General features: G+C 44.6%; 78 non-coding genes across 78 annotated transcripts; 39 read left to right on the top strand and 39 right to left on the bottom strand.

Annotated features, from left to right (window-relative positions):
- The first annotated feature begins 4,092 nt into the window (after window positions 1-4,092).
- trnar-ucg (transfer RNA arginine (anticodon UCG)) lies at window positions 4,093-4,165 on the top strand. The gene has a single exon. It is a non-coding gene; the product is annotated as a tRNA-Arg (tRNA).
- A 1,549-nt stretch (window positions 4,166-5,714) lies between these two features.
- Window positions 5,715-5,796, bottom strand: trnas-uga (transfer RNA serine (anticodon UGA)). The gene has a single exon. It is a non-coding gene; the product is annotated as a tRNA-Ser (tRNA).
- A 1,535-nt stretch (window positions 5,797-7,331) lies between these two features.
- On the bottom strand, window positions 7,332-7,405 carry trnan-guu (transfer RNA asparagine (anticodon GUU)). The gene has a single exon. It is a non-coding gene; the product is annotated as a tRNA-Asn (tRNA).
- Window positions 7,406-8,986: 1,581 nt separating this feature from the next.
- On the top strand, window positions 8,987-9,128 carry LOC148642486 (U4 spliceosomal RNA). Its single transcript, XR_015929435.1, has one exon. It is a non-coding gene; the product is annotated as a U4 spliceosomal RNA (small nuclear RNA).
- Window positions 9,129-14,076: 4,948 nt separating this feature from the next.
- On the top strand, window positions 14,077-14,218 carry LOC148642485 (U4 spliceosomal RNA). The gene has a single exon (XR_015929383.1). It is a non-coding gene; the product is annotated as a U4 spliceosomal RNA (small nuclear RNA).
- Window positions 14,219-15,054: 836 nt separating this feature from the next.
- On the bottom strand, window positions 15,055-15,126 carry trnag-ucc (transfer RNA glycine (anticodon UCC)). The gene has a single exon. It is a non-coding gene; the product is annotated as a tRNA-Gly (tRNA).
- A 653-nt stretch (window positions 15,127-15,779) lies between these two features.
- On the top strand, window positions 15,780-15,921 carry LOC148642483 (U4 spliceosomal RNA). Its single transcript, XR_015929393.1, has one exon. It is a non-coding gene; the product is annotated as a U4 spliceosomal RNA (small nuclear RNA).
- Window positions 15,922-16,754: 833 nt separating this feature from the next.
- trnag-ucc (transfer RNA glycine (anticodon UCC)) lies at window positions 16,755-16,826 on the bottom strand. The gene has a single exon. It is a non-coding gene; the product is annotated as a tRNA-Gly (tRNA).
- A 13,579-nt stretch (window positions 16,827-30,405) lies between these two features.
- trnas-uga (transfer RNA serine (anticodon UGA)) lies at window positions 30,406-30,487 on the top strand. The gene has a single exon. It is a non-coding gene; the product is annotated as a tRNA-Ser (tRNA).
- Window positions 30,488-43,344: 12,857 nt separating this feature from the next.
- On the bottom strand, window positions 43,345-43,417 carry trnam-cau (transfer RNA methionine (anticodon CAU)). The gene has a single exon. It is a non-coding gene; the product is annotated as a tRNA-Met (tRNA).
- Window positions 43,418-45,751: 2,334 nt separating this feature from the next.
- trnae-uuc (transfer RNA glutamic acid (anticodon UUC)) lies at window positions 45,752-45,823 on the top strand. The gene has a single exon. It is a non-coding gene; the product is annotated as a tRNA-Glu (tRNA).
- Window positions 45,824-49,789: 3,966 nt separating this feature from the next.
- On the top strand, window positions 49,790-49,863 carry trnat-agu (transfer RNA threonine (anticodon AGU)). Its single transcript has one exon. It is a non-coding gene; the product is annotated as a tRNA-Thr (tRNA).
- A 1,163-nt stretch (window positions 49,864-51,026) lies between these two features.
- On the bottom strand, window positions 51,027-51,168 carry LOC148642477 (U4 spliceosomal RNA). The gene has a single exon (XR_015929419.1). It is a non-coding gene; the product is annotated as a U4 spliceosomal RNA (small nuclear RNA).
- Window positions 51,169-53,331: 2,163 nt separating this feature from the next.
- Window positions 53,332-53,413, bottom strand: trnas-gcu (transfer RNA serine (anticodon GCU)). Its single transcript has one exon. It is a non-coding gene; the product is annotated as a tRNA-Ser (tRNA).
- Window positions 53,414-67,202: 13,789 nt separating this feature from the next.
- On the top strand, window positions 67,203-67,284 carry trnas-gcu (transfer RNA serine (anticodon GCU)). The gene has a single exon. It is a non-coding gene; the product is annotated as a tRNA-Ser (tRNA).
- Window positions 67,285-68,628: 1,344 nt separating this feature from the next.
- On the top strand, window positions 68,629-68,710 carry trnas-uga (transfer RNA serine (anticodon UGA)). Its single transcript has one exon. It is a non-coding gene; the product is annotated as a tRNA-Ser (tRNA).
- Window positions 68,711-70,405: 1,695 nt separating this feature from the next.
- On the top strand, window positions 70,406-70,476 carry trnag-gcc (transfer RNA glycine (anticodon GCC)). The gene has a single exon. It is a non-coding gene; the product is annotated as a tRNA-Gly (tRNA).
- Window positions 70,477-75,923: 5,447 nt separating this feature from the next.
- LOC148642472 (U4 spliceosomal RNA) lies at window positions 75,924-76,063 on the bottom strand. Its single transcript, XR_015929502.1, has one exon. It is a non-coding gene; the product is annotated as a U4 spliceosomal RNA (small nuclear RNA).
- Window positions 76,064-85,148: 9,085 nt separating this feature from the next.
- trnai-aau (transfer RNA isoleucine (anticodon AAU)) lies at window positions 85,149-85,222 on the bottom strand. Its single transcript has one exon. It is a non-coding gene; the product is annotated as a tRNA-Ile (tRNA).
- An 841-nt stretch (window positions 85,223-86,063) lies between these two features.
- Window positions 86,064-86,145, bottom strand: trnas-aga (transfer RNA serine (anticodon AGA)). Its single transcript has one exon. It is a non-coding gene; the product is annotated as a tRNA-Ser (tRNA).
- A 4,258-nt stretch (window positions 86,146-90,403) lies between these two features.
- On the bottom strand, window positions 90,404-90,476 carry trnar-acg (transfer RNA arginine (anticodon ACG)). The gene has a single exon. It is a non-coding gene; the product is annotated as a tRNA-Arg (tRNA).
- A 3,064-nt stretch (window positions 90,477-93,540) lies between these two features.
- Window positions 93,541-93,622, top strand: trnas-uga (transfer RNA serine (anticodon UGA)). Its single transcript has one exon. It is a non-coding gene; the product is annotated as a tRNA-Ser (tRNA).
- Window positions 93,623-95,881: 2,259 nt separating this feature from the next.
- On the bottom strand, window positions 95,882-95,998 carry LOC148642467 (U5 spliceosomal RNA). The gene has a single exon (XR_015929272.1). It is a non-coding gene; the product is annotated as a U5 spliceosomal RNA (small nuclear RNA).
- A 5,240-nt stretch (window positions 95,999-101,238) lies between these two features.
- LOC148642466 (U1 spliceosomal RNA) lies at window positions 101,239-101,408 on the top strand. Its single transcript, XR_015929144.1, has one exon. It is a non-coding gene; the product is annotated as a U1 spliceosomal RNA (small nuclear RNA).
- A 637-nt stretch (window positions 101,409-102,045) lies between these two features.
- Window positions 102,046-102,164, bottom strand: LOC148642465 (5S ribosomal RNA). Its single transcript, XR_015929215.1, has one exon. It is a non-coding gene; the product is annotated as a 5S ribosomal RNA (ribosomal RNA).
- Window positions 102,165-105,295: 3,131 nt separating this feature from the next.
- LOC148642464 (U1 spliceosomal RNA) lies at window positions 105,296-105,465 on the bottom strand. The gene has a single exon (XR_015929143.1). It is a non-coding gene; the product is annotated as a U1 spliceosomal RNA (small nuclear RNA).
- A 5,247-nt stretch (window positions 105,466-110,712) lies between these two features.
- Window positions 110,713-110,829, top strand: LOC148642463 (U5 spliceosomal RNA). The gene has a single exon (XR_015929297.1). It is a non-coding gene; the product is annotated as a U5 spliceosomal RNA (small nuclear RNA).
- A 1,679-nt stretch (window positions 110,830-112,508) lies between these two features.
- trnas-gcu (transfer RNA serine (anticodon GCU)) lies at window positions 112,509-112,590 on the top strand. Its single transcript has one exon. It is a non-coding gene; the product is annotated as a tRNA-Ser (tRNA).
- Window positions 112,591-113,954: 1,364 nt separating this feature from the next.
- On the top strand, window positions 113,955-114,036 carry trnas-cga (transfer RNA serine (anticodon CGA)). Its single transcript has one exon. It is a non-coding gene; the product is annotated as a tRNA-Ser (tRNA).
- Window positions 114,037-121,137: 7,101 nt separating this feature from the next.
- trnar-ucg (transfer RNA arginine (anticodon UCG)) lies at window positions 121,138-121,210 on the bottom strand. Its single transcript has one exon. It is a non-coding gene; the product is annotated as a tRNA-Arg (tRNA).
- Window positions 121,211-126,082: 4,872 nt separating this feature from the next.
- trnar-ccu (transfer RNA arginine (anticodon CCU)) lies at window positions 126,083-126,155 on the bottom strand. Its single transcript has one exon. It is a non-coding gene; the product is annotated as a tRNA-Arg (tRNA).
- Window positions 126,156-128,608: 2,453 nt separating this feature from the next.
- Window positions 128,609-128,681, bottom strand: trnar-acg (transfer RNA arginine (anticodon ACG)). The gene has a single exon. It is a non-coding gene; the product is annotated as a tRNA-Arg (tRNA).
- Window positions 128,682-129,850: 1,169 nt separating this feature from the next.
- On the bottom strand, window positions 129,851-129,924 carry trnak-cuu (transfer RNA lysine (anticodon CUU)). The gene has a single exon. It is a non-coding gene; the product is annotated as a tRNA-Lys (tRNA).
- A 1,174-nt stretch (window positions 129,925-131,098) lies between these two features.
- Window positions 131,099-131,170, bottom strand: trnar-ucu (transfer RNA arginine (anticodon UCU)). Its single transcript has one exon. It is a non-coding gene; the product is annotated as a tRNA-Arg (tRNA).
- A 2,217-nt stretch (window positions 131,171-133,387) lies between these two features.
- LOC148642455 (U5 spliceosomal RNA) lies at window positions 133,388-133,500 on the top strand. Its single transcript, XR_015929340.1, has one exon. It is a non-coding gene; the product is annotated as a U5 spliceosomal RNA (small nuclear RNA).
- A 115-nt stretch (window positions 133,501-133,615) lies between these two features.
- LOC148642454 (U4 spliceosomal RNA) lies at window positions 133,616-133,757 on the top strand. The gene has a single exon (XR_015929423.1). It is a non-coding gene; the product is annotated as a U4 spliceosomal RNA (small nuclear RNA).
- Window positions 133,758-134,531: 774 nt separating this feature from the next.
- Window positions 134,532-134,613, top strand: trnas-aga (transfer RNA serine (anticodon AGA)). Its single transcript has one exon. It is a non-coding gene; the product is annotated as a tRNA-Ser (tRNA).
- An 8,831-nt stretch (window positions 134,614-143,444) lies between these two features.
- Window positions 143,445-143,526, top strand: trnas-uga (transfer RNA serine (anticodon UGA)). Its single transcript has one exon. It is a non-coding gene; the product is annotated as a tRNA-Ser (tRNA).
- A 1,559-nt stretch (window positions 143,527-145,085) lies between these two features.
- Window positions 145,086-145,158, bottom strand: trnar-ucg (transfer RNA arginine (anticodon UCG)). Its single transcript has one exon. It is a non-coding gene; the product is annotated as a tRNA-Arg (tRNA).
- A 1,174-nt stretch (window positions 145,159-146,332) lies between these two features.
- Window positions 146,333-146,406, top strand: trnan-auu (transfer RNA asparagine (anticodon AUU)). Its single transcript has one exon. It is a non-coding gene; the product is annotated as a tRNA-Asn (tRNA).
- Window positions 146,407-152,652: 6,246 nt separating this feature from the next.
- LOC148642449 (U5 spliceosomal RNA) lies at window positions 152,653-152,766 on the top strand. Its single transcript, XR_015929325.1, has one exon. It is a non-coding gene; the product is annotated as a U5 spliceosomal RNA (small nuclear RNA).
- A 233-nt stretch (window positions 152,767-152,999) lies between these two features.
- LOC148642448 (U4 spliceosomal RNA) lies at window positions 153,000-153,141 on the top strand. The gene has a single exon (XR_015929498.1). It is a non-coding gene; the product is annotated as a U4 spliceosomal RNA (small nuclear RNA).
- Window positions 153,142-153,898: 757 nt separating this feature from the next.
- On the bottom strand, window positions 153,899-154,015 carry LOC148642447 (U5 spliceosomal RNA). Its single transcript, XR_015929240.1, has one exon. It is a non-coding gene; the product is annotated as a U5 spliceosomal RNA (small nuclear RNA).
- A 390-nt stretch (window positions 154,016-154,405) lies between these two features.
- On the bottom strand, window positions 154,406-154,522 carry LOC148642446 (U5 spliceosomal RNA). Its single transcript, XR_015929249.1, has one exon. It is a non-coding gene; the product is annotated as a U5 spliceosomal RNA (small nuclear RNA).
- Window positions 154,523-154,913: 391 nt separating this feature from the next.
- On the bottom strand, window positions 154,914-155,030 carry LOC148642445 (U5 spliceosomal RNA). The gene has a single exon (XR_015929292.1). It is a non-coding gene; the product is annotated as a U5 spliceosomal RNA (small nuclear RNA).
- Window positions 155,031-155,420: 390 nt separating this feature from the next.
- Window positions 155,421-155,538, bottom strand: LOC148642444 (U5 spliceosomal RNA). The gene has a single exon (XR_015929317.1). It is a non-coding gene; the product is annotated as a U5 spliceosomal RNA (small nuclear RNA).
- A 391-nt stretch (window positions 155,539-155,929) lies between these two features.
- LOC148642443 (U5 spliceosomal RNA) lies at window positions 155,930-156,046 on the bottom strand. The gene has a single exon (XR_015929280.1). It is a non-coding gene; the product is annotated as a U5 spliceosomal RNA (small nuclear RNA).
- Window positions 156,047-156,437: 391 nt separating this feature from the next.
- Window positions 156,438-156,554, bottom strand: LOC148642442 (U5 spliceosomal RNA). The gene has a single exon (XR_015929262.1). It is a non-coding gene; the product is annotated as a U5 spliceosomal RNA (small nuclear RNA).
- A 6,759-nt stretch (window positions 156,555-163,313) lies between these two features.
- LOC148642441 (U4 spliceosomal RNA) lies at window positions 163,314-163,455 on the bottom strand. The gene has a single exon (XR_015929508.1). It is a non-coding gene; the product is annotated as a U4 spliceosomal RNA (small nuclear RNA).
- A 1,376-nt stretch (window positions 163,456-164,831) lies between these two features.
- On the bottom strand, window positions 164,832-164,905 carry trnat-agu (transfer RNA threonine (anticodon AGU)). The gene has a single exon. It is a non-coding gene; the product is annotated as a tRNA-Thr (tRNA).
- Window positions 164,906-166,468: 1,563 nt separating this feature from the next.
- Window positions 166,469-166,541, bottom strand: trnav-cac (transfer RNA valine (anticodon CAC)). The gene has a single exon. It is a non-coding gene; the product is annotated as a tRNA-Val (tRNA).
- Window positions 166,542-181,645: 15,104 nt separating this feature from the next.
- trnas-aga (transfer RNA serine (anticodon AGA)) lies at window positions 181,646-181,727 on the top strand. The gene has a single exon. It is a non-coding gene; the product is annotated as a tRNA-Ser (tRNA).
- Window positions 181,728-191,201: 9,474 nt separating this feature from the next.
- trnas-gcu (transfer RNA serine (anticodon GCU)) lies at window positions 191,202-191,283 on the bottom strand. The gene has a single exon. It is a non-coding gene; the product is annotated as a tRNA-Ser (tRNA).
- A 5,779-nt stretch (window positions 191,284-197,062) lies between these two features.
- On the top strand, window positions 197,063-197,134 carry trnag-ucc (transfer RNA glycine (anticodon UCC)). Its single transcript has one exon. It is a non-coding gene; the product is annotated as a tRNA-Gly (tRNA).
- Window positions 197,135-202,246: 5,112 nt separating this feature from the next.
- LOC148642435 (U5 spliceosomal RNA) lies at window positions 202,247-202,361 on the top strand. The gene has a single exon (XR_015929271.1). It is a non-coding gene; the product is annotated as a U5 spliceosomal RNA (small nuclear RNA).
- Window positions 202,362-205,476: 3,115 nt separating this feature from the next.
- trnas-cga (transfer RNA serine (anticodon CGA)) lies at window positions 205,477-205,558 on the top strand. Its single transcript has one exon. It is a non-coding gene; the product is annotated as a tRNA-Ser (tRNA).
- Window positions 205,559-208,208: 2,650 nt separating this feature from the next.
- Window positions 208,209-208,290, top strand: trnas-gcu (transfer RNA serine (anticodon GCU)). The gene has a single exon. It is a non-coding gene; the product is annotated as a tRNA-Ser (tRNA).
- A 13,673-nt stretch (window positions 208,291-221,963) lies between these two features.
- Window positions 221,964-222,036, bottom strand: trnar-ucu (transfer RNA arginine (anticodon UCU)). The gene has a single exon. It is a non-coding gene; the product is annotated as a tRNA-Arg (tRNA).
- Window positions 222,037-224,489: 2,453 nt separating this feature from the next.
- Window positions 224,490-224,562, bottom strand: trnar-acg (transfer RNA arginine (anticodon ACG)). The gene has a single exon. It is a non-coding gene; the product is annotated as a tRNA-Arg (tRNA).
- A 1,161-nt stretch (window positions 224,563-225,723) lies between these two features.
- Window positions 225,724-225,797, bottom strand: trnat-ggu (transfer RNA threonine (anticodon GGU)). Its single transcript has one exon. It is a non-coding gene; the product is annotated as a tRNA-Thr (tRNA).
- Window positions 225,798-226,176: 379 nt separating this feature from the next.
- trnat-ggu (transfer RNA threonine (anticodon GGU)) lies at window positions 226,177-226,258 on the top strand. The gene has a single exon. It is a non-coding gene; the product is annotated as a tRNA-Thr (tRNA).
- Window positions 226,259-227,678: 1,420 nt separating this feature from the next.
- On the top strand, window positions 227,679-227,820 carry LOC148642428 (U4 spliceosomal RNA). The gene has a single exon (XR_015929392.1). It is a non-coding gene; the product is annotated as a U4 spliceosomal RNA (small nuclear RNA).
- A 5,442-nt stretch (window positions 227,821-233,262) lies between these two features.
- On the bottom strand, window positions 233,263-233,333 carry trnag-gcc (transfer RNA glycine (anticodon GCC)). The gene has a single exon. It is a non-coding gene; the product is annotated as a tRNA-Gly (tRNA).
- A 1,567-nt stretch (window positions 233,334-234,900) lies between these two features.
- On the bottom strand, window positions 234,901-234,974 carry trnai-aau (transfer RNA isoleucine (anticodon AAU)). Its single transcript has one exon. It is a non-coding gene; the product is annotated as a tRNA-Ile (tRNA).
- Window positions 234,975-239,225: 4,251 nt separating this feature from the next.
- trnas-gcu (transfer RNA serine (anticodon GCU)) lies at window positions 239,226-239,307 on the bottom strand. Its single transcript has one exon. It is a non-coding gene; the product is annotated as a tRNA-Ser (tRNA).
- A 4,099-nt stretch (window positions 239,308-243,406) lies between these two features.
- On the top strand, window positions 243,407-243,479 carry trnar-ccu (transfer RNA arginine (anticodon CCU)). Its single transcript has one exon. It is a non-coding gene; the product is annotated as a tRNA-Arg (tRNA).
- Window positions 243,480-247,306: 3,827 nt separating this feature from the next.
- trnan-guu (transfer RNA asparagine (anticodon GUU)) lies at window positions 247,307-247,380 on the bottom strand. Its single transcript has one exon. It is a non-coding gene; the product is annotated as a tRNA-Asn (tRNA).
- Window positions 247,381-248,571: 1,191 nt separating this feature from the next.
- Window positions 248,572-248,644, top strand: trnaq-cug (transfer RNA glutamine (anticodon CUG)). Its single transcript has one exon. It is a non-coding gene; the product is annotated as a tRNA-Gln (tRNA).
- A 1,556-nt stretch (window positions 248,645-250,200) lies between these two features.
- On the bottom strand, window positions 250,201-250,282 carry trnas-uga (transfer RNA serine (anticodon UGA)). The gene has a single exon. It is a non-coding gene; the product is annotated as a tRNA-Ser (tRNA).
- A 1,543-nt stretch (window positions 250,283-251,825) lies between these two features.
- Window positions 251,826-251,899, bottom strand: trnan-guu (transfer RNA asparagine (anticodon GUU)). Its single transcript has one exon. It is a non-coding gene; the product is annotated as a tRNA-Asn (tRNA).
- A 946-nt stretch (window positions 251,900-252,845) lies between these two features.
- On the top strand, window positions 252,846-252,962 carry LOC148642419 (U5 spliceosomal RNA). The gene has a single exon (XR_015929252.1). It is a non-coding gene; the product is annotated as a U5 spliceosomal RNA (small nuclear RNA).
- A 227-nt stretch (window positions 252,963-253,189) lies between these two features.
- Window positions 253,190-253,331, top strand: LOC148642418 (U4 spliceosomal RNA). The gene has a single exon (XR_015929391.1). It is a non-coding gene; the product is annotated as a U4 spliceosomal RNA (small nuclear RNA).
- Window positions 253,332-254,501: 1,170 nt separating this feature from the next.
- Window positions 254,502-254,643, top strand: LOC148642417 (U4 spliceosomal RNA). Its single transcript, XR_015929481.1, has one exon. It is a non-coding gene; the product is annotated as a U4 spliceosomal RNA (small nuclear RNA).
- A 4,805-nt stretch (window positions 254,644-259,448) lies between these two features.
- On the top strand, window positions 259,449-259,530 carry trnas-cga (transfer RNA serine (anticodon CGA)). The gene has a single exon. It is a non-coding gene; the product is annotated as a tRNA-Ser (tRNA).
- A 9,258-nt stretch (window positions 259,531-268,788) lies between these two features.
- trnar-ccu (transfer RNA arginine (anticodon CCU)) lies at window positions 268,789-268,861 on the top strand. Its single transcript has one exon. It is a non-coding gene; the product is annotated as a tRNA-Arg (tRNA).
- Window positions 268,862-271,341: 2,480 nt separating this feature from the next.
- On the top strand, window positions 271,342-271,423 carry trnas-aga (transfer RNA serine (anticodon AGA)). Its single transcript has one exon. It is a non-coding gene; the product is annotated as a tRNA-Ser (tRNA).
- Window positions 271,424-272,265: 842 nt separating this feature from the next.
- trnai-aau (transfer RNA isoleucine (anticodon AAU)) lies at window positions 272,266-272,339 on the top strand. Its single transcript has one exon. It is a non-coding gene; the product is annotated as a tRNA-Ile (tRNA).
- Window positions 272,340-280,216: 7,877 nt separating this feature from the next.
- Window positions 280,217-280,288, top strand: trnae-uuc (transfer RNA glutamic acid (anticodon UUC)). Its single transcript has one exon. It is a non-coding gene; the product is annotated as a tRNA-Glu (tRNA).
- Window positions 280,289-283,525: the final 3,237 nt, after the last annotated feature.

The following is a 283,525-nucleotide window of genomic DNA, read 5'->3' as shown; positions in this document are numbered from 1 at the left end:
CGCATGATCACCGCTCCTGTTCAGATTTCTTCTTATGGTGGACTCATAAACACAGACGTAAGACAAAGTCAACCACCTGTTCGCTAGATCCCATCCCCACTCAGCTAGTCAAAGATTCCCTCGAAGGACTGGCAGGACCTATAATTAGTATGATGAATGCATCGCTTGCGTCAGGCGTTGTACCTGATCAATTTAAGGTAGCGGTTGTTAGACCGCTCTTAAGAAGTCAAATTTGGATCAACAAGTTCTTAACAACTACAGGCCTGTCTCAAAGGTCCCATTTCAATCTAAAAGTCTTGGGAGAATAGTTGTTGCCCAACGTCAATCATATCTGGATTCAAATAATATACTTGAGAAATTTTAGTCTGGTTTCTGAAACTGCATTAACAAGAGTCGTAAATGATATTCTCTTAGCTACTGATGCAGGGAATGCAACAGTGCTTGTGCTTTGCTTCTAGATCTTAGAGCTGCCTTTGACACGGTTGACCTCTCTGTTTTGTTACACAGGTTTGAGTTTGAGGTTGGCTTATCTGGAACTGTCCTTCAGTGGTTTACTTCACATTTTACTCATCGTTTTCATTATGTTCAAATATCTAATAATTGTACTGCTTCATCAATGTCACCAGTTCAATTTGGGGTACCAGAAGATCAGTGCTGGGACCAATATTGCTCTCTCTCTCTACATGCTGCTGCTGGGTAGGATAATATGAAAAAATAATATGAACTTTCATTCATATGCTGATGACACTCAAATAAACATTTTGTTTACACCAAACGACAACTCTTCTATTATCAGTTTAGTTAAATGCATTAAGGAAGGAAATACTTGGATGTGTGAAAACTTTTTGTTACTCAACTCTGAGAAAAATGAGGATCTGTTGATCGGAGGCAACAATACTGATAGGACTACTATAACTTCAGCACTTAACTCAGAGGATTTAAACATCTGCCTCAAAGAGACAGCACGTAACCTTGTTGTGAAAGGCGCTATATAGAAATACATTGATTTGAATTGAATTGACAATGTAAAATGTTGTGTGTGTTGTTTGTTAAACAAGACTGTCTTTATTTATCAAAAAATAAAAGGAATTTGCTAGGAATGCAAACGTTAGGTTGCGCTTCTTCATGCTGCATCGTCGGCATGAGTGGAGCTTTTTAAACGTCTGTACTTACTGTGCCCCATAAGAAATCGTTTGTCCCCATTCAAAAGAGATTGTGCGATGTCCTGCAGTGTTCGCAAAGCAAACCTTTGACAGTTTGAAAAGAGGAATTTATTCTGCTTCCTGTGCGTGCAGTAGTTACAAAGTTGAACGTCTTTACACGATCTGCTGCAGTTTTCAGTGGGCGGGCTTTGTCAGAGGGCTTGGAAAAACGCACTGTGTTTCGGCTCGGGAAACATCATGAGAAGTGTCCTGCATGTTTTCTGTGTATAGCTGTCTTTTAACGCATACAGAATTCATTCGAAATCATTGATTTCTCCAATTAACAAGGTTCCCTTAAAGGATGAGTCAAAGTAACGTCTAATCGGATTAGTTTCCTTAGAGCTGGTTCAGAGTTTGCTCAAGAGTTTACCTTTCACAGATGCGCAAAGAAAAATGTTGGGGGTGCACGCTTCAAGGTGCCTTACAGCTGTAGGGAGTGATTCGAGACGATTTGTGGCGTGTGCTCGTTCCCATATACCGTACGCCCCGGGGTGCAGTGCTAAGATGAAGTACAATACCGCTTGGGCACGTAACGGCGTTACACGCAAGTGCGGGACGTGAGGCTTTTCGTTTGTTCATTTTGTTTTGCTCTGCTTTGCTTTGTTTCGTGGTCAAGAGGCGTAAGGTAAGTCGTAATCCAGGGAGAACACTGGTGGCAAACAGTCCGAGGTGAGAGGCGAGGTCCAAAGTCGAAAAGGCAGAAGGGGAGTCCAATATCCAGAATAAACGAGGTAATGGAAAAAACGCCAGGTAGAGCTCTCAAGGAGTAGACTCAATACCAGCGGGAAGCAAGTAAAGATGGTAAAAATAGCACTGCGTACCCCACGGTGGAGTGTGTGCAGGTGGGTTAACTCGTGCGGCGGCGTTTGTTAATAATCACCCTCTGCTGGTGCTGTTTAGATTGCTTAAGAGTTGGTCTTAACTGCCTGGCGGTCATGACAAGCTCCTCTTTAAGCTGTGGTTTAGTTTTGCATTCATGTGTTTCTAGAGCAGTTATTTATGGGGGTGGGTGGGTCCTTCACAGAGGCTCAGGACAAATCCCCTGCATGAAAGTCTACTGTGTGCGTTCAAACAGTCACAGGTCAAGAGCCAGGCAGGAGGACAATGGACAGATGAGCCAACGAACTAAAAATAAAAGAACAGATATGAAAAAGCCACCATCTTTTTCTTTTTGACATTTTCCGACTTTCATGCAAGCCAGGACAAAGTTGCTCGTAGCTACTTGTGGATTCAAATACTCTATCGAGTGCTTTGATGAGTTTTTGCAATTTGATTGTCGTCCTGTCAGCCTGTTTCTGTTTTTTTTTTTTCAATCTAGGGATGGAAAGTATGAGGGAAATGATGGAGCAATCAATAACCGCTCCGGAAAAATGGCAGAAAGAAATGATCCGTCACTAAGGACATTTGTGAAGCAGAGGAGTGACATCACCACAAAGGCGACTTATTCTGCTGATCGTTTTGGTGAATAATGATTGAGGCGTGTTAAGAGAAAGGTAGCTGCGTCAGCATGCTTAGGCTGCAAAGGATAAAGCAAAGGTTTACTCCATGCTGAAAAGAGAAGAAAAGAAGCACAACGTTTCGACTGTGGAGCCTTCTGCACCATCTTCTTTAGCGATGGTGATGATGTTTACATTGGAAAAACTGAGACACGCATACTGGAGGGGCTTGAACCACCAACTTTTCAGCACCACAGAGTCTGACAGTCTTTTGTGCACCCTACATTTGCAGGTTTATGGTCAAAGAAAACAATCACTTGCGCTTCTTGCAGCCGGCAATCTTTTTCCACTGACAACCAAGAAATGGATTTCATCTTTCACAAGCTGTATGGATTTCTTCAAAAACAAGTTATTCCAGAAAGGAAATGAATTCTTGCATTAAACTGAACCAAGCTGTACATGTTTGTCTGAAATGAGACATTCGGCACAACAAGACACGGAGAGAGGCACCGCTGGTATTCAGACCCAGGATCGCCTGCTTACTAGGCGGGCACTTTAAGCCACTAGGGAACAGCGCCAGCGGAGCACCGCGCTTTTACAGACACTTGGACACATCTGCGTTCGGTGTGCACTTAACCTGCTCTCTGAGCCCGTTGCCTCCGTCCCATTTAATAGCAGAACTGACGCCAAGAGAAATGATGAGAAATGGCATTTATCGGGCACTTTTCATGTCCAAGGAGCTCAATGCCCTTGACACCTCCCCAAGGCGACAGAGCTGTGCATTCTTTGGCGACACCATTTTTTCTTTTGTTTAATTTCTATACTTATTGATAGAATAAAAACGATATGTCATGTACTGTAAGGGAAATGTCTCTTTTCATGGGGAAAGCTAGCACCAGCAAATGTTGTGTTTAGAAGAAGTGATTTAACATGACACGTGACCTAATTTACCGGAGCAAGAGCTCACCCAGCAAGCCCTGCTTTACTTCTACAGGAGAGAAGTACTGTAGAGTCTGCAAGATGTTCAGCTGGGTAGCTACGTCAGCATGCCTCGGCTGCAAAGGAACAAGTAATAGGTTTATTGCATGCTGAAAAGAGAAGAACGGAAACACAGCGTTTCGACTGTGAGGTCTTCTCACACCTGAAGAAGCCTCACACCTGTAAAAGGCTCCATGGTTTTCTTTCTTCTCTTTTCAACATGGAATACACCTATTGTCTGCAAGATGTGACAATTTCATGGTGTTTTGGAAGAAAACCTTTTTTCTTTGAATTCAAAATCAATCGGAATTTCAGCACGACACATCAACACTTTTTCTGTTTTAAGGAGATGATATTTTAAACCTGATAAAAATAGTAGGAAACACAAGTTTCTTGCTGTGAAAATTTAGATGGGGAAGTGTACTACTAGTAGCAGTGTAGAGCTCTCTGTGGTGGAGTGCAAGCGCATGTTCTATGGGCCAGTGGCGTAATGGATAGCGCGTCTGATTTCGGATCAGAAGATTGTAGGTTTGAGTCCTGCCTGGCTCGTGAGGCTTTTAAACCTCTCAGGTTCCTCGGTAACAGGTTGCCGTCATGTATATGAACTATAGAAAAGCATTTGCCACAACCCGTAAATTAGCACGCAAGTGCGGGCTGGTGAACACAGAACTGTATGGAGATCATCTCCAGCTCCGAGCTCAATTGCAATGAAAAAACATGCCGAACAGAACTGGAGAGCAGCTGAATTTGTGCTCAGTAGGGTGGGGAGGACTCAGCATTGCTATTGTTCTAATTGGCATGAACTGCAGGGGATCTGAATCAGAACATGTCAGTCAGTTTGATCATTGCGTCAATATGTAGGCCACGTTAATACAGAATTATTACTTTGTCTGTCTCGTCTTTGTATATAGCTGAATGTCCCTGACAATTTCATGTTAGTTTTTAAGAACGACATTGGTGCTAATATATACATATATAGCATATAAGGAACACGTAAAAGTTTAGTCCATGCTGAAAAGATAAGAAAACCGCCACAACGTTTCATCTTGGAATAAATCTTTACTTGTTGTTTTGCAGCCTACCCATTCTGACCTAACTCCTCCCTTGAAATTCCCTAACAGATAAGGGTACGTAACGGCTCATGCGATGCTCAGTTGCAATTTGTCCCAAAACAAACAAGAACAGCAGCTGAGGGTTTGAGTTTGAACATGCACTGTATTAAAGCAGCTTTTATTTCCATTGATAAATGCTAGATATTCCTACAGAGATTCTCCAGGTGAGTAAGCGATTCCTGTTTCTGTTTCTATTTCTGTTTCATATATACAGTATATATATGTTACATGTGTCTCTGCAATAGTATAAATGTGTTATACACTATCAGGGGCTGCTTTTTTGTGCACCTCATCTACAACAAGGGTTTTTTTTTTCATTTATGTTTGTGGACCTTCACCATTTGAGGAAGTGAGTTAGATAAGAAAGTTACAGGTATGGTGAGCAATGACTGACAAAGGCACGTACTGCGTATTCCTTACAGAAGTGTAAGCAATTTGTTCTAAAAAACACCGGCTAAAGTCCAACATCGTTAGCAATCTTATTACTTAAACAGAATTAACATCAATAAACTGTAAGGTGCTGGTACATGCGAGTAGATTTGATCTTCTATTAAACAAAAATGCAATTACAGCTCTAAAAAGGTCAACCTAGACTTCTGTAACAGATCTGTTCAGGTCATCGCTGTTTCTCTGACCTTGTGAGTCTTTGGAATTTTAAAAGTGTATTTTGCTTGCCTTTCATGTGGTCTGTGTACAAGTCACTGTGGCGTATGCGGTCCTACACAGCCTTGCTATAGACGTGACGAGCCTCCGCTGTTGCAATGGAGAACAGGTTCAGTACGGAGCTGCCGAGAAAATTCAGCTGGAAAGCTCGTTGCAGAAAAGCATCGTTCTCTGTGTCCAGCGGCAAAGCGTCCATCGTGGGTGCTGAAGAATCGATTTCACAGGCTGTGGGTCCAGGCGATTTAGAGTGTTAAAGGTCCCAGCGAAAACAAAACAGCGCTGGTCCTTTTACACGCACGCACGCAACCAAATGCAAAGGACGCCGTAGTTGGCAGGATTTGAACCTGCGCGGGGAGACCCCAACGGATTTCAAGTCCGTCACCTTAACCACTCGGCCACGACTACAGCAAGCGCCGCGGCCGCTGCCTTCTTGCTACAATCGAACAGGGAGTGCGAGGCGGCGGCGGCAGCGGAGGCAACTTTTTTCAAGTTCGCTCTCCGTTTAAGAAACCTTTTACGCCATACGTGCAAGCACACACACACACACCTCAGAGGACTTAAGGGTGGCTTCAAGTTGGAATGATAAAGTCTCCCCGTTCGGACATGAAAACAGAACGTTCTTAGACAGAAAGCAATCAACAACGGAGACATGTGGACGACGATTTTAGTCACTGCACTTTGAATAGCATTTTTACTCCAGTTACAGGAGATGCACCAATGGCCCTTGACCTACGCTCTTACCAATGCCTTGAACATTCAAACAAAACAGCCCTCAAGTCCTGCGGTTTAATATAACGCTGTTACGTGTCGAGGCAGTATTTGACTCTGTCCTACCGTTGAGACACGGGGCGTATATGGAAATGAACACATGCTACGGAACGTCTCTAATCGGTCCCTACAGTTGGAAGGCTCCTTGAAGCGTGCACCCCCATCATTCATCTTTGCGCATCTGTGAAAGGTAGACTCTTGAGCAATGTTTGAGCCAGCTCTAAGGCAACTAGTGCTATTGGACAGACACCTCTGGAAGATCCTAAGAGTCTCTTAACACCACTTCCAGCAGCAAGCTTAATTGTTCGCTGGAGGTCTCCCACCCAGGTACTGACCAGGCAAAGAATCACCAGTACATTGAATGAGGAAGTTAATCCTGAAATCCAATTACATATCTCAAGGTAAGACAAATCCATAAGAACATGTCTTAGTATTACTTCGTTTACATTAGTATGGCACTGAGTTGGAGCTCCTCTTTAAGCTGTGGTTTAGTTTTGCATTCATGTGTTTCTAGAGCAGTTATTTATGGGGGTGGGTGGGTCTTTCACAGAGGCTCAGGACAAATCCCCCGCCTGAAAGTCTAATGTGTGCGTTCAGACAGTCACAGGTCAAGAGCCAGGCAGGAGGACAATGGACAGAAGAGCCAACGAACTAAAAATGAAAGAACAAATATGAAAAAGCCACCATCTTTTTCTTTTTGACATTTTCCGACTTTCATGTAAGCCAGGACAAGGTTGCTCGTAGCTACTTGTGGATTCAAATACTCTATTGAGTGCTTTGATGAGTTTTTGCAATTTGATTGTCGTCCTGTCAGCCTGTTTCTGTTTTTTTTTTCAATCTAGGGATGGAAAGTATGAGGGAAATGATGGAGCAATCAATAACCGCTCCGGAAAAATGGCAGAAAGAAATGGTCCGTCACTAAGGACATTTGTGAAGCAGAGGAGTGACATCACCACAAAGGCGACACATTCTGCTGATGGTTTTGGTGAATAATGATTGAGGCGCGTTAAGAGAAAGGTAGCTGTGTCAGCATGCGTAGGCTGCAAAGGATCAAGCAAAGGTTTACTCCATGCTGAAAAGAGAAGAAAAGAAGCACAACGTTTCGACTGTGGAGCCTTCTGCGCCATCTTCTTTAGCGGTGATGATGTTTACATTGGAAAAACTGAGACATGCGTCCCTGGGTGGGCTTGAACCACCAACCTTTCGGTTAACAGCCGAACGCGCTAGCCAATTGCGCCACAGAGACTGACAGCCGCTTGCGCTCCCTACATTTGCAGGTTTATGGTCAAAGAAAACAATAACTTGCGCTTCTTGCAGCCGGCAATCTTTTTCCACTGACAACCAAGAAATGGATTTCATCTTTCACAAGCTGTATGGATTTCTTCAAAAACAAGTTATTCCAGAAATGAAATGAATTCTTGCATTAAACTGAACCAAGCTGTACATGTTTGTCTGAAAAGAGACATTCGGCACAACAAGACACGGAGAGAGGCACCGCTGGTATTCAGACCCAGGAATGCCTGCTTACTAGGCAGGCACTTTAAGCCACTAGGGAACAGCGCCAGCGGAGCACCGCGCTTTTACAGACACTTGGACACATCTGCGTTCGGTGTGCACTTAACCTGCTCTCTGAGCCCGTTGCCTCCGTCCCATTTAACAGCAGAACTGACGCCAAGAGAAATGATGAGAAATGGCATTTATCGGGCACTTTTCATGTCCAACTGCTGCAGTTTTCAGTGGGCGGGCTTTGTCAGATGGCTTGGAAAAACGCACTGTTTTTCGGCTCGGGAAACATCATGAGCAGTGTCCTGCATGTTTTCTGTGTATAGCTGTCTTTTAACGCATACAGAATTCATTCGAAATCATTGATTTCTCCAATTAACAAGGGTCCCTTTTTGAACCTGCCAGAAGCATTCTTTCAATGTAACAGATTTACTCCGGGGAAAGGCAGCATGACATTGAGAGTAGCTCAAGCTTTCAGCAACCGTATCGGACTGCATGTTTGCAGACACCGCTCAGAATCCCCTGTAAGATTCTTTTTCAATTCCGTTTTGCAGTGCTTTAGCTCTTTCAAAAGGCTTCGCTTTGCTAGTCACAATCCAAGGCTCATGACAGCATTTGAAAACATTTTTCTGCTTGGAAGGCAGCTATGCTCACCACTATACCACCAACGCACGCCCACAGGAGGCCTGCAGGACACCACCAGAGAATGCTTACGATTTCGGAAGCTGTCTCCGGGACGTGCTGATTCCACACATCCTGAATAAATCATGATATTTTTAGTTGCTGTAGCTAGACGTTCAAATGAGTTTCATGGCCAGATGGACTGTTTCCTCCAGCGGTATAGTATTGCAGTGAGACAGCACGATGCCTGCAAGACTATGTCACGCTAAACGCCACAGATTGTGTTTGTCCGTTCGTGTCAGTCGTCCTGCAGCCACGGGAAGTGGGACACAAACATGCTGCAATGCTTTCAGGACGTTAGGATTTGTTTGTGCAACATCCGAGAAGAGTACTTGTGGCTTGAATGTGAACTGTACGTGCCCACCCCCTTTCCTCTGTAGTGCATGAGTTCCTCCCGGCATGCCCTTCGTCATTGTTCTGTCATCTTGTATTTAAAGGGTTGTATTTCTGCTGCTAAAAAGAAGCAACGGTTTTCTCACAACGCCCTTTGTTCCCAACGGAGCCCTTGTCTGTCATGAAATTCTTCAAAACCTCAAGCTAGAAGAAGAAGAAGACGACAAATATGAAGCGTTACCGCAACGACATGCCATGAGACGATCGATAACGATTTCCATAGGATCCCCGCGGTTGCCTGGCAACCGTCAGCTTTGCGCAGTGGCAGTATCGTAGCCTGTGAGGTTTAGCCGAGGCGCGTTTATTGCTAGTTGAAAACTTTTCCCAATACCCCGCTTCCGCCGGTTTGCAATACAATCGGCGAAAGCAATTTTTGACAGTCTCGTCAGAGACTGAGCAAGGTGTTTAAAGACAGATTTGGTCATGGTGACATCATGGTAGAAAGAAACGAGCTTGTTACGTCTCAACTGAAACGCTCTTTAGCTCTTTCAGCGTTATGCAGAGAACAGCGTCTGTTGAGATCACTTTTGAGTCAGCGCGAAACGCCGTGTGCTGTCAGTTTGATTTCATATTGCTCGTCGCGGCGCCCGGCTTTTGTCTGTCAAACGTTAGGTTGCGCTTCTTCATGCTGCATCGTCGGCATGAGTGGAGCTTTTTAAACGTCTGTACTTACTGTATATGGTACAGTGCTTTGCGAAAGTATTCGGCCCCCTTGAACTTTTCAACCTTTTGCCACATTTCAGGCTTCAAACATAAAGATATAAATTTTTTATTTTATGTGAAGAATCACCAACAAGTGGGACACAATTGTGAAGTGGAACGAAATCTATTGGATTTTTGAAACTTTTTTAACTAATAAAAAAATGAAAAGTGGGGCGTGCAAAATTATTCGGCCCCCTTGCGTTAATACTTTGTAGAGCCACCTTTTGCTGCGATTACAGCTGCAAGTCGCTTGGGGTATGTCTCTATCAGTTTTGCACATCGAGAGACTGAAATTCTTGCCCATTCTTCCTTGCAAAACAGCTCGAGCTCAGTGAGGTTGGATGGAGAGCGTTTGTGAACAGCAGTTTTCAGCTCTTTCCACAGATTCTCGATTGGATTCAGGTCTGGACTTTGACTTGGCCATTCAAACACCTGGATACGTTTATTTGTGAACCATTCCTTTGTAGATTTTGCTGTATGTTTGGGATCATTGTCTTGTTGGAAGATAAATCTCCGTCCCAGTTTCAGGTCTTTTGCAGACTCCAACAGGTTTTCATCCAGAATGGTCCTGTATTTGGCTGCATCCATCTTCCCCTCAATTTTAACCATCTTCCCTGTCCCTGCTGAAGAAAAGCAGGCCCAAACCATGATGCTGCCACCACCATGTTTGACAGTGGGGATGGTGTGTTGAGGGTGATGAGCTGTGTTGCTTTTACGCCAAACATATCGTTTTGCATTGTGGGCAAAAAGTTCGATTTTGGTTTCATCTGACCAGAGCACCTTCTTCCACATGTTTGGGGTGTCTCCCAGGTGGCTTGTGGCAAACTTTAGACGAGACTTTTTATGGATATCTTTGAGAAATGGCTTTCTTCTTGCCACTCTTCCATAAAGGCCAGATTTGTGCAGTGTAAGACTGATTGTTGTCCTATGGACAGACTCTCCCACCTCAGCTGTAGTTCTCTGCAGTTCATCCAGAGTGATCATGGGCCTCTTGGCTGCATCTCTGATCAGTCTTCTCCTTGTCTGAGCTGAAAGTTTAGAGGGACGGCCAGGTCTTGGTAGATTTGCAGTGGTCTGATACTCCTTCCATTTCAAGATGATCGCTTGCACAGTGCTCCTTGGGATGTTTGAAGCTTGGGAAATCTTTTTGTATCCAAATCCGGCTTTAAACTTCTCCACAACAGTATTACGGACCTGCCTGGTGTGTTCCTTGGTCTTCATGATGCTCTCTGCGCTTTCAACAGAACCTTGAGACTATCACAGAGCAGGTGCATTGATACAGAGACTTGATTACACACAGGTGGATTCTATTTATCACCATCAGTCATTTAGGACAAGATTGGATCATTCAGAGATCCTCGCTGAACTTCTGGAGTGAGTTTGCTGCACTGAAAGTAAAGGGGCCGAATAATTTTGCACGCCCCACTTTTCATTTTTTTATTAGTTAAAAAAGTTTCAAAAATCCAATAGATTTCGTTCCACTTCACAATTGTGTCCCACTTGTTGGTGATTCTTCACATAAAATAAAAAATTTATATCTTTATGTTTGAAGCCTGAAATGTGGCAAAAGGTTGAAAAGTTCAAGGGGGCCGAATACTTTCGCAAGGCACTGTATATATACAGTATATGGCTGGTCTCGGTACTTTAAAGAAAACATACACGAAAGATGGTTTCATTATGACCAGTATCGGTCTTGAGATATTTTTAACTTGATTTACAGAAGCGCGAAACGGTATGCCCAGGGCGTTTTAGTTTTCGTTTTGTTTTAATGCAGTGCAGTGGATTGATTAGAGATATCAAGTACATACAAGTCATTTTTTAAATGTTGTAGTTCGTCTTGTAAAAATGTTACAAGTACATAATCTGTCAACAATTACACAGGTTCTGTTTCCATATTGCGAATTTTGGTTACGTAATATTATTTTCTAATTTCACGTTGTGAATATATGATTTGGGCAAACAGAGCCGCAAAGAAGTACATTATGGGTTGTTGTTTTTTTTTTGCAGTTTTATCTAGAACAAGCGATGCTTAAACCTTTGTCTGATTCTTGTGAAACTATCCACACGACAGTTACCTAGGAGTTGACTTCAGTGATGTCACTGATGGGATGTTTCTAAAAATCCATCCACTGTAAAACGTCTTCTCCACTTGTCCTGCATATGTATTCGCTAATGAAGCTGTGTGTTCTGAGCCTGGATCTCTACATTTCTGTATGAACCAGCTTAGAGGGCTAAAGACAGCTTGTGTTTAAATTGAGTGTAAGGTAATTTATGCTTCTAAACTCATGGTCAGCATTTATTATTGTACTGTGCTATAAACTTCTTCTGTGCCTAATTACATTATTTTATAGCTTTATCAAATTTGTACATTGTCGATAATGTTTCTGTAGTTTTCAGCCCTCAGCATGCGACTGGTGGTGCTGTGGGTTAGGTTCCTGACTTCCATGTCACATGGTCTGTGATTGAATCCCATGGAACTATGACTTTATTTTTTAACAAACATTTCTTTGAAAAAATTAAACGTTTCCCTGGGTCAGAGATTAAATAAAACCTCACTCGCACCAAACAAATTTATATTTCTAAATATCACAACATGATCGAATTTAAGTCTTTTTAATAACAATGAATAGTCACCTATGCGTTACAAAATAAACATTTATATTGATTTGAATCACGTTTTGATTTAAATCGTAAACGCGTTTAAATATATGTGTTTAAAGGCGATATACTGTATAAAAGCGTTGATTCTTATGGAATGTGTTCCGCCAGGGATTCAAAATTTTTTATTTTTTTTAATCGCGTATCTAAGGAAAATTGCAGTATAACTTTGTTCATGCACATCATTATACAGTATCTCATTTTGTATTTCTATAAAAAAAAATCGTTTGCCCAGCCACTATTGTTTTTATCCTGTAAAGCGCTTTGAGGAGCACAGCTTTCTCACCACTTAGATTACTTTTTGACACCATCCTTACACAAAGCAGAAACTGATTGTATTTTCCGATGACATACAAGTGAAAAGATTACAGATTTTAATCGTCTTTTTTCTGAACCAGGGAAAATCTGATCATGTTTCTCTATAACAATAATAAAAAACTTTATTTTACATATCACCTTTAAAAGTGGCATCTCAAAACAATACAGTAGATGTAAACCACAGATTACAAAGTAAATACCCAGACAAACGCAAACGCGTTTTTAATAAAATGCTTTCATTCATTCAACAGAGAGAGAGCGTAAAACCTGGGTGTAACAGCTGTTCCTTTTTCTGATCACTCGCTCTCTGGATAAATGTCTCGCCTGTCCAGTTCTTTGTTTTCCTAATTTGCCAATTATGCCTGCTGTGATCCACTCCTACCCTCACACCTAAAGAAGACTATTTTAAATGTCTTTGCGCATAAATTTTATTGCACATAAAGGTGATATGTAAAATAATGTTTTTTTTTATTGTTGTTATAGAGAAACATGATCAGATTTTCCCTGGTTCTTCCTGTGCGTGCAGTAGTTACAAAGTTGAACGTCTTTACACGATCTGCTGCAGTTTTCAGTGGGCGGGCTTTGTCAGATGGCTTGGAAAAACGCACTGTGTTTCGGCTCGGGAAACATCATGAGCAGTGTCCTGCATGTTTTCTGTGTATAGCTGTCTTTTAACGCATACAGAATTCATTCGAAATCATTGATTTCTCCAATTAACAAGGGTCCCTTTTTGAACCTGCCAGAAGCATTCTTTCAATGAAACAGATTTACTCCGGGGAAAGGCAGCATGACATTGAGAGTAGCTCAAGCTTTCAGCACCCGTATCGGACTGCATGTTTGCAGACACCGCTCAGAATCCCCTGTAAGATTCTCTTTCAATTCCGTTTTGCAGTGCTTTAGCTCTTTCAAAAGGCTTCGCTTTGCTAGTCACAATCCAAGGCTCATGACAGCATTTGAAAACATTTTTCTGCTTGGAAGGCAGCTATGCTCACCACTATACCACCAACGTACGCCCACAGGCGCCCTGCAGGACACCACCAGAGAATGCTCACGATTTCGGAAGCTGTCTCCGGGACGTGCTGATTCCACACATCCTGAATAAATCATGATATTGTTAGTTGCTGTAGCTAGACGTTCAAATGAGTTTCATGGCCAGATGGACTGTTTCCTCCAGCGGTATAGTATTGCAGTGAGACAGCACGATGCCTGCAAGACTATGTCACGCTAAACGCCACAGATTGTGTTTGTCCGTTCGTGTCAGTCGTCCTGCAGCCACGGGAAGTGGGACACAAACATGCTGCAATGCTTTCAAGACGTTAGGATTTGTTTGTGTAACATCCGAGAAGAGTACTTGTGGCTTGAATGTGAACTGTACGTGCCCGCCCCCTTTCCTCTGTAGTGCATGAGTTCCTCCCGGCACGCCCTTCGTCATTGTTCTGTCATCTTGTATTTAAAGGGTTGTATTTCTGCTGCTGAAAATAAGCAACGGTTTTCTCACAACGCCCTTTGTTCCCAACGGAGCCCTTGTCTGTCATGAAATTCTTCAAAACCTCAAGCTAGAAGAAGAAGAAGACGACAAATATGAAGCGTTACCGCAACGACATGCCATGAGACGATCGATAACGATTTCCATAGGATCCCCGCGGTTGCCTGGCTACCGTCAGCTTTGCGCAGTGGCAGTATCGCAGCCTGTGAGGTTTAGCCGAGGCGCGATTATTGCTAGTTGAAAACTTTTCCCAATACCCCGCTTCCGCCGGTTTGCAATACAATCGGCGAAAGCAATTTTTGACAGTCTCGTCAGAGACTGAGCAAGGTGTTTAAAGACAGATTTGGTCATGGTGACATCATGGTAGAAAGAAACGAGCTTGTTACGTCTCAATAGAAACGCTCTTTAGCTCTTTCAGCGTTATGCAGAGAACAGCGTCTGTCGAGATCACTTTTGAATCAGCGCGAAACGCCGTGTGCTGTCAGTTTGATTTCATATTGCTCGTAGCGGCGCCCGGCTTTTGTCTGTCAAACGTTAGGTTGCGCTTCTTCATGCTGCATCGTCGGCATGAGTGGAGCTTTTTAAACGTCTGTACTTACTGCGCCCCATAAGAAATGGTTTGTCCCCGTTCAAAAGAGATTGTGCGATGTCCGGCAGCGTTCGCAAAGCAAACCTTTGCCAGTTTGAAAAGAGGAATTTATTCTGCTTCCTGTGCGTGCAGTAGTTACAAAGTTGAACGTCTTTACACGATCTGCTGCAGTTTTCAGTGGGCGGGCTTTGTCAGATGGCTTGGAAAAACGCACTGAGACATCATGAGCAGTGTCCTGCATGTTTTCTGTGTATAGCTGTCTTTTAACGCATACAGAATTCATTTCTGTATGCATTTCTTTTCTCCAATTAACAAGGGTCCCTTTTTGAACCTGCCAGAAGCATTCTTTCAATGTAACAGATTTACTCCGGGGAAAGGCAGCATGACATTGAGAGTAGCTCAAGCTTTCAGCACCCGTATCGGACTGCGTGTATGCAGACAACGCTCAGAATCCCCTGTAAGATTCTCCTTCAATTCCGTTTTGCACTTCTTTAGCTCTTTCAAAAGGCTTCGCTTTGCTAGTCACAATCCCAGGCTTATGACAGCATTTGGAACCAATCGCCACTGCGTTGGCCGGGAATCGAACCCGGGTCAACTGCTTGGAAGGCAGCTATGCTCACCACTATACCACCAACGCACGCCCACAGGCGCCTTGCAGGACACCACCAGAGAATGCTCACGATTTCGGAAGCTGTCTCCGGGACGTGCTGATTCCACACATCCTGAATAAATCATGATATTGTTAGTTGCTGTAGCTAGACGTTCAAATGAGTTTCATGGCCAGACGGACTGTTTCCTCCAGCGGTATAGTATTGCAGTGAGACAGCACGATGCCTGCAAGACTATGTCACGCTAAACGCCACAGATTGTGTTTGTCCGTTCGTGTCAGTCGTCCTGCAGCCACAGGAAGTGGGACACAAACATGCTGCAATGCTTTCAAGACGTTAGGATTTGTTTGTGTAACATCCGAGAAGAGTACTTGTGGCTTGAATGTGAACTGTACGTGCCCGCCCCCTTTCCTCTGTAGTGCATGAGTTCCTCCCGGCACGCCCTTCGTCATTGTTCTGTCATCTTGTATTTAAAGGGTTGTATTTCTGCTGCTGAAAATAAGCAACGGTTTTCTCACAACGCCCTTTGTTCCCAACGGAGCCCTTGTCTGTCATGAAATTCTTCAAAACCTCAAGCTAGAAGAAGAAGAAGACGACAAATATGAAGCGTTACCGCAACGACATGCCATGAGACGATCGATAACGATTTCCATAGGATCCCCGCGGTTGCCTAGCAACCGTCAGCTTTGCGCAGTGGCAGTATCGTAGCCTGTGAGGTTTAGCCGAGGCGCGATTATTGCTAGTTGAAAACTTTTCCCAATACCCCGCTTCCGCCGGTTTGCAATACAATCGGCGAAAGCAATTTTTGACAGTCTCGTCAGAGACTGAGCAAGGTGTTTAAAGACAGATTTGGTCATGGTGACATCATGGTAGAAAGAAACGAGCTTGTTACGTCTCAACAGAAACGCTCTTTAGCTCTTTCAGCGTTATGCAGAGAACAGCGTCTGTCGAGATCACTTTTGAGTCAGCGCGAAACGCCGTGTGCTGTCAGTTTGATTTCATATTGCTCGTAGCGGCGCCCGGCTTTTGTCTGTCAAAGTTAGGTTGCGCTTCTTCATGCTGTATGGTCGGCATGAGTGGAGCTTTTTAAACGTCTGTACTTACTGCGCCCCATAAGAAATGGTTTGTCCCCGTTCAAAAGAGATTGTGCGATGTCCTGCAGCGTTCGCAAAGCACATCTTTGACAGTTTGAAAAGTGGAATTTATTCTGCTTCCTGTGTGTGCAGTAGTTACAAAGTTGAACGTCTTTACACGATGTGCTGCAGTTTTCAGTGGGCGGGCTTTGTCAGATGGCTTGGAAAAAACGCACTGAGACATCATGAGCAGTGTCCTGCATGTTTTCTGTGTATAGCTGTCTTTTAACGCATACAGAATTCATTCGAAATCATTGATTTCTCCAATTAACAAGGGTCCCTTTTTGAACCTGCCAGAAGCATTCTTTCAATGTAACAGATTTACTCCGGGGAAAGGCAGCATGACATTGAGAGTAGCTCAAGCTTTCAGCACCCGTATCGGACTGCGTGTATGCAGACACCGCTCAGAATCCCCTGTAAGATTCTCCTTCAATTCCGTTTTGCAGTTCTTTAGCTCTTTCAAAAGGCTTCGCTTTGCTAGTCACAATCCAAGGCTCATGACAGCATTTAGAACCAATCGCCACTGCGTTGGCCGGGAATCGAACCCGGGTCAACTGCTTGGAAGGCAGCTATGCTCACCACTATACCACCAACGCACACCCGCAAAAGCCCTGCAGGACACCACCAGAGAATGCTCACGATTTCGGAAGCTGTCTCCGGGACGTGCTGATTCCACAAATCCTGAATAAATCATGATATTGTTAGTTGCTGTAGCTAGACGTTCAAATGAGTTTCATGGCCAGATGGACTGTTTCCTCCAGCGGTATAGTATTGCAGTGAGACAGCACGATGCCTGCAAGACTATGTCACGCTAAACACTACAGATTGTGTTTGTGTTGGACAGTTGGACCCTACAGCTGGATCCTCGTCGACAACCTGAATAGCTTATTCAGAAGCAGTGCTGGTCCGGGAACGAACCAGCTTCTTCCCAGGCACAAGAGTGACTTGTGAGGACTCGCGGTCACACTCTGTGCATAGAGACTTTCTACCAGCCAGCCGGACTGCTGGTAGATCCCCTCGGAGCAACGACTGCCCTGCGCGCTGCAGTCAGATTCCTCCGCTCGTCCTACTCCGAGCTGCACCTTGACTGGTTGGCCGGTAGCCAGAGGACGCCGGGACAACGCCCATTGGACAACCGCTGGAACAGAGGCTGCAACAGAGCCTGTCAGCTGGTTTGGTGTTCGTGCCGGGAAATTCCAAATCCATACACAGTGGATAACTAAACCCCATGTTCTACATTGCGTCTCGAGAATTCAATTGTACCTCAACACAAGTTGTTATCAATTTAATTCATGAGTAATGTATTTACTTCCGAGTTTAGAGTAACAGTGGGTAATAACACTGATTAGCGATTTGGTAACTGAACGATATATATTGACATATATTCTCTGTTGTGTATCTCTTTGTGTTTGCATCTCTTCGGGATTATATACCTTGTATATTGATAACCCTCACAGTAAGGTCTGCCACTCGTATCCAGGCAGACTAGTATATGTTTGGTGGACAATTTATATTAATAAATGTATCTAGTGTATTGAACCCCTGTGTGTGCGTTGTTAGTTGTTCTGACGATTGATTTTCTAAAAGCCCCAACTAACAATCTCGTGATTACTGCTACAATAAATAATTGTCTCAGTAAACCCATCAAACCATTACATTTAATGGCGTCCCTGGGTGGGCGAGTTTAGAATGAAATGAGAATCAGTCGCACAGAATAACTGATGTTGCTGTGAGTTCAAGTTCAGCACAGCACCGCGGCTTCTATACGCGAATACCGGGTGTGCTGATAACTGCGTAAAGAAATCCCCCTGTTTTCTAGCGTTTAGTGTAACGTGTGCTGATTGGAAATCCATCTGCTCGGGTGTCTAGATTCCATACTGTATTTTGGAAAAAGAAAAAAAAAAAGTAATACTCTTAAAGTTTCTCTGACGTGTAGCGGTGAGGCTTATTAATAGAAAGAATTAAGTGTTCTGAGCCTTCCCAAATGAGGCCCCATTTCTCTGTTCATCTCTGTGGTGCAGCCACAGAGAAACTATTCATGCAAGATGTTTTCTTTTGATAAGGACAGCTCCCAAAGGGGGATGCACTTAGCTAAGCCTGGCTATCATGATCAATGGTCATCCATTGGCGCCTATCTGTCTAGGGAGTGCCAGTTGGACATCTGGACTGCATTACTAAGTGTCAGGAGTAAGTGACTCATATCTCACCTTGATCAACCAATCAGGGACTGGTAGGGCCGAGTAACCCACATGGGACTCTGATGCCCATGGAACTTTCAGCCAATCAATGAGCTGAAGTTCCTCCAGGTAAAAACAGGCAACACAGAGAGCCTAGAGATTCAGATTCAGAAGGGAAGATTCAACAAGATTCAGATTCAGATTCAGATTCAACAATTCTAAAGGGAATTCAAAGGAGAATCCCAAGGGCAGGACATTCTCGCAGCGCGCCTCCTGACCATCCTGAGACTCAGCCCGGACAACCATGGAACGGCCAGTATGTCCGAGTGCCAGAACCTTCCTTTGTTCTAAGAGTCTAGAGTGGAGGTTGCCAGAGAGTAACCAGCAGCAGGCCTTGTGAACAGGTCGGAACTGTGGACAGCTGAATCACTATTCAGAACTAGCTCTTCATCAGGAACGAACCGGTCCTCTTCCTGACTTGCTGGGACCCACAGTCATCTTTTCTCCTGTGCACAAACTTTGCTAGTTAAAGCCAACAGTGAGCATCAGCAGCGCACCGTCGCAAGCCGCACAGCACAGCCTGGCACGGAGCCAGAGAGCGCGGATTGGACAGCAACAGCCTGCAACTGCTTCTTTGAGTCCGCAGGAGATCTGAATCCCCAAAGATTGGATGAGTATTCAACTTCAATGCATTACAGCTCGAGAATTCAATTGTTATCCCAACCAGTTGATATCAATTTAATTCCTAAGAGTTATGTACTTGTTTTGAGTATCTAATGTAAAAGTTGTAACCAAGTTCATTTATGAAACGGTCTTAATGAATGATATACTGAACGTATGTCCTCTTGATATGTGTAACACTTTGTAACTGATTGAATATATACCTTTTGTATTCTGATAACCCTCTCGATAAGATCTGTTAGGTTTATATGCATATTCTATGTATTAATAAATGTATCCTCGTGTATTAGTACCTGTGTGTGTGCGTTGTTTGAGTTATATCGCATGGTTGGATTCTAAAGCCATCAAAAGAATCAACTTTGTGATTTACTGCTACAATTAATAATTGTCTCAGTAAATGCCCAAACCCTACAGAACTGGTGCCTTCAGAGAGCCACTATGATTACATATTTGGCGTCCCTGAACCGGTTTTCCCTACAGACGTAATGACAATGGCTGCTAAAATGTCTGAAGTGGAGTCGCTTATAAGTACTATTTCTAGCGACGACAATCCTGGTTACTGGAGTGGTATCGAAAAGTTGAACTTTGATGATATTGAGAAGCTGCAAGTAGATTTAGTAGCTAAGGTAGCGAACCAGCTTAACACAGGAGGGTCTGTGAAAGCAGTTCTGGTCCTATCGAGTTTCACCTTAAATCTAGCTAAACAGCTGGAACTGTCTTTGTCTGAGCTGACAAAGTTTCAAAAGCTTCAGGGAACGCTAGAAAGATATAAGGCGGAGCGAGTTGAGTTGTTGGATATAATCAGAGAAAAGAGAGTGAAAAATGAGGAAAGTGAAGACTGACTCAGGGAAGTTTTAGGTAAATTAGATGACTTGTCTGCTAGAGAAACTGCGGCTGAGGTAGCTAGGAGAGACCTGGAAGCGAGCTCGAAAGAAAAAGAAAAAGAAATTGAGAGTTTAAATGAGCTCAGCCAGGAAAGGCAAAAGGAGTCAGATGCTGCCGTACTGGAAGCAAAATAGACTAGATCCCACTTGCATGCCAGCCCACCTAGCAACCCGGAGCGCTCACCCAGCGCGCCAGGAGGAGGTTTCTCCCGGCCAGGGTCTGTGGTCGGATCGGCATGGGGGAGATCGCCGAGTCCTGCGCGAAACGCAAGGGCGAGTCAGTTCAGACATAGACCCCCTGCTCCTGATCACGGCCGTCTCCCTGCCCGCGGAGAAACCGTAAAAATTAACCTCCACTCCCTGAGGCAGTTAGCCAAAGATGTAGAAAGGTTTGACCCGTCAGTGTCAGGGAATAATGTGGAGACCTACATCGATGAGCTGAGATATACTTTGCAGTTTATGCCCGAAGCGTCCGAACAGGAAAAGGCTATGTTAGTAAGGAAAACTACCAGCCGAGCGGTCCACGAGTGGATGTCTAGACAAGGACCGGAGGTCTGTAATAGCTTTGAGGAGCTGTGTCAGGCAATGATCGGAGAATTTTCGGCTTTTATCGATCCCATAGCTGCCGTGGCCGCTGTGCACCATATTAAGCACGAAAAAGCTGAAGCCCCTCGCGACTATTATCAGAGGCTTAGGCGCACTTATTTTGCAGGGCGGAATGAAGAGGGTTGCGAAGAGAACGTGAATTTCAAAGGTTTATTCATTGCTAATCTGCATCCCTCAGTCAGGAAAATGATTGTGATGCACACTGATGCAAAAGCGATGAAAATGGCTGACATTAGAAGGTTGGCTCAAAAAGCCTGGGGAGCTGAAGTCTCTGCTTCCTCAGAGCGAAAACCTGCTAAAACGGCCGTGTTCGCCACTAAAGCCAGCAGGGTTGACGACTCGCCTCAGCTCGAGGCAGCTGAGGTTCCTGAGCTCGCTAAGCCCCGGCGCAAAATAGGCAGGCAGGACCGCACTAAGCGTCAGAGCCGCCGTGAGCGCTACGGGGAAGGCAAGGGCTCAGGCAGAGCCTATCATAAGACTGGACGAAGGGAGTCGACTGCAGCCCGCCTGGCCAGGCTTGAACAAGCCCTGCCTGAGAGATCAGGACAGGGTAAACCTTCCGCACCGAATGCCGGAAGTGTGAATGAGCTTAGGGGGACCACGCCCCTTCTCACTGGAGGAGGCGGGGATCCGTCCCAAGCCCCTCCCTCAGTCTATCTGATTGGGTGGGAGGGTTCCTGCCTGGAAGAAGGCTGTGACTCTGAGCTGGGCGCTGACCCCGCCCCTGAAGTCAAAGAAAAGGCAGGCTTCCAACAATTCTTAGGGAATCTCAGCCAGAAAGGCAAAGCAAGGCGTATTTATATCAAGGTTTCTCTTGAAAACGTCTTAGATAGAGAAGCACTGATTGACACTGGGGCTGAAATTAGTTTGATGTCAGCCGATCTACTCAGCGAGCTCAAACGAGTAGCGAAAGGAAAAGGCATCAGACTTAAGGTAGAACCGTGTAAGATAGATATTTCCAGCTATACCCAGGATCATGCCAGGATCACACACCGAGTTTGGGTGGCACTTAGGTTCGGGCCAATGAACGTGGTGCATCCTGTTTACATCTCTAGGTTTAAAACAGAGCCACTACTCATTGGCCAAGACCTGCTTGACAGGCTGGAGCCTCTGGTGGACTGCCAGCGTGGAAAATTGTGGGCTCAGGTCAAAAACCCTAAGCCTGTTGCACAGCAAAAAGGGGGATTCAGTGGTTATGCTGTGATCACACAGTGCCCACTGAACACTATAGCTGAGTTGGAGGTTCCTCCTGGTTCCTCTGGACGAGAATAAATGTCTCTTCTTGCTTTCCAAAACTACAGGGAAGTCCTGCCCAGGCCAGCACTCCCACGGTCTCCCAACTACAGGAGCAGTGCTCCGAGCAGCTGCTTGACCCGCCAGGTAAAGCACACCCCCTTTTCATCCCTGAAGAAGAGTGGATCTCCCTGTCCGGTAATGAATGGGAGTCCTTTCTGTGCACCCTGGTACCTCAGGGGGTCCAGGAATACCACCCCATGGTGGTGGGAGGGGGTCCAGGTGGCAGAAGTGCAGGTTGATGATGTAATTCTTAGCCTCAGCTCTGAGAAGTCCATAATCAGTGAAGGTCTGTTCGAGGACCTGTCGCCAAGCTGTCAGGTGACCCTGGTGACGCAGTCACAGGTTCTGTGGTGGGCACCCCCATCTCATAGGTCCATTTGGAGCAAAGGAAGCTGTGTAGCTTCCATCTCCATCGGAAAAAGGAAGTTTGCTCACTACTTCCTATTGGAAGTACCTATTGGTTCGACTGGGCGCCCAGCTGGACACAGTAAACAGTGTGCTGTGGACACGGGTGGACCCAGATGCCCACTCTCTAAGCGGTGACCCCGAGAACATTCGGTCAGGTCAGACGATTCCTCAGGCCTGCCAGGTAGTAAACGAATCAGACCTGATCGTTCCTGCGTCAACAGCAGGGTTTCCAGTACGCCTTGTCCTAAAGAAGGGACAGAGAATGGACGCTGAGATGGTTTTCTTCCAACCATCAGCTCAGTTTATCAGACTGAACCTAGCAGTCTGTTGTACCCCCAGACTGGAACGGAATGGCCGAGCCACCTGCCTGTTGGTGCAGAACATAGCAAAACAAGATGTCAAAATCCCTGCTCGCACTGACATGGGACTGGTAATTGACAATGGTTTCTATGATTTCGAACTAGCCATCCCAGTACTGGGGCAGCTCCCTGGTCCCTTGGCCAGGGAGGGGGGAACCGAGCAGGTGTACTACACCTACCCCCGGCTGATGATTGCAATTATGCCAATAGAGGGATTCTGCAACCAGGAGGTGTGCAGGGTGGACCTTAGCGATAAGGATGAGATGGTTGTGTACACAGTACACGCAGGTGTTCCGATGGACCACTCAGCCGAGAGTACGACCCGGGATACCGCCATGCCGTCAAAAGCGGGGTTCCTAGAGCAGGTACAGGAACAGGTTGGCAAGGCAGATGCCCTGGAAACGGAAAGCCAGCGTCAGCAGCTGCGTCAGAATTTCCAGGATTTCCGGGAAGTGTTTGCACGGGACGCCTATGACTGCGGGGTGACGGATTTGAACACAGTGCGCATTCCAACGGCCCCTGGTGCCCGCCCAACCTATGTCAGGCAGTATCGCATTCCCCTCACGGCATACGAGTCCATAAAGCAGACGTTGGATGCTCTACTAGAGCCTCAGATCATAAGGGAGTGTAACTCCACTTATAACTCCCCACTGTGGCCGGTGCTGAAACCCAATGGTAAATGGCGTCTGACCATTGACTACCGGCAGCTGAATAAACAGGTTCCTTTGTCACGATGGCCAATGATCTACCTAGATCAGGAGTTAGCCAAGGTGACAACAGCGAAATATTTCACCACAGTGGATGTGGCCAATGGGTTCTGGACCCTTAAGGTAGAACCAACAGACCAGTACAAACTGGCCTTTTCCTTTGGAAACAGGCAGTTTACCTGGAATTGATGCCCCTTTGGGTATTCCAACTCCCCAGCGGAGTTCAACATATTTCTGCACAAAGCCATGAGTGATGCAGCCGCCAGGGGCAACCTGGTCTATGTGGACGATATTCTGATGAGGAGTCAGACCTGGGAAGAACACATGGCCGAGATCAGGCATGTGTTGACCCAGCTCTCCTGTGCAGGGGCCAAACTGTCCCTGGCTAAGGGACAGTGGTGTAGGACCCAAGTGGAGTACGTGGGACTGTTGGTTGGAGCCCAAGGCATACAGCCACAGTCCAGCAGAGTCCAAGCTATCCAGAATATGAAGTCGCCCACTAACCTGTCTGAACTGCGCAGCTTTCTGGGAGTATGTAATTATTCCCAGCAGTTCATTGAGGATTACGCTGAAATAGCAAGGCCCCTCCACAAGCTGTTGCAGAAAGACGTGCCCTTTGAGTGGGGGCCTTCCCCAGAACAGGCTGTGATGGAGCTGAAGCGCAGACTCGGTAGTGCGCCGAGCTTGGCCTACCCTGACAAAAATAAGGTCTTCTACCTTGAAGCAGGGTTCTCAGAGCACTGCCTTGGGGCTGCTCTGAGTCAGGAATATAACCAAGAGTGAAGGGTGGTGGCATATGCCAGTCGAGCCCTGAGCCCAGTGGAGCAAAAGTTCTTGGACTGCGAGAAGGCCCTGTTGTCTACGGTCTGGTCGGTAGAACACTTCCGTAGTTATGTTGGGGGACAAAAGATCATCATCGAATCCTGCCACCAACCTGTGACATTCCTGCATAGCCAGAGACTGAAAGCGGGCAGGGTGTCAAATAGCAGGATTGTGGCATGAATGATGGCCCTACAAGGCTATGAGATAGAGGTACGTTATGCACAGAGCAAGAAAATGTACCTGGGACAGGGCCTGGCTTTGGGCCAAGTGTGTCACGGCTGTGACACTGACATGGAAGCTCCAGAAACAATTCCCGCTGCTGAGCTACCGAACAATCATCGGTACTACGATGAGAACGTGGGCCAGAGCTTACCCATGGCCTATGTTGACGGTTGCTCTTTTCGCCACGAACAGCAGGTGCTAGCAGGGGTAGGAGTAGTCTGGCAAGACAATACTCCCTGTGGGCCGACCCGCTATAAGCTAGGACCAAAGACTAGTCAGTATGCGGAAGTAGCTGGGGTGCTGATCACCCTCCAGCAGGCCCTGACACATGGCCTTAAACAGTTTGTCATCTGTAGTGACTCGAACTACGCCCGACATAGCTTCGTGTCTCACGTTCCGTATTGGAAGGGTAACGGCATGAAAAATGCCCGGGGCAAGGAAGTAAAGAACAAAGAGTTGTTCCTGGCCAGTGACAAGCTCACGACCGAGGCTGGAATGATGGTTTACTGGAGGAAGGTGAAGGGACACTCCCAGGTGAAGGGACCCGACAAAGACGGGAATGATGAGGCTGACCGGTTGGCCAAATCTGGCGCCTTAGAGGGTGAACCCTGGCAGTTCCAGCAGGAATGGCTACCCCCAGAATTCGTGGCTGAGGTCAAGGCGGTCACCCCAAGCAGGGCTAGACAGGATGTCGGAGCTGACCCTCAATCTGTAGTGCTTGGGTCACAGGGTTTTAACACTGATCTTGCGGAAATGCAGAAACAGGACCCAGCAATTGGGCAAATGTATCAGCATATCGCTGACCCAGTGCGTCAACCTCTTTCGGAGCAGGTGCTGAGCCAGTCTCTGGAGCTGAAGGAGCTGGCAGAGGTGAAAGACAACCTAAAAATTATAAAGGGGTTGTTGGTTTGTGTTCCAGTTGCACAAGGTGTCCCAAAGTGGGTAGTTCCTCACTGTCATCGGGGGGTCATGATCCAACACGCTCATGACGAACCCTGTGGGGGTCACCGGGGAATCAAGGCTACATACGACACTATCCAGCAGGTGGCATTCTGGCCTCACATGGGCCAAGACATCGCCGCGTATGTAAAGGGGTGTCTGACGTGTAGCCAGTTCCAACCATCACGGCCCTTGCACCGTGCACCACTCCAGAAAAAGGGCATGACATTCACCTGGTCCAATCTTCAAATGGATTGGGTGGGGCCGCTGGTGAGGTCATCCAGAGGGAACAAATATTTCCTCACTGTTACGTGTGCATTCACAAAATGGATTGAGTGCCTCCCAGCACCCAACGACACGGCAGAGACAACTGCAGTGCTGTTGGTGAACCATGTGTTCAGTCGATGGGGATTCCCCCTGACCGTGGTCTCGGATCGGGGAACCCATTTCACAGCTACAGTAATGGCAACCCTGTGGAATATGCTTGGGGTCAAGACCCAGTTGCATATCTCCTACCACCCTCAATCCTCGGGCCAGGCAGAAAGGGCAAACCGAACGGTGGTTAGTATGCTCAAAATGTTTGTCTCCAACAGCAGTAGGGACTGAGACATTAAGCTGCCCCTGGTTCTGATGGCCATCCGAGCTACGCCCCATTGCTCTACGGGGGTCCCACCTTTTGAGATGATGACAGGTCGGAAGATGACTCTTCCCCTACACTGTCTTTATGGGGTGGAGGACCTGAGCACGACGGGGGCTGCTACGGCCCATCAGTATGTGTCAGACCTGCGAGCACATCTGCAGGCAACCTTTGCTTTTGCCCAGAACAATCTGGGAAGGAGTGCAGAGGGTAGGAAAGCATACTATGACTGAAAGGCAGTTAACCAGGAACTCCAAGTAGGAGACAAGGTCCTGTACTTCCAATTTGCCAAACCCACAGGGGTGGCCCGGAAGTTCTTACCCAGTTGGACAGGACCCCACGAGATTGTCGATAAGGTATCACCGGTAGCTTATCGAATTCAGATTGAGAAGGGAAGGCAATCTCTGGTCTACAAGTGGGTGCATCGCAACCACCTCCGGTTGTATCGCCCACCTCAAATGGCGCCGGATAACACAGAATAGGGTTAAACGTCCAAACCCGATCAAAGAGGGGGGTGCCCCTTTGTAGCTGCAGGTAGTTAGGTACTGTACTGTAGGTCCTGCTAGGAAAATATATTCAAAATTATAGTGGAACTGTACCATGTGCCTCATCTATGTTCCAGAATGGGAATCCTAAAACTGCCACGGCTGGTCCTGACAGTACTGTGGATCGCCTCGACACAGCCCCTTGAAGTTGTGGAACCTGGTCCTCCTACCGGCATAGTCCTGCAGGAAACCATAGTCCTCTTCATGGAAATCTTTATGGTACAATCTTTTTTTTTTCTTATAAAATATACTTTATTCCGAAAAAAAACACATCTCAAAAGGAAACATCTCACACGATAACACTCCACAAAATTAAAACATCGGCGGAACGGCGGTGATTGTCCGTTATCAATCCTTGCAAGGGTGGGCGGATTTGCGCTATTATGAGAGTCCCTCCAAACCCTACCGCTTGCTGTAAACCATTAATCCCTGTACAGGGTCCATAGGCCTTTCCAGCGCTCCTTTGCCGTGGGGAAACCCCATTTAGCAACGTCGCGCTTCATCCTCCTCCTGAGGTCCGCCAGGATCCTCTCTTCCAGCTCCCTCACTCCCCACTTGTTGTTGTGCCGGATGAGATTGTTCCTCGCGTCCCACAGGCCTTTCTTTGTGAGGGACAGCAGCAGCCACATCAGGAACTGCGTCCCCCTGTCCAGTCCGGTAGGTGCCAGCCCCAGCAGAATGTACTGGTAGCTGAGCACCGCATTCGTTTCCAGGAGTTGCATTATGTTGTCCATTCTGCCCCACGCCGCCTTGGCGAAGGGGCAGCTCCTTCACTTTATTAAGATACTGAAGAAAGATGTGGAGACGGGGTTTGAATTTAATCCTTTCTGTAGGGGGTTTAGACTTTCAAGTCACAAGCTGGGGTTTATGGCAGGAAAGGGGGGTTAACTGATAAGGATTGCAGATGCAAGCTAGGAACCCCCTGGGTGTAATGTTAAACTGACCATTTGTCCAGAACATCGTAAACTGGCCAAATACCATGAACCCCCCTCTTTACCATCAGACCGAGTGACGTCAGAAACGGAGAAGAAAACACTATATAACCCAAAAGTTTGTAACAGTACGGGGAACAATACTTCGGTTTTGTTGTTTCTTGCGGGAAACAAGACTTCGGCTTTATTGTTCCTTGCATGCAATAAACTCATCTGTTTTACTTCATCTCGGGATCAAGAACCTTATTTCTTCTGTTACAACAATACTTAGAAGACAAAGATACTGTATCAATTTATGTTGCATTAGCCTGATTATGATTAAAAAAACACATATAATTAAACACGCGTTTACGATTTAAATCAAAACACGATTTAAATCAATATAAATGTTTATATTGTAACGCATACTGTCCAGCCTCCATTTCTCTATAAAAATTTACTCTATTACACACACACACACAATAGAAGCAGGAAGCAGAAGCAGTGACCATTGTCAGAAGGGAAGAAGGTGACTATTCATTGTTATCAAAAATGACTTAGAATCGATCATGTTGTGATATTTTGAAATATAAAAGTCAATTGATTGTTCATAATATTGCTATTCTATTTTTTCGAAGAAATGTTTGTTAAAAGAAGAGTCCAGCACCAGCTGGATTTGAACACACAACCTGTGAGTTGGTAATTGCGCACGTAGACCAGTAGGCTACAAGGGAAGTCGCATGAAGATGGAGGCGAAACAGCCCTACACAGCCCTGTCGCAGTACACGAATATAATCATATCGTTATTAAATTCTTTAGATACGCGATTCCATATTATATTAGCAGAAAAGCTTAAAACTACCACTTTTTCACACGCTATTTCACATGCTAGTTAAATACTTCGATGCTTAAAATCGTTAGGGAGAAATGGAATACCGGTGTGTATTTTTCCTTTAAAGTACCGATTCCTGGAATCTGACTGGCTGACACCCTTCTGAAGTGGTTCCATAAAATCTGGTATACGGAAAAGAAAGCGTTGATAAAAAAGCCTGGATTCTCATGTATCTCATACAAGTATCTTTTAAAATAGTCTTTGCTGTGCTCTTGAGGATCCTTGTGATATTTTGAGCTCTAGTTGAATGATAAGTGTCGCATTTTAAATCATTTTCGTAGTTAAAAATTATGAAACGCCCTGTTAAAAGCAAGGGAGTTTTTATGCCCGTTGAACTAAAACAAAATGCCTGACAAAGTATGGCTTGGACAGATTCCAAGTGCTTGTACAAATGTGCTAAAGAAATTATACTTTGAGTATACAGCTTGTCCAAAGTCATTCATTATTAATACTATTAGTAATATCTTCGGTAAAGGCTTTGATGCATAAATATTTCTGATAAAGGTAGGTTGTGTACTTCTGTCCAACTGAGCAATCTTGCTTTCATAAAATATACCAACATTTTAATGACTAATGATTAACATGCTGTAATACACAGTTCAAAATTAAAAGCTCAAATGCTGTACATGAGAGGTTAAGCTCCCCCTGGCGGTTTTACAAGGTGACGCCGGATAGTTTCCAGCATGACGTCAAATGACGCGATTAACCGCGTGATACCGCGTGATACCACGACACACCGACCGGGGTATGCCGCGAAATACCCCACCCATTTTGAATGGCTGCATCTGTATATAGTACAGTTTGCATACAGTACTGTGTTTATGTTCCTAAACTGATCTCTTTTATGAGCAGGTGAAAGGCATGGTGAATAGGAGATTTTCAAAAATTACTGTGCTTTGCATGATTGGAAACAAATGCGTGATTGCGAAATGCTGTGGTGTTACTTTTACAAAGACGGTCGATGAAAAAAAGAATGTGGACCAGGGCAATACTTTGAGTTTACAGCTTGTCCAAGGTCATTCATTATTAATACTATTAGTAATATCTTCGGTAAAGACTTTGATGGCGACAGCTCAAACATGAGAGGATGAGTTTATTAGCTCCACCTTGTGGAAATTCCGGATACTATTATTTTAATTGCGGTACTATAGGAGAATTTACGGTAAGTCGTGGTAGACTGAGTAAAGCGCACCGCAAAATATTGCGGTATCGCCCGCTTGTTTTGAATGGCTGCATCTGTAAACCACAGCTTAAAGAAGAGCACCATCTCAGTGCCATACTAATGTAAATGAAGTAATACTAAGACATGTTCTTATGGATTTGTCTTACCTTGAGATATGTAATTGGATTTCAGGATTAACTTCCACATTCAATGTACTGGTGATTCTTTGCCTGGTCAGTACCTGGGTGGGAGACCTCCAGTGAACAATTAAGCTTGCTGCTGGAAGTGGTGTTAAGAGACTCTTAGGATCTTCCAGAGGTGTCTGTCCAATAGCACTAGTTGCCTTAGAGCTGGCTCAAACATTGCTCAAGAGTCTACCTTTCACAGATGCGCAAAGATGAATGATGGGGGTGCACGCTTCAAGGAGCCTTCCAACTGTAGGGACTGATTAGAGACGATCCGTAGCATGTGTTCGTTTCCATATACGCCCCGTGTCTCAACGGTAGGACAGAGTCAAATACTGCCTCGACACGTAACAGCGTTATATTAAACTGCAGGACTTGAGGGCTGTTTTGTTTGAATGTTCAAGGCATTGGTAAGAGCGTAGGTCAAGGGCCATTGGTGCATCTCCTGTAACTGGACTAAAAATGCTATTCAAAGTGCAGTGACTAAAATCGTCGTCCACATGTCTCCGTTGTTGATTGCTTTCTGTCTAAGAACGTTCTGTTTTCATGTCCGAACGGGGAGACTTTATCATTCCAACTTGAAGCCACCCTTAAGTCCTCTGAGGTGTGTGTGTGTTTGCACGTATGGCGTAAAAGGTTTCTTAAACGGAGAGCGAACTTGAAAAAAGTTGCCTCCGCCGCCGCCGCCGCCTCGCACTCCCTGTTCGATTGTAGCAAGAAGGCAGCGGCCGCGGCGCTCGCTGTTGTTGTGGCCGAGTGGTTAAGGTGACGGACTTGAAATCCGTTGGGGTCTCCCCCCGCAGGTTCAAATCCTACCGACTACGGCGTCCTTTGCATTTGGTTGCGTGGGTGCGTGTAAAAGGACAAGTGCCGTTTCGTTTTCGCTGGGACCTTTAACACTCTAAATCGCCTGGACCCGCAGCCTGTGAAATCGATTCTTCAGCACCCACGAAGGACGCTTTGCAGCTGGACACAGATAACGATGCTTTTCTGCAACGAGCTTTCCAGCTGAATTTTCTCGGCAGCTCCGTACTGAACCTGTTCTCCATTGCAACATAGCGGAGGCTCGTCACGTCTATAGCAAGGCTGTGTAGGACCGCATACGCCACAGTGACTTGTACACAGACCACATGAAAGGCAAGCAAAATACCCTTTTAAAATTCCAAAGACTCACAAGGTCAGAGGAACAGCGATGACCTGAACAGATCTGTTACAGAAGTCTAGGTTGACCTTTTTAGAGCTGTAATTGCATTTTTGTTTAATAGAAGATCAAATCTACTCGCATGTACCAGCACCTTACAGTTTATTGATGTTAATTCTGTTTAAGTAATAAGATTGCTAACGATGTTGGACTTTAGTCAGTGTTTTTTAGAACAAATTGCTTACACTTCTGTAAGGAATACGCAGTACGTGCCTTTGTCAGTCATTGCTCACCATACCTGTAACTTTCTTATCTAACTCACTTCCTCAAATGGTGAAGGTCCACAAACATAAATGAAAAAAAAACCCTTGTTGTAGATGAGGTGCACAAAAAAGCAGCCCCTGATAGTGTATAACACATTTATACTATTGCAGAGACACATGTAACATATATATATATACTGTATATATATATATGAAACAGAAATAGAAACAGAAACAGGAATCGCTTACTCACCTGGAGAATCTCTGTAGGAATATCTAGCATTTATCAATGGAAATAAAAGCTGCTTTAATACAGTGCATGTTCAAACTCAAACCCTCAGCTGCTGTTCTTGTTTGTTTTGGGACAAATTGCAACTGAGCATCGCATGAGCCGTTACGTACCCTTATCTGTTAGGGAATTTCAAGGGAGGAGTTAGGTCAGAATGGCTAGGCTGCAAAACAACAAGTAAAGATTTATTCCAAGATTAAACCTTGTGGCGGTTTTCTTATCTTTTCAGCATGGACTCAACTTTTACGTGTTCCTTATATGCTATATATGTATATATTAGCACCAATGTCGTTCTTAAAAACTAACATGAAATTGTCAGGGACATTCAGCTATATACAAAGACGAGACAGACAAAGTAATAATTCTATATTAACGTGGCCTACATATTGACGCAATGATCGAACTAACTGACATGTTCTGATTCAGATCCCCTGCAGTTCATGCCAATTAGAACAATAGCAATGCTGAGTCCTCCCAACCCTACTGAGCACAAATTCAGCTGCTCTCCAGTTCTGTTCTGCATGTTTTTTCATTGCAATTGAGCTCGGAGCTGGAGATGATCTCCATACAGTTCTGTGTTAACTAGCCCACACTTGCGTGCTAATTTAAGGGTTGTGGCAAATGCTTTTCTATAGTTCATATACATGACGGCAACCTGTTACCGAGGAACCTGAGAGGTTTAAAAGCCTCACGAGCCAGGCAGGACTCGAACCTACAATCTTCTGATCCGAGGTCAGACGCGTTATCCATTACTCCACTGGCCCATAGAACATGCACTTGCACTCCACCACAGAGAGCTCTACACTGCTACCAGTAGTACACTTCCCCATCTAAATTTTCACAGCAAGAAACTTGTGTTTCCTACTATTTTTATCAGGTTTAAAATATCATCTCCTTAAAACAGAAAAAGTGTTGATGTGTCGTGCTGAAATTCCGATTGATTTTGAATTAAAAGAAAAAAGGTTTTCTTCCAAAACACCGTGAAATTGTCACATCTTGCAGACAATAGGTGTATTCCATGTTGAAAAGAGAAGAAAGAAAACCATGGAACCTTTAACAGGTGTGAGGCTTCTTCAGGTGTGAGAAGACCTCACGGCCGAAACGTTGTGGTTCCTTTCTTCTCTTTTCAGCATGCAATAAACCTATTACTTGTTCCTTTGCAGCCGAGGCATGCTGACATAGCTACCCAGCTGAACATCTTGCAGACTCTACTTCTCTCCTGTAGAAGTAAAGCAGGGCTTGCTGGGTGAGCTTTTGCTCCGGTATGTTAGGTCACGTGTCATGTTAAATCACTTCTTCTAAACACAACATTTGCTGGTGCTATCTTTCCCCATGAAAAGAGACATTTCCCTTACAGTACATGACATATCGTTTTTTTTCTATCAATAAGTATAGAAATAAAACAAAAGAAAAAATGTTGTCGCCAAAGAATGCACAGCTCTGTCGCCTTGGGGAGGTGTCAAGGGCATTGAGCTCCATGGACATGAGAAGTGCCAGATAAATGCCATTTCTCATCATTTCTCTTGGCGTCAGTTCTGCTATTAAATGGGAAAGAGGCAACGGGCTCAGAGATTATGTTAAGTGCACACCGAGCGCAGATGTGTCCAAGTGTCTGTAAAAGTGCGGTGCTCCCTAGTGGCTTAAAGTGCCTGCCTAGTAAGCAGGCGATCCTGGGTCTGAATACCAGCTGTGCCTCTCTCCGTGTCTTGTTGTGCCAAATGTATCATTTCAGACAAACATGTACAGCTTGGTTCAGTTTAATGCAAGAATTCATTTCCTTTCTGGAATAACTTGTTTTTGAAGAAATCCATACATTTTGTGAAAGATGAAATCAATTTCTTGGTTGTCAGTGAAAAAATATTGCTGGCTACAAGAAGCGCAAACGATTGTTTTCTTTGACCATAAACCTGCAAATGTAGGGAGCACAAAAGGCCGTCAGTCTCTGTGGAGCAATCGGTTAGTGCATTTGGCTGTTAACTGAAAGGTTGGTGGTTCAAGCCCCTCTGGTATGCGTGTCTCAGTTTTTCCAATGTAAACATCATCACCATCGCTAAAGAAGATGGCGCAGAAGGCTCCACAGCCGAAACGTTGTGCTTCTTTTTTTCTCTTTTCAGCATGGAGTAAACCTTTGCTTTATCCTTTGCAGCCTAAGCATGCTGACGCAGCTACCTTTCTCTTAACGCGCCTCAATCATTATTCACCAAAACGATCAGCAGAATAAGTCGCCTTTGTGGTGATGTCACTCCTCTGCTTCACAAATGTCCTTAGTGACGGGCCATTTCTTTCTGCCATTTTTCCGGAGCGGTTATTGATTGCTCCATCATTTCCCTCTTACTTTCCATCACTAGATTGAAAAAAAAAACAGAAACAGGCTGACAGGACGACAATCAAATTGCAAAAACTCATCAAAGCACTCGATAGAGTATTTGAATCCACAAGTAGCTACGAGCAACTTTGTCTTGGCTTGCATGAATGTCGGAAAATGTCAAAAAGAAAAAGATGGTGGCTTTTTCATATTCGTTCTTTTATTTTTAGCTCGTTGGCTCTTCTGTCCATTGTCCTCCTGCCTGGCTCTTGACCTGTGACTGTCTGAACGCACACAGTAGACTTTCATGCGGGGGATTTGTCCTGAGCCTCTGTGAAAGACCCACCCACCCCCATAAATAACTGCTCTAGAAACACATGAATGCAAAACTAAACCACAGCTTAAAGAGGACCTTGTCATGACCGCCAGGCAGTTAAGACCAACTCTTAAGCGATCTAATCAGCACCAGCAGTGGGTGATTATTAACAAACGCTGCCGCACGAGTTAACCCACCTGCACACACTCCACCGTGCGGTACACAGTGCTATTTTTACCATCTTTACCTGCTTCCAGCTGACCGGTATTGAGTCTATTCCTTGAGAGCTCTACCTGGCGTTTTTTCCATTACCTCGTTTATTCTGGATATTGGACTCCCCTTCTGCCTTTTTGACTTTGGACCTCGCCTCTCACCTCGGACTGTTTGCCACCAGTGTTCTCCCTGGATTACGACTTACCTTACGCCTCTTGACCACGAAACAAAGCAAAGCAGAGCAAAACAAAACGAACAAACGAAAACCCTCACGTCCCGCACTTGCATATAACGCCATTACGTGCCCAAGCGGTATTGTACGTCATCCTAGCACTGCACCCCGGGGTGTACGGTATATGGGAACGAGCACACGCCACCAATCGTCTCGAATCACTCCCTACAGCTGTAAGGCGCCTTGAAGCGTGCACCCCCAACTTTCCTCTTTGCCCATCTGTGAAAGGTAAACTCTTGAGCAAACTCTGAACCAGCTCTAAGGAAACTAACCCGATTAGACGTTACTTTGACTCATCTTTTTACGCTCAGTGCTGGATTGCTCAAACTCCAGCTAGGGTTAGGGTTAGCATTCCCACGCTACTTAGACACTTTGTTTACGCTCAGTGCTGGATTATGGGGACTTCAGGACGAGTGGGTATTTTCTCCTATCTGTCAATTCTGTTTTGTTTTGGAGACTCTTGGTTGCCTATGTTGTACAGTGCAGCGTGAAGGAAACATTTTCCAAAACTGTGTCAGCTCAAAAGTTAACACTTAAGCAAGTGTTCTCATAACTTTAGGAGGTTTCGTGAAAATGCTACAGGCGTGCCAAAATCGTTTTTTTAAATTCAAGGTGACTTTACCGCGGTTTTCATTTTCAGATTGTGAATCAAAAAAGGCATTTAATTAAACACACGATTGCGATTTTAATCAATTACTGTATTGATTGAAAGATACATTCTGTACAGATACAGTACAGTCACATTCTCCTGTCGTCCAGTGGTGTAAAACGAATTAGCAGGTGCTTGAGATAACATCCCACTGAGTGGAATGTTCTCATTTGTTATCAAGTGTAAAAAGAGGTGATAATTCTTAATAATTCCGTGTCGCATTAACTAACCTCTTCAGTTTATTCCGCCAGACAGTACATTAATATAATTATATCATTATTAAGTTGTTTAGATACGCAATTCCATATTATATTCCCTGTTAATCAAATTCTAAAAGTATGCATTTGTTAGATAACAAGCGAATTCACAGAAAAGGTTAAAATACTATCACTTTTCACAAAGTATATAATCCTAATATGGTCAGAAGGAGCACGTAAAAATGTTTCCCAAATAACAACATGTAAGACTTTGATGCTTAAAATGTTTAGGGAGAAATGGAATACTGGTGTGTATTTTTTTCTTTAAACTACCAAGACCAGCAATATACAGTACAGTTTACATACATTAATATGTTTATATTCCTAAATTAAAATCGTTTATGAGCATGTGAAAGGCATGGTGAATTGGAGATTCTCAAGATTTACATTGTATGATTGGAAAAGAATGCGTGATCGGATCAACTAAATGCTGTGGTGTTACTTTTTGTCAATGAAAAAATAAACTCTTTTCGTTTACAAAGACGGTTACAAAGAATGTGGACCAGGGTAATACTTTGAGCTTACAGCTTGTCCAAGGTCATTCATTATTAATACTCTTAGTAATATCTTCAGTAAAGACTTTGATGCATAAAATATTCCTGCATAATTAAAATATTTATGATAAAGGTGGTAGGTTGTGTACTTTTGTCCAACAGAACAATCTTGCTTTTATAAAATATACCGCCTTTTTAATGTTTAATGATTAACATGCTGTAATACACTGTTTAAATTTAAAAGTCTAAAGAGTATACACCTTAAATTCTTAATTGAATAAAGATTGTCCCTCAGCAGTGATCAGGATTCAAAACTGACGTTTTCTGGTGACAGCTCAAATGCTGTACAGGAGAGGTTAACCTTTATTAGCTCCACCTGGCGATTTTACAAGGTGATTCCGGATACTATTAACATAATCTAATTTGCGTCCGGTATGATGCGGTATACTGCGACACTCCCACCGTGTTATACCGCAGCATACCCCGCTTGTTTTGAATGGCTGCATATGTATATAGACTCTATATATACATTTGGTGCATGCCACAATTTTGGATGGTGGTGGAGGAATAGGGATTTTCTCAACACGGCAGGGACTCCAGTTAAGAATGCTGGGTTTATCTCTGAACTATTAGAAGCTTTGCAGCTACTGACTGAAGTAGCTGTGGTAATGTGTAAATCACATAATAAAGAAATGTTTCCAGTAACTCGAGGGAACAACTTTGCAGATGCAACTGTCAGGTGAGCAATACTTGTAGAACAGTAGTCTGAGACCTCTGTGAAGCAGAGAAATGGACATGGTTAGAAAAGATTATGGGGCTGCAGGATGATGGGGTGTGGAGCTGACAGCACACCAGACGCCCTGCATGCCCTCACAGCCTAATGCCCTTTATAGCCCGACAAATGCACTCTGTTGGACACCCAGGTGGGAGTCAAATGGTGTGCCGGTTACCCAAAACTGGGTGAGAACCGGGTTTGAAGCAGTAACCACTTATGTGGTATCTGGATGTAATGTTTATCAAAGGAACTCAACTCAGTTCAGGTGCGGGTGCAACAGCTCAAAAGGCCTGCTCCTGAGGAACCTTTCAAACCTGGGAAATTGAAAATTGTAAAGGGAAACCTGGGCTCTTATAATCTGTTTTCCCAGTGGGTTGCTGCCACTGCCTCTGTGTCTACCAAACACTTGATAACAGAGATAAGCCCTCGGTGGGCACTGCCCTGCCCCTTGTATTATGATCAAGGAACACACTTCACGGGGAAGGTGTGTCAGGCTGTGGCTGCATTGTTCGGAGTGAGATGGACTGAGATCATCCTCAGTCTGCAGGAACAGTGGAATGAAGGAACAGATCTCTGAAAGATCGACTAGACATCAGACTGAAGGAACGCCATGGGATGCGGGCTGGATCAAACAGAACTGTGTAACAGCCTGTTTGATATCATCACGGGCCAATCAATGAAACTTCCTGGAGGGACGAATTTAGCTGGACGAATGGATTGTTGAATTTGCTAATTCCCTATTGTAGTATTGTAGGTTGCTAGGACTTAGCAAAGCACATCTATGATGAAGAAAAATATATATCATAATTATAATCCAGATGATTGGGGCATTGGTGCATGGCTACAGTCTGTGCTAGGAACATGGAGAGGGTCTCTGGTTCAATACATATTTGTGGGTCTGGTATTATTCGTTATGATCATATCGTTAATATCCTGTTTGAAAAACATGTGGACTAAAGCTGCTGCTTCTGTGCTAATTGTACGCCCTGAAAGGATCATGAAGGTCAAAAAATGATTTCATGGGAAAGGTTCTCTTATCTAGTGGCAGAACCTGATGGGTAGAACAATATAGTTTTAAAGGGGGTTACCCTTGGGAGTGATTCCCCTAGATGCAAATGATTATTGTGGTTTGTTTGTTCATAATAAGATGTTTTGCAGGAACGGAACAAAGAGAAATTTTACAACTTCAGCTAGAATTGTTCTGCAAAACGTCACAGCTGAGGCAGGGGAACAATGTGTAGATTTTTCTAAGAGTTATTACCCAGTTGTTGACCAATCTGTTGACCAATGTTGACCAAAAAAGCCTAAGATTATGCTGGGCTCCAGCCCACAGGGATTTACCTGTGCTGTAAGAACTAATGAGTGAATAAGGAGACTGGATTCTGGTGAAAGACTTCAGGAAAAAGAAATGGTGTTCACTCAGGTGGAGGGGGCTGTACCAGGTGCTGCTGACCACTGCCACTGCTGTGAAGGTCACAGAAATGGTGCCCTGGATTCATGCTTCCCACTGTAAAAAGGTCACAAACGAACTGAGCAAAGCGCAGGAGTGATGTCTCCACAAGGACAGATGGGGATAACCTGCTTGGGACTGATGTGCACAGCCTTTTTCCTTTTTATGTAGAAGCCTGTCACCACCCCAAAAGAGGAAGAATCTAAACACGAAGCCTCTTTGTATACAAACTGGCTGAATGAAACTGATAATGAGGGGGATATGAGTAATTTGTGGTATAAATTTATAAATCATACTGTAAAGTTAAAGAAATGTAATGCATCTTGTTATATATGTGCTTTTAAGCCTCATTCTACAGCCTCACCCATGCGACTTTTTATGAAATGTACTCTTTTATTAATATCACGTTAGAAGGCTTAGACGCTATCAAACAAGAATTAAGGGGAGTTAGATTAATGGCACTTCAGAACAGGTTCGTACTGGACCTTCAAAATGCAGCATCTGGAGGAGTCTATGCTTTAGTAGGAGACTCCTGTTGTACATATATTCCAGCTAATGACGATGATTACGGAAATCTTACGCTCGCTATTCAGCATTTGAAAGAACTAAAAGACAAGGTGAATAAAGAGAGAGGCATAAAAGATACACCGGCTTTTCTCTCCTGGTTAGAATCACTGTTTGAGCCAGGGGGAATGTTTTTCTTTTAAGTTACTAACACCGATTATAGGGGCTGTGATACTTGTCTTCCTGTTTTTATGTTGCTGTATGACATGTATTATTCCAATGCTTCGAAATATGGAAATATGGTACCTAGGGGGATAAACTGTTCATCCTTCCAGTCTGGAGAATTGGCAGCTGTCTGACGTCAGTAAGTGATCCTTAAAAAATTAATAGTTCCATGACAGTGTGCATCACCAGAAAATCAATTTCAATGCATTAAAACTCTTGTTATCCTTCTGATCATTGAAGTGTCATTGCCCCAGCACTGTATACTCTTACTTTTGACGCCTGTCTGAAGTTGGATCCATTTCTAAGAATGGTGACTCACATATCCTCATGCTCAACTTTGGCTCAACCACACAAACTATGAAGTTAATCATCTGCTTTTGCTCCAAGATTTATGTTATTAGGCTCTCTCCTGGGGATTCTCGTGTTCAAACATTGCCCTTATTGTGGATGATCCATGACAGAATTCAGGGAATTCAGAATTCTGATACCTCAGCTCAGATTCTGACTGGGCAGACTGTCATTGCCTGGTGTGAATGTGTGCATATCTGTTTTTGTGCATGTTCTGTGGCCTGTTGTACAGTACATCACAAATGAAAGGGAAATGGAAAACTAAAATAAGACTCAAGTGTTTTATCTTTCATTAACAGTGTTTCATTAGTATCTGTGCTAGATCCTGTCATCCACTGCTTACCACGACAGGCTCTAGCACAGGATAGCAGCTAATACATTTAACAATCTCACTGCACAATGTTGTATATTCAAGGGCTGATCTTCTGTACTTTTTCTTTCACTTTTCATTTCCTGGAAACTCAGTCCTGCCAGGAATAATCTGAGAACAAAATCAATCTGAGTGAAAATCTAAGCAGAGGAAGATTGTTTTACAGAGTCAACAAGGTCTAATTCAAGGTCATCAGCACTAACAACATTCTCTCTGGAGACAGGCGATAAGAAAATTGAAAGTGTGTATTGTTACATAACAGCAGAGACTATGAGTTATGCTATCATGAGAGTGGTGATGGATTTTTTTCATTGCTTAGTTTTGCAGGTTCTGTACATTTGAACATTCAAAGTGACTAAAGTAAAGGAGTTTTCCCTTTTTACCACATAATTCCCAAAGATCAACACTTATAGAAAGCCTAATTCCAGCCAAGATTCAATTACTGTCTCTCAGGCATCCCAGCAGTGGATTTCATGACTTCAGACAGCCATCTTTATCAGTGGAGAACTCAATGCTCTGAGGTTTACTGGCAGAGTCTCACACTGGGTAATATGTTGGTAAATAATGTCCTATGGAATTCTACTATTGATAAATTCTACTATGGAACTGCGATGTGTCCTGAAAAAATCTTCTATGATAGTGGTACAGTCCATCACACCCCACCTACAGCCTTTAAAAGAGAAAAAAAAAATTCTGATATTATGGTGGAAAAAGAGCCCTGGAATCTTTGTAGAAGGACAAAAGACGGAAAGAACGGGCAGTGTAACCATGGCGAAGAGAAGGGAAATATTGGAGAGAGCTTTTTTCATACACTTTTTATCATTGTTTTTCCAGGTCAACAATGATCAACAAATATGGGCAGGCGTCCTGTGCCAAATCCAATCTACCTTTCTTCCAAGCATACAGGAATGTCAGTGAATTAAATATTGACATATGAAAATACCCAAAAATATGCAATCACACATATGCAGTTTGAGCAAACATAAGACAATACCCAAGTACCACAAACTACCAGGCATCATTAGCAGTTCAGGTGGGGAGCTGTGTCAGCATGCGTAGGCTGCAAAGGAACAAGTAATAGGTCTATTCCATGCTTAAAAGAGAAGAAAGAAAACACAACATTTCAGCCGTGGAGCCCTCACACCTGAAGAAGGCTCCACGGCCGAAACGTTGTGTTTTCTTTCTTCTCTTTTCATCTAGTGTCATTAGCCAGTTCCTGTCAAAATAAAATAGAAATGGATAACATTCTAGAGAGAGTTTGAAATACCAAGGTACAATTTAAAACATATTTCTTCCACTACAACCACAATATTTTGGAGAGATCGCTGAGCCTAACTGTTCTGGCATGCCCGTTAGCCTCCGTCCTGCTTCAGCAATGAATGCAACGGGGCACATTCTGAGGGAGATGCGGTCAATCAGGTTGCAGGAAAACCACGCTATGCTTTTTTTTGAGATCCTGAAAAGGACAGAGGGGCCATGTATACAGTGCCTTGCGAAAGTATTCGGCCCCCTTGAACTTTTCAACCTTTTGCCACATTTCAGGCTTCAAACATAAAGATATAAATTTTTTATTTTATGTGAAGAATCACCAACAAGTGGGACACAATTGTGAAGTGGAACGAAATCTATTGGATTTTTGAAACTTTTTTAACTAATAAAAAAATGAAAAGTGGGGCGTGCAAAATTATTCGGCCCCTTAACTTTCAGTGCAGCAAACTCACTCCAGAAGTTCAGCGAGGATCTCTGAATGATCCAATGTTGTCCTAAATGACTGATGGTGATAAATAGAATCCACCTGTGTGTAATCAAGTCTCTGTATAAATGCACCTGCTCTGTGATAGTCTCAAGGTTCTGTTGAAAGCGCAGAGAGCATCATGAAGACCAAGGAACACACCAGGCAGGTCCGTAATACTGTTGTGGAGAAGTTTAAAGCCGGATTTGGATACAAAAAGATTTCCCAAGCTTCAAACATCCCAAGGAGCACTGTGCAAGCGATCATCTTGAAATGGAAGGAGTATCAGACCACTGCAAATCTACCAAGACCTGGCCGTCCCTCTAAACTTTCAGCTCAGACAAGGAGAAGACTGATCAGAGATGCAGCCAAGAGGCCCATGATCACTCTGGATAAACTGCAGAGAACTACAGCTGAGGTGGGAGAGTCTGTCCATAGGACAACAATCAGTCTTACACTGCACAAATCTGGCCTTTATGGAAGAGTGGCAAGAAGAAAGCCATTTCTCAAAGATATCCATAAAAAGTCTCGTCTAAAGTTTGCCACAAGCCACCTGGGAGACACCCCAAACATGTGGAAGAAGGTGCTCTGGTCAGATGAAACCAAAATCGAACTTTTTGCCCACAATGCAAAACGATATGTTTGGCGTAAAAGCAACACAGCTCATCACCCTCAACACACCATCCCCACTGTCAAACATGGTGGTGGCAGCATCATGGTTTGGGCCTGCTTTTCTTTAGCAGGGACAGGGAAGATGGTTAAAATTGAGGGGAAGATGGATGCAGCCAAATACAGGACCATTCTGGATGAAAACCTGTTGGAGTCTGCAAAAGACCTGAAACTGGGACGGAGATTTATCTTCCAACAAGACAATGATCCCAAACATACAGCAAAATCTACAAAGGAATGGTTCACAAATAAACGTATCCAGGTGTTTGAATGGCCAAGTCAAAGTCCAGACCTGAATCCAATCGAGAATCTGTGGAAAGAGCTGAAAACTGCTGTTCACAAACGCTCTCCATCCAACCTCACTGAGCTCGAGCTGTTTTGCAAGGAAGAATGGGCAAGATTTCAGTCTCTCGATGTGCAAAACTGATAGAGACATACCCCAAGCGACTTGCAGCTGTAATCGCAGCAAAAGGTGGCTCTACAAAGTATTAACGCAAGGGGGCCGAATAATTTTGCACGCCCCACTTTTCATTTTTTTATTAGTTAAAAAAGTTTCAAAAATCCAATAGATTTCGTTCCACTTCACAATTGTGTCCCACTTGTTGGTGATTCTTCACATAAAATAAAAAAATTATATCTTTATGTTTGAAGCCTGAAATGTGGCAAAAGGTTGAAAAGTTCAAGGGGGCCGAATACTTTCGCAAGGCACTGTATGTGTGCAGCTGGATATGTAATTGCAGGTGGCGTAGCAAATTCTGCTGAAGCCCCACTGCCTGGTGTGGACGGTAGCTGTGCATGTTGCAGCAGAATTGTGCATGTGAGATCAAGGGGGCATGTCATGTGTTTGAGCACTTCACTCCCTTCCGGAAGAGTCCCAAAAATTTGTAAGTTCTTTGGATGACCTGTGGACCGATCTTTCACGATGAAGAATTCCTTAAGAAGAATAGATCTCGGCCCACCATCCCAATGCCTCCATCTCAAAACAGCAACCTCCCACTGCCCTTAGTCTGCAAGGCAGTCCTTTCAAGTGCGATGATGATGCCGGGACCTTCGTTGCCTATTGTACGAGCTGAACTTTTGTGCTCATCAATTCAACGCTCTTTCCATCAACTCATCTTGTCTTTTGACGCTTCGTGTTTTGTGCTCCTTTGACTATCGGCATATCGGGTGACTGCAAACACTGAAGTTCTTGCTTACGGAGTGTGGAACAGTGTTTTCAAGTGATCGCTGTTCTGTCATGTTGACGCCGAGTGAATCTTTCTTTGGCAACATGGGCAGGCTGACAGCAAACGTAATGGCAAATTTCTTGACTTATTTCTGAATGTGAATGTTCTTTAGAAAAGGGATGCGGCGTTGCTTCTCCCCCGTGTAAAGGTCACGCATTCCAGATGTGGTTATGAGCGAACAGTTGCCGCAAGTGTTTGAAAAGAGCAAGAGAGGAAGCAGCCCTGCCCCGTGTGAGGATCAAACTCAGGACCTTCAGATGATGAGACTGACGCGCTACCAACTACGCCAACGAGGCCAGCTGCAGTGCACAGCCGGAAAGTTTGCCTCATATGGATTTCAGTCGCCCGTTCCCTAATCTTTAGACGCCCTCTGCTGGATGTTGCATTTGCCTTTTGATCTCACCGATACTTTTTTGGTCTGTTTCTGTTGCGAGTCCGTTTTTCAGATCTCACCTAGCACAAGTCTCTCTGGCTGAAGTGGCCTCTCTGCTTCAGCATCGTGCCCTCACTCAGCCATTAAAAACGTCACTCGGACTTCTGACATGCTGACATGAAATGTCAAGAGAGAGTGGCGGAGACGCTTAAGGCAGAGAGAAGATGAAGAGGGGGCGTGGCTGCGAAATGATTGACAGCTGCATGACACTCTCCATGCAAGGTGTGACCACAGGCTAAAGGACACCTTTCGGCACATCAAGCTCTAAGCACACACCTGGAGGACGTGGGAAATGATCCCGCTACCTCTCGTATGCAAAGCGAGCGCTGTACCATGCAAGCTAACCCCCCTCGCTGGGGCTCATGCCTCGGTGTCGCCTAGTGCCGCTTGTTCCCCTCTTACCGGGTGCAGTTCACTGCCCTTCGTCTGCAAGGCAGTCGTGTAATTGCGGCTTTCTTGACTTATTGATGAATGACGCCTCTCCCCCGTCCTCAAGCTCGCTGACAGGATAAAATAGAAAGTGCTGCCGTGGCTCATTGGTTTAGGGGTATGATTCTCGCTTAGGGTGTGGGAGGTCCTGGGTTCAACTCCCGGCTGAGCCCTTGTGTGCTCTTTTTGTCCTCGTCCACAAGACTGGGAACTGATATCCACATCACCTTGCAGCATCTGCTTATGGCAAACGATGGAATGTGACTAATGACTGAACGAGCCTGGTGAATACTCATCACGTGGCACAATGAGAGCGTGCAGTCAGCTGTCCAAGGCAGCAACCTCATTGCTCGTTCAAAAGAACATGTACTGAAAACTCATCACCACTATGTCGTAAATGAGCACCGCGATCGCTTGTTGTCATGCGTCCTTACTTAGGAAATGCAGAAGCAAAAACTGCCCTCTCTTAGCCACCGAAACGTGTGCGGCTCGCCTTGCACTCTCTGCGCCTCGCATATTTATGGAGCTGTCTGCTCTTCTTTCTGTTGAAGTACGCAAGTTACGGGGCGTACTGCAGACTATGATGTGCTCAATGACAGCTTTCAAGATTTGAAAACTATGAGCTTGATGGCTCAAGTCGAACGAATGTGGTTGTTATGCAATTGATGATCAAACGCACACATTCTAACGATTCGTGAGAGTATGTTCTAAAGGTCCCTGGCTCGATCCCGGGTTTCGGCATTTTGTTTCATCGCTCCCTTTGTTCCTCTCTCCAGCGCCCCCTGCCTAAAATGACGCATCCCTTTCTCAGCCCGAAACGCAAGCGATACACCAGCAACAAACCCTACGGGTTTCCGTAGTGTAGTGGTTATCACGTTTGCCTAACATGCGAAAGGTCCCAGGTTCGAGACCGGGGGAAAACAGCCTCTTCTTGCACGCTCCTGCACTTCACAGAGGTCTTGAACCACCAGTCATTTGTTCCCAATGTATTTCCGGTGCCTTCATGCACTCATGTACCAAACGCACGTTTTTTCTGTACCTGGAGCCGATCATTTGCAATTGGGCTGTCCCGACAGACCAAGACGAGCTCTGTCGGCTCAAAAGCAGCGCAACATCTGCGAGAACAACAGAAAGATTAGTACCCAGCGGGGGCTTCTTAGTGAGCCCAAGATCTAATCAAGAATCGACTCCAGCAACAGGGCTGGGTGCATTGTTCCATACTCCGACCACTTGGTGTAAACAGGTCCCTCCTGGTCTCTGCTTGAAATGCACTTTCCTGCGTTTGCTTTGGTGTAACTGGCTTCCCCTGCATTGGCGAATGTGAAGAAGATCCTTAGTAAGTCATTGAAGAAACCCGAGAAGAGGTCGGAGTGGCCTCTGTCGTTCATCAACGATCCAGTCAGGCAGTACTCCTCTGTAAAGCGCCGTTCGTTCACATCGATTGGCTTTTTTTTGCCTTCATTCATGCAAGTAGTAAAAGCAGATGCCCCTATTCTGCCGTGACCCAGATTTGAACCAGGGTTGTTGTGGCCACAACGCAAAGTACTGACCACTATACGATCACGGCGAGTTACCGATACACACGTGGCAGGGCGGAAAAGGCTGTGCTCTCTTCGTGTGACATAATTCGGAAAAGTCCTGACGTTGCATTTCAACTGAGTCCCAGTATACATCGACCCTTCGACACTCTGAGTGACAACTCTCTTGCGTGTTTTCTCATATTTATGTAGTTTGCTTGCATGATGCCCGGAACAGCAGGGTTGTTCGCTCCCATATGGTCTAGCGGTTAGGATTCCTGGTTTTCACCCAGGCAGCCGGGGTTCGACTCCCGGTATGGGAACATGTCAATTTTGCCTCCTGCTTTCCAAAAGATCAGCACTGTGTACGAAGGAGCCGCATTAAAACTACTCAACGTGCAAAACGTGCGAGAAGAGGGGGCGCTTGTTTCCAGCCGAAACTTCTCGCGTGTGAGACGAGCTGACCATCGCTGCAGGAGGTGGGAGGGTTAGTCTGGTAGACAGGGCTGACCTTCGGCAATAGGATTTATACTCTCCAAGATGATATTTGCACTTTCTGGAGAGGCGATTTTCTCCACTTCAGTAGCCCGATTTCGTCGATTGAGTGGAGAGGGCTGTAGAATGTGGCGCCGTCTTTCCTGCTCCGTCCATGACAGGCGTGCTGGTCTCTGGAGAGAGAGCATGGTCCATCAGCGCACCCCAATAAAGGCACTGGAAGCAGCTGAATTGCATTGTCGAAGCTCAGCGCTGGGCCGCTGGGCACATCTTACCACAGTTTCCGTAGTGTAGTGGTTATCACGTTCGCCTCACACGCGAAAGGTCCCCGGGTGGAAACAGACTTCTTTTGTCGCCACGCACAAAAGGGGATTGGGGATTCGCCTAGCGCTGTGATCGAACAGACCCACTCACCTCTTAGTGTGGCGGGATCTGCACAGTGCATGTCGCAGCGCATCCTTCTTTCACTTCAATGCGCGTCCTGATGTACCCCGGTCTCCCGCGTGACAGGTGGAGACAGGTGACAGGTCCGCGTGACAGGTCCTATACTAACGAGGAAGACATCGCTCTCTCCGACCCCCGGCATCGTGTCCCGACCCACCGTGCTGGAAGCCAACTCGTGCTGTGATTCCTTTACGGAGCAGAAATGACAACAGAGGAGCCGAGAGATCATTTCAGCATTTCGCGTCTGAACGGAAAACACAAACGACCAACTCGGAATGACTTCCTTTGACGCTTATCAAAGCGTTCTTTGTGCATCGAACAGACCCACTCACCTCTTAGTGTGGCGGGATCTGCACAGTGCATGTCGCAGCGCTCCCTGCTTTCACTTCAATGTGCTTTCCTGATGTCGAGTCGTGTGCCGTGCGGAGGCTCTGAAAGCGAGAGCAATGAAAAGGTGCACGACGCTGTGTTAGAAAACAGAGAAGTGAAAGGCAGTTCTTTCTCTAAGGAGGTAAAAGAAAAGCTACTCCCCGTCGGAGAAATCGAACCCCGGTCTCCTGCATGACAGGTAGGGATACTTGCCACTATACTAACGAGGAAGACATCGCACGCTCCGACCCCCGGCATCGTGTCCCGACCCAGCGTGCTGGAAGGCGACGCGTGCTGTGATTCCTTTACGGAGCAGAAATGACAACCGAGGAGCCGAGAAATCATTTCAGCATTTCGCGTCTGAACAGAAAACACAAACGACCAACTCGGAATGACTTGCCTTTGACGCTTTTCAAAGCGTTCTTTGTGCACGACGACTGCGCCGCCTAGCAGATACAAATGGGTTGTACAACTTTGAAGTAGCAAATGGAAGAGGGCTAAGCCTCTCCCAGACTCACCAGGCGCACGCACACACACACACCCGTGCCGTTGAAGTGCTCTGCTTCATTTCTAAGGGCAACTCAACATTCACTCCTACCCCGAGTGCAGAAAAGACAGCGTCTGCAGCAACAGCAGCTCAGGTCTCTGCCCATCTCCTCTGCTCTGCGGCTCCTGCGGAGTGGAGTCCTGCCTGGAGCTGTGTTTGCAGGCGGCGGCTCCCCGCGCCCTGTCTGTGCGTCGTGAAATTAATTAATAACGTTAATAAATTTATAAAGTAAAGTTATAAATTAGAAATTAATAACGATATAATTATATTCATGTACCGCAACACAAGAATAGTACACACTGTACATTGTCTGTCGATAATGTTTCTGTAGTGCTTTTTCAGCACTCAGCATGTGACTGTGCTGTTGGCGCTGTGGGTTAGGTTCCTGACTTCCATGTCACACGGTCTATGATTGAATCCCATAGAACTATGACTTCATTATTTAACAAACATTTCTTTGAAAAATTAGGGAAGTTAGGCAGCAGAAGGTTTACTGTGACCTGAGAAGGGCCGGCATCCAATCACGGTGGTACACACACACGCTCTCACTCATATGAGCTACACGGCTACCAAGATGATCTGGGGTGCGCCGAGCTGGTACGGAACATATTGAACTGATCAACGGCGAATTGTCTCTCAGACAGGCTTTTCACCTCTAAGCTCCCTGACTGACAGTGATCAGCTAGGTAGTAAAACAGTCAGCTGCTTCTAAGCCTTAAACAGCTGCATCTCGGCGCTTCCACGGAGAGATGATTTGAAAGCCGAACATCGCCCATTGGGAACACCTTACTATCACTAGTTTAAGAGACTCTTAAGGTCTTGCAGAGGTGCCTGTCTAATAGCATGCGCTTTGCAAGCTATAGGTGTTTAGGCTGAGGCAGAATGCCTGTTAACAAAATGTTTTTCTAAAGGTGTGTCTAAGTGGCTGCAAAAGGACAACACTCCTGGGGCGCCGTGGCTCAGCTCCTGCACTTGATTATAATGCCGTTACGTGTCGAAGCAGTAATTTACGTCATCCTACCACTGCAACACGGGGAATAGAGAGAAATGAGCACACGCTACGAATCGTCTCAATCACTCCCTAGAGTCGTAAGGCGCATTGAAGGGTGCACCCCCATCATTAATCGTTGCGCCTCTGTGAAAGGAAAGCTCTTGGGCAGTCTTTGAAACAGCTCGGATGAAACACTTGATTGCTTCCATGTGCATCTGGAGCCCACTTCTTATTTTCACTTCACGCCGCCCAAAGCATTTCTAAAACAGGAGATTCGCGTTTGGGAATGCGCCCTGCCCTACAAATAAAACAGGTCTACGGGTCTGAAACCTGCTCCACAGAAAACAGCTCTGTTGCGCTTTTGATCAAAGGGAGATTCACTGTTCTTACTTTTTGATGACATAACACCCAAAGGGGCTTCTTTGGAGCTGGATTCCAACCAGCATCCTTAAGTTTCTTGGCGGTATCCTTTACAGTCCTCTGTTCGGTCGACAAGGGACTGAAGGGGGCAGCTTTCCTCACACATACAGTGCAATGTACTGTACTGTTCCCGTTCATCGAATTCGCAGTTCTGCATCAGACCTCTAACTCGTTACATTAGCTTGGATTTAAGCCACGAAGCAGGCTTCTACTGTATAAACGTCTAGGGGAATCACAAACTATTTGAGAGGCCATCATCCCAGGGGGAACTGACAAAGTCTATCCCTAAACACCTAGCGCAGTCTCTCGAGAGACTGTCAAAAATCGCTTTCTCCGTTTGCGTTGCAAGTAAGTGAAAACGCGGTCTCAACCCAGAGCCACTTGGCAGCAGCGGCACGTAAATACTGTCACTGCTCGATACCAACGTTAGCCTACTATACCATGTTCAGCCACCGCTAGAAAATGTACGGCTCTAGAACCGGAGCAAACGACAGGATGGCCAACGTCAAACGTGTCAGACATGGAGAGCGACAAGAAAGGGATTCGAACCCATGCGTGTAGAGCACAATGGAGCAGCAGTCCATCGCCTTAACCACTCGGCCACCTCGTCGAGTAAGCTAGGCTGTCCGGACATGGCTTGGCGCACTCCAGATGATCTTTTTCTTTTTTTTCCCTCGTACTCGAGGGTCATTTTCCTGTTCCACATGCGATTTCAACATTTTCCTTGGGAGATGTCAAGCCAGCAAGCCACTGCTGTGGTTCAGTGGCCAGTGTGCAGTTCAGTGGCCCTGTTGTACACAGAAAGCACATTGAGCTCCTTGGACATGAAAAGTTCCAGATAAAAGCCATTTGTCATCCTTTCTCTTGGTGTCGATGTTGCTATTGTATGTAAAGGTGGCAACTTGCTCAGCGAGCAGGCGGAGCAAGTTGCAATGCAGATGTGTCTGAGTGGTGACATAGTCTTGCAATGCAGATGTGTCTGAGTGGTGTGTCCAAGTGGCTGCAAAAGGACAGCACTCTCGGGGCGCCGTGGCTTAGTTGGTTAAAGCGCTTGTCTAGTAAACAGGAGACCCTGGGTTTGAATCCCAGTGGTGCCTTTTTTGTTCCGTCTTCTCGAACAGAACTGGTCATTATGGACAACCGCCTACGGCTAGACTTAATTAAATGCAAGTATTCACTTCCTGTCTTTAACGCGACTTGTTTTTCTTAAAATGGATGCAACTTGCAAAACTTGAAATACAAACCTTGCTAATCAGCGCTAGCGGCTGGCAAAAAAAAAAGAAGTCAGCAATGTTTTTTTTCTTTAACCTTAACCCTGCTAATGGAGAAGAGTTAAACGGCCGAGTCTAGGCAGCTTAAACGGTGCGCACGTCGGGTTCTTAGCTGAAAGGGTGGTAAATCACGCTCACCCCAGTCCTTAATCTTTTAAAGAGGATACAAAATTGAACCTAGTCGCCACATCACATACATCCTGTTCAGTGATAAAAAGGTAACATCTATCCTTGCTCCAGAGTCAATCTTACGTTGAGGGCATCTTTTTTTTTTAACTTTACCGTGAATCGGGCTCGGCTGCACAGAGGAGAGAGCAGAGCAATGAGGTCACGGGGACAGGGGAGTCACATGCTGGCGGTTTGAATACGCGGAAGATCACTGAGGGATCCACAGTATATGGACCCTCCGTGCGCCATCAGTCCGCACTCCGGACTCTGAATCCTTTCCCCGGAGTAAATCTGTTACATTGAAAGAATGCTTCTCGCAGGTTAAAAGAGGGACCCTTGTTAATTGGAGAAATCAATGATTTCGAATGAATTCTGTATGCTTTAAAAGACAGCTATACACAGAAAACATGCAGGACACTGGTCATGATGTTTCCCGAGCCGAAACACTCTTTTCAAACTGTCAAAGGTTTGCTTTGCGAACGCTGCAGGACATCGCACAATCTCTTTTGAACGGGGACAAACGATTTCTTAGGGGGCGCAGTAAGTACAGACGTTTAAAAAGCTCCACTCATGCCGAAGATGCAGTATGAAGAAGCGCAACCTAACGTTTCACAGACAAAAGCCGGGCGCCGCTACGAGCAATACGAAATCAAACTGACAGCACACGGCGTTTCGCGCTGACTCAAAAGTGATCTCGACAGACGCTGTTCTCTGTATAACGCTGAAAGAGCTAAAGAGCGTTTCTGTGGAGACGTAACAAGCTCGTTTCTTTCTACCATGATGTCACCATGACAAAATCTGCCTTTAAACACCTTGCTCAGTCTCTGACGAGACTGTCAAAAATTGCCTTCACCGATTGTGTTGCAAACCGGTGGAAGCGGGGTATTGGGAAAAGTTTTCAACTAGCAATAATCGCGCCTCGGCTAAACCTCACAGGCTACGATACTGCCACTGCGCAAAGCTGACGATTGCCAGGCAACCGCGGGGATCCTATGGAAATCGTTATCGATCGTCTCATGGCATGTCGTTGCTGTAACGCTTCATATTTGTCGTCTTCTTCTTCTTCTAGCTTGAGGTTTTGAAGAATTTCATGACAGACAAGGGCTCCGTCGGGAACAAAGGGCGTTGTGAGAAAACCGTTGCTTATTTTCAGCAGCAGAAATACAACCCTTTAAATACAAGATGACAGAACAATGACGAAGGGCATGCCGGGAGGAACTCATGCACTACAGAGGAAAGGGGGCGGGCACGTACAGTTCACATTCAAGCCACAAGTACTCTTCTCGGATGTTGCACAAACAAATCCTAACGTCATGAAAGCCTGGTGCAATTTCTGTGGCTACATTTGTTGCACGTCATGCACAGTAAGAGTGTTTCTAACACCAAATAAAAAGTCAACAATTAGCGATCACGCCTTCTCCTCAGTTAACCCACTGAAACCCTTGCTGTTAACAGTTCTTTACTGCGTGCTTTACGAGCACCTACAGATCGTGTTCGTTCTTTCAGCTTTATTCATTAGGTTTTCAAAGGCATAAGTAGAGCACCAGAGGTGCGAACGTAAAATGTGTGGTTATCTGAAGAATTGATTTCCGTGGCAGCGGGTCCAAGCGATTTCGCGTTGTTATAGTACCAGGAAAGGAGAAGCGGCACTTCGCCTCTTTCGCGCAGGCACAAGGCGACGTGCGGCAGACGCCGGAGTCGGCAGGTTTCGAATCTGCGCGGGGAAGCCCCAACGCATTTCGAGTCCATCGCCTTAACCACTCGACCACGACAAAAGCCCGCTGGCGCCGCATTCCTCCTATAATCAAACACGGACTGCGAGGTGGCTGCGGAAACCTTTTTAAAGCTGCTCTCCGTTCAAAAAAAATACCTTTCACAAGATACGTGCCGGCAGACAGACACGCCTCAGAGGGTTTAAGGCTGGCTTCACGTTCAAATGATAAAGTCCCCCCGTCCGGATGTCAAAATGCAACTTTGGCAGACAGAACAAACATCAACAAACCACAAATGTGGACAAGGATTTTACAAGCTGCACCACACTGCACTTTCAAAAGCATTTACGTTCGTGTTAGACGCAGGAATTGCCTTTGATTTGCGCGCTTACGAACGCCATGGAAAACGAAACAAAACTAAAGCCCTCAGCTCCTGCACTTGATTATAATGCCGTTACGTGTCGAAGCAGTAAGTTACATCATCCTACCACTGCAACACGGGGAATAGAGAGAAATGAGCACACGCTACGAATCGTCTCAATCACTCCCTAGCGTCGTAAGGCGCATTGAAGGGTGCACCCCCATCATTAATCGTTGCGCCTCTGTGAAAGGAAAGCTCTTGGGCAGTCTTTGAAACAGCACGGATGAAACACTTGATTGCTTCCATGTGACTCTGGGGACCACTTCTTATTTTCACTTCACGCCGCCCAAAGCATTTCTAAAACAGGAGATTCGCGTTTGGGAATGCGCCCTGCCCTACAAATAAAACAGGTCTACGGGTCTGAAACCTGCTCCACAGAAAACAGCTCTGTTGCGCTTTTGATCAAAGGGAGATTCGCTGTTCTTACTTTTTGATGACATAACACCCAAAGGGGCTTCTTTGGAGCTGGATTCCAACCAGCATCCTTAAGTTTCTTGGCGGTATCCTTTACAGTCCTCTGTTCGGTCGACAAGGGACTGATGGGGGCAGCTTTCCTCACACATACAGTGCAATGTACTGTAGTGTTCCCCTTCATTGAATTCGCAGTTCTGCATCAGACCTCTAACTCGTTTCCTTAGCTTGGATTTAAGCCACGAAGCAGGCTTCTACTGTAGAAACGTCTAGAGGAATCACAAACTATTTGAGAGGCCACCATCCCAGGGGGAACTGACAAAGTCTATCCCTAAACACCTAGCGCAGTCTCTCGAGAGACTATCAAAAATCGCATTCTCCGTTTGCGTTGCAAGTAAGTGAAAACGCGGTCTCAACCCAGAGCCCAGAAGCGGCACGTAAATACCATTACTGTTACTGCTCGATACCGACGTTAGCCTACTATACCATGTTCAGCCACCGCTAGAAAATGTACAGCTCTAGAACCGGAGCAAACGACAGGATGGACAATGCCAAATGGGCACACGTGTCAGACATGGAGAGCGACGAGGATGGGATTTGAACCCATGCGTGCAGAGCACAATGGATTAGCAGTCCATCGCCTTAACCACTCGGCCACCTTGTCGACAAAAGTGGGCTGTCCGGACATGGGTTGACGCGCTCCAGATGATCTTTTTCTTTTTTTTCCCTCGTACTCGAGGGTCATTTTCCTGTTCCACATGCGATTTCAACATTTTCCTTGGGAGATGTCAAGCCAGCAAGCCACTGCTGTGGTTCAATGGCCAGTGTGGAGATCAGTGGCCCTGTTGTACACAGAAAGCACATTGAGCTCCTTGGACATGAAAAGTTCCAGATAAAAGCCATTTGTCACCCTTTCTCTTGGTGTTGATGTTGCTATTGTATGTAAAGGTGGCAACTTGCTCAGCGAGCAGGCGGAGCACACACCGAATGCAGATGTGTCTGAGTGGTGTGTCCAAGTGGCTGCAAAAGGACAGCGCTCCTGGGGCGCCGTGGCTTAGTTGCTTAAAGCGCCTGCCTAGTAAACAGGAGACCCTGGCTCTGAATCCCAGCGGTGCCGTTTTTGTTCTGTCTTCTCAAACAGAACTGGTCATTATGGACAACCGCCTACGGCTAGACTTAATTAAATGCAAGCATTCATTTCCTGTCTTGAACGACTTGTTTTTCTTAAAATGGATGCAACTTGCAAAACATGAAATACAAACCTTACTAATCAGCGCTCGCGGCTGGCAAAAAATAAAAGAAGTCAGCAATGTTTTTTTCTTTAACCTTAACCCTGCTAATGGAGAAGAGTTAAACGACCGAGTCTATGCAGCTTAAACGGTCTGCACGTCGGGTTCTTAGCTGAAAGGGTGGTAAATCACACTCACCCCAATCCTTAATCTTTTAAAGAGGATACAAAATTGAACCTAGTCGCCACATCACATACATCCTGTTCAACGATAAATAGGTAACATCTGTAGTGTGCTCTCTGAAGGCACTAGTTCTGTAGGATTTGGGATTTACTGGGACAATTATTCATTGTAGCAGTAAATCACAAAATGATTCTTTTAATGGCTTTAGAATCCAACCTTGCGATATAACTCAAACAACGCACACACACAGGTACTAATACATGAGGATACATTTATTAATACATAGAATATGCATGTAAACCTAACAGATCTTATCGAGAGGGTTATCAGAATACAAAAGGTATATATTCAGTCAGTTACAAAGAGTTACATATATCAAGAGGACATACGTTCAGTATATCATTCATTTAGACCGTTTCGTAAATGAACTTGGTTATAACTTCTACACTAGATACTCAAAACAAGTACATAACTCTTAGGAATTAAATTGATATCAACTGGTTGGGATAACAATTGAATTCTCGAGCTGTCATGCAGTGAAGTTGAATACTCATCCAATCTCTGGGGATTCAGATCTCCTGCGGGCACAAAGAAGCAGTTGCAGGCTTGTTGCTGTCTAATCCGCGCTCTCTGGCTCTATGCCAGGCTTTGCTGTTCAGCTTGCGACGGTGCTCTGGTGATGCTGACCTTGGGGTTGTAGACCACTTGGATGAGGCTCTCTCTTGGAATCTTGCAGACCTTTAGGCGCCAATGGATGACCATTGATCATGATAGCCAGGCTTAGCTAAGTGCATCCCCATTTGGGAGCTGTCCCTTATCAAAAGAAAACATCTTTAAATCAGTCTGCATGAATAGCTTCTCTGTGACTGCACCACAGAGATGAAGAGGGAGATGGGGCCTCATTTGGGAAAGCACAGCAACACTTAATTCTGTCTTATTAATAAGCCTCGCCGCTACAGTACGTACAGTTCTGAATTAAAAACTTCATGTCCCAGTTACCATGGTGGTGCTTGTGATCATTGCGTTTAACCAACGAAACAGGGCGAAAAATCAGTCACATGACTTTGTGGCTGAGTTTAGAAAGCTTAACGTATCAGCAAGACAGCAAAGACATTTTTCCAAGAAAGTTTAGCCTTTGTCACTAATGAAACCGCTAAATAAAGACATAAATATGGAAATTGACAATTAATTGACTTTTATATTTCTAAATATCACAACATGTTCGAATCCAAGTCATTTTTAATAACAATGGGTAAACTGGGTAAACTATCACAAAGCTTTAAAAAACTTAACATTTTTATTATCAACAAATTGTAAATACGATGTTTACATTGGCATTATTAATTTTTCGCTTGAGTATATGGAGGATTGTGAGAGCAGACCCCCCCTCTTAGGCTACATTTTTAATAAGAAATGGAGGCTGTATGCGTTACAATATAAACATTTACTGTCAAACTTTAAATCAACAGTTGATTTAAAGACAATCTGTCAAAGTGCAATGAAACACAATATTGTTGTTGTTGTTATTGTTGTTTTTATCCTGTAAAGCGTTTTGAGAAGCCACCTTTAAAGGCGCTATATAAAGGCGCTGATTCTTATGGAATGTGTTTTCTTTCTTCTTTTTTTTCAGCATAGAATAAACCTGTTACAGTACTTGATTCTTATGGATGCCCGGTTCCGCCGGGGATTCAAAATAAAACATGGAATCACGTGTCTAAGGAAATAGCATTATAACTATATCCATGCACAGACAGTAGCATGTTACATTATTAATTTGGGTGTCTCCTCTTGCCAGAAAGCGCTAAATTGCATTTTGAGTGCGGTTTTTGACTTTTTTTAAATTACAACCCATACATAAGCTGATACTGTTTAGACTTTTAATTATTTTAAACTGTATTACAGCAGCACAATGTGCTTTTTCACGAAACCTAGAGTACTGAAATGTCTTGCGTTGTACAGCTTTTCAGCTAAATATATTTATCGCTTACACCTGACACTTGATGTGCCCGACAAAAACCAGTTGAACAGCTCTGTCGGAGGTTTGCAGATCAGATCAGATTCCCTTCCCCCCACAGAAAGACAGACTTATTAGTCGTTATTCACTGCGACAGCAGCTCCAATTTCAGGCGTAAGCGATAGATCCCAGTTTAGCCGATCTTGTTACAGCATGTTCCAGTTTACTCTTATTAACCATATTAATTTTAAGTGCTTAATGCCATTTTTTGACCACGCACGAATATTCTTATGTCCATACCTTTGCAAGGGAATCAGTGTGAATTGTAATACTAATTAAATAACCGCGGGCACTTTCCACCCCCTCTGACAGCAGGAACATAACCCATTTCTCAGCTCAGCAGCTCATTACAATATAGGGTGTTCAAATCTTTTGCTGCCTCAAAAAGCTTTAGAGAACTTAACATTTCTATTATCAACAAATTGTAAATACGACGTTTACATTGGCATTACTAATTTTTCACTTGAGTGTATGGAGGATTGTCAGCTGTCACTGAGAGCAGTTAATTAAATGTATTTTTTTGATTCACAATCAGACAAATGCAACATAAATTGTTATCTTTGTCTTCTAAGTATATTAATAAACTTTCAGCATAGCTTTCTCCTAGTTTAGATTAATTTTTCTTGGGATTTTGGGATCAAACGTGGAAAGATTAGATTAGTAATCGTTTTTATTTTTTAAATACATTTTAGAAAAGTGTAATCTATACTTAAAAGCTGTATAAAAGCTGTATAAAAGACACTCGATATTAATGGAGTTTAGTTGATACTTTTTAAACTTTTAATTATTTTAAATTGTATTACATCATTGTACACATGCTTAAAAGAGAAGAAAACGCAAGCCTTCTTCAGGTGTGAGGGCATTCTGCTCAGAATGAAACACTAAAATGTAATGTAGGCTCTGAATGGGTTCAATTATGATTTGGGCTTGATTAAGGTCGCTGCCTTTCATCCAAAATCCTGCTTGAATCCTTCTAAACTAAAAATTAGACATGAGCAGGGGCTCTGGTGAAATTTCTCTTTTTTTAATTTCTCTTTTTTTCTTGGAAAAATATCTTACCCGCTGCAATCCGGGCACAGAAGGATTAAAAGAAGCCAGACAGGCAGGGGGAAGAGTGAGTTCTAGATAAAGAGGTATCCAGGTAACAGTGAAGGTAACAGCCGCAGACGTGGCCTACTTAGCCCGCCAGGGTTACCCTACTCTCCCGGAGGAGGCCCACCGGGAAATAGCGCTCCAGGCGTTCCTGGCCCCGGCGCCGACTGAGGTGCAGTGCCACGTGATGCTGGCCGCACTGGTCCCCTTGGAGCAGGCCCTGGCTCTGGCTGAGCAGACTGATGCCGTATTCGAGGAGACCGGTGGGCACCAACGGAGGGGCGCACGGGGAATCAGATGGGGAGGAGGAGACACCCAGCGCGACGATGCTGGGGGAGCGACGACGGCTGGTCATCTGCCACTGCTGTGGGGAGAGGGGACACATCGCAGGCAACATGAAATTGTCAGGGACATTCAGCTATATACAAAGAAGAGACAGACAAAGTAATAATTCTATATTAACGTGGCCTACATATTGACGCAATGATCAAACTAACTGACATGTTCTGATTCAGATCCCCTGCAGTTCATAATAATTAGAACAATAGCAATGCTGAGTCCTCCCACCCTACTGAGCACAAATTCAGCTGCTCTCCAGTTCTGTTCTGCATGTTTTTTCATTGCAATTGAGCTCGGAGCTGGAGATGATCTCCATACAGTTCTGTGTTAACTAGCCCGCACTTGCGTGCTAATTTACGGGTTGTGGCAAATGCTTTTCTATAGTTCATATACATGACGGCAACCTGTTACCGAGGAACCTGAGAGGTTTAAAAGCCTCACGAGCCAGGCAGGACTCCAACCTGATTCGAAGTCAAACGCGTTATCCATTACGACACTGGCCCATGGAACATGCGCTTGCACTCTACCACAGAGAACAGAAAAAGTGTTGATGTGTCGTGCTGAAATTCCGATTGATTTTGAATTCAAAGAAAAAAGGTTTTCTTCCAAAACACCATGAAATTGTCACATCTTGCAGACAATAGGTGTATTCCATGTTGAAAAGAGAAGAAAGAAAACCATGGAGCCTTTTACAGGTGTGAGGCTTCTTCAGGTGTGAGAAGACCTCACAGTCGAAACGCTGTGTTTCCGTTCTTCTCTTTTCAGCATGCAATAAACCTATTACTTGTTCCTTTGCAGCCGAGGCATGCTGACGTAGCTACCCAGCTGAACATCTTGCAGACTCTACAGTACTTCTCTCCTGTAGAAGTAAAGCAGGGCTTGCTGGGTGAGCTTTTGCTCCGGTAAATTAGGTCACGTGTCATGTTAAATCACTTCTTCTAAACACAACATTTGCTGGTGCTAGCTTTCCCCATGAAAAGAGACATTTCCCTTACAGTACATGACATATCGTTTTTATTCTATCAATAAGTATAGAAATTAAACAAAAGAAAAAATGGTGTCGCCAAAGAATGCACAGCTCTGTCGCCTTGGGGAGGTGTCAAGGGCATTGAGCTCCTTGGACATGAGAAGTGCCAGATAAATGCCATTTCTCATCATTTCTCTTGGCGTCAGTTCTGCTATTAAATGGGACGGAGGCAACGGGCTCAGAGAGCAGGTTAAGTGCACACCGAATGCAGATGTGTCTAAGTGTCTGTAAAAGCGCGGTGCTCCGCTGGTGCTGTTCCCTAGTGGCTTAAAGTGCCCGCCTAGTAAGCAGGCGATCCTGGGTCTGAATACCAGCGGTGACTCTCTCCGTGTCTTGTTGTGCCGAATGTCTCATTTCAGACAAACATGTACAGCTTGGTTCAGTTTAATGCAAGAATTCATTTCCTTTCTGGAATAACTTGTTTTTGAAGAAATCCATACAGCTTGTGAAAGATGAAATCCATTTCTTGGTTGTCAGTGGAAAAAGATTGCCGGCTGCAAGAAGCGCAAGTGATTGTTTTCTTTGACCATAAACCTGCAAATGTAGGGCGCACAAAAGACTGTCAGACTCTGTGGTGCTGAAAAGTTGGTGGTTCAAGCCCCTCCAGTATGCGTGTCTCAGTTTTTCCAATGTAAACATCATCACCATCGCTAAAGAAGATGGCGCAGAAGGCTCCACAGTCGAAACGTTGTGCTTCTTTTCTTCTCTTTTCAGCATGGAGTAAACCTTTGCTTTATCCTTTGCAGCCTAAGCATGCTGACGCAGCTACCTTTCTCTTAACACGCCTCAATCATTATTCACCAAAACGATCAGCAGAATAAGTCGCCTTTGTGGTGATGTCACTCCTCTGCTTCACAAATGTCCTTAGTGACGGGCCATTTCTTTCTGCCATTTTTCCGGAGCGGTTATTGATTGCTCCATCATTTCCCTCTTACTTTCCATCACTAGATTGAAAAAAAAAACAGAAACAGGATGCAAAAACTCATCAAAGCACTCGATAGAGTATTTGAATCCACAAGTAGCTACGAGCAACTTTGTCCTGGCTTGCATGAAAGTCGGAAAATGTCAAAAAGAAAAAGATGGTGGCTTTTTCATATTCGTTCTTTTATTTTTAGTTCGTTGCTTCTTCTGTCCATTGTCCTCCTGCCTGGCTCTTGACCTGTGACTGTTTGAACGCACACAGTAGACTTTCATGCAGGGTATTTGTCCTGAGCCTCTGTGAAAGACCCACCCACCCCCATAAATAACTGCTCTAGAAACACATAAATGCAAAACTAAACCACAGCTTAAAGAGGAGCTTGTCATGACCGCCAGGCAGTTAAGACCAACTCTTAAGCAATCTAAACAGCACCAGCAGCGGGTGATTATTAACAAACGCCGCCGCACGAGTTAACCCACCTGCACACACTCCACCGTGCGGTACGCAGTGCTATTTTTACCATCTTTACCTGCTTCCCGCTGGTATTGAGTCTACTCCTTGAGAGCTCTACCTGGCGTTTTTTCCATTACCTCGTTTATTCTGGATATTGGACTCCCCTTCTGCCTTTTCGACTTTGGACCTTGCCTCTCACCTCGGACTGTTTGCCACCAGTGTTCTCCCTGGATTACGACTTACCTTACGCCTCTTGACCACGAAACAAAGCAAAGCAGAGCAAAACAAAATGAACAAACGAAAACCCTCACGTCCCGCACTTGCATATAACACCGTTACGTGCCCAAGCGGTATTGTACGTCATCCTAGCACTGCACCCTGGGGCGTACGGTATATGGGAACGAGCACACGCCACGAATCGTCTCGAATCACTCCCTATAGCTGTAAGGCACCTTGAAGCATGCTCCCCCAACATTCTTTTTTGCGCATCTGTGAAAGGTAAACTCTTGAGCAAACTCTGAACCAGCTCTAAGGAAACTAATCCGATTAGACGTTACTTTGACTCATCTTTTAAGGGACCCTTGTTAATTGGAGAAATCAATGATTTCGAATGAATTCTGTATGCGTTAAAAGACAGATATACACAGAAAACATGCAGGACACTGCTCATGATGTTTCCCGAGCCGAAACACAGTGCGTTTTTCCAAGCCATCTGACAAAGCCCGCCCACTGAAAACTGCAGCAAATCGTGTAAAGACGTTCAACTTTGTAACTACTGCACGCACAGGAAGCAGAATAAATTCCTCTTTTCAAACTGTCAAAGGTTTGCTTTGCGAACACTGCAGGACATCGCACAATCTCTTTTGAACGGGGACAAACGATTTCTTATGGGGCACAGTAAGTACAGACGTTTAAAAAGCTCCACTCATGCCGACGATGCAGCATGAAGAAGCGCAACCTAACGTTTGCATTCCTAGCAAATTCCTTTTATTTTTTGATAAATAAAGACAGTCTTGTTTAACAAACAACACACACAACATTTTACATTGTCAATTCAATTCAAATCAATGTATTTCTATATAGCGCCTTTCACAACAAGGTTGTCCCAAGGCACTTAACAATGCAAGTTGTTAAGAGCCTTGTGTCTAATATGCCGCCTAGGTTACGTGCTGTCTCTTTGAGGCAAATGTTTAAATCCTCTGAGTTAAGTGCTGAAGTTATAGTAGTCCTATCAGTATTGTTGCCTCCGATCAACAGATCCTCATTTTTCTCAGAGTTGAGTAACAAAAAGTTTTCACACATCCAAGTATTTCCTTCCTTAATGCATTTAACTAAACTGATAATAGAAGAGTTGTCATTTGGTGGAAACAAAATGTTTATTTGAGTGTCATCAGCATATGAATGAAAGTTCATATTATTTTTTCATATTATCCTACCTAGCAGCAGCATGTAGAGAGAGAGAGCAATATTGGTCCCAGCACTGATCTTCTGGTACCCCAAATCGAACTGGTGACATTGATGAAGCAGTACAATTATTAGATATTTGAACATAATGAAAACGATGAGTAAAATGTGAAGTAAACCACTGAAGGACGGTTCCAGATAAGCCAACCTCAAACTCAAGCCTGTGTAACAAAACAGAGAGGTCAACCGTGTCAAAGGCAGCTCTAAGATCTAGAAGCACAAGCACTGTTTCATTCCCCGCATCAGTAGCTAAGAGAATATCATTTACGACTCTTGTTAATGCAGTTTCAGAAACCAGACTGAAATTTCTCAAGTATATTATTTGAATCCAGATACGATTGACGTTGGGCAACAACTATTCTCCCAAGACTTTTAGATTGAAATGGGACCTTTGAGACAGGCCTGTAGTTGTTAAGAACTTGTGGATCCAAATTTGACTTCTTAAGGAGCGGTCTAACAACCGCTACCTTAAATTGATCAGGTACAACGCCTGACGCAAGCGATGCATTCATCATACTAATTATAGGTCCTGCCAGTCCTTCGAGGGAATCTTTGACTAGCTGAGTGGGGATGGGATCTAGCGAACAGGTGGTTGACTTTGTCTTACGTCTGTGTCCATGAGTCCACCATAAGAAGAAATCTGAACAGGAGTGGTGATCATGCGAGGTCACCACGGAGGAAACCACTGCTCTCCCCCCCAAAAAAACCACCACTGCCCCTCTCAAGTTTGCTAAAGACCACATGGATGTTCCACAACTCCTGGAACAATGTTCTGTGGACAGACGTGACAAAAGTTGAACTTGTTGGTAAATGTGCACAGCGTTATGTTTGGAGATAACAAAACACCGCATACCAACTCCAAAACCTCATCCCACCTGGGAAGCATGGCGGAGGCTGTACGGCTTGCAATCATCGAGGGACCGATGAATTCCAAGATGTATCAGGAAAATCTACAGCAGAATGTCAGGGTGTCTGCCTGTGATCTAAAACTCGAAAGACGCTGGGTCATGCAGCATGACAAAAACAAAGGAGTACATCAACAACAGAGTGGCTGAAACAGAAGAAATTCCGTATTTTGGGATGGCCAAGTAAGAGTCCTGACCCCAATCCCATTGAAGTGCTGTGGCGTGATCTGAAGCAGGCCGTTCAGCGCAAGACATCCCAAAAATATACATGAACTGAAACAGTTTTGCATAGAGGAATAGGCCAAAATACCTCCTAACCGCTGCTCAGGTCTGACCAGCCGCTACAGAAAGTGGGGATTGAGGTTTTTGTCATAAAGGAGGTTCCACTAGCTCCTTAATATAAGGGTTCACGTACTTTTTCCATCAATGACCTTGATTGTTTAAACCATTTGGTCAATAAAGAAACAGCAATGTCAAATGTTGGGCGTGTGTTGTTTGTTAAATCAGACTCTCTTTATTAATTATTATGACTTAGATAAAGATAAGATCACATGTTAGGAGCCATTCATGCAAAAATCCACATCATTCCGAAGGGCTGTTTACAAAAGTTTTTCTCCCAACTGTATGTGAGAGAAAAGAAGAGACGCTCACTGAGTAAGGTGGGGTTGTAGCTTTGCAAATCAAAAGGACATTTGTACGCTCAAAATGGGACAGGAGCACCCCAGATGGGACTCAAACCCACAATCCCTGGCTTAGGAGGCCAGTGTCTTAGCCATTAGGCCACTGGGGCACACTGGGTGAGGTCGATCATGCTGATGAAGAGCCAGTTTTTTTTCCTTTGCTTTTTCAAAGGGATCCCCAAAATTAGGGAAGTTAGGCAGCAGAAGGTTTACTGTGACCTGAGAAGGACCGGCATCCAATCACGGTGGTACACACACACACGCTCTCACTCATCTGAGCTACACGGCTACCAAGATGATCTCAGTTGCGCCGAGCTGGTACGGAACATATTGAACTGATCGACGGCGAATTGTCTCTCAGACAGGCTTTTCACCTCTGAGCTCCCTGACTGACAGTAATCAGCTAGGTAGTGAAACAGTCAGCTGCTTCTAAGCCTTAAACAGCTGCATCTCGGCGCTTCCACAGAGAGATGATTTGAAAGCCAAACATCGCCCATTGGGAACACCTTACTATCACTAGTTTAAGAGACTCTTAAGGTCTTGCAGAGGTGCCTGTCTAATAGCATGCGCTTTGCAAGCTATAGGTGTTTAGGCTGAGGCAGAATGCCTGTTAACAAAATGTTTTTCTAAAGGGGCCTCGCACTCTTTTCCAAACAATGGTCACCATCCCCACCGAGTGTCACAACGTAGTCATGTCCTAGGATGTCACCTGTTAGTCTCCATTTGTCTGCCACCAACACTTTAGGTTACGGGGTCACAACCGCACCCCAAAGACCAGAGGAGCCGTTGTCGTTCTGGCGGCGCAGATTGGGCTGAAGGTGGGGCGCTTGAATCTCGCTGTTGGAGGCCGTCTGAAACTGACCCAAGCCTTTCCCTTGAATTAAATGTAAATAAGAAATGAACCCCAGATGCACATGGAATCAATCACGTGTTTCCTTTGAGCCGTTTCAGAGACTGCTCCAGAGTTTACCTTGCACAGATGCGCAAAGATTAATGATGGGGGTGCACGCTTCCAGGCGTCTTACAACTGTAGGGACTGATTAGAGACAATTCGTAGCTTGTGCTCATTTCCCCCTATTTCCCGTGTTGCAGTGGTAGGATGACGTAAATTCCTGCTTCGACACGTAACGGCATTATAATCAAGTGCAGGAGCTGAGGGCTTTAGTTTTGTTTCGTTTTCCATGGCGTTCGTAAGCGCGCAAATCAAAGGCAATTCCTGCGTCTAACACGAATGTAAATGCTTTTGAAAGTGCAGTGTGGTGCAGCTTGTAAAATCCTTGTCCACATTTTTGGTTTGTTGATGTTTTTTCTGTCTGCCAAAGTTACATTTTGACATCCGGACTGGGGGACTTTATCATTTGAACGTGAAGCCAGCCTTAAACCCTCTGAGGCGTGTCTGTCTGCCGGCACGAATCTTGTGAAAGGTATTTTTTTTAACGGAGAGCAACTTTAAAAAGGTTTCCGCAGCCAAATCGCAGTCCGTGTTTGATTATAGGAGGAATGCGGCGGCGGCGGCGAGCTCGCATTTGTCGTGCTTGAGTGGTTAAGGCGATGGGCTCGAAATGCGTTGGGGCTTCCCCGCGCAGGTTCGAATCCTGCCGACTCCGGCGTCTGCCGCCACGTCGCCTTTGCGTTCGCACCTCTGGTGCTCTACTTATGCCTTTGAAAACCTAATGAATAAAGCTGAAAGAACCGACACGATATGTAGGTGCTGGTAAAGCACGCAGTAAAGAACTGTTAACAGCAAGGGTTTCAGTGGGTTAACTGAGGAGAAGGCGTGATCGCTAATTGTTGACTTTTTATTTGGTGTTAGAAACACTCTTACTGTGCATGATGTGCAACAAATGTAGACACAGAAATTGCATCACGCTTTCATGTATGCTATTGCAGACACCAACGTTGCCTAGATAGAAAACCGAAATAGCCGTGGGTTTGCTTGCTGGTCTGAAGGATCTCTCTTCGAATCTCTATCATTTGTCAATGGAAGTAAAAGGCGCTGCAATCTGATACGTTCAGAATCAAACCCGCAGCTGTTGTTCGACTTTATTTCTTGACTAATTACAACTGAGTGTCGCATGAGCAGTTACATAAACTTGTCTGGTATATTTGAACACAAATGCCGTTCTTCAATTAAAACTAACAGTACATTGTCAGGGACATTCAGTTCTATACAAACAAGAGACAGACAAGAGAATATTTCTACAGTTCATGTGGACTACGTGTTGACTTACTGATCGGAATAATTGAAAAGTTCGGGCTCATAGCCGATGCAGTGCGTGCTAATTAGAACAGCAACGCTGAGCTCTCAGCACCGTACTGAGCCCAGGTGTTTTTCTAAAGCTGTCAGGTGCAGTTCATTTACATGAAGGAAATCTCTTACTGGGTACGATTACAATGCAGTAAGTAGCACAGACTACTTAGGGAGTAGCCCGATGCATTTAAAAATGACCCGAGCCAGGCAGGAGTCGAAACCTGCAATCTCCTGATCCGTAGTCAGACGCGTTATCCATTGCACCACTGGCCCCGGTGTGACACTGCAGGACTGTAACCCAGTGAGATCAGCACTGCACCTAGTAAAATATTACCCCCGGTCCATTCTTTTCCAAAAGTGAGAAACACCTGTTTTCTACATTTTGTCTGTTTTAAAACCATATCTCTTTAAACCAAACCAAGAGTTTGTCTTTTGCACTGATATTCTGATTCATTTCGATTTCAAAGAAAAAAAAAACATTATCTTCCAAAGCATCATAAAATTGTCCATTCTTCCAGACTCTACTTCTCTCTTGTAGTAGTACAGCAGACCTTTCCAGGTGAGCAGATCACAGAGTCCGAAATATGCTTCCTCCATCAAGCAAAGTACCTGAACATGACTCTGTCTTCATAAAAGCGCCCCTGTAATAAAGAAATTAAATCCGAAATCAAGAGGGCAGTTGCCTACTGAAGTTCAAGAAGTCATCAATTTTAACCTAGCAACACATTAAAGGCTGCATCTATACAAGTACGATTCTAGAAATGCTCACCAGATTGCGTTTTAAGAAGGAACTGCGCCTCAGGTTCCGCCGAGATCTTAACTTGGATGGCAGGATTCAGAGTCCGGAGTGCGGACTGATGGCGCACGGAGGGTCCACATACTGTGGATCCCTCAGTTTTCTTCCGCGTGTTTAAACCGCCAGCGTGTGACTCCCCTGTCCCCGTGACCTCATTGCTCTGCTCTCGCCTCTGTGCAGCTGAGCCCGACTCATGGTAAAGTGGAAAAAAATACGCCCTCAACGTGGGATTTACTCTGGATCGAGGATAGATGTCACCTTTTTATCGTTGAACAGGATGTATGTGATGTGGCGACTAGGTTCAATTTTGTATCCTTTTAAAAGATTAAGGACTGGGGTGAGCGTGATTTACCACCCTTTCAGCTAAGAACCCGACATGAGCACCGTTTAAGCTGCATAGACTCGGTCGTTTAACTCTTCTCCATTAGCAGGGTTAAGGTTAAAGAAAAAAAACATTGCTGACTTCTTTTTTTTTGCCAGCCGCTAGCGCTGATTAGCAATGTTTGTATTTCATGTTTTGCAAGTTCCATCCATTTTAAGAAAAACAAGTCGCGTTAAAGACAGGAAATGAATACTTGCATTTAATTAAGTCTAGCCATAGGCAGTTGTCTGTAAGGACCAGTTCTGTTCGAGAAGACAGAACAAAGAAGGCACCACTGGGATTCGGACTCAGGATCTCCTGTTTAAGAGACAAGCGCTTTAACCAACTAAGCAACGGTGCCCCAGTAGTGTTGTCCTTTTGCAACCACTTGGACACACCACTCAGACACATCTGCATTCGGTGTGTGCTCCGCCTGCTCGCTGAGCAAGTTGCCACCTTTACATACAATAGCAACATCGACACCAAGAGAAAGGATGACAAATGGCTTTTATCTGGAACTTTTCATGTCCAAGGAGCTCAATGTGCTTTCTGTGTACAACAGGGCCACTGAACTCCACAATGGCCACTGAACCACAGCAGTGGCTTGCTGGCTTGACATCTCCCAAGGAAAATGTTGAAATCGCATGTGGAACAGGAAAAGTACCCTTGAGTACGAGGGAAAAAAAAGAAAAAGATCATCTGGAGCGCGCCAACCCATGTCTGGACAGCCCAGTTTCATCGACGAGGTGGCTGAGTGGTTAAGGCGATGGACTGCTAATCCATTGTGCTCTGCACGCATGGGTTTGAATCCCATCCTCGTTGCTCTCTACGTTTGACGTTGGCTCTCCTTTTGTTTGCTCCAGTACTAGAGCCTTACATTTTCTAGCGGTGGCTGAACATGGTATAGTAGGCTAACATTGGTATCGAGCAGTGGTAGTAACAGTATTTACGTGCCGCTGCTGCCAAGTGGCTCTGGGTTGAGACCGCGTTTTCACTTACTTGCAGCACAAACGGAGAAAGCGATTTTTGACAGTCTCTCGAGAGACTGCGCTAGGTGTTTAGGGATAGACTTTGTCAGTTCCCCCTGGGATGATGGCCTCTCAAATAGTTTGTGATTCCTCTAGACGTTTATACAGTAGAAGCCTGCTTCGTGGCTTAAATCCAAGCTAAGGAAACGAGTTAGAGGTCTGATGCAGAACTGCGAATTCAATGAAGGGGAACACTACAGTACATTGCACTGTATGTGTGAGGAAAGCTGCCCCCTTCTGTTCCTTGTCGACCGAACAGAGGACTGTAAAGGATTCCGCCAAGAAACTTTAGGATGCTGGTTGGAATCCAGCTCCAAAGAAGCCCCTTTGGGTGTTATGTAATCAAAAAGTAAGAACAGAGAATCTCCCTTTGATCAAAAGCGCAACAGAACTGTTTTCCGTGGAGCAGGTTTCAGACCCGTAGACCTGTTTTATTTGTAGGGCAGGGCGCATTCCCAAACGCGAATCTCCTGTTTTAGAAATGCTTTGGGCGGCGTGAAGTGAAAATAAGAAGTGGGCTCCAGATGCACATGGAAGCAATCAAGTGTTTCATCCGAGCTGTTTCAAAGACTGCTCAACAGCTTTCCTTTCACAGAGGCGCAACGATTAATGATGGGGGTGCACCCTTCAATGCGCCTTACGACTCTAGGGAGTGATTGAGACGATTCGTAGCGTGTGTTCATTTCCCTCTATTCCCCATGTTGCAGTGGTAAGATGACGTAAATTCCTGCTTCGACACGTAACGGCATTATAATCAAGTACAGGAGCTGAGGGCTTTTGTTTTGTTTCGTTTTCTATGGCGTTCGTAAGCGCGCAAAACAAAGACAATTCCTGCGTCTAACACGAATGTAAATGCTTTTGAAAGTGCAGTGTGGTGCAGCTTGTAAAATCCTTGTCCACATTTGTGGTTTGTTGATGTTTTTTCTGTCTGCCAAAGTTGCATTTTGACATCCGGACGGGGAGACTTTATCATTTGAACGTGAAGCCAGCCTTAAACCCTCTGAGGCGTGTCTGTCTGCCGGCATGTATCTTGTGAAAGGTTTTTTTTTTTAACGGAGAGCGACTTTAATAAAGTTTCCGCAGCCACCTCGCACTCCGTGTTAGATTATAGGAGGAATGCGGCGGAGGCGAGCTCGCTGTAGTCGTGGCCGAGTAGTTAAGGCGATGGATTTGAAATCCATTGGGGACTCCCCGCTCAAGTTCGAATCCTGCCGACTACGGCGTCTGCCGCATGTCACCTTGTGCCTGTGTGGCAAAGGCGAAGTGCCGCTTCTCCTTTCCTGGTACTATAAAAATGCTACATCGCTTGGTCCTGCTTCCATGGAATGCAGTTCTTCAGGTAATTCTACTCTCTTACCAAAGCTGTTAGGTTCCTTTCCGTGGTGAGATGGGTTGTCATGCAACGCTGCCACATAGTGCCGACAGACAAGTGTGTTGCGGGAGAAGAGAAAAGTGTTTGAAGATTTAAGAGTGTCTTAGGTGGAGCCAAAATCAAGTGTCACAAATGCAAGTGGGAAGATTTCCAATGTTTAATATGGTCAAAATAAGCGGAAGTTACCAGCTGGTCCGGCACAGTCTGCCATGCTTTTGTCATATACTGTAAAGTGGTGTGGAACTGTGTGTCGAACTGGAGCCTCACCATTTGCATATGTGAGGCTCCAGTTATACATCGAGTGTCACATTAAATGACAAAAATGAAGAGAGTTAAAGCACCTGGAGAGGTTTTCTTACAACTTTTGAGCTGACACAGTTTTGGAAAATGTTTCCTTCACGCTGCACTGAACAACATAGGCAGCCAAGAGTCTCCAAAACAAAACAGAATGGACAGATAGGAGAAAATTCCCACTCGTCCTGAAGTTCCCAAAATCCAGCACTGAGCGTAAACAAAGTGTCTAAGTAGCGTGGGAATGCTAACCCTAACCCTAGCTGGAGTTTGAGCAATCCGGCACTGAGCGTAAGAAGATGAGTCAAAGTAACGTCTAATCGGATTAGTTTCCATAGAGCTGGTTCAGAGTTTGCTCAAGAGTTTACCTTTCACAGATGCGCAAAGAAGAATGTTGGGGGTGCACGCTTCAAGGCGCCTTACAGCTGTAGGGAGAGATTCGAGACGATTCGTGGCGTGTGCTCGTTCCCATATACCGTACGACCCGGGGTGCAGTGCTAGGATGACGTACAATACCGCTTGGGCACGTAACGGCGTTATATGCAAGTGCAGGACGTGAGGGTTTTCGTTTGTTCGTTTTGTTTTGCTCTGCTTTGCTTTGTTTTGCTTTCCATCGCGTTGGTAAGAGCGTAAATAAAAAGGCGATTCCTGTGTCTACCACTAATGTAAGAGCTATTTCAAGTGCGACGTGGTGCGGCTTTTCAAATGCTTGTGGGCATTTCTCTGTTGTTGATTCTTTTTTTGTGTGTAACAAAGTGGCATTTTCATGTCCGGACGGGGAGACTTTATCATTCCGACATGAAGCCACCCTTAAGTCCTCTGAGGCGTGTCTGTCTGCAAGGCTTGTATTTTGGAAATGTTTTTTTGAAACGGAGAACGACTTTGAAATAGGCTTCCGCCGGCGCCTCGCGATCCAGGTAAGATTGTAGCAAGAACGCAGCGGCGGTGGGGCGTGCTGTAGTCGTGGCTGAGTGGTTAAGGCGATGGACTAGAAAGCCATTGGGGTCTCCCCGCACAGGTTCCAATCTTGCCGACTACGTTGTCCGCCTTCAGTCGGTGTGTTTCGGCACAAGCAAAGAAGCGCGCCTCTTTGCTGTTCCTGGTGGTTTTAAAACGGCCAATCGCTTGTACCCGCTGCCTTGGAAATAAGTTCTTCAGCGTCCGCAAATGGCATTTTGCAGCTGGAAGCAGATGTCGACGCGTTTTGCACAGAGCACCAAAAAAGCGTCTTTTTTGAAGGCCCAGGCACTGAGCATTGGTGGTTCAGTGGTAGAATTCTCGCCTGCCACGCGGGAGGCTCGGGTTCGATTCCCGGCCAATGTAGTGGCTTTTGCAGCGAGCGGCTCTATCACTTGCATCCCCTTGCAACTCGCAACTGAAAACCCACTGAAGCTAAGCAGGTGTGAGCCAGGTCAGTACCTGGATGAGGATGAGCTACAGGGAAAAACAAAGCTTCCAGCTGGAAGCGGTGTTAATGGTGCCGGCGGGGGGGCGCTCACCCTGAGGTCTGTGCGGGTCCCAATGCCCCAGTATAGTGACGGAGATGCTGTGTTGTAAAAGGGCGCTGTCTTTTGGATGAGATGTAAAACCGAGGTCACAGCGCTCTGTGGTCATTCAAAATGACCACCAAAACCTTTGACAAAAGCTCTTGGTAATTGATGGTCTTCAATAATGCTTCTCCTTTAGGTACATTTTAAATCAGCTGAAAAATGCTGTGAAATGGGGGGGCACTTCAGGCCAGTGTAGGATTTGGGTTACAAGAACCATGAAACTGCACGAGAAAGCCCGTACACTGAATTACACGGCTTTCTATTCAAAGGAGGACAAAAGAAATTCCCTGAGTTTGATTTTTTGCAGCACAGAGAGGAGCACTGTCGTGAGGCCGGTTAGCTCAGTTGGCTAGAGCGTGGTGCTAATAACGCCAAGGTCGCGGGTTTGAGCCCTGTACGGGCCAGGTCCAGGTCCAGGTCCCTGTTTGTGAAACAGGCAAATGACTGTCTCAGGGGCCCGTTCCTCATTCTCAAGACACATGTGTGCAGTATGTACACCGTGCATTGAGCAATAGGGACTGAATACACCACAGGTAAGGTTAGAAGTCATTCTGAGGTGCCACATGTGAGGGATACAGCTAGGCATCCAAAATGTAGGGTTTGAGACCCTTCAGGAGTACTGCATCGTTTGAGACAGACCCGTGCATGTTAAACAAATGATCATTTCTTTCGGCATTAGGGACTAAATATACTAAACATATGATGCTAAAATGTTATTTTCACATATATTAATGTAATAAATGATTGCTTATGCTTTATAAACAAATCTAATTAAAATAAAAGCTTAAGTTTTGTATTTATCTTGTACCATAGAACATGATTTTCTTTGTATTTCAAGCCCACAAAGTGTCCAAATGACGCACTACATGATATAAGGAAGATTATCACATGCATATCGGTATTATCTTTCTTATGAAAATGCATTCCTTTCATTACCTTTTACTTTTTAAAATGAACTCAAATTGAGTATAATGTAATAATTTAAGTAGAATAGATTCTAATAATATAATGATCCAGTGTTTTGCACTACTTCACTGCTTCACTGCTCTATGCCATCTGGAAATAAATCCTCAGACTGCTTACTGCCCTGGGCATGTACCAATAAATTAAAGGAGCACATCTGTTTATCACTGCGTTGAAGCAGGAGACACACAGTCTCTGCAAACACATCCTAGATACAGTGTTCCAGCACCTTTGACCTCATCCAGAACGTATCATTTCTTGAAAGGGATTGCTGTCCGAATGCACATCTGAATCCCAAACAGAATCTCTAGTAAAATACGATCATTTGTGAAACAGGCAAATGACTGTCTCAGGGGCCCATTCCTCATTGTCAGACACATGTATGGAATGCTTTCACCGTGCATTGAGCAATAGGGATTAAAAACACCGCAGGTAAGGTTAGATGTCATGTTCTATGATCATTTCTTTCAGCATTAGGGACTAAATATACTAAACATATGATGCTAAAATGTTATTTTCACATATATTAATGTAATAAATGATTGCTTATGCTTTATAAACAAATCTAATTAAAATAAAAGCTTAAGTTTTGTATTTATCTTGTACCATAGAACATGATTTGCTTTGTATTTCAAGCCCACAAAGTGTCCAAATGTTCTATGATCATTTCTTTCAGCATTAGGGACTAAATATACCAAACGTATGATGCTAAAATCCTGAAAAAAGGATGTGCTCCATCTCGTCAGTAGATTGGATTCCAAAACTGATTTGGGTCAATATACATTACCTTTGAAATTAAAGTACAGTCTACTGTAGGGAACCATCAACTTAGAAAGCATTGGCCTTCCCTGGGGGTCAGGTAGGTGCAAAAGATAAACCTTTATCCTATCTTTATCTTAAGATAAGTGGCCAAGCAGTATTTTTCCAAGTTTCACCGAGCACATCATGTTGCCATAGTAGACAAAGTTCTATAAAATGTTAAATAACTTTTAAAAAAAGCATCTTGGTCTTACAGTACTGTACAAGGTGAATTAAACTGTCCCTGGTAATAAAAAGTAATTAGAAGCATCTCAGAAACTTTATCTCTAGAAACATTAGCTGTTTTATATCATGTAATTTAGTGTGATGTTGTCAGAATTCAAGGACATTATCACACACAGAAATTGGTTCAGTTAAATCTAAAAAACACAGCTAAACATGGGTTTAAATGTAACAGAAGTCTTTCCTCTTGTCAAAAGATTTAATTCAAGAAGCGATGTAATAAATGATTGCTTATGCTTTATAAAGAAATCTAATTAAAATAAAAGCTTAAGTTTTGTATTTATCTTGTACCATAGAACATGATTTTCTTTGTATTTGAAGCCCACAAAGTGTCCAAATGATGCACTACATGATATTAGGAAGATTATCACATGCATATCGGTATTATCTTTCTTATGAAAATGCATTCCTTTCATTACCTTTTACTTTTTAAGATGAACTCAAATTGTGTATAATGTAATAATTTAAGTAGAATAGATTCAGGTAGGAAATATAGAGTCATGATGTTTATGGCTGACATCATTTCACATGGGTGAATTTTAAGCTAAGAAATAAAAACATTTACAATGAAGATACCATTGCTTAATTTTAAATGCCTTTAAAAAATAAATACCTCCTGAGAATAATTTGCCACTCCCAGATCCTTGGTAAGGTACTGTTTGAATCCAATCAGGAGAGGAGCATCCAGGGAGTGCTTTCTATAGAGTCCAGCTTGGGCCACTCTCTTCCGGCCTGCTGATACTTTTTAACTACTCAGGGCCTGTAAGGATATAAAACACCGGTTTAAACATTTTATACCTATAAGACGAATTAGAATTTTAGTAAAAAATAGATACATCTGAAAAATAAAAAGTCTTACTGCTGATAGAGTTCTTCAGAGCTCACATCTTCCCCTTCCTTATCCGCTTCTGTTTCAGTTTCTAGAGCAGCCTCTGGCATCTCTTCCTCCTGGACAGCGGCCTCTTGCTCAGGGCCGCTGGAATGCAGGTAGATTCTTTTCAACATGATTTTACATAATATGTTGTAACAATGATTTCAAAAAGAAACTACAGAAGCCTTACAGATTAAAAATATCTCACCTTGCCAATGTGTCTTCAGGCTTCCCATGTACAAAAAGGCCCAAGGACTCTAGCAGTCTTACAACCACTATCCTGTTTGCCTCACCAGACACGATCTCTATTCTGTGGTAATCCACGATGACCCCGTTCTTCAGGTGATTCATCATGTCCTCCCTCGCCTGTTGAGAGGCCATCCTGATCTTTTCTGCCGTGGCGTGCTTCATACACGCCCTCTTCAAGTGAGCAGGAAGCTGATCAAGAGTATTCAGGCACATCTTGCACACCAGGGGAATCCTCGCGGGTTTCCTTTGAAAATAAATAATACCATCTGTGTATAGAAACAAGCTAAGACTGATTTCTTAAATTATCCTTAATTTTCTCTCTCATAGCTTGAACATAATGATTTTATTGCATTTATATAAGAATTGCTCATTGCTCCTAAATAAATAATGGTTTCATAAAAAAGTGAACACTTACTTGGTCTCAGTCACAGACTTTCCAATAGAAGCCATTGTGGAGTTCAGCAACTGCAGGTCCTAGAAGTGGGGAAGGAATTTTAAAAGAGAAATTGAATTACAATACAGAAGGAATGGCTGAGGGATCACTGAAATATATATATACAAATTCCAAAGACTGAGTCCATATAGAAACAACTACCTTTCATTTTCAGTATAAGAAAAAAAAACATTATCTTCCAAAGCATCATAAAATTGTTCCTTCTTCCAGACTCTACTTCTCTCTTGTAGTAGTATAGCAGACCTTTCCAGGTGAGCAGATCACAGAGTCCGAAATGAGCTTCCTCCATCAAGCAAAGTACCTGAACATGACTCTGTCTTCATAAAAGCGCCCCTGTAATAAAGAAATTAAATCCGAAATCAAGAGGGCAGTTGCCTACTGAAATACAAGAAGTCATCAATTTTAACCTAGCAACACATTAAAGGCTGCATCTATACAAGTACGATTCTAGAAATGCTCACCAGATTACGTTTTAAGAAGGAACTGCGCCTCAGGTTCCGCCGAGATCTTAACTCGGATGGCAGGATTCAGAGTCCGGAGTGCGGACTGATGGCGCACGGAGGGTCCATATACTGTGGATCCCTCAGTGATCTTCCGCGTATTCAAACCGCCAGCGTGTGACTCCCCTGTCCCCGTGACCTCTTTGCTCTGCTCTCTCCTCTGTGCAGCTGAGCCCGACTCACGGTAAAATGGAAAAAAATATGCCCTCGACGTGAGATTTATTCTGGAGCGAGCCAGTGTTGCGCATAGCTGCCTTCAAAGCAGTTAACCCAGGTTCGATTCCCGGCCAACGCAGTTGCGAATGTTTTCAAATGCTGTCATGAGCCTTGGATTGTGACTAGCAAAGCGAAGCCTTTTGAAAGAGCTAAAGCACTGCAAAACGGAATTGAAGGAGAATCTTACAGGGGATTCTGAGCAGTGTCTGCATACATGCAGTCAGATAAAGGTGCTGAAAGCTTGAGCTACTCTCAATGTCATGCTGCCCTTCCCCGGAGTAAATCTGTTACATTGAAAGAATGCTTCTGGCAGGTTCAAAAAGGGACCCTTGTTAATTGGAGAAATCAATGATTTCGAATGAATTCTGTATGCGTTAAAAGACAGCTATACACAGAAAACATGCAGGACACTGCTCATGATGTTTCCCGAGCAGAAACACAGTGCGTTTTTCCAAGCCATTTGACAAAGCCCACCCACTGAAAACTGCAGCAGATCGTGTAAAGACGTTCAACTTTGTAACTACTGCACGCACAGGAAGCAGAATAAATTCCTCTTTTCAAACTGTCAAAGGTTTGCTTTGCGAACGCTGCAGGACATCGCACAATCTCTTTTGAACGGGGACAAACGATTTCTTATGGGGCGCAGTAAGTACAGACGTTTAAAATGCTCCACTCATGCCGACGATGCAGCATGAAGAAGCGCAACCTAACGTTTGACAGACAAAAGCCAGGCGCCGCTACGAGCAATATGAAATCATACTGACAGCACACGGCGTTTCGCGCTGACACAAAAGTAATCTCGACAGACGCTGTTCTCTGCATAAAGCTGAAAGAGCTAAAGAGCGTTTCTGTTGACACGTAACAAGCTCGTTTCTTTCTACCATGATATCACCGTGACCAAATCTGTCTTTAAACACCTTGCTCAGTCTCTGACGAGACTGTCAAAAATTGCTTTCGCCGATTGTATTGCAAACCGGCGGAAGCGGGGTATTGGGAAAAGTTTTCAACTAGCAATAATCGCGCCTCGGCTAAACCTCACAGGCTGCAAAGGAACAAGTAATAGGTTTATTCCATGCTGAAAAAAAGAAGAAAGAGAACACAACGTTTCGGCCGTCGAGCCTTCTTCAGGTGTGAGAGAGACAGGGCAGTAGGCAAAGGTAAAGTAGCGGGAGAACAAAGGTTGAGAGGGAGGAGGAGTGAGAGGCGGGAGCAGGGGACAGAAAGAGAGGCCAATCAAGAGGTGTGAAGTCAGAATGGGTGCAGAGAGGTGTGAAATGAAACTTCCAATGAATGGAGAAAATTTAAAAGAACAGTAATCTGTCGTTAAGGGAAGGGAGAATGTGTGATCCTAGCTGCAGAATAATTTTAGTGTCGGTGGTCTTTCTGATGTATGAGTTCGGAAAACCGTCTTTGAGAACACAAACGGAGAGATTAGAGTGGTCGTGGCCGTCAGAGGTGAAATGAGAAACAATGGGCTTGGAGAGATCTTTAATCTTCACAGCCCTGACGTGTTCTCTGAAGCGGTCTCCGAGTCTCCTTCCTGTTTCCCCAATGTAGATGGCTGGGCATTTACTGCAAGAGATACAGTAAATAAGGTTGCTGGAGGTTACCCACCTGAACCTAAACCTCACAGGCTACGATACTGCCACTGCGCAAAGCTGACGGTTGCCAGGCAACCGCGGGGATCCTATGGAAATCGTTATCGATCGTCTCATGGCATGTCGTTGCTATAACGCTTCATATTTGTCGTCTTCTTCTTCTTCTATCTTGAGGTTTTGAAGAATTTCATGACAGACAAGGGCTCCGTTGGGAACAAAGGGCGTTGTGAGAAAACCGTTGCTTATTTTCAGCAGCAGAAATACAACACTTTAAATACAAGATGACAGAACAATGACGAAGGGCATGCCGGGAGGAACTCATACACTACAGAGGAAAGGGGGCGGGCAAGTACAGTTCACATTCAAGCCACAAGTACTCTTCTTGGATGTTGCACAAACAAATCCTAACGTCTTGAAAGCATTGCAGCATGTTTGTGTCCCACTTCCCGTGGCTGCGGGACGACTGACACGAACGGACAAACACAATCTGTGGCGTTTAGCGTGACATAGTCTTGCAGGCATCGTGCTGTCTCACTGCAATACTATACCGCTGGAGGAAACAGTCCATCTGGCCATGAAACTCATTTGAACGTCTAGCTACAGCAACTAACAATATCATGATTTATTCAGGATGTGTGGAATCAGCACGTCCCGGAGACAGCTTCCGAAATCGTGAGCATTCTCTGGTGGTAGGGGCGTTCAAGATGGCGCTCAGGTGGGAGGTAAAGTTTAGTGGTTGGGGAGTTTTTTTGAGTTTTTCATGACCTGAATGTTAATTTTTGCTTTTTTTGACTACAGAAAAATAAGGACTTAACACTAGTTGTTTAAACTTCAGTTATAATTGAAAGAAAAAAAAACGATTTTTTTTTAGGTTTAAAAAGTCCGATATGAGTAACACTGGGAAAAGAAAAGAGAGTGCTGGGTCTTCGAAGGAGAACTCTAAGATACCTCAATCGTATATGTATAGCACTACAAAAAAATCGATGGCAACTAAAGGGAAAAGTGAAGCAGCTGCAGGGGCAGCAAGAGGGCGGAGGCGCCGCGCGCCCGGCCGAAGTGTTGGACCGGTGCGCTTTACGTGCTGAAATAAACACGCGACAGCCCCGAAATGTTTCCAGAGTGCTGTGCACTGAAGACTTGCCTGGTGCTCCTCCGTGCAGATTCTTTGTCCTCCTCCAGTGTGGGACGAGCCAACACAAGGGAGCGCATTCGCCAACATCCAGGCACGCAATGCGATTTGGAAAGCAGCTCCTTTCCAAAGAGTTGCACACGAACGATCCTTCAGTCCCGCTCGGGGGGCACGGAACCCCCGCCACACACAGCTTCAAGTAGCGAGTCAGGTGCCTGGATGTTGGCGAATGCGCTCCCTTGTGTTGGCTCGTCCCGCACTGGAGGAGGACCAGGCAAGTCTTCACCAGACAAAAACCTCCAGTGCACAGCACTCTGGAAACATTTCGCGGCTTTCGCGTGTTTATTTCAGCACGTAAAGCTCACCGGTCCAACACGTCGGCCGGGCGCGCGGCGCCTCCGCCCTCTTGTGGCCTTGCGGCGTCAGAGCAAGAGGCTCCTTCTCGCTGCCCTTCCGCTGTGTTGCAGGGCCCCGAGAGGGAACCCGGAGCGCGCACTTTGTGGGGGGCGGGGGACCGCGTTCGCGCTCTGCCCCCGGTCTCTTGCGCGAGTACTAAATCTCACGGACAGGGGGGCCTCGTCATTGATTGTTACAGGTGAGACGGGGATTAGGAGGAGACCCCGACTGATGGGTAAAGGGGAGCACTAACACCAGAGGGACACCCCCGGCGTCTCTTTTTGAGAGACGCCCTGGGGTTTCCTAATGGCCAAGGAGGGTCGGGACCTCGGTTTGACGCCTCCCCCGAAGGACGGCGCCTGTTTGTGCAGCAGAGTGTCGCCATCAGGAGGCTGGGGCGTAAGAGAGCCACACAGCCCGCAGGGTGAGCGCTCCCTACTGGTCCCAGTCACACCTCTTGCAGGAGCAGCAGCAACCGGAGCTTTTCCGGGGTGGAATCTCCCATCCGGGTGCCGGCCAGGCTCACACCTGCTGGGCTGCCCCGGGGGTGAGCCCAGTCGAGAGTCGCAGGGCCAGATCTAGTCACCGGGGAGAAACGATACAAGTGAAGGATTGCTCGGCTCTCGGCACTTGAAAAGACCGACAAATGTCTCATTCCCGCAGGAGCTGAATGTACCCGCATGTGTGGTGTCGTCTTCTTCCCCCGCCCCGCTGTGTTTGCTGTATTGTCTCTGAAGCCGGCCCCCCCGAGACAAGACGGGCTTTTCCTGTGCCCCAATTAACACTTTACAGGTGCCATTCCCCGGCATTGTGGCCATTGTCGGTGCTCACACGCGATAAGATAAGGCGGAGGAGAGCGGGGCATGCCCAGCGGCAGACATTCAAGGAGGGGGCAGTGCGAGGTGAGGTGAGGTGCGACACGCCGGAGCCCCGACGCAGCTAATGCGGAGCACTTGTTGGACTGGCATCGAAAGGACGTGTGCGCACGGAGCGAGCCTTCCCTGCGGCGGAGCGCGGGAACTTTCTCCCCCCCTCCCGCTGCAGGAGTTGTGTGCACTGCAGCGGTGCCGAGAGAAAAGCACAGAAGGCAGCAGGCTCTGGAGAGCAGGTAAGAGACGGAGCCTTGTGGGCAGGCGAGCAGCCTGTGGTCACGCCTTGCATGGAGAGCGTCATGCAGCTGTCAATCATTTCGCAGCCACGCCCCCTCTTCATCTTCTCTCTGCCTTAAGCGTCTCCGCCACTCTCTCTTGACATTTCATTTCAGCATGTCAGAAGTCCGAGTGACGTTTTTAATGGCTGAGTGAGGGCACGATGCTGAAGCAGAGAGGTCACTTCAGCCAGAGAAACTTGTGCTAGGTGAGATCTGAAAGACGGACTCGCAACAGAAATAGACCAAAAAAGTATCGGTGAGATCAAAAGGCAAATGCAACATCCAGCAGAGGGCGTCTAAAGATTAGGGAACGGGCGACTGAAATCCATATGAGGCAAACTTTCCGGCTGTGTACTGCAGCTGGCCTCGTTGGCGTAGTTAGTAGCGCGTCAGTCTCATCATCTGAAGGTCCTGAGTTTGATCCTCACACGGGGTGGGGCTGCTTCCTCTCTTGCTCTTTTCAAACACTTGCGGCAACTGTTCGCTCATAACCACGTCTGGAATGCTTGACCTTTACACGGGGGAGAAGCAACGCCGCATCCCTTTTCTAAAGAACATTCACATTCAGAAATAAGTCAAGAAATTTGACATTACTTTTGCTGTCAGCCTGCCTATGTTGCCAAAGAAAGATTCACTCGGCGTCAACATGACAGAACAGCGATCACTTGAAAACACTGTTCCACACTCCGTAAGCAAGAACTTCAGTGTTTGCAGTCACCCGATATGCCGATAGTCAAAGGAGCACAAAACACAAAGCGTCAAAAGACAAGATGAGTTGATGGAAAGAGCGTTGAATTGATGAGCACAAAAGTTCAGCTCGTACAATAGGCAACGAAGGTCCCGGCGTCATCATCGCACTTGAAAGGACTGCCTTGCAGACTAAGGGCAGTGGGAGGTTGCTGTTTTGAGATGGAGGCATTGGGATGGTGGGCCGAGATCTATTCTTCTTAAGGAATTCTTCATCGTGAAAGATCGGTCCACAGGTCATCCAAAGAACTTACAAATTTTTGGGACTCAGGGAATCACGTGGTTCCGGAAGGGAGTGAAGTGCTCAAACACATGACATGCCCCCTTGATCTCACATGCACAATTCTGCTGCAACATGCACAGCTACCATCCACACCAGGCAGTGGGGCTTCAGCAGAATTTGCTACGCCACCTGCAATTACATATCCAGCTGCACACATATACATGACCCCTCTGTCCTTTTCAGGATCTCAAAAAAAAGCATAGCGTGGTTTTCCTGCAACCCGATTGACCGCATCTCCCTCAGAATGTGCCCCATTGCATTCATTGCTGAAGCAGGATGGAGGCTAACGGACATGCCAGAACAGTTAGGCTCAGCGATCTCTCCAAAATATTGTGGTTGTAGTGGAAGAAATATGGTTTAAATTGTACCTTGGTATTTCAAACTCTCTCTAGAATGTTATCCATTTCTATTTTATTTTGACAGGAACTGGCTAATGACACTAGATGAAAAGAGAAGAAAGAAAACACAACGTTTCGGCCGTGGAGCCTTCTTCAGGTGTGAGGGCTCCACGGCTGAATTGTTGTGTTTTCTTTCTTCTCTTTTAAGCATGGAATAGACCTATTACTTGTTCCTTTGCAGCCTACGCATGCTGACACAGCTCCCCACCTGAACTGCTAATGATGCCTGGTAGCTTGTGGTACTTGGGTATTGTCTTATGTTTGCTCAAACTGCATATGTGTGATTGCATATTTTTGGGTATTTTCATATGTCAATATTTAATTCACTGACATTCCTGTATGCTTGGAAGAAAGGTAGATTGGATTTGGCACAGGACGCCTGCCCATATTTGTTGATCATTGTTGGGCTGGAAAAACAATGATAAAAAGTGTATGAAAAAAGCTCTCTCCAATATTTCCCTTCTCTTCGCCATGGTTACACTGCCTGTTCTTTCCGTCTTTTGTCCTTCTACAAAGATTCCAGGGCTCTTTTTCCATCATAATATCAGAAGCCAAAAAATAACCATCTAATGTGTAAACAGCATTTGTAATGTTGGTAGCTGGAAGAGGTTAAGTATGTTTGCAAGACCTAGTTGATTACACCACAGACTTACTTTGTTGTTGTCAGTTTTTTTTTCTCTTTTAAAGGCTGTAGGTGGGGTGTGATGGACTGTACCACTATCATAGAAGATTTTTTCAGGACACATCGCAGTTCCATAGTAGAATTTATCAATAGTAGAATTCCATAGGACCTTATTTACCAACATATTACCCAGTGTGAGACTCTGCCAGTAAACCTCAGAGCATTGAGTTCTCCACTGATAAAGATGGCTGTCTGAAGTCATGAAATCCACTGCTGGGATGCCTGAGAGACAGTAATTGAATCTTGGCTGGAATTAGGCTTTCTATTAGTGTTGATCTTTGGGAATTATGTGGTAAAAAGGGAAAACTCCTTTACTTTAGTCACTTTGAATGTTCAAATGTACAGAACCTGCAAAACTAAGCAATGAAAAAAATCCATCACCACTCTCATGATAGCATAACTCATAGTCTCTGCTGTTGTGTAACAATACACACTTTCAATTTTCTTATCGCCTGTCTCCAGAGAGAATGTTGTTAGTGCTGATGACCTTGAATTAGACCTTGTTGACTCTGTAAAACAATCTTCCTCTGCTTAGATTTTCACTCAGATTGATTTTGTTCTCAGATTATTCCTGGCAGGACTGAGTTTCTGGGAAATGAAAAGTGAAAGAAAAAGTACAGAAGATCAGCCCTTGAATATACAACATTGTGCAGTGAGATTGTTAAATGTATTAGCTGCTATCCCGTGCTAGAGCCTGTCGTGGTAAGCAGTGGATGACAGGATCTAGCACAGATACTAATGAAACACTGTTAATGAAAGATAAAACACTTGAGTCTTATTTTAGTTTTCCATTTCCCTTTCATTTGTGATGTACTGTACAACAGGCCACAGAACATGCACAAAAACAGATATGCACACATTCACACCAGGCAATGACAGTCTGCCCAGTCAGAATCTGAGCTGAGGTATCAGAATTCTGAATTCCCTGAATTCTGTCATGGATCATCCACAATAAGGGCAATGTTTGAACACGAGGATCCCCAGGAGAGAGCCTAGTAACATAAATCTTGGAGCAAAAGCAGATGATTATCTTCATAGTTTGTGTGGTTGAGCCAAAGTTGAGCAGGAGGATATGTGAGTCACCATTCTTAGAAATGGATCCAACTTCAGACAGGCGTCAAAAGTAAGAGTATACAGTGCTGGGGCAATGACACTTCAATGATCAGAAGGATAACAAGAGTTTTAATGCATTGAAATTGATTTTCTGGTGATGCACACTGTCATGGAACTATTAATTTTTAAGGATCACTTACTGACGTCAGACAGCTGCCAATTCTCCAGACTGGAAGGATGAACAGTTTATCCCCCTAGGTACCATATTTCCATATTTCGAAGCATTGGAATAATACATGTCATACAGCAACATAAAAACAGGAAGACAAGTATCACAGCCCCTATAATCGGTGTTAGTAACTTAAAAGAAAAACATTCCCCCTGGCCCAAACAGTGATTCTAACCAGGAGAGAAAAGCCGGTGTATCTTTTATGCCTCTCTCTTTATTCACCTTGTCTTTTAGTTCTTTCAAATGCTGAATAGCGAGCGTAAGATTTCCGTAATCATAGTCATTAGCTGGAATATATGTACAACAGGAGTCTCCTACTAAAGCATAGACTCCTCCAGATGCTGCATTTTGAAGGTCCAGCACGAACCTGTTCTGAAGTGCCATTAATCTAACTCCCCTTAATTCTTGTTTGATAGCGTCTAACGTGATATTAATAAAAGAGTACATTTCATAAAAAGTCGCATGGGTGAGGCTGTAGACTGAGGCATTAAAGCACATATATAACAAGATGCATTAAATTTCTTTAACTTTACAGTATGATTTATAAATTTATACCACAAATTACTCATATCCCCCTCATTATCAGTTTCATTCAGCCAGTTTGTATACAAAGAGGCTTCGTGTTTAGATTCTTCCTCTTTTGGGGTGGTGACAGGCTTCTACATAAAAAGGAAAAAGGCTGTGCACATCAGTCCCAAGCAGGTTATCCCCATCTGTCCTTGTGGAGACATCACTCCTGCGCTTTGCTCAGTTCGTTTGTGACCTTTTTACAGTGGGAAGCATGAATCCAGGGCACCATTTCTGTGACCTTCACAGCAGTGGCAGTGGTCAGCAGCACCTGGTACAGCCCCCTCCACCTGAGTGAACACCATTTCTTTTTCCTGAAGTCTTTCACCAGAATCCAGTCTCCTTATTCACTCATTAGTTCTTACAGCACAGGTAAATCCCTGTGGGCTGGAGCCCAGCATAATCCTAGGCTTTTTTGGTCAACATTGGTCAACAGATTGGTCAACAACTGGGTAATAACTCTTAGAAAAATCTACACATTGTTCCCCTGCCTCAGCTGTGACGTTTTGCAGAACAATTCTAGCTGAAGTTGTAAAATTTCTCTTTGTTCCGTTCCTGCAAAACATCTTATTATGAACAAATAAACCACAATAATCATTTGCATCTAGGGGAATCACTCCCAAGGGTAACCCCCCTTAAAGCTATATTGTTCTACCCATCAGGTTCTGCCACTAGATAAGAGAACCTTTCCCATGAAATCATTTTTTGACCTTCATGATCCCTTCAGGGCGTACAATTAGCACAGAAGCAGCAGCTTTAGTCCACATGTTTTTCAAACAGGATATTAACGATATGATCATAACGAATAATACCAGACCCACAAATATGTATTGAACCAGAGACCCTCTCCATGTTCCTAGCACAGACTGTAGCCATGCACCAATACCCCAATCATCTGGATTGCAGGATTTACGAAGAAAATTATTTTCGCAGTAATTAATTTATTATATTTACTATATTTATTATACACGTGTAAATTAATTACTGCGAAAATCATTTACTTCGTACACTGTGCAGAGTGCCGTATACTCCTAGTTGCGGCACACACGATACATACAGTAAAAAGCCTCAGGCACTGTGTTAGATGTGTTTTCGACGTTATATATGCGTTTATTAATGTCGTCGATTTTACGGTTGCAATTCGACGTTGATTATACGTCGAGGCGACGTATATATACGTATAGCCGTATTTTCGCCGTGAATATACGTATATTCGACGAATCAATGCCCACTGGGTAAACTCTTGAGCAAACTCTGAACCAACTCTAAGGAAACTAATCCGATTAGACGTTACTTTGACTCATCTTTTTACGCTCAGTGCTGGATTGCTCAAACTCCAGCTAGGGTTAGGGTTAGCATTCCCACGCTACTTAGACACTTTGTTTACGCTCAGTGCTGGATTTTGGGAACTTCAGGACGAGTGGGAATTTTCTCCTATCTGTCAATTCTGTTTTGTTTTGGAGACTCTTGGCTGCCTATGTTGTACAGTGCAGCGTGAAGGAAACATTTTCCAAAACTGTGTCAGCTCAAAAGTTGTAAGAAAACCTCTCCAGCTGCTTTAACTCTCTTCATATTTGTCATTTAATGTGACACTCGATGTATAACTGGAGCCTCACATATGCAAATGGTGAGGCTCCAGTTCAACACCACTTTACAGTATCTGACAAAAGCATGGCAGACTGTGCCATGACCGGCAGATAACTTCTGCTTATTTTTACCATATTAAACATTGGAAATCCAACCACTTGCATTTGTGACACTTGATTTTGACTCCACCTAAGACACTCTTAAATCTTCAAACACTTTTCTCTTCTCCCGCAACACTCTTGTCTGTCGGCACTATGTGGCAGCGTTGCATGACAACCCATCTCACCACGGAAAGGAACCTAACAGCTTTGGTAAGAGAGGAGAAAGGAACCTGGCCCGTACGGGGATCGAACCCGTGACCTTGGCGTTATTAGCACCACGCTCTAACCAACTGAGCTAACCGGCCTCACGACGGTGGTCCTCTCTGTGCTGCAAATAATCGAACTCAGGGAATTTCTTTTGCCCTCCTTTGAATAGAAAGCCGTGTAATTCAGTGTACGGGCTTTCTCGTGCAGTTTCATGGTTCTTGTAACCCAAATCCTACACTGGCCTGAAGAGTCCCCCCATTTCACAGCATTTTTCAGCTGATTTAAAATGTACCTAAAGGAGAAGCATTATTGAAGACCATCAATTACCAAGAGCTTTTGTCAAAGGTTTTGGTGGTCATTTTTAATGACCACAGAGCACTATGACCTCGGTTTTACATCTCATCCGAAAGACAGCGCCCTTTTACAACACAGCGTCTCCGTCACTATACTGGGGCATTGGGACCCGCACAGACCTCAGGGTGAGCGCCCCCCCGCCGGCACCATTAACACCGCTTCCAGCTGGAAGCTTTGTTTTTCCCTGTAGCTTACCCTCATCCGGGTACTGACCTGGCTCACACCTGCTAAGCTTCAGTGGGTTTTCAGTTGTGAGTTGCAAGGGGATGCAAGTGATGGAGCTGCTCGCTGCAAAAGCCACTACATTGGCCGGGAATCAAACCCAAGCCTCCCGCGTGGCAGGCAAGAATTCTACCACTGAACCACCAATGCTCAGTGTCTGGGCCTTCAAAAAAGACGCTTTTTTGGTGCTCTGTGCAAAAAGCGTCGACATATGCTTCCAGCTGCAAAATGCCATTCGCGGATGCTGAAGAATTTATTTTCAAGGCAGCGGGTACAAGCGATTGGGCGTTTTAAAACCACCAGGAACAGCAAGGAGGCGCGCTTCTTTGCTTGCGCCGGAACACACCGACTGGAGGCGGACAACGTAGTCGGCAGGATTCGAACCTGCGCGGGGAGACCCCAATGGATTTCTAGTCCATCGCCTTAACCACTCGGCCACGACTACAGCAAGCCCCGCTGCCGCTGCGTTGTTGCTACAATCTTACCTGGATCGCGAGGCGCCGGCGGAAGCTTATTTCAAAGTCGTTCTCCGTTTCAAAAAAACATTTCCAAAATACAAGCCTTGCAGACAGACACGCCTCAGAGGACTTAAGGGTGGCTTCATGTCGGAATGATAAAGTCTCCCCGTCCGGACATGAAAATTCCACTTTGTTACACACAAAAAAAGAATCAACAACAGAGAAATGCCCACAAGCATTTGAAAAGCCGCACCACGTCGCACTTGAAATACCTCTTACATTAGTGGTAGACGCAGGAATCGCCTTTTTATTTACGCTCTTACCAACGCGATGGAAAGCAAAACAAAGCAAAGCAGAGCAAAACAAAACGAACAAACGAAAACCCTCACGTCCCGCACTTGCATATAACGCCATTACGTGCCCAAGCGGTATTGTACGTCATCCTAGCACTGCACCCCGAGGCGTACGGCATATGGGAACGAACACACGCCACGAATCGTCTCGAATCGCTCCCTACAGCTGTAAGGCGCCTTAAAGCATGCACCTCCAATTTTCTTCTTTGCGCATCTGTGAAAGGTAAACTCTTGAGCAAACTCTGAACCACCTCTAAGGAAACTAATCCGATTAGACGTTACTTTGACTCATCCTTTAAGGGACCTTTCTTAATTGGAGAAATCAATGATTTCGAATGAATTCTGTATGCGTTAAAAGACAGCTATACACAGAAAACATGCAGGACACTGCTCATGATGTTTCCCGAGCCGAAACACAGTGCGTTTTTCCAAGCCATCTGACCAAGCCTGCCCACTGAAAACTGCAGGAGATCGTGTAAAGACGTTCAAGTTTGTAACTACTGCACGCACAGGAAGCAGAATAAATTCCTCTATTCAAACTGTCAAAGGTTTGCTTTGCGAACGCTGCAGGACATCGCACAATCTCTTTTGAACAGGGACAAACGATTTCTTATGGGGCGCAGTAAGTACAGACGTTTAAAAAGCTCCACTCATGCCAATGATGCAGCATGAAGAAGCGCAACCTAAAGTTTGCATTCCTAGCACTGTTGCAACCTAGCACTGTTGCATTCCCCGCATCAGTAGCTAAGAGAATATAATTTACGACTCTTGTTAATGCAGTTTCAGAAACCAGACTGAAATTTCTCAAGTATATTATTTGAATCCATTTGATGTTGGGCAACAACTATTCTTTCAAGACTTTTAGATTGAAATGGGACCTTTGAGACAGGCCTGTAGTTGTTAAGAACTTGTTGATCCAAATTTGACTTCTTAAGAGCGGTCTAACAACCGCTACCTTAAATTGATCAGGTACAACGCCTGACGCAAGCGATGCATTCATCATACTAATTATAGGTCCTGCCAGTCCTTCGAGGGAATCTTTGACTAGCTGAGTGGGGATGGGATCTAGCGAACAGGTGGTTGACTTTGTCTTACGTCTGTGTTCATGAGTCCACCATAAGAAGAAATCTGAACAGGAGTGGTGATCATGCGAGGTCACCACGGAGGAAACCACTGCTCTCCCCCCAAAAAAAACCACCACTGCCCCTCTCAAGTTTGCTAAAGACCACATGGATGTTCCACAACTCCTGGAACAATGTTCTGTGGACAGACGTGACAAAAGTTGAACTTGTTGGTAAATGTGCACAGCGTTATGTTTGGAGATAACAAAACACCGCATACCAACTCCAAAACCTCATCCCACCTGGGAAGCATGGCGGAGGCTGTACGGCTTGCAATCATCGAGGGACCGATGAATTCCAAGATGTATCAGGAAATTCTACAGCAGAATGTCAGGGTGTCTGCCTGTGATCTAAAACTCGAAAGACGCTGGGTCATGCAGCATGACAAAAACAAAGGAGTACATCAACAACAGAGTGGCTGAAACAGTAGAAATTCCGTATGTTGGGATGGCCAAGTAAGAGTCCTGACACACACGCTTTCACTCATATGAGCTACACGGCTACCAAGATGATCTCAGATGCGCCGAGCTGGTACGGAACATATTGAACTGATCGACGGCGAATTGTCTCTCAGACAGGCTTTTCACCTCTAAGCTCCCTTACTGACAGTGATCAGCTAGGTAGTAAAACAGTCAGCTGCTTCTAAGCCTTAAACAGCTGCATCTCGGCGCTTCCACGGAGAGATGATTTGAAAGCCGAACATCGCCCATTGGGAACACCTTACTATCACTAGTTTAAGAGACTCTTAAGGTCTTGCAGAGGTGCCTGTCTAATAGCATGCGCTTTGCAAGCTATAGGTGTTTAGGCTGAGGCAGAATGCCTGTTAACAAAATGTTTTTCTAAAGGGGCCTCGCACTCTTTTCCAAGCAATGGTCACCATCCCCACCGAGTGTCACAATGTAGTCATGTCCTAGGACATCACCTGTTAGTCTCCATTTGTCTGCAACCAACACTTTAGGTTACGGGGTCACAACCGCACCCCGGAGACCAGAGGAGCCGTTGGCATTCTGGCGGCGCAGATTGGGCTGAAGATGGGGCGCTTGAATCTCGCTGTTGGAGGCCGTCTGAAACTGACCCAAGCCTTTCCCTTGAATTAAATGTAAATAAGAAATGAACCCCAGATGCACATGGAATCAATCACGTGTTTCCTTTGAGCCGTTTCAGAGACTGCTCCAGAGTTTACCTTGCACAGATGCGCAAAGATTAATGATGGGGGTGCACGCTTCCAGGCGTCTTACAACTGTAGGGACTGATTAGAGACAATTCGTAGCTTGTGCTCATTTCCCTCTATTCCCCGTGTTGCAGTGGTAGGATGACTTAAATTCCTGCTTCGACACGTAACGGGATTATAATCAAGTGCAGGAGCTGAGGGCTTTAGTTTTGTTTCGTTTTCCATGGCGTTCGTAAGCGCGCAAATCAAAGGCAATTCCTGCGTCTAACACGAATGTAAATGCTTTTGAAAGTGCAGTGTGGTGCAGCTTGTAAAATCCTTGTCCACATTTGTGGTTTGTTGATGTTTTTTCTGTCTGCCAAAGTTGCATTTTGACATCCGGACTGGGGGACTTTATCATTTGAACGTGAAGCCAGCCTTAAACCCTCTGAGGCGTGTCTGTCTGCCGGCACGAATCTTGTGAAAGGTATTTTTTTTAACGGAGAGCAACTTTAAAAAGGTTTCCGCAGCCACCTCGCAGTCCGTGTTTGATTATAGGAGGAATGCGGCGGCGGGGAGCTCGCATTTGTCGTGCTCGAGTGGTTAAGGCGATGGGCTCGAAATGCGTTGGGGCTTCCCCGCGCAGGTTCGAAACCTGCCGACTCCGGCGTCTGCCGCACGTCGCCTTGTGCCTGCGCGGCAGAGGCGAAGTGCCGCTTCTCCTTTTCTGGTACTATAAAAACGCTAAATCGCTTGGCCCCGCTGCCATGGAAAGCAATTCTTCAGATAACCACACATTTTGCGTTCGCACCTCTGGTGCTCTACTTATGCCTTTGAAAACCTAATGAATAAAGCTGTAAGAACCGACACGATGTGTAGGTGCTCTTAAAGCACGCAGTAAAGAACTGTTAACAGCAAGGGTTTCAGTGGGTTAACTGAGGAGAAGGCGTGATCGCTAATTGTTGACTTTTTATTTGGTGTTAGAAACACTCTTACTGTGCATGACGTGCAACAAATGTAGCCACAGAAATTGCATCACGCTTTCATGTATGCTATTGCAGACACCAACGTTGCCTAGATAGAAAACCGAAATAGCCGTGGGTTTGCTTGCTGGTCTGAAGGATCTCTCTTCGAATCTCTATCATTTGTCAATGGAAGTAAAAGGCGCTGCAATCTGATACGTTCAGAATCAAACCCGCAGCTGTTGTTCGACTTTATTTCTTGACTAATTACAACTGAGTGTCGCATGAGCAGTTACATAAACTTGTCTGGTATATTTGAACACAAATGCCGTTCTTCAATTAAAACTAACAGTACATTGTCAGGGACATTCAGTTCTATACAAACAAGAGACAGACAAGAGAATATTTCTACCGTTCATGTGGACTACGTGTTGACTTACTGATCGGAATAATTGAAAGGTTCGGGCTCATAGCCGATGGAGTGCGTGCTAATTAGAACAGCAACGCTGAGCTCTCAGCACCGTATTGAGCCCAGGTGTTTTTCTAAAGCTGTCAGGTGCAGTTCATTTACATGAAGGAAATCTCTTACTGGGTACGATTACAATGCAGTAAGTAGCACAGACTACTTAGGGAGTAGCCCGATGCATTTAAAAACGACCCGAGCCAGGCAGGAGTCGAACCTGCAATCTCCTGATCCGTAGTCAGACGCGTTATCCATTGGGCCACTGGCCCTGGTATGACACTGCAGGACTGTAACCCAGTGAGATCAGCACTGCAACTAGTAAAATATTACCCCCGGTCCATTCTTTTCCAAAAGTGAGAAACACCTGTTTTCTACATTTTGTCTGTTTTAAAACCATATCTTTTTAAACCAAACCAAGAGTTTGTCTTTTGCACTGATATTCTGATTCATTTCGATTTCAAAGAAAAAAAAAACATTATCTTCCAAAGCATCATAAAATTGTCCATTCTTCCAGACTCTACTTCTCTCTTGTAGTAGTACAGCAGACCTTTCCAGGTGAGCAGATCACAGAGTCTGAAATATGCTTCCTCCATCAAGCAAAGTACCTGAACATGACTCTGTCTTCATAAAAGCGCCCCTGTAATAAAGAAATTAAATCCGAAATCAAGAGGGCAGTTGCCTACTGAAGTTCAAGAAGTCATCAATTTTAACCTAGCAACACATTAACGGCTGCATCTATACAAGTACGATTCTAGAAATGCTCACCAGATTACGTTTTAAGAAGGAACTGCGCCTCAGGTTCCGCCGAGATCTTAACTTGGATGGCAGGATTCAGAGTCCGGAGTGCGGACTGATGGCGCACGGAGGGTCCACATACTGTGGATCCCTCAGTTTTCTTCCGCGTGTTTAAACCGCCAGCGTGTGACTCCCCTGTCCCCGTGACCTCATTGCTCTGCTCTCGCCTCTGTGCAGCTGAGCCCGACTCATGGTAAAGTGGAAAACAATATGCCCTCAACGTGGGATTTACTCTGGATCGAGGATAGATGTCACCTTTTTATCGTTGAACAGGATGTATGTGATGTGGCGACTAGGTTCAATTTTGTATCCTTTTAAAAGATTAAGGACTGGGGTGAGCGTGATTTACCACCCTTTCAGCTAAGAACCCGACATGAGCACCGTTTAAGCTGCATAGACTCGGTCGTTTAACTCTTCTCCATTAGCAGGGTTAAGGTTAAAGAAAAAAAACATTGCTGACTTCTTTTTTTTTGCCAGCCGCTAGTGCTGATTAGCAATGTTTGTATTTCATGTTTTGCAAGTTGCATCCATTTTAAGAAAAACAAGTCGCGTTAAAGACAGGAAATGAATACTTGCATTTAATTAAGTCTAGCCGTAGGCGGTTGTCTGTAAGGACCAGTTCTGTTCAAGAAGACAGAACAAAGAAGGCACCACTGGGATTAGGACTCAGGATCTCCTGTTTAAGAGACAAGCACTTTAACCAACTAAGCCACGGCGCCCCGGGATAGTTGTCCTTTTGCAGCCACTTGGACACACCACTCAGACACATCTGCATTCGGTGTGTGCTCCGCCTGCTCGCTGAGCAAGTTGCCACCTTTATACAATAGCAACATCGACACCAAGAGAAAGGATGACAAATGGCTTTTATCTGGAACTTTTCATGTCCAAGGAGCTCAATGTGCTTTCTGTGTACAACAGGGCCACTGAACTCCACACTGGCCACTGAACCACAGCAGTGGCTTGCTGGCTTGACATCTCCCAAGGAAAATGTTGAAATCGCATGTGGAACAGGAAAAGGACCCTCGAGTACGAGGGAAAAAAAATAAAAAGATCATCTGGAGCGCGCCAACCCATGTCTGGACAGCCCAGTTTCGTCGACAAGGTGGCCGAGTGGTTAAGGCGATGGACTATTAATTCATTGTGTTCTACATGCATGGGTTTGAATCAATTCCTCGTCGCTCTCTATGTCTGACACGTGTGCCTGTTCGACGTTGGCCCTCCTTTTGTTTGCTCCAGTACTAGAGCCTTACATTTTCTAGCGGTGGCTGAACATGGTATAGTAGGCTAACGTTGGTATCGAGCAGTGGCAGTAACAGTATTTACGTGCCGCTGCTGCCAAGTGGCTTTGGGTTGAGACCGCGTTTTCACTTACTTGCAGCACAAACGGAGAAAGCGATTTTTGACAGTCTCTCGAGAGACTTCGCTAGATGTTTAGGTGATAGACTTTGTCAGTTCCCAATTGGATGATGGCCTCTCAAATAGTTTGTGCCCCTAGACGTTTATACAGTAGAAGCCTGCTTCGTGGCTTAAATCCAAGCTAAGGAAAAGAGTTTGAGGTCTGATGCAGAACTGCGAATTCAATGAAGGGGAACACTACAGTACATTGCACTGTATGTGTGAGGAAAGCTGCCCCCTTCTGTTCCTTGTCGACCGAACAGAGGACTGTAAAGGATACCGCCAAGAAACTTTAGGATGCTGGTTGGAATCCAGCTCCAAAGAAGCCCCTTTGGGTGTTATGTCATCAAAAAGTAAGAACAGAGAATCTCCCTTGGATCAAAAGCGCAACAGAACTGTTTTCCGTGGAGCAGGTTTCAGACCCGTAGACCTGTTTTATTTGTAGGGCAGGGCGCATTCCCAAACGCGAATCTCCTGTTTTAGAAATGCTTTGGGCGGCGTGAAGTGAAAATAAGAAGTGGGCTCCAGATGCACATGGAAGCAATCAAGTGTTTCATCCGAGCTGTTTCAAAGACTGCTCAAGAGCTTTCCTTTTACAGAGGCCCAACGATTAATGATGGGGGTGCACCCTTCAATGTGCCTTACGACTCTAGGGAGTGATTGAGACGATTCGTAGCGTGTGTTCATTTCCCTCTATTCCCCATGTTACAGTGGTAAGATGACGTAAATTCCTGCTTCGACACGTAACGGCATTATAATCAAGTGCAGGAGCTGAGGGCTTTTGTTTTGTTTCGTTTTCTATGGCGTTCGTAAGCGCGCAAAACAAAGACAATTCCTGCATCTAACACGAATGTAAATGCTTTTGAAAGTGCAGTGTGGTGCAGCTTGTAAAATCCTTGTCCACATTTGTGGTTTGTTGATGTTTTTTCTGTCTGCCAAAGTTGCATTTTGACATCCGGACGGGGAGACTTTATCATTTGAACGTGAAGCCAGCCTTAAACCCTATGAGGCGTGTCTGTCTGCCGGCATGTATCTTGTGAAAGGTATTTTTTTTTTAACAGAGAGCGACTTTAAAAAAGTTTCCGCAGCCACCTCGCACTCCGTGTTAGATTATAGGAGGAATGGGGCGGCGGCGAGCTCGCTGTAGTCGTGGCCGAATAGTTAAGGCAATGGACTTGAAATCCATTGGGGACTCCCCGCTCAGGTTCGAATCCTGCCGACTACGGCGTCTGCCGCACGTCACCTTGTGCCTGTGCGGCAAAGGCGAAGTGCCGCTTCTCCTTTCCTGGTACTATAAAAATGCTACATCGCTTGGTCCTGCTTCCATGGAAAGCAGTTCTTCAGGTGATTCTAGTCTCTTACCAAAGCTGTTAGGTTCCTTTCCGTGGTGAGATGGGTTGTCATGCAACGCTGCCACATAGTGCCGACAGACAAGTGTGTTGCGGGAGAAGAGAAAAGTGTTTGAAGATTTAAGAGTGTCTTAGGTGGAGCCAAAATCAGGTGTCACAAATGCAAGTGGGAAGATTTCCAATGATTAATATGGTCAAAATAAGCGGAAGTTACCAGCTGGTCCGGCACAGTCTGCCATGCTTTTGTCATATACTGTAAAGTGGTGTCGAACTGGGTGTCGAACTGGAGCCTCACCATTTGCATATGTGAGGCTCCAGTTATACATCGAGTGTCACATTAAATGACAAAAATGAAGAGAGTTAAAGCAGCTGGAGAGGTTTTCTTACAACTTTTGAGCTGACACAGTTTTGGAAAATGTTTCCTTCACGCTGCACTGAACAACATAGGCAGCCAAGAGTCTCCAAAACAAAACAGAATGGACAGATAGGAGAAAATTCCCACTCGTCCTGAAGTTCCCAAAATCCAGCACTGAGCGTAAACAAAGTGTCTAAGTAGCGTGTGAATGCTAACCCTAACCCTAGCTGGAGTTTGAGCAATCCGGCACTGAGCGTAAGAAGATGAGTCAAAGTAACGTCTAATCGGATTAGTTTCCTTAGAGCTGGTTCAGAGTTTGCTCAAGAGTTTACCTTTCACAGATGAGCAAAGAAGAATGTTGGGGGTGCACGCTTCAAGGCGCCTTACAGCTGTAGGGAGTGATTCGAGACGATTCGTGGCGTGTGTTCGTTCCCATATGCCGTACGCCTCGGGGTGCAGTGCTAGGATGACGTACAATACCGCTTGGACACGTAACGGCGTTATATGCAAGTGCAGAACGTGAGGGTTTTCGTTTGTTTGTTTTGTTTTGTTTTGCTCTGCTTTGCTTTGTTTTGCTTTCCATCGCGTTGGTAAGAGCGTAAATAAAAAGGCGATTCCTGCGTCTACCACTAATATAAGAGCTATTTCAAGTGCGACGTGGTGCGGCTTTTCAAATGCTTGTGGGCATTTCTCTGTTGTTGATTCTTTTTTTGTGTGTAACAAAGTGGCATTTTCATGTCCGGACGGGGAGACTTTATCATTCCGACATGAAGCCACCCTTAAGTCCTCTGAGGCGTGTCTGTCTGCAAGGCTTGTATTTTGGAAATGTTTTTTTGAAACGGAGAACGACTTTGAAATAGGCTTCCGCTGGCGCCTCGCGATCCAGGTAAGATTGTAGCAAGAACGCAGCGGCGGTGGGGCTTGCTGTAGTCGTGGCCGAGTGGTTAAGGCGATGGACTAGAAATCCATTGGGGTCTCCTCGCGCAGGTTCCAATCCTGCCGACTACGTTGTCCGCCTCCAGTCGGTGTGTTTCGGCACAATCAAAGAAGCGCGCCTCTTTGCTGTTCCTGGTGGTTTTAAAACGCCCAATCGCTTGTACCCGCTGCCTTGGAAATAAGTTCTTCAGCGTCCGCGAATGGCATTTTGCAGCTGGAAGCAGATGTCGATGCGTTTTGCACAGAGCACCAAAAAAGCGTCTTTTTTGAAGGCCTAGGCACTGAGCATTGGTGGTTCAGTGGTAGAATTCTCGCCTGCCACGTGGGAGGCTCGGGTTCGATTCCTGGCCAGTGCAGTGGCTTTTGCAGCGAGCGGCTCCATCACTTGCATCCCCTTGCAACTCGCAACTGAAAACCCACTGAAGCTAAGCAGGTGTGAGCCAGGTCAGTACCCGGATAAGGGTGAGCTACAGGGAAAAACAAAGCTTCCAGCTGGAAGCGGTGTTAATGGTGCCGGCGGGGGGGCGCTCACCCTGAGGTCTGTGCGGGTCCCAATGCCCCAGTATAGTGACCGAGATGCTGTGTTGTAAAAGGGCGCTGTCTTTTGGATGAGATGTAAAAACGAGGTCACAGCGCTCTGTGGTCATTCAAAATGACCACCAAAACCTTTGACAAAAGCTCTTGGTAATTGATGGTCTTCAATAATGCTTCTCCTTTAGGTACATTTTAAATCAGCTGAAAAATGCTGTTTTGCATTCATGTGTTTAAGTAGCCTGTGCTACTTACTGCATTGTAAGAGCGATTGTGAGCGGTTTTGTTTTCTCTCTTTGACCAGCCCAGCTGCGCCCCACCCGAAGGCAGGGAAGCACAAAAATTGTATGGAACTCATTCATGCTCCTCTCCATGGAAATCTTTAGTAAAAGGCAAAAGATTTGTACGAGATGAAGAGAAACCAGAGTGCGTGGCTGGACAGCTGCAGGAGCCCAGGCCGCCTTCAAGTCCTCTGCCCTGCCGGTCGTGGTTGGCAATGCACCTGGCCTTACAAACGAGCCAGTGCGGCCCGTTCAGCTCCGGGCTCATCGCCTGCAGCTCTCGGCTTACCTGGCAGGGGAGATACCTTGATCAGCCTGTAGTTGGAGTAGTTGGATTGTTTTCTTGTTTTCTGGAAGCAGTGTTTGTTTTGCAGTTTGAGATGGCAACCTTTGGATCCCGCAAGAATGCTGTACGTTTTGAGCTTTTGGATGACCTCTTCATGGATCGTATGCAGTTCAGCAGAAAAGTGTTACAGAAGGAACGTGGCTTTGAACCTCGGCACTTGGATTTCATCTTCGCTCTCCCAGGTCAGAAAGCATTTGAGGTTGTTTTTGCTACCTATTCTCTGTTTGAACAATGTGTGGATGTGTTTGAGGCAAAAAGAGGGAAAGTTCCTGCCCTTGAGAAGATCAACTTGCAGCCTCTGACACAGAGAGAGAGGAAAACGGTGCATGTTGTTATGTTCTCGGAAATGGCAAAGACGGAGGACATTCACACCTGGCTTAAGCAGTACTGCACCGTCCACCATGGAACTGAGGTTAGAGATGTTGACGGTATAAAAACAGGAGCAAGAAAATTTGAGGTTCGCTTGCTACCGGACAATGTAAATGGAGGCTTAAGGCACCTGCCCTCTACAATCCGGCTGGGCGCCTGCAATGGCTATGTTTTTTATGTGGGACAACCAAAGGTGCGTCGGCGCTGTGGTGCTGTGGGACACCTGGCATCGTCCTGCACTGTGAAATGCTGCAAGACCTGTGGCAAACAGGGACATTTAGCCTCTGACTGTTCAATGCTGCCAAAGTGCAATTTATGTGGCTCGGAAGGACACATTTTTAAGAACTGCCCTCACGCCTACGCCAATAAACTCAAAATGAGAAAGGATGAGGCAGTGCTTGTTTCAGCCAAACCGGCCCGAAAAGCCAAAGCAAACAACAAGTCAAACAAAGAACCCTTGTTGGACAAAGAGTCTCAGCCTCCAGCCAGGATCAGTCCTGCTGTGGCTCCGGGGTCGGTGGAAGAGAAATCCACTACGCTCCCACAACCGCAGACTGCACCAGACAAGCACGAGGGTTTGAAAACCCCAGAGAACAGCGAGGACCCCTCCCCCACTCCTGCTCCTCAGAACGAGGGCCAGTGTGGGGCCCCCACCGGTGGAGCGGGTCCAGCGACGATACCCAGGATTCAGCGGAGCTGCTTTTCTCAGACTCTGCAAGTGCTACAGATGCCCTTCTCTCCTCCATCCAGTCCGTCACGGAGGATCTGCAACAGCTGGTGGGTGAGGGGGAAGAGGAGACTGGTGCATCGGCTGCACCCCTTTCCCCTCAGTGCTCCCAGGAGCTGGACTTGAGGAAAAGGAAAAATGACTCTGTTTTCTCCCCGAGCGAGGAGGAAGGAGAGCATGGTGATGGGGACAGCTGGAACCCCTCCACCCCTCCTTCTACCCCCTTCCTTGAAATGGACTCCGTGAACGCTTTTACTGCTGCCACCCTGATGAAGGCTCATTCAGAGGATGGCTGGCAGGAAATTGGTAAGAAGAAAAAGAAAAAGAAGAAGGTAACAGGTGAGACCGAAGAGAAATGTGTTTTGTAAAGACTGGTTCCACTTTCTTATGTAATATGGCTCTAAACATAATTTCTCTTAACACCAGAGGTATCAATGACAGAGTTAAATGCCAGTGTGTCTTTGATTACCTCCAGCAGAGAGAGGGAGATGTGTTGATGTTGCAGGAGTGTGCTTTAGCCTATCAAGAGAGGTATAAAAGCTTTGAAGATAGGTGGGATAAAGGGCCTTCTGTTTGGTCAGGGGACAATAACAACAGAGCCTCTGGCGTGGCCATTCTTTTCAAAGGATGGGCTTTCAAATTGAAAAGTATTCAGAGGGTCATAGATGGCAGGTTGCTGTGTGTGGATGTGGAATGGGGGACCGTTAACCTGCGGCTAATCAATGTGTATTGTCCTACTGACGTGGGAGGAAGGGTGGAGCTACTCAAGGCACTCTCTCCCCTATTGTTAAGTAGCACAGACGTGATAGTGGGAGGGGATTTTAATTGTATCTTAGAGCACACAGACAGGCAGTCTAGCTCTCCGATAAAATTGGATTCCAGCTCACTGGCCCTGCAAAACTTAGTTCAAACTCTCAGACACATATAGATGTATATATCCCGCAACAGCAGGATATACATGGTCAGGGAGGAATAGCAGCTCCAGAATTGACTATTGCTTTGTCTCAGAGAGAGTGAAAGTTGTTGGGGTCACTCTTCAGCCTGTCTTCTTCTCAGATCATCAGGCTTTAGGGTGTAGAGTGGAACTCCAGGGCGGGACTGTCTTTGGCCCAGGCCTCTGGAAACTCAACACAAAGCTGCTAGAGAACGAGGGGGTAGTATCCCGCTACAAGGAGAAACTATCACAGTGGCTGTCCTTGCAGTGTCTGTACGGGTCAGTAGGAGAGTGGTGGGAGGAGGTGAAGATGAGGACAAAGGCCTTTTTCATGGCTGAGAGAAGGAAGGCTGCTGCCAGACGGAGAGGAGTGCTAGCCAGGAAACAGAGGCAGCTGCAGCGTCTCTACACAATGCTGCACAGTGGCTTCGATGTGCTCGAGGATATCACCCTTTTAAAAAAGGACATCCGGAGCATAGCCGAAGAAAGTAGTCGAGGAGTGCTGTTAAGAAGCAGAGTGCAGTTCTTGGAAGGAAATGAGAAGTGTACTCGCCTCTTTTTCAGGAAAGTGGTAGGCTCCAAGTCTGTCATGGAAAGTGTAGTTGATGAGGAGGGACGAGAGAGAACAGAGCCGAGTGCTATCCTCTCCTGCACCGAGGCCTTCTACTCAAGACTGTACAGCTCTACAGAGTTAAAGGATGAAGAAATTCATTTTTTTACCTCAAAGCTAGAAAACGTTTTGAGTGAAGAAGATAGGGAAGTACTTGAGAGGGATTTGACAGTAGAAGAGCTGAGACAGGCTATGGAGAGCTTACAGAAGGGGAAAACTCCGGGTGCTGACGGGCTCCCTAAAGAATTTTATTGCACCTTTTGGGATCTGCTTCAGGATCCGCTACTGCTCCTATTCGAGGAAAGCTATAAGACAGAATTGCTGCCTGACTCCTTAAGAGAAGGCACTATCTCTCTCTTGTTTAAGAAAGGAGCAAAGAATGACATAAAGAACTGGAGACCCCTCAGCCTCTTAGGCGTGGACACTAAGATCCTGCGCCTACAAAATGTAGTGGCCTCACTGGTAGGGAAAGAACAGACTTGTGGGATAGCAGGACGCCTGATGAGCGACAACCTGGCCTTGTTGAGGGATGTCTGTCTGTACTCAGAGGATCGCTCCCTCCCTCTGTGCATTTTAGGCGTAGACCTAGAAAAGGCCTTTGACCGCCTAAACCGGCAGTACTTAACATTGGTACTTGAGCACATGAAGTTTGGCCCCATCATGAGAAAGTGGATTAACCTGCTGTACACAGGTAGCAACAGCAGAGTAATGGTTAATGGCAATAGATCACGCCCCTTTGAAGTCTGTTCAGGGGTGAGGCAGGGCTGCCCATTATCCCCCTTGTTATTCGTTTTGGCTATGGAGCCCTTAAGCCTGTGCCTTGCGCCAGGATCAGGCCATTAATGGGATACCAGTGCCTGGAAGTGGGGGAGGAGAGGTAAAGACATCTCTATACATGGATGACGTCACCCTGCTCCTCTCTGACAATGCCTCAATTAGCAGAGCTCTGCAGTGCTGTGATCGTTTCTCTTTGGCTTCCTCCGCAAAAATTAACAAATCTAAGAGTGAGATTTTTTATCAGAACTGGAGGGAGCCAATAGAAGGACATGATCTCAGGCTGCAAGAGAAGAGAATTAAGGTCCTGGGGGTGTATTTTGGAGAAGAGATGGGAACAGTAAATTGGCAGAACAAATTGCCAATCTTAAACAAAAAACTGATGCAATGGAAGGACCGAGACCTCACCATGACAGGGAAGGTGCTGGTCATCAAAGCCGAGCTCTTGTCTGTCTTGAATTTTCTGGCTTCTACCTTCCCAATCCCACACCGTGTTGCGGCGGTGCTGAGGAGATTGATGTTTCAATTTCTATGGGGTGGGAAGCAGGAAAGACTCAGAAGGGAAATAATGTACAGGCCACTACCCTCAGGGGGGAAGTCTGTCCCAGATATTGCTACGAAGCTGCTGTGCATTTTCCTGGCCTCTGTGCTGAGAGGCTTTGCAACAGCACCTGCAGCGCGTACCTGGACTTATTTTTCCAGGCTCTGGGTAGGTAGGGAGGTGTTCAGAGTGTGGGGTGTCAGACCCAAGCTGGACGTCCCACTCTCTGACACATGCCCTGCAATTTATGGGACAGTTAAAAGTTTTCTAAGATCTCACCCAATTGGCCATATTCCCCTCCGAGATGTCAGGGTCCAAAAACTGGAAGATTTCGTTGCACCCCAGAATAATAGGCAGACCCCTGTGGGCATTTTAACATCAGCCCAAACAAGGAAGGTGTGGAAACACACATCCTCTAAGTTTCTGTGCAACATTCACAGAGATTTAGCCTGGAGTGTCGTCCACCAGTGCTTACCGGTACGAACTTTCTTGTACCGTAGGGGCCTCACCCCCAGCCCTCGTTGCGTTAGGGTGGGCTGCGGCGAGGAGGAGACTGTGACCCATCTCCTGTGGTCCTGTTTTTTTGCTAAGGCCTTCTGGGCACAGTTTGAAGATTGGTTGCAGGCTCTCTCGCCCCAATTTACCCTGACCGCTGCTTTCGTCATATACGGCATCTCTCCTGTCAAACTTCCTCCTGACGTGTTTGACAGGATCTGGGCCGTGGTGAACAGTGGGAAAGACGCCCTGTGGAGAGTGAGGAACATGGGGCTGTTCAAAGGCATCGAGGTCCCAGTCAAGGCAGCAGGTAGCCTGGCCCTGTTCATCACCCGAGAGAACTATTACCTCAGAGATCTGTGGAGAGAAGGGAGGGAGGAAGCAGAAAATCTGTGGGAAATAGAGAGCATAGGTCAATATCTCAAGAGACTGTGAAAAACATTATCATGTTTAAGTAAAGAATGTGATTTGCACCAGAAAAAAATAAATTGTTACTATGTAACTGTTACCGTGTCAAAATGTAATGAGATGTGATCATATATACTGTTTTAAGTATGTATATTAATGTAAAGCTTTCTGATTTGTGATGTCCTGTATTTTATTGTGAAAAGAAAATAAAGTTCTTAAAAATCGAAATCGGTTCACCCAGGGCGAGGCTCGGCCATTGCACTCCGGCTGTGCTGACCCCTGCGAATTCCCCAAATGAGGGAATCTCGACTGCATAATTTCTGGTAGTGGGGGACTGCGTTCGCGCTCTCCCCTGATGTGCTTGGTCCAAAATCAGATACGGGAGGGTTAGGACACCACGAGCTGCGTGGCTGCGGAAGGATCCCGGTTCGACAGGAGTGGACGCCGCTGCTGGTTCTCGCTGGCTTTTAGTTAGGGGTCCGGAGAAGCATCTCAAGCTAGTTCCACTACTCCTTCCGGACGTTCATTCCCTTTTCAAAGTCAGTCGTTTTGCTGTAGTCTGCGTTCTTTAGGCTGATTATCGAGGTTAGCCTTTATTTGGTCATGGGGGGCCTCGGTACTGTATGCTGAGTCTAAAGACAGTTTCACCCGTTTTCTGATTGCTCGGTTCTGTACCAGTGCAGACATGTCAAACAGTGAATGGCTGTACCTCTATTGTATCCGTGCTCAATGAATGAAATCGGGAACAAATGAATATATGTCTAGTTATACGAAAAACGAGTGGTTTATCGACTCATCTTCATTTGCAGATTTAGAGGCAGCTTCGATATTCGTTTTACAGACGGGTTTTTTTTCTTTGAATGTGGGTCACACACATGCCACAGCAACAAAACATCTTTAGAGATGAGGCTATAGATCACCTTTCCATCCTGCAGGTTTTCCTCCCAAAGCCTACGGCACCAACGGCGACCCCTGCTGGTCAGGAGAGCAAAGGCTTACAGCACCTGGTATTCCCAGGCAGTCTCCCATCCAAGTACTAACCAGGCCCAACCCTGCTTAGCTTCCAAGATCAGACGAGATCAGGCATGTTCAGGGTGGTGTGGCCGTAAGCGAAAGCTCCGGCGCCTGACTCGCTACTTGAAGCTGTGTGTGGCGGGGGCTCCGTGCCCCTGAGCGGGACTGAAGGATCGTTCGTGTGCAACTCTTTGGAAAGGAGCTGCTTTCCAAATCGCATTGCGTGCCTGGATGTTGGCGAATGCGCTCCCTTGTGTTGGCTCGTCCCGCACTGGAGGAGGACAAACAATCTGCACGGAGGAGCACCAGGCAAGTCTTCACCAGACAAAAACCTCCAGTGCACAGCACTCTGGAAACATTTCGGGGCTGTCGCGTGTTTATTTCAGCACGTAAAGCGCACCGGTCCAACACGCCGCCCTCTTGTGGCCTTGCGGCGTCAGAGCAAGAGGCTCCTTCTCGCTGCCCTTCCGCTGTGTTGCAGGGCCCCGAGAGGGAACCTGGAGCGCACAATTTGTGGGGGGCGGGGGACCGCGTTTGCGCTCTGCCCCCGGTCTCTTGCGCGAGTACTAAATCTCACGGACAGGGGGGCCTCGTCATTGATTGTTACAGGTGAGACAGGGATTAGGAGGAGACCCCGACTGATGGGTAAAGGGGAGCACTAACACCAGAGGGACACCCCCGGCGTCTCTTTTTGAGAGACGCCCTGGGGTTTCCTAATGGCCAAGGAGGGTCGGGACCTCGGTTTGACGCCTCCCCCGAAGGACGGCGCCTGTTTGTGCAGCAGAGTGTCGCCATCAGGAGGCTGGGGCTTAAGAGAGCCACACAGCCCGCAGGGTGAGCGCTCCCTGCTGGTCCCAGTCATATCTCTTGCAGGAGCAGCAGCAACCGGAGCTTTTCCGGGGGGGAATCTCCCATCCGGGTGCCGGCCAGGCTCACACCTTCACTGTGGCTGTGGAGGTGTGGTTTGTAAGGGCCCAAACTAGGGTTAGAGTTAGGGTTGGAAAACAACCTGGATTTTTTTAAATGCCTTTACTGTGCTCTAGGATGCATTTGAAATGCAGGAAAAGTGTTGGTTTGTTGTTTCCTTGATTACGAATTTTTACCAATATTGCAGTTTTTTCTACTCCATATACTGTACATATCAAAATGATGGTCAAGATTGGAGATTGTGATAATACACTTTCTAAATGCTAAACTCTCTTAATTATTGCATGTCAAAAGCAAATTAAAAGGATAGTTTTAGCCAGACATTGGTGGTAATTGCAATCCTTACCTTTTTAACCTAGGAAACAGTTTGGTTTTATTTGCAATTTCAGCAGCAAGTAAAGAAAAAGATCTGGATATCTGAAAGTTTTTCACAGGTGACACATTAAAATACTTTAAATGTGCAACTTTGAATGTTTCTGGTTGATTTGGAGTCATCTGGGTTACATTTTGGGCACTGTATTTGTAGGCAAGGTTGTGGAGGTGTGGTTCATAAGGGCCCGAACTAGGGTTAGGGTTAGTGTTGGACAACACCTGGATTTTTTTAAATGCCTTTACTGTGCTCTAGGATGCATTTGAAATGCAGGAAAAGTGTTGGTTTGTTGTTTCCTTGATTACGAATTTTTACCAATTTTGCAGTTTTTTCTACTCCATATACTGTACATATCAAAATGATGGTCAAGATTGGAGATTGTGATAATACACTTTCTAAATGCTAAACTCTCTTAATTATTGCATGTCAAAAGCAAATTAAAAGGATAGTTTTAGCCAGACATTGGTGGTAATTGGAATCCTTACCTTTTAAACTTAGGAAACAGTTTGGTTTTATGTGCAATTTCAGCAGCAAGTAAAGAAAAAGATCTGGATATCTGAACGTTTTTCACAGGTGACACATTAAAATACTTTAAATGTGCAACTTTGAATGTTTCTGGCTGATTTGGAGTCATCTGGGTTACATTTTGGGCACTGTATTTGTAGGCAAGGTTGTGGAGGTGTGGTTTGTAAGGGCCCAAACTAGGGTTAGGGTTAGGGTTGGAAAACAACCTGGATTTTTTCTAATGCCTTTACTGTGCTCTAAGATGCATTTGAAATGCAGGAAAAGTGTTGGTTTGTTGTTTCCTCGATTACGAATTTTTACCAATTTTACAGTTTTTTCTACTCCATATACTGTACATATCAAAATGATGGTCAAGTTTGGAGATTGTGATAATACACTTTCTAAATGCTAAACTCTCTTAATAATTGCATGTCAAAAGCAAATTAAAAGGATAGTTTTAGCCAGACGGTGGTGGTAATTGCAATCCTTACCTTTTAAACCTAGGAAACAGTTTGGTTTTATTTCCAATTTCAGCAGCAAGTAAAGAAAAAGATCTGGATATCTGAAAGTTTTTCACAGGTGACACATTAAAATACTTTAAATGTGCAACTTTGAATGTTTCTGGCTGATTTGGAGTCATCTGGGTTACATTTTGGGCACTGTATTTGTAGGCAAGGTTGTGGAGGTGTGGTTCGTAAGGGCCCGAACTAGGGTTAGGGTTAGTGTTGGACAACACCTGGATTTTTTCTAATGCCTTTACTGTGCTCTAGGATGCATTTGAAATGTAGGAAATGTGTTGGTTTGTTGTTTCCTCGATTACGAATTTTTACCAATTTTGCAGTTTTTTCTATTCCATATACAGTACATAACAAATTGATGGTCAAGTTTGGAGATTGTGATAATACACTTTCTAAATGCTAAACTCTCTTAATTATTGCATGTCAAAAGCAAATTAAAAGGATAGTTTTAGCCAGACATTGGTGGTAATTGCAATCCTTACCTTTTAAACTTAGGAAACAGTTTGGTTTTATGTGCAATTTCAGCAGCAAGTAAAGAAAAATATCTGGATATCTAAAAGTTTTTCAGTGTTTTGACATGTCTGCACTGGTACAGAACCGAGCAATCAGAAAACGTGTGAAACTGTCTTTAGACTCAGCATATAGTACCGAGGCCCCCCATGACCAAATAAAGGCTAACCTCGATAATCAGCCTAAAGAACGCAGACTACAGCAAAACGACTGACTTTGAAAAGGGAATGAACGTCCGGAAGGAGTAGTGGAACTAGCTTGAGATGCTTCTCCGGACCCCTAACTAAAAGCCAGCGAGAACCAGCAGCGGCGTCCACTCCTGTCGAACCGGGATCCTTCCGCAGCCACGCAGCTCGTGGTGTCCTAACCCTCCCGTATCTGATTTTGGACCAAGCACATCAGGGGAGAGCGCGAACGCAGTCCCCCACTACCAGAAATTATGCAGTCGAGATTCCCTCATTTGGGGAATTCGCAGGGGTCAGCACAGCCGGAGTGCAATGGCCGAGCCTCGCCCTGGGTGAACCGATTTCGATTTTTAAGAACTTTATTTTCTTTTCACAATAAAATACAGGACATCACAAATCAGAAAGCTTTACATTAATATACATACTTAAAACAGTATATATGATCACATCTCATTACATTTTGACACGGTAACAGTTACATAGTAACAATTTATTTTTTTCTGGTGCAAATCACATTCTTTACTTAAACATGATAATGTTTTTCACAGTCTCTTGAGATATTGACCTATGCTCTCTATTTCCCACAGATTTTCTGCTTCCTCCCTCCCTTCTCTCCACAGATCTCTGAGGTAATAGTTCTCTCGGGTGATGAACAGGGCCAGGCTACCTGCTGCCTTGACTGGGACCTCGATGCCTTTGAACAGCCCCATGTTCCTCACTCTCCACAGGGCGTCTTTCCCACTGTTCACCACGGCCCAGATCCTGTCAAACACGTCAGGAGGAAGTTTGACAGGAGAGATGCCGTATATGACGAAAGCAGCGGTCAGGGTAAATTGGGGCGAGAGAGCCTGCAACCAATCTTCAAACTGTGCCCAGAAGGCCTTAGCAAAAAAACAGGACCACAGGAGATGGGTCACAGTCTCCTCCTCGCCGCAGCCCACCCTAACGCAACGAGGGCTGGGGGTGAGGCCCCTACGGTACAAGAAAGTTCGTACCGGTAAGCACTGGTGGACGACACTCCAGGCTAAATCTCTGTGAATGTTGCACAGAAACTTAGAGGATGTGTGTTTCCACACCTTCCTTGTTTGGGCTGATGTTAAAATGCCCACAGGGGTCTGCCTATTATTCTGGGGTGCAACGAAATCTTCCAGTTTTTGGACCCTGACATCTCGGAGGGGAATATGGCCAATTGGGTGAGATCTTAGAAAACTTTTAACTGTCCCATAAATTGCAGGGCATGTGTCAGAGAGTGGGACGTCCAGCTTGGGTCTGACACCCCACACTCTGAACACCTCCCTACCTACCCAGAGCCTGGAAAAATAAGTCCAGGTACGCGCTGCAGGTGCTGTTGCAAAGCCTCTCAGCACAGAGGCCAGGAAAATGCACAGCAGCTTCGTAGCAATATCTGGGACAGACTTCCCCCCTGAGGGTAGTGGCCTGTACATTATTTCCCTTCTGAGTCTTTCCTGCTTCCCACCCCATAGAAATTGAAACATCAATCTCCTCAGCACCGCCGCAACACGGTGTGGGATTGGGAAGGTAGAAGCCAGAAAATTCAAGACAGACAAGAGCTCGGCTTTGATGACCAGCACCTTCCCTGTCATGGTGAGGTCTCGGTCCTTCCATTGCATCAGTTTTTTGTTTAAGATTGGCAATTTGTTCTGCCAATTTACTGTTCCCATCTCTTCTCCAAAATACACCCCCAGGACCTTAATTCTCTTCTCTTGCAGCCTGAGATCATGTCCTTCTATTGGCTCCCTCCAGTTCTGATAAAAAATCTCACTCTTAGATTTGTTAATTTTTGCGGAGGAAGCCAAAGAGAAACGATCACAGCACTGCAGAGCTCTGCTAATTGAGGCATTGTCAGAGAGGAGCAGGGTGACGTCATCCATGTATAGAGATGTCTTTACCTCTCCTCCCCCACTTCCAGGCACTGGTATCCCATTAATGGCCTGATCCTGGCGCAAGGCACAGGCTAAGGGCTCCATAGCCAAAACGAATAACAAGGGGGATAATGGGCAGCCCTGCCTCACCCCTGAACAGACTTCAAAGGGGCGTGATCTATTGCCATTAACCATTACTCTGCTGTTGCTACCTGTGTACAGCAGGTTAATCCACTTTCTCATGATGGGGCCAAACTTCATGTGCTCAAGTACCGATGTTAAGTACTGCCGGTTTAGGTGGTCAAAGGCCTTTTCTAGGTCTACACCTAAAATGCACAGAGGGAGGGAGCGATCCTCTGAGTACAGACAGACATCCCTCAACAAGGCCAGGTTGTCGCTCATCAGGCGTCCTGCTATCCCACAAGTCTGTTCTTTCCCTACCAGTGAGGCCACTACATTTTGTAGGCGCAGGATCTTAGCGTCCACGCCTAACAGGCTGAGGGGTCTCCAGTTCTTTATGTCATTCTTTGCTCCTTTCTTAAACAAGAGAGAGATAGTGCCTTCTCTTAAGGAGTCAGGCAGCAATTCTGTCTTATAGCTTTCCTCGAATAGGAGCAGTAGCGGATCCTGAAGCAGATCCCAAAAGGTGCAATAAAATTCTTTAGGCAGCCCGTCAGCACCCGAAGTTTTCCCCTTCTGTAAGCTCTCCATAGCCTGTCTCAGCTCTTCTACTGTCAAATCCCTCTCAAGTACTTCCCTATCTTCTTCACTCAAAACGTTTTCTAGCTTTGAGGTAAAAAAATGAATTTCTTCATCCTTTACCTCTGTAGAGCTGTACAGTCTTGAGTAGAAGGCCTTGGTGCAGGAGAGGATAGCACTCGGCTCTGTTCTCTCTCGTCCCTCCTCATCAACTACACTTTCCATGACAGACTTGGAGCCTTCCACTTTCCTGAAAAAGAGGCGAGTACACTTCTCATTTTCTTCCAAGAACTGCACTCTGCTTCTTAACAGCACTCCTCGACTACTTTCTTCGGCTATGCTCCGGATGTCCTTTTTTAAAAGGGTGATATCCTCGAGCACATCGAAGCCACTGTGCAGCATCGTGTAGAGACGCTGCAGCTGCCTCTGTTTCCTGGTTAGCACTCCTCTCCGTCTGGCAGCAGCCTTCCTTCCCTCAGCCATGAAAAAGACCTTTGTCCTCATCTTCACCTCCTCCCACCACTCTCCTACTGACCCGTACAGACACTGCAAGGACAGCCACTGTGATAGTTTCTCCTTGTAGCGGGATACTACCCCCTCGTTCTCTAGCAGCTTTGTGTTGAGTTTCCAGAGGCCTGGGCCAAAGACAGTCCCGCCCTTGAGTTCCACTCTACACCCTAAAGCCTGATGATCTGAGAAGAAGACAGGCTGAAGAGTGACCCCAACAACTTTCACTCTCTCTGAGACAAAGCAATAGTCAATTCTGGAGCTGCTATTCCTCCCTGACCATGTATATCCTGCTGTTGTGGGATATATACATCTATATGTGTCTGAGAGTTTAAAGTCTTGAACTAAGTTTTGCAGGGCCAGTGAGCTGGAATCCAATTTTATCGGAGAGCTAGACTGCCTGTCTGTGTGCTCTAAGATACAATTAAAATCCCCTCCCACTATCACGTCAGTGCTACTTAACAATAGGGGAGAGAGTGCCTTGAGTAGCTCCACCCTTCCTCCCACGTCAGTAGGACAATACACATTGATAAGCCGCAGGTTAACGGTCCCCCATTCCACATCCACACACAGCAACCTGCCATCTATGACCCTCTGAATACTTTTCAATTTGAAAGCCCATCCTTTGAAAAGAATGGCCACGCCAGAGGCTCTGTTGTTATTGTCCCCTGACCAAACAGAAGGCCCTTTATCCCACCTATCTTCAAAGCTTTTATACCTCTCTTGATAGGCTAAAGCACACTCCTGCAACATCAACACATCTCCCTCTCTCTGCTGGAGGTAATCAAAGACACACTGGCATTTAACTCTGTCATTGATACCTCTGGTGTTAAGAGAAATTATGTTTAGAGCCATATTACATAAGAAAGTGGAACCAGTCTTTACAAAACACATTTCTCTTCGGTCTCACCTGTTACCTTCTTCTTTTTCTTTTTCTTCTTACCAATTTCCTGCCAGCCATCCTCTGAATGAGCCTTCATCAGGGTGGCAGCAGTAAAAGCGTTCACGGAGTCCATTTCAAGGAAGGGGGTAGAAGGAGGGGTGGAGGGGTTCCAGCTGTCCCCATCGCCATGCTCTCCTTCCTCCTCGCTCGGGGAGAAAACAGAGTCATTTTTCCTTTTCCTCAAGTCCAGCTCCTGGGAGCACTGAGGGGAAAGGGGTGCAGCCGATGCACCAGTCTCCTCTTCCCCCTCACCCACCAGCTGTTGCAGATCCTCCGTGACGGACTGGATGGAGGAGAGGAGGGCATCTGTAGCACTTGCAGAGTCTGAGAAAAGCAGCTCCGCTGAATCCTGGGTATCGTCGCTGGACCCGCTCCACCGGTGGGGGCCCCACAATGGCCCTCGTTCTGAGGAGCAGGAGTGGGGGAGGGGTCCTCGCTGTTCTCTGGGGTTTTCAAACCCTCGTGCTTGTCTGGTGCAGTCTGCGGTTGTGGGAGCGTAGTGGATTTCTCTTCCACCGACCCCGGAGCCACAGCAGGACTGATCCTGGCTGGAGGCTGAGACTCTTTGTTCAACAAGGGTTCTTTGTTTGACTTGTTGTTTGCTTTGGCTTTTCGGGCCGGTTTGGCTGAAACAAGCACTGCCTCATCCTTTCTCATTTTGAGTTTATTGGCGTAGGCGTGAGGGCAGTTCTTAAAAACGTGTCCTTCCGAGCCACATAAATTGCACTTTGGCAGCATTGAACAGTCAGAGGCTAAATATCCCTGTTTGCCACAGGTCTTGCAGCATTTCACAGTGCAGGACGATGCCAGGTGTCCCACAGCACCACAGCGCCGACACACCTTTGGTTGTCCCACATAAAAAACATAGCCATTGCAGGCGCCCAGCCGGATTGTAGAGGGCAGGTGCCTTAAGCCTCCATTTACATTGTCCGGTAGCAAGCGAACCTCGAATTTCCTTGCTCCTGTTTTTATACCGTCAACATCTCTAACCTCAGTTCCATGGTGGACTGTGCAGTACTGCTTAAGCCAGGTGTGAATGTCCTCCGTCTTTGCCATTTCAGAGAACATAACAACATGCACCGTTTTCCTCTCTCTCTGTGTCAGAGGCTGCAAGTTGATCTTCTCAAGGGCAGGAACTTTCCCTCTTTTTGCCTCAAACACATCCACACATTGTTCAAACAGAAAATAGGTAGCAAAAACAACCTCAAATGCTTTCTGACCTGGGAGAGCGAAGATGAAATCCAAGTGCCGAGGTTCAAAGCCAAGTTCCTTCTGTAACACTTTTCTGCCTAACTGCATACGATCCATGAAGAGGTCATCCAAAAGCTCAAAACGTACAGCATTCTTGCGGGATCCAAAGGTTGCCATCTCAAACTGCAAAACAAACACTGCTTCCAGAAAACAAGAAAACAATCCAACTACACCAACTACAGGCTGATCAAGGTATCTCCCCTGCCAGGTAAGCCGAGAGCCGCAGGCGATGAGCCCGGAGCTGAACGGGCCCCACTGGCTCGTTTGTAAGGCCAGGTGCATTGCCAACCACGACCGGCAGGGCAGAGGGCTTGAAGGCGGCCTGGGCTCCTGCAGCTGTCCAGCCACGCACTCTGGTTTCTCTTTATCTCGTACAAATCTTTTGCCTTTTACTAAAGATTTCCATAGAGAGGAGCATGAATGAGTTCCATACAATTTTTGTGCTTCCCTGCCTTCGGGTGGGGCGCAGCTGGGCTGGTCAAAGAGAGAAAACAAAACCGCTCACAATCGCTCTTACAATGCAGTAAGTAGCACAGGCTACTTAGGGAGTAGGCTGATGTGTTTAAAAACAACCAGCGCCAGGCAGGAGTCGAACCTCCAAACTCCTAGTCCATAGTCAGACACATTATCCATTGCACCACTGACCCTGGTGTGACATTGCAGGACTGTAACCCAGTGAGCTTAGCACTGCAACTAGTAAAATATTACCCCCGGTCCATTCTTTTCCAAAAGTGAGAAACACCTGTTTTCTACATTTTGTCTGTTTTAAAATCATATCTCTTTAAACCAAACCAAGAGTTTGTCTTTTGCACTGATATTCTGATTCATTTCGATTTCAAAGAAAAAAAAACATTACCTTCCAAAGCATCATAATATTGTCCCTTCATCATATTGTCCCTTCCTCCAGACTCTACTTCTCTCTTGTAGTAGTACAGCAGACCTTTCCAGGTGAGCAGATCACAGAGTCCGAAATGAGCTTCCTCCATCAAGCAAAGTACCTGAACATGACTCTGTCATCATAAAAGCGCCCCTGTAATAAAGAAATTAAATCCGAAATCAAGAGGGCAGTTGCCTACTGAAGTTCAAGAAGTCATAAATTTTAACCTAGCAACACATTAAAGGCTGCATCTATACAAGTACGATTCTAGAAATGCTCACCAGATTACGTTTTAAGAAAGAACTGCGCCTCAGGTTCCGCCGAGATCTTAACGCGGATGGCAGGATTCAGAGTCTGGAGTGTGGAATGATGGCGCTCAGTGATCTTCCGCGTGTTCAAACCGCCAGCGTGTGACTCCCCTGTCCCCGTGACCTCATTGCTCTGCTCTCGCCTCTGTGCAGCTGTGCCCGACTCATGGTAAAGTGGAAAAAAATATGCCCTCAACGTGAGATTTACACTGGAGTGAGGATAGTTGTTACCTTCTTATCGTTGAAATGGATGTATGTGATATGGCGACTAGGTTCTTCTCCATTAGCAGGCTTAAGGTTAAAGAAAAAAACATTGCTGACTTCTTTTTTTTTTGCCAGCTGCGAGCGCTGATTAGCGAGGTTTGTATTTCATATTTTGCAAGTTGCATCCATTTTAAGAAAAACAAGTCGTTCAAGACAGGAAATTAATACTTGCATTTAATTAAGTCTAGACGTATGCGGTTGTCCATAATGACCAGTTCTGTTCGAGAACACAGAACAAAAAAAGGCACCACTGGGATTCAGACCCAGGATCTCTTGTTTACTAAACAGGCACTTTAACCAACTAAGCCACAGCGCCCTGGGAGTGCTGTCTTTTTGCAGCCACTTGGACACACCACTCAGACACATCTGCATTCGGTGTGTGCTCCGCCTGCTCGCTGAGCAAGTTGCCACCTTTACATACAATAGCAACATCGACACCAAGAGAAAGGATGACAAATGGCTTTTATCTGGAACTTTTCATGTCCAAGGAGCTAAATGTGCTTTCTGTGTACAACAGGGCCACTGAACTCCACACTGGCCACTGAACCACAGTAGTGGCTTGCTGGCTTGACATCTCCCAAGGAAAATGTTGAAATCGCATGTGGAACAGGAAAATGACCCTCGAGTATGAGGGAAAAAAAAGAAAAAGATCAACTGGAGTGCGCCAACCCATGTCAGGACAGCCCAGTTTTGTTGACGAGGTGGCCGAGTGGTTAAGGCGATGGACTGCTAATCCATTGTGCTCTGCACACATGGGGTCGAGTCCCATCCTTGTCGCTCTCCTTGTCTGACACTTGTGCCCGTTCGGTGTTGGCCCTCCTGTTCTTTGCTCCGGTACTAGAGCCGTACATTTTCTAGCGGTGGCTGAACATGGTATAGTAGGCTAACGTCGGTATCGAGCAGTGACAGTAACAGTATTTACATGCCCGTGCTGCCAAGTGGCTCTGGGTTGATACCGCGTTTTCACTTACTTGCAACGCAAACGGAGAAAGCGATTTTTGACAGTCTCTCGAGAGACTGCACTAGGTGTTTAGGGATAGACTTTGTCAGTTCCCCCTGGGATGATGGCCTCTCAAATAGTTTGTGATTCCTCTAGACGTTTATACAGTAGAAGCCTGCTTCGTGGCTTAAATCCAAGCTAATGTAACGAGATAGAGGTCTGATGCAGAACTGCGAATTCAATGAACGGGAACAGTACAGTACATTGCACTGTATGTGTGAGGAAAGCTGCCCCCTTCTGTCCTTGTCGACCGAACAGAGGACTGTAAAGGATACCGCCAAGAAACTTTAGGATGCTGGTAGGAATACAGCTCCAAAGAAGCCCCTTTGGGTGTTATGTCATCAAAAAGTAAGAACAGCGACTCTCCCTTTGATCAAATGCGCAACAGAGCTGTTTTCCGTGGAGCAGGTTTCAGACCCGTAGACCTGTTTTATTTGTAGGGCAGGGCGCATTCCCAAATGCGAATCTCCTGTTTTAGAAATGCTTTGGGCGGCGTGAAGTGAAAATAAGAAATGGACTCCAGATGCACATGGAAGCAATCAAGTGTTTCATCCGAGCTGTTTCAAAGACTGCTCAAGAGCTTTCCTTTCACAGAGGCACAACGATTAATGATGGGGGTGCACCCTTCAATGCGCCTTACGACTCTAGGGAGTGATTGAGACGATTCGTAGCGTGTGCTAATTTCCCTCTATTCCCCGTGTTGCAGTAGTAGGATGACGTAAATTCCTGCTTCGACACGTAATGGCATTATAATCAAGTGCAAGAGCTGAGGGCTTTAGTTTTGTTTCGTTTTCCATGGCGTTTGTAAGCACGCAAATCAAAGGCAATTCCTGTGTCTAACAGGAATGTAAATGCTTTTGAAAGTGCAGTGTGGTGCAGCTTGTAAAATCCTTATCCACATTTGTGGTTTGTTGCTGTTTTTTTTGTCTGCCAAAACTGCATTTTGACATCCGGACGGGGAGACTTTATCATTTGAACGTGAAGCCAGCCTTAAACCCTCTGAGGCGTGTCTGTCTGCCGGCACGTATTTTGTCAAAGGTATTTATTTTTTTTTAACGGAGAGCGACTTTGAAAAGGTTTCCGCAGCCACGTCGCACTCCGTGTTAGATTAAAGGAGGAATGCGGCGATGGCGAACTCGCTGTAGTCGTGGCCGAGTGGTTAAGGCGATGGACTCGAAATCCGTTGGGGACTCCCCGCGCAGGTTTGAATCCTGCCGACTATGGCGTCTGCCGCACGTCTCCTTATGCCTGCGCGGCAAAGGCGAAGTGCTGCTTCTCCTTTCCTGGTACTATAAAAACGCTAAATCGCTTGGCCCCGCTGCCATGGAAATGAGTTCTTCAGATAACCACACATCTTGCGTTCGCACCTCTGGTGTTGTACTTATGCCTTTGAAAACCTAATGAATAAAACTGAAAGAACCGACACAATATATAGGTGCTCGTAAAGCACGCATTAAAGAACTGTTAACAGCTTGGGTTTCAGTGGGTTAACTGAGGAGAAGGCGTGATCGCTAATTGTTGACATTGTATTTGGTGTTAGAAACATTCTTACTGTGCATGACGTGGAACAAATGTAGCCACAGAAATTGCATCACGCTTTCATGTATGCTATTGCAGACACCAACGTTGCCTAGATAGAAAACCGAAATAGCCGTGGGTTTGCTTGCTGGTCTGAAGGATCTCTCTTCGAATCTCTATCATTTGTCAATGGAAGTAAAAGGCGCTGCACAGAGAGGACCACTGTCGTGAGGCCGGTTAGCTCAGTTGGTTAGAGCATGGTGCTAATAACGCCAAAGTCGCGGGTTCGAGCCCCTTACTGGCCAGGTCCTTTTCTCCTCTCTTACCAAAGCTGTTAGGTTCCTTTCCGTGGTGAGATGGGTTGTCATGCAATGCTGCCACATAGTGCCGACAGGCAATTAATATACAAAAATGAAGAGAGTTAAAGCAGCTGGAGAGGTTCTCTTACAACTTTTGAGCTGACACAGTTTTGGAAAATGTTTCCTTCACGCTGCACTGTACCATATAGGCAGCCAAGAGTCTCCAAAACAAAACAGAATTGACAGTCATATAATGTCCATTAACCCCGGTTTTAAACGCAGCATCATGTCTGCCATCATAAGAATATGAGTCCAATATTTTAGAATATAGTCAGAATGACTTCTAACCTTACCTGTGGTCTCTTTAATCCCTATTGCTCAATGCATGGTGTACGTACTGCATACATGTGTCTTGAGAATGAGGAATGGGCCCCTGAGACAGTCATTTGCCTGTTTCACAAATGATCGTATTTTACTAGAGATTCTGTTTGGGATTCAGATGTGCATTCGGACAGCAATCCCTTTCAAGAAATGATACGTTCTGGATGAGGTCAAAGGTGCTGGAACACTGTATTTAGGATGTGTTTGCAGTGATTGTGTGTCTCCTGCTTCAACGCAGTGATGTATAGATGTGCTCCTGTAATTTATTGGTACAAGCCCAGGGCAGTAAGCAGTCTGAGGATTTATTTCCAGACGGCATAGAACAGTGAAGCAGTGAAGTAGTGCAACACACTGGATCATTATATTATTAGATTCTATTCTACTTAAATTATTACATTATACACAACTTGAGTTCATTTTAAAAATTAAAAGGTAATAAAAGGAATGCATTTTCATGAGAAAGATAATACCGATATGCATGTGATAATCTTCCTTATATCATGTCGTGCATCATTTGGACACTTTGTGGGCTTGAAATACAAAGAAAATCATGTTCTATGGTACAAGACAAATACAAAACTTAAGCTTTTATTTTAATTAGATTTGTTTATTAAGCATAAGCAATCATTTATTACATTAATATATGTGAAAATGACATTTTAGCACCATAATATTACATACAGGTCTCTAGCTTCAACACAGTGATATATATATATATGCTCAGTGATTTATTGGTACATGCCCAGGGCAATAATCAGAATCAGTATTTATTTCCATACGGGCTACAGGTAGTGTTGTGAAATACTTCAACACACTGGATCGCAGATTTAGACCCCCTGCACTCTTACTCCTTAAAAACCAAGGAAATGAAGATATGTAGCAATCACATTGTAACAGGGGTGACAGTGACTTAATGCTTATACTAGTGGACTTCTGGTACCTTTAGGGTACGGTGTTCCCTGAAGGGCTCTCAAACCCCGCATTTCAGATGCCTAGCTGTATCGCTGATGTGTTGCACCTCAGAATCACTTTTAAACCTTACCTCTGGTATCTTTAATCCCTATTGTTCAACGCATGGTGAAAGTATTGCATAAATGTGTCTGAAAATGAGCAATGGGCATCTGAGAGACTCATTTGCCTGTTTCACAAATGATCATATTTGACTAGAGATTCTGTTTGGGATTCAGTTGTGCATTCTGACAGCAATCTCTTTCAAAAAATGATTTTACCTAATCGCGGCTTTGCCCTTCTTGCCTCTTTGGACAATATCTCCATCTTGTGGTCGTTGTTGGTAATGTCTAGACAATATCTCCATCTTGTGGTCGTTGTTGGTAATGTTTTCTTATGCTCTTTTTTTATTTCAATTCTCTATTAGTTGATTCTAGAATCTCGACAATAGAGTTGAAAACATCAGTTTTATAGCAGACAATATGACATTATTTATAGTCCAATTAGAAATGTATTACCCTGTTTTTAACATAATAACAAATTAAAATTGATTAAAACTAAGTTTGGAACACCAGGGAACATAAAAAATGATTTTTAGGAAAACCATGAGGTTCTCTGTGTCCGATGCCTGCAAGGGGAGAAAGCTAGAATCCTTTGATTTTTCAAAATTTGAAAATAAACATTATATAACAACAGCTTTCATTCCTAGGAGTGAAAAACAACCATTTTTGAAGACATATTAGTTTCTAAAATACTACAATAAAGTTAAAAACATCCATTTTATATTACATTATTTTTTGTGAAATAATTAAATTGGCTTATTTCTCTCGCATTAAATTGGCTACAAATGCAAGAATTCAACCAGATATTCTTGTAAAATGTATACTGTTGCATTGCAGTTAGTTAATGTAGTTAGTCCATAATCAGCAATCTAAACTTTATTGTTAAGCTTTAATGATTGATGTTGTACCAGTAACCTTTAGAAATACTATAGTACTTCACAAATGCTTTGTGTGTTTGGAAATCTTTTGAGTAAAAGCCTTATAAAAATAGGTTTAGTTTTTACAGGACATCACAAAGAAATAGGATGGTATAATTCTTATAATTGCTTAGTGATTGTATTTGGAAGATTATGCACTAAACAGACTTCAGGGATGCCAGTGGATCATTGTGCTATTTGGAATTATTCCAAAAATCAAGTGACCTCTTTGCTGTAGTATTTTTAGTATTATTTATTTAGTATTAATAAAGAATAGATTTATTAAAGTCATGCGATGTGCAAGCGGGATATGTAAAATAATTGAAAATAAAGTTTTTTATTATTGTTATAGAGAAACATGATCAGATTTTCCCTGGTTCAGAAAAAAGACGATTAAAATCTGTAATCTTTCCACTTGTATGTCATCAGACATTAACGAGTACAACCCCCCTCTCTGCCGGAGTGTTGGCTGTGACGAATTAAACCAATTTCACAGGTATTTTCAAAGTAGGAAGTACAGTGTTAACTAGTAGATGGCCTCCTCAATGAAATCGCTTCAACATGCTAATGCGTTGGTGTAACAGTCCCGGCGTGGCAAGCTTCCAATGTCAACTCGACTCGATTGGAAGACAATGAACGTATTTTAGCCCTAAATGAATTAATAGCAAACATGGTTTACATAAAATACATTTTTCCAAGAAAGTTTATAATAATACGATCTATAGTTGAAATCTGAGCCTAAATATAAAGAAAAAAGCATTTTCAGAGAGCAATCACGCTGTGTTTATGTAGAAAAAGCGATTAGGTTTATGAGCAATCTAATTACCTATTTGCTTAAAACGCTATATAAAATAAAGTTTATTTAAAGATGAATGATAAGTGTCGCAGTTTAAATAATTTTCGTAGTAGGGCTTGGACAGATTCCAAGTGCATTTTTGCAATTTACGTTGCATTGTCCAATGTGATGTTGTAATACAGTTTAGAATACAGTAAGTCTAAACTGTATCAGCTTTATTTATGGGTTGCAATTTAGAAAAAGTCAAAAACCGCACTCAAAATGCAATTTAGAGCTTTCTGGCAAGAGGAGACACCCAAATTATAATGTAACATGCCACTGTTTGTGCATGAACAAAGTTATACTGCAATTTTCCTTAGATACGCGATTAAAAAAAAAAATTTTTGAATCCCCGGCCAAACACATTCCATAAGAATCAGCGCTTTTATACAGTATATCGCCTTTAAACACATATATTTAAACACCCGTTTACGATTTAAATCAAAACGCGATTCAAATCAATATAAATGTTTATTTTGTAACGCATAGGTGACTATTCATTGTTATTAAAAAGACGTAAATTCGATCATGTTGTGATATTTAGAAATATAAATTTGTTTTGATGTGAGTGAGGTTTTATTTAATCTCTGACCAAGGGAAATGTTTCATTTTTTCAAAGAAATGTTTGTTAAAAATTAAAGTCATAGTTCCATGAGATTCAACCACAGACCATGTGACATAGGAGTCAGGAACCTAACCCACAGCACCACCAGCGCAGACACATGCTGAGTGCTGAAAAAGCACTACAGAAACATTATCGACTATAAAATAATGTAATTAGGCACAGAAGAAGTTTACAGCACAGTACAATAATAAATGCTGACCATGAGTTTAGAAGCATAAATTACCTTACACTCAATTTAAACACAAGCTGTCTTTAGCCCTCTAAGCTGGTTCATACAGAAATGTAGAGAACCAGGTTCAGAACACACAGCTTCATTAGCGAATACATATGCAGAACATCTAGAGAAGATGTTTTACAGAGGATGGATTTTTAGAAACATCCCATCAGTGACATCACTGAAGTCAACTCCTAGGTAACTGTCGTGTGGATAGTTTCACAAGAATCAGACAAAGGTTTAAGCATCGCTTATTTTAGATAAAACTGCAAAAAAACAACAACAACCCATAATGTACTTCTTTGCGGCTCTGTTTGCCCAAATCATATATTCACAACGTGAAATTAGAAAATAATATTACGTAACCAAAAACCGCAATATGGAAACAGAACCTGTGTAATTGTTGACAGATGATGTACTCGTAACATTTTTACAAGACGAACTACAACATTTAAAAAATGACTTGTATGTACTTGATATCTCTAATCAATCCACTGCACTGCATTAAAACAAAACGAAAACTAAAACGCCCTGGGCATACTGTTTTGCGCTTCTTATCAGTTGCTCAAAAGCAATTTGACTGTATGAAATGCATAATATAAACCTAGAAACATATACGTGAGGAGTATTTACGTAGAATCGGTGTCAAGACATACCTCTCAAATACTGTAAATCAAGTTAAAAATATCTCAAGACCGATTCTGGTCATAATGAAACCATGTTTCGTGTATGTTTTCTTTAAAGTACCGAGACCAGCCATATACTGTATGTTTATGTTCCAAAATTAATATCGTTTATGGCCTTCACACGCGTTGCAGTATGCTCCTATTCTTTTTATGCTCAGGCACTAAGATTTCCCTTCAGTGGTATAATTCCATATAAATATTCAATACTTAAACGGGCACAGTTAAGACATTAAATATACATATACATATACATATACAAACTGTATACAGTACAGTTTGCGTACGGTAATATGTTTATGTTCCTAAATCAACCTCTTTTATGAGCATGTGAAAGGCATGGTGAATCGATTCTCAAAAATTACTGTACTTTGCATGATTGGAAAAAAATGCGTGATTGCGAAATGCTGTGGTGTTACTTTTACAAAGATGGTCAATGAAAAAAATAATGTGGACCAGGGCAATACTTTGAGTTTACAGCTTGTCCAAGGTCATTTATTATTAATACTATTAGTAATATTTTCATTAAAGACTTTGATGGCTACAGCTCAAACATGAGAAGTTGAGCTTTATTAGCTCCACCTTGCGGAAATTCTGGATACTATTATTTTGCTAGCGGTATTTACCGGTAACTCGCGGTATTTACCGGTAACTTGTGGTAGACTGCGTACAGCGTACGCCCGCACATTTTGAATGGCTGCACCTGTAGCAATCATATTGTAGCAGACACTCAATTGACTGTTTCACAAATGATCATATTTTACTAGAGATTCTGTTTGGGATACGGATGTGCATTCTGACAGCAATCTCTTACAAAAAATGATTTTACCTTATCGCGGCTTTGCCCTTCTTGCCTCTTTGGACAATATCTCCATCTTGTGGTCGTTGTTGGTAATGTCTAGACAATATCTCCATCTTGTGGTCGTTGTTGGTAATGTCTTCTTATAGATAGATACTTTATTGATCCCGTGAGGGAAATTGCAGTGCAAAAGCAGCTTAACACACACAACACAGCCACAGTGTAACGAATTATATAATAATAGTACAATACTGTATATATACTGTATATATATATGAAACAGAAATAGAAACAGAAAAAGGAATCGCTTACTCACCTGGAGAATCTCTGTAGGAATATCTAGCATTTATCAATGGAAATAAAAGCTGCTTTAATACAGTGCATGTTGAAACTCAAACCCTCAGCTGCTGTTCTTGTTTGTTTTGGGACAAATTGCAACTGAGCATCGCATGAGCCCTTACGTACCCTTATCTGTTAGGGAATTTCAAGGGAGGAGTTAGGTCAGAATGGCTAGGCTGCAAAACAACAAGTAAAGATTTATTCCAAGATGAAACCTTGTGGCGGTTTTCTTATCTTTTCAGCATGGACTAAACTTTTACGTGTTCCTTATATGCTATATATGTATATATTAGCACCAATGTCGTTCTTAAAAACTAACATGAAATTGTCAGGGACATTCAGCTATATACAAAGACGAGACAGACAAAGTAATAATTCTATATTAACGTGGCCTACATATTGATGCAATGATCGAACTAACTGACGTGTTCTGATTCAGATCCCCTGCAGTTCATGCCAATTAGAACAATAGCAATGCTGAGTCCTCCCCACCCTACTGAGCACAAATTCAGCTGCTCTCCAGTTCTGTTCTGCATGTTTTTTCATTGCAATTGAGCTCGGAGCTGGAGATGATCTCCATACAGTTCTGTGTTAACTAGCCCGCACTTGCGTGCTAATTTACGGGTTGTGGTAGATGCTTTTCTATAGTTCATATACATAACGGCAACCTGTTACCGAGGAACCTGAGAGGTTTAAAAGCCTCACGAGCCAGGCAGGACTCGAACCTACAATCTTCTGATCCGAAGTCAGACGCGTTATCCATTACGCCACTGGCCCATAGAACTTACGCTTGCACTCCACCACAGAGAGCTCTACACTGCTACCAGTAGTACACTTCCCCATCTAAATTTTCACAGCAAGAAACTTGTGTTTCCTACTATTTTTATCAGGTTTAAAATATCATCTCCTTAAAACAGAAAAAGTGTTGATGTGTCGTGCTGAAATTCCGATTGATTTTGAATTCAAAGAAAAAAGGTTTTCTTCCAAAACACCATGAAATTGTCACATCTTGCAGACAATAGGTGTATTCCATGTTGAAAAGAGAAGAAAGAAAACCATGGAGCCTTTTACAGGTGTGAGGCTTCTTCAGGTGTGAGAAGACCTCACAGCCGAAACACTGTGTTTCCGTTCTTCTCTTTTCAGCATGCAATAAACCTATTACTTGTTCCTTTGCAGCCGAGGCATGCTGACGTAGCTACCCAGCTGAACATCTTGCAGACTCTACAGTACTTCTCTCCTGTAGAAGTAAAGCAGGGCTTGCTGGGTGAGCTTTTGCTCCGGTAAATTAGGTCACGTGTCATGTTAAATCACTTCTTCTAAACACAACATTTGCTGGTGCTAGCTTTCCCCATGAAAAGAGACATTTCCCTTACAGTACATGACATATCGTTTTTATTCTATCAATAAGTATAGAAATAAAACAAAAGAAAAAATGTTGTCGCCAAAGAATGCACAGCTCTGTCGCCTTGGGGAGGTGTCAAGGGCATTGAGCTCCTTGGACATGAGAAGTGCCAGATAAATGCCATTTCTCATCATTTCTCTTGGCGTCAGTTCTGCTATTAAATGGGACGGAGGCAACGGGCTCAGAGAGCAGGTTAAGTGCACACCGAACGCAGATGTGTCCAAGTGTCTGTAAAAGCGCGGTGCTCTGCTGGCGCTGTTCCCTAGTGGCTTAAAGTGCCTGCCTAGTAAGCAGGCGATCCTGGGTCTGAATACCAGCGGTGCCTCTCTCCGTGTCTTGTTGTGCCGCATGTCTCATTTCAGACAAACATGTACAGCTTGGTTCAGTTTAATGCAAGAATTCATTTCCTTTCTGGAATAACTTGTTTTTGAAGAAATCCATACAGCTTGTGAATGATGAAATCCATTTCTTGGTTGTCAGTGGAAAAAGATTGCCGGCTGCAAGAAGCGCAAGTGATTGTTTTCTTTGACCAAAAACCTGCAAATGTAGGGCACACAAAAGACTGTCAGACTCTGTGGTGCTGAAAAGTTGGTGGTTCAAGCCCCTCCAGTATGCGTGTCTCAGTTTTTCCAATGTAAACATCATCACCATCGCTAAAGAGGATGGCGCAGAAGGCTCCACAGCTGAAACGTTGTGCTTCTTTTCTTCTCTTTTCAGCATGGAGTAAACCTTTGCTTTATCCTTTGCAGCCTAAGCATGCTGACGCAGCTACCTTTCTCTTAACACGCCTCAATCATTATTCACCAAAACGATCAGCAGAATAAGTCGCCTTTGTGGTGATGTCACTCCTCTGCTTCACAAATGTCCTTAGTGACGGGCCATTTCTTTCTGCCATTTTTCCGGAGCGGTTATTGATTGCTCCATCATTTCCCTCTTACTTTCCATCATTAGATTGAAAAAAAAAAACAGAAACAGGCTGACAGGACGACAATCAAATTGCAAAAACTCATCAAAGCACTCGATAGAGTATTTGAATCCACAAGTAGCTACGAGCAACTTTGTCCTGGCTTGCATGAAAGGTCGGAAAATGTCAAAAAGAAAAAGATGGTGGCTTTTTCATATTCGTTCTTTTATTTTTAGTTCGTTGCTTCTTCTGTCCATTGTCCTCCTGCCTGGCTCTTGACCTGTGACTGTTTGAACGCACACAGTAGACTTTCATGCAGGGGATTTGTCCTGAGCCTCTGTGAAAGACCCACCCACCCCCATAAATAACTGCTCTAGAAACACATGAATGCAAAACTAAACCACAGCTTAAAGAGGAGCTTGTCATGACCACCAGGCAGTTAAGACCAACTCTTAAGCAATCTAAACAGCACCAGCAGCGGGTGATTATTAACAAACGCCCACCTGCACACACTCCACCGTGCGGTACGCAGTGCTATTTTTACCATCTTTACCTGCTTCCCGCTGGTATTGAGTCTACTCCTTGAGAGCTCTACCTGGCGTTTTTTCCATTACCTCGTTTATTCTGGATATTGGACTCCCCTTCTGCCTTTTCGACTTTGGACCTCGCCTCTCACCTCGGACTGTTTGCCACCAGTGTTCTCCCTGGATTACGACTTACCTTACGCCTCTTGACCACGAAACAAAGCAAAGCAGAGCAAAACAAAATGAACAAACGAAAACCCTCACGTCCCGCACTTGCATATAACGCCGTTACGTGCCCAAGCGGTATTGTACGTCATCCTAGCACTGCACCCCGGGGCGTACGGTATATGGGAACTAGCACACACCACGAATCGTCTCGAATCACTCCCTACAGCTGTAAGGCACCTTGAAGCATGCACCCCCAACATTCTTCTTTGCGCATCTGTGAAAGGTAAACTCTTGAGCAAACTCTGAACCAGCTCTAAGGAAACTAATCCGATTAGACGTTACTTTGACTCATCTTTTAAGGGACCCTTGTTAATTGAAGAAATCAATGATTTCGAATGAATTCTGTATGCGTTAAAAGACAGCTATACACAGAAAACATGCAGGACACTGCTCATGATGTTTCCCGAGCCAAAACACAGTGCGTTTTTCCAAACCATCTGACAAAGCCCGCCCACTGAAAACTGCAGCAAATCGTGTAAAGACGTTCAACTTTGTAACTACTGCACGCACAGGAAGCAGAATAAATTCCTCTTTTCAAACTGTCAAAGGTTTGCTTTGCGAACACTGCAGGACATCGCACAATGTCTTTTGAACGGGGACAAACGATTTCTTATGGGGCACAGTAAGTACAGACGTTTAAAAAGCTCCACTCATGCCGACGATGCAGCATGAAGAAGCGCAACCTAACGTTTGCATTCCTAGCAAATTCCTTTTATTTTTTGATAAATAAAGACAGTCTTGTTTAACAAACAACACACACAACATTTTACATTGTCAATTCAATTCAAATCAATGTATTTCTATATAGCGCCTTTCACAACAAGGTTGTCCCAAGGCACTTAACAATGCAAGTTGTTAAGAGCCTTGTGTCTAATATGCCGCCTAGGTTACGTGCTGTCTCTTTGAGGCAAATGTTTAAATCCTCTGAGTTAAGTGCTGAAGTTATAGTAGTCCTATCAGTATTGTTGCCTCCGATCAACAGATCCTCATTTTTCTCAGAGTTGAGTAACAAAAAGTTTTCACACATCCAAGTATTTCCTTCCTTAATGCATTTAACTAAACTGATAATAGACGAGTTGTCGTTTGGTGTAAACAAAATGTTTATTTGAGTGTCATCAGCATATGAATGAAAGTTCATATTATTTTTTCATATTATCCTACCTAGCAGCAGCATGTAGAGAGAGAGAGCAATATTGGTCCCAGCACTGATCTTCTGGTACCCCAAATTGAACTGGTGACATTGATGAAGCAGTACAATTATTAGATATTTGAACATAATGAAAACGATGAGTTAAATGTGAAGTAAACCACTGAAAGACGGTTCCAGATAAGCCAACCTCAAACTCAAGCCTGTGTAACAAAACAGAGAGGTCAACCGTGTCAAAGGCAGCTCTAAGATCTAGAAGCACAAGCACTGTTTCATTCCCCGCATCAGTAGCTAAGAGAATATCATTTACGACTCTTGTTAATGCAGTTTCAGAAACCAGACTGAAATTTCTCAAGTATATTATTTGAATCCAGATACGATTGACGTTGGGCAACAACTATTCTCCCAAGACTTTTAGATTGAAATGGGACCTTTGAGACAGGCCTGTAGTTGTTAAGAACTTGTGGATCCAAATTTGACTTCTTAAGGAGCGGTCTAACAACCGCTACCTTAAATTGATCAGGTACAACGCCTGACGCAAGCGATGCATTCATCATACTAATTATAGGTCCTGCCAGTCCTTCGAGGGAATCTTTGACTAGCTGAGTGGGGATGGGATCTAGCGAACAGGTGGTTGACTTTGTCTTACGTCTGTGTTCATGAGTCCACCATAAGAAGAAATCTGAACAGGAGTGGTGATCATGCGAGGTCACCACGGAGGAAACCACTGCTCTCCCCCCCAAAAAAAGCACCACTGCCCCTCTCAAGTTTGCTAAAGACCACATGGATGTTCCACAGCAACTCCTGGAACAATGTTCTGTGGACAGATGTGACAAAAGTTGAAAGTTAAAGGAGTACATCAACAACAGAGTGGCTGAAACAGAAGAAATTCCGTATTTTGGGATGGCCAAGTAAGAGTCCTGACCCCAATCCCATTGAAGTACTGTGGCGTGATCTGAAGCAGGCCGTTCAGCGCAAGACATCCCAAAAATTTACATGACTGAAACAGTTTTTCATAGAGGAATAGGCCAAAATACCTCCTAACTGCTGCTCAGGTCTGACCAGCCGCTACAGAAAGTAGGGGTTGAGGTTTTTGTCATAAAGGAGGTTCCACTAGCTCCTTAATATAAGGGTTCACATACTTTTTCCATCAATGACCTTGATTGTTTAAACCATTTGGTCAATAAAGAAACAGCAATGTCAAATGTTGGGCGTGTGTTGTTTGTTAAATCAGACTCTCTTTATTAATTATTATGACTTAGATAAAGATAAGATCACATGTTAGGAGCCATTCATGCAGAAATCCACATCATTCCGAAGGGCTGTTTACAAAAGTTTTTCTCCCAACTGTATGTGAGAGAAAAGCAGAGACGCTCACTGAGTAAGGTGGGGTTGCAGCTTTGCAAATCACAAGGACATTTGTATGCTCAAAATGGGACAGGAGCACCCCAGATGGGACTCAAACCCATAATCTCTGGCTTAGGAGGCCAGTGCCTTATCCATTAGGCCACTGGGGCACACTGGGTTGGGTCGATCACGCTGATGAAGAGCCAGTTTTTTTTTTTCCTTTGCTTTTTCAAAGGGATCCCCAAAATTAGGAAAGTTAGGCAGCAGAAGGTTTACTGTGACCTGAGAAGGACCGGAATCCAATCACGGTGGTACACACACACACACGCTCTCACTCATCTGAGCTACACGGCTACCAAGATGATCTCAGGTGCGCCGAGCTGGTACGGAACATATTGAACTGATCGACGGCGAATTGTCTCTCAGACAGGCTTTTCACCTCTGAGCTCCCTGACTGACAGTAATCAGCTAGGTAGTGAAACAGTCAGCTGCTTCTAAGCCTTAAACAGCTGCATCGCGGCGCTTCCACAGAGAGATGATTTGAAAGCCAAACATCGCCCATTGGGAACACCTTACTATCACTAGTTTAAGAGACTCTTAAGGTCTTGCAGAGGTGCCTGTCTAATAGCATGCGCTTTGCAAGCTATAGGTGTTTAGGCTGAGGCAGAATGCCTGTTAACAAAATGTTTTTCTAAAGGGGCCTCGCACTCTTTTCCAAGCAATGGTCACCATCCCCACCGAGTGTCACAATGTAGTCATGTCCTAGGACATCACCTGTTAGTCTCCATTTGTCTGCCACCAACACTTTAGGTTACGGGGTCACAACCGCACATCGGAGACCAGAGGAGCCGTTGGCGTTCTGGCGCCGCAGATTGGGCTGAAGGTGGGGCGCTTGAATCTCGCTGTTGGAGGCCGTCTGAAACTGACCCAAGCCTTTCCCTTGAATTAAATGTAAATAAGAAATGAACCCCAGATGCACATGGAATCAATCACGTGTTTCCTTTGAGCCGTTTCAGAGACTGCTCCAGAGTTTACCTTGCACAGATGCGCAAAGATTAATGATGGGGGTGCACGCTTCCAGGCGTCTTACAACTGTAGGGACTGATTAGAGACAATTCGTAGCTTGTGCTCATTTCCCTCTATTCCCCGTGTTGCAGTGGTAGGATGACGTAAATTCCTGCTTCGACACGTAACGGGATTATAATCAAGTGCAGGAGCTGAGGGCTTTAGTTTTGTTTCGTTTTCCATGGCGTTCGTAAGCGCGCAAATCAAAGGCAATTCCTGCGTCTAACACGAATGTAAATGCTTTTGAAAGTGCAGTGTGGTGCAGCTTGTAAAATCCTTGTCCACATTTTTGGTTTGTTGATGTTTTTTCTGTCTGCCAAAGTTGCATTTTGACATCCGGACTGGGGGACTTTACCATTTGAACGTGAAGCCAGCCTTAAACCCTCTGAGGCGTGTCTGTCTGCCGGCACGAATCTTGTGAAAGGTATTTTTTTTAACGAAGACCAACTTTAAAAAGGTTTCCGCAGCCACCTCGCAGTCCGTGTTTGATTATAGGAGGAATGCGGCGGCGTTGAGCTCGCATTTGTCGTGCTCGAGTGGTTAAGGTGATGGGCTCGAAATGCGTTGAGGCTTTCCCGCGCAGGTTCGAAACCTGCCGACTCCGGCGTCTGCTGCACGTCGCCTTGTGCCTGCGCGGCAGAGGCGAAGTGCCGCTTCTCCTTTCCTGGTACTATAACAACGCGAAATCGTTTGGACCCGCTGCCGTGGAAATCAATTCTTCAGATAACCACGCATCTTGCATTCGCACCTCTGGTGCTCTACTTATGCCTTTGAAAACCTAATGAATAAAGCTGAAAGAACCGACACGATATGTAGGTGCTGGTAAAGCACGCAGTAAAGAACTGTTAACAGCAAGGGTTTCAGTGGGTTAACTGAGGAGAAGGCGTGATCGCTAATTGTTGACTTTTTATTTGGTGTTAGAAACACTCTTACTGTGCATGACGTGCAACAAATGTAGCCACAGAAATTGCATCACGCTTTCATGTATGCTATTGCAGACACCAACGTTGCCTAGATAGAAAACCGAAATAGCCGTGGGTTTGCTTGCTGGTCTGAAGGATCTCTCTTCGAATCTCTATCATTTGTCAATGAAAGTAAAAGGCGCTGCAATCTCATACGTTCAGAATCAAACCCGCAGCTGTTGTTCGACTTTATTTCTTGACTAATTACAACTGAGTGTCGCATGAGCAGTTACGTAAACTTGTCTGGTATATTTGAACACAAATGCCGTTCTTCAATTAAAACTAACAGTACATTGTCAGGGACATTCAGTTCTATACAAACAAGAGACAGACAAGAGAATATTTCTACCGTTCATGTGGACTACGTGTTGACTTACTGATCGGAATAATTGAAAGGTTCGGGCTCATAGCCGATGCAGTGCGTGCTAATTAGAACAGCAACGCTGAGCTCTCAGCACCGTACTGAGCCCAGGTGTTTTTCTAAAGCTGTCAGGTGCAGTTCATTTACATGAAGGAAATCTCTTACTGGGTACGATTACAATGCAGTAAGTAGCACAGACTACTTAGGGAGTAGCCCGATGCGTTTAAAAACGACCCGAGCCAGGCAGGAGTCGAACCTGCAATCTCCTGATCCGTAGTCAGACGCGTTATTCATTGCGCCACTGGCCCTGGTGGGACACTGCAGGACTGTAACCCAGTGAGATCAGCACTGCAACTAGTAAAATATTACCCCCGGTCCATTCTTTTCCAAAAGTGAGAAACACCTTTCTACATCTTGTCTGTTTTAAAACCATATCTCTTTAAACCAAACCAAGAGTTTGTCTTTTGGACTGATATTCTGATTCATTTCGATTTCAAAGAAAAAAAAACATTATCTTCCAAAGCATCATAAAATTGTCCATTCTTCCAGACTCTACTTCTCTCTTGTAGTAGTACAGCAGACCTTTCCAGGTGAGCAGATCACAGAGTCCGAAATATGCTTCCTCCATCAAGCAAAGTACCTGAACATGACTCTGTCTTCATAAAAGCGCCCCTGTAATAAAGAAATTAAATCCGAAATCAAGAGGGCAGTTGCCTACTGAAGTTCAAGAAGTCATCAATTTTAACCTAGCAACACATTAAAGGCTGCATCTATACAAGTACGATTCTAGAAATGCTCACCAGATTACGTTTTAAGAAGGAACTGCGCCTCAGGTTCCGCCGAGATCTTAACTTGGATGGCAGGATTCAGAATCCGGAGTGTGGACTGATGGCGCACGGAGGGTCCACATACTGTGGATCCCTCAGTTTTCTTCCGCGTGTTTAAACCGCCAGCGTGTGACTCCCCTGTCCCCGTGACCTCATTGCGCTGCTCTCTCCTCTGTGCAGCCGAGCCCGATTCACGGTAAAGTGAAAAAAAAAGATGCCCTCAACGTGGGATTTACTCTGGATCGAGGATAGATGTCACCTTTTTATCGTTGAACAGGATGTATGTGATGTGGCGACTAGGTTCAATTTTGTATCCTCTTTAAAAGATTAAGGACTGGGGTGAGCATGATTTACCACCCTTTCAGCTAAGAACCCGACATGAGCACCGTTTAAGCTGCATAAACTCGGTCGTTTAACTCTTCTCCATTAGCATGGTAAAGGTTAAAGAAAAAAAACATTGCTGACTTCTTTTTTTTTGCCAGCCGCTAGCGCTGATTAGCAATGTTTGTATTTCATGTTTTGCAAGTTCCATCCATTTTAAGAAAAACAAGTCGCGTTAAAGACAGGAAATGAATACTTGCATTTAATTAAGTCTAGCTGTAGGCGGTTGTCTGTTAGGACCAGTTCTGTTCGAGAAGACAGAACAAAGAAGGCACCACTGGGATTCGGACTCAGGATCTCCTGTTTAAGAGACAAGCGCTTTAACCAACTAAGCCACGGCGCCCCGGGAGGGTTGTCCTTTTGCAGCCACTTGGACACACCACTCAGACACATCTGCATTCGGTGTGTGCTCCGCCTGCTCGCTGAGCAAGTTGCCACCTTTACATACAATAGCAACATCGACACCAAGAGAAAGGATGACAAATGGCTTTTATCTGGAACTTTTCATGTCCAAGGAGCTCAATGTGCTTTCTGTGTACAACAGGGCCACTGAACTCCACACTGGCCACTGAACCACAGCAGTGGCTTGCTGGCTTGACATCTCCCAAGGAAAATGTTGAAATCGCATGTGGAACAGGAAAATGACCCTCGAGTACGAGGGGAAAAAAAAGAAAAAGATCATCTGGAGCGCGCCAACCCATGTCCGGACAGCCCAGTTTCGCTGACAAGGTGTCTGAGTGGTTGAGGTGATGGACTGCTAATCCATTGTGCTCTGCACGCATGGGTTCGAATCCCATTCTCATCGCTCTCCATGTCTGACACGTGTGCCTGTTCGACGTCGGCCCTCCTGTTGTTTGCTCTGGTGCTAGAGCCGTACATTTTCTAGCGGTGGCTGAACATGGTATAGTAGGCCAACGTCGGTATCGAGCAGTGACAGTAACAGTACTTACTGCGCACCATAAGAAATCGTTTGTCCCTGTTCAAAAGAGATTGTGCGATGTCCTGCGGCGTTTGCAAAGCAAACCTTTGACAGTTTGAAAAGAGGAATTTATTCTGCTTACTGTGCGTGCAGTAGTTACAAAGTTGAACGTCTTTACACGATCTGCTGCAGTTTTCAGTGGGCGGGCTTTGTCAAATGGCTTGAAAAAACGCTCTGTGTTTCGGCTCGGTAAACATCATGAGCAGTGTCCTGCATGTTTTCTGTGTATAGCTGTCTTTTAACGCATACAGAATTCATTCGAAATCATTGATTTCTACAATTAACAAAGGGTCCCTTTTTGAACCTGCGAGAAGCATTCTTTCAATGTAACAGATTTACTCCGGGGAAAGGCAGCATGACATTGAGAGTAGCTCAAGCTTTCAGCACCCGTATCGGACTGCGTGTATGCAGACACCGCTCAGAATCCCCTGTAAGATTCTCCCTCAATTCCGTTTTGCAGTGCTTTAGCTCTTTCAAAAGGCTTCGCTTTGCTAGTCACAATCCAAGGCTCATGACAGCATCTGAAAACATTCACCACTGCATTGGCCAGGAATCGAACCTGGGTCAACTGCTTAGAAGGCAGCTATGCTCACCACTATACCACCAACGCACGCCCGCAGGAAGCCTGCAGGACACCACCAGAGAATGCTTTTTAAAAAATTTTTTTTATTAAACATAGAATTTACAAATACAAATACAACAAGAGGATCAGAGTCATGTACAAGAGAAAAAAAACACAGAAGAAAAAAGCATTTAACTACCAGAGGTAATTAAGTAATTATGTGATCAAATTGTATATTTTACACGTATCATATTTTCCTTGCTTTAATATTTCTCAATTATTTATAAACTTTAGTTTCAACATGCATGCGTTTCCTGTAAAAAATAAAACTCAGCACACAGTTTTTCTTTTAACAACATTTCGAGTACCTCTGGCATTCATGAAAAAGACATACACAAAAGCAAATAACTAACTCTAAGACTGTCTAAACTATTGAGTTTTTCAAAGAACCAGAACTATAACAGTCCTTAACACTTAACTACACCATTCCAAACTAACACTAAAGAAACACTAGTATATACTGGTATAACAAATAAAACCAAACATAATCGTTAACTGAGCAGTCACTGGGAGCAAATCTCCTTCCCGTCCACAAAGGCCCTCGCTCCCACAAAGTAGGCTCTCCTCCCCTCTCTTCTGGCAGCTTCAACCTGGGGCCACAGCTGGTTCCTGGTACTCCTGTCCGCGGCAGACAGGTCCTCTGCAAACCTCAGTTTGTTCCCATTCAAATACTCATTCCCCCTCGCCGCTCGCCACAGCATGTCCCTCGCCGTCCTCTTGGTGAACTGTATTATAATCGATCTGGGGCGCACTTGCTCAGTTCGCTCAGACATGTTCGCTCTCCTGAGCCTGTGAACAAAGTCAATGGCCGATATTACGTCCTCCTGGTCCGGCAGGGTCCTTTTACAGATACCCTTCACTGTTGCAACAAGGTCCTTATCACGTTCCTCTTTAACTCCAAATAATTTTAAATTCCATCGTCGACGGTATCTATCTACATCGTTCACTTTCAATTCAAGTTCTTTAATATGCTTTTCTTGTTCGGTATTTACTTGTTTAAGAACTTTTACTTCACTCTTTAAGTCTTCAACCTCTTTAAACACACAGTCCATGGACTTTTTATGACTTTCGATTGCGACTGTATTAGATCGAATCATTTCCTTCAGCTCACCCATGCTCTGTGCCATCATGTTGAAGATGTTGGTCTGGAGCTCCTCCAGCGTCAGCTCGCCCCTTCCTCTCTTGGCTGCCGGGGTTTTCACAGGTGTGCTGGGCAGGGACTCCGGCTCTTCCTCTGAGTCTCACTTGGGCTGCGAGCGCTCGCGTACGAGCGCATCTCCAGCACTCTTTCCACGTCCCCTCCAGCTGCTTCACTTTTCCCTTTAGTTGCCATCAATTTTCTTGTAGTGCTATACATATACGATTGAGGTATCTTAGATTTCTCCTTCGAAGACCCAGCACTCTCTTTTCTTTTCTCAGTGTTACTCATATTGAAATTCTTAAATCTAAAAAAAATTGTTTTTTTTTCTTTCAGTTATAACTGAAGTTTAAACAACTACTGTTAAGTCCTTATTTTTCAGTAGTCAAAAAAAGCAAAAATTAACATTCAGGTCATGAAAAACTAAAAAAAAACTCCTCAACCACTAAACTTTACCTCCCACCCCTGAGCGCCATCTTGAACGCCCCTACCACCAGAGAATGCTCACGATTTCGGAAGCTGTCTCCGGGACGTGCTAATTCCGCACATCCTGAATAAATCATGATATAGTTAGTTGCTGTAGCTAGACGTTCAAATGAGTTTCATGGCCAGATGGACTGTTTCCTCCAGCGGTATAGTATTGCAGTGAGACAGCACGATGCCTGCAAGACTATGTCACGCTAAACGCCACAGATTTCCGAGGGTTAGGGTTAGGGTTAGGCTCTTATTATGGCGATTGTGGCTGTCTGCTCTGCGAGTCCTCGGTCTCCGGCCGTCTGATTGGCGCTCTTTTCTTTGGGGGGCGGGAAGTGTCCGGCCGCAGGTGATCTTGGGACCTAGCTTTGCATAGCGGCTTCCCAGAGTGCGTTGTTTCCTGCACACTGTGGCCGGGTGTTTTCCGAGTTATCGCACGGATTGGGCACGCCCGCAAGCCGAGAGCCGCAGGCGATGAGCCCGGAGCTGAATGGGCCCCACTGGCTCATTTGTAAGGCCAGGTGCATTGCCAACCACGACCGGAAGGGCAGAGGCTTTGAAGGCGGCCTGGGCTCCTGCAGCTGTGCAGCCACACACTCTGGTTTCTCTTCATCTCGTACAAATCTTTCGCCTTTTACTAAAGATTTCCGTGGAGAGGAGCATGAATTCCATGCAATTTTTGTGCTTCCCTGCCTTCGGGTGGGGCGCAGCTGGGCTGGTCAAAGAGAGCAAACAGAAATATGAAGCATTTCAGCAACGACATGCCATGAGACGATTGATAACGATTTCCATAGGATCCCCGCGGTTGCCTGGCAACCGTCAGCTTTGCGCAGTGGCAGTATCGTAGCCTGTGAGGTTTAGCCGAGGCGCGATTATTGCTAGTTGAAAACTTTTCCCAATACCCCGCTTCCGCTGGTTTGCAATGCAATCGGCGAAAGCAATTTTTGACAGTCTCGTCAGAGAATGAGGAAGGTGTTTAAAGACAGATTTTGTCATGGTAACATCATGGTAGAAAGAAACGAGCTTGTTACGTCTCAACAGAAACGCTCTTTAGCTCTTTCAGCGTTATGCAGAGAACAGCGTCTGTCGAGATCACTTTTGAGTCAGCGCGAAACGCCGTGTGCTGTCAGTTTGGTTTCATATTGCTCGTAGCGGCGCCCGGCTTTTGTCTGTCAAACGTTAGGTTGCGCTTCTTCATGCTGCATCGTCGGCATGAGTGGAGCTTTTTAAACGTCTGTACTTAATGCGCCCCATAAGAAATGGTTTGTCCCCGTTCAAAAGAGATTGTGCGATGTCCTGCAGCATTCGCAAAGCAAACCTTTGACAGTTTGAAAAGACAAATTTATTCTGCTTCCTGTGCGTGCAGTAGTTACAAAGTTGAACGTCTTTACACGTTCTGCTGCAGTTTTCAGTGGGCGGGCTCTGTCAAATGGCTTGGAAAAACGCACTGTTTCGGCTCGGGAAACATCATGAGCAGTGTCCTGCATGTTTTCTGTGTATAGCTGTTGTGGGCATTTCTCTGTTGTTGATTCTTATTTTGTGTGTAACAAAGTGGCATTTTCATGTCCGGACGGGGAGACTTTATCATTCCGACATGAAGCCACCCTTAAGTCCTCTGAGGCGTGTCTGGCTGCAAGGCTTGTATTTTGGAAATGTTTTTTGAAACGGAGAACAACTTTGAAATAGGCTTCCGCCGGGTAAGATTGTAGCAAGAACGCAGTGGGGATGGGGCTTGCTGTAGTCGTGGCCGAGTGGTTAAGGCGATGGACTAGAAATCCTTTGGGGTCTCCCTGCGCAGGTTCGAATCCTGCCGACTACGTTGTCCGCCTCCAGTCGGTGTGTTCCGGTGCAAGCAAAGAAGCGCGAATGAGGAATGGGCCCCTGAGACAGTCATTTGCCTGTTTCACAAATGATCGTATTTTACTAGAGATTCTGTTTGGGATTCAGATGTGCATTCGGACAGCAATCCCTTTCAAGAAATGATACGTTCTGGATGAGGTCAAAGGTGCTGGAACACTGTATTTAGGATGTGTTTGCAGTGATTGTGTGTCTCCTGCTTCAACGCAGTGATATATAGATGTGCTCCTGTAATTTATTGGTACAAGCCCAGGGCAGTAAGCAGTCTGAGGATTTATTTCCAGACGGCATAGAGCAGTGAAGCAGTGAAGTAGTGCAACACACTGGATCATTATATTATTTGAATCTATTCTACTTAAATTATTACATTATACACAACTTGAGTTCATTTTAAAAATTAAAAGGTAATGGAAGGAATGCATATTCATGAGGAAGATTATACAGATATGCATGTGATAATCTTCCTTTTATCATGTAGTGCGTCATTTGGACACTTTGTGGGCTTGAAATACAAAGAAAATCATGTTCTATGGTACAAGATAAATACAAAACTTAAGATTTTATTTTAATTAGATTTGTTTATAAAGCATAAGCAATCATTTCATACATTAATATATGTGAAAATGACATTTTAGCATCATATTACATACAGGTCTCTAGCTTCAACACAGTGATATATATATATGCTCAGTGATTTATTGGTACATGCCCAGGTCAATAATCAGAATGAGGATTTATTTCCAGACGGGCTACAGGTAGTGTTGTGAAATACTTCAACACACTGGATCGCAGATTTAGACCCCCTGCACTCTTACTCCTTAAAAACCAAAGAAATGAAGATATGTAGCAATCACATTGCAACAGGGCTGACAGTGACTTAATGCTTATACTAGTGGACTTCTGGTACCTTTAGGGTACGGTGTTCCCTGAAGGGCTCTCAAACCCCGCATTTCAGATGCCTAGCTGTTTCGCTGATGTGTTGCACCTCAGAATCACTTTTAAACCTTACCTCTGGTATCTTTAATCCCTATTGCTCAACGCATGGTGAAAGTATTGCATAAATGTGTCTGAAAATGAGCAATGGGCACCTGAGAGACTCATTTGCCTGTTTCACAAATGATCATATTTGACTAGAGATTCTGTTTGGGATTCAGTTGTGCATTCTGACAGCAATCGCTTTCAAAAAACGATACATTCTGGATGAGGTCAAGGTGCAGGAACACTGTATTTAGGATGTGTTTGCACTTATTCTGTGTCTCTAGCTTCAACACAGCGATATATGTATATGCTCTCTGATTTTTTGGTACATGCCCAGGGCAATAATCATTATGAGGAATTATTTCCAGATGTGCTAGGGGTAGTGTTGTGAAATACTTCAACACACTGGATCGCAGGTTTAAACCGCCTGCACTCTTACTCCTTAAAAACCAACAAATGCAGATATGTAGCAATCATATTGTAGCAGACACTCATTTGCCTGTTTCACAAATGATCATATTTTACTAGAGATTTGTTTGGGATCCGGATGTGCATTCTGACCGCAATCTCCTTATCGCGGCTTTGCCCTTCTTGGCTCTTTGGACAATATCTCTATCTTGTGGTCGTTGTTGGTAATGTCTAGACAACATCTCCATCTTGTGGTCGTTGTTGGTAATGTCTTCTTATGCCCTTTTTTATTTTAATTCTCTATTAGTTGATTCTAGAATCTCTACAATGGAGTTGAAAACATCAGTTTTATAGCAGACAATATGACATTATTTATAGTCCAATTAGAAACTTATTACCCTGTTTTTAACATAATAACAAATTAAAATTGATTAAAACTAAGTTTGGAACACCAGGGAACATAACAAATGATTTTTTGGAAAACCATGAGGTTCTCTGTGTCCGATGCCTGCAAGGGGAGAAAGCTAGAATCCTTTTATTTTTTCAAAATTTGAAAATAAACATCATTTAACAACAGCTTTCATTCCTAGGAGTGAAAAACAACCATTTTTGAAGACATATTAGTTTCTAAAACACTACAATAAAGTTAAAAACATCCGTTTTATATTACATTATTTTGTGTGAAATTTGTCATTTTTTGCACTATTTTTAATAAAATCTCTAATTAAAAGTGATTAAAATTAAGTTTGGAACAACAAGGAACACAAAAAAAAAAGATTTTAAGGAAAAAAATGATGTCTTCTGTGCCAGGTGCCTGCAAGGGGAGAAAGCTAGAATCCTACCCAGGCTCCTGGAGCTCTGTCCTGGCTAAAGGAGGGTGAATCCATCCCCTTCAAAGCTCCATGAAAAAATGATATTTTTAAATTTGAAAAAAAAAACATTATAGAACAACATCTCTTGGTCCACAGAGAGCAACAATCCAACTTTGAACAAAATCCATTGACTGATCCCCGAATCCTGAAGTTTCTTCGCATGATATTGGGCTTGCAACCACTTTCTGGAAAACGAAGAAAAAGGCCAAAAATGAAAAAAAAGTTATCAATTCTAGAGCCTAAGAGGAAAACAAGACAAATGTATATCTCCAAATAATTTTATGTGCTTCAGAAAAGCCCAGGAAAGTTTTTTGCATACATGAAACCACGCCCGTTTGCACGTAAGCAGACATGGTTTCACAAACGACTGCATGAAAGCACGCGTGCATGCGAAGTCATCCTGTTGAGCATTTGAAAAGCCGCACCACGCCACACTTGAAATAGCTCTTACATTAGTGGTAGACACAGGAATCGCCGCAGGAATCAAAATTGAACCTAGTCGCCACATCACATACATCCTGTTCAACGATAAAAAGGTAACATCTATCCTCGCTCCAGAGTAAATCTCACGTTGAGGGCATATTTTTTTCCACTTTACCATGAGTCGGGCTCGGCTGCACAGAGGCGAGAGCAGAGTAATGAGGTCACGGGGACAGGGGAGTCACACGCTGGCGGTTTGAACACGCGGAAGATCACTGCGGGATCCACAGTATGTGGACCCTCCGTGCGCCATCAGTCCACACTCCGGGCTCTGAATCCTGCCATCCGAGTTAAGATCTCGGCGGAACCTGAGGCACAGTTCCTTCTTAAAACGTAATCTGGTGAGCATTTCTAGAATCGTACTTGTATAGATTGTAGCGTGCTCTCTGAAGGCACCAGTTCTGTAGGGTTTGGGCATTAACTGGGACAATTATTAATTGTAGCAGTAAATCATAAAATGATTCTTTGGGTGGCCTTAGAATCCAACCATGCGATATAACTCAAACAACGCACACACATAGGTACTAATACACGAGGATACATTTATTAATACATAGAATATGCATGTAAACCAAACAGATCTTATCAAGAGGTTTATCAGAATACAAAAGGTATATATTCAGTCAGTTACAAAGAGTATCATATATCAAGAGGACATATGTTCAGTATATCATTCATTTAGACCGTTTCGTAAATGAACTTGGTTATAACTTCTACATTGGATACTCAAAACAAGTACATAACTCTTAGGAATTAAATTGGTATCAACTGGTTGGGATGACAATTGAATTCTCGAGCTGTAATGCATTGAAGTTGAATACTCATCCAATCTCTGGGGATTCAGATCTCCTGCGGACTCAAAGAAGCAGTTGCAGGCTTGTTGCTGTCCAATCCGCGCTGTCTGGCTTGGTGCCAGGTTGTGCTGTGCGGTTTGCGACAGTGCGCTGCTGATGCTCACTGACCGGCTAGTTAGTGTTGGCTTTAACTAGCAAAGTTTATGCACAGGAGAAAATATGACTGTGGGTCCCAGTAGGTCAGGAAGAGGACCGGTTCGTTCCTGATGAAGCGCTTGTTCTGATTAGTTATTCAGCTGTCCACAGTTCCGACCTGTTCACGAGGCTTGCTGCTGATGCTAACCTCGGGTGGATCCTCTGGTTACTCGTGGCAACCTCCACTCTCGACTCTTAGAACAGAGGAAAGTACTGGCACTCGGACACACTGGCCGTTCCGTGGTTGTCCGGGCTGAGTCTCAGGATGGTCAGGAGGCGTGCTGTGAGAATGTCCTGCCCTTGGGAGCCTTCTGCTCCTGGGCCGTCCTGCCATGGAATTGTCTTGCACCCCTGGAATTCTCCTTAGAATTCTCCTACTGGAATAGTCCTACTAGTTCTCCTGCACATTGTCTATTGTTTGTTTGTACATTGTCTTGATGCACTGGTTGCACTTTGTTTTGTTTTTTACACTTGTTTTACAATCGAGAGACTTTCTGTAAGTAAGAATTCCATTGTACCAGTACCGGTTACATATGGCAATAAAGTTCAAGTTCAAGTTCAAGTTCTCCAGGCTCTCTGTTGCCTGTTTTTACCTGGAGGAACTTTGGCTTGTCATTGGCTGAAAGTTTAATGGGCATCAGAGTCCCACATGGGTTACATTGCCCTACCAGTCCCTGACTGGTTGATCAAGGTGAGATATGAGTCACTTACTCCTGACACCTAGGAATGCAATCCAGATGTCCATCTGGCACTCCCTAGACAGATAGGCGCCAATGGATGACCATTGATCATGATAGCCAGGCTTAGCTAAGTGCATCCCCCTTTGGGAGCTGTCCCTTATCAAAAGAAAACATCTTTAAATCAGCCTGCATGAATAGTTTCTCTGTGGCTGCACCACAGAGATGAAGAGAGAGATGGGGCCTCATTTGGGAAAGCACAGCAACACTTATTTCTGTCTTATTAACAAGCATTGCCTCTACATATCCCCCCTTTTTGAAGGTCACGAGGTCCTGAGACGTTGTTGCCTTCAAAACAAAACAGAGTTAAGTGATGTCCCCTGTCATTAGAACATTAACCTTAAATGTCCACATTTCTCCTTGAGAATTCATACCGGAACCAGCATTGGGAACAAACAGGATGAAAAACATCTGGAGTATGTATAAACACGGTAGGAGACATCATCTCAGTCTAGGCATTACAAATCAGGAAGTTCACTGTCAGTATCTGATACCTCTGTAGGCAGATATTTGGGGAAGAAGTAACTTCCTTTCTTTTGAAATGCTACCTTTGACTCATTTGTGCTACCCGGAGTACATCTTGATGTAAGAGTACAGCATTCAGAGTACATTGTCAGCCATGATCCAGCTTCCCAGCAGCAGTGTTACAATAACACCGGTTCCTGTTCCCAGCCCCCCTGATGAACCATGACACCTGTGTTGGGCACCTGCCAGGGTGGTTTGGAGGTTTGTTCCATTAAAGCAAACTAACTACCTGTACCTTGTGAGGGCTTACTGTTTCTTGGATTTCTATCCAATTCAATAGTGTGGCACCTGAAGGCATCCACGACCTCAAGTTTGGTCTTATGTTGTCTGGTTCCAGACCGTACAGTGTCAAGTTACCATGCTGTACTATGGCCTCCTTGGGGCCAGTAGCACGCAAACCTATCAGAAATAGCAAACACACAACAGTGGCGGCAGCAATCAGTCCTCCCAAAAGTCTTTTCGGGTGGCTGATCCCAGTCATCTCCTTCTAAGTGACTGTTGCCTTTCTAAGTTGGCGCAGCATGTACATGGTCTCTTTCTCAGTATGCCATGTGGCATCTTGGGCACCAACATCCTGGAAATCTGAGGAGATCTGACGCAGCTGCTGATGCTGCTCCTCCATTTCCAGGACATCTGCTTTTTCGATTTGTTCATGCCTGTGCTCTAGGAACCCTGCAGGGGGTGGTGCAGCGGTGGAGCATGCCTGACCCTTGGCTTAGTGGTCATCTGGAGCACCTGAGGGATCTGGGATTGTTACTCCATTCTCACTGTTCAGGTCCACCCTGCACACTTCCTGATTGAGGAATCCCTCTATCGGCATGTTTACAATCGTTCGCTGGGCGTGGGTGTAGGACACCTGCTCGCTCCCCCCTTCCCTCTCTAGGGGTTCAGGGAGCTGCCCCAGCACTGGGATAGCTAGTTCACTGTCTTTGAACTCACCATCACCCACCAGGCCCATGTCAGTGCAGGCGGGGATTCTGACACCCCCCTTTTCCATGTTCTGCACTAACAGTCGGGTGGCTTGCCCATCCAGCTCCAGTGGTTGGTGCTGAACCACTGTTGGTCAGACTCAGACTGACAAACTGAGCTGGTGGCTGTAAGAAAACCGGCTCGGCTTTCATTCCCTGTCCCTTCTGGGGGACTGGGTGTATTGGCAACCCTGCCGTTGAGGCAGGAACAATCAGGTCAATCTCACTCACTACCTGGTAGTTGTGAGAAATAATGTTACCTGACTGCAGGTTCCCTGGGTCACAGCAGAGGGAATCGGCATCTGGGATCAGGTGTGTCCACAGCGCAGTAGTCTCAGCGTCCAGCTGAACCTCCTGTCTAACCTGTGAATGTTGCTCCAGGGGATTTCTTTATTTATGTCTTTATTTAGTGGTTTCATTAGTGACAAAGGCTAAACTTTCTTGGAAAAATGTCTTTTATGTAAACCATGTTTGCTATTAATTCATTTAGGACTAGAATATGTTCATTTTCTTCCAATAAAAGAAGGGTTCCATTCGCCATAGTCGGGTTGACATTAGAAGCTTGCCATGCCCGGACTGTAACACCATCGCATTAGCATGTTAAAGCGATTTCGTTGAGGAGCCTAGCTTTCTTAACTAGTAAGTACTGTACTTCCTTGGTTTTTGAGGGGGGAAGGTGTCTTTCGCTGGAAATCTGGTCCCCTTCTACTGTAAAAATACCTGTGAAACCGGTTTAATCCGTCACAGCCAGCACTCCCGCTGGCCACCCACGTGTTATGCTCTTCATTAATGTCTAAGCCGGAACACATCATTATATCTCATTTTGTATTTCTTTAAAAAAAATCGTTTGCCCAGCCTAACAGTATTGTTGTTATTGTTTTTATCCTGTAAAGCGCTTTGAGGAGCCAGCTTTTAAGGCGCCATATACAATAAAGTTCATTATTATTACTATTGTTAAATTGCTGGACAGAGAGGTGAACATTATTACACGGAAGACAAAGATAGCGATTTATGTGTGGATGCTGCACATTGGTGGGGAGTCCCCATTGCCTGTAAAGCACTTTGAGTGGAGTGTCCAGAAAAGCGCTATATAAATGTAAGCAATTATTATTATGATTATTATTATTATGATTATTATTATTATTATTATTACGTTGCATTGTGCATTGTGCTGCTGTAATACAGTTTTAAATAATTAAAAGTCTAAACAGTATCAGCTTTATTTATGGGTTTTAAATCAATATAAATGTTTATATTGTAACGCCTAGGTGACTATTCATTGTTATTAAAATGACTTAAATTTGATCATGTTATGATAATTAGAAATATAAATTTGTTTGGTGCAAGTGAAGTTTTATTTAATCTCTGAGCCAGGGAAACATTGTATTTTTTTAAAAAAATGTTTATTAAAAAAAAAAAGTAACGGCTCCAGCAGGATTCAAACACACAACATGTGATGTAGGAGTCAGGAAGCTAACCCACAGCACCACCAGCAAGGTCACACAAAGAGTGTCGAAAAAGCCCTACAAAACATTATGTAACAATTCTTGTGTTGCGGTACATGAGTATAATTATATCGTTATTAATTTCTTTAAATACGCGATTCCATATTATATTCCCTTTTAATCAAATTCTTGTACCGGAGCTTGTTGACTCCAGTATCACGTTAGTTAAAGACTTCGATGCTTAAAATGTTTAGGGAGAAATGGAATACTGGTGTGTATGTTTTCTTTAAAGTACCGAGACCAGCCATATACTGTATGTTTAAGTTCCAAAATTAATATCGTTTATGGCCTTCACACGTGTTACAGTATGCTCCTATTCTTTTTATGCTCAGGTACTAAGATTTCCCTTCAGTGGTAAAATTCCATATAAATATTCAATGCTTAAACGGGCACAGTAAAGACATTAAATATACATGTACATATACATACTGTATACAGTACAGTTTGCATACAGTAATATGTTTATGTTCCTAAATCAATCTCTTTTATGAGCATGTGAAAGGCATGGTGAATCGGAGATTCTCAAAAATTACTGTACTTTGCATGATTGGAAACAAATGCGTGATTGCGAAATGCTGTGGTGTTACTTTTACAAAGACAGTCAATGAAAAAAAGAATGTGGACCAGGGCACTACTTTGAGTTTACAGCTTGTCCAAGGTCATTCATTATTAATACTATTAGTAATATCTTCGTTAAAGACTTTGATGGCGACAGCTCAAACATGAGAGGTTGAGCTTTATTAGCTCCACCTTGCAGAAATTCCGGATACTATTATTTTAATTGCGGTTTTATAGGAGAATTTACGGTAACTCGTGGTAGACTGCGTAAAGCGCACCGCAAAATAATGTGGTATCGCCCGCTTGTTTTGAATAGCTGCATCTGTACGCCCCGTGTCTCAACGGTAGGACGGAGTCAAATACTGCCTCGACACGTAACAGCGTTATATTAAACCGCAGGACTTTAGGGCTGTTTTGTTTGAATGTTCAAGGCATTGGTAAGAGCGTAGGTCAAGGGCCATTGGTGCATCTCCTGTGACTGGAGTAAAAATGCTATTCAAAGTGCAGTGACTAAAATCGTCGTCCACATGTCTCCGTTGTTGATTGCTTTCTGTCTAAGAACGTTCTGTTTTCATGTCCGAACGGGGAGACTTTATCATTCCAACTTGAAGCCACCCTTAAGTCCTCTGAGGTGTGTGTGTGTGTGCTTGCACGTATGGCGTAAAAGGTTTCTTAAACGGAGAGCGAACTTGAAAAAAGTTGCCTCCGCCGCCGCCGCCGCCTCGCACTCCCTGTTCGATTGTAGCAAGAAGGCAGCGGCCGTGGTGCTCGCTGTAGTCGTGGCCGAGTGGTTAAGGTGACGGACTTGAAATCTGTTGGGGTCTCCCCGCGCAGGTTCAAATCCTGCTGACTACGGTGTCCTTTGCATTTGGTTGCGTGCGTGCGTGTAAAAGGACCAGCGCCGTTTCGTTTTCGCTGGGACCTTTAACACTCTAAATCGTCTGGGCCCGCAGCCTGTGAAATCGATTCTTCAGCACCCAGGAAGGACGCTTTGCAGCTGGACACAGATACCGATGCTTTTCTGCAATGAGCTTTCCAGCTGAATTTTCTCGGCAGCTCCCTACTGAACCTGTTCTCCATTGCAACATAGCGGAGGCTCGTCACATCTATAGCAAGGCTGTGTAGGACCGCATACGCCACAGTGACTTGTACACAGACCACATGAAAGGCAAGCAAAATACAATTATTAAAATTCCAAAGACTCACAAGGTCAGAGGAACAGCGATGATCTGATCTGATCTGTTACAGAAGTCTAGGTTGACCTTTTTAGAGCTGTAATTGCATTTTTGTTTAATAGAAGATCAAATCTACTCGCATGTACCAGCACCTTACAGTTTATTGATGTTAATTCTGTTTAAGTAATAAGATTGCTAACGATGTTGGACTTTAGCCGGTGTTTTTTAGAACAAATTGCTTACACTTCTGTAAGGAATACGCAGTACGTGCCTTTGTCAGTCATTGCTCACCATACCTGTAACTTTCTTATCTAACTCACTTCCTCAAATGGTGAAGGTCCACAAACATAAATGAAAAAAAATCCCTTGTTGTAGATGAGGTGCCCAAAAAAGCAGCCCCTGATAGTGTATAACACATTTATACTATTGCAGAGACACATGTAACATATATATATATACTGTTTATATATATGAAACAGAAATAGAAACAGAAACAGGAATCGCTTACACACCTGGAGAATCTCTGTAGGAATATCTAGCATTTATCAATGGAAATAAAAGCTGCTTTAATACAGTGCATGTTCAAACTCAAACCCTCAGCTGCTGTTCTTGTTTGTTTTGGGACAAATTGCAACTGAGCATCGCATGAGCCGTTACGTACCCTTATCTGTTAGGGAATTTCAAGGGAGGAGTTAGGTCAGAATGGGTAGGCTGCAAAACAACAAGTAAAGATTTATTCCAAGATGAAACGTTGTGGCGGTTTTCTTATCTTTTCAGCATGGACTAAACTTTTACGTGTTCCTTATATGCTATATATGTATATATTAGCACCAATGTCGTTCTTAAAAACTAACATGAAATTGTCAGGGACATTCAGCTATATACAAAGACGAGACAGACAAACTAATAATTCTATATTAACGTGGCCTACATATTGACGCAATGATCGAACTAACTGACATGTTCTGATTCAGATTCCCTGCAGTTTATGCCAATTAGAACAATAGCAATGCTGAGTCCTCCCCACCCTACCGAGCACAAATTCAGCTGCTCTCCAGTTCTGTTCTGCATGTTTTTTCATTGCAATTGAGCTCGGAGCTGGAGATGATCTCCATACAGTTCTGTGTTAACTAGCCCGCACTTGCGTGCTAATTTACGGGTTGTGGCAAATGCTTTTCTATAGTTCATATACATGACAGCAACCTGTTACCGAGGAACCTGAGAGGTTTAAAAGCCACACGAGCCAGGCAGGATTCGAACCTACAATCTTCTGATCCGAAGTCAGATGCATTATCCATTACGCTACTGGCCCATAGAACATGTGCTTGCACTCAACCACAGAGAGCTCTACACTGCTACTAGTAGTACACTTCCCCATCTACATTTTCACAGCAAGAAACTTGTGTTTCCTACTATTTTTATCAGGTTTAAAATATCATCTCCTTAAAACAGAAAAAGTGTTGATGTGTCGTGCTGAAATTCCGATTGATTTTGAATTCAAAGAAAAAAGGTTTTCTTCCAAAACACCATGAAATTGTCACATCTTGCAGACAATAGGTGTATTCCATGTTGAAAAGAGAAGAAAGAAAACCATGGAGCCTTTTACAGGTGTGAGGCTTCTTCAGGTGTGAGAAGACCTCACAGCCGAAACACTGTGTTTCCGTTCTTCTCTTTTCAGCATGCAATAAACCTATTACTTGTTCCTTTGCAGCCGAGGCATGCTGACGTAGCTACCCAGCTGAACATCTTGCAGACTCTACAGTACTTCTCTCCTGTAGAAGTAAAGCAGGGCTTGCTGGGTGAGCTTTTGCTCCGGTAAATTAGGTCACGTGTCATGTTAAATCACTTCTTCTAAACACAACATTTGCTGGTGCTAGCTTTCCCCATGAAAAGAGACATTTCCCTTACAGTACATGACATATCGTTTTTATTCTATCAATAAGTATAGAAATTAAACAAAAGAAAAAATGGTGTCGCCAAAGAATGGGAGGTGTCAAGGGCATTGAGCTCCTTGGACATGAAAAGTGCCCGATAAATGCCATTTCTCATCATTTCTCTTGGCGTCAGTTCTGCTATTAAATGGGACGGAGGCGACGGGCTCAGAGAGCAGGTTAAGTGCACACCGAACACAGATGTGTCCAAGTGTCTGTAAAAGGGCGGTGCTCTGCTGGCGCTGTTCCCTAGTGGCTTAAAGTGCCTGCCTAGTAAGCAGGCGATCCTGGGTCTGAATACCAGCGGTGCCTCTCTCCGTGTCTTGTTGTGCCGAATGTCTCATTTCAGACAAACATGTACAGCTTGGTTCAGTTTAATGCAAGAATTCATTTCCTTTCTGGAATAACTTGTTTTTGAAGAAATCCATACAGCTTGTGAAAGATGAAATCCATTTCTTGGTTGTCAGTGGAAAAAGATTGCCGGCTGCAAGAAGCGCAAGTGATTGTTTTCTTTGACCATAAACCTGCAAATGTAGGGAGCTCAAGCGGCCGTCAGTCTCTGTGGTGCAATCGGTTAGCGCATTCGGCTATTAACCAGAAGGTTGGTGGTTCAAGCCCACCCAGGGACGCATGTCTCAGTTTTTCCAATGTAAACATCATCACCGCTAAAGAAAATGGCGCAGAAGGCTCCACAGTCGAAACGTTGTGCTTCTTTTCTTCTCTTTTCAGCATGGAGCAAACCTTTGCTTGATCCTTTGCAGCCTACGCAGGCTGACACAGCTACCTTTCTCTTAACGCGCCTCAATCATTATTCACCAAAACCATCAGCAGAATGTGTCGCCTTTGTGGTGATGTCACTCCTCTGCTTCACAAATGTCCTTAGTGACGGACCATTTCTTTCTGCCATTTTTCCGGAGCGGTTATTGATTGCTCCATCATTTCCCTCATACTTTCCATCCCTAGATTGAAAAAAAAAACAGAAACAGGCTGACAGGACGACAATCAAATTGCAAAAACTCATCAAAGCACTCGATAGAGTATTTGAATCCACAAGTAGCTACGAGCAACTTTGTCCTGGCTTGCATGAAAGTCGGAAAATGTCAAAAAGAAAAAGATGGTGGCTTTTTCATATTCGTTCTTTTATTTTTAGTTTGTTGCTTCTTCTGTCCATTGTCCTCCTGCCTGGCTCTTGACCTGTGACTGTTTGAACGCACACAGTAGACTTTCATGCAGGGGATTTGTCCTGAGCCTCTGTGAAAGACCCACCCACCCCCATAAATAACTGCTCTAGAAACACATGAATGCAAAACTAAACCACAGCTTAAAGAGGAGCTTGTCATGACCGCCAGGCAGTTAAGACCAACTCTTAAGCAATCTAATCAGCACCAGCAGCGGGTGATTATTAACAAACGCCGCCGCACGAGTTAACCCACCTGCACACACTCCACCGTGCGGTACGCAGTGCTATTTTTACCATCTTTACCTGCTTCCCGCTGGTATTGAGTCTACTCCTTGAGAGCTCTACCTGGCGTTTTTTCCATTACTTCTTTTATTCTGGATATTGGACTCCCCTTCTGCCTTTTCGACTTTGGACCTCACCTCTCACCTTGGACTGTTTGCCACCAGTGTTCTCCCTGGATTACAACTTACCTTACGCCTCTTGACCACGGAACAAAGCAAAGCAGAGCAAAACAAAACGAACAAACGAAAACCCTCACGTCCCGCACTTGCATATAACGCCGTTACGTGCCCAAGCAGTATTGTACGTCATCCTAGCACTGCACCCCGGGGCGTACGGTATATGGGAACGAGCACACGCCACGAATCGTCTCGAATCACTCCCTACAGCTGTAAGGCGCCTTGAAGCATGCACCCCCAACATTCTTCTTTGCGCATCTGTGAAAGGTAAACTCTTGAGCAAACTCTGAACCAGCTCAAAGGAAACTAATCCGATTAGACGTTACTTTGACTCATCCTTTAAGGGACCCTTGTTAATTGGAGAAATCAATGATTTTGAATGAATTCTGTATGCGTTAAAAGACAGCTATACACTGAAAACATGCAGGACACTTCTCATGATGTTTCCCGAGCCGAAACACAGTGCGTTTTTAAAAGCCATCTGACAAAGCCCGCCCACTGAAAACTGCAGCAGATCGTGTAAAGACGTTCAACTTTGTAACTACTGCACGCACAGGAAGCAGAATAAATTCCTCTTTTCCGGTTTTATTTATGCGAACCATAAATAAACCAAATAAACCAAGTTGCAAGAGGCCCGCACCCACAGCACAAATTGCGCAGCCTAGGCCACCTCCTCGCCCCGCACGCCACCGCCTCCTGCTGGGCCCACTCTTTCGCACACTCACACGCCACACTAACACTCAAAAGTGTGGGCAAAACGAGAAAACGAGCGCGCCGTTTCCTACACATCTGCAGTCGCCATTGCGCATTCGCAGCATGTCCCGGGATGCAATTCGGCCTCATTTGCATAACTCCAGACCGGCAGATCGCCACGCAAGCTCGCGACGTGCGCCTGCCACACACCGAACAAACCTTTTCAGCAATTTCCAAAAAACGGGCCTGCTCGCCTGCCCACAAGGCTCCGTCTCTTACCTGCTCTCCAGAGCCTGCTGCCTTCTGTGCTTTTCTCTCGGCACCGCTGCAGCGCACACAACTCCTGCAGCGGGAGGTGGGAGAAAGTTCCCGCGCTCCGCCGCAGGGAAGGCTCGCTCCGTGCGCACACGTCCTTTCGATGCCAGTCCAACAGTTGCTCTGCATTAGCTGCGTCGGGGCTCCGGCGTGTCGCACCTCACCTCACCTCACCTCACCTCACACTGCCCCCTCCTTGAATGTCTGGCGCTGGGCATGCCCCGCTCTCCTCCGCCTTATCTTATCGCGTGTGAGCACCGACAATGGCCACAATGCCGGGGAATGGCACCTGTAAATTAATTATCTTCTCTTGCAGCCTGAGATCATGTCCTTCTTTTGGCTCCCTCCAGTTCTGATAAAAAATCTCACTCTTAGATGTGTTAATTTTTGCGGAGGAAGCCAAAGAGAAACGATCACAGCACTGCAGAGCTCTGCTAATTGAGGCATTGTCAGAGAGGAGCAGGGTGACGTCATCCATGTATAGAGATGTCTTTACCTCTCCTCCCCCACTTCCAGGCACTGGTATCCCATTAATGGCCTGATCCTGGCGCAAGGCACAGGCTAAGGGCTCCATAGCCAAAACGCATAACAAGGGGGATAATGGGCAGCCCTGCCTCACCCCTGAACAGACTTCAAAGGGGCGTGATCTATTGCCATTAACCATGACTCTGCTGTTGCTACCTGTGTACAGCAGGTTAATCCACTTTCTCATGATGGGGCCAAACTTCATGTGCTCAAGTCCCGATGTTAAGTACTGCCGGTTTAGGCGGTCAAAGGCCTTTTCTAGGTCTACACCTAAAATGCAAAGAGGGAGGGAGCGATCCTCAGAGTACAGACAGACATCCCTCAACAAGGCCAGGTTGTCGCTCATCAGGCGTCCTGCTATCCCACAAGTCTGTTCTTTCCCTACCAGTGAGGCCACTACATTTTGTAGGTGCAGGAAAAGGGCTTTGGACAGGATCTTAGTGTCCAAGCCTAACAGGCTGAGGGTCTCCAGTTCTTTATGTCATTTTTTGCTCCTTTCTTAAACAAGAGAGAGATAGTGCCTTCCCTTAAGGAGTCAGGCAGCAATTCTGTCTTATAGCTTTCCTCGAATAGGAGCAGTAGCGGATCCTGAAGCAGATCCCAAAAGGTGCAATAAAATTCTTTAGGGAGCCCGTCAGCACCTGGAGTTTTCCCCTTCTGTAAGCTCTCCATCGCCTGTCTCAGCTCTTCTACTGTCAAATCCCTCTCAAGTACTTCCCTATCTTCTTCACTCAAAACGTTTTCTAGCTTTGAGGTAAAAAAATGAATTTCTTCATCCTTTAGCTCTGTAGAGCTGTACAGTCTTGAGTAGAAGGCCTCGGTGCAGGAGAGGATAGCACTCGGCTCTGTTCTCTCTCGTCCCTCCTCATCAACTACACTTTCCATGACAGACTTGGAGCCTACCACTTTCCTGAAAAAGAAGCGAGTACACTTCTCATTTTCTTCCAAGAACTGCACTCTGCCTCTTAACAGCACTCCTCGACTACTTTCTTCGGCTATGCTCCGGATGTCCTTTTTTAAAAGGGTGATATCCTCGAGCACATCGAAGCCACTGTGCAGCATCGTGTAGAGACGCTGCAGCTGCCTCTGTTTCCTGGCTAGCACTCCTCTCCGTCTGGCAGCAGCCTTCCTTCCCTCAGCCATGAAAAAGGCCTTTGTCCTCATCTTCACCTCCTCCCACCACTCTCCTACTGACCCGTACAGACACTGCAAGGACAGCCACTGTGATAGTTTCTCCTTGTAGCGGGATACTACCCCCTCGTTCTCTAGCAGCTTTGTGTTGAGTTTCCAGAGGCCTGGGCCAAAGACAGTCCCGCCCTGGAGTTCCACTCTACACCCTAAAGCCTGATGATCTGAGAAGAAGACAGGCTGAAGAGTGACCCCAACAACTTTCACTCTCTCTGAGACAAAGCAATAGTCAATTCTGGAGCTGCTATTCCTCCCTGACCATGTATATCCTGCTGTTGTGGGATATATACATCTATATGTGTCTGAGAGTTTAAAGTCTTGAACTAAGTTTTGCAGGGCCAGTGAGCTGGAATCCAATTTTATCGGAGAGCTAGACTGCCTGTCTGTGTGCTCTAAGATACAATTAAAATCCCCTCCCACTATCACGTCTGTGCTACTTAACAATAGGGGGGAGAGTGCCTTGAGTAGCTCCACCCTTCCTCCCACGTCAGTAGGACAATACACATTGATTAGCCGCAGGTTAACGGTCCCCCATTCCACATCCACACACAGCAACCTGCCATCTATGACCCTCTGAATACTTTTCAATTTGAAAGCCCATCCTTTGAAAAGAATGGCCACGCCAGAGGCTCTGTTGTTATTGTCCCCTGACCAAACAGAAGGCCCTTTATCCCACCTATCTTTAAAGCTTTTATACCTCTCTTGATAGGCTAAAGCACACTCCTGCAACATCAACACATCTCCCTCTCTCTGCTGGAGGTAATCAAAGACAGACTGGCATTTAACTCTGTCATTGATACCTCTGGTGTTAAGAGAAATTATGTTTAGAGCCATTTTACATAAGAAAGTGGAACCAGACTTTACAAAACACATTTCTCTTCGGTCTCACCTGTTACCTTCTCTTTCTTTTTCTTCTTACCAATTTCCTGCCAGCCATCCTCTGAATGAGCCTTCATCAGGGTGGCAGCAGTAAAAGCGTTCACGGAGTCCATTTCAAGGAAGGGGGTAGAAAGAGGGGTGGAAGGGTTCCAGCTGTCCCCATCGCCATGCTCTCCTTCCTCCTCGCTCGGGGAGAAAACAGAGTCATTTTTCCTTTTCCTCAAGTCCAGCTCCTGGGAGCACTGAGGGGAAAGGGGTGCAGCCGATGCACCAGTCTCCTCTTCCCCCTCACCCACCAGCTGTTGCAGATCCTCCGTGACGGACTGGATGGAGGAGAGGAGGGCATCTGTAGCACTTGCAGAGTCTGAGAAAAGCAGCTCCGCTGAATCCTGGGTATCGTCGCTGGACCCGCTCCACCGGGGGGCCCCACACTGGCCCTCGTTCTGAGGAGCAGGAGTGGGGGAGGGGTCCTCGCTGTTCTCGGGGGTTTTCAAACCCTCGTGCTTGTCTGGTGCAGTCTGCGGTTGTGGGAGCGTAGTGGATTTCTCTTCCACCGGCCCCGGAGCCACAGCAGGACTGATCCTGGCTGGAGGCTGAGACTCTTTGTCCAACAAGGGTTCTTTGTTTGACTTGTTGTTTGCTTTGGCTTTTCGGGCCGGTTTGGCTGAAACAAGCACTGCCTCATCCTTTCTCATTTTGAGTTTATTGGCGTAGGCGTGAGGGCAGTTCTTAAAAACGTGTCCTTCCGAGCCACATAAATTGCACTTTGGCAGCATTGAACAGTCAGAGGCTAAATGTCCCTGTTTGCCACAGGTCTTGCAGCATTTCACAGTGCAGGACGATGCCAGGTGTCCCACAGCACCACAGCGCCGACACACCTTTGGTTGTCCCACATAAAAAACATAGCCATTGCAGGCGCCCAGCCGGATTGTAGAGGGCAGGTGCCTTAAGCCTCCATTTACATTGTCCGGTAGTAAGCGAACCTCGAATTTCCTTGCTCCTGTTTTTATACCGTCAACATCTCTAACCTCAGTTCCATGGTGGACGGTGCAGTACTGGTTAAGCCAGATGTGAATGTCCTCCGTCTTTGCCAGTTCCGAGAACATAACAACATGCACCGTTTTCCTCTCTCTCTGTGTCAGAGGCTGCAAGTTGATCTTCTCAAGTGCAGGAACTTTCCCTCTTTTTGCCTCAAAGACATCCACGCATTGTTCAAACGGAGGATAGGTAGCAAATACAACCTCAAATGCTTTCTGACCTGGGAGAGCGAAGATGAAATCCAAGTGCCGAGGTTCAAAGCCAAGTTCCTTCTGTAACACTTTTCTGCTGAACTGCATACGATCCATGAAGAGGTCATCCAAAAGCTCAAAATGTACAGCATTCTTGCGGGATCCAAAGGTTGCCATCTCAAACTGCAAAACAAACACTGCTTCCACAAAACAAGAAAACAATCCAACTACTCCAACTACAGGCTGATCAAGGTATCTCCCCTGCCAGGTAAGCCGAGAGCCGCAGGCGATGAGCCCGGAGCTGAACGGGCCCCACTGGCTCGTTTGTAAGGCCAGGTGCATTGCCAACCACGACCGGCAGGGCAGAGGCCTTGAAGGCAGCCTGGGCTCCTGCAGCTGTCCAGCCACGCACTCTGGTTTCTCTTCATCTCGTACAAATCTTTTGCCTTTTACTAAAGATTTCTATGGAGAGGAGCATGAATGAGTTCCATACAATTTTTGTGCTTTCCTGCCTTCGGGTGGGGCGCAGCTGGGCTGGTCAAAGAGAGAAAACAAAACCGCTCACAATCGCTCTTATTACGGCGACTGTGGCTGTCTGCTTTGCCAGTCCTCGGTCTCCGCCTGTCTGATTGGCGCTCTTTTCTTTGGGGGGCGGGAAGTGTCCGGCCGCAAATATGAAGCGTTACAGCAACGACATGCCATGAGACGATTGATAACGATTTCCATAGGATCCACGCGGTTGCCTGGCAACCGTCAGCTTTGCGCAGTGGCAGTATCGTAGCCTTTGAGGTTTAGCCGATGCGCGATTATTGCTAGTTGAAAACTTTTCCCAATACCCCGCTTCCGCCGGTTTGCAATACAATTAGCGAAAGCAATTCTTGACAGTCTCGTCAGAGACTGAGCAAGGTGTTTAAAGACAGATTTTGTCATGGTAACATCATGGTAGAAAGAAACAAGCTTGTTACGTCTCAACAGAAACACTCTTTAGCTCTTTCAGCGTTATGCAGAGAACAGCGTCTGTCGAGATCACTTTTGAGTCAGCGCGAAACGCTGTGTGCTGTCAGTTTGATTTCATATTGCTCGTAGCGGCGCCAGGCTTTTGTCTGTCAAACGTTAGGTTGCGCTTCTTCATGCTGCATCGTCGGCATGAGTGGAGCTTTTTAAACGTCTGTACTTACTGCGCCTCATAAGAAATCGTTTGTCCCCGTTCAAAACAGATTGTGCGATGTCCTGCAGCGTTCGCAAAGCAAACCTTTGACAGTTTGAAAGAGGAATTTATTCTGCTTCCTGTGGGTGCAGTAGTTACAAAGTTGAACGTCTTTACACGATCTGCCGCAGATCTTACAAACGAGCCAGTGGGGCCCGTTCAGCTCGGGGCTCATCGCCTGCGGCTCACGGCTTGCGAGCGTGCCCAATCCGTGCGATAACTCGGAAAACACCCGGCCACACTGTGCCGGAAACGACGCACTCTGGGAAGCCGCTATGCAAAGCGAGGTCCCAAGATCCCCTGCGGCCGGACACTTCCCAACCCCCAAAGAAAAGAGCGCCAATCAGACGGCCGGAGACCGTGGACTCGCGGAGCAAACGGCCACAATCGCCATAACAAGACCGATTGCGGGCGTTTTTGTTTTCTCTCTTTGACCAGCCAGGCTGCGCCCCACCCGAAGGCAGGGAAGCACAAAAATTGCATGGAACTCATTCATGCTCCTCTCCACGGAAATCTTTAGTAAAAGGCGAAAGATTTGTACGAGATGAAGAGAAACCAGAGTGCGTGGCTGCATAGCTGCAGGAGCCCAGGCCGCCTTCAAAGCCTCTGCCCTGCCGGTCGTGGTTGGCAATACACCTGGCCTTACAAACGAGCCAGTGGGGCCCGTTCAGCTCCGGGCTCATCGCCTGCGGCTCACGGCTTGCGAGCGTGCCGAATCCGTGCGATAACTCGGAAAACACCCGGCCACACTGTGCCGGAAACGACGCACTCTGGGAAGCCGCTATGCAAAGTGAGATCCCAAGATCCCCTGCGGCCGGACACTTCCCGCCCCCCAAAGAAAAGAGCGCCAATCAGACGCCGGAGACCGTGGACTCGCGGAGCAGACTGCCACAATCGCCATAACAAGACCGATTGCGAGCGTTTTTGTTTTCTCTCTTTGAACAGCCAGGCTGCGCCCCACCCGAAGGCAGGGAAGCACAAAAATTGCATGGAACTCATTCATGCTCCTCTCCACGGAAATCTTTAGTAAAAGGCGAAAGATTTGTACGAAATGAAGAAAAACCAGAGTGCGTGACTGCACAGCTGCAGGAGCCCAGGCCGCCTTCAATGCCTCTGCCCTGCCAGTCGTGGTTGGCAATACACCTGGCCTTACAAACGAGCCAGTGGGGCCCGTTCAGCTCCGGGCTCATCGCCTGCGGCTCACGGCTTGCGAGCATGCCCAATCCGTGCGATAACTCGGAAAACACCCGGCCACACTGTGCCGGAAACGACGCACTCTGGGAAGCCGCTATGCAAAGCGAGGTCCCAAGATCCCCTGCGGCCGGACACTTCCCGCCCCCCAAAGAAAAGAGCGCCAATCAGACGGCCGGAGACCGTGGACTCGCGGAGCAGACTGCCACAATCGCCATAACAAGACCGATTGCGGGCGTTTTTGTTTTCTCTCTTTGACCAGCCAGGCTGCGCCCCACCCGAAGGCAAGGAAGCACAAAAATTGCATGGAACTCATTCATGCTCCTCTCCACGGAAATCTTTAGTAAAAGGCGAAAGATTTGTACGAGATGAAGAGAAACCAGTGTGCGTGGCTGCACAGCTGCAGGAGCCCAGGCCGCCTTCAAAGCCTCTGCGCTGCCGGTCGTGGTTGGCAATGCACCTGGCCTTACAAACTAGCCAGTGGGGCCCGTTCAGCTCCGGGCTCATCGCCTGCGGCTCACGGCTTGCGAGCGTGACCAATCCGTGCGATAACTCGGAAAACACCCGGCCACACTGTGCCGGAAACGACGCACTCTGGGAAGCCGCTATGCAAAGCGAGGTCCCAAGATCCCCTGCGGCCGGACACTTCCCAACCCCCAAAGAAAAGAGCGCCAATCAGACGGCCGGAGACCGAGGACTCGCGGAGCAGACTGCCACAATCGCCATAACAAGACCGATTGCGAGCGTTTTTGTTTTCTCTCTTTGACCAGCCAGGCTGCTCCCCACCCGAAGGCAGGGAAGCACAAAAATTGCATGGAACTCGTTCATGCTCGTCTCCACGGAAATCTTTAGTAAAAGGCGAAAGATTTGTACGAGATGAAGAGAAACCAGAGTGCGTGGCTGCACAGCTGCAGGAGCCCAGGCCGCCTTCAAAGCCTCTGCGCTGCCGGTCGTGGTTGGCAATGCACCTGGCCTTACAAACTAGCCAGTGGGGCCCGTTCAGCTCCGGGCTCATCGCCTGCGGCTCACGGCTTGCGAGCGTGCCCAATCCGTGCGATAACTCGGAAAACACCCGGCCACACTGTGCCGGAAACGACGCACTCTGGGAAGCCGCTATGCAAAGCGAGGTCCCAAGATCCCCTGCGGCCGGACACTTCCCGCCCCCCAAAGAAAAGAGCGCCAATCAGACGGCCGGAGACCGTGGACTCGCGGAGCAGACTGCCACAATCGCCATAACAAGACTGATTGCGGGCGTTTTTGTTTTCTCTCTTTGACCAGCCAGGTTGCGCCCCACCCGAAGGCAGGGAAGCACAAAAATTGCATGGAACGCATTCATGCTCCTCTCCACGGAAATCTTTAGTAAAAGGCGAAAGATTTGTACGAGATGAAGAGAAACCAGAGTGCGCGGCTGCACAGCTGCAGGAGCCCAGGCCGCCTTCAAAGCCTCTGCCCTGCCGGTCGTGGTTGGCAATACACCTGGCCTTACAAACGAGCCAGTGGGGCCCGTTCAGCTCCGGGCTCATCGCCTGCGGCTCACGGCTTGCGAGCGTGACCAATCCGTGCGATAACTCGGAAAACACCCGGCCACACTGTGCCGGAAACGACGCACTCTGGGAAGCCGCTATGCAAAGCGAGGTCCCAAGATCCCCTGCGGCCGGACACTTCCCAACCCCCAAAGAAAAGAGCGCCAATCAGACGGATGGAGACCGAGGACTCGCGGAGCAGACTGCCACAATCGCCATAACAAGACCGATTGCGGGCGTTTTTGTTTTCTCTCTTCGACCAGCCAGGCTGCGCCCCACCCGAAGGCAGGGAAGCACAAAAATTGCATGGAACTCATTCATGCTCCTCTCCACGGAAATCTTTAGTAAAAGGCAAAAGATTTGTACAAGATGAAGAGAAACCAGAGTGCGTGGTTGCACAGCTGCAGGAGCCCAGGCCGCCTTCAAAGCCTCTGCGCTGCCGGTCGTGGTTGGCAATGCACCTGGCCTTACAAACTAGCCAGTGGGGCCCGTTCAGCTCCGGGCTCATCGCCTGCGGCTCACGGCTTGCGAGCGTGACCAATCCGTGCGATAACTCGGAAAACACCCGGCCACACTGTGCCGGAAACGACGCACTCTGGGAAGCTGCTATGCAGGCAAGGTCCCAAGATCCCCTGCGGCCGGACACTTCCCGCCCCCCAAAGAAAAGAACGCCAATCAGACGGCCGGACCCAACAACCTTGGCGTTATTAGCACCACGCTCTAACCAACTGAGCTAACTGGCCTCGCAACAGTGCCCCTCTCAGTGCTGCAAAAAATCGAACTCAGGGAATTTCTTTTGTCCTCTTTTGAATAGAAAGCCGTGTAATTCAGTGTACGGGCTTTCTTGTGCACTTTCATGGTTCTTGTAACCAAAATCCTACACTGGCCTGAAATGCCCCCCATTTCACAGCATTTTTCAGCTGATTTAAAATGTACCTAAAGGAGAAGCATTTTTGAAGACCATCAATTACCAAGAGCTTTTGTCAAAGGTTTTGGTGGTCATTTTTAATGAACACAGAGCGCTGTGACCTCGGTTTTACATCTCATCCAAAAGACAGCGCCCTCTTACAACACAGCATCTCCGTCACTATACTGGGGCATTGGGACCCGCACAGACCTCAGGGTGAGCGCCCCCCCGCCGGCACCATTAACACCGCTTCCAGCTGGAAGCTTTGTTTTTCCCTGTAGCTCACCCTCATCCGGGTACTGACCTAGCTCACACCCGCTTAGCTTCAGTGGGTTTTCAGTTGCGAGTTGCAAAAGCCACTGCATTGGCTGGGAATCAAAACCAAGCCTCCCGCGTGGCAGGCGAGAATTCTAACACTGAACCACCAATGCTCAATGCCTGTACCTTCAAAAAAGACGGAGGACATTCACACCTGGCTTAACCAGTACTGCACCGTCCACCATGGAACTGAGGTTAGATATGTTGACGGTATAAAAGCAGGAGCAAGGAAATTCGAGGTTCGCTTGCTACCGGACAATATAAATGGAGGCTTAAGGCACCTGCCCTCTACAATCTGGCTGGGCGCCTGCAATGGCTATGTTTTTTATGTGGGACAACCAAAGGTGTGTTGGCGCTGTGGGACACCTGGCATCGCCCTGCACTGTGAAATGCTGCAAGACCTGTGGCAAACAGGGACATTTAGCCTCTGACTGTTCAATGCTGCCAAAGTGCAATTTACTTGGCTTGGAAGGACACGTTTTTATAAACTGCCCTCATGCCTACGCCAATAAACTCAAAATGAGAAAGGATGAGGCAGTGCTTGTTTCAGCCAAACCGGCCCGAAAAGCCAAAGCAAACAACAAGTCAAACAAAGAACCCTTGTTTGATAAAGTCTCAGCCTCCAGCCAGGATCTGCCCTGCTGTGGTTCCGGGGCCGGTGGAAGAGAAATCCACTACGCCCCCACAACAGACTGCACCAGACAAGCACGAGGGTTTGAAAACCCCCGAGAACAGCGAGGACCCCTCCCCCACTCCTGCTCCTCAGAACGAGGGCCAGTGTGGGGCCCCCCGGTGGAGCGGGTCCAGCGACGATACCCAGGATTCAGCGGAGCTGCTTTTCTCAGACTCTGCAAGTGCTACAGATGCCCTCCTCTCCTCCATCCAGTCCATCACAGAGGATCTGCAGCAAATGGTTGGTGAGGGGGAAGAGGAGACTGGTGCATCGGCTGCACCCCTTTCCCCTCAGTGCTCCCAGGAGCTGGACTTGAGGAAAAGGAAAAATGACTCTGTTTTCTCCCCGAGCGAGGAGGAAGGAGAGCATGGCGATGGGAACAGCTGGAACCCCTCCACCCCTCCCTCTACCCCCTTCCTTGAAATGGACTCCGTGAATGCTTTTACTGCTGCCACCCTGATGAAGGCTCATTCAGAGGATGGCTGGCAGGAAATTGGTAAGAAGAAAAAGAAAAAGAAGAAGGGACCAGGTGAGACAGAAGAGAAATGTGTTTTGTAAAGACTGGTTCCACTTTCTTATGTAATATGGCTCTAAACATAATATCTCTTAACACCAGAGGTATCAATGACAGAGTTAAATGCCAGTCTGTCTTTGATTACCTCCAGCAGAGAGAGGGAGATGTGTTGATGTTGCAGGAGTGTGCTTTAGCCTATCAAGAGAGGTATAAAAGCTTTGAAGATAGGTGGGATAAAGGGCTTTCTGTTTGGTCAGGGGACAATAACAACAGAGCCTCTGGCGTGGCCATTCTTTTCAAAGGATGGGCATTCAAATTGAAAAGTATTCAGAGGGTCATAGATGGCAGGTTGCTGTGTGTGGATGTGGAATGGGGGACCATTAACCTGCGGATATTCAATGTGTATTGCCCTACTGACGTGGGAGGAAGGGTGGAGCTACTCAAGGCACTCTCTCACCTATTGTTATGTAGCACAGACGTGATAGTGGGAGGGGATTTTAATTGTATCTTAGAGCACACAGACAGGCAGTCTAGCTCTCTGATAAAATTGGATTCCAGGTCACTGGCCCTGCAAAACTTAGTTCAAGACTTTAAACTCTCAGACACATATAGATGTATATATCCCACAACAGCAGGATATACATGGTCAGGGAGGAATAGCAGCTCCAGAATTGACTATTGCTTTGTCTCAGAGAGAGTGAAAGTTGTTGGGGTCACTCTTCAGCCTGTCTTCTTCTCAGATCATCAGGCTTTAGGTCGTAGAGTGGAACTCCAGGGCTTTGGCCCAGGCATCTGGAAACTCAACACAAAGCTGCTAGAGAACGAGGGGGTAGTCTCCCGCTACAAGGAGAAACTATCACAGTGGCTGTCCTTGCAGTGTCTGTACGGGTCAGTAGGAGAGTGGTGGGAGGAGGTGAAGATGAGGACAAAGGCCTTTTTCATGGCTGAGGGAAGGAAGGCTGCTGCCAGACGGAGAGGAGTGCTAGCCAGGAAACAGAGGCAGCTGCAGCGTCTCTACACGATGATGCACAGTGGCTTCGATGTGCTCGAGGATATCACCCTTTTAAAAAAGGACATCCGGAGCATAGCCGAAGAAAGTAGTCGAGTGCAGTTCTTGGAAGAAAATGAGAAGTGTTCTCGCCTCTTTTTCAGGAAAGTGGAAGGCTCCAAGTCTGTCATGGAAAGTGTAGTTGATGAGGAGGGACGAGAGAGAACAGAGCCGAGTGCAATCCTCTCCTGCACCGAGGCCTTCTACTCAAGAATGTACAGCTCTACAGAGGTAAAGGATGAAGAAATTCATTTTTTTACCTCAAAGCTAGAAAACGTTTTGAGTGAAGAAGATAAGGAAGTACTTGAGAGGGATTTGACAGTAGAAGAGCTGAGACAGGCTATGGAGAGCTTACAGAAGGGGAAAACTCCGGGTGCTGACGGGCTCCCTAAAGAATTTTATTGCACCTTTTGGGATCTGCTTCAGGATCCGCTGCTGCTCCTATTCGAGGAAAGCTATAAGACAGAATTGCTGCCTGACTCCTTAAGAGAAGGCACTATCTCTCTCTTGTTTAAGAAAGGAGCAAAGAATGACATAAAGAACTGGAGACCCCTCAGCCTGTTAGGCGTGGACACTAAGATCCTGTCCAAAGCCCTTTTCCTGCGCCTACAAAATGTAGTGGCCTCACTGGTAGGGAAAGAACAGACTTGTGGGATAGCAGGATGCCTGATGAGCGACAACCTGGCCTTGTTGAGGGATGTCTGTCTGTACTCAGAGGATCGCTCCCTCCCTCTGTGCATTTCAGGTGTAGACCTAGAAAAGGCCTTTGACCGCCTAAACCGGCAGTACTTAACTTCGGTACTTGAGCACATGAAGTTTGGCCCCATCATGAGAAAGTGGATTAACCTGCTGTACACAGGTAGCAACAGCAGAGTAATGGTTAATGGCAATAGATCACGCCCCTTTGAAGTCTGTTGTGAGGCAGGGCTGGCCATTATCCCCCTTGTTATTCGTTTTGGCTATGGAGCCCTTAGCCTGTGCCTTGCGCCAGGATCAGGCCATTAATGGGATACCAGTACCTGGAAGTGGGGGAGGAGAGGTAAAGACATCTCTATACATGGATGACGTCACCCTGCTCCTCTCTGACAATGCCTCAATTAGTAGAGCTCTGCAGTGCTGTGATCGGTTCTCTTTGGCTTCCTCTGCAAAAATTAACAAATCAAAGAGCGAGATTTTTTATCAGAACTGGAGGGAGCCAAAAGAAGGACATGATCTCAGGCTGCAAGAGAAGAGAATTAAGGTCCTGGGGGTGTATTTTGGAGAAGAGATGGGAACAGTAAATTGGCAGAACAAATTGCCAATCTTAAACAAAAAACTGATGCAATGGAAGAACCGAGACCTCACCATGACAGGGAAGGTGCTGGTCATCAAAGCCAAGCTCTTGCCTGTCTTGAATTTTCTGGCTTCTACCTTCCCAATCCCACACCGTGTTGCGGCGGTGCTGAGGAGATTGATGTTTCAATTTCTATGGGGTGTGAAGCAGGAAAGACTCAGAAGGGAAATAATGTACAGGCCGCTACCCTCAGGGGGGAAGTCTGTCCCAGATATTGCTACGAAGCTGCTGTGCATTTTCCTGGCCTCTGTGCTGAGAGGCTTTGCAACAGCACCTGCAGCGCGTACCTGGACTTATTTTTCCAGGCTCTGGGTAGGTAGGGAGGTGTTCAGAGTGTGGGGTGTCAGACCCAAGCTGGATGTCCCACTCTCTGACACATGCCCTGCAATTTATGGGACAGTTAAAAGTTTTCTAAGATCTCACACAATTGGCCATATTCCCCTCCGAGATGTCAGCGTCCAAAAACTGGAAGATTTCTTTGCACCCCAGAACAATAGGCAGACCCCTGTGGGCATTTTAACATCAGCCCAAACAAGGAAGGTGTGGAAACACACATCCTCTAAGTTTCTGTGCAACATTCACAGAGATTTAGCCTGGAGTGTCGTCCACCAGTGCTTACCGGTACGAACTTCCTTGTACCGTATGGTCCTCACACCCAGCCCTCGCTGCGTTAGGGTGGGCTGCAGCGAGGAGGAGACTGTGACCCATCTCCTGTGGTCCTGCTTTTTTGCTAAGGCCTTCTGGGCACAGTTTGAAGATTGGTTGCAGGCTCTCTCGCCCCAATTTACCCTGACCGCTGCTTTCGTCATATACGGCATCTCTCCTGTCAAACTTCCTCCTGACGTGTTTGACAGGATCTGGGCCGTGGTGAACAGTGGGAAAGACGCCCTGTGGAGAGTGAGGAACATGGGGCTGTTCAAAGGCATCAAGATCCCAGTCAAGGCTGCAGGTAGCCTGGCCCTGTTCATCACCCGAGAGAACTATTACCTCAGAGATCTGTGGAGAGAAGGGAGGGAGGAAGCAGAAAATCTGTGGGAAATAGAGGGCATAGGTCAATATCTCAAGAAACTGTGAAAAACACTATCATGTTTAAGTAAAGAATGTGATTTGCTTCAGAAAAAAGAAATTGTTGCTATGTAACTCGTACCGTGTCAAAATGTAATAAGATGTGATCATATATACTGTTTTAAGTATGTATATTAATGTAAAGCATTTGTGATGCCCTGTATTTTATTGTGAAAAGGAAATAAAAGTTCTTAAAAATCGAAATCGCTGGAGGAAACAGTCCATCTGGCCATGAAACTCATTTGAACGTCTAGCTACAGCAACTAACAATATCATGATTTATTCAGGATGTGTGGAATCAGCACGTCCCGGAGACAGCTTCCGAAATCGTGAGCATTCTCTGGTGGTGTCCTGCAGGGCACCTGTGGGCGTGCATTGGTGGTATAGTGTTGAGCATAGCTGCCTTCCAAGCAGTTGACCCGGGTTCGATTCCTGGCCAACGCAGTGGCAATTGGTTTCAAATGCTGTCATGAGCCTTGGATTATGACTAGCAAAGCGAAGCCTTTTGAAAGAGCTAAAGCACTGCAAAACGGAATTGAAGGAGAATCTTACAGGGGATTCTGAGCGGTGTCTGCATACACGCAGTCCGATACGGGTGCTGAAAGCTTGAGCTACTCTCAATGTCATGCTGCCTTTCCCCGGAGTAAATCTGTTACATTGAAGGAATGCTTCTCGCAGGTTCAAAAGGGACCCTTGTTAATTGGAGAAATCAATGATTTCTAATGAATTCTGTATGTGTTAAAATACAGCTATACACAGAAAACATGCAGGACACTGCCCATGATGTTTCCCGAGCCGAAACACAGTGCGTTTTTCCAAGACATCTGACAAAGCTCGCCCACTGAAAACTGCAGCAGATCGTGTAAAGACCTTCAACTTTGTAACTACTGCACGCACAGGAAGCACAATAAATTCCTCTTTTCAAACTGTCAAAGGTTTGCTTTGCAAACGCTGCAGGACATCGCACAATCTCTTTTGAACGGGGACAAACGATTTCTTATGGGGCGCAGTAAGTACAGACGTTTAAAAAGCTCCACTCATGCCGACGATGCAGCATGAAGAAGCGCAACCTAACGTTTGACAGACAAAAGCCGGGCGCCGCTACGAGCAATATGAAATCAAACTGACAGCACACGGCGTTTCGCGCTGACTCAAAAGTGATCTCGACAGACGCTGTTCTCTGCATAACGCTGAAAGAGATAAAGAGCGTTTCTGTTGAGACGTAACAAGCTCGTTTCTTTCTACCATGATGTCACCATGACAAAATCTGTCTTTAAACACCTTGCTCAGTCTCTGACGAGACTGTCAAAAATTGCTTTCGCCGATTGTATTGCAAACCAGCGGAAGCGGGGTATTGGGAAAAGTTTTCAACTAGCAACAATCGTGCGTGCTAATTAGAACAACAGCAACGCTGAGCTCTCAGCACCGTACTGAGCCCAGGTGTTATTCTAAAGCTGTCAGGTGCAGTTCATTTATATGAAGGAAATCTCTTACTGGGTACGATTACAATGCAGTAAGTAGCACAGGCTACTTGGGGAATAGCCCGATGTGTTTTAAAACGACCCGAGCCAGGTAGGAGTCGAACCTACAATCTCCTAATCCGTAGTCAGATGCATTATGCATTGCGCCACTGTCCCTGGTGTGACACTACAGGACTGTAACCCAGTGATCTCAGCCCTGCAACTAGTAAAATATTACCCCCGGTCCATTCTTTTCCAAAAGTGAGAAACACCTGTTTTCTACATTTTGTCTGTTTTAAAACCATATCTCTTTAAACCAAACCAAGAGTTTGTCTTTTGCACTGATATTCTGATTCATTTCGATTTCAAAGAAAAAAAAGCATTACCTTCCAAAGCATCATAAAATTGTCCCTTCTTCCAGACTCTACTTCTCTCTTGTAGTAGTACAGTAGACCTTTCCAGGTGAGCAGATCACAGAGTCCGAAATGAGCTTCCTCCATCAAGCAAAGTACCTGAACATGACTCTGTCTTCATAAAAGCGCCCCTGTAATAAAGAAATTAAATCCGAAATCAAGAGGGCAGTTGCCTACTGAAGTTCAAGAAGTCATCAATTTTAACCTAGCAACACATTAAAGGCTGCATCTATACAAGTACGATTCTAGAAATGCTCACCAGATTACGTTTTAAGAAGGAACTGCGCCTCAGGTTCCGCCGAGATCTTAACTCGGATGGCAGGATTCAGAGTCCGGAGTGCGGACTGATGGCGCACGGAGGGTCCACATACTGTGGATCCCTCAGTGATCTTCCGCGTATTCAAACCGCCAGCATGTGACTCCCCTGTCCCCGTGACCTCATTGCTCTGCTCTCTCCTCTGTGCAGCCGAGCCCGACTCATGGTAAAGTGGAAAAAAATATGCCCTCAACGTGAGATTTACTCTGGACGAGGATAGATGTTACCTTTTTATCGTTGAATAGGATGTATGTGATGTGGCGACTAGGTTCAATTTTGTATCCTCTTTAAAAGATTAAGGACTGGGGTGAGCGTGATTTACCACCCTTTCAGCTAAGGACCCGACATGCGCACCGTTTAAGCTGCATAGACTCGGTCGATTAACTCTTCTCCATTAGCAGGGTTAAGGTTAAAGAAAAAAAACATTGCTGACTTCTTTTTTTTTTGCCAGCCGCTAGCGCTGATTAGCAAGGTTTGTATTTCATGTTTTGCAAGTTGCATCCATTTTAAGAAAAACAAGTCGCGTTAAAGACAGGAAATGAATACTTGCATTTAATTAAGTCTAGCCGTAGGCGGTTGTCCATAATGACCAGTACTGTTCGAGAAGACAGAACAAAGAAGGCACCGCTGGGATTCGGACCCAGGATCTCCTGTTTACTAGACAGGCGCTTTAACCAACTAAGCCACGGCGCCCCAGGAGTGTTGTCCTTTTGCAGCCACTTGGACACACCTTTAGAAAAACATTTTGTTAACAGGCATTCTGCCTCAGCCTAAACACCTATAGCTTGCAAAGTGCATGCTATTAGACAGGCACCTCTGCAAGACCTTAAGAGTCTCTTAAACTAGTGATAGTAAGTTGTTCCCAACGGGTGATGTTCGGCTTTCAAATCATCTCTCCGTGGAAGCGCCGAGATGCAGCTGTTTAAGGCTTAGAAGCAGCTGACTGTTTCACTACCTAGCTGATCACTGTCAGTCAGGGAGCTCAGAGGTGAAAAGCCTGTCTGAGAGACAATTCGCCGTCGATCAGTTCAATATGTTCCGTACCAGCTCGGCGCACCTGAGATCATCTTGGTAGCCGTGTAGCTCATATAGGTGAGAGCGTGTGTGTGTACCACCGTGATTGGATGCCGGCCCTTCTCAGGTCACAGTAAACCTTCTGCTCAAAAAAAGTGAGGTTTTATTTAATCTCTGACCAAGGGAAACGTTTCATTTTTTCAAAGAAATGTTTGTTAAAAAATAAAGTCATAGTTCAATGGGATTCAATCATAGACCGTGTGATATGGAAGTCAGGAACCTAACCCACAGCACCACCAGCACAGTCACGTGCTGAGTGCTGAAAAAGCACTACAGAAACATTATCGACAGACAATGTACAGCGTGTACTATTCTTGTGTTGCGGTACATGAATATAATTATATCGTTATTAATTTCTAATTTATAACTTTATTAACTTTATAAATTAACTTTATAAATTTATTAACGTTATTAATTAATTTCACGACGCACAGACAGGGCGCGGGGAGCCGCCGCCTGCAAACACAGCTCCAGGCAGGACTCCACTCCGCAGGAGCCGCAGAGCAGAGGAGATGGGGGCAGCTTAGCTCCTGTGCAGAGACCTGAGCTGCTGTTGCTGCAGACACTGTCTTTTCTGCACTCGGGGTAGGAGTGAATGTTGAGTTGCCCTTAGAAATGAAGCAGAGCACTTCAACGGCACGGGTGTGTGTGTGTGCGCCCTGGTGATTCTGGGAGACAGATTGAACCTGGGCTAAAAGAGAGGGGGCTTAGCCCTCTTCCATTTGCTAGTTCAAAGTTGTACAACCCATTTGTATCTGCTAGGCGGCGCAGTCGTCGTGCACAAAGAACGCTTTGAAAAGCGTCAAAGGCAAGTCATTCCGAGTTGGTCGTTTGTGTTTTCCGTTCAGACGCGAAATGCTGAAATGATCTCTCGGCTCCTCGGTTGTCATTTCTGCTCCTTAAAGGAATCACAGCACCCGTCGGCTTCCAGCACGGTGGTTCGGGACACAATGCCGGGGGTCGGAGAGAGCGATGTCTTCCTCGTTAGTATAGGACCTGTCACCTGTCCCCACCTGTCACGCAGGAGACCGGGGTACATCAGGACGCGCATTGAAGTGAAAGCAGGATGCGCTGCGACATGCACTGTGCAGATCCCGCCACACTAAGGGGTGAGTGGGTCTGTTCGATCACAGCGCTAGGCGAATCCCCAATCCCCTTTTGTGCGTGGCGACAAAAGAAGTCTGTTTCCGCCCGGTTTCGAACCGGGGACCTTTCGCATGTGAGGCAAACGTGATAACCACTACACTACGGAAACGGTGGTAAGATATGCCCAGCGGCCCAGTGTTGAGCTTCGCCATTGCGATTCAGCTGCTTCCAGTGCCTTTATTGGAGTGCGCTGATGGACCGTGCTCTCTCTCCAGAGACCAGCACGCCTGTCATGGACGGAGCAGGAAAGGCGCTGCCACATTCTACAGCCCTCTCCACGCAATCGACGAAATCTGGCTACTGAAGTGGAGAAAATCGCCTCTCCAGAAAGTGCAAATATCATCTTGGAGAGTATAAATCCTATTGCCGAAGGTCAGCTCTGTCTACCAGAGTGACCCTCCCACCTCCTGCAGCGATGGTCAGCTCGTCTCACACGCGAGAAGTTTTGGCTGGAAACAAGCGCCCCCTCTTCTCGCACGTTTTGCACGTTCGAGAAGGATCTTCTTCACATTCGCCCATGCAGTTCCCAGTCTTGTGGACGAGGACAAAAAGAACACACAAGGGCTCATCCAGGAGTTGAACCCAGGACCTCCCGCACCCTAAGCGAGACTCATACCCCTAAACCAATGAGCCACGGCAGCACTTTCCATTTTATTCTGTCAGCGAGCTTGAGGACGGGGGAGAGGCGTCATTCGCTCGTCCAGTCAGACCTTCATCAATAAGTCAAGAAAGCTGCAATTACACGACTGCCTTGCAGACGAAGGGCAGTGAACTGCACCCGGTAAGAGGGGAACAAGCGGCACTAGGTGACACCGAGGCATAACCCCAGCGAGGGGGGTTAGCTTGCATGGTACAGCGCTCGCTTTGCATGCGAGAGATAACGGGATCATTTCCCACGTCCTCCAGGTGTGTGCTTAGAGCTTGATGTGCCGAAAGGTGTCCTTTAGCCTGTGGTCACGCCTTGCATGGAGAGCGTCATGCAGCTGTCAATCATTTTGCAGCCACGCCCCCTCTTCATCTTCTCTCTGCCTTAAGCGTCTCCGCCACTCTCTCTTGACATTTCATGTCAGCATGTCAGAAGTCCGAGTGACGTTTTTAATGGCTGAGTGAGGGCACGATGCTGAAGCAGAGAGGCCACTTCAGCCAGAGAGACTTGTGCTAGGTGAGATCTGAAAAACGGACTCGCAACAGAAACAGACCAAAAAAGTATCGGTGAGATCAAAAGGCAAATGCAACATCCAGCAGAGGGCGTCTAAAGATTAGGGAACGGGCGACTGAAATCCATATGAGGCAAACTTTCCAGCTGTGTACTGCAGCTGGCCTCGTTGGTGTAGTTGGTAGCGCGTCAGTCTCATTGTCTGAAGGTCCTGAGTTTGATCCTCACACGGGGCAGGGCTGCTTCCTCTCTTGCTCTTTTCAAACACTTGCGGCAACTGTTCGCTCATAACCACGTCTGGAATGCGTGACCTTTACACGGGGGAGAAGCAACGCCGCATCCCTTTTCTAAAGAACATTCACATTCAGAAATAAGTCAAGAAATTTGCCATTACTTTAGCTCGCGCTGCTGTCAGCCTGCCCATGTTGCCAAAGAAAGATTCACTCGGCGTCAACATGACAGAACAGCGATCACTTGAAAACACTGTTCCACACTCCGTAAGCAAGAACTTCAGTGTTTGCAGTCACCCGATATGCCGATAGTCAAAGGAGTACAAAACATGAAGCGTCAAAAGACAAGATGAGTTGATGGAAAGAGCCTTGAATTGATGAGCACAAAAGTTCAGCTCGTACAATAGGCAACGAAGGTCCCGGCGTCATCATCGCACTTGAAAGGACTGCCTTGCAGACTAAGGGTAGTGGGAGGTTGCTGTTTTCAGATGGAGGCATTGGGATGGTGGGCCGAGATCTATTCTTCTTAAGGAATTCTTCATCGTGAAAGATCGGTCCACAGGTCATCCAAAGAACTTACAAATTTTTTGGACTCAGGGAATCACGTGCTTCCGGAAGGGAGTGAAGTGCTCAAACACATGACATGCCCCCTTGATCTCACATGCACAATTCTGCTGCAACATGCACAGCTACCGTCCACACCAGGCAGTGGGGCTTCAGCAGAATTTGCTACGCCACCTGCAATAACATATCCAGCTGCACACATATACATGGCCCCTCTGTCCTTTTCAGGATCTCAAAAAAAAGCATAGCATGGTTTTCCTGCAACCTGATTGACCGCATCTCCCTCAGAATGTGCCCCGTTGCATTCATTGCTGAAGCAGGACGGAGGCTAACGGACATGCCAGAACAGTTAGGCTCAGCGATCTCTCCAAAATATTGTGGTTGTAGTGGAAGAAATATGGTTTAAATTGTACCTTGGTATTTCAAACTCTCTCTAGAATGTTATCCTTTTCTATTTTATTTTGACAGGAACTGGCTAATGACACTAGATGAAAAGAGAAGAAAGAAAACACAACGTTTCGGCCGTGGAGCCTTCTTCAGGTGTGAGGGCTCCACGGCTGAAATGTTGTGTTTTCTTTCTTCTCTTTTAAGCATGGAATAGACCTATTACTTGTTCCTTTGCAGCCTACGCATGCTGACACAGCTCCCCACCTGAACTGCTTATGATGCCTGGTAGTTTGTGGTACTTGGGTATTGTCTTATGTTTGCTCAAACTGCATATGTGTGATTGCATATTTTTGGGTATTTTCATATGTCAATATTTAATTCACTGACATTCCTGTATGCTTGGAAGAAAGGTAGATTGGATTTGGCACAGGACGCCTGCCCATATTTGTTGATCATTGTTGGGCTGGAAAAACAACGATAAAAAGTGTATGAAAAAAGCTCTCTCCAATATTTCCCTTCTCTTCGCCATGGTTACACTGCCTGTTCTTTCCGTCTTTTGTCCTTCTACAAAGATTCCAGGGCTCTTTTTCCACCATAATATCAGAAGCCAAAAAATAACCATCTAATGTGTAAACAGCATTTGTAATGTTGGTAGCTGGAAGAGGTTAAGTATGTTTGCAAGACCTAGTTGATTACACCAGACTTACTTTGTTGTTGTCAGTTTTTTTTTTCTCTTTTAAAGGCTGTAGGTGGGGTGTGATGGACTGTACCACTATCATAGAAGATTTTTTCAGGACACATCGCAGTTCCATAGTAGAATTTATCAATAGTAGAATTCCATAGGACATTATTTACCAACATATTACCCAGTGTGAGACTCTGCCAGTAAAGCTCAGAGCATTGAGTTCTCCACTGATAAAGATGGCTGTCTGAAGTCATGAAATCCACTGCTGGGATGCCTGAGAGACAGTAATTGAATCTTGGCTGGAATTAGGCTTTCTATTAGTGTTGATCTTTGGGAATTATGTGGTAAAAAGGGAAAACTCCTTTACTTTAGTCACTTTGAATGTTCAAATGTACAGAACCTGCAAAACTAAGCAATGAAAAAAATCCATCACCACTCTCATGATAGCATAACTCATAGTCTCTGCTGTTGTGTAACAATACACACTTTCAATTTTCTTATCGCCTGTCTCCAGAGAGAATCTTGTTAGTGCTGATGACCTTGAATTAGACCTTGTTGACTCTGTAAAACAATCTTCCTCTGCTTAGAATTTCACTCAGATTGATTATGTTCTCAGATTATTCCTGGCAGGACTGAGTTTCCAGGAAATGAAAAGTGAAAGAAAAAGTACAGAAGATCAGCCCTTGAATATACAACATTGTGCAGTGAGATTGTTAAATGTATTAGCTGCTATCCCGTGCTAGAGCCTGTCGTGGTAAGCAGTGGATGACAGGATCTAGCATAGATACTAATGAAACACTGTTAATGAAAGATAAAACACTTGAGTCTTATTTTAGTTTTCCATTTCCCTTTCATTTGTGATGTACTGTACAACAGGCCACAGAACATGCACAAAAACAGATATGCACACATTCACACCAGGCAATGACAGTCTGCCCAGTCAGAATCTGAGCTGAGGTATCAGAATTCTGAATTCCCTGAATTCTGTCATGGATCATCCACAATAAGGGCAATGTTTGAACACGAGGATCCCCAGGAGAGAGCCTAGTAACACAAATCTTGGAGCAAAAGCAGATGATTAACTTCATAGTTTGTGTGGTTGAGCCAAAGTTGAGCATGAGGATATGTGAGTCACCATTCTTAGAAATGGATCCAACTTCAGACAGGCGTCAAAAGTAAGAGTATACAGTGCTGGGGCAATGACACTTCAATGATCAGAAGGATAACAAGAGTTTTAATGCATTGAAATTGATTTTCTGGTGATGCACACTGTCATGGAACTATTAATTTTTTAAGGATCACTTACTGACGTCAGACAGCTGCCAATTCTCCAGACTGGAAGGATGAACAGTTTATCCCCCTAGGTACCATATTTCCATATTTCGAAGCATTGGAATAATACATGTCATACAGCAACATAAAAACAGGAAGACAAGTATCACAGCCCCTATAATCGGTGTTAGTAACTTAAAAGAAAAACATTCCCCCTGGCCCAAACAGTGATTCTAACCAGGAGAGAAAAGCCAGTGTATCTTTTATGCCTCTCTCTTTATTCACCTTGTCTTTTAGTTCTTTCAAATGCTGAATAGCGAGCGTAATATTTCCGTAATCATCGTCATTAGCTGGAATATATGTACAACAGGAGTCTCCTACTAAAGCATAGACTCCTCCAGATGCTGCATTTTGAAGGTCCAGCACGAACCTGTTCTGAAGTACCATTAATCTAACTCCCCTTAATTCTTGTTTGATAGCGTCTAAGCCTTCTAACGTGATATTAATAAAAGAGTACATTTCATAAAAAGTCGCATGGGTGAGGCTGTAGAATGAGGCATTAAAGCACATATATAACAAGATGCATTAAATTTCTTTAACTTTACAGCATGATTTATAAATTTATACCACAAATTACTCATATCCCCCTCATTATCAGTTTCATTCAGCCAGTTTGTATACAAAGAGGCTTCGTGTTTAGATTCTTCCTCTTTTGGGGTGGTGACAGGCTTCTACATAAAAAGGAAAAAGGCTGTGCACATCAGTCCCACGCAGGTTATCCCCATCTGTCCTTGTGGAGACATCACTCCTGCGCTTTGCTCAGTTCGTTTGTGACCTTTTTACAGTGGGAAGCATGAATCCAGGGCACCATTTCTGTGACCTTCACAGCAGTGGCAGTGGTCAGCAGCACCTGGTACAGCCCCCTCCACCTGAGTGAACACCATTTCTTTTTCCTGAAGTCTTTCACCAGAATCCAGTCTCCTTATTCACTCATTAGTTCTTACAGCACAGGTAAATCCCTGTGGGCTGGAGCCCAGCATAATCTTAGGCTTTTTTGGTCAACATTGGTCAACAGATTGGTCAACAACTGGGTAATAACTCTTAGAAAAATCTACACATTGTTCCCCTGCCTCAGCTGTGACGTTTTGCAGAACAATTCTAGCTGAAGTTGTAAAATTTCTCTTTGTTCCGTTCCTGCAAAACATCTTATTATGAGCAAACAAACCACAATAATCATTTCCATCTAGGGGAATCACTCCCAAGGGTAACCCCCCTTAAAGCTATATTGTTCTACCCATCAGGTTCTGCCACTAGATAAGAGAACCTTTCCCATGAAATCATTTTTTGACCTTCATGATCCCTTCAGGGTGTACAATTAGCACAGAAGCAGCAGCTTTAGTCCACATGTTTTTCAAACAGGATATTAACGATATGATCATAACGAATAATACCAGACCCACAAATATGTATTGAACCAGAGACCCTCTCCATGTTCCTAGCACAGACTGTAGCCATGTACCAATGCCCCAATCATCTGGATTATAATTATGATATATATTTTTCTTCATCATAGATGTGCTTTGCTAAGTCCTAGCAACCTACAATACTACAATAGAGAATTAGCAAATTCAACAATCCATTCCTCCAGCTAAATTCATCCCTCCAGGAAGTTTCATTGATTGGCCCGTGATGATATCAAACAGGCTGTTACACAGTTCTGTTTGATCCAGCCCGCATCCCATGGCGTTCCTTCAGTCTGATGTCTAGTCGATCTTTCAGAGATCTGTTCCTTCATTCCACTGTTCCAGCAGACTGAGGGTGATCTCAGTCCATCTCACTCCGAACAATGCAGCCACAGCCTGACACACCTTCCCTGTGAAGTGTGTTCCTTGATCATAATACAAGGGGCAGGGCAGTGCCCACCGAGGGCTTATCTCTGTTATCAAGTGTTTGGTAGACACAGAGGCAGTGGCAGCAACCCACCAGGAAAACAGATTATAAGAGCCCAGGTTTCCCTTTACAATTTTCAATTTCCCAGGTTTGAAAGGTTCCTCAGTAGCAGGCCTTTTGAGCTGTTGCACCCGCACCTGAACTGTAGTTGAGTTCCTTTGATAAACATTACATCCAGATACCACATAAGTGGTTACGGCTTCAAACCCGGTTCTCACCCAGTTTTGGGTAACCGGCACACCATTTGACTCCCACCTGGGTGTCCAACAGAGTGCATTTGTCGGGCTATAAAGGGCATTAGGCTGTGAGGGCATGCAGGGCGTCTGGTGTGCTGTCAGCTCCACACCCCATCATCATGCAGCCCCACAATCTTTTCTAACCATGTCCATTTCTCTGCTTCACAGAGGTCTCAGACTACTGTTCTACAAGTATTGCTCACCTGACAGTTGCATCTGCAAAGTTGTTCCCTCGAGTTACTGGAAACATTTCTTTATTATGTGATTTACACATTACCACAGCTACTTCAGTCAGTAGCTGCAAAGCTTCTAACAGTTCAGAGATAAACCCAGCATTCTTAACTGGAGTCCCTGCTGTGTTGAGAAAATCCCTATTCCTCCACCACCATCCAAAATTGTGGCATGCACCAAATGTATATATAGAGTCTATATACATATGCAGCCATTCAAAACAAGCGGGGTACGCTGCGGTATAACACGGTGGGCGTGTCGCAGTATACCGCATCATACCGGACGCAAATTAGATTATGTTAATAGTATCCGGAATCACCTTGTAAAATCGCCAGGTGGAGCTAATAAAGGTTAACCTCTCCTGTACAGCATTTGAGCTGTCACCAGAAAACGTCAGTTTTGAATCCTGATCACTGCTGAGGGACAATCTTTATTCAATTAAGAATTTAAGGTGTATACTCTTTAGACTTTAAATTTAAACAGTGTATTACAGCATGTTAATCATTAAACATTAAAAAGGCGGTATATTTTATAAAAGCAAGATTGTTCTGTTGGACAAAAGTACACAACCTACCACCTTTATCATAAATATTTTAATTATGCAGGAATATTTTATGCATCAAAGTCTTTACTGAAGATATTACTAAGAGTATTAATAATGAATGACCTTGGACAAGCTGTAAGCTCAAAGTATTACCCTGGTCCACATTCTTTGTAACCGTCTTTGTAAACGAAAATAGTTTATTTTTTCATTGACAAAAAGTAACACCACAGCATTTAGTTGATCCGATCACGCATTCATTTCTAATCATACAATGTAATTCTTGAGAATCTCCGATTCACCATGCCTTTCACATGCTCATAAACGATTTTAATTTAGGAATATAAACATATTAATGTATGTAAACTGTACTGTATATTGCTGGTCTTGGTAGTTTAAAGAAAAAATACACACCAGTATTCCATTTCTCCCTAAACATTTTAAGCATCAAAGTCTTACATGTTGTTATTTGGGAAACATTTTTACGTGCTCCTTCTGACCATATTAGGATTATATACTTTGTGAAAAGTGATAGTATTTAACCTTTTCTGTGAATTCGCTTGTTATCTAACAAATGCATACTTTTAGAATTTGATTAACAGGGAATATAATATGGAATTGCGTATCTAAACAACTTAATAATGATATAATTATAATAATGTACTGTCTGGCGGAATAAACTGAAGAGGTTAGTTAATGCGACACGGAATTATTAAGAATTATCACCTCTTTTTACACTTGAGAACAAATGAGAACATTCCACTCAGTGGGATGTTATCTCAAGCACCTGCTAATTCGTTTTACACCACTGGACGACAGGAGAATGTGACTGTACTGTATCTGTACAGAATGTATCTTTCAATCAATACAGTAATTGATTAAAATCGCAATCGTGCGTTTAATTAAATGCCTTTTTTGATTCACAATCTGAAAATGAAAACAGCGGTAAAGTCACCTTGAATTTAAAAAAAACGATTTTGGCACGCCTGTAGCATTTTCACGAAACCTCCTAAAGTTATGAGAACACTTGCTTTGTGTATAAAGTACATTGTGAATGTTTTCACAGCCTTCACTTTGTTGTTTTTATGCCATTTTTTTGACCACACACAAATATTCCTATGTCCGTATCTTCGCAAGGGAATCAGTGCGAATTTTAATACTAATTAAATGACCACGGGCACTTTCCACCCCCGCTACATTCTCAGAGTAGAACAGACTAACCTTCTAATGAAAGACGGTCCACCTCCCACGGACAGGAAAAGTGCCCACAGGCACTTAAACTTAATATGGTCAGTAACAGTAAAGAGTAACATGGTCAGAATGTTTAGGGAGAAAGTGGAATACTGGTCTGTATTTTATCTTTAAACTACCAATACTAGCCATATACAGTCTGTAATGTAGGGATTTCTATATGTCTTTATTTAGTGGTTACATTAGTGAAAAGGCTAAACTTTTAGCTTCACGCGTACGTATGGTGTACATGTTTGTTTTGGGTTTTGCTTGTTCACATATCTCCCCTTTTTATAAAACAACGTGGTTGAAAACTGTTCCAGAGACACTGTTGTTTCATCAGTTAAAAGTACATCATGAAATGCCTCTCCCTGTTCAATCTACTGTTAAAAAGAAAAGGAGCATAAAGCGTCTGATGGTCATAAACGATATTCATTTAGGAACAGCATCAGAGATATGTTTTTAACTGCACTGCATCGGAGAGAATACCATAGTGTGTTTTTTTTTTTTACTCCCTGGCGGAAATTGGCTTCCATAAGAATCAATATGGCTCAGAGATTAAATAAAACTTCACTCGCACCAAACAAATGTATATTTCTAATCACAACATGATCGAATTTAAGTCATTTTAATAACAATGAATAGTCACCTATGCGTTACAATATAAACATTTATATTGATTTAAATCGCGTTTAAATCGCCGTTATTTAAAACCCATAAATAAAGCTGATACTGTTTAGACTTTTAATTATTTAAAACTGTATTACAGCAGCACAATGCACAATGCAACGTAAATCGCTATCTTTGTCTTCTGTGTAATAATGTTCACCTCTCTGTCCAGCAAATTAACAATAGTAATAATAATGAACTTTATTGTATATGGCGCCTTTAAAGGTGGCTCCTCAAAGCACTTTACAGGTTAAAAACAATAACAACAATACTGTTTGACTGGGCAAACGATTTTTTTTTTAAGAACTACAAAATGAGATATAATGATGTGTTCCGGTTTAGACATAAACGAAGAGCATAACACGTGGGCGGCGTAGCGGTCGGCTCTGGCTTTCCCATCTACTGTATACCGATACGCTGCATACAACCCCCCTCTCTGCGGGAGTTCTGGCTGTGGCGAATTAAACCGGTTTCACAAGTATTTTCAAAGTAGAAGGGGGCGAGATTTCCAGCAAAAGACACCTCCCCCCCTCAAAAACCAAGGAAGTACAGTACTTACTAGTTAAGAAAGCTAGACTCCTCAATGAAATCGCTTTAACATGCTAATGCTTTGGTGTAACAGTCCGGGCGTGGCCAGCTTCTAATGTCAACCTGACTATGGCGAAAGGAACCCTCCTTTCATTGGAAGACTATGAACATATTCTAGCCATAAATGAATTAATAGCAAACATGGTTTACATAAAATACATTTTTCCAAGAAAGTTTAGCCTTTGTTACTAATGAAACCACAAAATAAAGACATAAATATAGAAATCTTAATATTTTTAAAATACATGACTTTGCTAAAATTTATTTGAAAATAAAAACGATTACAAACGCCAGCGGATAGAGAGAACAGGGGAGGGATGTTGGTTTTGCATAAGGGGTGGGGCTATAGAAATGAGGTCTATTTGAGAATGTGGAGTTACATGTTCTGGCTGTTGGTGAATTATCGTTGTTGAGTATGGCGTGTTGAGGTATTGATTTTGTGTAATGCTTTATGTTGAAAATTTAGGTGGATTTTGTTTATAATAACGAGGATAAACTGGGATGGGAGGAGGATTTGGTTTTGCATAAGGGGCGGGAATATGATAATTTGAGGAATTTGAGAGAGATTCACAGAGATTCCCTCTGCTGTGACCCAGGGAACCTGCAGTCAGGTAACATTATTTCTCACAACTACCAGGTAGTGAGTGAGATTGACCTGATTGTTCCTGCCTCAACGGCAGGGTTGCCAATACACCCAGTCCCCCAGAAGGGACAGGGAATGAAAGCCAAGCCGGTTTTCTTACAGCCACCAGCTCAGTTTGTCAGTCTGAGTCTGACCAACAGTGGTTCAGCCAGACTGGAGCTGGATGGGCAAGCCACCCGACTGTTAGTGCAGAACATGGAAAAGGGGGGTGTCAGAATCCCCGCCTGCACTGACATGGGCCTGGTGGGTGATGGTGAGTTCGAAGACAGTGAACTAGCTATCCCAGTGCTGGGGCAGCTCCCTGAACCCCTAGAGAGGGAAGGGGGGAGCGAGCAGGTGTCCTACACCCACGTCCAGCGAACGATTGTAAACATGCCGATAGAGGGATTCCTCAATCAGGAAGTGTGCAGGGTGGACCTGAACAGTGAGAATGGAGTAACAATCCCAGATCCCTCAGGTGCTCCAGATAACCACTAAGCCAAGGGTCAGGCATGCTCCACCGCTGCACCACCCCCTGCAGGGTTCCTAGAGCACAGGCATGAACAAATCGAAAAAGCAGATGTCCTGGAAATGGAGGAGCAGCATCAGCAGCTGCGTCAGATCTCCTCAGATTTCCAGGATGTTGGTGCCCAAGATGCCACATGGCATACTGAGAAAGAGACCATGTACATGCTGCGCCAGCTTAGAAAGGGGACAGTCACTCAGAAGGAGATGACTGGGATCAGCCACCCGAAAAGACTTTTGGGAGGACTGATTGCTGCCGCCACTGTTGTGTGTTTGCTATTTCTGGTAGGTTTGTGTGCTACTGGCACTCTCACCCTGACTGCCCCAAGAAGGCAGGTGTCAGAGGTGCCAGAGGGTAGTGACAGACTGTATCAACAGCAGCAAAAGTTGGAAAGCTTAGGGAAAACCCTACAGGCAACTTCCTATGCAACAGGGTTGAATCTTATCCCCCACCTAGTGGACATGATTGTTGGTGTTATACAGTGGGTTTATGCTTGTGTGCAACAGGCCAGAATGTTGACACAAGACCTGTTAAGGGAGCTTAGTGCCACTGTAGCCAGTCTAGCCATAGCACAAATCCTAACCCACTTGATTTCACTCTTCTCAGTAGAGGAGTATGTGACATTAAACCCATTGCTCATAGCTCACCCAGAAGGCAATCCAAGATTGAATTCGGTTCCAAATCTTGAGATGGGTATGGCTACCAAAGCTATCCATTGGCTGTGTCTAACTGATCCACCAATGAAGGGTGTAAAGCTACTAACGAGCAGAGGGAGGTTAATGAACCCCATGAAGAGCAGGTGGGAAGTAAATGGCTGGTCAGCACACCACATTTAACTGTCACTATAACTTGTGACAGGCATGATACAGCTACCACAATGCAGCTACCTAACCAACAGTTTCCTGCAAGTTCCCAAGGAGGCCATAGTACAGCATGGTAACTTAACACTGTACGGTGTGCAACCAGACAACATAAGACCAAACTTGAGGTCGTGGATGCCTTCAGGTGCCACACTATTGAATTGGATAGAAATCCAAGAAACAGTAAGCCCTGAAGATGTACAGGTAGTTAGTTTGCTTTAATGGAACAAACCTCCAAACCACCCTGGCAGGTGCCCAACACAGGTGTCATGGTTCATCAGGGGGGCTGGGAACAGGAACCGGTGTTATTGTAACACTGGTGCTGGGAAGCTGGATCATGACTGATAATGTACTCTGAATGCTGTACTCTTACATCAAGATGTACTCCGGGTAGCACGAATGAGTCAAAGGTAGCATTTCAAAAGAAAGGAAGTTACCTCTTCCCCAAATATCTGCCTACAGAGGTATCAGATACTGACAGTGAACTTCCTGATTTGTAATGCCTAGACTGAGATGATGTCTCCTACCTTGTTTATACATACTCCAGATGTTATTCATCCTGTTTGTTCCCAATGCTGGTTCCGGTATGAATTCTCGAGGAGTAATGTGGACATTTAAGGTTAATGTTCTAATGACAAGGGACATCACTTAACTCTGTTTTGTTTTGAAGGCAACAACGCCTCAGGACCTCGTGACCTTCAAAAAGGGGGGATATGTAGAGGCAATGCTTGTTAATAAGACAGAATTAAGTGTTGCTGTGCTTTCCCAAATGAGGCCCCATCTCTCTCTTCATCTCTGTGGCTGCACCACAGAGAAACTATTCATGCAGGCTGATTTAAAGATGTTTTCTTTTGATAAGGGACAGCTCCCAAATGGGGATGCACTTAGCTGAGCCTGGCTATCATGATCAATGGTCATCCATTGGCGCCTATCTGTCTAGGGAGTGCCAGATGGACATCTGGATTGCATTCCTAGGTGTCAGGAGTAAGTGACTCATATCTCACCTTGATCAACCAGTCAGGGATTGGTAGGGCCATGTAACCCATGTGGGACTCTGATGCCCATTAAACTTTCAGCCAATGACAAGCTGAAGTTCCTCCAGGTAAAAACAGGCAACAGAGAGCCTGGAGAAGGAGAACTAGTAGGACTATTCCAGTAGGAGAATTCTAAGGAGAATTCCAGGGGTGCAAGACAAATCCATGGCAGGACGGCCCAGGAGCAGAAGGCTCCCAAGGGCAGGACATTCTCACAGCGCGCCTCTTGACCATCCTGAGACTCAGCCCGGACAACCACGGAACGGCCAGTGCGTCTGAGTGCCAGTACTTTCCTCTGTTCTAAAAGTCGAGAGCGGAGGTTGCCACGAGTAACCAGAGGATCCACCCGAGGTTAGCATCAGCAGCAAACCTTGTGAACAGGTCAGAACTGTGGACAGCTGAATCACTATTCAGAACAAGCGCTTCATCAGGAACGAATCGGTCCTCTTCCTGACCTGCTGGGACCCACAGTCATCTTTTCTCCTGTGCACAAACTTTGCTAGTTAAAGCCAACACTAACTAGCCGGTCAGTGAGCATCAGCAGCGCACCGTCGCAAGCAGCACAGCACAGCCTGGCACCTAGCCAGAGAGTGCGGATTGGACAGCAACAGCCTGCAACTGTTCCTTTGTGCCCACAGGAGATCTGAATCCCGAGAGATTGGATGAGTATTCAACTTCACTGCATTACAGCTCGAGAATTCCATTGTTATCCCAACCAGTTGATATCAGTTTAATTCCTAAGAGTTATGTACTTGTTTTGAGTATCTAATGTAGAAGTTGTAATCAAGTTCAATTATGAAACGGTCTAGATGAATGATATACTGAACGTATGTCCTCTTGATATATGTAACTCTTTGTAACTGAATGAATATATACCTTTTGTATTCTGATAACCCTCTCGATAAGATCTGTTAGGTTTACATGCATATTCTATGTATTAATAAATGTATCCTCGTGTATTAGTACCTGTGTGTGTGCGTTGTTTGAGTTATATCGCATAGTTGGATTCTAAAGCCATTAAAATAATTATTTTTGTGACTTACACAAAAATAATTTTTGGCTACAATTAATAATTGTCCCCGTAAATGTCCAAACTCTACAGAACTGGTGCCTCGTGAGAGCACACTACACCAGCTTCCGCGGGCTTGCAATACAATCGGCGAAAGCGAAAGCGAGAGCAAGGTGTTTAAAGACAGATTTTGTCGTGGTGACATCATGGTAGAAAGAAACGAACTTGTTACGTCTCAACAGAAACGCTCTTTAGCTCTTTCGGCTTTATGCAGAGAACAGCGTCTGTCGAGATCACTTTTGAGTCAGCGGGAAACGCCCTGTGCTGTCAGTTTGATTTCATATTGCTCGTAGCGGCGCCCGGCTTTTGTCTGTCAAACGTTAGGTTGTGCTCCTTCATGCTGCATCGTCGGCATGAGTGGAGCTTTTTAAACGTCTGTACTTACTGCGCCCCATAAGAAATCGTTTGTCCCCGTTCAAAAGAGATTGTGCGATGTCCTGCAGGGTTCGCAAAGCAAACCTTTGACAGTTTGAAAAGAGGAATTTATTCTGCTTCCTGTGCGTGCAGTAGTTACAAAGTTGAACGTCTTTACACGATCTGCTGCAGTTTTCAGTGGGCGGGCTTTGTCAGATGGCTTGGAAAAACGCACTGTGTTTCGGCTCGGGAAACATCATGAGCAGCTATACTGTGTATAGCTGACTTTTAACGCATACAGAATTCATTAGAAATCATTGATTTCTCCAATTAACAAGGGTCCCTTAAAGGATGAGTCAAAGTAACGTTTAATCAGATTAGTTTCCTTAGAGCTGGTTCAGAGTTTGCTCAAGAGTGTACCTTTCACAGATGCGCAAAGAAGAATGTTGGGGGTGCACGCTTCAAGGCGCCTTACAGCTATAGGGAGCGATTCGAGATGATTCGTGGCGTGTGCTCGTTCCCATATACCGTACGCCCCGGGGTGCAGTGCTAAGATGACGTACAATACCGCTTGGGCACGTAACGGCGTTATATGCAAGTGCGGGACGTGAGGGTTTTCGTTTGTTCGTTTTGTTTTGCTCTGCTTTGCTTTGTTTTGCTTTCCATCGCGTTGGTAAGAGCGTAAATAAAAAGGCGATTCCTGCGTCTACCACTAATGTAAGAGCTATTTCAAGTGCGACGTGGTGCGGCTTTTCAAATGCTTGTGGGCATTTCTCTGTTGTTGATTCTTTTTTTGTGTGTAACAAAGTGGCATTTTCATGTCCGGACGGGGAGACTTTATCATTCCGACATGAAGCCACCCTTAAGTCCTCTGAGGCGTGTCTGTCTGCAAGGCTTGTATTTTGGAAATGTTTTTTTGAAACGGAGAACGACTTTGAAATAGGCTTCCGCCGGCGCCTCGCGATCCAGGTAAGATTGTATCAAAAACGCAGCCGCGGCGGGGCTTTCTGTAGTCGTGGCCGAGTGGTTAAGGCGATGGACTAGAAATCAATTGGGGTCTCCCCGCGCAGGTTCGAATCCTGCCGACTACGTTGTCCACCTCCTGTCGTTGTGTTCCGGCGCAAGCAAAGAAACGTGCCTCTTTGCTGTTCCTGGTGGTTTTAAAACGCCAAATCGCTTGTACCCGCTGCCTTAGAAATAAATTCTTCAGCGTCTGCGAATGGCATTTTGCAGCTGGAAGCAGATGTCGACGCTTTTTGCACAGAGCACCAAAAAAGCGTCTTTTTTGAAGGCCCAGGCACTGAGCATTGGTGGTTCAGTGGTCGAATTCTTGCCTGCCCCGCTGGAGGCTCGGGTTCGATTCCCGGCCAATGCAGTGGCTTTTGCAGCGAGCGGCTCCATCACTTGCATCCCCTTGCAACTCGCAACTGAAAACCCACTGAAGCTAAGCAGGTGTGAGCCAGGTCAGTACCCGGATGAGGGTGAGCTACAGGGAAAAACAAAGCTTCCAGCTGGAAGCGGTGTTAATGGTGCCGGCGGGGGGGCGCTCACCCTGAGGTCTGTGCGGGTCCTAATGCCCCAGTATAGTGACGGATATGCTGTGTTGTAAAAGGGCGCTGTCTTTTGGATGAGATGTAAAACCGAGGTCACAGCGCTCTGTGGTCATTAAAAATGACCACCAAAACCTTTGACAAAAGCTCTTGGTAATTGATGGTCTTCAATAATGCTTCTCCTTTAGGTACATTTTAAATCAGCTGAAAAATGCTGTGAAATGGGGGGGCACTTCAGGCCAGTGTAGGATTTGGGTTACAAGAACCATGAAACTGCACGAGAAAGCCCGTACACTGAATTAAACGGCTTTCTATTCAAAGGAGGGCAAAAGAAATTCCCTGAGTTTGATTTTTTGCAGCACAGAGAGGAGCACTGTCGTGAGGCCGGTTAGCTCAGTTGGTTAGAGCGTGGTGCTAATAACGCCTAATCGTACGGGCCAGGTCCTTTTCTCCTTTCTTACCAAAGCTGTTAGGTTCCTTTCCGTGGTGAGATGGGTTGTCATGCAACACTGCCACATAGTGCCGACAGACAAGAGTGTTGCGGGAGAAGAGAAAAGTGTTTGAAGATTTAAGAGTGTCTTAGGTGGAGCCAAAATCAAGTGTCACAAATGAAAGTGGTTGGATTTCCAATGTTTAATATGGTAAAAATAAGCAGAAGTTATCTGCCGGTCCGGCACAGTCTGCCATGCTTTTGTCATATACTGTAAAGTGGTGTCGAACTGGGTGTCGAACTGGAGCCTCACCATTTGCATATGTGAGGCTCCAGTTATACATCGAGTGTCACATTAAATGACAAAAATGAAGAGAGTTAAAGCAGCTGGAGAGGTTTTCTTACAACTTTTGAGCTGACACAGTTTTGGAAAATGTTTCCTTCACGCTGCACTGTACAATATAGGCAGCCAAGAGTCTCCAAAACAAAACAGAATTGACAGATAGGAGAAAATTCCCACTCGTCCTGAAGTTCCCAAAATCCAGCACTGAGCGTAAACAAAGTGTCTAAGTAGCGTGGGAACACTAACCCTAGCTGGAGTTTGAGCAAACCAGCACTGAGCGTAAAAAGATGAGTCAAAGTAACGTCTAATCGGATTAGTTTCCTTAGAGCTGGTTCAGAGTTTGCTCAAGAGTTTACCTTTCACAGATGCGCAAAGAAGAATGTTGGGGGTGCACGCTTCAAGGCACCTTACAGCTGTAGAGACTGATTCGAGACGATTCATGGCGTGTGCTCGTTCCCATATACCGTACGCCCCGGGGTGCAGTGCTAGGATGACGTACAATACCGCTTGGGCACGTAACGGCGTTACAGATGCAGCCATTCAAAATGGGTGAGGTATTTCGCGGCATACCCCGGTGGGCGTGTCACAGTATCACGCGGTATCACGCATTTCACGTGTGTCACGTGACTAACTATCCGGCGTCGCCTTGTAAAACCGCCAGGGGGAGCTTAACCTCTCATGTACAGCATTTGAGCCTTTAATTTTGAACTGTGTATTACAGCATGTTAATCATCAGTCATTAAAATGTTGGTATATATTATGAAAGCAAGATTGCTCAGTTGGACAGAAGTACACAACCTACCTTTATCAGAAATATTTATGCATCAAAGCCTTTACTGAAGATATTACTAATAGTATTAATAATGGATGACTTTGGACAAGCTGTATACTCAAAGTATAATTTCTTTAGCACATTTGTACAAGCACTTGGAATCTGTCCAAGCCATACTTTGTCAGGCATTTTGTTTTACTTCAACGGGGCATAAAAACTTCCTTGCTTTTAACAGGGCATTTCATAATTTCTAGCTACGAAAATGATTTAAAATGCGACACCTATCATTCAACTAGAGCTTAAAATATCACAAGGAAAAATACACACCGGTATTCCATTTCTCCCTAAACATTGTAAGCTTCGAAGTCTTTAACTAACGTGATACCGGAGTCAACAAGCATACTTTTAGAATTTGATTAAAAGGGAATATAATATGGAATCGCGTATCTAAAGAATTTAATAACGGTATGATTATATCCGTGTACTGCGGCAGGACTGTGTAAGGCTGTTTCGCCTACTTGAACATGCAAGCTGTCTTGTAGCCTACTGGTCTAGGTGCGTGACTTCCAACTGGTAGGTTGTGTGTTCGAATCCAGCTGGTGCTGGACTTTTATTTTAACAAACATTTCTTCGAAAAAATAGGTAAGCGATATTATGGACAATCAATTGACTTTTATATTTCAAAATATCGCAACATGATCGATATTTGCGATATTTTGAATATATCTTCCCTTCTGACAGTGGTTCCTGCTTCTATTGTGTGTGTGTGTGCAACAGTAAATTTTTATAGAGAAATGGAGGCGGGACAGTATGCGTTACAATATAAACATTTATATTGATTTAAATCGTGTTCTGATTTAAATCGCAAACGCGTGTTTAATTATGTGTTTTTTAATCATGATCAGGCTAATGCATTTCTACATTTTCTGTATGAACCAGCTTAGAGGTTCATACAGAAAGACAGCTTGTGTTTAAATTGAGTGTAAGGTAATTTATGCTTCTAAAGTCATGGTCAGTATTGTTGTACTGTGCTGTACTGTGTCACATTATTTTATAGCGTTTTTATTGCGTTATTAAATCCGGTGGCGCTGTGTTAGTTTCCTGACTCACATTATTTAAACTGCGACACTGATCATTCATCTCTAAATAAACTTTATTTTATATAGCATTTTAAGCGAATAGGTAATTAGATTGCTCATAAACCTAATCACTTTTTCTTCATAAACACAGCGTGATTGCTCTCTGAAAATGCTTTTCCTTTATTTTTAAAGTAGACTCAGATTTCAACTATAGATCGTATTATTATAAACTTTCTTGGAAAAATGTATTTTATGTAAACCATGTTTGCTATTAATTCATTTAGGGCTAAAATACGTTCATTGTCTTCTAATCGAGTCGAGTTGACATTGGAAGCCTGCCACACCCGGACCGTTAACGCATTAGCACGTCAAAGCCCATTGAGCCAGTATTGGCTTTAGTATCCCCCCCTTCTCCCCTCAATTCAATTCAATTCAAGGTGTTTTATTTACATGACAGATGGGTACAAGCAGTGTTGGGTACTGTATGTATATTGTAACGCTTACGGCAGACAGGCACTGTGTAGGAGCCGACGCACCAGAGCAGCGCCTGCAATTTTTATATTTATAACTTAGTTTTTAAAATTAGTCAAGCAATACGAAGCATCTCCTTTTACTTAGTGCCTGAGCATACTGCAACGCGTGTGAAGCCCATAAACGATATTAATTTTGGAACTTAAACATACAGTATATGGCTGGTCTCGGTACTTTAAAGAAAACATACACACCAGTATTCCATTTCTCCCTAAACATTTTAAGCATCGAAGTCTTTAACTAACGCGATACCGGAGTCAACAAGCATACTTTTAGAATTTGATTAAAAGGGAATATAATATGGAATCGCGTATCTACAGAATTTAAAGACCAGACAATCGCAAACTCGTTTTCAATAAAATTATTTTATTCATTCAGCAGTTTGTGAGAGGGACATCCAGCAGGGAGAGACACACACACCGGTTTTCATTGACAACATTGTTTTTTTTTCAATTCCTCTTGTCTAACAGGAATGTTTTGTTTGTGGACAGACTGTTAGACAAGAGGAAAAGACTGCCTCCTCCTACGAAGCATTTCGTTGATCCGATCACGAATTCTTTTCCAGTCGTACGCAGCAAGGGTTGAGAATCTCCGATTCACCATCGTACTAATGGTTTCCCGGAGATTGGGTTAAAAAAAACAAAAAACATACTAACAACTGTGCCATCCTACTCCTTAGTTAATACATTTTATTATTCATAAACAGTTAACATTGTTAGCAAAATATTTTGAATTATATTTAACCCTATTTTTTCTTTAGTTTTGTATTTAACTTATTATATGATAGTCAGACTTAATGTATATTTGAACAATGAAAATATATTTTTACAAGATTTTACATTAAGCACTTAAAATTAATATGGTTAATAATAGTAAACTGTAACATGCTGTAACAAGATCGGTTACAAGAAGAAAATGCTTTCAGAGAAAATGTTTCAACCAAACTTATTCCCACACACCCCGCCCCCACTACCATTAGAATATACACAAACATTTTAGCGTTTCATTCTGAGCAGAAGACTCTCACACCTGAAGAGTGCTGGCTGTGACGAATTAAACCGGTTTTACAGGTTTCAATCACAGACCATGTGACATGGGACTCAGTAAACTACAGTAACACCGTATTTGATAACGCTTTAAAAACGCTATAAAATAATGTGACTTGGCACAGAACAAGTTTACAACACAGTACAAAGATAAATGCTGACCATGACTTTAGAAGCATAAATTGCCTTACACTCAATTTAAACACAAGCTGTCTTTAGCCCTCTAAGCTGGTTCATACAGAAATGTAGAGATCTAGGCTCAGAACACACAGCTTCATTAGCGAATACATATGCAGGACAACTGGAGAAGACGTTTTACAGAGGGTGGATTTTTAGAAACATCCCATCAGACATCCCATCATATTCACAACGTGAAATCTAGAAAATAATATTACGTAACCAAAATCCGCAATATGGAAACAGAACCTGTGTAATTGTTGATAGATGATGTACTCGTAACATTTTTTCAAGACGAACTACAACATTTAAAAAATGACTTGTATGTACTTGATATCTCTAATCAATCCACGGGTCCCAGCACAAAACGAAAGTAAAACGCATACCGTTTCTCGCTTCTTATTGCTCAAAAGTAATTTGACCGTATGAAATGCATAATATAAACCTAGAAACATATACGTGAGCAGTACTTAAGCACTGTAGTATCGGTGTTAAGACATACCTCTCAAATACTGTAAATCAAGTTAAAAATATCTCAAGACCGATTCTGGTCGTAATGAAACCATGCAAGGGAGTTTTTATGTCCGTTGCAGTTCTTTTGCAACATGAATATAATTATATCGTTATTAATTTCTTGAGATACGCGATTCCATATTATATTCCCTTTTAATCAAATTCTAAAAGTATGCTTGTTGACTCCGGTATCACGTTAGTTAAAGACTTCGAAGCTTACAATGTTTAGGGAGAAATGGAATACCGGTGTGTATTTTTTTCTTTAAAGTACCGAGACCAGCCATATACTGTATGTTTATGTTAAGATTTCCCTTCAGTGGTAAAATTAGATATGAATATTCAATACTTAAACGGGCACAGTTAAGACATTAAATATACATGTACATATTGTATACAGTACAGTTTGCATACGGTAATATGTTTATGTTACGCGATTAAAAAATAAATAAATAAAACTGGAAGGTCCAGCACCACCATTATGTTTATATGGTTGTTTTTTGTTGGTTGGTTGTTATTATGGTTATTAATAATTCGATCTATAGTTGTAATCTGAGCCTAAATAAAAAGAAAAAGCAAGTGATTAGGTTTATGAGCAATCTAATTACTTATTCGTTTAAAACGCTATATAAAATAAAGTTTATTATTAATTTGCTGGACAGAGCGGTGAACATTATTATGCATAAGACAAAGATAACGATCCTGATCAGTTTAGAAATCTGTGTACGCTGTAAGGTTTTTACTTCTTAAACTTTTAAAATACACGTTTAGAATTGAAAGAAATTCTCTTCCTGGTATAGCAAACCAGCACGTCTTTTTTCTCCAATCAGAGGGGTGTCAGATGGTGTCAGCCAATCACCATTCTGCGTTGGGTAGCAACGGGTGACTGTTCTCAGGCGGAAGATGTAAACAGCTTAATGTTCGTGTTAAATATTTTTTTTTAATTAAAATTCATTCTATACAGCAATCGCATTTTTGGGTACCGTTTCATAAAACTTTCATGCTTAAAATGTTTAGGGAGAAATGGAAGACTGGTGTGTATTTTTTCTTTAAACTACCAAGACCAGCCATACACAGTACAGTTTACATACATACAGTAATGTTTTAAATTAATATCGTTTATGACCTTCAGATGCGTTATGCTCCTCTTCTTTTTATGCTCAGCTACTAAAATTTCCCTTTAGTGGTAAAATCCATATAAATATTCAAAACTAAGCGGATTAAAATGTGCACAGTAAAGACATTAAATGATTCAATCTTTGCACTACCAACCAATGCACCACGAGTGCCCCTGTCGGTCATTTTGGCCAGCCAATCACTTGCCCTGCGGTATGCTCCGGTAGCCCGCGGTGGCTTGTGGGTAGGTTACCGTACCGCGGGTTTTTACCGCGCATTTTGAATGGCTGCATCTGTATATGCAAGTGCGGGACGTGAGGGTTTTCGTTTGTTCGTTTTGTTTTGCTCTGCTTTGCTTTGTTTTGCTTTCCATCGCGTTGGTAAGAGCGTAAATAAAAAGGCGATTCCTGCGTCTACCACTAAGGTAAGAGCTATTTCAAGTGCGGCGTGGTGCGGCTTTTCAAATGCTCAACAGGATGACTTCGCATGCACGCGTGCTTTCATGCAGTCGTGTGTGCAACCATGTCTGCTTACGTGCAAACGGGCGTGGTTTCATGTATGCAAAAAACTTTCCTGGGCTCTTCTGAAGCACATAAAATTATTTGGAGATATACATTTGTCTTGTTTTCCTCTTAGGCTCTAGAATTGATAACTTTTTTTTCATTTTCATTTTTCATAATTTTCTAGAAAGTGGTTGCAAGCCCGATATCATGCAAAGAAACTTCAGGATTCGGGGATCAGTCAATGGATTTTCTTCAAAGTTGGATTTTTGCACTCTGTGGACCAAGAGATGTTGTTCTATAATGTTTTTTTTTTTTCAAATTTAAAAATATCATTTTTTCATGGAGCTTTGAATGGGATGGATTCACCCTCCTTTAGCCAGGACAGAGCTCCAGGAGCCTGCGTAGGATTCTAGCTTTCTCCCCTTGCAGGCACCTGGCACAGAAGACAATATTTTTTTCCTTAAAATCTTTTTTTTTGTGTTCCTTGTTGTTCCAAACTTAATTTTAATCACTTTTAATTAGAGATTTTATTAAAAATAGTGCAATAAATGACTAATTTCACAAAAATTAATGTAATATAAAACGGATGTTTTCAACTTTATTGTAGTGTTTTAGAAACTAATATGTCTTCAAAAATGGTTGTTTTTCACTCCTATGAATGAAAACTGTTGTTATATGATGTTTTTTTTTTCAAATTTTAAATGATCATTTTTTCATGGAGCTTTGAAGGGGATGGATTCACCCTCCTTTAGCCAGGACAGAGCTCCAGGAGCCTGGGTAGGATTCTAGCTTTCTCCCCTTGCAGGCACCTGGCACAGAAGACATCATTTTTTTCCTTAAAATCTTTTTTTTTTTGTGTTCCTTGTTGCTCCAAACTTAATTCTATTCACTTTTAATTAGAGATTATATTAAAAATAGTGCAATAAATGACTAATTTCACTAAAAATACTAAAAGTAATATAAAACGGATGTTTTTAACTTTATTGTAGTGTTTTAGAAACTAATATGTCTTCAAAAATGGTTATTTTTCACTCCTAGGAATGAAAGCTGTTGTTATATGATGTTTATTTTCAAATTTTGAAAAAGCAAAGGATTCTAGCTTTCTCCCCTTGCAGGCATCGGACACAGAGAACCTCATGGTTTTCCTAAAAATCATTTTTTATGTTCCCTGGTGTTCCAAACTTAGTTTTAATCAATTTTAATTTGTTATGTTACAAACAGGGTAATAAAGTCTTAATTGGACTATAACTAATGTCATATTGTCTGCTACAAAACTGATATTTTCAGCTCTATTGTAGAGATTCTAGAATCAACTAATAAAGAATTGAAATAAAAAAAGGGCATAAGAAGACATTACCAACAACGACCACATGATGGAGATATTGTCTAGACATTACCAACAACGACCACAAGATGGAGATATTGTCTAGACATTACCAACAACGACCACAAGATGGAGATATTTTCCAAAGAGGCAAGAGGGGCAAAGCTGCGATAAGGTAAAATCATTTTTTGAAAGAGATTGTTGTCAGAATGCACATCCGTATCCCAAACAGAATCTCTAGTAAAATATGATCATTTGTGAAACAGGCAAATGAGTGTCAGCTACAATATGATTGCTACATATCTGCATTTGTTGGTATTTAAGGAGTAAGAGTGCAGGTTTAAACCTGCGATCCAGTGTGTTGAAGAATTTCACAACACTACCTCTAGCACATATGGAAATAAATCCTCATAATGATTATTGCCCTGGGCATGTACCAAAAAAGCAGTGAGCATATATATATATATATCACTGGGTTGAAGCTAGAAACACAGAATAACTGCAAACACATCCTAAATACAGTGTTCCAGCACCTTTGACCTCATCCAGAACGTATCATTTCTTGAAAGGGATTGCTGTCCGAATGCACATCTGAATCCCAAACAGAATCTCTAGTAAAATACGATCATTTGTGAAACAGGCAAATGACTGTCTCAGGGGCCCATTTCTCATTGTCAGACACATGTATGCAATGCTTTCACTGTGCATTGAGCAATAGGGATCAAAAACACCGCAGGTAAGGTTAGAAGTCATGTTCTATGATCATTTCTTTCAGCATTAGGGACTAAATATACTAAACGTATGATGCTAAAATGTTATTTTTACATATATTAATGTAATAAATGATTGCTTATGCTTTATAAACAAATCTAATTATAATAAAAGCTTAAGTTTTGTATTTATCTTGTACCATAGAACATGATTTTCTTTGTATTTCAAGCCCACAAAGTGTCCAAATGATGCACCTTTGACCTCATCCAGAACGTATCATTTCTTGAAAGGGATTGCTGTCCGAATGCACATCTGAATCCCAAACAGAATCTCTAGTAAAATACGATCATTTGTGAAACAGGCAAATGACTGTCTCAGGGGCCCATTTCTCATTGTCAGACACATGTATGCAATGCTTTCACTGTGCATTGAGCAATAGGGATCAAAAACAGAATGGAAACAGACATGGAAACCAACGAGGATGGGATTTGAACCCATGCGTGCAAAGCACAATGGATTAGCAATCCATCGCCTTAACCACTCGGCCACCTCGTTAACAAAACTGGGCTGTCCCAACTGGGTTGGCGCGCTCCAGATGATCTTTTTCTTTTTTTTCCCTCGTACTCGAGGGTCATTTTCCTGTTCCACATGCGATTTCAACATTTTCCTTGGGAGATGTCAAGCCAGCAAGCCACTGCTGTGGTTCAGTGGCCAGCGTGGAGTTCAGTGGCCCTGTTGTACACAGAAAGCACATTGAGCTCCTTGGACATGAAAAGTTCCAGATAAAAGCCATTTGTCATCCTTTCTCTTGGTGTCGATGTTGCTATTGTATGTAAAGGTGGCAACTTGCTCAGCGAGCAGGCGGAGCACACACCGAATGCAGATGTGTCTGAGTGGTGTGTCCAAGTGGCTGCAAAAGGACAGCACTCCCGGGGCGCTGTGGCTTAGTTGGTTAAAGCGCCTGCCTAGTAAACAGGAGGCCCTGGGTCTGAATCCCAGTGGATAACCGCCTACGGCTAGACTTAATTAAATGCAAGTATTCATTTCCTGTCTTTAACACGACTTGTTTTTCTTAAAATGGATGCAACTTGCAAAACATGAAATACAAACCTTGCTAATCAGCGCTAGCAGCTGGCAAAAAAAAAGAAGTCAGCAATGTTTTTTTTCTTTAACCTTAACCCTGCTAATGGAGAAGAGTTAAACGACCGAGTCTATGCAGCTTAAACGGTGCGCACGTCGGGTTCTTAGCTGAAAGGGTGGTAAATCACGCTCACCCCAGTCCTTAATCTTTTAAAGAGGATACAAAATTGAACCTAGTCGCCACATCACATACATCCTGTTCAATGATAAAAAGGTAACATCTATCCTCGCTCCAGAGTAAATCTCACGTTGAGGGCATATTTTTTTTCACTTTACCGTGAATCGGGCTCGGCTGCACAGAGGAGAGAGCAGAGCAATGAGGTCACGGGGACAGGGGAGTCACACGCTGGCTGTTTGAACACGCGGAAGATCACTGAGGGATCCACAGTATATGGACCCTCCGTGCGCAATCAGTCCGCACTCCGGACTCTGAAACCTGCCATCCGAGTTAAGATCTCGGCAGAACCTGAAGCGCAGTTCCTTCTTAAAACGTAATCTGGTGAGCATTTCTAGAATCGTACTTGTATAGATGCAGCCTTTAATGTGTTGCTAGGTTAAAATTGATGACTTCTTGTATTTCAGTAGGCAACTGCCCTCTTGATTTTGGATTTAATTTCTTTATTACAGTGGCGCTTTTATGAAGCCAAGGGACCAGGGAGCTGCCCCAGTACTGGGATGGCCAGTTCGAAATCATAGAAACTATTGTCAATTCCAGTCCCATGTCAGTGCGAGCAGGGATTTTGACATCTTGTTTTGCTATGTTCTGCACCAACAGGCAGGTGGCTCGGCCATTCCGTTCCAGTTTGGGGGTACAACAGACTGCTAGGTTCAGTCTGATAAACTGAGCTGATGGTTGGAAGAAAACCATCTCAGCGTCCATTCTCTGTCCCTTCTTTAGGACAAGGCGTACCGGAAACCCTGCTGTTGACGCAGGAACGATCAGGTCCGATTCGTTTACTACCTGGCAGGCCTGAGGAATCGTCTGACCTGACCGAATGTTCTCGGGGTCACCGCTTAGAGAGTGGGCATCTGGGTCCACCCGTTTCCACAGCACACTGTTTACTGTGTCCAGCTGGGCGCCCAGTCGAACCAATAGGTCTGCACCAATGCAGACCGAATGGGTCAGCTGAGGTGCTACCTGGAAGTAGTGAGCAAACTTCCTTTTTCCGATGGAGATGGAAGCTACACAGCTTCCTTTGCTCCAAATGGACCTATGAGGTGGGGGTGCCCACCACAGAACCTGTGACTGCGTCACCAGGGTCACCTGACAGCTTCGCGACAGGTCCTCGAACAGACCTTCACTGATTATGGACTTCTCAGAGCTGAGGCTAAGAATTACATCATCAACCTGCACTTCTGCCACCTGGACCCCCTCCCACCACCATGGGGTGGTAGTCCTGGACCCCCTGAGGTACCAGGGTGCACAGAAAGGACTCCCATTCATTACCGGACAGGGAGATCCACTCTTCTTCAGGGATGAAAAGGGGGTGTGCTTTACCTGGCGGGTCAAGCAGCTGCTCGGAGCACTGCTCCTGTAGTTGGGAGACCGTGGGAGTGCTGGCCTGGGCAGGACTTCCCTGTAGTTTTGGAAAGCAAGAAGAGACATTTATTCTCGTCCAGAGGAACCAGGAGGAACCTACAACTCAGCTATAGTGTTCAGTGGGCACTGTGTGATCACAGTATAACCACTGAATCCCCCTTTTTGCTGTGCAACAGGCTTAGGGTTTTTGACCTGAGCCCACAATTTTCCACGCTGGCAGTCCACCAGAGGCTCCAGCCTGTCAAGCAGGTCTTGGCCAATGAGTAGTGGCTCTCTTTTTAACCTAGAGATGTAAACAGGATGCACCATGTTCATTGGCCCGAACCTAAGTGCCACCCACACTCGGTGTGTGATCCTGGCATGATCCTGGGTATAGCTGGAAATATCTATCTTACACGGTTCTACCTTAAGTCTGATGCCTTTTCCTTTCGCTACTCGTTTGAGCTCGCTGAGTAGATCGGCTGACATCAAACTAATTTCAGCCCCAGTGTCAATCAGTGCTTCTCTATCTAAGACGTTTTCAAGAAAAACCTTGATATAAATACGCCTTGCTTTGCCTTTCTGGCTGAGATTCCCTAAGAATTGTTGGAAGCCTGCCTTTTCTTTGACTTCAGGGGCGGGGTCAGCGCCCAACTCAGAGTCACAGCCTTCTTCCAGGCAGGAACCCTCCCACCCAATCAGATAGACTGAGGGAGGGGCTTGGGACGGATCCCCGCCTCCTCCAGTGAGAAGGGGCGTGGTCCCCCTAAGCTCATTCACACTTCTGGCATTCGGTGCGGAAGGTTTACCCTGTCCTGATCTCTCAGGCAGGGCTTGTTCAAGCCTGGCCAGGCGGGCTGCAGTCGACTCCCTGCGTCCAGTCTTATGATAGACTCTGCCTGAGCCCTTGCCTTCCCCGTAGCGCTCACGGCGGCTCTGACGCTTAGTGCGGTCCTGCCTGCCTATTTTGTGCCGGGGCTTAGCGAGCTCAGGAACCTCAGCTGCCTCGAGCTGAGGCGAGTCGTCAACCCTGCTGGCTTTAGTGGCAAACACGGCCGTTTTAGCAGGTTTTCGCTCTGAGGAAGCAGAGACTTCAGCTCCCCAGGCTTTTTGAGCCAACCTTCTAATGTCAGCCATTTTCATCGCTGTGTGTGCATCACAATCATTTTCCTGACTGAGGGATGCAGATTAGCAATGAATAAACCTTTGAAATTCACGTTCTCTTCGCAACCCTCTTCATTCCGCCCTGCAAAATAAGTGCGCCTAAGCCTCTGATAATAGTCGCGAGGGGCTTCAGCTTTTTCGTGCTTAATATGGTGCACAGCAGCCACGGCAGCTATGGGATCGATAAAAGCCGAAAATTCTCCGATCATTGCCTGACACAGCTCCTCAAAGCTATTACAGACTTCCGGTCCTTGTCTAGACATCCACTCGTGGATCGCTCGGCTGGTAGTTTTCCTTACTTACATAGCCTTTTCCTGTTCGGACGCTTCGGGCATAAACTGCAAAGTATATCTCAGCTCATCGATGTAGGTCTCCACATTATTCCCTGACACTGACGGGTCAAACCTTTCTACATCTTTGGCTAACTGCCTCAGGGAGTGGAGGTTAATTTTTACGGTTTCTCCGCGGGCAGGGAGACGGCCGTGATCAGGAGCAGGGGGTCTATGCCTGAACTGACTCGCCCTTGCGTTTCGCGCAGGACTCGGCGATCTCCCCCATGCCGATCCGACCACAGACCCTGGCCGGGAGAAACCTCCTCCCGGCGCGCTGGGTGAGCGCTCCGGGCTGCTAGGTGGGCTGGCATGCAAGTGGGATCTAGTCTATTTTGCTTCCAGTACGGCAGCATCTGACTCCTTTTGCCTTTCCTGGCTGAGCTCATTTAAACTCTCAATTTCTTTTTCTTTTTCTTTCGAGCTCCCTTCCAGGTCTCTCCTAGCTACCTCAGCCGCAGTTTCTCTAGCAGACAAGTCATCTAATTTACCTAAAACTTCCCTGAGTCAGTCTTCACTTTCCTCATTTTTCACTCTCTTTTCTCTGATTATATCCAACAACTCGACTCGCTCCACCTTATATCTTTCTAGCGTTCCCTGAAGCTTTTGAAACTTTGTCAGCTCGGACAAAGACAGTTCCAGCTGTTTAGCTAGATTTAAGGTGAAACTCGATAGGACCAGAACTGCGTTCACAGACACTCCTGTGTTAAGCTGGTTCGCTACCTTAGCTACTAAATCTACTTGCAGCTTCTCAATATCATCAAAGTTCAACTTTTCGATACCACTCCAGTAACCAGGATTGTCGTCGCTAGAAATAGTACTTATAAGCGACTCCACTTCAGACATTTTAGCAGCCATTGTCATTACGTCAGAGAAACTTTAAGAGTATTACTTTTTTTTTTCTTTTTCCAAAATACAGTATGGAATCTAGACACCCGAGCAGATGGATTTCCAATCAGCACACGTTACACTAAACGCTAGAAAACAGGGGGATTTCTTTACGCAGTTATCAGCACACCCGGTATTCGCGTATAGAAGCCGCGGTGCTGTGCTGAACTTCAGTTATTCTGTGCGACTGATTCTCATTTCATTCTAAACTCACCCACCCAGGGACGCCATTAAATGTAATGGTTTGATGGGTTTACTGAGACAATTATTAATTGTAGCAGTAATCACAAGGTTGTTCGTTGGGGCTTTTAGAAAATCAATCGTCAGAACAACTAACAACGCACACACAGGGGTTCAATAGACTAGATACATTTATTAATATAAATTGTGCACCAAACATATACTAGTCTGCCTGGATACGAGTGGCAGACCTTACTGTGAGGGTTATCAATATACAAGGTATATAATCCCGAAGAGATGCAAACACAAAGAGATACACAACAGAGAATATATGTCAATATATATCGTTCGGTTACCAAATCGCTAATCAGTGTTATTACCCACTGTTACTCTAAACTCGGAAGTAAATACATTACTCATGAATTAAATTGATAACAACTTGTGTTGAGGTACAATTAAATTCTCGAGACGCAATGTAGAACATGGGGTTTACTTATCCACTGTGTATGGATTTGGAATTTCCCGGCACGAACACCAAACCAGCTGACAGGCTCTGTTGCAGCCTCTGTTCCAGCGGTTGTCCAATGGGCGTTGTCCCGGCGTCCTCTGGCTACCGGCCAACCAGTCAAGGTGCAGCTCGGAGTAGGACGGGCGGAGGAATCTGACTGCGGCGCGCAGGGCAGTCGTTGCTCCGAGGGGATCTACCAGCAGTCCGGCTGGCTGGTAGAAAGTCTCTATGCACAGAGTGTGACCGCGAGTCCTCACAAGTCACTCTTGTGCCTGGGAAGAAGCTGGTTCGTTCCCGGTCCAGCACTGCTTCTGAATAAGCTATTCAGGTTGTCGACGAGGGTCCAACTGTAGGGTCCAACTGTCCAACACAAACACAATCTGTGGCGTTTAGCGTGACAGTCTTGCAGGCATCGTGCTGTCTCACTGCAATACTATACCGCTGGAGGAAACAGTCCATCTGGCCATGAAACTCATTTGAACGTCTAGCTACAGCAACTAACAATATCATGATTTATTCAGGATGTGTGGAATCAGCACGTCCCGGAGACAGCTTCCGAAATCGTGAGCATTCTCTGGTGGTGTCCTGCAGGGCACCTGTGGGCGTGCGTTGGTGGTATAGTGGTGAGCATACCTGCCTTCCAAGCAGTTAACCCGGGTTCGATTCCCGGCCAACGCAGTGGCGATTGGTTTCAAATGCTGTCATGAGCCTTGGATTGTGACTAGCAAAGCGCAGCCTTTTGAAAAACGGAATGCAAAACAGAATTGAAGGAGAATCTTACAGGGGATTCTGAGCGGTGTCTGCATACACGCAGTCCGATACGGGTGCTGAAAGCTTGAGCTACTCTCAATGTCATGCTGCCTTTCCCCGGAGTAAATCTGTTACATTGAAAGAATGCTTCTGGCAGGTTCAAAAAGGGACCCTTGTTAATTGGAGAAATCAATGATTTCGAATGAATTCTGTATGCGTTAAAAGACAGCTATACACAGAAAACATGCAGGACACTGCTCATGATGTTTCCCGAGCCGAAACACAGTGCGTTTTTCCAAGCCATCTGACAAAGCCCGCCCACTGAAAACTGCAGCAGATCGTGTAAAGACGTTCAACTTTGTAACTACTGCACGCACAGGAAGCAGAATAAATTCCTCTTTTCCGGTTTTATTTATGCGAACCATAAATAAACCAAATAAACCAAGTTGCAAGAGGCCCGCACCCACAGCACAAATTGCGCAGCCTAGGCCACCTCCTGCACGCCACCGCCTCCTGCTGGGCCCACTCTTTCGCACACTCACACGCCACACTAACACTCAAAAGTGTGCGCAAAACAAGAAAACGAGCGCACCGTTTCCTACACATCTGCAGTCACCGTTGCGCATTCGCAGCATGTCCCGGGATGCAATTCGGCCTCATTTGCATAACTCCAGACCGGCAGATCGCCACGCAAGCTCGCGACGTGCGCCTGCCACACACCGAACAAACCTTTTCAGCAATTTCCAAAAAACGGGCCTGCTCGCCTGCCCACAAGGCTCCATCTCTTACCTGCTCTCCAGAGCCTGCTGCCTTCTGTGCTTTTCTCTCGGCACCGCTGCAGCGCACACAACTCCTGCAGCGGGAGGGGGGGAGAAAGTTCCCGCGCTCCGCCGCAGGGAAGGCTTGCTCCGTGCGCACACGTCCTTTCGATGCCAGTCCAACAAGTGCTCCGCATTAGCTGCGTCGGGGCTCCGGGGTGTCGCACCTCACCTCACCTCACCTCGCACTGCCCCCTCCTTGAATGTCTGCCGCTGGGCATGCCCCACTCTCCTCCGCCTTATCTTATCGCGTGTGAGCACCGACAATGGCCACAATGCCGGGGAATGGCACCTGTAAATTAATTCTCTTCTCTTGCAGCCTGAGATCATGTCCTTCTTTTGGCTCCCTCCAGTTCTGATAAAAAATCTCACTCTTAGATTTGTTAATTTTTGCGGATGAAGCCAAAGAGAAACGATCACAGCACTGCAGAGCTCTGCTAATTGAGGCATTGTCAGAGAGGAGCAGGGTCATCCATGTATAGAGATGTCTTTACCTCTCCTCCCCCACTTCCAGGCACTGGTATCCCATTAATGGCCTGATCCTGGCGCAAGGCACAGGCTAAGGGCTCCATAGCCAAAACGAATAACAAGGGGGATAATGGGCAGGCCTGCCTCACCTCTGAACAGACTTCAAAGGGGTGTGATCTATTGCCATTAACCATTACTCTGCTGTTGCTACCTGTGTACAGCAGGTTAATCCACTTTCTCATGATGGGGCAAAAATTCATGTGCTCAAGTACCAATGTTAAGTACTGCCGGTTTAGGCGGTCAAAGGCCTTTTCTAGGTCTACACCTAAAATGCACAGAGGGAGGGAGCGATCCTCTGAGTACAGACAGACATCCCTCAACAAGGCCAGGTTGTCGCTCATCAGGCGTCCTGCTATCCCACAAGTCTGTTCTTTCCCTACCAGTGAGGCCACTACATTTTGTAGGCGCAGGAAAAGGGCTTTGGACAGGATCTTAGTGTCCACGCCTAACAGGCTGAGGGGTCTCCAGTTCTTTATGTCATTCTTTGCTCCTTTCTTAAACAAGAGAGAGATAGTGCCTTCTCTTAAGGAGTCAGGCAGCAATTCTGTCTTATAGCTTCCCTCGAATAGGAGCAGTAGCGGATCCTGAAGCAGATCCCAAAAGGTGCAATAAAATTCTTTAGGGAGCCCGTCAGCACCCGGAGTTTTCCTCTTCTGTAAGCTCTCCATAGCCTGTCTCAGCTCTTCTATTGTCAAATCCCTCTCAAGTACTTCCCTATCTTCTTCACTCAAAACGTTTTCTAGCTTTGAGGTAAAAAAATGAATTTCTTCATCCTTTACCTCTGTAGAGCTGTACAGTCTTGAGTAGAAGGCCTTGGTGCAGGAGAGGATAGCACTCGGCTCTGTTCTCTCTCGTCCCTCCTCATCAACTACACTTTCCATGACAGACTTGGAGCCTACCACTTTCCTGAAAAAGAAGCGAGTACACTTCTCATTTTCTTCCAAGAACTGCACTCTGCTTCTTAACAGCACTCCTCGACTACTTTCTTCGGCTATGCTCCGGATGTCCTTTTTTAAAAGGGTGATATCCTCGAGCACAGCGAAGCCACTGTGCAGCATCGTGTAGAGACGCTGCAGCTGCCTCTGTTTCCTGGCTAGCACTCCTCTCCGTCTGGCAGCAGCCTTCCTTCCCTCAGCCATGAAAAAGGCCTTTGTCCTCATCTTCACCTCCTCCCACCACTCTCCTACTGACCCGTACAGACACTGCAAGGACAGCCACTGTGATAGTTTCTCCTTGTAGCAGGATACTACCCCCTCGTTCTCTAGCAGCTTAGTGTTGAGTTTCCAGAGGCCTGGGCCAAAGACAGTCCCGCCCTTGAGTTCCACTCTACACCCTAAAGCCTGATGATCTGAGAAGAAGACAGGCTGAAGAGTGACCCCAACAACTTTCACTCTCTCTGAGACAAAGCAATAGTCAATTCTGGAGCTGCTATTCCTCCCTGACCATTTATATCCTGCTGTTGTGGGATATATACATCTATATGTGTCTGAGAGTTTAAAGTCTTGAACTAAGTTTTGCAGGGCCAGTGAGCTGGAATCCAATTTTATCAGAGAGCTAGACTGCCTGTCTGTGTGCTCTAAGATACAATTAAAATCCCCTCCCACTATCACGTCTGTGCTACTTAACAATAGGGGAGAGAGTGCCTTGAGTAGCTCCACCCTTCCTCCCACGTCAGTAGGACAATACACATTGATTAGCCGCAGGTTAACGGTCCCCCATTCCACATCCACACAGCAACCTGCCATCTATGACCCTCTGAATACTTTTCAATTTGAAAGCCCATCCTTTGAAAAGAATGGCCACGGCAGAGGCTCTGTTGTTATTGTCCCCTGACCAAACAGAAGGCCCTTTATCCCACCTATCTTCAAAGCTTTTATACCTCTCTTGATAGGCTAAAGCACACTCCTGCAACATCAACACATCTCCCTCTCTCTGCTGGAGGTAATCAAAGACACACTGGCATTTAACTCTGTCATTGATACCTCTGGTGTTAAGAGAAATTATGTTTAGAGCCATATTACATAAGAAAGTGGAACCAGTCTTTACAAAACACATTTCTCTTCGGTCTCACCTGTTACCTTCTCTTTTTCTTTTTCTTCTTACCAATTTCCTGCCAGCCATCCTCTGAATGAGCCTTCATCAGGGTGGCAGCAGTAAAAGCGTTCACGGAGTCCATTTCAAGGAAGGGGGTAGAGGGAGGGGTGGAGGGGTTCCAGCTGTTCCCATCGCCATGCTCTCCTTCCTCCTCGCTCGGGGAGAAAACAGAGTCATTTTTCCTTTTCCTCAAGTCCAGCTCCTGGTAGCACTGAGGGGAAAGGGGTGCAGCCGATGCACCAGTCTCCTCTTCCCCCTCACCCACCAGCTATTGCAGATCCTCCGTGACGGACTGGATGGAGGAGAGGAGGGCATCTGTAGCACTTGCAGAGTCTGAGAAAAGCAGCTCCGCTGAATCCTGGGTATCGTCGCTGGACCCGCTCCACCGGTGGGGGCCCCACAATGGCCCTCGTTCTGAGGAGCAGGAGTGGGGGAGGGGTCCTCGCTGTTCTCTGGGGTTTTCAAACCCTCGTGCTTGTCTGGTGCAGTCTGCGGTTGTGGGAGCGTAGTGGATTTCTCTTCCACCGGCCCCGGAGCCACAGCAGGACTGATCCTGGCTGGAGGCTGAGACTCTTTGTTCAACAAGGGTTCTTTGTTTGACTTGTTGTTTGCTTTGGCTTTTCGGGCCGGTTTGGCTGAAACAAGCACTGCCTCATCCTTTCTCATTTTGAGTTTATTGGCGTAGGCTTGAGGGCAGTTCTTAAAAACGTGTCCTTCCGAGCCACATAAATTGCACTTTGGCAGCATTGAACAGTCAGAGGCTAAATGTCCCTGTTTGCCACAGGTCTTGCAGCATTTCACAGTGCAGGACGATGCCAGGTGTCCCACAGCACCACAGCGCCGACGCACCTTTGGTTGTCCCACATAAAAAACATAGCCATTGCAGGCGCCCAGCCGGATTGTAGAGGGCAGGTGCCTTAAGCCTCCATTTACATTGTCCGGTAGCAAGCGAACCTCGAATTTCCTTGCTCCTGTTTTTATACCGTCAACATCTCTAACCTCAGTTCCATGGTGGACTGTGCAGTACTGCTTAAGCCAGGTGTGAATGTCCTCCGTCTTTGCCATTTCCGAGAACATAACAACATGCACCGTTTTCCTCTCTCTCTGTGTCAGAGGCTGCAAGTTGATCTTCTCAAGGGCAGGAACTTTCCCTCTTTTTGCCTCAAACACATCCACACATTGTTCAAACAGAGAATAGGTAGCAAAAACAACCTCAAATGCCTGGGAGAGCGAAGATGAAATCCAAGTGCCGAGGTTCAAAGCCAAGTTCCTTCTGTAACACTTTTCTGCCTAACTGCATACGATCCATGAAGAGGTCATCCAAAAGCTCAAAACGTACAGCATTCTTGCGGGATCCAAAGGTTGCCATCTCAAACTGCAAAACAAACACTGCTTCCAGAAAACAAGAAAACAATCCAACTACACCAACTACAGGCTGATCAAGGTATCTCCCCTGCCAGGTAAGCCGAGAGCCGCAGGCGATGAGCCCGGAGCTGAACGGGCCCCACTGGCTCGTTTGTAAGGCCAGGTGCATTGCCAACCACGACCGGCAGGGCAGAGGGCTTGAAGGCGGCCTGGGCTCCTGCAGCTGTCCAGCCACGCACTCTGGTTTCTCTTCATCTCGTACAAATCTTTTGCCTTTTACTAAAGATTTCCATGGAGAGGAGCATGAATGAGTTCCATACAATTTTTGTGCTACCCTGCCTTCGGGTGGGGCGCAGCTGGGCTGGTCAAAGAGAGAAAACAAAACCGCTCACAATCGCTCTTACAATGCAGTAAGTAGCACAGGCTACTTAGGGAGTAGGCTGATGTGTTTAAAAACAACCAGCACCAGGCAGGAGTCGAACCTCCAAACTCCTAATCCATAGTCAGACACATTATCCATTGCACCACTGACCCTGGTGTGACATTGCAGGACTGTAACCCAGTGAGCTTAGCACTGCAACTAGTAAAATATTACCCCCGGTCCATTCTTTTCCAAAAGTGAGAAACACCTGTTTTCTACATTTTGTCTGTTTTAAAATCATATCTCTTTAAACCAAACCAAGAGTTTGTCTTTTGCACTGATATTCTGATTCATTTCGATTTCCAAAGCATCATAAAATTGTCCCTTCCTCCAGACTCTACTTCTCTCTTGTAGTAGTACAGCAGACCTTTCCAGGTGAGCAGATCACAGAGTCCGAAATGAGCTTCCTCCATCAAGCAAAGTACCTGAACATGACTCTGTCATCATAAAAGCGCCCCTGTAATAAAGAAATTAAATCCGAAATCAAGAGGGCAGTTGCCTACTGAAGTTCAAGAAGTCATAAATTTTAACCTAGCAACACATTAAAGGCTGCATCTATACAAGTACGATTCTAGAAATGCTCACCAGATTACGTTTTAAGAAAGAACTGCGCCTCAGGTTCCGCCGAGATCTTAACTCGGATGGCAGGATTCAGAGTCTGGAGTGTGGAATGATGGCGCACGGAGGGTCCACATACTGTGGATCCCTCAGTGATCTTCCGCGTGTTCAAACCGCCAGCGTGTGACTCCCCTGTCCCCGTGACCTCATTGCTCTGCTCTCGCCTCTGTGCAGCTGTGCCCGACTCATGGTAAAGTGGAAAAAAATATGCCCTCAACGTGAGATTTACACTGGAGTGAGGATAGTTGTTACCTTCTTATCGTTGAAACGGATGTATGTGATATGGCGACTAGGTTCTTCTCCATTAGCAGGCTTAAGGTTAAAGAAAAAAACATTGCTGACTTCTTTTTTTTTTGCCAGCCGCGAGCGCTGATTAGCGAGGGTTGTATTTCATATTTTGCAAGTTGCATCCATTTTAAGAAAAACAAGTCGTTCAAGACAGGAAATGAATACTTGCATTTAATTAAGTCTAGACGTATGCGGTTGTCCATAATGACCAGTTCTGTTCAAGAACACAGAACAAAAAAAGGCACCACTGGGATTCAGACCCAGGATCTCTTGTTTACTAAACAGGCGCTTTAACCAACTAAGCCACGGCGCCCTGGGAGTGCTGTCTTTTTGCAGCCACTTGGACACAACACTCAAACACATCTGCATTCGGTGTGTGCTCCGCCTGCTCGCTGAGCAAGTTGCCACCTTTACATACAATAGCAACATCGACACCAAGAGAAAGGATGACAAATGGCTTTTATCTGGAACTTTTGATGTCCAAGGAGCTCAATGTGCTTTCTGTGTACAACAGGGCCACTGAACTCCACACTGGCCACTGAACCACAGTAGTGGCTTGCTGGCTTGACATCTCCCAAGGAAAATGTTGAAATCGCATGTGGAACAGGAAAATGACCCTCGAGTATGAGGGAAAAAAAAGAAAAAGATCAACTGGAGTGCGCCAACCCATGTCAGGACAGCCCAGTTTTGTTGACGAGGTGGCCGAGTGGTTAAGGCGATGGACTGCTAATCCATTGTGCTCTGTACACATGGGGTCGAGTCCCATCCTTGTCGCTCTCCTTGTCTGACACTTGTGCCCGTTCGGTGTTGGCCCTCCTGTTCTTTGCTCCGGTACTAGAGCCGTACATTTTCTAGCGGTGGCTGAACATGGTATAGTAGCCTAACGTCGGTATCGAGCAGTGACAGTAACAGTATTTACATGCCGGTGCTGCCAAGTGGCTCTGGGTTGATACCGCGTTTTCACTTACTTGCAACGCAAACGGAGAAAGCGATTTTTGACAGTCTCTCGAGAGACTGCACTAGGTGTTTAGGGATAGACTTTGTCAGTTCCCCCTGGGATGATGGCCTCTCAAATAGTTTGTGATTCCTCTAGACGTTTATACAGTAGAAGCCTGCTTCGTGGCTTAAATCCAAGCTAATGTAACGAGTTAGAGGTCTGATGCAGAACTGCGAATTCAATGAACGGGAACAGTACAGTACATTGCACTGTATGTGTGAGGAAAGCTGCCCCCTTCTGTCCTTGTCGACCGAACAGAGGACTGTAAAGGATACCGCCAAGAAACTTTAGGATGCTGGTTGGAATACAGCTCCAAAGAAGCCCCTTTGGGTGTTATGTCATCAAAAAGTAAGAACAGCGACTCTCCCTTTGATCAAATGCGCAACAGAGCTGTTTTCCGTGGAGCAGGTTTCAGACCCGTAGACCTGTTTTATTTGTAGGGCAGGGCGCATTCCCAAATGCGAATCTCCTGTTTTAGAAATGCTTTGGGCGGCGTGAAGTGAAAATAAGAAATGGACTCCAGATGCACATGGAAGCAATCAAGTGTTTCATCCGAGCTGTTTCAAAGACTGCTCAAGAGCTTTCCTTTCACAGAGGCACAACGATTAATGATGGGGGTGCACCCTTCAATGCGCCTTACGACTCTAGGGAGTGATTGAGACGATTCGTAGCGTGTGCTAATTTCCCTCTATTCCCCGTGTTGCAGTGGTAGGATGACGTAAATTCCTGCTTCGACACGTAATGGCATTATAATCAAGTGCAAGAGCTGAGGGCTTTAGTTTTGTTTCGTTTTCCATGGCGTTTGTAAGCACGCAAATCAAAGGCAATTCCTGTGTCTAACAGGAATGTAAATGCTTTTGAAAGTGCAGTGTGGTGCAGCTTGTAAAATCCTTATCCACATTTGTGGTTTGTTGCTGTTTTTTTTGTCTGCCAAAACTGCATTTTGACATCCGGACGGGGAGACTTTATCATTTGAACGTGAAGCCAGCCTTAAACCCTCTGAGGCGTGTCTGTCTGCCGGCACGTATTTTGTCAAAGGTATTTATTTTTTTTTAACGGAGAGCGACTTTGAAAAGGTTTCCGCAGCCACGTCGCACTCCGTGTTAGATTAAAGGAGGAATGCGGCGATGGCGAACTCGCTGTAGTCGTGGCCGAGTGGTTAAGGCGATGGACTCGAAATCCGTTGGGGACTCCCCGCGCAGGTTTGAATCCTGCCGACTATGGCGTCTGCCGCACGTCTCCTTATGCCTGCGCGGCAAAGGCGAAGTGCCGCTTCTCCTTTCCTGGTACTATAAAAACGCTAAATCGCTTGGCCCCGCTGCCATGGAAATGAGTTCTTCAGATAACCACACATCTTGCGTTCGCACCTCTGGTGTTGTACTTATGCCTTTGAAAACCTAATGAATAAAACTGAAAGAACCGACACAATATATAGGTGCTCGTAAAGCACGCATTAAAGAACTGTTAACAGCAAGGGTTTCAGTGGGTTAACTGAGGAGAAGGCGTGATCGCTAATTGTTGACATTGTATTTGGTGTTAGAAACATTCTTACTGTGCATGACGTGGAACAAATGTAGCCACAGAAATTGCATCACGCTTTCATGTATGCTATTGCAGACACCAACGTTGCCTAGATAGAAAACCGAAATAGCCGTGGGTTTGCTTGCTGGTCTGAAGGATCTCTCTTCGAATCTCTATCATTTGTCAATGGAAGTAAAAGGCGCTGCAATCTCATACGTTCAGAATTAAACCCGCAGCTGTTGTTCGACTTTATTTCTTGACTAATTACAACTTAGTGTCGCAAGAGCAGTTACATAAACTTGTCTGGTATATTTGAACACAAATGCCGTTCTTCAATTAAAACTAACAGTACATTGTCAGGGACATTCAGTTCTATACAAACAAGAGACAGACAAGAGAATATTTCTACCTTTCATGTGGACTACGTGTTGACTTAATGATCGGAATAATTGAAAAGTTCGGGTTCATAGCCGATGCAGTGCGTGCTAATTAGAACAACAGCAACGCTGAGCTCTTAGCACCGTACTGAGCCCAGGTGATTTCCTAAAGCTGTCAGGTGCAGTTCATTTACATGAAGGAAATCTCTTACTGAGTACGATTACAATGCAGTAAGTAGCACAGACTACTTAGGGGAGTAGCCCGATGCGTTTAAAAACGACCCGAGCCAGGCAGGAGTCAAACTTACAATCTCCTGATTCGTAGTCAAACGCGTTATCTATTGCGCCACTGGCCGTCGTGTGACATTGCAGGACTGCAACCCGGTGAGCTCAGCACTGCAACTAGTAAACTATTACCCCCGGTCCATTCTTTTCCAAAAGTGAGAAACACCTGTTTTCTACATTTTGTCTGTTTTAAAACCATATTTCTTTAAACCAAACCAAGAGTTTGTCTTTTGCACTGATATTCTGATTCATTTCGATTTCAAAGAAAAAAAAACCTACCTTCCAAAGCATTATAAAATTGTCCCTTCTTCCAGACTCTACTTCTCTCTTTTAGTAGTACAGCAGACCTTTCCAGGTGAGCAGATCACAGAGTCCGAAATGAGCTTCCTCCATCAAGCAAAGTACCTGAACATGACTCTGTCTTCATAAAAGCGCCCCTGTAATAAAGAAATTGAATCTGAAATCAAGAGGGCAGTTACCTACTGAAATACAAGAAGTCATCAATTTTAACCTAGCAACACATTAAAGGCTGCATCTATACAAGTACGATTCTAGAAATGCTCACCAGATTACGTTTTAAGAAGGAACTGCGCCTCAGGTTCCGCCGAGATCTTAACTCGGATGGCAGGATTCAGAGTCCGGAGTGCGGACTGATGGCGCACGGAGGGTCCATATACTGTGGATCCCTCAGTGATCTTCCGCGTATTCAAACCGCCAGCATGTGACTCCCCTGTCCCCGTGACCTCATTGCTCTGCTCTCTCCTCTGTGCAGCTGAGCCCGATTCACGGTAAAGTGAAAAAAAAGATGCCCTCAACGTGAGATTTACTCTGGAGCAAGGATAGATGTTACCTTTTTATCATTGAACAGGATGTATGTGATGTGGCGACTAGGTTCAATTTTGTATCCTCTTTAAAAGATTAAGAACTGGGGTGAGCGTGATTTACCACCCTTTCAGCTAAGGACCCGACGTGCGCACCGTTTAAGCTGCATAGACTCGGTTGTTTAACTCTTCTCCATTAGCAGGGTTAAGGTTAAAGAAAAAAAACATTGCTGACTTCTTTTTTTTTTGCCAGCCGCTAGCACTGATTAGCAAGGTTTGTATTTCATGTTTTGCAAGTTGCATCCATTTTAAGAAAAACAAGTCGTGTTAAAGACAGGAAATGAATACTTGCATTTAATTAGGTCTAGCTGTAGGCGGTTGTCCATAATGACCAGTTCTGTTCGAGAACACAGAACAAAAAAGGCACTGCTGGGATTCGTACCCAGGATCTCCTGTTTACTAGACAGGCGCTTTAACCAACTAAGCCACGGCGCCCTGGGAGTGCTGTCGTTTTGCAGCCACTTGGACACACCACTCAGACACATCTGCATTCGGTGTGTGCTCCGCCTGTTCGCTGAGCAAGTTGCCACCTTTACATACAATAGCAACATCGACACCAAGAGAAAGGATGACAAATGGCTTTTATCTGGAACTTTTCATGTCCAAGGAGCTCAATGTGCATTCTGTGTACAACAGGGCCACTGAACTCCACAATGGCCACTGAACCAGTGGCTTGCTGGCTTGACATCTCCCAAGGAAAATGTTGAAATCGCATGTGGAACAGGAAAATGACCCTCGAGTACGAGGGAAAAAAAAGAAAAAGATCATCTGGAGCGCTGCAACCCATGTCTGGACAGCCCAGTTTCCTAGACGAGGTGGCCGAGTGGTTAAGGCGATGGACTGCTAATCCATTGTACTCTGCACGCATGGGTTCGAGTCCCATTCTCGTCACTCTCCATGTGTGCCCGTGTGCCTTTGGCCCTCCTGTTGTTTGCTCCAGTACTAGAGCCGTACATTTCCTAGCGGTGGCTGAACATGGTATAGTAGGCTAACGTCAGTATCGAGCAGTGACAGTAACAGTATTTACGTGCCGCTGCTGCCAAGTGGCTCTGGTTTGAGACCGCGTTTTCACTTACTTGCAACGCAAACGGAGAAAGCGATTTTTGACAGTCTCTCGAGAGATTGCGCTAGGTGTTTAGGGATAGACTTTGTCAGTTCCCCTGGGATGATGGCCTCTCAAATAGTTTGTGATTTCTCTAGACGTTTATAGACTAGAAGCCTGCTTCATGGCTTAAATCCAAGCTAAGGAAACGAGTTAGAGGTCTGATGCAGAACTGCGAATTCAATGAACGGGAACACTACAGTACATTGCACTGTGTGTGTGAGGAAAGCTGCCCCCTTCTGTCCCTTGTCGACCGAACAGAGGACTGTAAAGGATACCGCCAAGAAACTTTAGGATGCTGGTTGGAATCCAGCTCCAAAGAAGCCCCTTTGGGTGTTATGTCATCAAAAAGTAAGAACAGCGAATCTCCCTTTGATCAAAAGCGCAACAGAACTGTTTTCCGTGGAGCAGGTTTCAGACCCGTAGACCTGTTTTATTCGTAGGGCAGGGCGCATTCCCAAACACGAATCTCCTGTTTTAGAAATGCTTTGGGCGGCGTGAAGTGAAAATAAGAAATGGGCTCCAGATGCACATGGAAGCAATCAAGTGTTTCATCCGAGCTGTTTCAAAGACTGCTCAAGAGCTTTCCTTTCACAGAGGCGCAACGATTAATGATCGGTGTGCACCCTTCAATGCGCCTTACGACTCTAGGGAGTGATTGAGACATACGTAGCGTGTGCTCATTTCCCTCTATTCCCCGTATTGCAGTGGTAGGATGACATAAATTCCTGCTTCGACACGTAACGGCATTATAATCAAGTGCAGGAGCTGAGGGCTTTAGTTTTGTTTCGTTTTCCATGGCGTTCGTAAGCGCGCAAATCAAAGGCAATTCCTGCGTCTAACAGGAATGTAAATGCTTTGGAAAGTGCAGTGTGGTGCAGCTTGTAAAATCCTTGTCCACATTTGTGGTTTGTTGATGTTTTTTCTGTCTGCCAAAGTTCCATTTTGACATCCGGACGGGGAGACTTTATCATTTGAACGTGAAGCCAGCCTTAAACCCTCTGAGGCATGTCTGTCTGCCGGCACGTATTTTGTCAAAGGTATTTATTTTTTTTTTAACGGAGAGCGACTTTGAAAAAGTTTCTGCAGCCACCTCGCACTCTGTGTTAGATTATAGGAGGAATGCGGCGGGGGTGAGCTTGCTGTAGTCGTGGCCGTGTGTTTAAGGCGATGGACTTGAAATCCGTTGCGAACTCCCTGCACAGGTTTGAATCCTGCCGACTATGGCGTCTGCCACACGTATCCTTGTGCCTCCCCGGCAAAGGCGAAGTGCCGTTTCTCCATTCCTGGTACTATAAATACGCTGAATCACTTGGCCCTGCTGCCATGGAAATGAGTTCTTCAGATAACCACACATCTTACGTTCGCGCCTCTGGTGCTCTACTTATGCCTTTGAAAACCTTATGAATAAAGCTGAAAGAACTGACACATTATGTAGGTGTTCTTAAAGCACGCAGTAAAGAACTGTTAACAGCAAGGGTTTCAGTGGGTTAACTGAGGAGAAGGCGTGATCGCTAATTGTTGACTTTTTATTTGGTGTTAGAAACACTCTTACTGTGCATGACGTGCAACAAATGTAGCCACAGAAATTGCATCACGCTTTCATGTATGCTATTGCAGACACCAACGTTGCCTAGATAGAAAACCGAAATAGCCGTGGGTTTGCTTGCTGGTCTGAAGGATCTCTCTTCGAATTGCTATCATTTGTCAATGGAAGTAAAAGGCACTGCACAGAGAGGACCACTGTCGTGAGGCCGGTTAGCTCAGTTGGTTAGAGCATGGTGCTAATAACGTCAAAGTCGTGGGTTCGAGCCCCTTACTGGCCAGGTCCTTTTCTCCTCTCTTACCAAAGCTGTTAGGTTCCTTTCCGTGGTGAGATGGGTTGTCATGCAACGCTGCCACATAGTGCCGACAGACAATTAAATGACAAAAATGAAGAGAGTTAAAGCAGCTGGAGAGGTTCTCTTACAACTTTTGAGCTGACACAGTTTTGGAAAATGTTTCCTTCACGCTGCACTGTACCATATAGGCAGCCAAGTGTCTCCAAAACAAAACAGAATTGACAGTCATATAATGTCCATTAACCCCGGTTTTAAACGCAGCATCATGTCTGCCATCATAAGAATATGAGTCCAATATTTTAGAATATAGTCAGAATGAATTCTAACCTTACCTGTGGTGTCTTTGATCCCTTTTGCTCAATGCATGGTGTACGTACTGCATACATGTGTCTTGAGAATGAGGAATGGGCCCCTGAGACAGTCATTTGCCTGTTTCACAAATGATCGTATATTACTAGAGATTCTGTTTGGGATTCAGATGTGCATTCAGACAGCAATCCCTTTCAAGAAATGATACGTTCTGGATGAGGTCAAAGGTGCTGGAACACTGTATTTAGGATGTGTTTGCAGTGATTGTGTGTCTCCTGCTTCAACGCAGTGATATATAGATGTGCTCCTGTAATTTATTGGTACAAGCCCAGGGCAGTAAGCAGTCTGAGGATTTATTTCCAGACGGCATAGAACAGTGAAGCAGTGAAGTAGTGCAACACACTGGATCATTATATTATTAGAATCTATTCTACTTAAATTATTACATTATACACAACTTGAGTTCATTTTAAAAATTAAAAGGTAATGAAAGGAATGCATTTTCATGAGAAAGATAATACCGATTTTTCATGTGATAATCTTCCTTATATCATGTCGTGCATCATTTGGACACTTTGTGGGCTTGAAATACAAAGAAAATCATGTTCTATGGTACAAGACAAATACAAAACTTAAGTTTTTATTTTAATTAGATTTGTTTATTAAGCATAAGCAATCATTTATTACATTAATATATGTGAAAATGACATTTTAGCACCATAATATTACATACAGGTCTCTAGCTTCAACACAGTGATATATGCTCAGTGATTTATTGGTACATGCCCAGGGCAATAATCAGAATTAGTATTTATTTCCATACGGGCTACAGGTAGTGTTGTGAAATACTTCAACACACTGGATCGCAGATTTAGACCCCCTGCACTCTTACTCCTTAAAAACCAAAGAAATGAAGATATGTAGCAATCACATTGTAACAGGGGTGACAGTGACTTAATGCTTATACTAGTGGACTTCTGGTACCTTTAGGGTACGGTGTTCCCTGAAGGGCTCTCAAACCCCGCATTTCAGATGCCTAGCTGTATCGCTGATGTGTTGCACCTCAGAATCACTTTTAAACCTTACCTCTGGTATCTTTAATCCCTATTGCTCAACGCATGGTGAAAGTATTGCATAAATGTGTCTGAAAATGAGCAATGGGCACCTGAGAAACTCATTTGCCTGTTTCACAAATGATCATATTTGACTAGAGATTCTGTTTGGGATTCAGTTGTGCATTCTGACAGCAATCTCTTTCAAAAAATGATTTTACCTTATCGCAGCTTTGCCCTTCTTGCCTCTTTGGACAATATCTCCATCTTGTGGTCGTTGTTGGTAATGTCTAGACAATATCTCCATCTTGTGGTCGTTGTTGGTAATGTTTTCTTATGCCCTTTTTTATTTCAATTCTCTATTAGTTGATTCTAGAATCTCTACAATAGAGTTGAAAACATCAGTTTTATAGCAGACAATATGACATTATTTATAGTCCAATTAGAAATTTATTACCCTGTTTTTAACATAATAACAAATTAAAATTGATTAAAACTAAGTTTGGAACACCAGGGAACATAAAAAATGATTTTTAGGAAAACCATGAGGTTCTCTGTGTCCGATGCCTGAAAGGGGAGAAAGCTAGAATCCTTTGATTTTTCAAAATTTGAAAATAAACATTATATAACAACAGCTTTCATTCCTAGGAGTGAAAAACAACCATTTTTGAAGACATATTAGTTTCTAAAACACTACAATAAAGTTAAAAACATCCATTTTATATCACATTATTTTTTGTGAAATAATTAAATTGGCTTATTTCTCTCGCATTAAATTGGCTACAAATGCAAGAATTCAACCAGATATTCTTGTAAAATGTATAGTGTTGCATTGCAGTTAGTTAATGTAGTTAGTCCATAGTCAGCAATCTAAACTTTATTGGTAAGCTTTAATGATTGATGTTGTACCAGTAACCTTTAGAAATACTATAGTACTTCACAAATGCTTTGTGTGTTTGGAAATCTTTTGAGTAAAAGCCTTATAAAAATAGGTTTAGTTTTTACAGGATATCACAAAGAAGTAGGATGGTATAATTCTTATAATTGCTTAGTGATTGTATTTGGAAGATTATGCACTAAACAGACTTCAGGGATGCCAGTGGATCATTGTGCTATTTGGAATTATTCCAAAAATCAAGTGACCTATTTGCTGAAGTATTTTTAGTATTATTTATTTAGTATTAATAAAGAATAGATTTATTAAAGTCATGCGATGTGCAAGCGGGATATGTAAAATAATTGAAAATAAAGTTTTTTATTATTGTTATAGAGAAACATGATCAGATTTTCCCTGGTTCAGAAAAAAGACGATTAAAATCTGTAATCTTTCCACTTGTATGTCATCAGACATTAACGAGTACAACCCCCCTCTCTGCCGGAGTGCTGGCTGTGACGAATTAAACCAATTTCACAGGTATTTTCAAAGTAGGAAGTACAGTGTTAACTAGTAGATGGCCTCCTCAATGAAATCGCTTCAACATGCTAATGCGTTGGTGTAACAGTCCGGGCGTGGCAAGCTTCCAATGTCAACTCGACTCGATTGGAAGACAATGAACGTATTTTAGCCCTAAATGAATTAATAGCAAACATGGTTTACATAAAAGACATTTTTCCAAGAAAGTTCATAATAATACGATCTATAGTTGAAATCTGAGCCTAAATATAAAGAAAAAACCATTTTCAGAGAGCAATCACGCTGTGTTTATGTAGAAAAAGCGATTAGGTTTATGAGCAATCTAATTACCTATTCGCTTAAAACGCTATATAAAATAAAGTTTATTTAAAGATGAATGATAAGTGTCGCAGTTTAAATAATTTTCATAGTAGGGCTAGGATAGATTCCAAGTGCATTTTTGCAATTTACGTTGCATTGTCCAATGTGATGTTGTAATACAGTTTAGAATACAGTAAGTCTAAACTGTATCAGCTTTATTTATGGGTTGCAATTTAGAAAAAGTCAAAAACCGCACTCAAAATGCAATTTAGAGCTTTCTGGCAAGAGGAGACACCCAAATTATAATGTAACATGCCACTGTTTGTGCATGAACAAAGTTATACTGCAATTTTCCTTAGATACGCGATTAAAAAAAATATTTTTTTTGAATCCCCGGCCGAACACATTCCATAAGAATCAGCGCTTTTATACAGTATATCGCCTTTAAACACATATATTTAAACACGCGTTTACGATTTAAATCAAAACGCAATTCAAATCAATATAAATGTTTATTTTGTAACGCATAGGTGACTATTCATTGTTATTAAAAAGACGTAAATTCGATCATGTTGTGATATTTAGAAATATAAATTTGTTTTGATGCGAGTGAGGTTTTATTTAATCTCTGACCAAGGGAAATGTTTCATTTTTTCAAAGAAATGTTTGTTAAAAATTAAAGTCATAGTTCCATGAGATTCAACCACAGACCATGTGACATAGGAGTCAGGAACCTAACCCACAGCACCACCAGCGCAGACACATGCTGAGGGCTGAAAAAGCACTACAGAAACATTATCGACTATAAAATAATGTAATTAGGCACAGAAGAAGTTTACAGCACAGTACAATAATAAATGCTGACCATGACTTTAGAAGCATAAATTACCTTACACTCAATTTAAACACAAGCTGTCTTTAGCCCTCTAAGCTGGTTCATACAGAAATGTAGAGAACCAGGCTCCGAAAAACACAGCTTCATTAGCGAATACATATGCAGAACAACTAGAGAAGATGTTTTACAGAGGATGGATTTTTAGAAACATCCCATCAGTGACATCACTGAAGTCAACTCCTAGGTAACTGTCGTGTGGATAGTTTCACAAGAATCAGACAAAGGTTTAAGCATCGCTTATTTTAGATAAAACTGCAAAAAAACAACAACAACCCATAATGTACTTCTTTGCGGCTCTGTTTGCCCAAATCATATATTCACAACGTGAAATTAGAAAATAATATTACGTAACCAAAAACCGCAATATGGAAACAGAACCTGTGTAATTGTTGACAGATGATGTACTCGTAACATTTTTACAAGACGAACTACAACATTTAAAAAATGACTTGTATGTACTTGATATCTCTAATCAATCCACTGCACTGCATTAAAACAAAACGAAAACTAAAACGCCCTGGGCATACCGTTTCGCGCTTCTTATCAGTTGCTCAAAAGCAATTTGACCGTATGAAATGCATAATATAAACCTAGAAACATATACGTGAGGAGTATTTACGTAGTATCGGTGTCAAGACATACCTCTCAAATACTGTAAATCAAGTTAAAAATATCTCAAGACCGATTCTGGTCATAATGAAACCATGTTTCGTGTATGTTTTCTTTAAAGTACCGAGACCAGCCATATACTGTATGTTTATGTTCCAAAATTAATATCGTTTATGGCCTTCACACGTGTTCCAGTATGCTCCTATTCTTTTTATGCTCAGGCACTAAGATTTCCCTTCAGTGGTAAAATTCCATATAAATATTCAATACTTAAACGGGCACAGTTAAGACATTAAATATACATATACATATACATATACAAACTGTATACAGTACAGTTTGCATACGGTAATATGTTTATGTTCCTAAATCAACCTCTTTTATGAGCATGTGAAAGGCATGGTGAATCGATTCTCAAAAATTACTGTACTTTGCATGATTGGAAAAAAATGCGTGATTGCGAAATGCTGTGGTGTTACTTTTACAAAGACGGGCAATGAAAAAAATAATGTGGACCAGGGCAATACTTTGAGTTTACAGCTTGTCCAAGTTCATTTATTATTAATACTATTAGTAATATCTTCATTAAAGACTTTGATGGCTACAGCTCAAACATGAGAAGTTGAGCTTTATTAGCTCCACCTTGCGGAAATTCCGGATACTATTATTTTGCTAGCGGTATTTACCGGTAACTCGCGGTATTTACCGGTAACTTGTGGTAGACTGCGTACAGCGTACGCCCGCGCATTTTGAATGGCTGCATCTGTAGCAATCATATTGTAGCAGACACTCAATTGCCTGTTTCACAAATGATCATATTTTACTAGAGATTCTGTTTGGGATACGGATGTGCATTCTGACAGCAATCTCTTACAAAAAATGATTTTACCTTATCGCGGCTTTGCCCTTCTTGCCTCTTTGGACAATATCTCCATCTTGTGGTCGTTGTTGGTAATGTCTTCTTATAGATAGATACTTTATTGATCCCGTGAGGGAAATTGCAGTGCAACAGCAGCTTAACACACACAACACAGCCACAGTGTAACAATTATATAATAATAGTACAATACTGTATATATACTGTATATATATATGAAACAGAAATAGAAACAGAAACAGGAATCGCTTACTACCTGGAGAATCTCTGTAGGAATATCTAGCATTTATCAATGGAAATAAAAGCTGCTTTAATACAGTGCATGTTCAAACTCAAACCCTCAGCTGCTGTTCTTGTTTGTTTTGGGACAAATTGCAACTGAGCATCGCATGAGCCGTTACGTACCCTTATCTGTTAGGGAATTTCAAGGGAGGAGTTAGGTCAGAATGGGTAGGCTGCAAAACAACAAGTAAAGATTTATTCCGAGATGAAACGTTGTGGCGGTTTTCTTATCTTTTCAACATGGACTAAACTTTTACGTGTTCCTTATATGCTATATATGTATATATTAGCACCAATGTCGTTCTTAAAAACTAACATGAAATTGTCAGGGACATTCACCTATATACAAAGACGAGACAGACAAAGTAATAATTCTATATTAACGTGGCCTACATATTGACGCAATGATCGAACTAACTGACGTGTTCTGATTCAGATCCCCTGCAGTTCATGCCAATTAGAACAATAGCAATGCTGAGTCCTCCCCACCCTACTGAGCACAAATTCAGCTGCTCTCCAGTTCTGTTCTGCATGTTTTTTCATTGCAATTGAGCTCGGAGCTGGAGATGATCTCCATACAGTTCTGTGTTAACTAGCCCGCACTTGCGTGCTAATTTACGGGTTGTGGCAGATGCTTTTCTATAGTTCATATACATGACGGCAACCTGTTACCGAGGAACCTGAGAGGTTTAAAAGCCTCACGAACCAGGCAGGACTCGAACCTACAATCTTCTGATCCGAAGTCAGACGCGTAATCCATTACCCCACTGGCCCATAGAACATGTGTTTGCATTCCACCACAGAGAGCTCTACACTGCTACCAGTAGTACACTTCCCCATCTAAATTTTCACAGCAAGAAACTTGTGTTTCCTACTATTTTTATCAGGTTTAAAATATCATCTCCTTAAAACAGAAAAAGTGTTGGTGTGTCATGCTGAAATTCTGATTGATTTTGAATTCAAAGAAAAAAGGTTTTCTTCCAAAACACCGTGAAATTGTCACATCTTGCAGACAATAGGTGTATTCCATGTTGAAAAGAGAAGAAAGAAAACCATGGAGCCTTTTACAGGTGTGAGGCTTCTTCAGGTGTGAGAAGACCTCACGGCCGAAACGCTGTGTTTCCGTTCTTCTCTTTTCAGCATGCAATAAACCTATTACTTGTTCCTTTGCAGCCGAGGCATGCTGACGTAGCTACCCAGCTGAACATCTTGCAGACTCTACAGTACTTCTCTCCTGTAGAAGTAAAGCAGGGCTTGCTGGGTGAGCTTTTGCTCCGGTAAATTAGGTCACGTGTCATGTTAAATCACTTCTTCTAAACACAACATTTGCTGGTGCTAGCTTTCCCCATGAAAAGAGACATTTCCCTTACAGTACATGACATATCGTTTTTATTCTATCAATAAGTATAGAAATAAAACAAAAGAAAAAATGTTGTCGCCAAAGAATGCACAGCTCTGTCGCCTTGGGGAGGTGTCAAGGGCATTGAGCTCCTTGGACATGAGAAGTGCCCGATAAATGCCATTTCTCATCATTTCTCTTGGCGTCAGTTCTGCTATTAAATGGGACGGAGGCAACGGGCTCAGAGAGCAGATTAAGTGCACACCGAACGCAGATGTGTCCAAGTGTCTGTAAAAGCACGGTGCTCTGCTGGCGCTGTTCCCTAGTGGCTTAAAGTGCCTGCCTAGTAAGCAGGCGATCCTGGGTCTGAATACCAGCGGTGCCTCTCTCCGTGTCTTGTTGTGCCGCATATCTCATTTCAGACAAACATGTACAGCTTGGTTCAGTTTAATGCAAGAATTCATTTCCTTTCTGGAATAACTTGTTTTTGAAGAAATCCATACAGCTTGTGAAAGATGAAATCCATTTCTTGGTTGTCAGTGGAAAAAGATTGCCGGCTGCAAGAAGTGCAAGTGATTGTTTTCTTTGACCATAAACCTGCAAATGTAGGGCGCACAAAAGACTGTCAGACTCTGTGGTGCTGAAAAGTTGGTGGTTCAAGCCCCTCCAGTATGCGTGTCTCAGTTTTTCCAATGTAAACATCATCACCATTGCTAAAGAAGATGGCGCAGAAGGCTCCACAGCTGAAACGTTGTGCTTCTTTTCTTCTCTTTTCAGCATGGAGTAAACCTTTGCTTTATCCTTTGCAGCCTAAGCATGCTGACGCAGCTACCTTTCTCTTAACACGCCTCAATCATTATTCACCAAAACGATCAGCAGAATAAGTCGCCTTTGTGGTGATGTCACTCCTCTGCTTCACAAATGTCCTTAGTGACGGGCCATTTCTTTCTGCCATTTTTCCGGAGCGGTTATTGATTGCTCCATCATTTCCCTCTTACTTTCCATCACTAGATTGAAAAAAAAAACAGAAACAGGCTGACAGGACGACAATCAAATTGCAAAAACTCATCAAAGCACTCGATAGAGTATTTGAATCCACAAGTAGCTACGAGCAACTTTGTCCTGGCTTGCATGAAAGTCGGAAAATGTCAAAAAGAAAAAGATGGTGGCTTTTTCATATTCGTTCTTTTATTTTTAGTTCGTTGCTTCTTCTGTCCATTGTCCTCCTGCCTGGCTCTTAACCTGTGACTGTTTGAACGCACACAGTAGACTTTCATGCAGGGGATTTGTCCTGAGCCTCTGTGAAAGACCCACCCACCCCCATAAATAACTGCTCTAGAAACACATGAATGCAAAACTAAACCACAGCTTAAAGAGGAGCTTGTCATGACCGCCAGGCAGTTAAGACCAACTCTTAAGCAATCTAAACAGCACCAGCAGCGGGTGATTATTAACAAACGCCGCCGCATGAGTTAACCCACCTGCACACACTCCACCGTGCGGTACGCAGTGCTATTTTTACCATCTTTACCTGCTTCCCGCTGGTATTGAGTCTACTCCTTGAGAGCTCTACCTGGCGTTTTTTCCATTACCTCGTTTATTCTGGATATTGGACTCCCCTTCTGCCTTTTCGACTTTGGACCTCGCCTCTCACCTCGGACTGTTTGCCACCAGTGTTCTCCCTGGATTACGACTTACCTTACGCCTCTTGACCAAGAAACAAAGCAAAGCAGAGCAAAACAAAATGAACAAACGAAAACCCTCACGTCCCGCACTTGCATATAACGCCGTTACGTGCCCAAGCGGTATTTTACGTCATCCTAGCACTGCACCCCGGGGCGTACGGTATATGGGAACGAGCACACGGCATGAATCGTCTCGAATCACTCCCTACAGCTGTAAGGCACCTTGAAGCATGCACCCCCAACATTCTTCTTTGCGCATCTGTGAAAGGTAAACTCTTGAGCAAACTCTGAACCAGCTCTAAGGAAACTAATCCGATTAGACGTTACTTTGACTCATCTTTTAAGGGACCCTTGTTAATTGGAGAAATCAATGATTTCGAATGAATTCTGTATGCGTTAAAAGACAGCTATACACAGAAAACATGCAGGACACTTCTCATGATGTTTCCCGAGCCGAAACACAGTGCGTTTTTCCAAGCCATCTGACAAAGCCCGCCCACTGAAAACTGCAGCAAATCGTGTAAAGACGTTCAACTTTGTAACTACTGCACGCACAGGAAGCAGAATAAATTCCTCTTTTCAAACTGTCAAAGGTTTGCTTTGCGAACACTGCAGGGCATCGCACAATCTCTTTTGAACGGGGACAAACGATTTCTTATGGGGCACAGTAAGTACAGACGTTTAAAAAGCTCCACTCATGCCGACGATGCAGCATGAAGAAGCGCAACCTAACGTTTGCATTCCTAGCAAATTCCTTTTATTTTTTGATAAATAAAGACAGTCTTGTTTAACAAACAACACACACAACATTTTACATTGTCAATTCAATTCAAATCAATGTATTTCTATATAGCGCCTTTCACAACAAGGTTGTCCCAAGGCACTTAACAATGCAAGTTGTTAAGAGCCTTGTGTCTAATATGCCGCCTAGGTAACGTGCTGTCTCTTTGAGGCAAATGTTTAAATCCTCTGAGTTAAGTGCTGAAGTTATAGTAGTCCTATCAGTATTGTTGCCTCCGATCAACAGATCCTCAGTTTTCTCAGAGTTGAGTAACAAAAAGTTTTCACACATCCAAGTATTTCCTTCCTTAATGCATTTAACTAAACTGATAATAGAAGAGTTGTCGTTTGGTGTAAACAAAATGTTTATTTGAGTGTCATCAGCATATGAATGAAAGTTCATATTATTTTTTCATATTATCCTACCTATCAGCAGCATGTAGAGAGAGAGAGCAATATTGGTCCCAGCACTGATCTTCTGGTACCCCAAATTGAACTGGTGACATTGATGAAGCAGTACAATTATTAGATATTTGAACATAATGAAAACGATGAGTAAAATGTGAAGTAAACCACTGAAGGACGGTTCCAGATAAGCCAACCTCAAACTCAAGCCTGTGTAACAAAACAGAGAGGTCAACCGTGTCAAAGGCAGCTCTAAGATCTAAAAGCACAAGCACTGTTGCATTCCCCGCATCAGTAGCTAAGAGAATATCATTTACGACTCTTGTTAATGCAGTTTCAGAAACCAGACTGAAATTTCTCAAGTATATTATTTGAATCCAGATACGATTGACGTTGGGCAACAACTATTCTCCCAAGACTTTTAGATTGAAATGGGACCTTTGAGACAGGCCTGTAGTTGTTAAGAACTTGTGGATCCAAATTTGACTTCTTAAGGAGCGGTCTAACAACCGCTACCTTAAATTGATCAGGTACAACGCCTGACGCAAGCGATGCATTCATCATACTAATTATAGGTCCTGCCAGTCCTTCGAGGGAATCTTTGACTAGCTGAGTGGGGATGGGATCTAGCGAACAGGTGGTTGACTTTGTCTTACGTCTGTGTCCATGAATCCACCATAAGAAGAAATCTGAACAGGAGTGGTGATCATGCGAGGTCACCATGGAGGAAACCACTGCTCTCCCCCCAAAAAAAAACACCACTGCCCCTCTCAAGTTTGTTAAAGACCACATGGATGTTCCACAGCAACTCCTGGAACAATGTTCTGTGGACAGACGTGACAAAAGTTGAACTTGTTGGTAAATGTGCACAGCGTTATGTTTTGAGATAACAAAACACTGCATACCAACTCCAAAACCTCATCCCACCTGGGAAGCATGGCGGAGGCTGTACGGCTTGCAATCATCGAGGGACCGATGAATTCCAAGATGTATCAGGAAATTCTACAGCAGAATGTCAGGGTGTCTGCCTGTGATCTAAAACTTGAAAGACGCTGGGTCATGCAGCATTACAAAAACAAAGGATTACATCAACAACAGAGTGGCTGAAACAGAAGAAATTCCGTATTTTGGGATGGCCAAGTAAGAGTCCTGACCCCAATCCCATTGAAGTGCTGTGGCGTGATCTGAAGCAGGTCGTTCAGCGCAAGACATCCCAAAAATATACATGAACTGAAACAGTTTTGCATAGAGGAATAGGCCAAAATACCTCCTAACCGCTGCTCAGGTCTGACCAGCCGCTACAGAAAGTGGGGGTTGAGGTTTTTGTCATAAAGGAGGTTCCACTAGCTCCTTAATATAAGGGTTCACGTACTTTTTCCATCAATGACCTTGATTGTTTAAACCATTTGGTCAATAAAGAAACAGCAATGTCAAATGTTGGGCGTGTGTTGTTTGTGAAATCAGACTCTCTTTATTAATTATTATGACTTAGATAAAGATAAGATCACATGTTAGGAGCCATTCATGCAGAAATCCACATCATTCCGAAGGGCTGTTTACAAAAGTTTTTCTCCCAACTGTATGTGAGAGAAAAGCAGAGACGCTCACTGAGTAAGGTGGGGTTGCAGCTTTGCAAATCACAAGGACATTTGTACGCTCAAAATGGGACAGGAGCACCCCAGATGGGACTCGAACCCACAATCCCTGGCTTAGAAGGCCAGTGCCTTATCCATTAGGCCACTGGGACACACTGGGTTGGGTCGATCACGCTGATGAAGAGCCAGTTTTTTTTTTTCCTTTGCTTTTTCAAAGGGATCCCCAAAATTAGGAAAGTTAGGCAGCAGAAGGTTTACTGTGACCTGAGAAGGACCGGCATCCAATCACGGTGGTGCACACACACACGCTCTCACTCATCTGAGCTACACGGCTACCAAGATGATCTCAGGTGCGCCGAGCTGGTACGGAACATATTGAACTGATTGACGGCGAATTGTTTCTCAGACAGGCTTTTCACCTCTGAGCTCCCTGACTGACAGTAATCCGCTAGGTAGTGAAACAGTCAGCTGCTTCTAAGCCTTAAACAGCTGCATCTCGGCGCTTCCACAGAGAGATGATTTGAAAGCCAAACATCGCCCATTGGGAACACCTTACTATCACTAGTTTAAGAGACTCTTAAGGTCTTGCAGAGGTGCCTGTCTAATAGCATGCGCTTTGCAAGCTATAGGTGTTTGGACTAAGGCAGAATGCCTGTTAACAAAATGTTTTTCTAAAGGGGCCTCGCACTCTTTTCCAAGCAATGGTCACCATCCCCACCGAGTGTCACAATGTAGTCATGTCATAGGACATCACCTGTTAGTCTCCATTTGTCTGCCACCAACACTTTAGGTTACGGGGTCACAACCGCACCCCGGAGACCAGAGGAGCCGTTGGCGTTCTGGCGGCGCAGATTGGGCTGAAGGTGGGGCGCTTGAATCTCGCTGTTGGAGGCCGTCTGAAACTGACCCAAGCCTTTCCCTTGAATTAAATGTAAATAAGAAATGAACCCCAGATGCACATGGAATCAATCACGTGTTTCCTTTGAGCCGTTTCAGAGACTGCTCCAGAGTTTACCTTGCACAGATGCGCAAAGATTAATGATGGGGGTGCACGCTTCCAGGCGTCTTACTACTGTAGGGAGTGATTGAGACAATTCGTAGCTTGTGCTCATTTCCCTCTATTCCCCGTGTTACAGTGGTAGGATGACGTAAATTCCTGCTTCGACACGTAACGCGACTATAATCAAGTGCAGGAGCTGAGGGCTTTAGTTTTGTTTCGTTTTCCATGGCGTTCGTAAGCGCGCAAATCAAAGGCAATTCCTGCGTCTAACACGAATGTAAATGCTTTTGAAAGTGCAGTGTGGTGCAGCTTGTAAAATCCTTGTCCACATTTTTGGTTTGTTGATGTTTTTTTCTGTCTGCCAAAGTTGCGTTTTGACATCCGGACTGGGGGACTTTATCATTTGAACGTGAAGCCAGCCTTAAACCCTCTGAGGCGTGTCTGTCTGCCGGCACGAATCTTGTGAAAGGTATTTTTTTTTTAACGGAGAGCAACTTTAAAAAGGTTTCCGCAGCCACCTCGCAGTCCGTGTTTGATTATAGGAGGAATACGGCGGCGGCGAATTCGCATTTGTCGTGCTCGAGTGGTTAAGGCGATGGGCTCGAAATGCGTTGGGGCTTCCCCGCGCAGGTTCGAAACCTGCCGACTCCGGCGTCTGCCGCACGTCGCCTTGTGCCTGCACGGCAGAGGCGAAGTGCCGCTTCTCCTTTCCTGGTACTATAACAACGCGAAATCGCTTGGACCCGCTGCCATTGAAATCAATTCTTCAGATAACCACACATTTTGCGTTCGCACCTCTGGTGCTCTACTTATACCTTTGAAAACCTAATGAATAAAGCTGAAAGAACCGACACGATATGTAGGTGCTGGTAAAGCACGCAGTAAAGAACTGTTAACAGCAAGGGTTTCAGTGGGTTAACTGAGGAGAAGGCGTGATCGCTAATTGTTGACTTTTTATTTGGTGTTAGAAACACTCTTACTGTGCATGACGTGCAACAAATGTAGCCACAGAAATTGCATCACGCTTTCATGTATGCTATTGCAGACACCAACGTTGCCTAGATAGAAAACCGAAATAGCCGTGGGTTTGCTTGCTGGTCTGAAGGATCTCTCTTCGAATCTCTATCATTTGTCAATGGAAGTAAAAGGCGCTGCAATCTCATACGTTCAGAATCAAACCCGCAGCTGTTGTTCGACTTTATTTCTTGACTAATTACAACTGAGTGTCGCATGAGCAGTTACATAAACTTGTCTGGTATATTTGAACACAAATGCCGTTCTTCAATTAAAACTAACAGAACATTGTCAGGGACATTCAGTTCTATACAAACAAGAGACAGACAAGAGAATATTTCTACCGTTCATGTGGACTACGTGTTGACTTACTGATCGGAATAATTGAAAGGTTCGGGCTCATAGCCGATGCAGTGCGTGCTAATTAGAACAGCAACGCTGAGCTCTCAGCACCGTACTGAGCCCAGGTGTTTTTCTAAAGCTGTCAGGTGCAGTTCATTTACATGAAGGAAATCTCTTACCGGGTACGATTACAATGCAGTAAGTAGCACAGACTACTTAGGGAGTAGCCAGATGCGTTTAAAAACGACCCGAGCCAGGCAGGAGTCGAACCTGCAATCTCCTGATCCGTAGTCAGACGCGTTATCCATTGCGCCACTGGCCCCGGTGTGACACTGCAGGACTGTAACCCAGTGAGATCAGCACTGCAACTAGTAAAATATTACCCCCGGTCCATTCTTTACCAAAAGTGAGAAAGACCTGTTTTCTACATTTTGTCTGTTTTAAAACCATATCTCAAACCAAACCAAGAGTCTGTCTTTTGCACTGATATTCTGATTCATTTCGATTTCAAAGAAAAAAAAAACATTATCTTCCAAAGCATCATAAAATTGTCCCTTCTTCCAGACTACTTCTCTCTTGTAGTAGTACAGCAGACCTTTCCAGGTGAGCAGATCACAGAGTCCGAAATATGCTTCCTCCATCAAGAAAAGTACCTGAACATGACTCTGTCTTCATAAAAGCGCCCCTGTAATAAAGAAATTAAATCCGAAATCAAGAGGGCAGTTGCCTACTGAAGTTCAAGAAGTCATCAATTTTAACCTAGCAACACATTAAAGGCTGCATCTATACAAGTACGATTCTAGAAATGCTCACCAGATTACGTTTTAAGAAGGAACTGCGCCTCAGGTTCCGCCGAGATCTTAACTTGGATGGCAGGATTCAGAGTCCGGAGTGCGGACTGATGGCGCACGGAGGGTCCACATACTGTGGATCCCTCAGTTTTCTTCCGCGTGTTTAAACCGCCAGCGTGTGACTCCCCTGTCCCCGTGACCTCATTGCTCTGCTCTCGCCTCTGTGCAGCTGAGCCCGACTCATGGTAAAGTGGAAAAAAGTATGCCCTCAACGTGGGATTTACTCTGGATCGAGGATAGATGTCACTTTTTTATCATTGAACAGGATGTATGTGATGTGGCGACTAGTTTCAATTTTGTATCCTCTTTAAAAGATTAAGGACTGGGGTGAGCGTGATTTACCACCCTTTCAGCTAAGAACCCGACATGCGGACCGTTTAAGCTGCATAGACTCGGTTGTTTAACTCATCTCCGTTAGCAGGGTTAAGGTTAAAGAAAAAAAACATTGCTGACTTCTTTTTTTTTTTGCCAGCCGCCAGCGCTGATTAGCAAGGTTTGTATTTCATGTTTTGCAAGTTGCATCCATTTTAAGAAAAACAAGTCGCGTTAAAGACAGGAAATGAATACTTGCAAGTCTAGCCGTAGGCGGTTGTCTGTAAGGACCAGTTCTGTTTGAGAAAACAGAACAAAGAAGGCACCGCTGGGATTTGAACCCAGGATCTCCTATTTACCAGGCAGGCGCTTTAACCAACTAAGCCCCGGCGCCCCAGGAGCATTATCCTTTTGCAGCCACTTGGACACACCACTCAGACACATCTGCATTCGGTGTGTGCTCCGCCTGCTCGCTGAGCAAGTTGCCACCTTTACATACAATAGCAATATCAACACCAAGAGAAAGGGTGACAAATGGCTTTTATCTGGAACTTTTGATGTCCAAGGAGCTCAATTTGCTTTCTGTGTACAACAGGGCCACTGAACTCCACACTGGCCACTGAACCACAGCAGTGGCTTGCTGGCTTGACATCTCCTAAGGAAAATGTTGAAATTGCATGTGGAACAGGAAAATGACCCTCGAGTACGAGGGAAAAAAAAGAAAAAGATCATCTGGAGCGCGCCAACCCATGTCCGGACAGCCCAGTTTCATTGACAAGGTGGCTGAGTGGTTAAGGCGATGGACTGGTAATCCATTGTGCTCTGCAGACATGGGTTTGAATCCCATTCTCATCGCTCTCCATGTCTTACACGTGGGACGTTGGCCCTCCTGTTGTTTGCTCTGGTGCTAGAGCTGTACATTTTCTAGCGGTGGCTGAACATGGTATAGTGGGCCAACGTCGGTATCGAGCAGTGACAGTAACAGTACTTACTGCGCCCCATAAGAAATCGTTTGTCCCTGTTCAAAAGAGATTGTGCGATGTCCTGCAGCGTTCGGAAAGCAAACCTTTGACAGTTTGAAAAGAGGAATTTATTCTGCTTCCCGTGCCTGCAGTAGTTACAAAGTTGAACGTCTTTACACGATCTGCTGCAGTTTTCAGTGGGTGGGCTTTGTCAAATGGCTTGAAAAAATGCACTGTGTTTCGGCTCGGGAAACATCATTCATGAGCAGTGTCCTGCATGTTTTCTGTGTATAGCTGTCTTTTAACGCATACAGAATTCATTCGAAATCATTGATTTCTCCAATTAACAATGGTCCCTTTTTGAACCTGCGAGAAGCATTCTTTCCATGTAACAGATTTACTCCGGGGAAAGGCAGCATGACATTGAGAGTAGCTCAAGCTTTCAGCACCCGTATCGGACTGCATGTATGCAGACACCGCTCAGAATCCCCTGTAAGATTCTCCTTCAATTCCGTTTTGCAGTGCTTTAGCTCTTTCAAAAGGCTTCGCTTTGCTAGTCACAGTCCAAGGCTCATGACAGCATTTGAAACCAATCCCCACTGCGTTGGCCAGGAAATGAACCATGGAAAGCAGCTATGGTCACCACTATACCACCAACGCATGCCCACAGGTGCCCTGCAGGACACCACCAGAGAATGCTCACGATTTTGGAAGCTGTCTCCGGGACGTGCTGATTCCACACATCCTGAATAAATCATGATATTGTTAGTTGCTGTAGCTAGACGTTCAAATGAGTTTCATGGCCAGATGGACTGTTTCCTCCAGCGGTATAGTATTGCAGTGAGACAGCACAATGCCTGCAAGACTATGTCACGCTAAACGCCACAGATTGTGTTTGTCCGTTCGTGTCAGTCGTCCCGCAGCCACGGGAAGTGGGACACAAACATGCTGCAATGGTTTCAAGACGTTAGGATTTGTTTGTGCAACATCCAAGAAGAGTACTTGTGGCTTGAATGTGAACTGTACGTGCCCGCCCCCTTTCCTCTGTAGTGCATGAGTTCCTCCCGGCATGCCCTTCGTCATTGTTCTGTCATCTTGTATTTAAAGGGTTGTATTTCTGCTGCTGAAAATAAGCAACGGTTTTCTCACAACGCCCTTTGTTCCCAACGGAGCCCTTGTCTGTCATGAAATTCTTCAAAACCTCAAGCTAGAAGAAGAAGAAGACGACAAATATGAAGCGTTATAGCAACGACATGCCATGAGACGATCGATAACGATTTCCATAGGATCCCCGCGGTTGCCTGGCAACCGTCAGCTTTGCGCAGTGGCAGTATCGTAGCCTGTGAGGTTTAGCCGAGGCGCGATTATTGCTAGTTGAAAACTTTTCCCAATACCCCGCTTCCGCCGGTTTGCAATACAATCGGCGAAAGCAATTTTTGACAGTCTCGTCAGAGACTGAGCAAGGTGTTTAAAGACAGATTTTGTCATGGTAACATCATGGTAGAAAGAAACAAGCTTGTTACGTCTCAACAGAAACGCTCTTTAGCTCTTTCAGCGTTATGCAGAGAACAGCGTCTGTCGAGATCACTTTTGAGTCAGCGCGAAACGCCGTGTGCTGTCAGTTTGATTTCATATTGCTCGTAGCGGCGCCCGGCTTTTGTCTGTCAAACGTTAGGTTGCGCTTCTTCATGCTGCATCGTCGGCATGAGTGGAGCTTTTTAAACGTCTGTACTTACTGCGCCCCATAATAAATCGTTTGTCCCCATTCAAAAGAGATTGTGCGATGTCCTGCAGCGTTCGCAAAGCAAACCTTTGACAGTTTGAAAAGAGGAATTTATTCTGCTTCCTGTGCGTGCAGTAGTTACAAAGTTGAACGTCTTTACACGATCTGCTGCAGTTTTCAGTGGGTGGGCTTTGTCAAATGGCTTGGAAAAACGCACTGTGTTTCGGCTCGGGAAACATCATGAGCAGTGTCCTGCATGTTTTCTGTGTATAGCTGTCTTTTAACGCATACAGAATTCATTCGAAATCATTGATTTCTCCAATTAACAAGGGTCCCTTTTTGAACCTGCCAGAAGCATTTTTTCAATGTAACAGATTTACTCCGGGGAAGGGCAGCATGACATTGAGAGTAGCTCAAGCTTTCAGCACCTTTATCTGACTGCATGTATGCAGACACTGCTCAGAATCCCCTGTAAGATTCTCCTTCAATTCCGTTTTGCAGTGCTTTAGCTCTTTCAAAAGGCTTCGCTTTGCTCGTCACAATCCAAGGCTCATGACAGCATTTGAAAACATTCGCAACTGCGTTGGCCGGGAATCGAACCTGGGTTAACTGCTTTGAAGGCAGCTATGCGCAACACTGGCTCGCTCCAGAATAAATCTCACGTCGAGGGCATATTTTTTTCCATTTTACCGTGAGTCGGGCTCAGCTGCACAGAGGAGAGAGCAGAGCAATGAGGTCACGGGGACAGGGGAGTCACACGCTGGCGGTTTGAATATGCGGAAGATCACTGAGGGATCCACAGTATATGGACCCTCCGTGCGCCATCAGTCCGCACTCCGGACTCTGAATCCTGCCATCCGAGTTAAGATCTCGGCGGAACCTGAGGCGCAGTTCCTTCTTAAAACGTCATCTGGTGAGCATTTCTAGAATCGTACTTGTATAGATGCAGCCTTTAATGTGTTGCTAGGTTAAAATTGATGACTTCTTGTATTTCAGTAGGCATCTGCCCTCTTGATTTCGGATTTAATTTCTTTATTACAGGGGCGCTTTTATGAAGACAGAGTCATGTTCAGGTACTTTGCTTGATGGAGGAAGCTCATTTCGGACTCTGCGATCTGCTCACCTGGAAAGGTCTGCTATACTACTACAAGAGAGAAGTAGAGTCTGGAAGAAGGGACAATTTTATGATGCTTTGGAAGATAATGTTTTTTTTTCTTATACTGAAAATGAAAGGTAGTTGTTTCTATATGGACTCAGTCTTTGGAATTTGTATATATATATATTTCAGTGATCCCTCAGCCATTCCTTCTGTATTGTAATTCAATTTCTCTTTTAAAATTCCTTCCCCACTTCTAGGACCTGCAGTTGCTGAACTCCACAATGGCTTCTATTGGAAAGTCTGTGACTGAGACCAAGTAAGTGTTCACTTTTTTATGAAACCATTATTTATTTAGGAGCAATGAGCAATTCTTTTATAAATGCAATAAAATCATTATGCTCAAACTATGAGAGAGAAAATTAAGGATAATTTAAGAAATCAGTCTTAGCTTGTTTCTATACACAGATGGTATTATTTATTTTCAAAGGAAACCCACGAGGATTCCCCTGGTGTGCAAGATGTACCTGAATACTCTTGATCAGCTTCCTGCTCACTTGAAGAGGGCGTGTATGAAGCACGCCACGGCAGAAGAGATCAGGATGGCCTCTCAACAGGCGAGGGAGGACATGATGAATCACCTGAAAAACGGGGTCTTCGTGGATTACCACAGAATAGAGATCGTGTCTGGTGAGGCAAACAGGATAGTGGTTGTAAGACTGCTAGAGTCCTTGGGCCTTTTTGTACATGGGAAGCCTGAAGACACATTGGCAAGGTGAGATATTTTTAATCTGTAAGGCTTCTGTAGTTTCTTTTTGAAATCATTGTTACAACATATTATGTAAAAGCATGTTGAAAAGAATCTACCTGCATTCCAGCGGCCCTGAGCAAGAGGCCGCTGTCCAGGAGGAAGAGATGCCAGAGGCTGCTCTAGAAACTGAAACAGAAGCGGATAAGGAAGGGGAAGATGTGAGCTCTGAAGAACTCTATCAGCAGTAAGACTTTTTATTTTTCAGATGTATCTATTTTTTACTAAAATTCTAATTTGTCTTATAGGTATAAAATGTTTAAACCGGTGTTTTATATCCTTACAAGCCCTGAGTAGTTAAAAAGTATCAGCAGGCCGGAAGAGAGTGGCCCAAGCTGTACTCTATAGAAAGCACTCCCTGGATGCTCCTCTCCTGATTGGATTCAAACAGTACCTTACCAAGGATCTGGGAGTGGCAAATTATTCTCAGGAGGTATTTATTTTTTAAAGGCATTTAAAATTAAGTAATGGTATCTTCATTGTAAATGTTTTTATTTCTTAGCTTAAAATTCACCCATGTGAAATGATGTCAGCCATAAACATCATGACTCTATATTTCCTACCTGAATCTATTCTACTTAAATTATTACATTATACACAATTTGAGTTCATTTTAAAAAGTAAAAGGTAATGAAAGGAATGCATTTTCATAAGAAAGATAATACCGATATGCATGTGATAATCTTCCTTATATCATGTAGTGCATCATTTGGACACTTTGTGGGCTTCAAATACAAAGAAAATCATGTTCTATGGTACAAGATAAATACAAAACTTAAGCTTTTATTTTAATTAGATTTCTTTATAAAGCATAAGCAATCATTTATTACATCGCTTCTTGAATTAAATCTTTTAACAAGAGGTAAGACTTCTGTTACATTTAAACCCATGTTTAGCTGTGTTTTTTAGATTTAACTGAACCAATTTCTGTGTGTGATAATGTCCTTGAATTCTGACAACATCACACTAAATTACATGATATAAAACAGCTAATGTTTCTAGAGATAAAGTTTCTGAGATGCTTCTAATTACTTTTTATTACCAGGGACAGTTTAATTCACCTTGTACAGTACTGTAAGACCAAGATGCTTTTTTTAAAAGTTATTTAACATTTTATAGAACTTTGTCTACTATGGCAACATGATGTGCTTGGTGAAACTTGGAAAAATACTGCTTGGCCACTTATCTTAAGATAAAGATAGGATAAAAGTTTATCTTTTGCACCTACCTGACCCCCAGGGAAGGCCAATGCTTTCTAAGTTGATGGTTCCCTACAGTAGACTGTACTTTAATTTCAAAGGTAATGTATATTGACCCAAATCAGTTTTGGAATCCAATCTACTGACGAGATGGAGCACATCCTTTTTTCAGGATTTTAGCATCATACGTTTGGTATATTTAGTCCCTAATGCTGAAAGAAATGATCATAGAACATTTGGACACTTTGTGGGCTTGAAATACAAAGCAAATCATGTTCTATGGTACAAGATAAATACAAAACTTAAGCTTTTATTTTAATTAGATTTGTTTATAAAGCATAAGCAATCATTTATTACATTAATATATGTGAAAATAACATTTTAGCATCATACGTTTAGTATATTTAGTCCCTAATGCTGAAAGAAATGATCATAGAACATGACATCTAACCTTACCTGCGGTGTTTTTAATCCCTATTGCTCAATGCACAGTGAAAGCATTCCATACATGTGTCTGACAATGAGGAATGGGCCCCTGAGACAGTCATTTGCCTGTTTCACAAATGATCGTATTTTACTAGAGGTTCTGTTTGGGATTCAGATGTGCATTCGGACAGCAATCCCTTTCAAGAAATGATACGTTCTGGATGAGGTCAAAGGTGCTGGAACACTGTATCTAGGATGTGTTTGCAGAGACTGTGTGTCTCCTGCTTCAACGCAGTGATAAACAGATGTGCTCCTTTAATTTATTGGTACATGCCCAGGGCAGTAAGCAGTCTGAGGATTTATTTCCAGATGGCATAGAGCAGTGAAGCAGTGAAGTAGTGCAAAACACTGGATCATTATATTATTAGAATCTATTCTACTTAAATTATTACATTATACTCAATTTGAGTTCATTTTAAAAAGTAAAAGGTAATGAAAGGAATGCATTTTCATAAGAAAGATAATACCGATATGCATGTGATAATCTTCCTTATATCATGTAGTGCCTCATTTGGACACTTTGTGGGCTTGAAATACAAAGAAAATCATGTTCTATGGTACAAGATAAATACAAAACTTAAGCTTTTATTTTAATTAGATTTGTTTCTAAAGCATAAGCAATCATTTATTACATTAATATATGTGAAAATAACATTTTAGCATCATATGTTTAGTATATTTAGTCCCTAATGCCGAAAGAAATGATCATTTGTTTAACATGCACGGGTCTGTCTCAAAGGATGCAGTACTCCTGAAGGGCCTCAAACCCTACATTTCGGATGCCTAGCTGTATCCCTCACATGTGGCACCTCAGAATGACTTCTAACCTTACCTGTGGTGTATTCAGTCCCTATTGCTCAATGCACGGTGTACATACTGCATACATGTGTCTTGAGAATGAGGAATGGGCCCCTGAGACAGTCATTTGCCTGTTTCATAAACAGGGACCTGGACCTAGACCTGGCCCGTACAGGGCTCAAACCCGCGACCTTGGCGTTATTAGCACCACGCTCTAACCAACTGAGCTAACCGGCCTCATGACAGTGCTCCTCTCTGTGCTGCAAAAAATCAAACTCAGGGAATTTCTTTTGTCCTCCTTTGAATAGAAAGCCGTGTAATCAGTGTACGGGCTTTCTCGTGCAGTTTCATGGTTCTTGTAACCCAAATCCTACACTGGCCTGAAGTGCCCCCCCATTTCACAGCATTTTTCAGCTGATTTAAAATGTACCTAAAGGAGAAGCATTATTGAAGACCATCAATTACCAAGAGCTTTTGTCAAAGGTTTTGGTGGTCATTTTGAATGACCACAGAGCGCTGTGACCTCGGTTTTATCCAAAAAGACAGCGCCCTTTTACAACACAGCATCTCCGTCACTATACTGGGGCATTGGGACCCGCACAGACCTCAGGGTGAGCGCCCCCCCGCCGGCACCATTAACACCGCTTCCAGCTGGAAGCTTTGTTTTTCCCTGTAGCTCACCCTCATCTGGATTCTGACCTGGCTCACACCTGCTTAGCTTCAGTGGGTTTTCAGTTGCGAGTTGCAAGGGGATGCAAGTGATGGAGCTGCTCGCTGCAAAAGCCACTGCATTGGCCGGGAATCGAACCCGAGCCTCCCGCGTGGCAGGCGAGAATTCTACCACTGAACCACCAATGCTCAGTGCCTGTCCCTTCAAAAAAGACGCTTTTTTGGTGCTCTGTGCAAAACGCGTCGACATCTGCTTCCAGCTGCAAAATGCCATTTGCGGACGCTGAAGAACTTATTTCCAAGGCAGCGGGTACAAGCGATTGGGCGTTTTAAAACCACCAGGAACAGCAAAGAGGCACGCTTCTTTGCTTGTGCCGAAACACACCGACTGAAGGCGGACAACGTAGTCGGCAAGATTGGAACCTGTGCGGGGAGACCCCAATGGATTTCTAGTCCATCGCCTTAACCACTCAGCCACGACTACAGCAAGCCCCACCGCCGCTGCGTTCTTGCTACAATCTTACCTGGATCGCGAGGCGCCAGCGGAAGCCTATTTCAAAGTCGTTCTCCGTTTCAAAAAAACATTTCCAAAATACAAGCCTTGCAGACAGACACGCCTCAGAGGACTTAAGGGTGGCTTCATGTCGGAATGATAAAGTCTCCCCGTCCGGACATGAAAATGCCACTTTGTTACACACAAAAAAAGAATCAACAACAGAGAAATGCCCACAAGCATTTGAAAAGCCGCACCACGTCGCACTTGAAATAGCTCTTACATTAGTGGTAGACACAGGAATCGCCTTTTTATTTACGCTCTTACCAACGCGATGGAAAGCAAAACAAAGCAAAGCAGAGCAAAACAAAACGAACAAACGAAAACCCTCACGTCCCGCACTTGCATATAACGCCGTTACGTGCCCAAGCGGTATTGTACGTCATCCTAGCACTGCACCCCGGGGCGTAAGGTATATGGGAACGAGCACACGCCACGAATCGTCTCGAATCACTCCCTACAGCTGTAAGGCGCCTTGAAGCCTGCACCCCCAACATTCTTCTTTGCGCATCTGTGAAAGGTAAACTCTTGAGCAAACTCTGAACCAGCTCTAAGGAAACTAATCCGATTAGACGTTACTTTGACTCATCTTTTTACTCTCAGTGCTGGATTGCTCAAACTCCTGCTAGGGTTAGGGTTAGCATTCACACGCTACTTAGACACTTTGTTTACGCTCAGTGCTGGATTTTGGGAACTTCAGGACGAGTGGGAATTTTCTCCTATCTGTCAATTCTGTTTTGTTTTGGAGACTCTTGGCTGCCTATATTGTACAGTGCAGCGTGAAGGAAACATTTTCCAAAACTGTGTCAGCTCAAAAGTTGTAAGAAAACCTCTCCAGCTGCTTTACCTCTCTTCATTTTTGTCATTTAATGTGACAATCGATGTATAACTGGAGCCTCACATATGCAAATGGTGAGGCTCCAGTTCGACACCACTTTACAGTATATGACAAAAGCATGGCAGACTGTGCCGGACCAGCTGGTAACTTCCGCTTATTTTGACCATATTAAACATTGGAAATCTTCCCACTTGCATTTGTGACACTTGATTTTGGCTCCACCTAAGACACTCTTAAATCTTCAAACACTTTTCTCTTCTCCCGCAACACTCTTGTCTGTCGGCACTGTGTGGCAGCGTTGCAGGACAACCCATCTCACCACGGAAAGGAACCTAACAGCTTTGGTAAGAGAGGAGAAAAGGACATGGCCCGTACGGGGCTCGAACCCGCGACCTTGGCGTTATTAGCACCACGCTCTAACCAACTGAGCTAACCGGCCTAATGACAGTGCCCCTCTCTGTGCTGCAAAAAATCGAACTCAGGGAATTTCTTTTGTCCTCCTTTGAATAGAAAGCCGTGTAATTCAGTGTACGGGCTTTCTCATGCAGTTTCATGGTTTCACAGCATTATTCAGCTGATTTTAAATGTACCTAAAGGAGAAACATTATTGAAGACCATCAATTACCAAGAGCTTTTGTCAAAGGTTTTGGTGGTCATTTTTAATGACCACAGAGCACTATGACCTCGGTTTTACATCTCATCCAAAAGACAGCGCCCTTTTACAACAGAGCTTCTCCGTCACTATATTGGGAGATTGGGACCCGCACAGACCTCAGGGTGAGCGCCTCCCCGCTGGCCCCATTAACACCACTTCCAGCTGGAAGCTTTGTTTTTCCCTGTAGCTCACCCTCATCCAGGTACTGACCTGGCTCACACCTGCTTAGCTTCAGTGGGTTTTCAGTTGCGAGTTGCAAAAGTTGGGATGCAAGTGATGGAGCCGTTCGCTGCAAAAGCCACTGGCCAGGAATCGAAACCAAGCCTCCTGCGTGGCAGGCGAGAGTTCTAACAATGAACCACCAATGCTCAATGCCTGTACCTTCAAAAAAGACGCTTTTTTGGTGCTGTGTGCAAAAAGCGTCGACATCTACTTCCAGCTGCAAAATGCCATCCGCGGACGCTGTGAATTTATTTATTTAGACACCGCTCAGAATCCCCTGTAAGATTCTCCTTCAATTCCGTTTTGCAGTGCTTTAGCTCTTTCAAAAGGCTTCGCTTTGCTAGTCACAATCCAAGGCTTGTGACAGCATTTGAAAACACTTGCCACTGCGTTGGCCGGGAATCAAATCCGGGTCAACTGCTTGGAAGGTAGCTATGCTCACCACTATACCACCAACACATGCCCGGGGGAGCCCTCCAGGACACCACCAGAGAATGCTCACGATTTCAGAAGCTGTCTCCGGGACGTGCTGATTCCACACATCCTGAATAAATCATGTTATTGTTAGTTGCTGTAGCTAGACGTTCAAATGAGTTTCATGGCCAGATGGACTGTTTCCTCAAGTGGTATAGTATTGCAGTAAGACAGCACGATGCCTGCAAGACTATGTCACGCTAAACGCCACAGATTGTGTTTGTCCGTTCGTGTCAGTCGTCCTGCAGCCACGGGAAGTGGGACACAAACATGCTGCAATGCTTTCAAGACATTAGGATTTGTTTGTGCAACATCCGAGAAGAGTACTTGTGGCTTGAATGTGACTGAGCAAGGTGTTTAAAGACAGAGACTGAAAACTGTTAAAGGATGAGTCAAAGTAACGTCTAATCGGATTAGTTTCCTTAGAGCTGGTTCAGAGTTTGCTCAAGAGTTTACCTTTCACAGATGCGCAAAGAAGAATGTTGGGGGTGCACGCTTCAAGGCGCCTTACAGCTGTAGGGAGTGATTTCAGACGATTCGTGGCGTGTGCTCATTCCCATATACCGTACGCCCCGGGGTGCAGTGCTAGGATGACGTACAATACCGCTTGGGCACGTAACGGCGTTATATGCAAGTGCGGGACGTGAGGGTTTTGCGTTTGTTCGTTTTGTTTTGCTCTGCTTTGCTTTGTTTTGCTTTCCATCGCGTTGGTAAGAGCGTAAATAAAAAGGCGATTCCTGTGTCGACCACTAATGTAAGAGCTATTTCAAGTGCGCCGTGGTGCGGCTTTTCAAATGCTTAACAGGATGATTTTGCATGCACGCGTGCTTTCATGCAGTCGTGTGTGCAACCATGTCTGCTTACGTGCAAACGGGCGTGGTTTCATGTATGCAAAAAACTTTCCTGGGCTCTTCTGAAGCACATAAAATTATTTGGAGATATACATTTGTCTTATTTTCCTCTTAGGCTCTAGAATTGATAACTTTTTTTTCATTTTTGGCATTTTTCATCATTTTCCAGAAAGTGGTTGCAAGCCCAATATCATGCGAAGAAACTTCAGGATTCGGGGATCAGTCAATGGATTTTCTTCAAAGTTGGATTTTTGCACTCTGTGGACCAAGAGATGTTGTTCTATAATGTTTTTTTTTTTCAAATTTAAAAATATCATTTTTTCATGGAGCTTTGAATGGGATGGATTCACCCTCCTTTAGCCAGGACAGAGCTCCAGGAGCCTGGGTAGGATTCTAGCTTTCTCCCCTTGCAGGCACCTGGCACAGAAGACAATATTTTTTTCCTTAAAATCTTTTTTTTTGTGTTCCTTGTTGTTCCAAACTTAATTTTAATCACTTTTAATTAGAGATTTTATCAAAAATAGTGCAATAAATGACTAATTTCACAAAAATTAATGTAATATAAAACGGATGTTTTCAACTTTATTGTAGTGTTTTAGAAACTAATATGTCTTCAAAAATGGTTGTTTTTCACTCCTATGAATGAAAACTGTTGTTATATGATGTTTTTTTTTTCAAATTTTAAATGATCATTTTTTCATGGAGCTTTGAAGGGGATGGATTCACCCTCCTTTAGCCAGGACAGAGCTCCAGGAGCCTGGGTAGGATTCTAGCTTTCTCCCCTTGCAGGCACCTGGCACAGAAGACATCATTTTTTTCCTTAAAATCTTTTTTTTTGTGTTCCTTGTTGCTCCAAACTTAATTCTATTCACTTTTAATTAGAGATTATATTAAAAATAGTGCAAGAAATGACTAATTTCACTAAAAATACTAAAAGTAATATAAAACTGATGTTTTTAACTTTATTGTAGTGTTTTAGAAACTAAAATGTCTTCAAAAATGGTTATTTTTCACTCCTAGGAATGAAAGCTGTTGTTATATGATGTTTATTTTCAAATTTTGAAAAAGCAAAGAATTCTAGCTTTCTCCCCTTGCAGGCATCGGACACAGAGAACCTCATGGTTTTCCTAAAAATCATTTTTTATGTTCCCTGGTGTTCCAAACTTAGTTTTAATCAATTTTAATTTGTTATGTTACAAACAGGGTAATAAAGTCTTAATTGGACTATAACTAATGTCATATTGTCTGCTACAAAACTGATATTTTCAGCTCTATTGTAGAGATTCTAGAATCAACTAATAAAGAATTGAAATAAAAAAAGGGCATAAGAAGACATTACCAACAACGACCACATGATGGAGATATTGTCTAGACATTACCAACAACGACCACAAGATGGAGATATTGTCTAGACATTACCAACAACGACCACAAGATGGAGATATTTTCCAAAGAGGCAAGAGGGGCAAAGCTGCGATAAGGTAAAATCATTTTTTGAAAGAGATTGTTGTCAGAATGCACATCCGTATCCCAAACAGAATCTCTAGTAAAATATGATCATTTGTGAAACAGGCAAATGAGTGTCAGCTACAATATGATTGCTACATATCTGCATTTGTTGGTATTTAAGGAGTAAGAGTGCAGGTTTAAACCTGCGATCCAGTGTGTTGAAGAATTTCACAACACTACCTCTAGCACATATGGAAATAAATCCTCATAATGATTATTGCCCTGGGCATGTACCAAAAAATCAGTGAGCATATATATATATATCACTGGGTTGAAGCTAGAAACACAGAATAACTGCAAACACATCCTAAATACAGTGTTCCAGCACCTTTGACCTCATCCAGAACGTATCATTTCTTGAAAGGGATTGCTGTCCGAATGCACATCTGAATCCCAAACAGAATCTCTAGTAAAATACGATCATTTGTGAAACAGGCAAATGACTGTCTCAGGGGCCCATTTCTCATTGTCAGACACATGTATGCAATGCTTTCACTGTGCATTGAGCAATAGGGATCAAAAACACCGCAGGTAAGGTTAGAAGTCATGTTCTATGATCATTTCTTTCAGCATTAGGGACTAAATATACTAAACGTATGATGCTAAAATGTTATTTTTACATATATTAATGTAATAAATGATTGCTTATGCTTTATAAACAAATCTAATTATAATAAAAGCTTAAGTTTTGTATTTATCTTGTACCATAGAACATGATTTTCTTTGTATTTCAAGCCCACAAAGTGTCCAAATGATGCACCTTTGACCTCATCCAGAACGTATCATTTCTTGAAAGGGATTGCTGTCCGAATGCACATCTGAATCCCAAACAGAATCTCTAGTAAAATACGATCATTTGTGAAACAGGCAAATGACTGTCTCAGGGGCCCATTTCTCATTGTCAGACACATGTATGCAATGCTTTCACTGTGCATTGAGCAATAGGGATCAAAAACAGAATGGAAACAGACATGGAAACCAACGAGGATGGGATTTGAACCCATGCGTGCAAAGCACAATGGATTAGCAATCCATCGCCTTAACCACTCGGCCACCTCGTTAACAAAACTGGGCTGTCCCAACTGGGTTGGCGCGCTCCAGATGATCTTTTTCTTTTTTTTCCCTCGTACTCGAGGGTCATTTTCCTGTTCCACATGCGATTTCAACATTTTCCTTGGGAGATGTCAAGCCAGCAAGCCACTGCTGTGGTTCAGTGGCCAGCGTGGAGTTCAGTGGCCCTGTTGTACACAGAAAGCACATTGAGCTCCTTGGACATGAAAAGTTCCAGATAAAAGCCATTTGTCATCCTTTCTCTTGGTGTCGATGTTGCTATTGTATGTAAAGGTGGCAACTTGCTCAGCGAGCAGGCAGAGCACACACCGAATGCAGATGTGTCTGAGTGGTGTGTCCAAGTGGCTGCAAAAGGACAGCACTCCCGGGGCGCTGTGGCTTAGTTGGTTAAAGCGCCTGTCTAGTAAACAGGAGGCCCTGGGTCTGAATCCCAGTGGATAACCGCCTACGGCTAGACTTAATTAAATGCAAGTATTCATTTCCTGTCTTTAACACGACTTGTTTTTCTTAAAATGGATGCAACTTGCAAAACATGAAATACAAACCTTGCTAATCAGCGCTAGCAGCTGGCAAAAAAAAAGAAGTCAGCAATGTTTTTTTTCTTTAACCTTAACCCTGCTAATGGAGAAGAGTTAAACGACCGAGTCTATGCAGCTTAAACGGTGCGCACGTCGGGATCTTAGCTGAAAGGGTGGTAAATCACGCTCACCCCAGTCCTTAATCTTTTAAAGAGGATACAAAATTGAACCTAGTCGCCACATCACATACATCCTGTTCAATGATAAAAAGGTAACATCTATCCTCGCTCCAGAGTAAATCTCACGTTGAGGGCATATTTTTTTTCACTTTACCGTGAATCGGGCTCGGCTGCACAGAGGAGAGAGCAGAGCAATGAGGTCATGGGGACAGGGGAGTCACACGCTGGCTGTTTGAACACGCGGAAGATCACTGAGGGATCCACAGTATATGGACCCTCCGTGCGCAATCAGTCCGCACTCCGGACTCTGAATCCTGCCATCCGAGTTAAGATCTCGGCAGAACCTGAAGCGCAGTTCCTTCTTAAAACGTAATCTGGTGAGCATTTCTAGAATCGTACTTGTATAGATGCAGCCTTTAATGTGTTGCTAGGTTAAAATTGATGACTTCTTGTATTTCAGTAGGCAACTGCCCTCTTGATTTCAGATTGAATTTCTTTATTACAGGGGCGCTTTTATGATGACAGAGTCATGTTCAGGTACTTTGCTTGATGGAGGAAGCTCATTTCGGACTCTGTGATCTGCTCACCTGGAAAGGTCTGCTGTACTACTACAAGAGAGAAGTAGAGTCTGGAAGAAGGGACAATTTTATGATGCTTTGGAAGGTAGTTTTTTTTTTCTTTGAAATCGAAATGAATCAGAATATCAGAGCAAAAGACAAACTCTTGGTTTGGTTTAAAGAGATATGGTTTTAAAACAGACAAAATGTAGAAAACAGGTGTTTCTCACTTCTGGAAAAGAATGGACCGGGGTATTTTACTAGTTGCAGTGCTGAGCTCACCGGGTTGCAGTCCTGCAGTGTTGCACCAGGGTCAGTGGTGCAATGAATAACACGTTTGACTACGGATCAGGAGATTGTAGGTTCGACTTCTGCCTGGCTCGGGTCGTTTTTAAACGCATCGGGCTACTCCCTAAGTAGCCTGTGCTACTTACTGTATTGTAATCGTACCCAGTAAGAGATTTCCTTCATGTAAATGAACTGCACTTGACAGCTTTAGAAAAACACCTGGGCTCAGTACGGTGCTGAGAGCTAATCGTTGCTGTTGTTCTAATTAGCACGCACTGCATCGGCTATGAACCCCGAACTTTTCAATTATTCCGATCAGTAAGTCAACACGTAGTCCACATGAAAGGTAGAAATATTCTCTTGTCTGTCTCTTGTTTGTATAGAACTGAATGTCCCTGACAATGTACTGTTAGTTTTAATTGAAGAACGGCATTTGTGTTCAAATATACCAGACAAGTTTACGTAACTGCTCATGCGACACTCAGTTGTAATTAGTCAAGAAATAAAGTCGAACAACAGCTGCGGGTTTGATTCTGAACGTATGAGATTGCAGCGTCTTTTACTTCCATTGACAAATGATAGAGATTCGAAGAGAGATCCTTCAGACCATCAAGCAAACCCACGGCTATTTCGGTTTTCTATCTAGGCAACGTTGGTGTCTGCAATAGCATACATGAAAGCGTGATGCAATTTCTGTGGCTACATTTGTTGCACGTCATGCACAGTAAGAGTGTTTCTAACACCAAATAAAAAGTCAACAATTAGCGATCACGCCTTCTCAGTTAACCCACTGAAACCCTTGCTGTTAACAGTTCTTTAATGCGTGCTTTACGAGCACCTACATATCGTGTCGGTTCTTTCAGCTTTATTCATTAGGTTTTCAAAGGCATAAGTAGAGCACCAGAGGTGCGAACGCAGAACGTATGGTAATCTGAAGAATTGCTTTCCATGGCAGCGGGTCCAAGCGATTTAACGTTTTTATAGTACCGGGAAAGGAGAAGCGGCACTTTGCCTTTGCCGCGCAGGCACAAGGCGACGTGCGGCAGACGCAGGAGTCGGCAAGTTCCGAACCTGCGCGGGGAGTCCCTAACGCATTTCGAATCCGTCGCCTTAACCACTCGGCCATGACAAAAGCGAGCTCGCTGCCGCCGCATTCCTCCTATAATCTAACACGGAGTGCGAGGTGGCTGCGGAAACCTTTTTAAAGTCGCTCTCCGTTAAAAAAAAAAAAACCTTTCACAAGATTCGTGCCGGCAGACAGACACGCCTCAGGGTTTAAGGCTGGCTTCACGTTCAAATGATAAAGTCCCCCAGTCCGGATGTCAAAATGCAACTTTGGCAGACAGAAAAAACAGCAACAAACCACAAATGTGGAAAAGGATTTTACAAGCTGCACCACACTGCACTTTCAAAAGCATTTACATTCGTGTTAGACGCAGGAATTGCCTTTGATTTGCGCGCTTACGAACGCCATGGAAAACGAAACAAAACTAAAGCCCTCAGCTCCTGCACTTGATTATAATGCCGTTACGTGTCGAAGCAGGAATTTACGTCATCCTACCACTGCAACACGGGGAATAGAGGGAAATGAGCACAATCTACGAATTGTCTCTAAACAGTCCCTACAGTTGTAAGACGCCTGGAAGCGTGCACCCCCATCATTAATCTTTGCGCATCTGTGCAAGGTAAACTCTGGAGCAGTCTCTGAAACGGCTCAAAGGAAACACGTGATTGATTCCATGTGCATCTGGGGTTCATTTCTTATTTACATTTAATTCAAGGGAAAGGCTTGGGTCAGTTTCAGACGGCCTCCAACAGCGAGATTCAAGCGCCCCACCTTCAGCCCAATCTGCGCCGCCAGAACGCCAACGGCTCCTCTGGTCTCTGGGGTGCGGTTGTGACCCTGTAACCTAAAGTGTTGGTGGCAGACAAATGGAGACTAACAGGTGATGTCCTAGGACATGACTACATTGTGACACTCGGTGGGGATGGTGACCATTGCTTGGAAAAGAGTGCGAGGCCCCTTTAGAAAAACATTTTGTTAACAGGCATTCTGCCTCAGCCTAAACACCTATAGCTTGCAAAGCGCATGCTATTAGACAGGCACCTCTGCAAGACCTTAAGAGTCTCTTAAACTAGTGATAGTAAGGTGTTCCCAATGGGCGATGTTTGGCTTTCAAATCATCTGTCTGTGGAAGCGCCGAGATGCAGCTGTTTAAGGCTTAGAAGCAGCTGACTGTTTCACTAGCTAGCTGATTACTGTCAGTCAGGGAGCTCAGAGGTGAAAAGCCTGTCTGAGAGACAATTCGCCGTTGTTCAGTTCAATATGTTCCGTACCAGCTCGGCGCACCTGAGATCATCTTGGTAGCCGTGTAGCTCAGATGAGTGAGAGCGTGTCTGTGTGTACCACCGTGATTGGATGCCGGTCCTTCTCAGGTCACAGTAAACCTTCTGCTGCCTAACTTTCCTAATTTTGGGGATCCCTTTGTAAAAGCAAAGGAAAAAAAAAACTGGCTCTTCATCAGCATGATCGACCCAACCCAGTGTGCCCCAGTGGCCTAATGGATAAGGCACTGGCCTCCTAAGCCAGGGTTTGTGGGTTTGAGTCCCATCTGGGGTGCTCCTGTCCCATTTTGAGCGTACAAATGTCCTTGTGATTTGCAAAGCTGCAACCCCACCTTACTCAGTGAGCGTCTCTGCTTTTCTCTCACATACAGTTGGGAGAAAAACTTTTGTAAACAGCCCTTCGGAATGATGTGGATTTCTGCATGAATGGCTCCTAACATGTGATCTTATCTTTATCTAATTCATAATAATTAATAAAGAGAGTCTGATTTAACAAACAACACACGCCCAACATTTGACATTGCTGTTTCTTTATTGACCAAATGGTTTAAAAAATCAAGGTCATTGATGGAAAAAGTACGTGAACCCTTATATTAAGGAGCTAGTGGAACCTCCTTTATGACAAAAACCTCAACCCCCACTTTCTGTAGCGGCTGGTCAGACCTGAGCAGCGGTTAGGAGGTATTTTGGCCTATTCCTCTATGAAAAACTGTTTCAGTTCATGTATATTTTTGGGATGTCTTGCACTGAACGGCCTGCTTCAGATCACGCCACAGCACTTCAATGGGATTGGGGTCAGGACTCTTACTTGGCCATCCCAAAATACGGAATTTCTTTTGTTTCAGCCACTCTGTTGTTGATGTACTCCTTTGTTTTTGTCATGCTGCATGACCCAGCGTCTTTCGAGTTTTAGATCACAGGCAGACACCCTGACATTCTGCTGTAGATTTTCCTGATACATCTTGGAATTCATCGGTCCCTCGATGATTGCAAGCCGTACAGCCTCCGCCATCCTTCCCAGGTGGGATGAGGTTTTGGAGTTGGTATGCAGTGTTTTGTTATCTCCAAACATAACGCTGTGCACATTTACCAACAAGTTCAACTTTTGTCACGTCTGTCCACAGAACATTGTTCCAGGAGTTGCTGTGGAACATCCATGTGGTCTTTAGCAAACTTGAGAGGGGCAGTGGTGGTTTTTTTGGGGGGGAGAGCAGTGGTTTCCTCCATGGTGACCTCGCATGATCACCACTCCTGTTCAGATTTCTTCTTATGGTGGACTCATGAACACAGACGTAAGACAAAGTCAACCACCTGTTCGCTAGATCCCATCCCCACTCAGCTAGTCAAAGATTCCCTCGAAGGACTGGCAGGACCTATAATTAGTATGATGAATGCATCGCTTGCGTCAGGCGTTGTACCTGATCAATTTAAGGTAGCGGTTGTTAGACCACTCCTTAAGAAGTCAAATTTGGATCCACAAGTTCTTAACAACTACAGGCCTGTCTCAAAGGTCCCATTTCAATCTAAAAGTCTTGGGAGAATAGTTGTTGCCCAACGTCAATCGTATCTGGATTCAAATAATATACTTGAGAAATTTCAGTCTGGTTTCTGAAACTGCATTAACAAGAGTCGTAAATGATATTCTCTTAGCTACTGATGCGGGGAATGCAACAGTGCTTGTGCTTCTAGATCTTAGAGCTGCCTTTGACATGGTTGACCTCTCTGTTTTGTTACACAGGCTTGAGTTTGAGGTTGGCTTATCTGGAACCGTCCTTCAGTGGTTTACTTCACATTTTACTCATCGTTTTCATTATGTTCAAATATCTAATAATTGTACTGCTTCATCAATGTCACCAGTTCAATTTGGGGTACCAGAAGATCAGTGCTGAGACCAATATTGCTCTCTCTCTCAACATGCTGCTGCTAGGTAGGATAATATGAAAAAATAATATGAACTTTCATTCATATGCTGATGACACTCAAATAAACATTTTGTTTACACCAAACGACAACTCTTCTATTATCAGTTTAGTTAAATGCATTAAGGAAGGAAATACTTGGATGTGTGAAAACTTTTTGTTACTCAACTCTGAGAAAAATGAGGATCTGTTGATCGGAGGCAACAATACTGATAGGACTACTATAACTTCAGCACTTAACTCAGAGGATTTAAACATTTGCCTCAAAGAGACAGCACGTAACCTAGGCGGCATATTAGACACAAGGCTCTTAACAACTTGCATTGTTAAGTGCCTTGGGACAACCTTGTTGTGAAAGGCGCTATATAGAAATACATTGATTTGAATTGAATTCACAATGTAAAATGTTGTGTGTGTTGTTTGTTAAACAAGACTGTCTTTATTTATCAAAAAATAAAAGGAATTTGCTAGGAATGCAAACGTTAGGTTGCGCTTCTTCATGCTGCATCGTCGGCATGAGTGGAGCTTTTTAAACGTCTGTACTTACTGTGCCCCATAAGAAATCGTTTGTCCCCGTTCAAAAGAGATTGTGCGATGTCCTGCAGTGTTCGCAAAGCAAACCTTTGACAGTTTGAAAAGAGGAATTTATTCTGCTTCCTGTGCGTGCAGTAATTACAAAGTTGAACGTCTTTACACGATTTGCTGCAGTTTTCAGTGGGCGGGCTTTGTCAGATGGCTTGGAAAAACGCACTGTGTTTCAGCTCGGGAAACATCATGAGAAGTGTCCTGCATGTTTTCTGTGTATAGCTGTCTTTTATCGCATACAGAATTCATTCGAAATCATTGATTTCTCCAATTAACAAGGGTCCCTTAAAAGATTAGTCAAAGTAACGTCTAATCGGATTAGTTTCCTTAGAGCTGGTTCAGAGTTTGCTCAAGAGTTTACCTTTCACAGATGCGCAAAGAAGAATGTTGGGGGTGCATGCTTCAAGGTGCCTTATAGCTGTAGGGAGTGATTCGAGACGATTCGTGGCGTGTGCTCGTTCCCATATACCGTACGCCCCGGGGTGCAGTGCTAGGATGACGTAAAATACCGCTTGGGCACGTAACGGCGTTATATGCAAGTGCGGGACTTGAGGGTTTTCGTTTGTTCATTTTGTTTTGCTCTGCTTTGCTTTGTTTCGTGGTCAAGAGGCGTAAGGTAAGTCGTAATCCAGGGAGAACACTGGTGGCAAACAGTCCGAGGTGAGAGGCGAGGTCCAAAGTCGAAAAGGCAGAAACGCCAGGTAGAGCTCTCAAGGAGTAGACTCAATACCAGCGGGAAGCAGGTAAAGATGGTAAAAATAGCACTGCGTACCGCACGGTGGAGTGTGTGCAGGTGGGTTAACTTGTGTGGCGGCGTTTGTTAATAATCACCCGCTGCTGGTGCTGTTTAGATTGCTTAAGAGTTGGTCTTAACTGCCTGGCGGTCATGACAAGCTCCTCTTTAAGCTGTGGTTTAGTTTTGCATTCATGTGTTTCTAGAGCAGTCATTTATGGGGGTGGGTGGGTCTTTCACAGAGGCTCAGGACAAATCCCCCGCCTGAAAGTCTAATGTGTGCGTTCAGAGAGTCACAGGTCAAGAGCCAGGCAGGAGGACAATGGACAGAAGAGCCAACGAACTAAAAATAAAAGAACAGATATGAAAAAGCCACCATCTTTTTCTTTTTGACATTTTCCGACTTTCACGCAAGCCAGGACAAAGTTGCTTGTAGCTACTTGTGGATTCAAATACTCTATCGAGTGCTTTGATGAGTTTTTGCAATTTGATTGTCGTCCTGTCAGCCTGTTTCTGTTTTTTTTTTCAATCTAGGGATGGAAAGTATGAGGGAAATGATGGAGCAATCAATAACCGCTCCGGAAAAATGGCAGAAAGAAATGGTCCGTCACTAAGGACATTTGTGAAGCAGAGGACTGACATCACCACAAAGGCGACACATTCTGCTGATGGTTTTGGTGAATAATGATTGAGGCGCGTTAAGAGAAAGGTAGCTGTGTCAGCATGCGTAGGCTGCAAAGGATCAAGCAAAGGTTTACTCCATGCTGAAAAGAGAAGAAAAGAAGCACAACGTTTCGACTGTGGAGCCTTCTGCGCCATCTTCTTTAGCGGTGATGATGTTTACATTGGAAAAACAGAGACATGCGTCCCTGGGTGGGCTTGAACCACCAACCTTTCGGTTAACAGCCGAACGCGCTAACCGATTGCGCCACAGAGACTGACGGCCGCTTGTGCTCCCTACATTTGCAGGTTTATGGTCAAAGAAAATAATCACTTGCGCTTCTTGCAGCCGGCAATCTTTTTCCACTGACAACCAAGAAATGGATTTCATCTTTCACAAGCTGTATGGATTTCTTCAAAAACAAGTTATTCCAGAAAGGAAATGAATTCTTGCATTAAACTGAACCAAGCTGTACATGTTTGTCTGAAATGAGACATTCGGCACAACAAGACACGGAGAGAGGCACCGCTGGTATTCAGACCCAGGATCGCCTGCTTACCAGGCAGGCACTTTAAGCCACTAGGGAACAGCGCCAGCGGAGCACCGCGCTTTTACAGACACTTGGACACATCTGCATTCGGTGTGCACTTAACCTGCTCTCTGAGCCCGTTGCCTCCGTCCCATTTAATAGCAGAACTGACGCCAAGAGAAATGATGAGAAATGGCATTTATCTGGCACTTCTCATGTCCAAGGAGCTCAATGCCCTTGACACCTCCCCAAGGCGACAGAGCTGTGCATTCTTTGGCGACAACATTTTTTCTTTTGTTTTATTTCTATAGTTATTGATAGAATAAAAACGATATGTCATGTACTGTAAGGGAAATGTCTCTTTTCATGGGGAAAGCTAGCACCAGCAAATGTTGTGTTTAGAAGAAGTGATTTAACATGACACGTGACCTAATTTACCGGAGCAAAAGCTCACCCAGCAAGCCCTGCTTTACTTCTACAGGAGAGAAGTACTGTAGAGTCTGCAAGATGTTCAGCTGGGTACCTACGTCAGCATGCCTCGGCTGCAAAGGAACAAGTAATAGGTTTATTGCATGCTGAAAAGAGAAAAACGGAAACAGCGTTTCGACTGTGAGGTCTTCTCACACCTGAAGAAGCCTCACACCTGTAAAAGGCTCCATGGTTTTCTTTCTTCTCTTTTCAACATGGAATACACCTATTGTCTGCAAGATGTGACAATTTCATGGTGTTTTGGAAGAAAACCTTTTTTCTTTGAATTCAAAATCAATCGGAATTTCAGCACGACACATCAACACTTTTTCTGTTTTAAGGAGATGATATTTTAAACCTGATAAAAATAGTAGGAAACACAAGTTTCTTGCTGTGAAAATTTAGATGGGGAAGTGTACTACTAGTAGCAGTGTAGAGCTCTCTGTGGTGGAGTGCAAGCACGTGTTCTATGGGCCAGTGGCGTAATGGATAACGCTTCTGACTCTGGATCAGAAGATTGTAAGTTCGAGTCCTGCCTGGCTCGTGAGGCTTTTAAACCTCTCAGGTTCCTCGGTAACAGGTTGCCGTCATGTATATGAACTATAGAAAAGCATTTGCCACAACCCGTAAATTAGCACGCAAGTGCGGGCTGGTGAACACAGAACTGTATGGAGATCATCTCCAGCTCCGAGCTCAATTGCAATGAAAAAACATGCAGAAAAGAACTGGAGAGCAGCTGAATTTGTGCTCAGTAGGGTGGGGAGGACTCAGCATTGCTATTGTTCTAATTGGCATGAACTGCAGGGGATCTGAATCAGAACATGTCAGATAGTTCGATCATTGCGTCAATATGTAGGCCACGTTAATACAGAATTATTACTTTGTCTGTCTCGTCTTTGTATATAGCTGAATGTCCCTGACAATTTCATGTTAGTTTTTAAGAACGACATTGGTGCTAATATATACATATATAGCATATAAGGAACACGTAAATGTTTAGTCCATGCTGAAAAGATAAGAAAACCGCCACAACGTTTCATCTTGGAATAAATCTTTACTTGTTGTTTTGCAGCCTACCCATTCTGACCTAACTCCTCCCTTGAAATTCCCTAACAGATAAGGGTACGTAACGGCTCATGCGATGCTCAGTTGCAATTTGTCCCAAAACAAACAAGAACAGCAGCTGAGGGTTTGAGTTTGAACATGCACTGTATTAAAGCAGCTTTTATTTCCATTGATAAATGCTAGATATTCCTACAGAGATTCTCCAGGTGAGTAAGCGATTCCTGTTTCTGTTTCTATTTCTGTTTCATATATATACATTATATATATATATGTTACATGTGTCTCTGCAATAGTATAAATGTGTTATACACTATCAGGGGCTGCTTTTTTGTGCACCTCATCTACAACAAGGGTTTTTTTTTCATTTATGTTTGTGGACCTTCACCATTTGAGGAAGTGAGTTAGATAAGAAAGTTACAGGTATGGTGAGCAATGACTGACAAAGGCACGTACTGCGTATTCCTTACAGAAGTGTAAGCAATTTGTTCTAAAAAACACCGGCTAAAGTCCAACATCGTTAGCAATCTTATTACTTAAACAGAATTAACATCAATAAACTGTAAGGTGCTGGTACATGCGAGTAGATTTGATCTTCTATTAAACAAAAATGCAATTACAGCTCTAAAAAGGTCAACCTAGACTTCTGTAACAGATCTGTTCAGGTCATCGCTGTTTCTCTGACCTTGTGAGTCTTTGGAATTTTAAAAGTGTATTTTGCTTGCCTTTCATGTGGTCTGTGTACAAGTCACTGTGGCGTATGCGGTCCTACACAGCCTTGCTATAGACGTGACGAGCCTCCGCTATGTTGCAATGGAGAACAGGTTCAGTACGGAGCTGCCGAGAAAATTCAGCTGGAAAGCTCGTTGCAGAAAAGCATTGTTATCTGTGTCCAGCGGCAAAGCGTCCTTCGTGGGTGCTGAAGAATCGATTTCACAGGCTGCGGGTCCAGGCGATTTAGAGTGTTAAAGGTCCCAGCGAAAACGAAACGGCGCTGGTCCTTTTACACGCACGCACGCAACCAAATGCAAAGGACGCCGTAGTCGGCAGGATTTGAACCTGCGCGGGGAGACCCCAACAGATTTCAAGTCCGTCACCTTAACCACTCGGCCACGAGTACAGCGAGCGCCGCGGCCGCTGCCTTCTTGCTACAATGGAACAGGGAGTGCGAGGCGGCGGCAGCAGCGGAGGCAACTTTTTTCAAGTTCGCTCTCCGTTTAAGAAACCTTTTACGCCATACGTGCAAGCACACACACACACACACACCTCAGAGGACTTAAGGGTGGCTTCAAGTTGGAATGATAAAGTCTCCCCGTTCGGACATGAAAACAGAACATTCTTAGACAGAAAGCAATCAACAACGGAGACATGTGGACGACGATTTTAGTCACTGCACTTTGAATAGCATTTTTACTCCAGTTACAGGAGATGCACCAATGGCCCTTGACCTACGCTCTTACCAATGCCTTGAACATTCAAACAAAACAGCCCTCAAGTCCTGCGGTTTAATATAACGCTGTTACGTGTCGAGGCAGTATTTGACTCTGTCCTACCGTTGAGACACGGGGCGTATATGGAAACGAACACATGCTACGGATCGTCTCTAATCGGTCCCTACAGTTGGAAGGCTCCTTGAAGCGTGCACCCCCATCATTCATCTTTGCGCATCTGTGAAAGGTAGACTCTTGAGCAATGTTTGAGCCAGCTCTAAGGCAACTAGTGCTATTGGACAGACACCTCTGGAAGATCCTAAGAGTCTCTTAACACCACTTCCAGCAGCAAGCTTAATTGTTCGCTGGAGGTCTCCCACCCAGGTACTGACCAGGCAAAGAATCACCAGTACATTGAATGAGGAAGTTAATCCTGAAATCCAATTACATATCTCAAGGTAAGACAAATCCATAAGAACATGTCTTAGTATTACTTCGTTTACATTAGTATGGCACTGAGTTGGAGCTCCTCTTTAAGCTGTGGTTTAGTTTTGCATTCATGTGTTTCTAGAGCAGTTATTTATGGGGGTGGGTGGGTCTTTCACAGAGGCTCAGGACAAATCCCCCGCCTGAAAGTCTAATGTGTGCGTTCAGACAGTCACAGGTCAAGAGCCAGGCAGGAGGACAATGGACAGAAGAGCCAACGAACTAAAAATAAAAGAACAGATATGAAAAAGCCACCATCTTTTTCTTTTTGACATTTTCCGACTTTCATGCAAGCCAGGACAAAGTTGCTCGTAGCTACTTGTGGATTCAAATACTCTATCGAGTGCTTTGATGAGTTTTTGCAATTTGATTGTCGTCCTGTCAGCCTGTTTCTGTTTTTTTTTTTTTTCAATCTAGGGATGGAAAGTATGAGGGAAATGATGGAGCAATCAATAACCGCTCCGGAAAAATGGCAGAAAGAAATGGTCCGTCACTAAGGACATTTGTGAAGCAGAGGAGTGACATCACCACAAAGGCGACACATTCTGCTGATGGTTTTGGTGAATAATGATTGAGGCGCGTTAAGAGAAAGGTAGCTGTGTCAGCATGCGTAGGCTGCAAAGGATCAAGCAAAGGTTTACTCCATGCTGAAAAGAGAAGAAAAGAAGCACAACGTTTCGACTGTGGAGCCTTCTGCGCCATCTTCTTTAGCGGTGATGATGTTTACATTGGAAAAACTGAGACATGCGTCCCTGGGTGGGCTTGAACCACCAACCTTTCGGTTAACAGCCGAACGCGCTAACCGATTGCGCCACAGAGACTGACGGCCGCTTGTGCTCCCTACATTTGCAGGTTTATGGTCAAAGAAAACAATCACTTGCGCTTCTTGCAGCCGGCAATCTTTTTCCACTGACAACCAAGAAATGGATTTCATCTTTCACAAGCTGTATGGATTTTGAAATGTATGGACGATGCCAGGTGTCCCACAACACCACAGCGCCGACACACCTTTGGTTGTCCCACATAAAAAACATAGCCATTGCAGGCGCCCAGCCGGATTGTAGAGGGCAGGTGCCTTAAGCCTCCATTTACATTGTCCGGTAGCAAGCGAACCTCGAATTTCCTTGCTCCTGTTTTTATACCGTCAACATCTCTAACCTCAGTTCCATGGTGGACGGTGCAGTACTGCTTAAGCCAGGTGTGAATGTCCTCCGTCTTTGCCAGTTCCGAGAACATAACAACATGCACCGTTTTCCTCTCTCTCTGTGTCAGAGGCTGCAAGTTGATCTTCTCAAGGGCAGGAACTTTCCCTCTTTTTGCCTCAAACACATCCACACATTGTTCAAACAGAGAATAGGTAGCAAAAACAACCTCAAATGCTTTCTGACCTGGGAGAGCGAAGATGAAATCCAAGTGCCGAGGTTCAAAGCCACGTTCCTTCTGTAACACTTTTCTGCTGAACTGCATACGATCCATGAAGAGGTCATCCAAAAGCTCAAAACGTACAGCATTCTTGCGGGATCCAAAGGTTGCCATCTCAAACTGCAAAACAAACACTGCTTCCACAAAACAAGAAAACAATCCAACTACTCTAACTACAGGCTGATCAAGGTATCTCCCCTGCCAGGTAAGCCGAGAGCCGCAGGCGATGAGCCCAGAGCTGAACGGGCCCCACTGGCTCGTTTGTAAGGCCAGGTGCATTGCCAACCACGACCGGCAGGGCAGAGGCCTTGAAGGCGGCCTGGGCTCCTGCAGCTGTCCAGCCACGCACTCTGGTTTCTCTTCATCTCGTACAAATCTTTTGCCTTTTACTAAAGATTTCCATGGAGAGGAACATGAATGAGTTCCATACAATTTTTGTGCTTCCCTGCCTTCGGGTGGGGCGCAGCTGGGCTGGTCAAAGAGAGAAACTAAAACCGCTCACAATCGCTCTTATTACGGCGACTGTGGCCGTCTGCTCTGCGAGTCCTCGGTCTCCGCCTCTCTGATTGGCGCTCTTTTCTTTGGGGGGCGGGAATATGCTGTGAAATATGAAGCGTTACAGCAACGACATGCCATGAGACGATTGATAACGATTTCCATAGGATCCCCGCGGTTGCCTGGCAACCGTCAGCTTTGCGCAGTGGCAGTATCGTAGCCTGTGAGGTTTAGCCGAGGCGCGATTATTGCTAGTTGAAAACTTTTCCCAATACCCCGCTTCCGCCGGTTTGCAATACAATCGGCGAAAGCAATTTTTGACAGTCTCGTCAGAGACTGAGCAAGGTGTTTAAAGACAGATTTTGTCATGGTAACATCATGGTAGAAAGAAACAAGCTTGTTACGTCTCAACAGAAACGCTCTTTAGCTCTTTCAGCGTTATGCAGAGAACAGCGTCTGTCGAGATCACTTTTGAGTCAGCGCGAAACGCCGTGTGCTGTCAGTTTGATTTCATATTGCTCGTAGCGGCGCCCGGCTTTTGTCTGTCAAACGTTAGGTTGCGCTTCTTCATGCTGCATCGTCGGCATGAGTGGAGCTTTTTAAACGTCTGTACTTACTGCGCCCCATAAGAAATCGTTTGTCCCCGTTCAAAAGAGATTGTGCGATGCCCTGCAGCGTTCGCAAAGCAAACCTTTGACAGTTTGAAAAGAGGAATTTATTCTGCTTCCTGTGCGTGCAGTAGTTACAAAGTTGAACGTCTTTACACGATCTGCTGCAGTTTTCAGTGGGCGGGCTTTGTCAGATGGCTTGGAAAAACGCACTGTGTTTCGGCTCGGGAAACATCATGAGCAGTGTCCTGCATGTTTTCTGTGTATAGCTGTCTTTTAACGCATACAGAATTCATTCGAAATCATTGTAAGATTCTCCCTCAGTTCCGTTGTGCAGTGCTTTACCTCTTTCAAAAGGCTTCACTTTCCTAGTCACATTCCAAGGCTCATCGAACCCGGGCTGTTTCCTCCAGCGGTATAGTATTGCAGTGAGACAGCACGATGCCTGCAAGACTATGTCACACTAAACGCCACAGATTGTGTTTGTCCGTTCGTGTCAGTCGTCCTGCAGCCACGGGAAGTGGGACACAAACATGCTGCAATGCTTTCAGGACGTTAGGATTTGTTTGTGCAACATCCGAGAAGAGTACTTGTGGCTTGAATGTGAACTGTACGTGCCCGCCCCCTTTCCTCTGTAGTGCATGAGTTCCTCCCGGCATGCCCTTCGTCATTGTTCTGTCATCTTGTATTTAAAGGGTTGTATTTCTGCTGCTGAAAATAAGCAACGGTTTTCTCACAACGCCCTTTGTTCCCGACGGAGCCCTTGTCTGTCATGAAATTCTTCAAAACCTCAAGCTAGAAGAAGAAGACGACAAATATGAAGCGTTACAGCAACGACATGCCATGAGACGATTGATAACGATTTCCATAGGATCCCCGCGGTTGCCTGGCAACCGTCAGATTTGTGCATTGGCAGTATCGTAGCCTGTGAGGTTTAGCCGAGGCGCGATTATTGCTAGTTGAAAACTTTTCCCAATACCCCGCTTCCGCCGGTTTGCAATACAATCGGTGAAAGCAATTTTTGACAGTCTCGTCAGAGCGTGACATAGTGTTGCAGGCATCGTGCTGTCTAACTGCAATACTATACCGCTGGAGGAAACAGCCCGGGTTCAATGAGCCTTGGAATGTGACTAGGAAAGTGAAGCCTTTTGAAAGAGGTAATGTCGACGCTTTTTTAACAGAGCACCAAAAAAGCGTCTTTTTTGAAGGCCTGGGTACTGAGCATTGGTGGTTCAGTGGTAGAATTCTCACTTCCCACGTGGGAGGCTCTGGTTCGATTCCCAGCCAAAGCAGTGGCTTTTGCAGTGAGCGGCTCCATCACTTGCATCCCCTTGCAACTCGCAACTGAAAACCCACTGAAGCAAAGCATTTGTTAGCCAGGTCAGTACCCGGATGAGGGTGAGCTACAGGGAAAAACAAAGTTTCCAGCTGGAAGCGGTGTTAATGGTGCCGGTGGGGGGGTGCTCACCCTGAGGTCTGTGTGGGTCCCAATGCCCCAGCATAGTGACGGAGACGCTGTGTTGTAAAAGGGCGCTGTCTCTTGGATGAGATGTAAAACCGAGGTCACAGCGCTCTGTGGTCATTAAAAATGACCACCAAAACCTTTGACAAAAGCTCTTGGTAATTGATGGTCTTCAATAATGCTTCTCCTTTAGGTACATTTTAAATCAGCTGAAAAATGCTGTGAAATGGGGGGTCACTTCACGCCAGTGTAGGATTTGGGTTACAAGAAACATGAAACTGCACGAGAAAGCCCGTACACTGAATTACACGGCTTTCTATTCAAAGGAGGGCAAAAGAAATTCCCTGAGTTCGATTTTTTGCAGCACAGAGAGGATTGCTGTCGTGAGGCTGGTTAGCTCAGTTGGTTAGAGCGTGGTGCTAATACCGCCAAGGTCGTGGGTTCGATCTCCATACAGGCCAGGTCGTTTTCTCCTCTCTTACAAAAGCTGTTAGGTTCCTTTCCGTGGTGAGATGGGTTGTCATGCAACGCTGCCACATAGTGCCGACAGACAATTAAATGACAAAAATGAAGAGAGTTAAAGCAGCTGGAAAGGTTTTCTTACAACTTTTGAGCTGACACAGTTTTGGAAAATGTTTTCTTCACGCTGCACTGTACCACATAGGCAGCCAAGAGTCTCCAAAACAAAACAGAATTGACAGTCATATAATGTCCATTAACCCCGGTTTTAAACAGACTCATGTCTGCCATCATAAGAATATGAGTCCAATATTTTAGAATATAGTCAGAATGTCTTCTAACCTTACCTGTGGTGTCTTTAATCCCTATTGCTCAACGCATGGTGTACGTACTGCATACATGTGTCTTGAGAATGAGGAATGGGCCCCTGAGACATTTACCTGTTTCACAAATGATCGTATTTTACTAGAGATTCTGTTTGGGATTCAGATGTGCATTCGGACAGCAATTCCTTTCAAGAAATGATACATTCTGGATGAGGTCAAAGGTGCTGGAACACTGTATTTAGGATGTGTTTGCAGTGATTGTGTCTCCTGCTTCAACGCAGTGATATATAGATGTGCTCCTGTAATTTATTGGTACATGCCCAGGGCAGTAAGTAGTCTGAGGATTTATTTCCAGACGGCATAGAGCAGTGAAGCAGTGAAGTAGTGCAACACACTGGATCATTATATTATTAGAATCTATTCTACTTAAATTATTACATTATACACAACTTGAGCTCTCAGCACCGTACTGAGCCCAGGTGTTTTTCTAAAGCTGTCAGGTGCAGTTCATTTACATGAAGGAAATCTCTTACTGGGTACGATTACAATGCAGTAAGTAGCACAGGCTACTTAGGGAGTAGGCTGATGTGTTTAAAAACAACCAGCGCCAGGCAGGAGTCGAACCTCCAAACTCCTAATCCATAGTCAGATACATTATCCATTGCACCACTGGCCCTGGTGTGCCACTGCAGGACTGTAAGCCAGTGAGCTTAGCACTGCAACTAGTAAAATATTACCCCCGGTCCATTCTTTTCCAAAAGTGAGAAACACCTGTTTTCTACATTTTGTCTGTTTTAAAACCATATCTCTTTAAACCAAACCAAGAGTTTGTCTTTTGCACTGATATTCTGATTCATTTCGATTTCAAAGAAAAAAAAAAAACATTACCTTCCAAAGCATCATAAAATTGTCCCTTCCTCCAGACTCTACTTCTCTCTTGTAGTAGTACAGCAGACCTTTCCAGGTGAGCAGATCAAAGAGTCCGAAATGAGCTTCCTCCATCAAGCAAAGTACCTGAACATGACTCTGTCATCATAAAAGCGCCCCTGTAATAAAGAAATTAAATCCGAAATCAAGAAGGCAGTTGCCTACTGAAATACAAGAAGTCATAAATTTTAACCTAGCAACACATTAAAGGCTGCATCTATACAAGTACGATTCTAGAAATGCTCACCAGATTACGTTTTAAGAAAGAACTGCGCCTCAGGTTCCGCCGAGATCTTAACTCGGATGGCAGGATTCAGAGTCTGGAGTGTGGAATGATGGCGCACGGAGGGTCCACATACTGTGGATCCCTCAGTGATCTTCCGCGTATTCAAACCGCCAGCGTGTGACTCCCCTGTCCCCGTGACCTCATTGCTCTGCTCTCGCCTCTGTGCAGCTGAGCCCGACTCATGGTAAAGTGGAAAAAAATATGCCCTCACCGTGAGATTTACTCTGGAGTGAGGATAGTTGTTACCTTATTATCGTTGAAACGGATGTATATGATATGGCGACTAGGTTCTTCTCCATTAGCAGGCTTAAGGTTAAAGAAAAAAACATTGCTGACTTCTTTTTTTTTTGCCAGCCGCGAACGCTGATTAGCGAGGTTTGTACTTCATGTTTTGCAACTTGCATCCATTTTAAGAAAAACAAGTCGTTCAAGACAGGAAATGAATACTTGCATTTAATTAAGTCTAGACGTATGCGGTTGTCCATAATGACCAGTTCTGTTCGAGAACACAGAACAAAAAAAGGCACCGCTGGGATTCTGACCCAGGATTTCCTGTTTACTAGACAGGCGCTTTAACCAACTAAGCCACGGCGCCCCGGGAGTGCTGTCTTTTTGCAGCCACTTGGACACACCACTCAGACACATCTGCATTCGGTGTGTGCTCCACGTGCTCGCTGAGCAAGTTGCCACCTTTAAATACAATAGCAACATCGACACCAAGAGAAAGGATGACAAATGGCTTTTATCTGGAACTTTTCATGTCCAAGGAGCTCAATGTGCTTTCTGTGTACAACAGGGCCACTGAACTCCACACTGGCCACTGAACCACAGCAGTGGCTTGCTGGCTTGACATCTCCCAAGGAAAATGTTGAAATCGCATGTGGAACAGGAAAATGACCCTCGAGTATGAGGGAAAAAAAAGAAAAAGATCAACTGGAGTGTGCCAACCCATGTCAGGACAGCCCAGTTTTGTTGACGAGGTGGCCGAGTGGTTAAGGCATGGGGTCGAATCCCATCCTTGTCGCTCTCCATGTCTGACACGTGTGCCCGTTCGGTGTTGGCCCTCCTGTTCTTTGCTCCGGTACTAGAGCCGTACATTTTCTAGCGGTGGCTGAACATGGTATAGTAGGCTAACGTCGGTATCGAGCAGTGACAGTAACAGTATTTACATGCCGCTGCTGCCAAGTGGCTCTGGGTTGAGACCGCGTTTTCACTTACTTGCAACGCAAACGGAGAAAGCGATTTTTGACAGTCTCTTGAGAGACTGCACTAGGTGTTTAGGGATAGACTTTGTCAGTTCCCCCTGGGATGATGGCCTCTCAAATAGTTTGTGATTCCTCTAGACGTTTATACAGTAGAAGCCTGCTTCGTGGCTTAAATCCAAGCTAATGTAACGAGTTAGAGGTCTGATGCAGAACTGCGAATTCAATGAACGGGAACAGTACAGTACATTGGACTGTATGTGTGAGGAAAGCTGCCCCCTTCTGTCCCTTGTCGACCGAACAGAGGACTGTAAAGGATACCGCCAAGAAACTTTAGGATGCTGGTTGGAATACAGCTCCAAAGAAGCCCCTTTGGGTGTTATGTCATCAAAAAGTAAGAACAGCGACTCTCCCTTTGATCAAATGCGCAACAGAGCTGTTTTCCGTGGAGCAGGTTTCAGACCCGTAGACCTGTTTTATTTGTAGGGCAGGGCGCATTCCCAAATGCGAATCTCCTTTTTTAGAAATGCTTTGGGCGGCGTGAAGTGAAAATAAGAAATGGGCTCCAGATGCACATGGAAGCAATCAAGTGTTTCATCAGAGCTGTTTCAAAGACTGCTCAAGAGCTTTCCTTTCACAGAGGCGCAATGATTAATGATGGGGGTGCACCCTTCAATGCGCCTTACGACTCTAGGGAGTGATTGAGACGATTCGTAGCGTGTGCTCATTTCCCTCTATTCCCCGTGTTGCAGTGGTAGGATGACGTAAATGCCTGCTTCGACACGTAACTGCGTTATAATCAAGTGCAGGAGCTGAGGGCTTTTGTTTTGTTTCGTTTTCCATGGCGTTTGTAAGCACGCAAATCAAAGGCAATTCCTGCGTCTAACAGGAATGTAAATGCTTTTGAAAGTGCAGTGTGGTGCAGCTTGTAAAATCCTTATCCACATTTGTGGTTTGTTGCTGTTTTTTCTGTCTGCCAAAGCTGCATTTTGACATCCGGACGGGGAGACTTTATCATTTGAACGTGAAGCCAGCCTTAAACCCTCTGAGGCGTGTCTGTCTGCCGGCACGTATTTTGTCAAAGGTATTTTTTTTTAACGGAGAGCGACTTTGAAAAGGTTTCCGCAGCCACGTCGCACTCCGTGTTAGATTAAAGGAGGAATGCGGCGATGGCGAACTCGCTGTAGTCGTGGCCGAGTGGTTAAGGCGATGGATTCGAAATCCGTTGGGGACTCCCCGCGTAGGTTTGAATCCTGCTGACTATGGCGTCTGCCGCACGTCTTCTTGTGCCTGCGCGGCAAAGGCGAAGTGCCGCTTCTCCTTTCCTGGTACTATAAAAACGCTAAATCGCTTGGCCCTGCTGCCATGGAAATGAGTTCTTCAGATAACCACACATCTTGCGTTTGCACCTCTGGTGTTCTACTTATGCCTTTGAAAACCTAATGAATAAAACTGAAAGAACCGGCACAATATGTAGGTGCTCGTAAAGCACGCATTAAAGAACTGTTAACAGCAAGGGTTTCAGTGGGTTAACTGAGGAGAAGGCGTGATCGCTAATTGTTGACTTTGTATTTGGTGTTAGAAACATTCTTACTGTGCATGACGTGCAACAAATGTAGCCACAGAAATTGCATCACGCTTTCATGTATGCTATTGCAGACACCAACGTTGCCTAGATAGAAAACCGAAATAGCCGTGGGTTTGCTTTTGGTCTGAAGGATCTCTCTTCGAATCTCTATCATTTGTCAATGGAAGTAAAAGGCGCTGCAATTTCATACGTTCAGAATCAAACCCGCAGCTGTTGTTCGACTTTATTTCTTGACTAATTACAACTGAGTGTCGCATGAGCAGTTACGTAAACTTGTCTGGTATATTTGAACACAAATGCCGTTCTTCAATTAAAACTAACAGTACATTGTCAGGGACATTCAGTTCTATACAAACAAGAGACAGACAAGAGAATATTTCTACCGTTCATGTGGACTACGTGTTGACTTACTGATCGGAATAATTGAAAAGTTCGGGTTCATAGCCGATGCAGTGCGTGCTAATTAGAACAGCAAAGCTGAGCTCTCAGCACCGTACTGAGCCCAGGTGTTTTTCTAAAGCTGTCAGGTGCAGTTCATTTACATGAAGGAAATCTCTTACTGGGTACTATTACAATGCAGTAAGTAGCACAGACTACTTAGGGAGTAGCCCGGTGCATTTAAAAACAACCCGAGCCAGGCAGGAGTCGAACCTATAATCTCCTGATCCCTAGTCAGACGCGTTATCCAGTGTGATACTGCAGGACTGTAACCCAGTGAGATCAGCACTGCAACTAGTAAAATATTACCCCGGTCCATTCTTTTCCAAAAGTGAGAAACACCTGTTTTCTACATTTTGTCTGTTTTAAAACCATATCTTCTGTCTTTTGCACTGATATTCTGATTCATTTCGATTTCAAAGAAAAAAAAAACATTATCTTCCAAAGCATCATAAAATTGTCCCTTCTTCCAGACTCTACTTCTCTCTTGTAGTAGTACAGGAGACCTTTCCAGGTGAGCAGATCACAGAGTCCGAAATGAGCTTCCTCCATCAAGCAAAGTACCTGAACATGACTCTGTCTTCATAAAAGCGCACCTGTAAAAAGAAATTAAATCCGAAATCAAGAGGGCAGCACAGTGGGCAAAAGACGTATAATATTCGTCTATTAAACGCATACCTTAGACGTCTAAATGTGGTCTGCAATTCGTCTAGAATCTCTGCACAGTGTACGAAGTAAATTATTTTCGCAGTAATTAATTTACACGTGTATAATAAACATAGTAAATATAATAAATTAATTACTGCGAAAATAATTTACTTCGTACACTGTGCAGAGTGCCGTATACTCCTAGTTGCGGCACACACGATACAGATGCAGCCATTCAAAATGGGTGAGGTATTTCGCGGCATACCTCGACACGCCCACCGGGGTATCAGGCGGTTCACGTGTGTCACGTGACTAACTATCCGGCGTCGCCTTGTTAAACCGCCTTTAATTTTGAACTGTGTATTACAGCATGTTAATCATCAGTCATTAAAATGTTGGTATATTTTATGAAAGCAAGATTGCTCAGTTGGACAAAAGTACACAACCTACCTTTATCAGAAATATTTATGCATCAAAGCCTTTACTGAAGATATTACTAATAGTATTGTAACGCCTACGGCCGACAAGCAGTGTGTGTAAGAGCCGGCGTACCAGAGCGGGTGACGTCACCGCCCTTCCCTGTGATAGCAGGACCACAGCTACTGGGCTGTGGAGAGATCTCTCTTTAGCTCACGGAGCTAGGTCGCTGCAGAGAGACGCGGAAGTCCCGGGTTCGAGCCCCGGACGGTGCAGGGGCCGACCTAATGCGGCAAGGGCGCCCGCCTGAGCCCCCGTTGCGTTACAGTATTAATAATGGATGACTTTGGACAAGCTGTATACTCAAACTGTAATTTCTTTAGCACATTTGTACAAGCACTTGGAATCTGTCCAAGCCATACTTTGTCAGGCATTTTGTTTTACTTCAACGGGCATAAAAACTTCCTTGCTTTTAACAGGGCCTTACATAATTTCTAACTACGAAAATGATTTAAAATGCGACACCTATCATGGAAATATAAATATAAAATATAAAAATCTTAAGATTTTTAAAATACATGACTTTGCTAAAATTTATTTGAAAATAAAAACAATTACAACCGCCAGGGGAGAGAGAGAACAGGGTAGGGATGTTGGTTTTGCATAAGGGGCGGGGCTATGGAAATTATGTCTGTTTGGGAATGTGTAGTTACATGTTCTGGCTGTTTGTGAATTATCATTGTTGAGTATGGAGTGTTGAGGTATTGATTTTGTGTAATGCTTTATGTTGAAAATTGAGGTGGATTTTGTTTATGATAAACAGGATAAACTGGGATGGGAGGAAGGTTTGGTTTTGCATAAGGGGCGGGATTATGATAATTGTAGGACTTTGCCAGAGTAAAATGGTTTGATTATTTGATTTTGTATTGTGGTTGTTATCTATGTTTTTGGTTGGTATTATGTTTATATGGTTGTTTTTGTTGGTTGGTTGTTATTATGGTTATTAATAATACGATCTATAGTTGAAATCTGAGCCTAAATAAAAAGAAAAAGCAAGTGATTAGGTTTATGAGCAATCTAATTACTTATTCGTTTAAAACGCTATATAAAATAAAGTTTATTATTAATTTGCTGGACAGAGCGGTGAACATTATTATGCATAAGACAAAGATAACGATCCTGATCAGTTTAGAAATCTGTGTACGCTGTAAGGTTTTTACTTCTTAAACTTTTAAAATACACGTTTTGAATAGAAAGAAATCCTCTTCCTGGTACAGTATGTATAGCAAACCAGCACGTCTTTTTTCTCCAATCAGAGGGGTGTCAGATGGTGTCAGCCAATCACCATTCTGCGTTGGGTAGCAACGGGTGACTGTACTCAGGCGGAAGATGTAAACAGCTTAATGTTCGTGTTAAATAATTTTTTTAAATTAAAATTCATTCTATACAGCAATCGCATATTTGGGTACCGTTTCATAAAACTTTCATGCTTAAAATGTTTAGGGAGAAATGGAAGACTGGTGTGTATTTTTTCTTTAAACTACCAAGACCAGCCATACACAGTACAGTTTACATACATACAGTAATGTTTATGTTCCTAAATTAATATCGTTTATGACCTTCAGATGCGTTATGCTCCTCTTCTTTTTATGCTCAGCTACTAAAATTTCCCTTTAGTGGTAAAATCCATATAAATATTCAAAACTAAGCGGATTAAAATGTGCACAGTAAAGACATTAAATGATTAAATCTTTGCACTACCAACCAATGCACCACGAGTGCCCCTGTCGGTCATTTTGGCCAGCCAATCACTTGCCCTGCGCTACCCTCTGGTGCCCCGCGGTGGCTTGTGGGTAGGTTACTGTACCGCGGGTTTTTACCGCGCATTTTGAATGGCTGCATCTATTAAACGCATACCTTAGACGTCTAAATGTGGTCTGCAATTCGTCTAGAATCTCTGCACAATGTACGAAGTAAATTATTTTCGCAGTAATTAATTTACACGTATATAATAAATATAGTAAATATAATAAATTAATTACTGCGAAAATAATTTACTTCGTACACTGTGCAGAGTGCCGTATACTCCTAGTTGCGGCACACACGATACATACAGTAAAAAGCCTCAGGCACTGTGTTAGATGTGTTTTCGATGTTATATATGCGTTTATTCATGTCGTCGATTTTACGGTTGCAATTCGACGTTGATTATACGTCGAGGCGACGTATATATACGTATAGCCGTATTTTCGCCGTAAATATACATATATTCGACGAATCAATGTCCACTGGGAAGGCGCATTGAAGGGTGCACCCCCATCATTAATCGTTGCGCCTCTGTGAAAGGAAAGCTTTTGAGCAGTCTTTGAAACAGCTCGGATGAAACACTTGATTGCTTCCATGTGCATCTGGAGCCCATTTCTTATTTTCACTTCACGCCGCCCAAAGCATTTCTAAAACAGGAGATTCGCGTTTGGGAATGCGCCCTGCCCTACAAATAAAACAGGTCTACGGGTCTGAAAGCTGCTCCACGGAAAACAGTTCTGTTCCGCTTTTGATCAAAGGGAGATTCGCTGTTCTTACTTTTTGATGACATAACACCCAAAGGGGCTTCTTTGGAGCTGTATTCCAACCAGCATCCTAAAGTTTCTTAGCGGTATCCTTTACAGTCCTCTGTTCGGTCGACAAGGGACAGAAGGGGGCAGCTTTCCTCACACATACAGTGCAATGTACTGTAGTGTTCCCGTTCATTGAATTCGCAGTTCTGCATCAGACCTCTAATTCGTTTCCTTAGCTTGGATTTAAGCCACGAAGCAGGCTTCTACTGTATAAACGTCTAGAGGAATCACAAACTATTTGAGAGGCCATCATCCCAGGGGGAACTGACAAAGTCTATCCCTAAACACCTAGCGCAGTCTCTCAAGAGACTGTCAAAAATCGCTTTCTCCGTTTGCGTTGCAAGTAAGTGAAAACGCGGTCTCAACCCAGAGCCACTTGGGAGCAGCGGCACATAAATACTGTTACTGTCACTGCTCGATACCGATGTTAGCCTACTGTACCATGTTCAGCCACCGCTAGAAAATGTATGGCTCTAGTTCTGGAGCAAACGACAGGAGGGCCAACGTCGAACGGGCACACATGTCAGACATGGAAACCGACGAGAGTGGGATTTGAACCCATACATGCAGAGCACAATGGATTAACAAGCCATCGCCTTAACCAATCAGCCACCTCATCAACAGAACTGGGCTGTCCCAACTGAGTTGGCGCGCTCCAGATGACTTCTGGTACCTTTAGGGTACGGTGTTCCCTGAAGGGCTCTCAAACCCCGCATTTCAGATGCCTAGCTGTATCGCTGATGTGTTGCACCTCAGAATCACTTTTAAACCTTACCTCTGGTATCTTTAATCCCTATTGCTCAACGCATGGTGAAAGTATTGCATAAATGTGTCTGAAAATGAGCAATGGGCACCTGAGAGTCATTTTCCTGTTCCACGTGCGATTTCAACATTTTCCTTGGGAGATGTCAAGCCAGCAAGCCACTGCTGTGGTTCAGTGGCCAGTGTGGAGTTCAGTCGCCCTGTTGTACACAGAAAGCACATTGAGCTCCTTGGACATGAAAAGTTCCAGATGAAAGCCATTTGTCATCCTTTCTCTTGGTGTCGATGTTGCTATTGTATGTAAAGGTGGCAACTTGCTCAGCGAGCAGGCGGAGCACACACCGAATGCAGATGTGTCTGAGTGGTGTGTCCAAGTGGCTGCAAAAGGACAGCACTCCTGGGGAGCCGTGGCTTAGTTGGTTAAAGCACCTGTCTAGTGAACAGGAGACCCTGGGTCTGAATCCCAGCAGACAACCGCTAGACTTAATTAAACACAAGTATTCCTTTCCTGTCTTTAACACGACTTGTTTTTCTTAAAATAGATGCAACTTGCAAAACATGAAATACAAACCTTGCTAATCAGCGCTAGCAGCTGGCAAAAAAAAAGAAGTCAGCAATGTTTTTTTTCTTTAACCTTAACCCTGCTAATGGAGAAGAGTTAAACAACCGAGTCTATGCAGCTTAAACGGTGCGCACGTTGGGTTCTTAGCTGAAAGGGTGGTAAATCACGCTCACTCCAGTCCTTAATCTTTTAAACAGGATACAAAATTGAACATAGTCGCCACATCACATACATCCTGTTCAATGATAAAAAGGTAACATCTATCCTCACTCCAGAGTAAATCTCACGTTGAGGGCATATTTTTTTTCACTTTGCCGTGAATCGGGCTCCGCTGCACAGAGGAGAGAGGACAGGTGACAGGGGAGTCACACGCTGGCGGTTTGACTACGCGGAAGATCACTGAGGGATCCACAGTATATGGACCCTCCGTGCGCCATCAGTCCGCACTCCGGACTCTGAATCCTACCATCCGAGTTAAGATCTCGGAGGAACCTGAGGCGCAGTTCCGTCTTAAAACGTAATCTGGTGAGCATTTCTAGAATCGTTCTTGTATAGATGCAGCCTTTAATGTGTTGCTAGGTTAAAATTGATGACTTCTTGAACTTCAGTAGGCAACTGCCCTCTTGAGTTCGGATTTAATTTCTTTATTACAGGGGCGCTTTTATGAAGACAGAGTCATGTTCAGGTACTTTGCTTGATGGAGGAAGCTCATTTCGGACTCTGTGATCTGCTCACCTGGAAAGGTCTGCTGTACTACTACAAGAGAGAAGTACAGTCTGGAAGAAGGGACAATTTTATGATGCTTTGGAAGATAATGTTTTTTTTTTCTTTGAAATCGAAATGAATCAGAATATCAGTGCAAAAGACAAACTCTTGGTTTGGTTTAAAGAGATATGGTTTTAAAACAGACAAAATGTAGAAAACAGATGTTTCTCACTTTTGGAAAAGAATGGACCGGAGGTAATATTTTACTAGTTGCAGTGCTGATCTCACTGGGTTACAGTCCTGCAGTGTCACACCAGGGCCAGTGGTGCAATGGATAACGCTTCTGACTACGAATCAGGAAATTGCAGGTTTGACTCCTGCCTGGTTCGGGTCGATTTTAAATGCATCGGGCTACTCCCTAAGCAGTCTGTGCTACTTACTGCATTGTAATCGTACCCAGTAAGAGATTTCCTTCATGTAAATGAACTGCACCTGACAGCTTTAGAAAAACACCTGGGCTCAGTACGGTGCTGAGAGCTCAGCGTTGCTGTTGTTCTAATTAGCACGCACTGCATCGGCTATGAGCCCGAACTTTTCAATTATTCCGATCAGTAAGTCAACACGTAGTCCACATGAAAGGTAGAAATATTCTCTTGTCTGTCTCTTGTTTGTATAGAACTGAATGTCCCTGACAATGTACTGTTAGTTTTAATTGAAGAACGGCATTTGTGTTCAAATATACCAGACAAGTTTACGTAACTGCTCATGCGACACTCAGTTATAATTAGTCAAGAAATAAAGTCGAACAACAGCTGCGGGTTTGATTCTGAACGTATGAGATTTCAGCGCCTTTTACTTCCATTGACAAATGATAGAGATTCGAAGAGAGATCCTTCAGACCAGCAAGCAAACCCACGGCTATTTCGGTTTTCTATCTAGGCAACGTTGGTGTCTGCAATAGCATACATGAAAGCGTGATGCAATTTCTGTGGCTACATTTGTTGCACGTCATGCACAGTAAGAGTGTTTCTAACACCAAATAAAAAGTCAACAATTAGCGATGATGCCTTCTCCTCAGTTAACCCACTGAAACCCTTGCTGTTAACAGTTCTTTACTGCGTGCTTTACGAGCACCTACATATCGTGTCGGTTCTTTCAGCTTTATTCATTAGGTTTTCAAAGGCATAAGTAGAGCACCAGAGGTGCGAACGCAAAATGTGTGGTTATCTGAAGAACTGCTTTCCATGGCAGCGGGTCCAAGCGATTTAGCGTTTTTATAGTACCGGGAAAGGAGAAGCGGCACTTTGCCTTTGCCGCGCAGGCACAAGGCGACGTGCGGCAGACGCCGGAGTCGTCGAGTTCCGAACCTGCGCGGGGAGTCCCAAACGCACTTAACCACTCGGCCACGACAAAAACGAGCTCGCTGCCGCCGCATTCCTCCTATAATCTAACACGGAGTGCGAGGTGGCTGCGGAAACCTTTTTAAAGTCGCTCTCCGTTAAAAAAAAATACCTTTCACAAGATTCGTGCCGGCAGACAGACACGCCTTAGAGGGTTTAAGGCTGGCTTCACGTTCAAATGATAAAGTCCCCCAGTCCGGATGTCAAAATGCAACTTTGGCAGACAGAAAAAACATCAACAAACCACAAATGGTTTTTACAAGCAGCACCACACTGCACTTTCAAAAGCATTTACATTCGTGTTAGACGCAGGAATTGCCTTTGATTTGCGCGCTTACGAACGCCATGGAAAACGAAACAAAACTAAAGCCCTCAGCTCCTGCACTTGATTATAATGCCGTTACGTGTCGAAGCAGGAATTTATGTCATCCTACCACTGCAACACGGGGAATAGAGAGAAATGAGCACACGCTACGAATTGTCTCTAATCAGTCCCTACAGTTGTAAGGCGCCTACAGTTGGAAGCGTGCACCCCCATCATTAATCTTTGCGCATCTGTGCAAGGTAAACTCTGGAGCAGTCTCTGAAACGGCTCAAAGGAAACAAGTGATTTAATTCAAGGGAAAGGCTTGGGTCAGTTTCAGACGGCCTCCAACAGGGAGATTCAAGCGCCCCACCTTCAGCCCAATCTGCGCTGCCAGAACGCCAACGGCTCCTCTGCTCTCCGGGGTGCGGTTGTGACCCCGTAACCTAAAGTGTTGGTGGCAGACAAATGGAGACTAACAGGTGATGTCCTAGGACATGACTTCATTGTGACACTCGGTGGGGATGGTGACCATTGCTTGGAAAAGAGTGCGAGGCCCCTTTAGAAAAACATTTTGTTAACAGGCATTCTGCCTCAGCCTAAACACCTATAGCTTGCAAAGAGCATGCTATTAGACAGGCACCTCTACAAGACCTTAAGAGTCTCTTAAACTAGTGATAGTAAGGTGTTCCCAATGGGCGATGTTCGGCTTTCAAATAATCACTCCGTGGAAGCGCCGAGATGCAGCTGTTTAAGGCTTAGAAGCAGCTGACTGTTTCACTACCTAGCTGATCACTGTCAGTCAGGGAGCTTAGAGGTGAAAAGCCTGTCTGAGAGACAATTCGCCGTCGATCAGTTCAATATGTTCCGTACCAGCTCGGCGCACCTGAGATCATCTTGGTAGCCGTGTAGCTCAGATGAGTGAGAGCGTGTGTGTGTACCACCGTGATTGGATGCCGGCCCTTCTCAGGTCACAGTAAACCTTCTGCTGCCTAACTTCCCTAATTTTGGGGATCCCTTTGAAAAATCAAAGGAAAAAAAAAACTGGCTCTTCATCAGCGTGATCGACCCAACCCAGTGTGCCCCAGTGGCCTAATGGATAAGGCACTGGCCTCCTAAGCCAGGGATTGTGGGTTCGAGTCCCATCTGGGGTGCTCCTGTCCCTTTTTGAGCGTACAAATGTCCTTGTGATTTGCAAAGCTGCAACCCCACCTTACTCAGTGAGCGTCTCTGCTTTTCTCTCACATACAGTTGGGAGAAAAACTTTTGTAAACAGCCCTTCGGAATGATGTGGATTTCTGCATGAATGGCTCCTAACATGTGATCTTATCTTTATCTAAGTCATAATAATTAATAAAGAGAGTCTGATTTAACAAAGAACACACACCCAACATTTGACATTGCTGTTTCTTTATTGACCAAATGGTTTAAACAATCAAGGTCATTGATGGAAAAAGTACGTGAACCCTTATATTAAGGAGCTAGTGGAACCTCCTTTATGACAAAAACCTCAACCCCCACTTTCTGTAGCGGCTTGTCAGACCTGAGCAGCGGTTAGGAGGTATTTTGGCCTATTCCTCTATGCAAAACTGTTTCAGTTCATGTATATTTTTGGGATGTCTTGCGCTGAATGGCCTGCTTCCGATCACGCCACAGCACTTCAATGGGATTGGGGTCAGGACTCTTACTTGGCCATCCCAACATACGGAATTTCTTCTGTTTCAGCCACTCTGTTGTTGATGTACTCCTTTGTTTTTGTCATGTTGCAAGACCCAGCGTCTTTCGAGTTTTAGATCACAGGCAGACACCCTGACATTCTGCTGTAGAATTTCCTGATACATCTCGGAATTCATCGGTCCCTCGATGATTGCAAGCCGTACAGCCTCCGCCATGCTTCCCAGGTGGGATGAGGTTTTGGAGTTGGTATGCAGTGTTTTGTTATCTCCAAACATAACGCTGTGCACATTTACCAACAAGTTCAACTTTTGTCACGTCTGTCCACAGAACATTGTTCCAGGAGTTGCTGTGGAACATCCATGTGGTCTTTAGCAAACTTGAGAGGGGCAGTGGTGGTTTTTTTGGGGGGGAGAGCAGTGGTTTCCTCCATGGTGACCTCGCATGATCACCACTCCTGTTCAGATTTCTTCTTATGGTGGACTCATGAACACAGATGTAAGACAAAGTAAACCACCTGTTTGCTAGATCCCATCCCCACTCAGCTAGTCAAAGATTCCCTCGAAGGACTGGCAGGACCTATAATTAGTATGATGAATGCATCGCTTGCGTCAGGCGTCGTACATGATCAATTTAAGGTAGTGGTTCTTAGACCGCTCCTTAAGAAGTCAAATTTGGATCCACAAGTTCTTAACAACTACAGGCCTGTCTCAAAGGTCCCATTTCAATCTAAAAGTCTTGAAAGAATAGTTGTTGCCCAACATCAAATGGATTCAAATAATATACTTGAGAAATTTCAGTCTGGTTTCTGAAACTGCATTAACAAGAGTCGTAAATTATATTCTCTTAGCTACTGATGCGGGGAATGCAACAGTGCTAGGTTGCAACAGTGCTAGGAATGCAAACTTTAGGTTGCGCTTCTTCATGCTGCATCATTGGCATGAGTGGAGCTTTTTAAACGTCTGTACTTACTGCGCCCCATAAGAAATCGTTTGTCCCTGTTCAAAAGAGATTGTGCGATGTCCTGCAGCGTTCGCAAAGCAAACCTTTGACAGTTTGAATAGAGGAATTTATTCTGCTTCCTGTGCATGCAGTAGTTACAAACTTGAACGTCTTTGCACGATCTCCTGCAGTTTTCAGGGGGCAGGCTTGGTCAGATGGCTTGGAAAAACGCACTGTGTTTCGGCTCGGGAAACATCATGAGCAGTGTCCTGCGTGTTTTCTGTGTATAGCTGTCTTTTAACGCATACAGAATTCATTCGAAATCATTGATTTCTCCAATTAACAAGGATCCCTTAAATGATGAGTCAAAGTAACATCTAATCGGATTAGTTTCCTTAGAGCTAGTTCAGAGTTTGGTCAAGAGTTTACCTTTCACAGATGAGCAAAGAAGAATGTTGGGGGTGCACGCTTCAAGGCACCTTACAGCTGTAGGGAGTGATTCGAGACGATTCGTGGCGTGTGCTCGTTCCCATATACCATACGCCCCGGCGTGCAGTGCTAGGATGACGTACAATACCGCTTGGGGACGTAACAGCGTTATATGCAAGTGCGGGACATGAGGGTTTTCGTTTGTTCGTTTTGTTTTGCTCTGCTTTGCTTTGTTTTGCTTTCCATCGCGTTGGTAAGAGCGTAAATAAAAAGGCGATTCCTGCGTCTACCACTAATGTAAGAGCTATTTCAAGTGCGACGTGGTGCGGCTTTTCAAATGCTTGTGGGCATTTCTCTGTTGTTGATTCTTTTTTTGTGTGTAACAAAGTGGCATTTTCATGTCCGGACGGGGAGACTTTATCATTCAGACATGAAGCCACCCTTAAGTCCTCTGAGGCGTGTCTGTCTGCAAGGCTTGTATTTTGGAAATGTTTTTTTGAAACGGAGAACGACTTTGAAATAGGCTTCCGCCGGCGCCTCGCGATCCAGGTAAGATTGTAGCAAGAACGCAGCGGCGGTGGGGCTTGCTGTAGTCGTGGCCGAGTGGTTAAGGCGATGGACTAGAAATCCATTGGGGTCTCCCCGCGCAGGTTCAAATCCTGCCGACTATGTTGTCCGCCTCCAGTCGGTGTGTTCCGGCGCAAGCAAAGAAGCGCGCCTCTTTGCTTTTCCTGGTGGTTTTAAAACGCCCAATCGCTTGTACCCGCTGCCTTGGAAATAAATTCTTCAGCGTCCGCGAATGGCATTTTGCAGCTGGAAGCATATGTCGACGCTTTTTGCACAGAGCACCAAAAAAGCGTCTTTTTTGAAGGCCCAGACACTGAGCGTTGGTGGTTCAGTGGTAGAATTCGTGCCTGCCACGCGGGTGGCTTGGGTTTGATTCCCGGCCAATGCAGTGGCTTTTGCAGCGAGCGGCTCCATCACTTGCATCCCCTTGCAACTCGCAACTGAAAACCCACTGAAGCTAAGCAGGTGTGAGCCAGGTCAGTACCCGGATGAGGGTGAGCTACAGGGAAAAACAAAGCTTCCAGCTGGATGCGGTGTTAATGGTGCCGGCGGGGGGGCGCTCACCCTGAGGTCTGTGCGGGTCCCAATGTCCCAGCATAGTGACGGAGACGCTGTGTTGTAAAAGGGCGCTGTCTTTCGGATGAGATGTAAAACCGAGGTCATAGTGCTCTGTGGTCATTAAAAGTGACCACCAAAACCTTTGACAAAAGCTCTTGGTAATTGATGGTCTTCAATAATGCTTCTCCTTTAGGTACATTTTAAATCAGCTGAAAAATGCTGTGAAATGGGGGGACACTTCAGGCCAGTGTAGGATTTGGGTTACAAGAACCATGAAACTGCACGAAAAAAGCCCGTACACTGAATTACACGGCTTTCTATTCAAAGGAGGGCAAAAGAAATTCCCTGAGTTCGATTTTTTGCAGCACAGAGAGGACCACTGTCGTGAGGCTGGTTAGCTCAGTTGGTTAGAGCGTGGTGCTAATAACGCCAAGGTCACGGGTTCGATCCCCGTACGGGCCAGGTTCTTTTCTCCTCTCTTACCAAAGCTGTTAGGTTCCTTTCCGTGGTGAGATGGGTTGTCATGCAACGCTGCCACATAGTGCCGAAAGACAAGAGTGTTGCGGGAGAAGAGAAATTTTAAGAGTGTCTTAGGTGGAGTCAAAATCAAGTGTCACAAATGCAAGTGGTTGGATTTCCAATGTTTAATATGGTAAAAATAAGCAGAAGTTATCTGCCGGTCATGGCACAGTCTGCCATGCTTTTGTCAGATACTGTAAAGTGGTGTCGAACTGGAGCCTCACCATTTGCATATGTGAGGCTCCAGTTATACATCGAGTGTCACATTAAATGACAAATATGAAGAGAGTTAAAGCAGCTGGAGAGGTTTTCTTACAACTTTTGAGCTGACACAGTTTTGGAAAATGTTTCCTTCACGCTGCACTGTACAACATAGGCAGCCAAGAGTCTCCAAAACAAAACAGAATTGACAGATAGGAGAAAATTCCCACTCGTCCTGAAGTTCCCAAAATCCAGCACTGAGCGTAAACAAAGTGTCTAAGTAGCGTGGGAATGCTAACCCTAACCCTAGCTGGAGTTTGAGCAATCCAGCACTGAGCGTAAAAAGATGAGTCAAAGTAACGTCTAATCGGATTAGTTTCCTTAGAGCTGGTTCAGAGTTTGCTCAAGAGTTTACCCAGTGGGCATTGATTCGTCGAATATACGTATATTCACGGCGAAAATACGGCTATACGTATATATACGTCGCCTCGACGTATAATCAACGTCGAATTGCAACCGTAAAATCGACGACATTAATAAACGCATATATAACGTCGAAAACACATCTAACACAGTGCCTGAGGCTTTTTACTGTATGTATCGTGTGTGCCGCAACTAGGAGTATACGGCACTCTGCACAGTGTACGAAGTAAATTATTTTCGCAGTAATTAATTTACACGTGTATAATAAATATAGTAAATATAATAAATTAATTACTGCGAAAATAATTTTCTTCGTAAATCCTGCAATCCAGATGATTGGGGTATTGGTGCATGGCTACAGTCTGTGCTAGGAACATGGAGAGGGTCTCTGGTTCAATACATATTTGTGGGTCTGGTATTATTCGTTATGATCATATCGTTAATATCCTGTTTGAAAAACATGTGGACTAAAGCTGCTGCTTCTGTGCTAATTGTACGCCCTGAAGGGATCATGAAGGTCAAAAAATGATTTCATGGGAAAGGTTCCCTTATCTAGTGGCAGAACCTGATGGGTAGAACAATATAGTTTTAAGGGGGGTTACTCTTGGGAGTGATTCCCCTAGATGCAAATGATTATTGTGGTTTATTTGTTCATAATAAGATGTTTTGCAGGAACGGAACAAAGAGAAATTTTACAACTTCAGCTAGAATTGTTCTGCAAAACGTCACAGCTGAGGCAGGGGAACAATGTGTAGATTTTTCTAAGAGTTATTACCCAGTTGTTGACCGATCTGTTGACCAATGTTGACCAAAAAAGCCTAGGATTATGCTGGGCTCCAGCCCACAGGGATTTACCTGTGCTGTAAGAACTAATGAGTGAATAAGGAGACTGGATTCTGGTGAAAGACTTCAGGAAAAAGAAATGGTGTTCACTCAGGTGGAGCGGGCTGTACCAGGTGCTGCTGACCACTGCCACTGCTGTGAAGGTCACAGAAATGGTGCCCTGGATTCATGCTTCCCACTGTAAAAAGGTCACAAACGAACTGAGCAAAGCACAGGAGTGATGTCTCCACAAGGACAGATGGGGATAACCTGCTTGGGACTGATGTGCACAGCCTTTTTCCTTTTTATGTAGAAGCCTGTCACCACCCCAAAAGAGGAAGAATCTAAACACGAAGCCTCTTTGTATACAAACTGGCTGAATGAAACTGATAATGAGGGGGATATGAGTAATTTGTGGTATAAATTTATAAATCATACTGTAAAGTTAAAGAAATTTAATGCATCTTGTTATATATGTGCTTTAATGCCTCATTCTACAGCCTCACCCATGCGACTTTTTATGAAATGTACTCTTTTATTAATATCACGTTAGAAGGCTTAGACGCTATCAAACAAGAATTAAGGGGAGTTAGATTAATGGCACTTCAGAACAGGTTCGTGCTGGACCTTCAAAATGCAGCATCTGGAGGAGTCTATGCTTTAGTAGGAGACTCCTGTTGTACATATATTCCAGCTAATGACTATGATTACGGAAATCTTACGCTCGCTATTCAGCATTTGAAAGAACTAAAAGACAAGGTGAATAAAGAGAGAGGCATAAAAGATACACCGGCTTTTCTCTCCTGGTTAGAATCACTGTTTGGGCCAGGGGGAATGTTTTTCTTTTAAGTTACTAACACCGATTATAGGGGCTGTGATACTTGTCTTCCTGTTTTTATGTTGCTGTATGACATGTATTATTCCAATGCTTCGAAATATGGAAATATGGTACCTAGGGGGATAAACTGTTCATCCTTCCAGTCTGGAGAATTGGCAGCTGTCTGACGTCAGTAAGTGATCCTTAAAAATTAATAGTTCCATGACAGTGTGCATCACCAGAAAATCAATTTCAATGCATTAAAACTCTTGTTATCCTTCTGATCATTGAAGTGTCATTGCCCCAGCACTGTATACTCTTACTTTTGACGCCTGTCTGAAGTTGGATCCATTTCTAAGAATGGTGACTCACATATCCTCATGTTCAACTTTGGCTCAACCACACAAACTATGAAGTTAATCATCTGCTTTTGCTCCAAGATTTATGTTACTAGGCTCTCTCCTGGGGATCCTCGTGTTCAAATATTGCCCTTATTGTGGATGATCCATGACAGAATTCAGGGAATTCAGAATTCTGATACCTCAGCTCAGATTCTGACTGGGCAGACTGTCATTGCATGGTGTGAATGTGTGCATATCTGTTTTTGTGCATGTTCTGTGGCCTGTTGTACAGTACATCACAAATGAAAGGGAAATGGAAAACTAAAATAAGACTCAAGTGTTTTATCTTTCATTAACAGTGTTTCATTAGTATCTGTGCTAGATCCTGTCATCCACTGCTTACCATGACAGGCTCTAGCACAGGATAGCAGCTAATACATTTAACAATCTCACTGCACAATGTTGTATATTCAAGGGCTGATCTTCTGTACTTTTTCTTTCACTTTTCATTTCCTAGAAACTCAGTCCTGCCAGGAATAATCTGAGAACAAAATCAATCTGAGTGAAAATCAAGCAGAGGAAGATTGTTTTACAGAGTCAACAAGGTCTAATTCAAGGTCATCAGCACTAACAACATTCTCTCTGGAGACAGGCGATAAGAAAATTGAAAGTGTGTATTGTTACACAACAGCAGAGACTATGAGTTATGCTATCATGAGAGTGGTGATGGATTTTTTTCATTGCTTAGTTTTGCAGGTTCTGTACATTTGAACATTCAAAGTGACTAAAGTAAAGGAGTTTTCCCTTTTTACCACATAATTCCCAAAGATCAACACTAATAGAAAGCCTAATTCCAGCCAAGATTCAATTACTGTCTCTCAGGCATCCCAGCAGTGGATTTCATGACTTCAGACAGCCATCTTTATCAGTGGAGAACTCAATGCTCTGAGGTTTACTGGCAGAGTCTCACACTGGGTAATATGTTGGTAAATAAGGTCCTATGGAATTCTACTATTGATAAATTCTACTATGGAACTGCGATGTGTCCTGAAAAAATCTTCTATGATAGTGGTACAGTCCATCACACCCCACCTACAGCCTTTAAAAGAGAAAAAAAAAACTGACAACAACAAAGTAAGTCTGTGGTGTAATCAGCTAGGTCTTGCAAACATACTTGACCTCTTCCAGCTACCAACATTATAAATGCTGTTTACACATTAGATGGTTATTTTTTGGCTTCTGATATTATGGTGGAAAAAGAGCCCTGGAATCTTTGTTGAAGGACAAAAGACGGAAAGAACGGGCAGTGTAACCATGGCGAAGAGAAGGGAAATATTCGAGAGAGCTTTTTTCATACACTTTTTATCATTGTTTTTCCAGCCCAACAATGATCAACAAATATGGGCAGGCGTCCTGTGCCAAATCCAATCTACCTTTCTTCCAAGCATACAGGAATGTCAGTGAATTAAATATTGACATATGAAAATACCCAAAAATATGCAATCACACATATGCAGTTTGAGCAAACATAAGACAATACCCAAGTACCACAAACTACCAGGCATCATTAGCAGTTCAGGTGGGGAGCTGTGTCAGCATGCGTAGGCTGCAAAGGAACAAGTAATAGGTCTATTCCATGCTTAAAAGAGAAGAAAGAAAACACAACATTTCAGCCGTGGAGCCCTCACACCTGAAGAAGGCTCCATGGCCGAAACGTTGTGTTTTCTTTCTTCTCTTTTCATCTAGTGTCATTAGCCAGTTCCTGTCAAAATAAAATAGAAATGGATAACATTCTAGAGAGAGTTTGAAATACCAAGGTACAATTTAAACCATATTTCTTCCACTACAACCACAATATTTTGGAGAGATCGCTGAGCCTAACTGTTCTGGCATGCCCGTTAGCCTCCGTCCTGCTTCAGCAATGAATGCAACGGGGCACATTCTGAGGGAGATGCGGTCAATCAGGTTGCAGGAAAACCACGCTATGCTTTTTTTTGAGATCCTGAAAAGGACAGAGGGGCCATGTATATGTGTGCAGCTGGATATGTAATTGCAGGTGGCGTAGCAAATTCTGCTGAAGCCCCACTGCCTGGTGTGGACGGTAGCTGTGCATGTTGCAGCAGAATTGTGCATGTGAGATCAAGGGGGCATGTCATGTGTTTGAGCACTTCACTCCCTTCCGGAAGCACGCGATTCCCCGAGTCCAAAAAATTTGTAAGTTCTTTGGATGACCTGTGGACCGATCTTTCACGATGAAGAATTCCTTAAGAAGAATAGATCTCGGCCCACCATCCCAATGCCTCCATCTCAAAACAGCAACCTCCCACTGCCCTTAGTCTGCAAGGCAGTCCTTTCAAGTGCGATGATGACGCCGGGACCTTCGTTGCCTATTGTACGAGCTGAACTTTTGTGCTCATCAATTCAACGCTCTTTCCATCAACTCATCTTGTCTTTTGACGCTTCGTGTTTTGTGCTCCTTTGACTATCGGCATATCGGGTGACTGCAAACACTGAAGTTCTTGCTTACGGAGTGTGGAACAGTGTTTTCAAGTGATCGCTGTTCTGTCATGTTGACGCCGAGTGAATCTTTCTTTGGCAACATGGGCAGGCTGACAGCAGCGCGAGCGAAAGTAATGGCAAATTTCTTGACTTATTTCTGAATGTGAATGTTCTTTAGAAAAGGGATGCGGCGTTGCTTCTCCCCCGTGTAAAGGTCACGCATTCCAGACGTGGTTATGAGCGAACAGTTGCCGCAAGTGTTTGAAAAGAGCAAGAGAGGAAGCAGCCCTGCCCCGTGTGGGGATCAAACTCAGGACCTTCAGATGATGAGACTGACGTGCTACCAACTACGCCAACGAGGCCAGCTGCAGTACACAGCCGGAAAGTTTGCCTCATATGGATTTCAGTCGCCCGTTCCCTAATCTTTAGACGCCCTCTGCTGGATGTTGCATTTGCCTTTTGATCTCACCGATACTTTTTTGGTCTGTTTCTGTTGCGAGTCTGTTTTTCAGATCTCACCTAGCACAAGTCTCTCTGGCTGAAGTGGCCTCTCTGCTTCAGCATCGTGCCCTCACTCAGCCATTAAAAACGTCACTCGGACTTCTGACATGCTGACATGAAATGTCAAGAGAGAGTGGCGGAGACGCTTAAGGCAGAGAGAAGATGAAGAGGGGGCGTGGCTGCGAAATGATTGACAGCTGCATGACGCTCTCCATGCAAGGTGTGACCACAGGCTAAAGGACACCTTTCGGCACATCAAGCTCTAAGCACACACCTGGAGGACGTGGGAAATGATCCCGCTACCTCTCGCATACAAAGCGAGCGCTGTACCATGCAAGCTAACCCCCCTCGCTGGGGCTCATGCCTCGGTGTCGCCTAGTGCCGCTTGTTCCCCTCTTACCGGTGCAGTTCACTGCCCTTCGTCTGCAAGGCAGTCGTGTAATTGCGGCTTTCTTGACTTATTGATGAAGGTCTGACTGGACGAGCAAATGACGCCTCTCCCCCGTCCTCAAGCTCGCTGACAGAATAAAATGGAAAGTGCTGCCATGGCTCATTGGTTTAGGGGTATGATTCTCGCTTAGGGTATGGGAGGTCCTGGGTTCAACTCGCGGATGAGCCCTTGTGTGTTCTTTTTGTCCTCGTCCACAAGACTGGGAACTGATATCCACATCACCTTGCAGCATCTGCTTATGGCAAACGATGGAATGTGACTAATGACTGAACGAGCCTGGTGAATACTCATCACGTGGCACAATGAGAGCGTGCAGTCAGCTGTCCAAGGCAGCAACCTCATTGCTCGTTCAAAAGAACACGTACTGAAAACTCATCACCACTATGTCGTAAATGAGCACCGCGATCGCTTGTTGTCATGCGTCCTTACTTGGGAAATGCAGAAGCAAAAACTGCCCTCTCTCAGCCACCGAAACGTGTGCGGCTCGCCTTGCACTCTCTGCGCCTCGCATATTTATGGAGCTGTCTGCTCTTCTTTCTGTTGAAGTGCGCAAGTTACGGGGCGTACTGCACACTATGATGTGCTCAATGACAGCTTTCAAGATTTGAAAACTATGAGCTTGATGGCTCAAGTCGAACGAATGTGGTTGTTACGCAATTGATGATCAAACGCACGTATTCTAACGATTCGTGAGAGTATGTTCTAAAGGTCCCTGGCTCGATCCCGGGTTTCGGTGTTTTGTTTCATCGCGCCCTTTGTTCCTCTCTCCAGTGCCCCCTGCCTAAAGTGACGTGTCCCTTTCTCAGCCCGAAACGCAAGCGAGACACCAGCAGCAGTCCCTGCAGGTTTCCGTGGTGTAGCGGCTATCACGTTTGCATAACACGTGAAAGGTCCCTGGTTCGAGACCGGGCGGAAACAGCCTCGTTTTGCACGCTCCTGTACTTCACAGAGGTATTGAGCGACCGGTCATTTGTTCCCAATGTATTTCCGGTGCCTTCATGCACTCTTGTACCAAACGCACGTTCCTTCTGTATGCGGAGCCGATCATTTGCAATTGGGCTGTGCCGACAGATCAGGACGAGCTCTGTCGGCTCAAAAGCAGCGCAGGACCTGCAAGAACAACAGAAAGATTAGCATCCAGCGGGGGCTTCTTAGTGAGCCCAAGATCTCATCAAGAATCGGCTCCAGCAACAGGGCTGGGCGCATTGTTCCATTCTCTAACAACTCTCGGTGTAAACAAGTCCCTCCTGGTCTCTGCTTGAATTGCACTTTCCTGCGTTTGCTTTGGTGTAACTGGCTTCCCCTGCATGGGCGAATGTGAAGAAGATCCTTAGTAAGTCATTGAAGAAACCCGAGAAGAGGTCGGAGTGGTCCCTGTCGTTCATCAACGATCCAGTCAGGCAGTACTCCTCTGTAAAGCGCCGTTCGTTCACATCAATTGGCTTTTTTTTGCTTTCACTCGTGCAAGTAGTAAAAGCAGACGCCCCTATTCTGCTGTGACCCGGATTCGAACCGGGGTTGTTGCGGCCACAACGCAAAGTACTGACCACTATAGGATCACGGCGAGTTACCGATACACACGGGGCAGGGCGGAAAAGGCTGTGCTCTCTTCGTGTGACATAATTCGGGAAAGTCCTGACGTTGCATTTCAACTGAGCCCCAGTATACATCGACCCTTCGACACTCTGAGTGACAACTCTCTTGCGTGTTTTCTCATATTTATGTAGTTTGCTTGCATGATGCCCGGAACAGCAGGGTTGCGCACTCCCATATGGTCTAGCGGTTAGGATTCCTGGTTTTCACCCAGACGGCCCGTGTTCGACTCCCGGTATGGGAACGTGTCAATTTTGCCTCCTGCTTTCCAAAAGATCAGCACTGTGTACGAAGGAGCCGCATTAAAACTACTCAACGTGCAAATCGTGCGAGAAGAGGGGGCGCTTGTTTCCAGCCGAAACTTCTCGCGTGTGAGACGAGCTGACCATCGCTGCAGGAGGTGGGAGGGTCACTCTGGTAGACAGGGCTGACCTTCGGCAATAGGATTTATACTCTCCAAGATGATATTTGCACTTTCTGGAGAGGCGATTTTCTCCACTTCAGTAGCCCGATTTCGTCGATTGCGTGGAGAGGGCTGTAGAATGTGGCGCCGTCTTTCCTGCTCCGTCCATGACAGGCGTGCTGGTCTCTGGAGAGAGAGCACGGTCCATCAGCGCACCCCAATAAAGGCACTGGAAGCAGCTGAATCGCATTGGCGAAGCTCAGCGCTGGGCCGCTGGGCACATCTGACCACAGTTTCCGTAGTGTAGTGTTTATCACGTTCGCCTCACACGCGAAAGGTCCCCGGATCGAAACCGGGCGGAAACAGACCAGACTTCTTCTGTCGCCACGCACAAAAGGGGATTGGGGATTCGCCTAGCGCTGTGATCGAACAGACCCACTCACCTCTTAGTGTGGCGGGATCTGCACAGTGCATGTCGCAGCGCATCCTGCTTTCACTTCAATGCGCGTCCTGATGTACCCCGGTCTCCCGCGTGACAGGTGGGGACAGGTGACAGGTCCACGTGGCAGGTCCTATACTAACGAGGAAGACATCTCTCTCTCCGACCCCCGGCATCGTGTCCCGACCCACCGTGCTGGAAGCCGACTCGTGCTGTGATTCCTTTACGGAGCAGAAATGACAACCGAGGAGCCGAGAGATCATTTCAGCATTTCGCGTCTGAACGGAAAACACAAACGACCAACTCAGAATGATTTGCCTTTGACGCTTATCAAAGCGTTTTTTGTGCATCGAACAGACCCACTCACCTCTTAGTGTGGCGGGATCTGCACAGTGCATGTCGCAGCGCTCCCTGCTTTCACTTCAATGTGCTTCCTGATGTCGAGTCGTGTGCCGTGCGGAGGCTCTGAAAGCGAGAGCAATGAAAAGGTGCACGACGTTGTGTTAGAAAACAGAGAAGTGAAAGGCAGTCCTTTCTCTAAGGAGGTAAAAGAAAAGCTACTCCCCGTCAGGGAATCGAACCCTGGTCTCCCACGTGACAGGCGGGGATACTTGCCACTATACTAACGAGGAAGACATCGCACGCTCCGACCCCCGGCATCGTGTCCCGACCCAGCGTGCTGGAAGGCGACGCGTGCTGTGATTCCTTTACAGAGCAGAAATGACAACCGAGGAGCCGAGAGATCATTTCAGCATTTCGCGTCTGAACGGAAAACACAAACGACCAACTCGGAATGACTTGCCTTTGACGCTTATATACCTCTTAGTGTGGCGGGATCTGCACAGTGCATGTCGCAGCGCTCCCTGCTTTCACTTCAATGTGCTTCCTGATGTCGAGTCGTGTGCCGTGCGGAGGCTCTGAAAGCGAGAGCAATGAAAAGGTGCACGACGCTGTGAAATAAACATTAATAAACGCATATATAACGTCGAAAACACATCTAACACTAGGAGTATACGGCACTCTGCACAGTGTACGAAGTAAATTATTTTCGCAGTAATTAATTATATTTACTATATTTATTATACACGTGTAAATTAATTACTGCGAAAATAATTTACTTCGTACACTGTGCAGAGTGCCGTATACTCCTAGTGTTAGATGTGTTTTCGACGTTATATATGCATTTATTAATGTCGTCGATTTTACGGTTGCAATTCGACGTTGATTATACGTCGAGGCGACGTATATATACGTATAGCCGTATTTTCGCCGTGAATATACGTATATTCGACGAATCAATGCCCACAGCTTGGCATACAAGGGTTTTGCGGAGGGGTCTTGCCACCTGCCTGAAAAAAAAACAGTAAAATGTTTGAGTGCCTATAGAGTTTCTATTTTTATTTTCTTGAGAAAAGTTGATACCATTTCCTGGAAACCCCGTCCCCCATCAGTGCGCGGTGCCCGGGGAAAAATCTGTAGGGGGGCGTCTGAAATTCTGAGCGGGGGTGATATTTCGGTTGAAACGGAGCTGTACGGTGCAGCTACCCAAATGAAATCTCGCAGCTATGCCATTGATTAGTGCTTCATGATAGAAGATATCGACTAGCAATCTGGTATTTGCGATGAAGTTCAGTTTCACATTTTTCGTCACTCTCACTGGAGAGTATTGCCTGGAGCGAAAAGTACCATAAGCGTTCATTTTTGCAGCTACATGGACGTTCTGAATCGTTAAGAAAAAATGTTGTAAAACCAACAGAAAGCACAGAGTGCTATAACTAGTCCTAGTTATATAACGATTTTAAGTATAATGATAAACTACTGCAAGGAATCGGCCCACCTGAGCAAACAGGATCGTAATGTTGACACTCAATAACGACACTGATATGTGCAGTTCCTGGACGGATAGCCCTCCTGCCCATCAAACAGACTGAGTGACTGTTCGTGTCATTTAGTGTTGTCTGACCATTGACAAAGTACAACTATTTTTTTAGGGCGCAAATTAAGTTAGGTAAATCTTTTTGCCCAAAACTGAAGGGGCAACATTCCCCCCTCCCCCCGTGATGCCAGGCCTGTCCCCAGCCTATTCCATAATGTCATTATATATAATACCATACAACAGTGACCGATCCTTACTAACTACATGTGTTAAAATTGCACATCAGCTCATAGCAGGGGGCACATAGCCGCGATGTATTATCAATGTTATATTTCAACCATAATATCGACAACATTAATAAACGCATACGTTGAGAAAATATCGAACCCAGCATATTTTCCGGTTATATACCACAATGCATTGCTAGTATTCGTTGGTCACCATTTTGGACACGTTTTTCAAACGTAGAAGTATATCCGCAAATATCTCAGCAATCCTCTTTTGACGAGTAAGTATGAACAATAATAATACTATCTGAATACATACAGATCTTTCTTAATATTATTTTGATTAAAATAGTACGTGAATAAGCAAAAAATGGCACATAAAATAGTGTGAATGGGGAAGATGACACAAAATCGTTTTGCCGTTTCTCTATTCTTATTCTATGTTGTACTTTCAAACTTTGGGTACTCTTTAATTAGGACAGACTTTATTGCTCAACTGCTATGATGCAAGCCAAATTTTATACATTTATTTCAGT

Source organism: Lepisosteus platostomus, chromosome 22 (assembly GCF_059453375.1).
Source record: "Lepisosteus platostomus isolate fLepPlt1 chromosome 22, fLepPlt1.hap1, whole genome shotgun sequence".
Lineage (NCBI taxonomy): Eukaryota > Metazoa > Chordata > Actinopteri > Semionotiformes > Lepisosteidae > Lepisosteus > Lepisosteus platostomus.
This window is presented reverse-complemented; position numbering and strand designations above follow the sequence as displayed.